The 288186-nt window shown below is 33.8% G+C and overlaps 1 protein-coding gene across 1 annotated transcript; it reads right to left on the bottom strand.

Annotated features, from left to right (window-relative positions):
* Window positions 1-44697: 44697 nt before the first annotated feature.
* Window positions 44698-253215, bottom strand: LOC129224014 (leukocyte tyrosine kinase receptor-like). The gene is made up of 30 exons (XM_054858410.1): window positions 251661-253215; window positions 226149-226424; window positions 194137-194359; window positions 187904-188040; window positions 184945-185076; window positions 179674-179829; window positions 173290-173420; window positions 171983-172140; window positions 162182-162273; window positions 154183-154218; window positions 153184-153228; window positions 146708-146867; window positions 142838-142985; window positions 139299-139433; window positions 136279-136444; window positions 135096-135272; window positions 106684-106938; window positions 105498-105596; window positions 99761-99980; window positions 97184-97271; window positions 95169-95233; window positions 91634-91763; window positions 84338-84435; window positions 62445-62537; window positions 61328-61429; window positions 59580-59714; window positions 54165-54255; window positions 51050-51154; window positions 49644-49946; window positions 44698-45078 (listed from the first exon to the last, which is right to left on the bottom strand). Exons 1-30 carry the CDS (start codon window positions 251707-251709, stop codon window positions 44698-44700), a joined length of 4386 nt encoding a protein of 1461 aa, XP_054714385.1. The 5' UTR covers window positions 251710-253215.
* Window positions 253216-288186: the final 34971 nt, after the last annotated feature.

Here is a 288186-nt window from a genome sequence, read left to right as displayed (position 1 = left end):
CATGAAATCTTGTTTTTTATACTTGGAAAATCCCAGTTACCTAGTTTTAGTACTTAACTCTTTGGATATTGATTTAGCAGCATTTATGTTAATTAATTTAGCGGTACAGTAGAGGCTCGAAAATCCGAGTCCCAAAAGTCCGAGGTTTCGCTTGATTCGAGGCGTTTGGTTTGACAAATTTAGGGTATACTTTTTACAGACAAAAAATACTTTAATCTGAAAATCGAAATATTTTGCGATGTAGAACTTTCCCAACAACATACAATAAGGTAATAACATGATATTGAAAAGTTTATGTCAATAAGAGTCGTCAAGAAATATTCATTGACTGTTAGAGATGGATTAAGAGATGCCTTGGAGAAAGTAAGAAGTTGGTTGATTCAAAAAATAACTTGAAATCAAAACATTGTTTTGCATCAAAGAACGAATAAACATCTCTTTTAGAATATCCGATTGCAATTAAAAAGGGAAGTGCAAAACTTGGCGCTAAGATTCGTACATACGAAATTTTCTCCTTCTATGACTAACGTTTTTGCATTATGTGCGGTTCCTACGTACGCTCACACATAGACACAAATGTAACGACAAAACTCATCAAACGTTATTCGAGGACGATCAAAGGGCATTTTTTGGTTTCCTGAAAATTGACACACAAGCACGTGCAGACATCAAGAAAGAAAAAAACAATCAATACTCGTTTAGGGTCAATTAAAACATAAATTTATCTTGAAATTTGAGTGATGCATTTTTCGAGGACACAATATTTCCTTTTCATAGCGGAAGAAGTAGAACAGCGCATGTCCTTATGTAGCCTACAGAATTTTTCGGATAATCCGAGTTTTCAGTAATCGGAGGTGGCGTGATCCCCAGTTGCCTCGGATTTTCGAGACTCTACTGTATTTATATTATATTTATTTTTAACAAACGATAAATTTAATTTTATCGCATAACTCTCTTTATGCACGCTGAAGGAGTTCTTCGTATTTTCAAAACAAGTGCATGCAATTTTTATTGGATTCGTTCCTTACAACCTTGTTGACATCAATTTTAATTGCGCAAAAATAAACAACTTCTCTTTTGTATTATTTAGTTGTATCATTAAATAGGCGCACTCATACTGCTACAATAAGTAGTAGGGAAGGCCGGGGCACTTTTACCCAGCGCCCTTTTTTCAAAACGAATTATAACTGGGGAACCAACAGCCATAATAAATTGATGCTGCTCCATAGCAAATATTCTCACAACTTTTTGAGCATCAGTCGAGCTTCGGTCTAGCACATAAAAAGAATAATCTGTTTTCAACAAAGTTGAGTAAACTTTGTGTTGAAGTTTGAAGCTTATTGTGAATATATAATATTTAGTTAAGAAAGAACAAATGTATAAAAATTAGTATAATTTTATTCTTTTCTGAGACTTGTATTCGTATGAACTGAACTATTATTAAAATTTTTTGCACGTTAAAAATAAATCCAAACTTGGCGATGGGGCAAGTTCACGCGATGAACGTCTGAGCACCATTACGCACGTTCTTTCTGTGTCTTACTTAAACGTACCAATGACACCTTTTTCGCTCCAAACTGTTTCAAACGCTTATAGCATTTTTCGGCTATTTAGTTTTGAAAATTACCATTTAATTTTTAATTTAAGTTACACATTCGAATCTTACAGCTTACAATCATATAGTGCTGTCTTCAAGCTCCTTCAGCTTTAACTAACTACACTATTCAATCTGTAATAAATTTGCTTTATTTTAGCGATGGTAAGACATTATGTTCAAAACACAAACAAAATCACGTTAAGCGTCAAAAAAAAAAAAAAAAAAAAAAAAAAAAAAAAAGTTTAAGCAACCGATTTGCACTCAAAAATAATTTTTTTAACGGTAGAAAAACACAAGCTGAATAACAACTGAATATACCGATTTTGACTCCCTTAACTGCTTCATAAAACCGAAATGCCTGAAATCTCCCAAGTTAAATCATAAAAATAGAAAATTCATTGAAAAAAATCCGCGTGAACTTTCAGTAACAATGCTTTTATTAAAATTTATAGCGTGAAAAAAACCATTGAGGAGAGAAAGATCTGTTGCCATTTTTTTCTTGAATATGAACAAATAAAATTCTGGCTTTTGTTTTGAGGCTTTTCCTGTAATCGGGGGATTTAAAATTTTTTCTTTTTGGTTATTTTTCCGCAATCTGCCGGGAAATTTTACTGATTTTTTTTGTTCAAGCCTGATTGTTGAACATGCGTCATTTGATAAAAATTTTACTTTTGAGGTGGACCGTGCAAAACCGGGCGACGTAGCTAATCTTGTAAGAAAGAGCGCTTGGGGATCATTTTGTCAACGTCTTGATGGACCAGTAGGTCAATTCTTAATTGTTTAGCGGTGAGATAGAAGTCCCTTTCAAGAAATCGGAAGCGGTTTAGTCCGTTCATTCCTCAGCGGCCAAGATCCACTGTAAGACAACTAAATTATCCTTATCCGACAGCGAACAAATGGCCCTTGTCAATCATTTGATAAAACGAGTCCATATACAAATAAACTTAATATTAAACAGACAAATACTGCACTAAATATTAGTAGGTCTCAATTACTACTTAAAACTTTAATAACAACATTTTTATGATTTAATAACAACAAAAATAATTTTTAACTTACAACAGTACGAGTATAATTACAATATGAGTATCAATTTGTAAAAATTGCTCGTGTTATCATATTCTTTGATTTTCAGAAGTCATTTCTTCTTGACTGGAATAGACTGCATGTGTTACTACTACGGCTGAGCGATATCAGAATATTTATACCGCGGTATATCGCTCTCAAAATATCGATATTTTCGATATATCGATATATTTAGGTCGTTAAGTTCAATATTTTATGGGGGGGGGGGGACTATAAATCCTATTATATAAGTGTCTGCAACAGAGAAAAGACACGGGCCATTTTGGTAAATAAATATCTTAGCAATTTATTCTAATAATATAGTTATAGCAAGGATTCTCATGTGTTTGTGTCAGAAGGAGGGGGGGGGGGATGATGAGGCAGATTATGCCACAGAAACGTTTGGAGAAATTAATTTAGAAGAATTTTAGTCTTTTTATTAGTGGGTCGCAATTCTTGAAGGAAAAGGAGACTTGGTAAAATTGAGGGGTGCCATCGCAGTCGAGGGGAATGGGCACCCCTAGTTACATCATCTGCATATTAACATATGCTACATAGAAACGCCATTAGACACCTTGAAAAGAAAATATTCCATCGGTTTATTCGAATAATAATAGCTAAAGTAGGCGTGCCCGTTGGAGGGGGGGGGGGGGGTTTGATGCTTAATATCAGGTCTAAGGTCGCGTTAATTAAGGTCGCGTTTTGGGCGAAGTGCGATAAATTTGAGGGGGGAGGGGGATTTACGCGAATAATAATAGCAATACATAAGAATAATAACAGCCCTTGCAGGGGGAGAGAGCTCATGACGCAGACAATGCCATTAAATTTTTTATAGAAGGATTTTAATTCATCAAAAAGATGGTGGAGTTTTTCTTTTGTTTTAGGGTGGGGGTGATAAAATTTAGGGGAGCCATCGCCCTTGGGGAGGGAAATTGGCACCCCAGCTACATCACATACATTATAAGATCTGCAATACAGAAAAGTCATCGAACATCTTGATAAGCAAATGTTCCAGCAATTTAGACGAATAATAATGCCTAGAGCAGGGTACCCATTCGGTGGGGGGGGGGGGGATCTTGAGGTTGACTATGCCATTGAAATTATTAGGGAACTTATTTTTGAAGTATTTTAGTCTCTTAAGTGGGTACTCTTGTTTTTTTTGGGGGGTCGGGTGGGGGGGGGGGGAGAGGCTTGGTAAAATTAAAAATGAGGGGGGCCATCGCACTTATTAGGGATTGACAGCCCTAGCATCATGATCTATATATTAAGATCTGCAATAGAGAAAAACCTACGAAAATCTTGAAATGTAAATATTCCAACAATTTATTCCAATGATAAAGCTGGGGTGCCCATTTGAAGGGGGGGGGGGCATGTGGCTGACAATATCACTGAAATTATCAGAGGAGTTATTTTTAAAGGATTTTAGACTCTCTTCGCTAGGGGAGCACGTTTTTTTTCGGGGGGGAGGGAGGGCAAGGCAGACTATGTAATTGAAAGAATCAAAGATGTTATTTCAAAAGGATTTATCCTCTTCTTTTGAAGATCCTGTTTTTTTTTTGGGGGGGGGGGGGTAGGTTTTGATAAAATTGAGTGAAGGGGGGGGGGGCAACGCACTTGGGGAGAATTGGCACTCCTAGCTACATGATCTGCAGTAGAGAAAAGTCATCATAAATCTTGATCCGTAAAATTTTCAGTAATTTATTCTAATAACTAGAGGATCCGACAGACGTTGTTCTGTTCAAACTTTATAAATTGAAAAGTTGAAAAATTTCAATAAACTATCAAGTGTTTGAACCGTTCTGTTGAAAAAAAGAAGTAAAAAAAAATGTTTTAAGCTGCGATGGTGTCGGAATTCGTATATTTATTACAACTTGATTTATGTAATGCCCACTGAGCAGTTGTTTTATTAACTATTTTATCTCTCGTACTTGATGGTTTGTTCTTTCAGCCATACTCAAAAGATAAAAAGCGTCCTCAGATATTAAGTACAAAAATCTAACTACCCATCTAGAACAAACGGGAAATCCCGCTGCAACATCCTTCATATGGAAAAGAATAAAACAGTCGAAGGGATATCGTTTAGAAAAATGATAAAGGTAAAAACAGTTCTCTGAATAAGCAAAAATCACTCATCCCTCCCCCCTCCCGTTGTAAAATAAACACATTCTTCAACTAAAGTGACTAAAAACTCTTTAAAAACGAAAAAGTTCTTAGCAATTTGAAATATTTTGCCAAAAAAAAAAAAAAAAATAAAAATAAACAATAAATTACATTAACAGTATCTTTAAAATGTAAACAAATGATTGCGCAACTCTATTGTTTATAACAAAAGTTGCCAAAAGCCACCACGATACTGTAATCCAGCCGACCAGTGAGAGAAGACAACTCCCACCGATTAGTAGTCCGATCTTTTGAACCAAAACTTTTTAAGCTTCATATATATTGCTAATTTGTTCTTTCCACCAAAGATGAAGATCTTCCTCTGCACTGATCTTTTTTGTACAGAACTACCCTGTTGTAATTCATCTGGACGAAAATAAAATTTGTTTCATTTTTAAATTTCATAATCTTTTCCTTTAATAATGTACTGATTAGTTAGATAATCTTTAAAGTATTCTTGACATTGGTGCCAAAACTCAGATGTATTTGAACCGAGAAACAAATGTTGATAAGTACAGCACTTTCTGATCATTTGGTTAGGAAAACCTAAAGCACCGATCCGATCACATGGTTCATTTATCATGACAGAATACACGTTTTGCGTGAACCTTCCAGTGCTTTACTTTAAAATATACCACGGGACCTAAAATCGTTGCTTTCAAGAAATGAAAGCTTCACTCTCTCTCTCTCCCTACGTTTTATCTATTCTCAATTGACATATCACAGTAGGAAATTTCATTACAAAAAGCAGAGCTGGCTTTCTTATTGTCCATTGGCAACGGGTTAAATATTTATTTCAGTTCTCGCTCAACAATAGATTTAAATAAATATGAATCATTTGGGAGATTTTGCCATCCAATGTTTAAACTAATTAATTAATTAACAAAAACGTTTCCGATTCGATCCATCGCGCTTCGAAACCATGCTTGCCACAACGTAATTACATACAAAAAATTTCATCAAAAGCGGTCCAGCCGTTTAAAAGCCTTATGGTGACAAACGTACGCACAGAAGATTTTTATATATTAAACTAGAGGACCCGACAGACGTTGTTCTGTTCAAACTGAAAAATAATAGTTTAAAAAACTAAAAAAACACGCTTTCGTAACAAAATGAACTAAAAAGTGAAAAATAATCTTTGGATGATAGTAGTTGACCAATCACTTAATTTTAATGTTATACAAAAAAGCGTGGGGTGCTCTGTCTATTTACATTTTTTCTTTGACAACAAATGGGAGAAATTCAAGACAATTGATAAGAAGCCCCCCACGCTTTTTTGTATAACATTAAAATTAAGTGATTGGTCAACTACTATCATCCAAAGATTATTTTTCACTTTTTAGTTCATTTTGCTACGAAAGCGTGTTTTTTTAGTTTTTTAAACTATTATTTTATTTTTCTGTTTTTTAGTCTTATGTTGGAGAATTATCAGGCAAAATTGCAACTACTGTGAATCATCGATGTATGCGGAAATCATATCTTATTACTTTGAAAATTTGAGATGCATTTGAATAAAAGTTTTGTTCAACAATGGTCTGATCAGCAATGAATTTCTAATTGAAGGCTCACCTAAATTTTGGCATGAAATTAGTTAAAAACAATTATATTTCATGTTCTAATCACCTTGGAACATTGGAACAAATTTTGTCTGATGCAGAAAAATTAAAGGTTTTTGTAGATATTTTTAAATAATTTTTGTGAGCATTTTTTAATGTATTTTTTTTAATTTTTCCTTTTTCACATTGTTGGATTTATGCCAAAATATTGATTGAAAATGGAGGAAACTAACAATTAAAAGAGGTAATTAATTAATTTGATCATAGAATATTGCATTGTCATTGGGTCTGAGGTCGCGTGTCAAATTTCAAAAGAATCCGATCGCAGGAAGTGGACGAAATTTGAGCTGCAAGATTCCGTTACAAGATACATACATACATACATACATACATACATACATACAGGTGAAGCTAATGAAAGTGTGTTAAAAAAAATTCAATAAATTATCAAGTGTTTGAACCGTTTTGTTGAAAAAAATAGGTAAAGAAAATGTTTTAAGCTGCTTTGGTGTCAGAATGCGTATATTTATAACAACTTGATTTATCTAATGCCCACTGAGCAGTTGTTTTGTTAACTATTTTTTCTCTTGTACTTGATAGTTTGTTCCTTCAGCCATACTCAAAGGATAAAAAGCGTCCTCAGATATTAAGTGTAAAAAACTAACTACCCCTCTAGAACATACGGAAAATCCCGCTGCAACATCCCTCATATGAAAAAGACTAAAACCATCGAAAGGTTTTCGTTTAGAAAAACTATAACGGTAAAAATAGTTCTCTGAATAAGCGAAAATCACTCATCCCTCCCTCCCCCCTTCTCCCGATGTGAAATAAACACATTTTTCAACTAAAATGACTAAACACTCGTTAAAATGAAAAAAAAAAAAAAAAAATCTTTGCAATTTGAAATATTTCGCCAAATAAATAAAAAATACAATAAATTACACTAACAGTAGCTTTAAAATGTAAACAAATGATCACGCAACTCTATTGTTTATAGCCAAAGTCGCCAAGCCGCCACGTTACTGTAATCCAGCCGATCAGTGAGCGAAGCCGACTCCGACCGATTAACGGTCCGATCTTTTGAATGAAAACTTTTTAAACTTCATATATTGCCTAGTTTGTTCTTTCCACCAAAGATAAACAACTCCTTGTCCTTTGGCAACAGGTTAAATATTTATTTCAGTTCTCGCTCAATAATAGGCTACAATAAATATTAATCATTTGGGAGATATAACCATCCAATCTTCATATTAATTAATTAATAACAAAAACGTTTCCGATTCGATCCATCGCGCTTCGAAACCATGCTTGCCACAACTTAATTACACACAAGAAATTTGATCAAAATTGGCCCAGCCGTTTAAATGCCTTATGGTGACAAACGTCCGCACAGAAGATTTTTATATATTACGATAGTAGCTGAAGTAGAAGTGCCTTTCCTTGGAGGGGGGGGGGCATGAGACAGACTTTACCACTAAAATAATTAATGAAGGTTTAAACGAATTTTAGTCTCTATAATAATGAGATGTCATGCTTATTTTCGGGGGGGGGGTTCGTTTTAATTGAGGAGGTCATCTTCGGGGGGGGGGGGGTGCACTTGGACATACATCTATGCATATCAAGATTTGCAATTGATAAAAGCCCTCGGTAAGTAGTATTTCTGTATTTTTTTCAATTACATGCGCTGCAACGACTCTCCCCCCGCTCATGTGGTGAGGGGATCACAAGCACAGACCAAAATGTTGAAATTTTACAAAGGGTACTTGAAAATTTTTGGGTCTTTGTGAAACAGACCTTATTATTGGAGAATAACATTTTTTTTGGGGGGGGGGGGGGAGGGAAGGAAAGTGCCATGTAAAAGTTCGAGGGGGGGGGGGTGACATCCATATTTAAATCATCTGCATGTTAAAATTTTCTTCCTTTATATAATTTTCAAAAACCATACAAGTTCATTCTCGGTTTTCTACGACAATCGATGTTTCTCAGAGAACCGGAAATCCGAATTAGGGATTGCAATACCGGTATATCGGTATACCGAATACCGGTATTTCGAGCAATTTTACAATTTCAAAATACCGGTATTTACTAAGGTAAAATACCGGTATTTTCGGTATTAGCTGAAAATAATAAACAATTTCAATTAAATAATTTTTAATTTAACTAATTAAATATCTACTTATATTTTAAATGCATTTCTTTTTCCATGCTACAGAACCAAAATCACTCTATTGATGTAAAACTTTGGTTTCAAAAGCCCGAACTAATAGAATATCACTAAGCAAAAGTCGCGGAAAAAATGCAAAATGATATTTTCATTACAAATGGTGAGATTAATCGCATTTTTGTGCGTTTTTGTGCACCATGTTTTTATTTATTTATTTATTTTTTCTATTTTCCTGATCACTCACTTTCCCTTTTGTGAAAGTTAATTTCGAGTGTAATTTCTAATGTATTTGTTCTATGAATAATTTATTTCAACCATCAATTGCAGTAATATTTTATGATATTTTCTTTAAATATTTGTCTCAACTGTACTGAATTTTGTTAAAAAAACCTTTTTCTTGTTCATAAATCAAGTGGTAATTTTCTGTCGCTGGTATTGGTTTGTTATCATGTCTCGTCGTGTCAAGTATAAACTTAGCAAGATAATATTTAGAAATTATAGTGCCTTAAAAATTTCCATAGATGATACGCATAATCATTTAACACATATTTTTGGACATTTACATAATTATACATTTTAAGAATTCTAAAAAGATCTTGAAAACGAATAAGAGGAACTAATTTCTAACTAAGATTAAATTTCGTCAAGTTCATCGCAAATTTCAAAACAAAGATTCAATAATAAAAATCAAACGCAAACCTCTCCTGCTCAATGGAAAATTATGTTAATATTGGAAAAGTATATATTCTCTCGGAAAAAAAATTACAACTAGTTATAAATCTAAAAACAAACAAACAAACAGAAAAAAATAATACAAAGAAACACACAAAAGGATTCTTTCAAAAATAACACGCAAAATGCCGAATTGTTTGAAGATGAAGGATCCGACCTACGTGAATTCATTAAGAGTATTTTCTACTGTTGTAAGATTGAGCACTAAATGAGTTCCAGGCTTAGAAACAATTCAAAAGAAGCATTATGTGTTTTACTCTTACCTATTTTTTTATTACGAAATTTGTTCCTTCATTTTATATTTGTTTGCAATACGTTTTCGTAAACAATACAATTTTTGTACAAAATTATGAAATGTGTCAACGAAACAATATGCTTTCAAGCATTTTTGAGAAATTTCAAATACTGGTATTAATACCGGTATTACGTTTCAAAAATACCGAATACCTGTATTAATATATGCTACCCCAATTCCTGTTTGATAAGTCGAAAAAAAAAACAAGTACGTAAATGCGTAGACCTTTCACAAAGAAACCTATGTCCGTGCAAGCTAGAATTTGCATTCTTATAATTATTTCAACTCCAATTTTGTTTATGCGTAGAACTTACACAAAAAACACTATGTTTGCGCATGCATAGAAACTGTCTGGTGACAACAGGGATATGGGAAGTTTCAGTTTCAATTTCGTTCCGCCAGAGCTGCCAGCGATCACGATTTAAAATTGGTTTACGTATGAATTCCGTTTCAAGTGGTGCCGTGTGTTATGAACGAAGTCAATATTTTCCCTCTTAATTCCGGACTTAATAGGTTGTATTCGTTCAGCTTATGCGGTCCGAAAGGGATGAGTTGCGCTCCCGCTAGTGAGATAAATATACGACAGAAGTAGTCTCATTAGATTTTTTCGTTTTTCATTTTTAAATACAAATATTTCTTTTCAGTATTTTTCGCAAACCTTTTATTCAGCGTAATATCGATGGTTTACGTTTAATTAGAATTATGAATTGTGTTGATACCTCAATTGGTTAATTTTTAATTGTTGCATTAAGATGATATTTTTTAACCAACACGCATTCACTTTTCAGGGCCCACGAAAGGCCATATCAGCCTTGTCAGAAACTAGAGGCACGATTTTTAGAAGGGTCCGCTTTTGAGAACTTAGTAGGGGGATGGGACCCGGTGACCTAACTGACAATGGGCCCACCTTGACTTTCAGCTGCACTGTTAATTTTTCATATTACCATAATTAAATATTAAAGTACTGATTGAAGAATGAACATAATTTCTTGAAATTTCAAACACTCACCCATTGCACAGAACTATCAAAGAGAATGTATTTTTGTATTAGTATTTCAATTTTTACGTAATTATGTCCCGTATTTCCGTTTCAAACGAGATATCGGAGGAATAGAAATCGAAGTATCGTTACCGTGGTAATATATATATATAAATATATATATATATATATATATATATATATATATATATCTCGATATATGACGATATATCGGTATATCGCCCAGTTCTAGTTACTACATAGTTAAAATATTATTAGGCAGGCCGCGCTAAAAGCAGAGTAAATATTTTACCATTTCACTTTGCCCCACATTCCCCTATCTTGTATTTTAAAAGCAAATTAAGAATTGAAATATCGTTTTGTAAAAAAAAAAAACATTTGGTTAGATGAAGTAAAAGGAAACATGGAGTAAATAGAAACTTATTCTAATACCACACTTGTAGTGATTTTGAAACTGAACTGTTAGTGAATGAACACAGGATAACATATAGAATACCTTAAGAAAGTGTTGCGAGTTTCCAAACGTTTATTTAGATGTTATCATTGTTTGAAGGTGACTGAGAAAAAAGTTGTTTTTAAAAGTTTAGTGATCTTTCATTTTGCTCTCTAGCAGGTCTACAAATGCGAAGTAACTGGTTCCAAATAGTTTTGTCTGCCCAATGAAAGGTTACTAAAATCATTTATTTATGAATTTTACTTTCCCAGATATTTTTGGTGAGCATTTTAGGTGTTGCCATGATCCCCATAAATACTGTACTGATTTTCAGCCTTCCCTTTTTTTTTTTGAAGGCTAACGTTTGATGTAAGTCAGTTGTGACATCGAGTGAGGGGAAGCACTGTGTTATCAGCTTCGCAATGTAAGTCATGTGGTGCATCAATTGGCACTGCAATCTTTTATTTTTTTCCGTACAATTTACAATAATTTTTTTCTGCCCTGTTAACACTCCATTTTACAGTAATATTTACCATAAAAGTTTCATAAATTTTTAACAGTTTATGCATTTTACATATCTTCAGCGCTTAGTTATTATTATTATTATTATTTTGTTGGTGATTTCTCCTATTAAATGACTTTAGGTCTCATTTGGAGGATTTAGCTGGTACCATGCGACCTACGGGTCACTTATTGAGCATTGTTAGTGCAGAACTTAATCTTCTAAACCTAAACTGACTGTCTCTAGTGCGATTATCTGCCTACATGAACCTCACAGAGAAATAATGGCGTCAAGAACAAATGTTACGTTTTTCTGGAAACGGAAACACTCTATGGTAAATGAATAAACATGCTTTCATTCGCTAACAAAAAAGTCCTGTACGTCATAAAGTCCAATTTTTTGTACCCAGTTAGTCATAGGGAGCTATGTTTTGGACACAGTGCACAAAATTTAATTTCTCGAATCCTTTGAAAGAAAGGGAAGGATCTAAATTTGAAACATTGAAAATCTCTTTCCCTTTACCCCTACTGACCATAGTCAATTTTTTATATACTCAGTTATTCACAGCGAGGGAACTCTTAGACACAATATACAAAATTTTATGTTTCAATTCCCTTAGAAGAAAGGGAAGGATCTAAAGTTGAAGCACTGAAACTCCGTTTCCCTTTACCCCAACTGATCCTAGTCATTGTTTTCTACACTGTTAGTTACAGGAAGTGAAGCCTTAGCCAAAGTGTACAAAATTTTGTGTCTCAATTCCTTTGAAAGAAAGAGAACAGTTTAAAGTTGAAGCAATGAAACTCTGTTTCCCTTTACCTCAATTGACCCTAGTCAAAGTTTGTATACCCAGTTTACAACAGGGAGTCTTGGACACGGTGCACACAAGTTTGTGTCGCAATTCATTTAAAACTAAGGGAAGAAAGTAAAGTTGAAACATTGAAATTCTGTACCTCTTTTCACTAACTGACCCTAGTCATTTTTTTACGCCCAGTTAGTCACAGGAAGACCACTCCAAACTTTTCGGAATTTTTACATCTCTATCACCAAACATATAAAATCAAAACAAACGAATAAAAAATTAATAACCGAACTGAAAATTTCACCTGCAAATTTCTCCTGGGGGGCCCCTCCATTCTGCGATGCCCCTTGCTCACGGCTCCTCCGTACGAAGCCACGCTTGTCGGTCTCGTGCGTGGGCGGCAAAGAGGGAGAGCGATCGTCCGGCAGCACCGTCCGGCAACCAACGGATTGGGACTCTGCGCCGGCCGGGGTAGGACCTCTCCCCGATCCCGTGACGTAAGCGGCTCGTTACCAGGCGACCAGCAGAGCGGAGGCGTTGGTGTTATTTTGTTTCGTTTAGGCGCACGCACCTGCCGCCCCAACACGCGGAAAAATTTCGGTGAAGTGATGGAAGATCATCCCTTTTCCTCCTTTGTAGGATTAATAGATATTTATATCGTTCCTATTCCGACAACGAAAACTCATGCTCACTAGAAATAAATATTGAGGTGTTTTTAAAGCGTGAATTTCAATATTTTGGTACTTTCAATCAGGGATTTTTCTTTTATAACAGAAGAAGTGAAGGAGCCCTGTTTTCTCAAGAACTCTTTATAATTCTTTAATTAGACTACGGGACAACGTCATAAAAGATGCTTAGAAACATGGTTTCTTTTGCCATTTTCTAAGACTATAAAAAGGGATATTTTTCTGAGTCGTTACAGCAGGCTGGATCTGCGTACCCGCAGACCTCACAGTGCGGTGGGGGCCCACGTCCTTAAGGAGCCCAACGGCCCACGAAATTCAAAAGTAAAACTGAAAAAGATAACACGAAGACTTAAAACGTTGAAAATATAACACGGCTGGCCTCTGTGAAGGGGACCAACTGATTATGTTGCAGGAGGGCCCAAAACTAATAGATCGGGGTCTGCGTTAGAGTGTACTGATGGAAAAAACACAGTTTCGCCCCCCCCCCCAATACTGACTTCATTTATTTACAGAATATTAGAAACACACGACGAAATGAGTGAAAATGAAAATCTAGGTGCGGATAAATCTATATCTGTACTAATAATATAAAGCAGTAGAGTTTGTTTCAACGCGCTAATCTCAGGAACTACTGGTTCGAATTGAAAAATTATTTTGTGTTGAATAGTCCATTCATTGAGGAAGGCTATAAACTAAATAACATCACACTATGACTTAGAGGAGTGGAACAGCAATAAAAAATGTTATGAAAACAGGAATATTTATATTATAATATAAAATGCTTGGAACATAGAAGATGAGTAGCCACGGTGACCCGATCTGAAAGTTCGGGCTTCGCGATCCAGTGAGCGTAGGTTCGAGTCCGCCATAAGGCAAATCTTGAGGATACTTTTCAGAGAAAATCCTAAATGATGCTAAAAATTATTAGTAAATAAATAAATAAATAAATAAATAAATATATATATATATATATATATATATATATATATATATATATATATATATATATATATATATATATATATATATACACACACACACAGGGTGTTCCGTTTTAACCTGCAAGACCTATATTTTCGCAACCGTTAATCCTAGATGTACACTTCCAATTGCAAAAATGTTCGAAATCAGATGCAGGGTTAAGACATTGAAAGTTTGCAGTAAAAACAAAAATGAGTCAAAAAAATACAAAATTTAACTTTTTATACGAGCCCCAGGTCCCCTAACTTATACTTATCGAAATAATCTTCATTAAAAAATAATTCCAAAACAAAAAGTTTGAAATTAGTACGACCAATATTCACAGAAATATGAAGTGCAGCGTTTTGTGACTTACACCACTTTTCACTACCGCCAATAACACCTTTTAGGGGAAAATATTATGGTTAACAAGTGTTTAAAACTACATGTACGCACAGAGTGTAATTTTTAAAATTATACGTGGTTTTTCAGGGTGATTTTGCGTATCACGGCATAACATTTGCATTTATTTTTGTATAGCAATGAAAAATAAAAATTTCTTGTTACTCTTACTTTGACGACCTGTCATTCTTCTGAAAGGGAGATATGTTCCAATCTCATCTTGCGTATGGTCCCTTAAAACTTTAAACTGGAATATCTCCTTGAGTTTTGGTCGCACAGATGTCAAGTTTTTTGTTATAGTAATAGTTTTCAATGGAAATTATTTCTCTAAATATTAGTTAGGGGATCTAGAGCCCATATAAACAGTTAAATTTCGTATTTTTGACTCACTTTCATTTCTGCTTCAAACTTTCAGTATTTTAACTCTCCCTCTGATTTTGAAAATTTTTGCAATTGGAAGTATACATCCAGGGGCGCCGACTTGCAAAAATTATTGGGGGAGGGGGGGGAGGACGTCATCGAAGATCTTGGGTAAATGTTATCCCACGGAGCCCCCCCCCCCTCCAAATTAAGATTTTTGTATCTTGAAAATTTACATATCTTCTGGTGTGAAAATGTTATCCGGTCAATTTAGACAATGGAAATAACAAAAATTCCGGGAAAGCTAAATTTTTGTAGAGACCTTGAGTTTAGCATTAAAAATAAAGTGCCAAAAGTCCCCGTCGATCCCATGTGTGCTAAAAAAGTTATTCGGGGTCAAAGGTCAAAATTTTAGGTTTTTTTTTTTCCTCAAAAACGGTAAGTTTTATAGAAAAGTACCTCAGACCAAACTTGTAGATCTCAAAATTCTCTATGAAAATGGTCCTTATGATTTTTATCTCCAAGACCAAACTATTTCCCAGATATTGTGTACTCTCAAAAGACAGCCAGTCACTTACAGAATTCCCTCTACTCGCATGGCCTTGAATAACATCTGGCTATTCTAATCCGTGTGGCTTCGTTCCCATACCCAGGAGTGTCCAACCCACTAAGGGCAAGGGCGCACCCCTCAATATCGCGGAGCCCCCCCCTCAAAAGCAAGAGCCCCCTCCAAAAGCTGAGAAAAATATCCCTCAAAACAATCTCCCTAAAAATTTCGATGGCGCAGTCTGGGCCATGACCCCTTCTAGGTGGGATGACGTACATGCTTCTTTTAGAGTTAAACGTGCAATTCGAGTGAATAAACGTATTTATTACAAGCGTCTACTGTTTGTGATGATCGATATTTAAGAAAAATGTCACAATTTTGCTTTATTTGCAGCAAACTTTTGACTGAAGGTGAAACTGTTGTGCTGGGCAGTCGTGGAATGCGAACTTTAATCGATGCAAGTGTCGGAAAAAGTTATAAGAATGCTTATTATTTAAGAAGTCAAAAGTCCATTACAATTCGCGTGGATTGCAGAAAATCATACACCCGGAAAAGTTCAACCTCTGCAGCAGCGTGAGGATTTAATTCCAAAGCCAAATTCTTCAAAAGTAAATCCTCCTCGTACTGTAGCGCGATTAAGTGAATTTGAATCTAGCTTTTGTTTTCAAAAACACTGCTTATTTTGTGGCTGTGAAGCGGATGAGGAGGCTGAGAAGAAGAAAGCGCAGAATTATCGCAGAAATATTCATAAAGCAGCGACTAAATCATACTCAACATTAAAACGTGCAAGGGCAGCTTTTGACACACCTCCGAACGATCTTTAGCTAATTTTAAAAGGCATTCTTTGAATGCAAGTGTAGAAAATTTAAGAATTTTTCTGCGATAATTCTGCGTTTTGTTCTTCTCAGCCTCTTCATCCGCTTCCCCGCCACAAAAAAAGCAATGTTTTTTACAACAAAAGCTGGATTCATATTCACTTAATACCGCTCTAGTACGAGGTGGACTTACTTTTGAAGTACTGGACATGTCCATTCTCCGACCGACGGAATAACAGAGCCGGGAACACCTTTACAAACAGTAAGTAGAGAATTTTGTCTCGCTTTTTTGGAAGAATGCCGAGAAAAACCAAAATGAAGAATAACAGAAACCCCAATCAATAACAAAAACTAATATGTATATAACTGCCCCAGAGCCTCCACAACAAAGGGGCTCCCACAATAAAATTTTTACAAAATATCCGAACTTTCACTAGTCGAAAATATCGGATATATACATATATATTCGGATATATATCAAAGTATCGGATATTTTCGAAAATATGATGATCATTTCGAACCCTGATTAGGGGCCTCCACTCCTTCGTTGCCCCGGGGCCTCCACAGTTCCAAATCCGGTCCTGATGCGGATACAGATATTTATTTTTCTTCGTATATCCGCGGATACGGATATCCGGAACATCACTACTTATAACTCAAATATTCCTTTATCACGGAGTTTTTCCTTGGGTCCCAAACTCTTGAGACTGTTGTAAAAACTTCCTACACATGGAGCGTTTTAGCCGGTCCCTTGAGACTTCAAGTTATTGACAGTTCACTATATACATGTTAAATTCAGATTAGGAAATTTACAGTTTTAGCGCCTGAATTTGCCACCTTGCGGTGATAAAGGAAATTAGCGAAACAAGCAAAACATTTCAAGTTTGCAAGGACAAGGCCGATGTTTCACTGGACAGATCATAAGCCAACGGAAGTTGGTTGGTTTTGGTTTCAACTCTTACAGCCGCCATGTGGCAGCTCTTCCTATAGTTTACTTGAATTGAAAATTCGACTGCAAATATTTACACTTTTATTTTTCGTTTAGTTTCAAATACTAAACCTTATGCACGTTATTGTTGGATTAGAAATCAGAAATATACCACGTGTTTGGTAAAAATATTTAACAAAGGTGGCAACCATTAAAACTAAAACTCATGAAGTTCAAAAGAGTCTTTAAGAAAAATGTCTCCTCCAGAAAAAAAGTGGTTTGAATATCCTAGGCCCATACCTTGCGACGACCACCATCGGCGTACAACACAACAACGTTATTTCGATGAAAACAAATGTAGACGATTATGGAAGAAAAAATATGGGGATACGGTACCACTTTACTGGCAAGACGGACCCATAGTAACAGGTAAAAATTTATGTAAAAATTTTACAAGTAAAGTTTGCAATTAGTGAGATATCTTTGATCATAGAGACGTTTTGCGCTATTTTGGAAATATCGAAAAACCAAAGGTATTTATCGGTTATAAATCTTGTGTGTTGTCGGCAGCTTTCTTCAGGCTTCATCAACACGATTGCTGACCATGGCTATATTAAGCAATATCTAGCGAGAAAAAAACATTTAAAAAAGAGCGCTATTTATTTGCTGCATTAATAACCGGGGGTAAACCAGAGTTTGGTGTCACTTGTACGTGTTGGCGAACTTGCCCCTATGGGGATATTTCTATAACTGGGATTTTGGCGAAGTCGTCCTATTTTTGGAGTGAATAATTTTAATTTGGTAATCCTGTTGCTTTACTGGTTACCCTATGCAAATAGATTTTCCAATACTCCTTTTTTAAAACATACAAAGGAAAAAAAATCTCTCTCAGGCATTAGTGCCAACATCTGACGTCAATATATCAAGTTGATATTGATGAAAATCTGAAATTCAGTCCATCATTTGATAGGTCTTGCAGTTTTATGCGCGAAATTTACCGAGGCGCACGCGTTCGCTCAATTGCTGTCCTTTGCGATATATTCGATTCTTTTTCTAAATTATTTTTTAAATTAACGAAAAAATTAAAACGAAATTGGTTCTTACGCATTAACGCCACCGCAGCAGAAGTTGCGCTAATTCGTCATTAAAGAACAATCATTTGGCGCATCTGTTGTTCGCACTAGCACGCAGTAAATTTTTGGATTCCTTGTTGCCCTGTTTTGGCAAAAAGGGAAAACCGCCAAAACAGCCAAATATTATAAAAACTGCCAAAAGCCTTGGTTTCCTAGGAGCGGACACGCCGATCGTCGGTGTCGTTCCTCGCCGAGGCGAAAACTTTATTCTTCTGCGCATGCGCGCTCGAGCTAAATCGACGTCGGAAATGACCAAGCCGGAATCCACTTGAGTTTGATTTCAGCGTCACGGCGAGGAGCGACGTCGAAGATCGGCGATTCGCTTCCAGGAAGCCAGTGCTAAAGCTGTAGCTGCGGTGGCGTTAATACGTAAGTACCGTGAAATTGTTCCGTGTGAAATGCGAAAAACTATTTTCTCTAATTAAAGTAAATTTAAACGGGTTAACTCAAAAATTTTACAAATTGATGTTGGCATAGATTGGCCTTCCTCGTTAGTTCCTCTGTTAAATGTACCAACTGAGCAAAAAACTTCTTAATACAGTCCAACCACGGATTGTTTGGAATTGGCAAATATCCAGTTAAGACCTGTCTATCTGAATGAGGGGGGAAAGTAAAAGTTTGATGGGCGTGTTCCGCTCATTTGAATGTGACTCTGCTTAATTTAGAGGATAACATACATCTGAAAAGCTGACATCCCTAAAAACTAATAGACGCGTCCTTTTCCGCTTGCAAACCGGATGTTTGTCTTTCCATACAATCCGTGGTCAGACAGTACTTTTGTTGCCCTCTAGGAGTCGGAAATGATCCACTAGCCGAAACTGCTGCTCAGGCGAGAATGACAGTGGTGTAAGTCAGTTTACATGCTATTCCTTGCATGCATTTGACTTCCTTTCAGTTCACCCTTCCAAAATGTAGAATGCCAGTGAGTAAGTCATTTCTTGCTACAACTTTTAAACAAATAACAAGAAACTTTTCATAAAAATTGATGCATAATAAAAAAATAAATACCAAAGCTTAAATAAAAATTCTTTTCTTGAAATCTAAATTTAGGCAGTCTTAATTTTTTTGCAAGTTGTGTTTACAAAACCTTCAACTACTCGAAATTGATAGGATGCCTTTTGTCATTCTCATTCTAAGTACACCATTTGTCGACCATTTATTAGACAGTAAATTAACTTAGTTCTTTACATACAATCATTGACTGGTGACGCCATTTGATGATGCTTCAGCCAGTTATCATAAAACTGTGTTAGGAACAACGATGGCCTACCTATTGGTGTTCCTTTTACAAATGACAATCAGTTTCGTGGCATTGAAAGGCAAAAATCTCAATAGACTTTATAGTCCTTCACGTTTAGGGTGGGGGGGGGGGGGGTATCATTATAAAGCCCATTTCTGCATTTAATATATTAAAAGTTATGTTATTAATATTATAGAACTCTGTCAAGCTAATGTAATTGGCTCAAGTGTGTCAGATGGCGCTACTCCAATGGCAGCATTTGCTCCAACAGCACATGTTCCAGATTATGAAGAATACCGCCCACAAAATGAAGAAAAGGATGGTATCAAAATAAAAGATGACGGATCAGATAATTTACCAGAATTTAACAGTTCAACTGGTGATAGCCCTCCAAAACCGAAGTTCCGAGTGCTCAGCTTTCCTCCAAAATGTAAGGAAACATTTAGTATTTTATGCTTAACTAGGGTTCGCCTAGCGGTCGAAATTCAACCATATATTCATTACTGAATATTTGAGAAAACTTATATGAATTTTCCTGTTTCTAACATTTCTATTCTTATACATTCGTTTTTTGTTCATCTAGGAATATATACTTTTTACATGTGCTCACAATACCAAACAGTTACAATTTCTTCCAATTATTAAAATTGTAAATAAACTCCAATATCTAATTGTTAGCAAATAAAATACTTGTAATTGATATTAATAGTGTAAGGCTTTTGAGAGAAAGGATTTTCAATTTTCCCTCTTGGTTCTTCATTTGCGACCAAGGCGGGTTTTTTTAAAGTTTTTAATTTTAGTTGCTTGTTCTTCTCGTTATCAATTTTTCAGATTTCCTTTCGTCTGTATGCGTAAGCAGAAACAACATCTAATTTGATATCGCTGAAAACATGTTTCAAAGTGTGTTTATGCGTATACATGGTGAAAATTTACTTGAACCGTGAAAACTTTTGAAGTGTATAGCAAAATTTAATTAAAACTGCGATTAAACTAAGAGGCATGTTTTTTTTTTTTTTTCAAATTTTATTTTAAGCACTTTTATTATACTTGGCCTGTTTGTCACGGAGTAATCGGAGGCTTGGTTTTGCTTATATTTCAGCAACTAGATCACTTAGAGACTTCTGGATTTCAGTAAATGATTAGCTTAATCTTAAGGTACAACTTAACGCTGAAAAATTAAATTCTGAAATAAAATTATTATTTTGTTTAGGATTTAAAATAGCAAATTTCATGTAATTTCTCCATTAAATGCTTAAATATAAAACCCATTGTTACAAATTTTGTTGCCTTGCAATAATAGTATTAAAAGCAATCATAATTAAAATTTTGAATCAAGGCTTCACTGAAGCAAGGATGAAATCAGCAAGCATAAATCCTAGGAAGTAACAAGGATTAAATTTTAGTGCAACTGCTTCAAGTTTTACACACGTATATAGTTTTTCCTCCTTTAAGTACCAAGCATTTATGTGAAAAAATAAGGTGAAGTTTCGTGATGGTAAAATTATTCTATTTCTGAAATACATTTACACAAAAAAGAATAAAATAACGGAATTTTTAAAAAATACTAAGCACTTTTCATAACGCACTCAAAAGAACAAAATAACCTTTCTGTGTCAGAAAGGACAATTTAAGCATTCCTGTAGTTTTCGAAAATTTCATGAAACTGACACCACAAACGAAGAAAAGTGCGGTTCTAGTCATTTCAAACAAAACTTTCCCAATAAGAAAAATATGCATGTTTGAACACTCAAAGTTATGATTTAAAGCTGGATAATGATAAGAAATTCTCTTCATGACATGAGGCGCACTTGTTTTCGTTTGTGGTGTCATTTTCTTGGAAGTTTCGAAAACTATAGGAATGCTCAAATTGTCCTTTCTGACCCAGAAAGGTTATTTTGTCCTTTTGAGTGCGTTATGAAAAATGCTTATTATTTTTTAAAAAATTCTGTTATTTTTCTTTAGCACAAGAGCATTTTTGTAGTTCATTTTGCGGTGAAAATACTGAAAGGTAGAGCTTCTTAATCGATAAACAAGATCTGCTATTTGAGCAATAACTGCTAGATTGTGACTCAACGGAAAATTGTGACACAGTTCAAGCTGAAGACAAGCGTTAAACACCAAAAAAGTTCAAATCAGGACGATAATTCAAAATTAAAATGAAATAATCTCATCACTCTTATTGAAAAACTAGAAAGACACCTGTCAAGATATGACTGCTGAAATTTACTTCTACATTTGAACGAAGCATTTGCCTGTTTGATGATATTTTGATAGTTGAAATTTTAACCCTAACTTCAGTGGATTAACCTTAAACTCCAGTAGGTAGCGTTCATTGTTGACCAGTTTTTGGTTTCTTCTTTCCCCTGAAATAATACAGTCTTACCAGTAAAATAGTTATGTTATCAGATCAAGTTCAGCCTTGTGTCACAATAAAGCCTTTCCCTGCATATTAAACTTTACCAAAGCATGTTATCAAACTATCATGTCGTGGGCCGAGTTTCATTGTTGATGACGTCAGGAGCGTTACTTGATAATTGGCTTTTATATATATATGAGGATTTTGAAAAAATACGGATTATGCAAGACGGATCACTACCCCGTCAGATTGATAAGTATTTGAAAGCCTGAATGCCTGGAACAGCAGTTTGAAGACTACAGACTCACTATAGGACACACAGAGGCTACAAGAATGATAATCACATGCACCGCGTAATCAACTGATCTGAAATCTTGTGCCTGATTTTTGTGAGGCATAATGAAGAGGAAGTATACGAAAATTACCTCAAAAGCATTACTTACGACCAAACGGCACGACCTTGAGGGTCACGGATTTTTACAAAATTCTAGCTATAGGTACATTTCTACTATATGAGCGCAGTAAAGCGATTTGACTGCATAGCCCCTAGATTCTCTACAACGAGGGTCCAAAGTTGCTAGTTTGGCCCGAGAAATGCAATGGCGTTTCCATTGGAATTTCTTAACTCGAGACTATGTTCGATCTCCCAACATCTTTTGTTAGTAAATTGAGTATAAGGAAGGACACGTATTTATTTATGAGCATGATCTAAGTTAATTGAAAAGTCGAAACAATCTTGTATTTTTGTTCTTTTGTGTGCCATGTGCAATAAATCAGAGTGTTTTCTGCTTATCAATGTGGGATATCTTTGATAGCAGACAATAAATATCCAGTTAAAGTAAATGCTTTTATTAGCAAACGATAAGTACTTGTTACTAGTAAACGATTAATATAAAATAAAAATAAGTTTCATTTGCAAACGATAAATATCCTGTTACTATGTTATTTTGGCATTCAAGTTATTGAAACTAAAAGTAGGTGCCAATTTGAATTTGAGAACCGCTTATTAAAAACTAGTAATCAAGTTATTGAAACTAAAAGTAGGCGCCAATTTGAATTTGAGAACCGCTTATTAAAAACTAGTAATCAACTTAATTAATTTAAAGATAAGCATACAAACGGCTCATTCTGCAGTACAATAGCAGAAAAAGAGATAAAAATGGTAATTTTAAAGGAAATTCCATTGCATTTCTGGGTCCAAATTATCAACTTTGGACACCCGTTGCAGCCGAACTAGGACCTATGCAGCCAAACCGCTATACCTGCGCTCATATCTAGTTGGAATTGACCTATATCTAGAATTTTGTCCAAAACCGTGAGCCTCAAGGTCGTGCCGTTTGGTAGTTAGTTCTAAACTACTATTCAGCAAGTAATCGGAAGCTTCGCAGTTTCAGACACTTCAACGAATTATGTTGAACTTTGCTATTCGTCTGTGCCACATCGTAGCCATTGACAGCAAGCATATAGACCGTATAAGAAACTAAATCCGAATATCTGTCGTTACTTAAATCAGTGCTTCCCAACCTGTAGACCGCAGACCACGAGTAATGCATGAGCAATTTTCATGCGGTCTGCGAACAGCTAGGGAAAATTAATCTATATCATTTTTATAGTCCTATTTAAATTTATCAAAGAAAATATTTGTGTTCATCTAATTTACTTGATAAAATTGTTGTGGAAATATTACTTTTATCGTAATGTGGTCCACTTAGAGTACGAAAGGGTACCAAGTTGTCCTCAGTAGTGAAAAGTTTGAGAACCACTGACTTAAAGCACTTAGGCAAAATTTTTGAATTCATTATAAAGCTTTTGAAAATTTTGTATTTTAATTCATATAAATCAATAATTGTCACTCTATATTTACCAAATGCTATATCTGTTCTTTTAGGTAATCATGTATGTGCTCGAATGGGATTTAATTGCTGGATGGGATGTTCCCAATAAAGACGGAAAACACAAGTAAATGTGCCACAATTTTAATGATCTGTTCTTAAATCACAATGCTTGGAAACATTGGGCAGTTAATAAAATTTTGAGGACTACTTTGTTTTTGTATTGAACTGGATAATACTGCAGTGTATGGTTATTCATTCATGCAGAACATGTTATTGATAAACTTGAAAACTTGATAAAATATGGATCAAAATAAAAAAGAGTTAAGTATTAATCTTAAATAGTTTTTAAAAAAATAAGATTTCTTAATCATTGCAGTACTTTATCAGCAATCTATAGCTGGGAAGTTTCCAAACAACCAGTGCACACTAGAAAATTGCATGATTAACTCTAAAAATGCACAAACGTTCAAATAAATCATTTTAAACTTACCCTGTCTTTAACATCTTGTACATTAGTACTTTAACATCTTGTAATGAATTCTGAGCTTAAGCCGTGAAGCAATTATGCAGGTCTTGAGCGAATATTTTTCTACACATAATGAGCTCACACAGTTACTTAACATTGCGCAGCAAAAAAGACTTTTAAGACACAAAACTCAAAACAGAAACACAACATATCTACACTCAAGCTTCTTGGAATGTTGGACAACAAATCGTTCTGATGCCAAAATTCAATTACGATTCCTTCACACAGCTTTTTGTAAACTTGGGGGTTGGGGGGAAGAAGATTCTATATATGCCTTAATTTGTAGTACGATGAGTAAATTTGCCTTCGGTCCTCATATGTTCTGGTTCAAAATCTTTGAACAAAGGCAAACCTTAAAACCGTTAAAGTGGTTTTAATTTTTGATTTTATACACATAGATCTATTTTGCAATGTAAAAGCGATGCCTCTGACGGAATCAACGCTTCTACCAGGCTAAACGCATTAAGAGCATAAGCTCTGACGTAAAATTTTGAAATTTGCGGTGTTTTCGAAAATAAAACATATTTGCATTTCAAAATTAAATTTTATATTATGCCAGTATTATCGTCTGATGTATCATTAACATGAAAAAAAAATATATATATAAACATATATTGCTCTTATTCGATAATTTTTCTAATACACTTGAACTTAGACGGCATATGTATAATAAACTATGTATATAAAACTAGCTGTACCGCACGGCTGTGCATGTGCTATTAAGTTAAAAATATCTCTTTGAGCAAATGTAAGTGTATTTTCCACTCCGTAATAAAAAGAAAGATCCTGTTTCGATAAATAAAATATGCACACATTATTTTATCTTAACTCCAAACATATTCTATGATGTAATAAAAAAATCCTGATAAAATGACGACAGCTGATTCTTCCAAAGAAAAAACAAAACACCGACTTTAAACACGTCTAGGAGAGCTTTAACTGAACAATGTCAAGTCGGCACTAAAATTATTATAATTTACTCAGTCTTTGAGAAATTATTTTTATTTATTTACTCGGTGCATCCTCATATATATATATATAATAGCGAATTCACTGATCCAGTAACATTCTTGACATCACCAACAATGAAGCTCGCACCACGGCATGATAATTTGATTATATTTTATGATAATGTTGACATTCAGGGAAAAGCTGTATTTTGACAAGGCTGAACTGGATCCGGTAACTTAACTGTTTTACTGGCAAGACTCATTTTAGGAGAATGAAGAAACGAAAAAGTGGTCAACAATGAACGCTATATCTATTGGAGTTTAGGGTTCATCCACTGGAGTTAGGGTTAAAATTTTAACCATCAAGATATCACCAAACAGGAAATTGTTTCGTTTAAATGTAGAAGCAATTTTCACCCGTCATATCTTGACGGGTGATTTTCTAGTTACTTAATAACATATGTTAGGCGATCGTTTGGCTCAATTTTTCGTTTTTCTTAGCGTTTCAGGAAAATGTCTTTTTCGCTTACATGGTACATTTTGGTGCTCTAATGTTTCCCAAAATTTTTCACCTGTGTTTACACGATTAAGCTAATGTACATGTCTTGATTAACATGTTTCATAAAGTGGTGCTCGTAAAAGACTACATATTTATTGCAAAATGTAAATGAGCTTGCATATACCATAAAAGCAGCAAAACTTTTGCGATGTGTCTTTGAGTTTCAAGCAGCACAAGCGGGAAAATAAGCTCGTTTAGCTTTTGACTAAATTTCTTTTAAGAACCTTTGAAAAAGATTTATTTCCAATTTTTAGGTCTTTTTAAAATAAATTAATTGCTTTTTAAAAAACATTGCCACTTTTTTTGTAATGAGCTTCGAATATTTTTCGTTTTAAAAGCTGTTTGCCTGTATAAAGTGAAGTCTTTTCATACTTTGAATAAATGGATCTTGTTATTTTACATTTGCTCCAATAGAAAATGCTGATATTGAAAAGAAAATTTTTAAGATAAAAGAATTTGCTTTTGGACAATAAAAGCCTTCATTAGATTTTAAAAATGTAGAAAACATTGAATTTTAATTCAATTCTGATTTTATTGAGGACTAGCTGTACCCGATGCGCGTTGCTACGCCAAAAAAAAAAAAAAAAAAAAAAACATCATTATACTGATTTTCATGACAATCGGTTGAACGAGGCAGAAGTTGCTACACTGCAGTGCCACCTGGTGGCGAGTGACTTCAATAAGCATATTATGCACCTTCTCCGTGGAAAAATACATATATATAGCAATTTTCATAATAATCGGTCCAGGTATCAAGTGAAGCCGTGACTATACTCAAATTTTGTACTCAAGCAGTTTGCAAGATCAATCAATCGCTAAAAATATCAAATAGAAAAGTTTTAAATCCCCCCGTTGCATGAAAAGCCATAAAACAATAAAGAAAGAATTTATTTGTTCAAACTCAAGAAAAATGGCAACAGCTAACTTCTTATCAATGAGATCTTTCACGCGAATTAATTTCTGCAGCCGATAATTTTATTCGTATTTATCCAATAGATTGTGACTTAAATTGGAATAAAAAAGGAACTATCGATCGGAATTTTTTCGAACTGGTCTATAAACATTCAAAGTACCAAAAATAACAAACTGAAAGTTTCAGCAAAATCTGCCGGGTAGTTTTTGAGTTCATGGATGACATACAGACAAACATTCATTTTTATATATATAGATTCTTGCTAAATATGAAGTTTTTTTAAATTCATCTTTCCCAAGTATTTATTTTCCTTTCATTTGATTCAAAAATTACTTTATTATCTCAATTATTAATCTTTAAAAACTAAATTGAAGGATACATTATATTAAATACATGGGTACATGTTTAAAATTAAATTTACCAACGCAAGTTTGGATTTCTAATTAATTTTTGAATATGTTGCCATAAAACATGTTTTCGAAAGTTTACAGAAATTTCTTTTTAATTTTTGGTCATTTTATAGCATTTTTAAAGAATTTTTAGATTATTATCCCAGCCCCTTAATAATCTATTCGGCAAAAGTTAGGTGACTGAGAGAGAGTTGCAGAAATTTCGGAAGAAAAGTCAGATGCTCCATATAAGCTTGTTGAAGATTTAAGTTCTCTTAAAATGCTGTATGTAATTGTGTGTGTATGTGTTTCTAATAAAAATCTAAAGACAATTTTAAAAAATTTGGGTACCTTTGATAAACTTGGCACAAATGCCCTTTCATGTTTAGGAGTTCACATAATGTGTTTCCTTATGCAAATCCACAGTTTGTGTCAGATCTTTGCCGAATTTGGCACAGAGATCCTAAAGGTTTTCTCGTCCCTAGGTTGGAAGCACCCCTCCTCTATCCCTCCCCCCACGCTGGAAAGTCCGTGAAACGGAATGTTTACGCCTATTCATAACTGACTTAATTTTTGACGTTTAAAAAATTCAAGGGGGTCTAAATCAAAACTTTGAGTCTTGAAATAGCTTTCTTCTACAGTTGACTGGAAATTTTACTCAACCTTTTTTTCCTTTTATTTAAGCCCGATTGTTAAACATGCGCCACTTGATACAACTTTTAGTTTTGACGCCGACAGAGCTAAGCCGGCAACGCAACTAGTCTTTAATAATAATAAAACTGAAAGTCTCTCTGTCTGTCAGGACTTCTGGACTTCTGTGACGCGCATAGCGCCTAGACCGTTCGGCCGATTTTCATGAAATTTGGCACAAAGTTAGTTTGTAGCATAGGGGTGTGCACCTTGAAGCGATTTTTCGATAATTCGATGTGGTTCTTTTTCTATTCCAATTTTAAGGAAATTTTACCGAGAAAATTATCACAACGTGGACCATTAAGTTACGAAATTATCATATCGTGGAACCGTAACATGAGCACAAGCCAATTGGCGAGAAAATTCATCATGATCATTCATTATTTGTAAATATACAGGCGAACCAAAAGATCTTTTAATTTTCTATTACGGGCAAAGCCGTGCAGGTACCACTAGTTAAAAATAAAGTTTGAAATTTAACATTCTTGCCATCATACAACTCGTAGAACAAATGTATCAGTCGGTGCCCTGGAGTGACGAAGTTGCCGTGGGAGTTCTATCACCATTTAAACAAAAATATTACACATATTAAAACAAAAATATTACTTACTCCCTTCGTTCCAAATTACTTCCTTACTTTTGTACTGCTTATTGATACTGATGACTTTATGTCAGCATGTTTCATAGATGTGTTTAAACATTTTTCAGAAATTCAGGATAATGGTGATGTGCTGTCAATTAATAACATTCTCTTGCCAAGCGTTCCCTCCTTAAACCTGTACCAAATTAGCTCCAAAAATCCAGAGTTCCTACATTATTAGGCCACGTCTCATTTTATTAGGACTACCATCAATATATGGGTGATTCTCCAAAAACCTGACATTTTCCAATCAAATTTAAAAAAAAAAATAAAATGCTGAAAAAAATATGAAAAAAAAATTATATTTACTCTTTGTTAGGAACTTATTAAGAGAAAAATAGAGGGAACTATGACTTTAACACTTTAACTGTGTTACACCTTCAAAAGAGGGGGTCAAATTTTCATAGAGCAAGGGACTGACAAGCAGCAAGATCAATTAAAAAGAAAACTACCACTATGTATCCGTGAGAATTTTATTAATGATGCATGACAGAATCAAATCATAATTCAGAAATTAGAATATATACGAAGCAGAAAAAATTGAAATTAAACGATTCGGCAGTTTGAGAAATAACTCAGCTACAAATGTAAAATAATTAGCGCTAGCCAAACAAGACAAAGAAGCATCATCTTCCTCTTTGGATAACACTGTAAACAAAGGTTTTGTTACATGAAATATTTCTAGTGTTCTTATTGCCGTAATGAAATTTAATACACAGTGAGTGATAATGGTACAAAAAAATGATTACATTTTCAAACCAAACAAACAATAAAAAGAGATAGAAATTAGTATTTTGTGTGGGTCCCAAGCGCTGCAATAAGTTCTGCTACACGACTCGGCATGGAGTGAAACAAAGTTTGAATATCTGCCTGCGGAAGCGTATTCCATATTGTTTGTATGCGCAACCAAAGTTCGTCTGTCGAAGCAACTCTATCACGAGCGAGACGGTGACATATCCGGAGAATATGCAGGCCAAGGAAGAAGCTGTACCTGCAGCGAATCAAGGTAGGATTTGACAGTCCTGGCGACATGTGGACGGACATTATCCTGCTGGAATACAGCCCCTGGCAAATCCTTGCAAGAAAGGAATAGCTTGGGGCTGTAAAACTTCGTTTATGTATCGGATGCTGTTCAAATTGCCCACAATTCGTAGCAATTGTGATCGGCCATGACATGTTATGGCACTCCAGGCCATAACTCCGGGTGTTCGTCCACTGTGGCGTTCGATAATGCACTCCAGAATGTGCCGTTCACCGGCATAGCGCCTGACACGAATTCGGTCATCATGGTGCCACATTTTGAAGCGGGATTCGTCAGAAAAGACGACCTGCTGGCCAATCAGCAGGCCAGCTCCTATGCACATTGGCCCATTGTAGCCATAGACAGCGATGGTTTTGCGTGAGAGGAATCCTGTATAAAAGAATCCCTGCGTGCAGCCCACGCTGCAGCAGACGTCTCCGAATTGATGAAGCACACAATGAAACAACTGTAGCTGTTGACCACTGTGCTGCCAATTGCTTAGAAGAAGCAGTGCGGTCCGTCAGCGCCATACGCACCAGGTGTCTGTCATCGCGAGCTGACGTCACATTTCGGGGTCCATTCCTGGATTTCCAAGCTGTCCGACCCATTGAGAAGGAATAGATGGAGAGAGTGCAACCCTACTATCCCGATACGGCAACAGTACCATGTGACCTGGGGAGCAATTTCGAGTTGACCATAACCGTTGAAGAAGTTTTCAGTAGCTGAAGCCATGCATGATAACAACCTTTAACTGTAGAAGGGAAAAATTAGATTTATAGTAATAGTGCAGTATTCTAGCACTCTAAACTGTGAGGAAAAAGCCACACCAGGAGGTCCAGCAACTTTTCCCTAGCATTTAAGAATATTTTTTACTTCTAAATAAAGAAAAAATAACATTTATATGCATTCAACGAGTACATATTCCACAGTTGACTATAATTTTTAAATTTTTGTACTTATTTTACCTATAAAAGTTATAAAACATTGTATATCTTGAGTGCGAATTACATTTTAGTTCCATAAAAACACTTTTTACTTAATTAGTAATTATTTTAACGGCTCTCAAGTAATTTGTGTACGTTTACTTTGTTGGCGAGTAGCTTCTCGCCAAGCTCCTGTGAACAGCAGATGCGTTTAGAACAAGTTTTTGATTTGAAAATAAATATTTGTTACTTTTATGCTTTAATTTAAATACTAGTGTGCCTGCGTATGAAATAATTTCAAAACATTGATTACAAGACACAAGAATCCATAAATTTTCAGTCAATGAGAGAACTCTTTAAACATATATTTGTACATGACCGTCATTACAAGGAATAAACATCAAAATACATGAAAAATGCAGTTACATCATATTTTAAAATCCGGGGGAGGGGAGTTTGAATGACAGACCTGTATTTGTATCCGTTATTTATTTAAAATTGGCAAAAGGTTCGCAGCTTTGCCTTTGCTAGTAACAATAATCAGTAACGATACCTTTTAGAACTGCTGATCTTTCAACATTGCTCAAAACTCTGTTAATCTTCTAACAATTCTAGAGAAAGTTTCAATACTATTTTTCGAAAAGCACACATACGCGCTCAATTTAACTACACCGATGTACAAAAAAATCATCACAATAATTCAGGCTGAAAACTTTCGCTTACTCACAGCACACTAGGTCGATCTAATATTCTCTGAAAAAATAACAACTCTTAATTGTTTCCAAAATATAATAAAAATAAATTTACGCAGACGATAAATTAAAAAATAGGGCGGTTGAATTATTCTACTTTGTTTTCTTCTTACTTGGCTTGGCTTTAATCTTCTGTTTTAATAATATTGTTGTTTGAAAGCAGACGATATTTTTTTAGAATACATATTCATTTGAATTGAACAGAGATGGGCAGACTCTGCAGCTCTGATTTGTTGCCCCGACTTCATAATTAGTGCCGTCGTCTGAAAAATATTTAGTGCCAAAAGAGCGATTGCGTGCCAAAACGCGACAACTTCCCAGCCAAACTAGTCACCTGACCAGGGAGAAATGTTTTTGAAGCTTATCTGACTGAGACATTTGCTGTCGCTCCCTCCATTAGTATTCCTTCTCAATGGTCCGACCCTCGTCCGTCCACTGCTTCCAAACACGCATGATTGTGCTGCTGCTACGCTGCACAGGAGCGGCTACTGCACGATAAGACAATCAAGCTTTACGAAGGCCGACGATTCTGCCCCGTTCAAACTCCGAAATTTGCTCAAATTTCGCTTTTTTTTCGTCGAAGAGGCATAGTAAAAATTCAGTTAACGTTTACTATAGCATGTAACCACTAATAATCATACACGCTTCGCTACAGCCGTCTATTTATATTCGGTTCGATCCGCCGTTCAGAGGGCGCTGCTCAGCATACGCATGCGTTACCGGTCTGCAATTCTAATCATTTGCATATTATGTCCTACTTTACATTTCCTGCAATTTTCAGCTCACTCGCGTAAGTCCTTCGTGGTGTTGCAATTTTCACAAACAGGAGTGTAGTTCCATCAAGAATTGATACATATCGAATTCAACATCGTGGAAATGACGGCTTACAACTACGAAATACGAAATTTGCATTAATTTCTAACGTTTAGTAATGCTTCTTGAATTCTCAAGAAGCATTACTAAACGTGGGCCAGAATATCCACAAGACTTTAAAAATTAATTTAAAACGAATAAAACAAAAATGTCATGCATACAAACAAAAATTACTAGGCTTATTAGCATTTTCTACGCTACGGCATGCGTTTGTTTTACCTTTTTCATCCGCCACTAGACAGTGGTTGCAGTGCCCCTATAGTTTGTTGGAGTTGCGAATTAGATCGAAGATAGTTTGTGTGATTACTAGTGGAAGAGTCTTTAACAAAATGGGGAATCACTTAAGAGTGTGAGAACCCTGGATTATTTAAACTCATTTGGTTGTGATTTAAGGAAAAAATTATCATGATGTTTAAACATTTTTCACAGATTACAGGATGATGTGTGTGCTGCCAGTTTATAACATTCTCTGGCCAAGCACTCAAAACTTAAATCAGTACCAAATTAGCTCCCAAAGTCCAGAGTTCCTACATTATTAAACCACGTCTCATTTTATTAGGACGCGACCATCAATGTACCAGAAAGATGAGTTTGCTTTCTAATGAGTTCATGATTTATTAGCTCGAAAATATTTAGTGTCATTTCTGGTGGAGGAGTATTTAACGAATTGGGGCGGTGGCTTAAGAGTGTGCGAACCCTGGACTTTTGAAACTAATTTGGTACTGATTTAAGGAGAGAGGTAGTAAATGCTTGGCAAGTTTATATTGTTGATTGATAGCACATCATCCTGTAATCTCTAAAAATGTTTAAAGAAAGTCATAAAATCGTCAGATTCAATATTTGGTCTAAAAATTTAATTTGGAACACAATTTTTGATCTAGAAGTAGCGACTAATTTAGAATGGAGGGTGTAATATTTATTAAAATGAATTAAGATACTAGAAATGTATTACATGTTTACTAAGTAAATAAACCGATTTCTTAATGCCACGTAACTTTTATAGCACTTCTTTATTTTCGGAAATTTCTTCTAAGTTTAGAGAGAGCTTTTAAATGAGGTAAAAATTTCTTATTTATAAGAAATTGCAAACATTGACGCTGCCGACTTTACAAAGTTAATTATACCCTTAAAAGTATTTGTTCGAAATGAGAGTAGAATTTCAGATGCATATGAATAGAATTATAACAAGATAAGAGTGCACTAAAGTTTTTTTTCATCAACAAGTGTCCCGAGTTCTTAATTGCGAAAGAAGCTTTTATTGCTTGCATTAGAGCGGAAATTGAGTTATGTGTTAGATTTGAGCTGAAATTTGGGGAAAGGTATGATTTTTGAAGCAATATTCTGTCAAAAGCCATTATCTTCATCAAATACTTCCGCTGACGTAATTATATGAGTTTTTTTTTTAATCTAAAAGATGCATTTATTTTCTGTTCTCAAAGGGGGTAAAAAACCACAGTAGTGACCTTTTGGCTATTTGTGGTGTTAGCTTTAGGTGTGCTATAAATGTAGGATTATGCTCATGAAAAAACAAACTTTATGCTATATTAAAATATTTAGCTGATCCTTAAGAAAAGAGCCCTTTCAGATTGCACTGACAATAATATACAACAGGCGTGTCCAAAATTGTTAATTTTTTAAAATTTTTGGATTTTTTAAAAAATCTTAACATTTAACAACATTAATTGTTAAGTCTCACAAAATGCTACTTCGTATACACCATTTTAAAGATAATTTAATACTGAATTCAACACAATACAAGAAACTAAATGCAAATATCTGCAAGATAAAACATGTTTAGAGTGGTAATACTTGTAATTGATTAAATGAGGAACATCGCAGAACGAAGCATAACAACGATTTGTACAAATTCTTCAGAGTCTGCTGGCAGTTACGAGTATTTGATTGATTCCGAGAACAAGAAAGATGGTTTACGGAGTGCCCCAAAGGTGACCTCCCAAAAATTTCCTTATTTGGCAAATTTTGTTTGACAATTCGGCAAAATTATCCTCACACGGCAAAATTTCGAGTTCTATTCGGCAAACTTGTCAGTATTCGGCAAAATTATCATCATTCGTCGAAATTTGGAGTTCTATTCGGTAAAATTATTATCATTCGAGCAAATTTGGAGTCCCATTTAGCGAATTGAAAATTTCGGCCCTCCCAAAAATTTGTGTTCGCGGCGCCCTTGACACGATGGACTATTAAACTTGAATCCATAAATGTGTTTGTTCGAGTACTACTTATAACTTTTTCTTGTGGCTTTCTTTTTTTCTTTTTATATTTACGTAGTTCATAATTAAGTTATTTTTTGCTTAAGCCATTTGCACGAATGAGACATTTTTCAGCAATATTTATACTTTATTCCCGGAACTTAAAACTTTGGCTTTCAATTTCCTTATATTGGATTATATGGAAACATTACGTATTATAATATGAGGTCAGATGAAGGTATTAGGGTCCGACGGATCATTGATAAAATCATACGCTTTAGAAAAAAAATGGTTTAAATTTGACATTCATTCACTCGCTTGAACTTTTTAAACTTCAATCATACTTCGTACTCCTAATTATTACTTCTTTAATAGCTCCTTTTATTGGTGAAAATTTTACTTTTAAGCTGCTTTTTATACTCAGGCTCATTCAACTGTATGGGGTCAAAATTCAGAATGACAAAATGGTTTTAGTTTATTTTCGCAGTGATCAATTTTGTATCAACACAAGTATAAAATGTGTTGAACAACATAAGTGGCAGCTTCATTGCAATTACAGAATCCATGATTGTAGAGGGTTTTGCTGGCCTATTTGTTTAATGATTTTACTTTCCCAATGAAATGTTTTTTTACTGTCGAGGAAACTGATTAGGCGACAAGAACTTTAATACTTCCACGGTTTGTGCGAAGGTTTTTTGTACGAATAATTCCATTACAATTTTCTGGAGATCCATTAAGAAAACCCTAGTGGATCATACCCCGAGATAAACAAACAAATGAAAAGAGGGATTAAGACGAAAAATACCTGAAGACTATTCTGGAAGGACCTGCCAGAGAATCCTGTTAGAAATTAGCAACTGGAGACGAAATGCCATTATGTCTGTAAAATCTTGAACATTCCTAAAGAACGTCGGGACCCGTCAAGGCCCATAGCAGCAATGCTGATGATGATTCTATTAAGAGCTGCACGCAAAGCCACAACTAATGACTTGATGATATCTAGGGTGAGATACCAGTCAAAGCCACACATGTGCAGTTTCAAAGAAAATTGATTCAAACATTACAGTATGGTTCCTAAAACACTACATTGTTAGTTTCAGTTAAGGAAAATATGTTAAATTTAAATTCTGTTTTAAAAATCAAAGTCCTAATTCAAGTATGAACATGTCGATAGAATTGTGTCAGTCAAAAAACAACATGTCCGTTCCACCAATAGAAGACCCCATTTTGGTCAAGTGACTTGCAGTTGATCTGCAGTCAAATTTTTGCTTACTTTCTGTTGAGGTTATGGTGGACGTATAATGGGAATGCTTTTAGATTCTTAATTCGTTCAAAAATAATTATGTTCATTGCGATTATAATCAAAGAAAACCATGTCCAGTAAATCTAACCAAATGAGAACATGTCATAATTAAAAAATGTAATTACAGATTTGTTGGTCCTCATGAAAACTTTCTTTTAAGAATATTATTCAGACAAAATTCAATCTATATAAATATGCAAATACAGTTTCCATGAAAGGTTATTTAGAAACACGTTTTTTGCGGATTCCCAAACATCATATAGAATGGATATGTATGTACGGCTTTTATGTGCAGTTACGAGTTAGGTTTTAAGCGTGCTTTCAATCACTTGTTACTTTTCTCCCTTCCTAGTGTTACATGTATGAAGTTGATTAGTTTCTTCAACATTGCTTTTGTAACGAGACTTATCGGGCCTCTTTTTAGTGGATTTTACAAAACAAAGCACATTTGTAATGTAAACACTTGAAAATCAAACACGATCATCAACAAGTTGTAAACATTTATTGGAATGTTCCCAACGTACAACACATTTCCCACTTTGGCACAAAATATGAGGTTCAGTGAGAAAAAAAAATATTAATCACATTAACAAATATTCATTTACCTATAAAAATGCATCTGAACAATTAAAATCACAATAATAGTTAATAAAAGATAAACCACGTAGAGCCTAAGCAATAGGACGTAAAATTTAATAGCTGTTTTTTTTTCTTCATTTGTCTGCTTCTGAGACTCAATGCAGCAAAACCTTTTTTCGTTGAAATGCTCTTTAGTGGAAAATATGTCATAGATTATAATTGGTAGTTTCAGAATAAAGCATGCATAAATAAATAAATGCATATTCGTGTCGCAATTTAATCTGGCATTTGCGCTGTTACTTAGTTGTTGATAGTTTATTTGAGAGTTGTTCCTTAAGATTTATCCGATAAAACAAAAGTTCCCGAATCCATCACAGAAATAACATATCATCAAGTTTTAGGGGAAAATATCGGAAGAAACAATAATACAAAATGAAAGTCTTGAAAACGAACGATAGTTAAAGCAGATTAAGGAGTCCACAGTATAAATTGCGTGAGATTTCTAAATTTTATTTTTCTAATATTTTTTTCTAATATTTAGAAAATAAACAGCTTCCATGTCGTATAATTATGCGGCATGTAAAATATCCCTCAAAGTACTCGTTTGACTTGGAGTGCTCTTGGCGAAAATTCAGTTCTTAGAGCAGTTCCGCATCGAAGAGAGCACAGGTGTTTCCATCTAGTGGGAAAGCTGTGCGTCAAAATTCTCGTGGCAAAAAAATTCTCAAATAGTGACAAGAAATTTTTTTTCCTAATACTTCTAACTATACTTGAGTTGTTTCATATTAGTTTTTACTTATCATAGTCATAATTCAATAAATTTCGCCAACTTTTAAAGCAACTTAGCTAGTTTTTTTCCTGATTCTCACCATTCTCATTCACTTTGAATTGCTATAAACCATTCTATCATGCATTTCGTTGGTTAGATCAACTACAAATGTTTACAAAACGGTTTGAAAACGGTTGCTACGGTAAAAGTGACCAGCGTTTATTGTTTAAATACATAAGTTGCATTATACATATTCAGGTTTTGCTGCACAGGGTACTTGTAAATTATAAAGAACAATACAAATAAATTTGAATTTACATAAAAAAATAATAGGCTAAATACAAATATGAATATTTCTTGTAAAATACACAACAGTTTCTCTGTATTCAAACATTGGTTATCAATGAACATATTTACTAAAATTTACTTCTATGTGTAGATAGGGTATGTTTTGGTCAACTATTTTCACCAAAACCGAAACTTCGCCAAATAATCAATGATGAAGTCGCCGAGTTTGCTCTACTCTGTTTTGGATAACTTTCGTATAAAGATATTTGGCAAGATTTTATGATCTTAACTTTCATTTGTCCATAATTTTGGTTTTGACAAAAATAGTCAACGCAATAATACATAAAGTACCGACATAGTAATGCTGAAAAATTAAAGCTGAAGTACTGGAAATGAGGGCACGTTACACATTGTTGTTACAAACAGAAATGTAGTCGAACACATAGTTCCTTCTGAAAAGGAAAAATGGTGAAATACTGAAACAAAAGGTCTTGGCTGATCAGTATGAAAATTTAAATGAGTTGTAATATTTATTCATATTATTGCTTCAAAATAATAGACATTTAGAACAAATTAACAACAACTGCTCTAACTTTCCTTTTTAACAATAAATAAATGCCTAATCCGTATTGAAAAAAATATGGCCCGATAGTTTTTGACAAAATAAGGAATGATTAAAATCTTTTTTGATTTATATGAGTTAGACTGAATTGGTGTGTTAAAATATAAAAAAATAATTATCTAAATAACATTTTCAGTTGTTAATCCTTTCATGGTTAATAAAGACAATAGTTAGGAGTGTTTAGTTCGTTATATTGTGCATTTGTGTTACAGTCGAATTTGCTTATAACGAGCGCAATGGGACTGCAATATTTGCTTGTTACAACTGAGAGCTCGTAAAAAGCAAGTTCGAGAAAAAACTCGTAAAAATTCATCACAGTTGCTTTTCTTCTTCCTTTTAATCACTGTACAGTAGCATTGAAGTTGGTTAATTTGCTTTAAACTGTCTGAATGTCTCTTTCTTGCGTCATTGTTTTTGAGAAATACACTATACATACAAATATAATTTTTTAGTGCTTCTTTACTCAACAAATTTAAAAAAAAAAGAGCCACTACCACTTGTTTTCAGGATTTATGAATCATCACAGAATTTCTGTTGACTTCAGATTATTAAAGGGTTTTTTCGAGAAAGGATAAGCAGAGCTGAAAGTCAATATAAATTTTATAAATCAAAAAAGTATTGCTCGTTTTAAGCGGTATTTGCTCGTTAAAAGCGAGTTATGCTCCAATAGACTCAGCATTGTACCAACCAAATATTTCCAATTTCCCCGCTAAATCCGGGTTCTCGTTAAATCAGGGCTCGTTATAACAAGTTCGACTGTAGTTCGTAGTTAAGCTGCAAACTGTTTACGACTGCAAAACTAATCTCTACTAATATAAATGCGAAAGTGAGTTTGTTCGTTTGTTACCCTTTCACACGCATGAACTACTCAAACGATTATCATGAAATTTTGCATGCGTGTTGTCAGGATACAGAATAAAAAGTAGGGTACCTTCCATCCAAAAAGAAGTAGTTCCCGCGGGATAGTGATAAAAAACACATTTTTTAGAACCCCAATGGCTATTTCTACGCGAAAAAATTATAAAATCTTTTCGAATTTGGTATCGTTGGAAAGTATGAATATAACACCTCAGAAGGTTTTCACTACGAACCAAAGCAAGACAGCCCTAAATTGGCTAATTTAGGATTGTCTTTAACTTGTTTAATTTTTAAAATTATTTATATTTTTGATGAAATTTAAAATTATTGTTGAATGAATTGTTCTTTTAAGTTTTTACTGTAAAAGGCGTGTGAGAGAAAAGTTACTTTTTGAAGAATGATCCATATCTGTGAAACAAATCACTTAACTTAGCAACAGAACAAATAGTTTAAGTGCTGTTGTGTATTTAGTGAGTTTACATTAGAAAAATGACAAACTTTGAAGGGGAAAACATAAAGCATACTTGATCACCGGTTATGAAAAGACACTTATAAAAAAAAGTGACAGATGATATCCACACAAAATTCGTACAGATGATCATTCTATTAGAAAACAAAACAATTGTCATGCAGAATAACTTCCAAAATATCTTCCAAATATATATCTTTTCTTTTTTCTAATTTCCATGCTTTGCAGAAAGAAAGTTTATCCCTTCCATATACATTTCTTTAGCTCGAAGTTCAAGAAATTCTTGAAAAAGCACGTATAGCTGTGGATAATTGCCAAATCTTCATTGTTTAAGTTCATGGCATCAAATTCTCTACCAAACGTTAAACTTCATATTTACAATCACACTTGACAGTGTATTGTTCTTTTTATGCAAAAGGTCCGTTTATATCATTAGAACAACTCAAATTTTCTGGCTAGTACCCTAAAACGTTACTTCCTTTAACCCGCAAAATATTAGGCATGTATTGTATTTCTTAACCACCCCATACTGCTCAAGTAGATACTACTTGTACTGTGCGACCACAAATGAGACGGAATGGAGAGCATCAGATTTACAAGTGGGAAACGGACGCATCTATTAGTCTGCAAGGATGCCAGTTTGCCGAATTCGAAGTAGCCATACTTCGAACTAACTGAAACGTGCGCATCAAATTTATTCTTTTAACCTGCTAAACTCATTCCGGTAAATCCTCTTCGTTGGTTGGTTGCCAATTTTCCGGGTCAAACGTGGTCGGACGCGATGACTTTGCAATGGTTATCATTTGCGAAAGTGTTTCTTTGAAATAGAAGCTGGAATAACTACACAAGTGTGCAACTTATTTTATAGCGACTTACAGGATCTTTCAGCACTTGGATATTATAGAACTCGGTTTTCTTCTTCCATTACTGTGGAATCGAACGCAGGAAGTCTATTCGTATTCTTTGCAGAGGGATGTTCTTCATCGGCATAATCTGTAGCTAAACTAGGAGTGTCTTGATGTATCCATTTATTTTGGGAAAGAAAATGCTGTTTAACAAACTATAATCATTTAGGAAATGAAATTGTTCTTGCATTCACTAAATCGACAAGAATTCAGTTGTCTCTTGCTGAAAGACTCATAAATAAGTGACACATTTTAATACGCAAAATTAATTTATCAAAATGTTTTTCTCTTGACTGAACTAACTATTTTTGAGCAAAATATATCTTTTAATAGGAATAAATGTAAGACGCACCACCACAGTTGAGCAAATTAGTTCGTTAGTAATATTTTCATAAAACTTAGGATTAATTAAAGTACTTCAATTTATTGTGTAAAAGACTTAGATGATATTCAGTCGATCAAGAGCACAAAGTTTTATAGATAAGACGCGAAGGAATATCTTTGACTGCTATTTGTTTGGTGAATGGAATCTTTCTTGGTTTTATAAGGAAAAGAAATAAGAAAAGGCTTGGAAGTAAAATTATATCCATTTAACATCGAGTTCAACGATAGTACCTGTAGTAAAACTAGTTGAATTGCAGTGTTAATAAAAAGGATTTATAGACTAAACGAATGACGTATATTTCATTTCTATTGTGAGGTTTGCAGAAATTCACTTGGTGAACTGTTTAGGGGTCTCGTTTAAAATACCTGTTACGTTAAAGTACGATATTGTATTTTAATGCACGGAAAAAGTCTGTGTAGAAGCTTATCTGTCAAAGCGTAATTGGTTTGGCGGAATTTCATTACAGTTACTGCAGAAAACATTTAGCTTGAAATTCAAGAACTGAAGAATTATCTCTAACTCCTCCTAGTATACTGCAGGATTAGTTGATATGAGTTAATAGTGTACAACAAATATACATGTCACGAAATGCACTTTCTCTTCCAAGAAATTATTTTATTGAAATTCAACGATTGATGGACTTCTGTTTATTGGTAGGTTCATTTAAGAAAACTATACTTTGGTAGAGAATGTCACTCGTAGTCGGTTCTAACAAAATAATGAGTGTTTAAGTACTCAACAACACAAATGAAGAGTAGAATCTTTCTCAACTGTATGCTCCAGTTTCTAAAACGTGGTTACGAAACATTGACACTTTTATATGAAGCGTTAAGTAAAAATAATCTTTTGAAATTGATCAGACTTGTCAATGACTTTTCTTCTTATACTGCATATTCGGACAGGTCAATAGAAGCTTTTGAAAGCCAATGTTTTTTGATGATATTTTATAAAAAACCGACCGTATGACTGTTAATTTACTAAAGAAATGCTGATGTGGAAAAGATGGCTTCAGTTATTGAAGTAAGGATGGACTGTCCTGTTGAAATACCGATGGACTGTTCTATTGAGTTACCGATGGACTGTTATATTGAAGTACCGATGAACTGTTACATTAAAGTACCGATGGACTGTTACATTAAAGTACTGAAGGGCTGTTCTATTGAATTACCGATAGACAGTAATATTCAAGTATCGATGGACTGTTACATTGAGGTACCGATGGATTGTTACATTAAAGTACCGAAGGGCTGTTCTATTGAATTACCGATAGGCAGTTATATTCAAGTATCGATGGACTGTTCTATCGAAGCAATGATTAACTGTTCTATTGATTACCGATAGACTGTCCTATTGAAGTACCGAAGACATTTCTCATGCTGAAGACTCATCAAAGGCAAGTTAATTGTGTTCATCGAATAAAGATTTTTTTAACTGGTATATATAAACGCATTACTTTACTCAGATTAAATAACTCAGGAACAATCGAGTAAGAAAACAAACACAGCTTAAACGGAAAAGGTAACGCATTTTTTAAAAAAGTTTTAACCACTTGGTAAACTTAATCTGTCCTTTGGGTACAGTTGCTTTTCGAATGTCTCCTCTTAAAATACGGGTATGATTTTGTCCTGGCTCGTCCTAAGAATAATCTAGTTTATATCTTACAAGAAGAGTTCTGTTTTAGCAAATTCTGCTAGAGGAAGCACTTAGATAATTTTTTCTTTCAAAATACAATTGGATTTATCAAAAATTTCTACCACTCATTGGAATGTTTACAAAAACTTTTCATTGCTGCAAAATTTTATTTCACAACTGTGTTCGAATTCTGCAGAGTAATCGTTTATTTTATACTGAAATTTACATAAATTCTCACTATTTAGCAAGAGCGTCTTATGTTTCAAGGTTTCATTCAAAAACCTTTCATAAATACATGAATGCATTTCATTTAAGCTCTTTGCTCATCGAACCAGTTTTTGATCGCATTCATAACCAAAACTACAAAAGTATTTCTAGGTTTACATCATTTTTCAACATTGAAAACCTCACGCACATATTTTCTGTGATCAATGTTGAGTTAATTTTTGAATTATAGCACATTGTTTGCTTTATAAGATAAATTAAAACAAATGTAAGAATGATTTAAATAAACTCGTTTCTACAGCTTCAACTACTAATTTATCGTTTCAAAAGCTTCCAGACATTACTAGAAAACAGTATTCAAATCTGTCAGATTCTTACTGAAAAAATATTTTTTTTTTCTTCTCACAAGTTGCACAAATTTTAATTTCCATCATTATAAGAAAAGTGGCTAATGTAAGTGTTTAAAATGAAAGTAAGGAATTCAGATTTATCCTTAAAATTTCATTTTTACGAGTTTTAACCATTTTCAGAATGCAACTCTTTTGCTAGTAGACTAAACTTTGAAATTTTAAAGAGCTTTTATTAAAATTTCATGAATTGCATTAAACACAAATTTCTTGATAAAAATAATGCTTCTTGAAAATCCGTTTCGATTTCAAAAGTGATTTCAAGCGGAATAGAAACAGACAGATTATTGCTGATTATTGATAAATTGGAATGATAAAACTATTTTCTTCAATGTTTTAAATCTTTAAGTTTATTGTAACATTGTTCATAAAGCATATTTTCGCGTTAGATTTTTTCAACTGCTCATGAGAAGTTCTTTCGTAAAAAAATGGATAATTGATTCGTAATTCAATGTAATATGCAATAACTGGAGCAATTTTAGCATCTCAACACATTGCCTACCGTGTACACATAAGTGTGATTTTGTCAATGTTCACGAAACTCCAGGGTGCACACATTTTTACTTTTCGTTGAACTTTATGCAATGCCGGTGTGAAATATTTTTACTTTTCGTTGAACTTCACGCAATGCCCTTGAGTGCACATTTTTACTTTTCGTTTAACTTCATGCAATGTCCATGTGAACATAGTTTTACTTTTCATTGAACTTCACGCAATTCCCGTGTGTACACATTTTTACTTTTCGTTGAACTTCACGCAATGTCCATGTGAACACATATTTACTTTTCGTTGAACTTGACGCATTGCTCGTGGTACGGCACATTTGTGTATGCCGTTTTTGGTTACTTTGAACTTCACCCGGTACCAGAGGAACTTTCCCTACAAAATCAGCTATAGGTAATGTGTTAATTTCTTAATGTTAGAATTCTTCTAAAAATTACTTTTATTGATTCAAACTTTTATTGATTCATTCATTGAAACAACATTCTCATTTCTTACGTATACGTTTTATAAATGTATAAAACGAATTTTGTGCTTTGTTTTTCTCTTCATTTATGAATTTTCATTGAAGTAACATTCGTCTAGAAAACGCGACGCAATGTATTTTCGAAAACAATATCACAGGAGATTCGCAAACACATACAGTGAAAATGTAGCGCTGTGAATGAAGTAACCAAGAAAAAAAACAAATATTAAATCATTTTGAAATAACTTTTGTGTTTCTCATATATCTTATAATCTCAATAATTTTCAATATTCTTGCAACAACTATAGTTAATTTGAGAAGTTTGATCAATTGAGGCTTAAGGTAAATGAAGCATCATTGATATATTACATGTTTTCTTTTACAACAATATTACATTTTTTCTTTCAGGACAAGATGACATTTTACAACCAACAATGAATCAAACAAATCACAGCTAGTTACACTACAAAGCTCTTTGCGAGTAAACTTCATTGATAACAACCTGTAACAAGTATAGAATCTGATTTCTTGAAATTATTAAAAGTTTCTGTTAATTTATTGAATTTATTTTACTAAATTTTTCAGAATAACTCTCTTAGGATATAAAGGAATAAACTTTGCCTAAACGCAGGTAAATCTTTTCAAACTGAACATAACTGTGATTCACATAAGAGAGGTAAATCTTTTCGAACTAAATGTAACTGTGATTCACAGAGAAGTAAATCTTTTCTAACTGAATGCAACTCTGATTCACACCAGAGAGGTAAATCGTTTCTAACTGAATGTAACTGTAATTCACACCTGAGAGGTAAATCCTTTATGACTGAAAGTAACTGTGATTAATATCAGAGAGGTAAATCTTTTCTAACTGAATGTAACTGTGTTTCACATTAGACAGGAAAATCTTTTAAAGCTGAATGTAATTGTGATTCACACCAGTGAGGTAATTTTTTCGAACTGAAAGCAACTGAATTCGCATCAGAGAGATTACTTTTTTAAAACTGAAAGTAACCGTCATTTCCATCAAAAAAAAAAAAAAAAAATATATATATATATATATATATATATAATTGTTATAACAGTAACATAATGTATGTGGTTAGATTTGTTTAAAATGAATTGAAAAACTCCGATCAATATCATGTTTTTCAAGTACTCTGCCTGTTTCTGATGATTCTTTATGACTATCTTTGGAAATAATAATTGATATATATATATATGCACTCTGTCGATGAATGATTCTTTTAGACCAACATATACACGCTGCGCAAGCAAAATCAAGCGACTGGGTTCACGCCCGCGTAACCGTCGAAGCTAGCTGCATTTTGATTTGCTGTTAGCGATCCTGTGCTTCCATCTCCAGTGTTGCAGTTAACATCAACGTTAATGTACCGGTTTGGCAAAGTCTGGGGTTCTGAGCTCATCTGTCGCACCAAGGCGCCAGGGTCTAGAGACAGATTAGAACGGTTGATCCGGGAGGAAGGGGTTTGTTCGTTTTCATTGTCTCCGACGGAAGGTCCCACTGGCAAATCATCGAGGGACTTGATCGAGTCCAGACGGGATGCAGAGGATTTAGATGATGTTTCATCTGGCAGTTTGACCTTTAGATTTTCGATCTCTTCATTGAGCTTGCCTTCCTCTGGTTCGTCAGTCGGGACCTGTGGAAGATGAAAAAAAACCTAGATTTAGTAAGAACTTTTCAAAAGCATATCATTGTGCTTCATAATTTGTCATATTTTTATGTTTTAAAGGGGTCCGGGAGTCAAAAATTGTCAAATTTTTAAATTTTTTTAATCATTTAAAAGTTTCTCATTTCTTTCTGCTTAAAAGGACGTTTGAATCTTGTTTCTATCTTTGTTAGAACGAAAGATATAATTATTTTTATTGCGGGCATTCACAACTAATATTATACTTAACTTCAAAACTTAAAACGCGTTTTTCTCCATGACGCAATTTTTTTCGATTTTTTGTATTCAAACTCTTATAAGTCAAGAACAGATAAAGATAAAGTAATGAAATTTGGAGCATATCTTTTTCAAACAGTTTACTTTGATCTTTATTCAGAAAATTTGAAATAAAACGTTTTTTGCAAAAAAAAAAAAAAAAAAAAAATAATAATAATAATAATAAAAAAAAAATAAGTATTTTTGAATTATTTAAAATTTTTCTTCAAATAATTTCTATTTTTTATTGAATAAATATTTTTTAAATTAGCCGAATGAAAATTTTAGCTTACACCTTTGTGCATATTTTTTTGAAAAAAAAATGTAAATTGACCAAGAATGTTTCGAGTTTCAGCGATTTAAAGCAACCCCATTAAAAAAAAATAAATAAATAAATAAAACATTTTTTAAATATTTTTGTCATGATTTTACTTATTAAATAGATGGCGAATCAGTGCGAAAAAGTTCAAAACTCTAAACTGTTGAACAAAATTGTTTTCAAAATGTTTTCTCAGTTTTCGAGCCTTAGAATAAACGAACAACTGCTTCACGAAGCTTGACCACGGAATGATCATTTGTATCGTTTGTAACATGTAGAATCAGTCAGAAAGCGCCGAGTAGAAAGAGGTGCGTTCCAGCTGATCCTATTTGTTACAAAATAATAACAAACAACCTATTACAAATGATACAAATGATGATTCCGCTTCTATGACATCAGCCATCTTTCCGTGGTCAAGTTTTTACAATCGCAGTAAAACGAAACCAAAGATCTTTATCAGCGCTAGATCGAATGATCAATGAAATAAGAATGTAACAAAATATTGTAATCATGTTTTGTTGCAGGTTATAGCACACACAAATTTTAATGATTATATATTATCTTTCACGAACTGGCTTAAGAGTAATTGAACAACTGCCTAAATTAACTATGTTTTGACTTTTTTTTTATACAAGAAACAAATGTTGTACGGTTAGAGTTAAAGCTGCAAGCTTAAAAGTTATCTTTGATGCAAGTAAGGTTTAGGTAAACCTATTAAATGCTGTTCTTCAACTGTAACCATGTCTTCCAAAATGTTCATATCGTAATACCCTTTCCCCCGTGCAAGAAACTCTAAAACAGATAAAAACGGATAAACAAGGGGTGGTTTGGAATGAAGTAAACAGGTGACTTATTATCTTAACTTATACGTTACATTTAAAATAATAAAATATATATAAAAAAATCGATATCTATTTTTCCCCCTTTTTATGCCTAACAGTTCTCTTTTCCCTTTCGCATTTCAAAAAAGTTAACTTATAGTTTTTTTTAGAAATAAAGTGTTCATTACAACATATTACTGTATGAGCAAGTGTTGAAAATCCTTTTTTCGTATTTTAAGCGATCCTAATAATATCAGCATTATAGCAATTTTTTTTTTCACATGCATGCAAATCAGTGCATACATAGCACTTTCCGCAACCCCCGCACGAGGGTTTCCGCACGAGGTATGAGGGTGCCCGCTCTGGGAAACTAAACCATGTTAAAATTTAAAAAAAAAAAAAAAAAAAAGTTGCAATTTCGAGGAAGCCGCACACTTAAATAATGTGAGGGAGGGGGTGAACTCTAGTCTAAATACGCTACTGATGCATACGAACGTACGCGCATGTAGTCCGATGTTACACATCTAATCCTTAAATGGTATGTTACGACGTTGATGTTTCTATATTCAATATAGTTTCTCCCAATATTAAAAATTTACATTGAATTCACAGCTCAACGAGCAATAGCTTATAAAATCGCCTCAAATGTATTTATTTTACAAAAAAAAAAAAAAAAAGTTTTTGCTCAGTATTAGAGCAATTTATTATTAATTTACATCTGAACAATGAGTAAAACGCTTACAAAAATCGGCATACATTTCCGAGAAAATAAAAGATTTTTTTTGCTTAATATTGGTGAATAGGAGAATGCTGGGATGGGACGATTAGAGGCATGAGAAAACTGCATTTATGCCAAAATAAGATGAAAAATTATTACTTTCTTCTACATCTAATATATAGAAGAAAGTATTGGATTCGTGCAAATTTTCGAATTTCGAATTTTGACGGATTCGAACGTTTTGAGGTGTGCTGAGTCCATTTCGACCATTTTTGGAAAATGTCTGTCTGTCTGTGTGTGTGTGTATGTGTGTGTGTATGTATGTATGTGTGTGTGTATGTATGTGTGTCACGTCTGTGTGTGACCAGTTTTTTGTGGCCGCTCTACAACAAAAACTACCGCATGAAATCGAACGAAATTTAGTACACATATGTGCCCCTATGTGAACTTGTGCCCATTAGTTTTTGGCGCGAATTCCTCCAAGGGGGTGGAGCAATGGGACGTTTTTCGAGTTACGCGTGCTTGCTATTCCTCAGGAAGTTACTGGCGGAATCAAACAAAATTTGGTCCATATGTTGGTATTAACAGGAACAGGTGCTGATTCAATTTTGGTGTCAATAACTCAAACGGGGGTTGAGCTGTAGAACGTTTTTTGTCGTCAATTGTGACTGCTGTATCTCAAGAAATAATGAACGGAATGAAAGAAAAATTTATCGGCAAGTAGCCCTTAGTGGGTATAAGAACTGATTTTAGTTTTGTGTCAACAGCTAAAAGGGGGGGTAGCGCAATCACCCGTTCTTTTTTCCATTTTGAGTGCCCTATCTCAAGAAGTAATGCTACGTTCTGGTTGAAATTTGGAATATATGTGAATCCATATGTAAACAGGCTTTGGTTCTATTTTGACGCCGATCGCTCCAAGAGGTGTTGATTTTTTTTTTTTTTTTGCGAATAAAAATATTTTTATTAATGCAACAATAAGAAAGATAAATCGTAATAGATTGTCGTCTGCGTATTTCTCGTGATTTTAATTGTATGGAAATGATAGGAAATATTATCTCAATGATTTAAAATTTTTAACTGTTGCCATCTTATGTTTGTTAACAAATAAAATATTTGTAATTAATTCAAGCAAGGCTTTTAAAATAACTTTCAATTTTCGCTCTTTGCTTTGCTTTTGCAATAATTCAGACATTGGGATAGTCGTCAAGTTTTTGCATGTGTAATTTTGTTTTTGTTGGGAATATTGCTTCCTCGTCAAGCATGGGGAGGGATCAGAAAAAGGAAAAATATAGAAGAAAGTTTCGTGACTACTAGTTTTTACTTGTCAGGAAGATCAAGAAGATTTCAAACAAGAGCCTAAAGTTCCAATCCGTCCCGATTCTTTCCGCTAATAAGTAATTTACAACATTTATACAACTAGTCAAAAGTTTAGGAAATAATTGCCGAATAGCCTACGTATATTAAATTTAAAAGAAAAAATATTTTTGCTCACGTTTAGTAGTAATCTGTAAATATCTGCCCCCACTTGTTTTTTAAACAAAACACAGTTTTCATACTCAATTATTCTTGAGGAATATGATTCTACTGGGTTGCACATCAAAACATGGACGCAAGTACGGGGAACTCGTGGCACCACAAACATAGGTTTTGGGTGCCTTTTTTATGTTTTCGGTTCATATCTCAAAAGCATTTACTTGCGAGTAAAATCAGTAGTTGATAAATTAGAGGACGTAAAATGGCCTATAAAAAAAGTTTATATTTTTATATTGATATTTAATTTCAAGGTTCATGGAATATTAAATCAAAGTCCGAGTTCAAAAGAAAAATGATTTGAAAACCTGTCGCAAAGTCTCGAAAATAAAACATGGGGGAAAAATAGTCCGTTTCCCAAAAATTCACAATTTTTGAAATGAAATGTCTTTGCACCACTACAGCTACAATAAAAAAAAACCTTTTTAAAAGTCATTATACGCTCTTAGATCTCTCAATGAATAATTTTACTCGCAAATGAACGAAAGCTGAAAAATCGCTGCCAAATTCCAAGTTGGCGACTAGAGTTTTCCCTACTTCAGGCCATATTTGGATAAGTAGCCCGACAAAAACAGTTCTTAAAACACAATTACGTATAAAATTGCGTTTTGTTTGAAAAAACATATGGGGGAAGGCAGTGCACGATTAAGATGTCGGTGGGCCCTAGGCCAAATGCTTTTTCGGGGGACCCCATGAAGTCAAACTCTGCAGTTGGCTGAAACAGTCTACCTCTGGGTAAAATAATTTCAGTCACTTGGGACCCCCTAAGAAGCAGGGGCCCTAGGAAAAGGCATATTCAGTAATCAGGCCCTGGGGGTAGCCGTTCCCAGTGGGATCTAGTAAGATAATGAATAAGAAATTAACAGCAAGCAAAAGTTGATGAAATAATCACCTCAGCATATCCGCCCTGCCTGGTCATCGGCGCATGCGAGCCGCTCCTCCGGTTCGGCTTCGGCTCCGTCGGAGTCGGCGGAGCGGGCGGCTGCCCGCTCATGAAGTGCGTCTCCCAGACTTGCGGCCTCGAGGAGCCCGGAGTGCCTCCCCTCTCCTCCAGCTCCATGAGCTGGTCAGCGCTGCCCGGACTGGACAATCCCGGATCTGTTGTCGTAAGGCTGTAGGATGACCGGGATCCTGTCGGGATCAGGTAGTCCTCCGAGCCGGGAGACAGCAAGAGACCTGGATCCACTCGCTGAACCTGCAGCAAGGAAAGGAACCAGTGTAATTAGAAATTGTAACATATTTATTTTATTTATTCAGAAGCTAAACAACTTCACATGCATAGAGGACTGCGCACAAAGCGCCTTGCCTTCGGACACACACAGAGGAAAGATTTACAACACAACAGAACGACACGATTCGAACACGTGCAGGATGTGGTTGGACGCCATTTGCAAACTCTGTCCCTGCCTCGTTCAGAGGACGAACTCTGACAAATCGTTGAGAGGGAATAAAGAGCCATCTCTCAGGACACCATCTGCACTCTTACTGAATCTATACCTAGATGAGTTTCTTCATTCATGGATGTTTGAGGTGGTGCTACATCCTACTGAGTCTACGCCGTTCTCGTTCTGATATCTGAATAACGTTTCAAAATGGAGATAATTTACTTTTCCTTGCTATCTGTATTTTGCCAAATTTAATCCTTTCCGGGCCAGTCCTTTTTGGAGTTACATTTTCAATGTCGAGAAGTGTAAAAGAACCGGACGAACTAGGAAAGAACACTTTATCACTTTATCGGGAATTTTTTCATCAGTCTGCGACGAGGATTAAAAGTCAACAAGTAGTCTACAAAGATAAACCTACATTTGATGAATCCTAAAATCTAAATCGGTACCGAGAAATACTGAAAAATAAGACGCAAACACAAGTACATGCTACCTTGAAATATATCCCAGAAACTATCGTACAAATCTTCATTAGCTGAAATTTAAGGTTTTTTCCTTTAAATATTTAGATTTTTGTTCTTCTTCAACCAAGAAATAGGCTGCAGACTTTTTCAGGTCACTGTTTCGTATTTCGCACCGAGAACTTTCCATAACTTCTTTCTTATAAACTTTTTAATAGTGTAACAAATTTCATCTAGTGCTTCAGACATATAATATTTAAATTACCACACAGCAGCTAAAGAAAAATTTCCCCATTAAATGATTTCAATATTCATTTAATATAAAAATATATGTAAAAGCACCAATTAATTGATGAAAATTATCACCAATATGATGGTTGCAGCGAAATGTTTGCCACATTAATACAATTTTTTCGTGAAACATAAAACTTTATATTTTAAAAAGTATTCACCGTTAGCACTCCGTCATCTTCAACAGGCCGCATTATCGTTGCATCTCTTTCCATAGATGGCTCTCTGTAGAATATTGGCAATGGGGCGTTGATCACGTCAGGGTCCTGTAACAACACAAGCACGCGGTTTTCAGAAGCATAAATGAACACTGTTGAACTTGAGCTGATCGTTCATTGGAGGGAAACAAACCACAAACATTGATGAACAAATTAAAAGCACACTAAAAAAAACCTCTTTAAATAGCATAAACTAATTATTTAAGTTGCATGACACTTCAGAACTTTTAGAATATGTTCAAATAGTTTACGTTTAAGTCCCTAGTTACTGCACTTTAGACAGCGGTAGGAATCGGAAAATTCTGGTACGTTTGCAATCCCGAGTATTTAATCATTATGATACCAGCTGACCCAGCTAAGGTTGTTCTGCCAAATAAATATTTTCTAGTGAATATTTTGGTTGTTAATGAAAAAATAACGAATGTATTGCAAGTTTGTGGGATGGGATTTTTGACAGAAAGAGGAATGGAGCGCTGTGGATGATGATCACCGATTAAAAAAAAACACGAACCATTCATTTTCTCAATACAATAATACACGCACGCACAAACAGACAAAATTTTTGTATCGTTCAAAATTTGGCACGCACTGCTTTATGATACAAAACAAATGCAGAATAAAATGTCAAAATGACACAACGCTCCGGCAAAAACGTTGGAAAAGTTTTAATGATTTAAAACATTTTTGTTGCCATCCTCTGTTTGTCTACAAATAAAATGTAACTAATTTTAGCAAGGCTTCTACAATGATTTTCAAAAATAATTTTTACAATGATTTTCAACAATCGTTTTTACTATGATTTTCAACAATCGTTTTTACTATGATTTTCAACAATAGTTTTTTCAATGAAATTCAACAGTGGTTTTTACAATGATTTCCAAAAAAAAAAAAGTTCTGGAGAGGGACACCCTGATTACCTAGCGGTATAAAATATACTTTACAACTCTTTCTCATACCTAACAAACACACAGAAAAAATTTCATAAAAATCCGTCGAGCCGTTTCGGAGGAGTTCAAACACTAACACCGTCACAGAAGATTTTTATATATTAGATAGCTGTCGACAGAGGGCGAACGAAACTTTCTAAAATCTTAGGAGCCAAGAAAATATTTTAGGTAGAAGACAAACTATTTCTCAGAGTTTTCAGCAGGGCCGCCAAAAGCCAAGGCGGATCCCTTGTCAGTTTGGTTGCCGGGCCCCTCTCCCTTAAAAAACGGAAAATTTATACTACACTGGTTCCGAGTTGGGCCCCCTTCAACGGCCGGGCTCCTTGTTTCCGACGACGCTGATATGGCCTCTCGTCGGCCCTGGTTTTCAGAGCAATAAGCTTGCAAAAGATCTAAAATCTCAAAAAAAAAAAAAAAATAAATAAATAAATAAATAAATAAAAAGTCACCAAGTCACGTTTTTAGTCGCCTGAGTGACCTGGTGCCCGGGTTATAGATGTAGCATCTTCAAATGTATCAGCTAAATTCAGCAATTTCTGCTGGCTAAAGGATTTGAAAAAAAAAAAAAAAAGTTTCAGCTTAAAAAAATGCAATAATTTTTAAAAGAGACTTATGTTTCTGCGTTTTTTACATTTTAAATCCTAGTTCGCGGATCTTACGTAAAGAGGTTGGGACAATTTTGTAATATAAAGTAAGGCATAAAGTTACACTATGAGAAAAATCAATTGCAGCTAATGCTTGTGCTTGTGCTTTTCCAATCTTTAATGACTATGCCCATTTTACTTAGGAGTTTATTTAAATAAGATGAGTGTTTCGTTTCGGATGAAAAGTACGATTTCTAAAAAGTACAGTTATTGTTAAAATTGCACGTCGATTGTTAAAATTGCACATCCATTGTTAAAATTACAGTTGTTTTAAAAATTGTACATCCATTGTTAAAATTACAGTTATTGTTAAAATTGTACATCCATTGTTAAAATTACCGCTATTGTTAAATTTGTACATACATTGTTAAAATTACAGTTATTATTGAAATTGTGCATCCATTGTTAAAATTACAGCTATTGTTAAAATTGTACAGCCACTGTTAAAATTACAGCTATTGTTAAAATTGTACTTACACTTTTAAAATTAGTTATCTCAAATGTCTTTATAACTTCTTTGAAGGTTTTTAGAAAACATATGCCTTTTATAAATGTATGAGAGGAATATTAAATAATGTAGAGAAATTTACAAAGAACTTAAGACTTTTATTGAAATTCGATTTTGAGGAGGGGCATAGACCATTCTGATATTTTCTTTCCTCTTCAACTCCTTCAATTGTGCCGGAATCTGCAGAATATAAATGTTTTTAAAAAAATCAAAATAGTCAAATATCACTGAAACCAAATTCATTTCAAACTGCGTCCAAAGGTCAGAGTTGCTCCATCTGAGAAATCCCCTCTTCAGAATCATAAATTACTACGTGTTCAGAGGAGGAAAAAAATCAAAGCGCTTGTGTTTCATAATAAGTAAATATTGGGTTTGAAACAATACGATAATGACTTTTTATTTTGAAGTTCAAGAACCCTGCTAGGAAATAAAACCGAAATTGTAGCGATAAAAATCCAAAAACTACATTTTTTGAGCGTTCTTCGTTAACCTACCCGCTTTGGGCCACCCTCCCCTACATGAAAAATCGTCTTCTTAAATAAAAGTTTCGCGATTATGTTTTTTTTCCCTTCTTGTAATGATTCTAGTTGGATTTATTTTTACTTTCTTTGCGTTCTATTATTTCTTAATTTTACACTCGAAATTACAGTAAGATCGGTAGTCAACTCGATTTACGACTCACCCCCATATATCCCTATAGTTTGCTTTTATTTCATAGAAATTGAAATGGGAATGAAATATAAAATAGTAATACTCCGATATTAAAATAGTAATACTCCAATATTCGGAAAATTCCGAAATTTGGACATGCCAAAGTGCCGAAGATTCCGATTTTTGTATCTTACACTCTAAACTCTAAAACAGAGCCGGAAGAAACGATAGGTACAATTCCGCAAAATACCGAATAGCGTTTAATTGCATTCTTCTGTGCCAGATTGAAAAAAAAAAAAAAAACTTACCTGTAAGCAGTATCCTATTCTTTCAATAATTGTTGAAAAATTGGGCCGCTCATCTGGCGTCGGATGCCAACATTGCATCATTATGTGGTATCTAAAAAAATACTTATACTTAGTTAAAAAAAGTAATAAAACAGCTAATGCAATAAATAAGTTTTATGTTAAAAAAAGCTTTTAATTAATTCAAAGATTCAATGTGTACTTTATATGAATTACAAATGGATTTAGCAATTATTATTGCTTAAATATGGACTACTGTACGATAGTTTAGGAGTGTTTCTTCCGGTTTTATACAAACAAATAAGATAAAACTTAAATGTTAGTGGCGCAGTTTAAAGTAGAGAAATTGTATTTCAAAGTTACTGTCTGTTTTCTACGAGAAGGCACTTGACTCCTCCCTCGTCACGTGGTATCCGGTAATTCTATTTCGCTGTTTTCGGCAGAAGAAAAATTCGGATCATAGCATTTTGTTGTAAAAGCAACAGTTTTTAAAATGTAAGAATAACTAAAATGACAACAGACAAGTGAAGCAAGTGATGTAAAGGACACTAAGGATTTTTTGCACATTAGAATGCACTCCCAAGTTAAGGATTTGTCTCCTTTAGAGCGCGTGGATTGCTTACCGATCACCCCCGCGTAAAATAGAACTCTACGTCCTAGGAAGCGTGACGAAGTGCTTTCACGTGAAAAACGGACAATACCTAGGAAAAACTGTACTCGCCTTTTCTTCCCTTATTTGAACTTCCAATGGAATTTCTATTAACATTAGGGGTCATCCACAAATGATGTCATGCTTCGATGGATGAGAGGGGCTCTTGAATAGTGACAGTTTGTGCCAAGGGGGAGAGAGGGGGAACAAAAGGTGTGACATTACACATTTTCCCATAACAACATGCTTATAAAAAAGAACAGACCATGTGATTATTAAAAATGTGATTTTTAATAATAAAAAAAAGTGTTCAGACTTGAGGGCGCATAGGCGGGAGGGCGCATCGGCCGCGAGCCGATGGGCCGGCGCACAATGGTTCAAAACGACAAAAAAACTCAATAATTTTGAATATTCTCAAAAAATGCATTGGAAAATTGTTAAAATTGTTGCATGGTAATATTTATCTTCATGCTTGCTGATCGTATTCACAGCGAAACCCCGATTTTACGTCCCTCGAATCTACGTTTTCCCCACATTTTGCGTTTTTTATCATCAGGTCCCAGTTTTTCCATACACTAATAATATTAATTTAACCCGGATGGAAAGTTTGTTATTTATGAATTTCCCGCATTTTACGTTTTCCCTTGGCAGTAAAAAAAAAGAAAAAATGTTTTAAAATTAAGAAAAGTGTTTCCCTCTGTGCATTTTTAAACATAATCCACTCTGTTGAAAGTTAATCCATGAAAACAGAAACACTTCTGCTCCATCCGTAGCTGACCTTATGGACTTTTCGGCCGCCAATGAAGATGAATAGGAAGAAGAGGAAACACAACTCGTCTCTTCTTTCAATACTACATTTAAGAACTTAATAATAGTGAAAGACTATTTTCTTTATCATAAAGACCAGGAAAAAACTTTGCAAAGTGTTCCAATCCTGGAAGATGCTGCATTTACTTTGGATTCAATAACTCATTATTACTATTTTCAACCTAAACGTATATTCGTTACTTAATGTGTTAGAATAATCTAAACTGGTGTGTATAAATATGTTCTTTTCGTAAAATATCGCATTTTTACATTTTATAAGCGTCATCGTAGTAACCTTTATTACTATTTTTGTTTTCTTATCTGATTTTCCCCATATTTTATGTTTTTGGATTTAAATTGACGTTTTCCCATATTTTATGTTCGATTCAGGCCTCTGAGAAACGTGAAATCGTTGTTTCTCTGTAGTTCAAATTCATTTCTGTTTTTCGTAAAAAATATAAATTAAATCAGTCGTATGCCATACGCAAGGTTTGTTTATTACAATTGATACCTTCGAACAATATTTTCTGGCAATATTGACAAACTAAGAACAACTTTATACTAGAATAATTTCGAAAAGGAAATCCGAAATTTCAAACGTTTAATGATTTTCTAATTTCATTGTTTTATGAACAGAATGGTTATTTATTTTTTTATATAGAATTCCTTATGAGTTTTAAAAATTTCTTTCTCATATGTATCTTTTTTAAAGCCAAACGGGTCGGAAAATTGTTATTTTCAGGTTACTACTACATTGCATGTATATAGAATAATGCTCCGCATTAAGCCATAACAACGTAAATACGTTTTTAAAAAATTCTCTATATTTACTGATTAATGTTTCAAAAGCCCCAACTTTCGGAAACAGTAAACAAACGTTTTTAGGCTCTCCTGCAAAGTAGTGAAACTGTGACATACGTTAGTCTGGAGCATGACAAATTTGATGACCAATTTCTTTGATAAAAAAGCACTTTACCCCCGTCATACCGTTACGAGTTACTTTCTAACTTACTATATTGGTATTCGTAAATAGCGAAGATCAAACAAAAACGTCTGCCACGACTGCAATCGCAGGTGGTCGCAGCTAAAATGTTGTTGTTTGTTTGCAGGAAGGATTAAACTATTGGTATATGTATATTTTAGCCCACCGGAAGCCGCCGATAAAAGTATATTCCACAATACTTTTCATTATATTTTAAAGAAAATAATGTTTTTTTTAATTTCAGGTAGTTTTTAATTTTGATGAATTTTTAATTTTTAATTACGATGTAATATGCATCCTATAAGTGTGAAAAACCAATCAAAAATGACTATTATTAAATTTTAGTCCTCCTTATTGAACGAATGAATTAAAACTGAAGCATAAGGCGTTAAGTCCGAAAAAAGCAAAAACATAATTGTTCAACAAATCTCGGCTTATTTTTGTAAAAACGATTTTATTTTTTCAAAAAACTCTTATGGAGTAAGTTACTACAACTCAAGGGCTAAGTAATTACGGCATGAAATATTTTTTATCTTAAAACTTAAAAATAGCTATTTTTCCGCCCTTGTACCGCTGTGCGGCGTGCAGTTCGCCCCGGGGAAGAGATTTATATATGTTTAAAATAATGTCACATCATTTTCGGACATCCCCTTTTGTGTCTTTTACTGATGCTCTCTAATACAATGAATCTCCTTGAGACCGAAACCGGAAGATTTGAGCCGAATGATACTTCCCTTAGATTCTCGGCAGTGTTCATTTTCCACCCGAAATAGACACACACACAAGTCAGCAAAATAAATATCCGATGTTTCTTTTTCATTTCACGCGGTTGATGCAATAGTCTTGAAATACTTGAAATTGTTATGATGAAAGAAAAGTTTGGTGCTTTTTTTTTTTTTAAATTGCACCTCATAGTCAAAGATATTGCAAGGAATGTTTTTCAAAGCGTGAAAATTCTTCTTAAAGTTTTTTTAGACGAGTAAAATTCATTCTGGAGGAGCAAAATAAATGAAAACAGTGAAAACCATAATAGAGATCAGTTCCATAAAGGGGCGGTCCACAAATGATGTCTTACTTCTCCCAACAAATTGGAGCCCCGTCCCCATTTTTTAACAAAGTGTCACATTTCACTGTACCCCTCCCCTATCCTTCTCACAATATCCTCCTCTTTCAATAATTCGAATTGCTTTTTTTTTTTTGTTAACACTAGCTTTTTAAGAAAAAGCTTAAAAATACCATGAATTAATTTTTGAGAAGAGGCCTCAAACAAAGAAACCGTCCTTCAAAGGGCTAACACATAATTTTCCATTGTAAATGGTATCGAATTACCGATTTATGTAACAAACATAACTAGGGAATCAACATATGCTTTTTGGCAATCAAACAATAAGCAAACGTTGATCCACATCTTGTGATTTTACACTCAAAAAATGTTCTCAAAACCTACATGGTGAATTGCGTCCAGGAAGATATCAGCATTTTTTTTTTTCAAAAATAAATGCTTTTACATTTACATGTTTTTGGCCTATAACAGGCAGTTTTTCGCCAAAGTTCTTCAGCTTTACATACAATAAAAAGACAAACAAGAGAAATAGTATACTAAAGGAAAATAAAACCATTGATGAAGTAATGAATATCTACATTGAAATGAATGATTTATTGAAAGAAAGATCAGTTGAAAATTGTGAAACTTTAGGAAAATAGTCAAACGTTTCTTTAACCACCATGCAATATGTTAAAATCTAAAATTTCTCCATTTTTTACCAACAAACTAGTGCTATAAAACATTTAAGGCTGTTGATTCGTTGGAGGGGATGGGGGTGATTGTTTAAAAATATGACCTTTTTTACTTCACGTAAAAGTTTTTCGTATCAATATTAATGATAAATAATTTTTTTTTTACTTTTATGTACACGCCTCAGTAGTTATGATTTTTTAATGCACAACGAAATTTAATAAATACAGAGAACGACTCTCACATTTTTACAGAAACTTAATGTTTTTGATGACGTCTGAGATCTGAAATTGCAGTGGTAAAAACTAAATGAATTTCGTGAAAGGAAGAAAAATAGAATATAAAAGGACTTTTAATTCAAGGGGGGGGAGCGTTTTAAATACCTTTAACTCGTAAAGAACTTTAAACAGATAGCTGAAAGAAATTTTGACCACGTGCTCCATGAAAACATAGAGACAAATTTGAAGAAGGGGTATACGTGAACGTCGCTAAATATCGTCAATATGGGCTCCACAGCCACATGTGGTGACATATTGCCAAGTGTTACTCTGTTTAAGGCGTCACTTCCGAATGCATTCGTTTCATTACATCCGTTTTATGTTGAAATTTAGATATTATCGCCAGGTGCAGATTAAGGCATGGGCGCATGCGACACTAACTTAAGGCATCAATGGGAGGGGTGGGGGTGTCAACCAAATCTATAGCTGAAGTTTAAATAACTTAATATTTCATTATATAATACAAGAGAGATGGGCAACAAATAAAGTTTGTGCCCAGTGTTTTCCAAAATCACAGTCAGACCCTGTTTATCATGTTAAAAGAAGACACTCCAGGGTCCCCCGTATCTATCACTATTTGTGGTTTTTGGATGGGACTCAGAAGATAGTTCTGTTTTTTGATCCAGACCAGAAGCCAAACAATCCCTGGTCCAGCGCCTTCAGAGGAATTGATTCACTTGGAGGACTTTGTGACCACAACATATTTAACGTGCCCCAGTTACCATATCGAACACAGAGGACCTTCGACTAGCTGGGATTGAAACCGCAACCCTCCAATTACAAGTCTGACGCCTTACCGATCAGGTGACCACGGCCAAACGAGCATAATTAATAGATTATCCCAAGTAATGTTAAGCGCAATGTTTCATGATCTCTAAGGTGAAAGGAGACAAATCGTTACCAGCTGCCGGTCTGCGTTAGTTATAGATAAAAATGATAAAGAACTTGAAAAATAACAAGTACTCACATAGGCCCAGGACAGTTGGTAGGAGGTTCAAGTCTTCCGCCTGACATAACGAACTGCATAACCTCTTGATTAAACCTTCCAGGATAGGGCATGTATCCCAAACTTATTACTTCCCACAGCAATACACCAAAAGACCTAAAAAATAATTTTAAGAGGAGAAACAGGTTTTAATCATCCTATCTCAGCTTTAAAAAGAAATTGCCATGACGACACAGGAGAACACTTTTTAAAAAAACTTCTGGTGAATTTGATTTTTGAGATGTTTAAAAGTAAAATGGATTTTAGAATTGTTAGTTTTCTGCTACCACGCGAGGTTTTTTGTCTACAATTTATGTGAATACGAGAATGACTCAAGTGATCACTTTCTTCAGAAGAGGGCGCATCACAAGAAGATCTCAGAATCACTCACCGATTGGCTGAGATAAACCTTTTTAAATTGAAACAAAGTGTTTCTTTTCGAAAATATTATTGTTATTATTTGTGACAAATTTTACTTCATTTATTTCTGTACCTCAGAGCCAGAGTGAAGTAAGTCCAAAAATAGCGATTTTCTGTTTATTAGTGCATTATATGTAGAAGCCTGTTCTGCATCGAGCCATGGGAACGTAATTCTTAACAAAATTCCTTTGCAATCTTTTACCAGGTTTAATAGATCTCGCGTCCCATCTTTTGCATGGGCCAGAAAAAAGTTTTTCCTCCCTTCTGTAAAATTATCATAATGTGACTTACATCGTTCTGGCTTCTGGCTCTGAGATACAGATTTGTCAGAACAAAATAAAATATATATATATATATATATATATATATATATATATATATATATATATAAACACGAGCTGAGGTTGTGCATTATATGACTTCCTTTTACACCAACTTAATGTTATTTTCCCAATATTGGCAATTTTAATGTGTAACTCTCTAAATATCACCAACAGTGGCCGAATTGAAACCAGATATAAAAAAAATAATATTTAAAAAAATCGCCAAATTTGTCGCCAAGTTGGCGACAAAACTTGGTGACCAAACGACTCGCGATATATCGCCAAGCGTCCGTCAAATTATAACACCACTTCAGTTTGCTTCGAAATTAACAATGATTTCCCCCAAAAAAAGGGGCAAAACCCCCCTTTAGAAACACTCAATTGCAACGAAAAGGGGAGGTGCTCGACTAGACTCTACTAGGAGTCTACGTACAAAATTTCAACTTTCTAGGATATACTGTTCTTGAGTTATGCGACATACATACGTACATACGGACGTCACGAGAAACCTCGTAGCAATTAACTCGGGGATTGTCAAAATGGATATTTCGCGTATCTATACGTTCTTAGGCACTTATCCACGTGTGATCGGGTTGAAAAAAAAAAAAAAAAAACTCAACATTCATTCAGGGGTGAGCAAAATAGAAATTAAGGCCGATTTTTGGGTGAAATTTTTTTTGCGAATACAATACTTCCTTTTTTGTAAAAGGAAGTAAAAAGTATTTAGCTTTTTTGTATTTTTATATGTAACGTACGTAATAATTGCTTTGTTTAAAAATGTTAATTCAACTCTTCTTTTCCCTTAATTTATCGTCCCTTTCAAGTAACTCAAAACCTCATTTCTGCAAACACTGCGTTTTATTTTCACACGACTGTCTTATGCTTAACACAACAGTGTTGCTACGTACATGTTGAAACGTAGTTACACAGTTGAGTCTGTGTTGCTCTATTCTTGCTTGGTGTCATGAAAAAGTCCGATGCACTTACCATACATCCGTTTTGGAGGTGAATATTCCATCAAGGAAGGCTTCCGGGGGCATCCACTTAACAGGCAGCATGGCCTTTCCCCCTTTCCGGTAGTAGTCAGCTCTACGGAAGAAAAGCAAACTATCAATGAAGCTGTCTTCATTTATATATATTCTTACAATGAGGCAAAGTAAGAGAATGTGTGGAATATTTGGATATAGTGAATAGAAAAATAGGAACAAGACAAAATTTGATGGAATGTTAAGCATAAATGAAAAGGATTTAGTTCACCTTGATTTCACATTAATAAATTAAACTTCACACTTAATCCTTCCATTACCAAGTAAAAAAAAAAGAGTTAACTCAAACGTACCTTGTTACTAATACTACTACTAAAAGTACGTTTAGATAGAGAATTTTAGGTAAATTAGGGTGTGCATTAATCCTTGAATTCAATATTTCTTGAACATCTGGGCATGAAAGATAAAACCTACATTACAACTGCAAAACTGTAGTAAAAATATACATCGAATGTAGAAAATTCACAAAGAAAAAATTTACTTTCCGTATATATACTATGCTGATTTATGCAATATTATGTAAAATAAACGGATACTGTATGAAAACGACAACAAAGAAAAGAAAAGAAAGAAAGAAAAAAAGTCAGATAACCACCTTTTTCCCGCCTTATTTATTTTTTACTTTTGACGGGAAGAGTTTTTCCCAGTAATTCCGGATCAGCACACACATCATGTAGAGGTGTGTAAGTTCACAGTTACTTACCTTATTTTGAAAAAGATTGAGATTCAAAGCGAACCGAGAGAATGATGATTATTAAAACAAATCCATTACGTCGATTTAGGCAAACGCATATTGAGCATAACAAAACATGAAACTTTTATTAGCATGCACTTTCATAAATGCGGACACTTTTTTTGATAATTGATGGGATTTGAATAAGCAGTACGAGAAATGTTCTGCCATTTATGCAGAAAAATTCTTTATCTGGGTAGAAACCGTTAACGAAGAGTTTTAACGATTTTGCTACAGTTTCCCTAATATCAAAGGAATGTATTTGAACCTAACAATTCCTGTGAAATTTCTTAGGATGGAGGGTAAGAAGAAACTGTTTTCTCACCTATAGATGTCGCGTGCCATTCCAAAATCAGCAATTTTAACCACTCTGTTCGCCTCTTTAGTCGTCAAAAGACAGTTTCTCGCAGCGATATCTCTGAAAGGAATAAAGACAATATTATTTGACTGGGTTAATGCAAACCAATTCAATAAAACCACATGAACTTTGAATTTTTGCTAATGCAGACTAACAGCTTTGCAATCAAGAGAATATTTTTATTTGTAATCATCTAATCCTTGAAACACCTATATTTTAACAACTGGTGCCCCCCCCCTCCTTTCTTTTCAAGATGCTAAATTCTTATCTGGAATACAAAACGTGAAAATACGCTTGACTAAATGTTTGAGGTATATTTCCGATTTTCAAGGTGAGAAATATGCTTTCAAGGGCATTGAAAATATCTCTGATTTTCTGTAATAATTTCAAAATAATTGTAAATGAAGAATAACATTCATTCTATAAAAAAACCAACATTCTATAAATAATAAGTTATTCTATAAATAAAACTAACGTTCTAAAAATAATTAATATTCTATAAATAAAACTAACATTCTATAAATAATTAATTATATAAATTAAACATTCAGAAAGCATTTCAGAATAAATCAGTAACTTATTGACAAAGTCAGTAACTTTGAAAGGATATTGTTTACTTACCAAAATAAATAAGTTCGCTTAACCGATGTCGGTGAAAAGAAGTCCCGGTTAAAAGTTATTCGGATAATCGAGATTCCAATATATGATATCCTCCTATCTACAGTGGTGGTAAAAAAAACTGCATCACCCGCGCCGCAAAGGAGAGGAATATCATCCCGACTGCATTCAACACACAGCCAAGCATCCCGTATCCCAGATGATTTGAGGCTGTGTTTCTGATCAATTAGTTGTTGGGCTTCACTTTGTGCAAGGAACAATAAACGCTCAGGTGTATATTGGCATCCAGGATCACTTTACTTCAGTTCAAAACGTCATTTAAAAACGTCCGATGATTCTGCTCCGTGCCATAGGACAAAACTGGTGAGTAACAATTAAAAAACCTTTACTCTGCCATTAGACTTAAATTGACATTGGGTTAATAGTACAGTAAAAATAGGGGTCGGACGCAAACATCTAAAAAAAAAAAAACCTAAACCTGGTGTAAATTGTTTATTACCCTCCCAATAAGAACAGGTAAAAAGTCCCACCCCATTGTGCGTCGGGTTTCGGAATGGGGGGCATCGAAAAATTGCTGTTTTGAGCATTTTTCGGAATTTTTAGAGTACATTTCAAGAGGGAATATTATGTCATACTACATTTAAAAGCATGAAAATAAAGGCGTTTATCCCCAAGAGGGATGAAATAACCCACCTAGAGCCCCCCCTATCCCCGTAAAACGAAGCAGTACCCCCGTTCCCCCCTCCATACATTTCAAGTGGAAATATTATTTTATGTAAAGTTAAAGTTAATAATCAAGTGTGTCCACCCTCCAAGTGCCAAGTGGGGGAGGGGCCCCCCATGGTGCCCCTCCTCCCAAAGCTACAGCATCCCCCCGGAAAAAATATTACGCCAATCCCCCCCCCTCATTTCCATTTCAAAAAGAAGTATTATTTCATGTAAATTTAAAATGCATTAAATCAGGACTGTCCACCCCACAAGAACAGTAGCTCGCCTCCCAAAACGAAATAATATACTTATAGATTACCCCCCCTCCCCCTGATGGCACATTTGATTAAATGGTCAGAAAAAGTATGCTGAACTGTTTTTTTTCCCCTTTTATTATATTGCTTTTTTGCAGTACTTAAAAGCAAAATTTTTAGTTTGCGTTATAACATGCATGCCTCAAATACGTCATCAGATTCAGATAAAAGCTTCATCAGAATTGGACTTTTCAAATGATTTCTCCTAAGCTTGTAATAAAATGTTTTCGTTTTCAAGTTCTCTTTTGGAATCTAGATCCTCGGCAAAATCGTTATTGTTGCAGCTATGTCTAACACAGTTTGCGTAAATAGTTGAGCACTTCAGTCCACTTTCAGACTTATCAAACATTCATTTTTCCAATAGTCCCTCAGAGCAAGCACAAGATATGAGGCGAAGAAAGTCTTCTAGAGCGGAAGGCTTGGCTGCTGTAATAGGACGCAGATATTTCTGTGGAGCTTTCTACTTCTTTATACCTATCAAAAATGGCACTAGCTTTCCAATACTTACAAGTGACATATACACTGCATTGCTGGCATATTTCCTTGAGACTTGCAGATCATTACCAAAAAGAAAAAAGGAAAAAACATGATCGAGAAGGTATCTTCCATCTATAACGTATATGACACCAGCTGTTTATTTTGTGATGGTGGCGTGGATGGATCTTTTGCTTCAGGGGGGGGGGGATAATAACACTTAACCATACATGTTTTCTTTACTTCTGAAACCAGATTCATCGAATACTGATGGAGGATCAGCGCACAACTCGTACTAGAAGTTTTTAGCAATTTGTTGTTCCATCTTTTTTACTGTTCATACTATTCGGTGTAAAAGATGGTTTGGGCTTACACATCTCTACAGATAGTAACTACTCTCGTAACAGAAGCTAGAGACATAACTGCATACCTCTTTTACAAAGAAATGCAACTTAATTTTTTGCCTTCCATATCCTTTTATGTTATTACCACAACGTTAAAGGCCACATCACAACTCACCTTATTATGAGCGACACGACCAGTATCGGCGAGCAACACCACTACCAACTTGAGTCAATACCCGTAGAGAGGGAAGAGCAGTATTTAGCATTCTACTGTTGTATTGCTCATTGCTATTATCAAGACTTCTTCCATAGTTGAATCACTACAGGTTTTGGACCACCTAAATTTGTCATTGCATTGGACCGTTGGGTAGCTGATGTGACATATTTATCAATTTTTTAAAAATTGCATAATGTACTCGAAAGTTTCAGATAGTGTTGCAAGTATATGTTCGCATGTTTAGCATAATTCACATAACCGGCTGCGTAAGAGAGAGGCGGCTAGGTGTTTGCAAACGTGTAGACGCTAGGTGTCTGCACTCCCCCACCGACTTGGAGGGTGCAGAATTGCAGCATTGCCCGTCTCACTGTTGGCAATTTCGGTTTGTCCCCCCTTACTGTAACGGCGAAAGATTAAAGAAAAGTTGAAGTAAATTAATTAAGAAGAAGGAGGTAAACTGCAGTCAATTTGGACTATTTTTTATGCTGTACAGGGATTTTGTTTTAGATATCACCCCAGCGCTCTAAACAGTTTAATAACTCCAGTCACAACTAAATTGGTTCCTGAGCTCGCTTAGATCTTTTAGAATTATCCTTCTGACATTACTATATCATTGTGTGGCATTTTGTACTTCGAAAAAGTTTTAAATCAGTGAAATTTTTTCATGAACTTCACTGCAATCGTTGATTTTAGAATGCAAATTCATGGTCTCCCCCCCCCCCACGACAAAGCGATGGTGCACCCCTGAAGTGTGACAGAGTACCCATCCAGAGTAAAAGCCCTCAAAAAAGAAAGAAATATCCATTGAAAAAATGAAAAAACTGCCTTAAAAATTCCAATGACGCAATCTGCGCCATGCCCCCCCCCCAGCCCCTCCTTCGCCTATGCACCCCGGTTAATTAGCATTTTTTTTCTATGAGAGTTTATTATTTTACTCTTATAGAGTGTGATTTCTGAGACTTTTGAGTACTTTTTGAGTAATAGAAATTATTTTTATTTAAAAAGAGGATTTTTTCACCCCCCCCCCTTCCCCCAAAACCCGACGCGCAAAGTGCTGGGACTTTTTACACCTTCTTGCTGGAAGGGTAAGAAGTAATTTGCAACAGGTTTCACCTTTTTTTTTTTTTTGGATGTTTGGGTTTGGCCATTTTTTGACCTAATTTTACTGTACTATAAGTATTTTTTTTCTCTAAACTCACACGTAGGTTCAGAAATGGAAAAAATGAGCATGGGGTCAGCAGTTTGCATTGGTCCGGAAACAGCCCAGATCTACGTAAACAATTATCGAATTCCTGCTGTTAAATGTTTATTTCATATGTTTTTCAGAATTTCACATACATTCATCGTTAATCAGTGGACCAAAACTTCTCACATAATCCCATTGTTGTGAAAATGTGAGGGTGATGCAATTTTTTTTTACCAGCACTGTATATATAGATACGAATAAAAGAACTTGTGCATAACGAAGGTTGTAAGTAATTAAATGTGGTACAAAACCCTCTTGTCGCTATGGGATAACACAGTGAGGCAATAGCAAGAAGTACGCTCACGAATTTCGTGATCCAATTTATTCAAGTGTTTACATTGGAAGAAAACTTTTCAATCTTCCCAGAATCAAAACTCGACATCATCGTTTAATTACGGTCTGCCTTTATTTACAGAATTTGGATTAATCCAACTGAGTTTGATTAAAGGAAAGCTAATCTATTATTTTCGCCAAGTTTAAATGCCAAGTTTTCCAGCTCATAGCTAATTGAATTATCCTCAATGAAACTAATCAAATCAGTAAATTACTGAGAAACTTAACTCCAAGAATAGCTTTAGACCCAATTGTTATAAACCATGGCCCCACTGAATGCGCTGGGGCTTACCAGGCCTTGACAATTTTTGACTTTCCTGTGTTAAACCGGGGCAACTATTCCTTCACTTGAACATGGCCACACTAGATGGAAAAAACTTCAAAACTTCATATTTTCCCATTCTGACCGCAAGGAGGCGCCACAAGCCACGGTTGCATCAACCAATCAACGACAAGTTTCAAAGCTTGTTTATTTTAATTAATAAATGAAACAGAAAACAAACATCAATATTTCGCAAGATGCTCAGAAATATACCGAATCAACCAATTCGAATCGAATCAGTAATGTTATTCAGCTGATTATTTTTTGCGTAAATGGAGCATCTAAAGTTGGTTTAGCAATTTCTTTTAATTTAATTTTACATGCTCATTTATAGTTTGTGCCTCATTTGTTGGATTATTTTACGCTTAATGGAGAGACTTAATTATTCAGAGGATTATTTTTTATTTTAATGAACCTTTTTGATCTTGTTTCTAGGCTTACTTCGCTTATAAGCCTTTAAAAAGACAAAATAGTTTATGGTATCGCCAAATAAGTACTTTATATGTAACTTGAAATAGTCCCTGACAATAAATAAAATTGAAACTAATCGCCAGCTTAAAAAATGCACCGCTACGTACCTATAACGGAAAATTACCCCCTCCCCACCCTTTTTTTATTTTAAGAAATGCTAGATATTTAGAGCTGCTCCTAATGCTATACAATTAGAACAATATTACAAAAATTTGTAAACAGATCTTAGACTTCTGCAGATTCTTGACGGTCTACTGTGTGTGTGTATTTTATTTTTCCAACAGAAAATTCATATCCTAATTTTCGCAAACTTGGCGATCAAATTTCTTTCAAAGTTTCTAGTTCAAAGCTCCTTTCTCATTCACTTTTCAAGTGTAGAAAATAGTTTTTTATGACTAGAATTCAATGTTTACAGGATGTTACATCGCTAAATGTTTTAATTTTCTTAAAAATACAGTCGATTTGCGATAACTTGAAGTCCGATAACTCAAATATTACTATAGCTCGAAGTTTTTATCAAGTCCCGACTTTTTTGTCTTTAATTCCATTCTAATTATTCTAAATAACTCGAAGTTAACTTCTTTCAACTCGAAATTTTTTCCAAGATTACTCGAAATTTATTTCGAAAGAACGAAAAAAAAAAAAAAAAAGAAAGAAAGAAGTGATTATGGGAGAATAATTATTTCACCTTCACTTACAATCCGAATTTGAAACGAATGAAGATGTGCACATTTCCTGAAGTAGATTCAGCTCTATTCAAGCGGTTCCAGCATGCTTTTGATTTTTAACCGACTTCAAAAAGGAGGCGGTTATCAATTCATACCGTATGTATGTTTTTTTTTTTTTTGTTTGTCCACTCATAGCGTCTCACCTAGTGAACCGATTTTGATGATTCTTTTTTTAATGGATAGGGGATGGCTCAACTTAGGTCCCATTACTTTGTTTGACCATATTTGTTCTTTAGAAAAAAAGTTATGGGCAAAAAACAGTAAATTTTATGCAATTTCCCTATTAAATGATTTTGTAGCGAAGTTCGCACTTTCCATCCGTGGATAACGGTGGCTCAGTGGTAGAATTCTCGCCTCCCACACGAGCGACCCGAGTTCAAATCCCGACTAGGAAAAAGTGGATTTTACTAAAATTTCGTTTCTACTGTTTCCCGTATTTTCTCGAATTTTCTATTAATTTCTGTATCTTTCCAAGTCTGGAAAGTTCCAGCACTTTCTCAAGTTGTATATAAGGAGATGTAACGTTCATTCGTGGTTCTGAATAAAGATCTCGAGTTGAGACTAACGAGTATTCGCTTCATTTGGCTTTCACATTGTCTTCGCTATCTTCATCTACGCGACAATAGGAAACTCATTGTTATAAAAGTTTGGTGCCATATAACAGTAACATTGATAGTAATTGTAATGATAATTTTGAATGAAGGCTTCTCTGAAGCAAGCATGAAATTTCTTCAAGGGATATTTCAATAATGGGGAATATGGGGCTGTCGTCTCATTTTTGGCGTAAATAATTTTTTTTAGTAACCCTGCTGATTTATAGTAACCCTATGTGAATTATCAAAATCTTCCTTTCTTCAGTGCTATTGCTCCATAGTAGGGGTAAACCTAACCTGGAAGCGAGGTGATGCAGTGATTAGGGTCTGCTTAGCCTTCACAATGCTACCATTAGGTTTGACTCAACTACTCTGTAGTATTTTTATCATTATCATCTATGCCGATAACAGATGATCGGGGCTAAGTAAGAAAATACAGGATTGCATCATGAGCAACTTAGATGCTGTGGAATGTAAATTAGTTAGGAAAAACGTAATACTTAAATGGTTATAATTAAACTAACTACGCATGATTTCCCGAGAGGAACAAAGATAAGTTTTTAGTGCCAATCGCTTAAAGTTTAACGCGTGTCAATAGTTTTTTTTTTTAGTAAGGAGCATTTTTAAGAAAAAAATGTGAAGTTTCGTGATGGTAACTTCTTATTATTTCTGAAATACCTACATTTACACTAAAAAGAATGAAATAAAAAAATTTTGAAAAAAAAATAGAACCGACTTCAAAATTGCTCTAAAAAGTGAAAAATAATTTTATTCTTTAAACACCATCGATAATGCTTTTAAACATAATTTTTGAAGTTCCCGCAAAAACGATAGATAAAATCATTCACAGCCATAACTCAAATACAACTATAAATTTAACCAGGAACAGTTTCTTCACTATCACATACATTATGCATTGATGACGGCATATTTGAATAGCGATATAAATGTTTCGTTCGTAACTTTGGATGCTTTTCTGAAAAAAATATGAACGAAGCATGGTTACACTGGATTTTACGTTTTGTTTTTGCGCCAACTTCAAAAATTATGTTTAAAAGCATTATCGATGGTGTTTAAAGAATAAAATTATTTTTCCCTTTTTAGAGCAATTTTGAAGTCGGTTCTATTTTTTTCCAATTTTTTTTTTTTTTCTATCAATACGTTTGATTAAACTGTGCATATTGTGCTAAAAAACTTAAGTTCTGTAATTTTGTCTGTTATATGTACATATTAATTAAAGTATTCGATGGTTTTTAATATTAAAATATCAAAAACCAAAACTATCGTTAAGTCAAACTTTTGATAAGTCGAAGTTTTCCGTCGGTCTTTTTACATTCGAGCTATCGCAAATCGAATGTATGTTTAAAAATTTCTTAAAAATGGCAACTAAAAAAAATCATATCATTGTTTTGCTTTTGCAAAGACAAAATAAATTTTGTACGGAACTCTACGCTGCTAGGATTTTACGAAATATCAACAGTGTTGATATTTTGTAAAATAATCTGTTCCCCATTTTTTTTTTTTAAATCAGTTTCACAAATTCATGTGTAGATATATGAGGAGTTTCCCCATTGCATGTATTTGTTAAATGTTAAAATAAATTTTAAAAAATAATAATAATTTGAATTTTTGCTCCTTGAGTTCGAATTAAGTTATTCACGATCATGAATTGTGATAGGATCCTACTCGTTGGGTTTCTTGTTTCTACAAATGGAATGAAATGGAAATGTCCAAGAAATTTGCACCCGTCATAATATGACTGTTGATTTTCTAGAATAGTTAATACGAGGCCGTAAATAAGATAAATATTTTATGGCCGAATATGACCTTTATCATAAAAATTATTTACTGCGTGAACACTTTATAATAATTGAAAAATATATTGAAGTAATAGCACCTGGGATGCTATACGTGAGGTGGGAGCCTGGGGGTGGGGATAGAACCTGAGCTAAAGTGAACGCTCTCCGGTCTTTGCGCCTTCCGATGTGTGTGTGTGCACCCAAACCTGTTTTTGGGCGGACTATTTTTTGTGTAGTTTATAAAAATTATTTATAAAACGAGCGAAAATTATTTATCAAACGAGTGCGTGGTAGTATCATCAAGGGTCGACAGGGGCATCCGATGGGAAGTCACTATAACTTTCCAAAAATTTCTTAATTCGGGAAATTTTTCGGGAGTCGGCAAAATTATCATCGATTGGTTTATTTTGATTTCGTTTAAATATAATATTTTGGGTATTTTCTACGTGAGACTTTTTTTATGCAGTCCCTATCCACCGCATAAAAAAATATTTTTTAACTTAGTTGCGAAAACTTTTTAAAGCTACTGGTGAAGTTTCAAGCATTTTTTTACACGATTTTTTATGCGGTCCCTATTCACCGCATAAAAAGAGGATTGGGTGTATATATATACATTTTTTTAATGCTCAAAGCGTGTGAAGCAACAGGGTCGTTTCCGAAAGTTTAAGGTTTTTTTTTTTTTTTTTTTGAAAGAACATTTTTAAAATCATAGGATCTGACCATTTTTAAAAATAACTTGACTAAGTTTAATATTTAAAAAAAAATGCATTAATCGGTGCGCTTTCATTGTTTACGCTTCTGCCGATGACATCACAAATGATGAAATGCCATTCACTGATGCCACTCGCAGAGCACAATATTCAATTAGTTTCTTTACTCACAAGTGTTGGCACCTATATGATTGATAGTAAGCGTAGAGTGCAATATGTAATTCGCTTCTTGATCATCATAGCGTAGAAACGCGGTAGACAGATGCGCCAAAGTACATCATTTGTGACGTCATAAAGACCATGCCTTATTTTCAAAATCAGACATTTAAAAAAAATAATTAAAAACTAAACTTCGGGAAAATGAAAGTTTTTTCTAGCTCCATGTTATTATTTTTATTTTTTGATTATGCTATGAATTTCCTTTTGTAAGGAAAAAAATCTGCACTTTTTCAAAATAGCTCTTGTGCACTAAACGCTTGTGCATCTCTATGCGTATTGTGCACTAATGTACTACTAAAATCTACACTAAAGTTATTATAACATGAGATGTGCTAAAAATGGAAGGGGAAAAAGATAAATGACATTATTTTGGTGTCCGTAAAATATTGGTGCGAGAACCACGGACCCGTCGTAGAACCATGTATTAGTCACACTCTGATTTTAAATGTTTTTAAAATTATGTTAATGGTTCATTTTCTTTTATTGCCATCATATTTTTAACTTTTCTATTGTTCTTCATTTGAAAAAGAGAATTCCTAACCAGGCCTGTCAAGTGGGGATATCACGGGGGGGGGGGGGGGGCAATTATGACACCCCTAAATTTTACAAACATACTAAAATTAGGCATTTTGATCGTATTTTGTTGTTTTTTCCCGAACACAAAACCTTTGCCCCCCCCCCCCCCCGCGCGAATTTTTAAATGTCGGACCAGTTCCCAAGCGTACATTTATAATTAAATTTTGTTCGTTGTAAAATATAAACTACATTACGAGCGAAAAGAATGGCAATTGTTAACGTAAATTCCTATACCCCCCCTCCCTCTAATCCCCATCTGGGTCAAAAGGGGCAATGAATAACCCTCTCAAGTTTTGAGAAATAAATGTATTTACAGATTGCGGAGCGTGTTTTTTTTTTTTTTTTTCGATGTAATTTATTGAGCAGAAAAAATTCGCATGTAAATGAGCATGTAAAATTAGAAATGAGGGCTGCCTGCCATATATCATCAATCTTAGAACTGTTGTATATGTTACGGCCAAAGCCCGAAGTTCGGCCAGTTCGCGAAATGGCTGGCCAATTTGCGAATTGGCGAAGAGGTTTGGCCAAAGCCCGAAATACTTGCAATTAATATTGTATTTTCTACTTTGGCTGGCCATTTCGCGAAGTGGCCGGGAATCCTTGGCCAAAGCCCGAAATGACTATATTGGATTTAAGATTGACACATAACAACACATCTGTCGCTTCCAATGTGACGTCGTGGCGTGCAATTGGTAGAAACTAGAAAGGGGGTGCTCCAGGGCCGCCGAGAGCCAAATCGTGCCCCTTGTCAGTTTCGTCACCAAGCCCGTCTCCCCCAATAAAAGCAGTAAAATTTATACTGTACTTTGATTCCGAGTCGAGCCCCTAGTTTTCGACTAGGGTGACATATTGGCACCTCGTCGGGCTTGGAGGGTGCTACCACGTCCCTATGAACGTCCTGCCAATAGTTATTCAAAGCTTCGACGTCGTTTTTCTAGGCTTTAGTTCTTCAACTGAGCTATGAGTATGAATTTCTCGTATTTTCTCTTCTTTATTTTTAGTTGAAATTATTTGCGATAGTTCATAAGGGTTCATTCAAGTATTGTGTGAGTATTCTTTGGTCATTTTGTACCCCTCCCCCCATCTTGTGAGAAAAAGTAAGCATACGTTATACCCCTTTCCCCTTTTGCTTGCATAAGATTTTATGACATTTTGTACGTCACAAGATGCTCTTTCCCCACGTTTTTTGTTGTTGCACTGCAACTGCTTCGTTATTTAATGCCTACCTAAGAATTTCTGTGACCGCTCTCCTCTTGTCAGAGAAAAGGGAGACCCTTTGGTCTCCCCTTTCATGTTACATAATACTTGACCAGTCACAGCTGAGGTTAAACCTAAGGCCGTGTTTTTCAACCTATCAGTGTTTGTGACACAAGTTTTAAATATAATTTTCATTCCGAAACCAAAACTAATGACAAGCAAGGAATTTAATGCGTGATTCCCTCCCCAGAATTCTATTTAAAACCCCTCTATCACCCAAATTTCCACAAAACCACATCTCAGAGAAAATCTCTAAGTCAAAATCAGTCATGACTAAAAAATTAGCTGAAAAGTAGAAATACAAATCCAAATACAGCAACTTAATCGTCGGCAACGCAAGTTTTGGAAGTGACTTATTGCACGAATAATATAGACTTGTTTCTATTTAGAAATTTATTATGTAGTCATGTCTGATTTTTTCCCTTGAAATATATTTTGTCGGAAACAAATGGTTTGAGATTTGAGAAGCTACAAATGTTTTCTTTTTATTTTTCTGCTTTCAGCTGCGAAAATTTGCCAATTTAAAAACAATATAGCGAAGGGGGGGGGGGGGGGAATTTAACATGTTTTGCGCCGAGTCCGTGTGATTAGTCTGTACCCACAGGCTATTCACACCGTTGCTTTGGTGCGATAGCCATTTCGATAATCTTTAGAGTATTTTTATTAATTACGAACTATACCCGCATGACAATGCTCGTTCTGAGAGTTTGAAGGAAGTTACTTGAATAAATGAAAATTCTCCCCCTTCCATCTCTGATGCAAAATAATGATTTTCTTATACTAAAATGTGTACGTTCTTTAACCCCCCCCCCCAAAAAAAATGATAATAATAAATAAGAAATCTGCAATTTAAAATATTTTGATAAATGGAAAATACATTAAATTACATAAACAGTTGCTTTAAAATGTAAAATAATGGAAAAAATTCTGTAGTTTCTTCATCCAAACTCGTCAAGTAACCACCCTTACCGTAACCCAATCGATTTGAAAGCGAAGCGAACTCCGATCGATTAGTGATACAACCTTTCTTACGAAAGCGTTTAAACGATAATCCCGCTCTCTCGCCTTCCTCGCAGAAAAAAATGATAGTAATTAAAAACACATTGTATCTAGAACAAAAAGAAAATCTCGCTCGTCCATCCCCCGTAGAAAAAAAAGAGTTTGGCTGAAACAAGCTACGCAATTTATATAAATGATCATTCCGCATCCTCAAGAAGAAAAAGTTTTGAATTAAAACTCGCATTGCAAATACAGCGAGACGAAAAGAAAATCAATTAAAATGCATACAATCAATTTAACCTAAAATAAATGCAGTAAAACATGTGTCAAAACGTTTAAGGAAAAAAAAAATTGAAAAAAAAAATAGAACCGACTTCAAAATTGCTCTAAAAAGTGAAAAATAATTTTATTCTTTAAACACCATCGATAATGCTTTTAAACATAATTTTTGAAGTTGGCGCAAAAACAAAACGTAAAATCCAGTGTAACCATGCTTCGTTCATATTTTTTTCAGAAAAAAATTCAAAGTTACGAACGAAACATTTATATCGTTATTCAAATATGTTGTCATCAATGCATAATTTATGTGATAGTGAAGAAACTGGGCCTGTTAAATTTATAGTTGTAGTTGAGTTATGACTGTGAATGATTTTATCTATCGTTTTTGCGCCAACTTCAAAAATTATGTTTAAAAGCAATATCGATGGTGTTTAAAGAATAAAATTATTTTTCACTTTTTAGAGCAATTTTAAAGTCGGTTCTATTTTTTTTTTCAAAATTTTTTTATTTCATTCTTTTTAGTGTAAATGTAGATATTTCAGTAAAAGTTAGAAGTTACCTAGTAAGAAGTTCGGCTCTATATCACTGTATTGCTTTAGAAAAGCCTTTATTCAAAATTATCACTACAATTACTATTAATGTTATATGGCACCAAACTTTTATAACAATGAGTTTCATATTGTCGCGTAGATGAAGATAGCGAAGACAATGTGAAAGCCAAATGAAGCGAATACTCGTTAGTCTCAACTCGAGATCTTTATTCAGAACCACGAATGAACGTTACATCTCCTTATATACAACTTGAGAAAGTGCTGGAACTTTCCAGACTTGGAAAGATACAGAAATTAATAGAACATTCGAGAAAATACGGGAAACAGTAGAAACGAAATTTTAGTAAAATTCACTTTGTCCTAGTCGGGATTTGAACCCGGGTCGCTCGTGTGGGAGGCGAGAATTCTACCACTGAGCTACCGTTACCCACGGGTGAAAAGTGCGAACTTCGCTACAATATCATTTAATAGGGAAATCGCATAAAATGTACTGTTTTTTGCCCATAACTTTTTTTCTAAAGAACAAATATGGTCAAACAAAGTAATGGGACCTAAGTTGAGCCATCCCCTCTCCATTAAAAAAAGAATAATCAAAATCGGTCACTAGGTGAGACGCTATGAGTGGACAAACAAAAAAAAAACATACATACGGTATGAACTGATAACCGCCTCCTTTTTGAAGTCGGTTAAAAAAGAAAGAATTAAAATAAATACCGTGGCAATAAGAACAACCTTTTCCTAAATGTTAAAAAAAAAAGTAAATAAAATATGCTCAATTTTCTAGATTCCTTTCTCTTCCGAAATATTGATTCATAAAAATTCGAACTAAGGAAAAAACAATGTTAAAAATAAATTTAAAAAAATATAATGACATTCATGTATAAAATATTAGTAAGGACATGATGTGGGGGATTTTCGACAAAAAGCGGCATTAAAGAAATGTCTCTTTAAATAATATTAACAACAAAACTATTTTTTCTTAATATTTTTCTTAATGAGCCCTTAATAATGAGGATTTGCAAAATAATTAAAACATTTTTGAAGCGATATTTATTGGTACAATGTGATCTAGGATCTTTAAAATTAGGTCTATGGAGCAGAAAAAGACTGGCGATCGTCCTTAATTCAATTTGCCTTTGCATTCGTACACTTTACACAACGCATTTATTGAAGATAATTCGCTCATTTGAAGAGCGCAAATGTAATCTTCCTCACGCGCAAGTGTAATCTTGATTTTCCTCTTCGTACTTTGGCCGATCGTCCATAGCCACTTCGCGAATTGGCCGGCCAAAGCCCGAAATGCAGAAAATTTCGGGCTTTGGCCGGTAAGCCTTCAGCAATGTTGGTCAGTTCGCGAATTGGCTGGCCAATTCGCGAACTGGCCGATTTCGGGCTTTGGCCGTAACATATACAAAAAGGAAACCGCAGGGGATTTTCAATAAAAAATTTGAAAATTATTTGCAAAACTTTCAAAAAAAAAAAAAAAAAGTTTGAAAAAATATATTAAGAATTGCGCATTAATATTAAAAAAAATCATATGTTTTCTGTGTTTAGTTAAAATTTTTTATTACGCGTTATTTTTGATATGATATTAAAATAACAATAAGAAATGCTCTTCACCTTTGTAATACAATGTTCCTTCTTTTAAAATAAATTTTTCGTCAAATGACGTACGCCCGATAATAAGTCGAGAAATCACGTATTCACAGATGCCAAAGCGCCAACGCTCACAATCACGCCAAGTGGAAACAAAAACAGGGGTAGCCAGTGGCGCCCTCTTTGTTGCCATGAGTTTCAGCGATTGCCACGGCCGTTAAGTATTCAGTGGGGCCATGTATAAACATATGTTACCGCGATTAGCCTTGTTAGCTTGAATAAGTATGGTTCTTTCTAATGTTACTTAAATTTCAAATGTATTTCTATAAAATGAAGATTGCGAAAGTGTCAAAACAGAGAGAGAGAGAGCAAACTTTTAATTTTGAGAATTCCATCCTTTATGCGGATAGAATATAAATTATATAATTTTCAACTGAAAAATTTCATTGAATAGCCAGGGTGCTAAACGACAAAAATCAATAGAAAACTGCAAATTATGATAAGAAGATGCCACTTGGTAGGACTGTTGTTTATGATTATAAAATGAAATTAAGACGCAGAGGCACTTTCAAAAACCGTTTAAATCCAAGATGGCGGCGTTTTTCAAAATGGCTACCCATATTAGACTTTTTAAATATATGTCGTACAAAAGAGGTTTTTATATTGAATTATAGGTTTTTCAGGTCACAGATTTCATTTTGTACGTTGAAAATGTTCATTTTGGTGCTTTTTTTTTAAATATAATTTATTACTTACAAAAGAGATTACGTTATTTTCAAAGTACCAATATAAAAATAGTAAAAATATTACATGCAAATATGTACAAAAGTATTAGTACTACGTCGATAGTCAAACAGTGCTTCATTCTTCGCATTAATTTTTGCATAATAGTGTGCAGGACAGACCAACACTTCTTGGAGATGGTGCACATATGATATGTTTGTGAGCTGGTCCCCAAATGTGTCCAGCCTTGAAAGCGCTACGCAATACTTGTTGCTGGCAAACTTTCAAGTGGCCTGTTTTTTTTTTTTTTTTTTGTCATAAACCATTTTTTCCTTGCATCATTTACAGTGTCGCTATTACTAGTGGAAAAGTACAGTAGTACTACAATTTACCTTTCAAAAATGTCAAAAATTTCGTACGGTATAGAACTTTGACGTTGTGAAATAGATAAAAAACGCCACAGTTTCTTCTTTAAATATCACCCTTGCCTCCCAAGTGGATTTTATGGAGTTCCCAGTGAATCTAGGAATGCTGTCACAAAACCTATGAAGGCATGAAATCCTGGTAAAGCCTTTCTTTTCCTTTTCTTTTCCAACAGCTTCATATATGGCAAGCACTGTAATGGATTTGCTGTTTATTCCTGTTCCAAAAGCAATCAAAAGTTTATGTAGACTTAATGTTGACAAGGAAAAAAAGTAAGATATTGCTAAGACTAAGACATCTGTATCAACAATGCATATGACAATCTTCCTGTAACCGTTTTCTACCATGTTTTGAAGATGCAGTATCATTCTTGAGCCTGTTTCCTCTGGGCCAGGGCAAGTAACATTAATGAGGGAAGTTTTTGCAGTACTATTTCCTGTAATGTCGTCACCTATAGTCGTTAGAACCTGCACATTTTTTATGTACTTACAGCTAAACGTACCTAACAGAGCAAAGAACACTTCTTTGTTATTTGAATTTCTTAAAAATCCTGGCCAATTTTTAAGTAAAGTACCGTGTGAAAGCACTTGTCTTCTTATTCCTGCTCCCCACTTCTCTCTAGTTTGACCTTTAATCTTTGGTGTAACATATATGCCCCAAATAAAATCAATTCTCTGGCATTGGAAAGTCTCAATATCTTTACAAACGTAAAGTTTAAATATGTTTTCGTAGTAATCAACAAATGTTTTAGAGGTTTGTGGCTTTAAATTACGCACGTCCGTTTTCAATCCATCTAAAAAGATCTTTATGATGCAGAGATTGAACTACCATCAGAGCTACATCGATCATTTATTTCAGGAGTTTAAGATAAGAAAATCTAATAGATTATTCTCAGCAATCAGTATTGACCAAGCACACCAACAAAATAATGCAATAGTAAAAGGAGATGGCGGTGCAATAGGATTAACACAGGATCCATCAGCACTTGGGCGTTGGATGGTTCCTAGACCACAAATAAGCCGATTAATAATAGAAGAGTTTAAGTGTGATATTAAGCTAAAATATAAAGAAAATAGTCAACTTCATCTTGAGCAGTACCACTCATTTCAAATTGAATATTTTACTAAGGTTCGAGCTCTTTATAGCACTTTGAAAGAACTTGGAAATCCATTTTTGGAAAATGACCAGAACCTTATTGTAATCGATAGCAGGATTATTGTGCACAGTGCTGTCAATTCCTTTTTATGTACTTTCTTTGCTGCCGCTGAAAACCCCATAGCTTTTAGTGTTTTTTTTTGCCTCCCCCCCCTACTCCACTTATAAGCCTCAACCGTCACCACTGCTGTTACGTACGTCAGCTGTAAGTACCATAACAAATGTACAGGTTCTAACGACTTTCGATGAAGACATTAAAGGAAATAGTACTGCAAAAACTTCCCACATTGATGTTACTTGCCCTGGCCCAGAAGAAACAAGCTCAAGAATGATAGTGCATCTTCAAGACATGGTAGAAAACCGTTTCAGGAATATTGTCGTGTGCATTGTTGATGCAGATGTGTTAGTTTTTGCAATATCTTACTTTTTTCCTTGTCAACATTAAGTCTGGATAAACATTGGATTGCTTTCGTAACAGGAAACAACAGCAAATGCATTACAGTTCATGCTATATATGAAGCTATTGGGAAAAAAAAGGAAAAGAAAAGCTTTACCCGGATTTCATGCCTTCATAGGTTTTGTGACAGCATTCCTAGCTTTACTGGGAAGTTCAAAAAATCAACTTGGAAGGCATGGATGATATTCAAAGAAGCAACTGTGGCGTTTTTATTTATTTCGCAACCTGAAAGGTACGTAGTAGTACTGCTGTACTGTTCCACTAGTAATAGCGTAATTGTAAATGAAGCAAGGAAAGAGTTGAATATGACAAAAAATCGGCCACTTGAAAGTTTGCCACCAACAAAGTATTGCGTAGTGCTTTCCAGGCTGAACACATTTTAGGACAAGCTCACAAACATATTATACGTGCACCATCTCCAAGTGAATAGGGTTGGATGGCAGCTGAAATGGTCAGAGTTACTGGAAATTTCTGATTCGTGCACTGAGTCCATCAAGTGCACCTGCAAAATCTGCAAAAACAAGTGTAGCTGCAGAAGTGCTGGTCTGTCCTGCACACTACTATGCAAAAATTAATGCGAAGAATGAAGCAGTGTTTGACTAACGACATAGTACTAATATTTTGGTACATATTTGCATTTAATATTTTTCCTATTTTTATATTCGTATTTTGAAAAGCACGTAATCTCTTTTGTAAGTAATAAAATGATACTTATAAAAAAAAGAACCAAAATGAAGATTTAGCTTATTTTCAACATAAAAAATGAAATCTGTGACCTGAAAAATCTATAATTCGATACAAAAACCTCTTTTGTACGACATATATTAAAAAAAAACTCTAATATGGGTAGCCATTTTGAAAAACGCCGCCATCTTGGATTTAAACGGTTTTTGAAAATGTCTCTGGGTCTTAAATTCATTTTATAGTCATAAACAACATTCCTACCAAGTGGTATCTTTTTATCATAATTTGCAGTTTTCCATCGGTTAGCTCCCCAGCTAGAATAGTTGAGGCGTTAATCAAACCATTAATTTAATCACATAAAAAAAACGCTCTGCGTACTTATTTTCTCAAAGAAATAAACTTTCGTTTGAACTATCTTTAGTGCCCGGCTTCGTTTTAGTTTTCTTTATCTTTTTATTTAGCAGTATTGTGTAATTACTCACGCAAAAAAAAAAAGTGAAATAAATCGACCTTTTCATTTTTTTTTTGAAAATTCCGATGCGATAGCCAGCAAAATCGAAAATGTGCATTTAATGGCGACATAATATAATGATGTCACCCTTGCGTCTTTACGGTGACCATTGAGTAGAAGCAAGGATTGAGCTGATTTTCAAGTGAAACCGGTTTTGGCAGCGGTTTTCGACCTGACTGAGGCGGAAACATCCCGAATCGCTTTTTAACGTGATAGTACCAGCCAAGAAGTATCGAATTAGGGAATTTTTTGAAAATTCATGGATTGGGCTGGTTTTGATATTCTACATCTCTAATTTTTTTTCTAAACCTCGAGCTCTCAACTAGTTTTTAAAAATAACTCCCAAAAGCATTTTACTGAATTTGTCTTAAAAAGGGGTCCCATTTACCTCAACCAACCAAATATCATTTTTAATTGAAAAATTTCACTGAATGATTGAGGTGTTCATCAAAGCCAGCACAATTCCATTTAAAAAAAAAAAAAAGGACGCCCTGCCTAGTTATTTTTTTCAAAGAAATTAACTTTCGTTTGACTAACCTTTGATGCAAGGCTTGATTTTAATTTTCTTTTTTTTTCATTAGCAGTATTGTGTAATTACTCATGCAAAAAATTAACTTGCATTGAGATGAGCCTGAAATGAATCGCCCTTTCGAAAAATACATTTTCCTAATTAATTTAATGGGTTCTAAGTTCTGATTGTAATCCCCATTGAAGATGTGACTGACACAAATGGAACGCACATCTACGAGGGCTCCAATGAAATACAGTATTTTGTTCCAAAATTTGAGTTTTTGGTTTTTATACACCACTTTCTCACCTGACGATTAAAAAAAATACTGATGTCTTTTCCCCATAGTCTATATAATGTACAGGGAAACCTGCAAAGTTGATCATCTTTGTAAGTTGATCACCTGTCAAAGATGATTGCTGTTGCCAAGCACATAATTAGTCCTGGATCATACACTCAGGAACATTGAAAATAGCACCCCAAGAAAGAAGAGAGGTACAATCGCGAAATTTTGCATGTAAGAGTGGCATCTGATATGCAAATGATCCAAGTTTGGTGTCAATGCGCATGACCGTTTATCCTATAGTATCGGTGAAATCGGGGAAAAAGTGCTATAAAAAACCAGTGCATAATTTAAGATTTATAAATGTTACGATTACATCCGGATTGTCGGAGAACCTTAATGAGTGAAGGATGCCTGGTAGACGAGTTAGAAAGCGTTTCTTAGAGTTAGCGGGTTTGACAGAGGTTTGATCATCGGCATGACAACTGCAGGCTGGTCGATGAGTCGTATTGCTGCTCAGGTGGATCGTTTGGAGTGTTCCGCTGGAAACTGTTGTAGGCAGTGGACACGAGATAGTACCCACGTGCAAAAAACCGGGTCTGGAGTGACCAGGAAGTTGACGAGGAGAGATAATCGAAGGATCGTGCGACAAGCACTCCTGGATCGCGCAGTGACTCTTTCCACCATACAAGCAGGCGTAGGGGTAGCAGTTGTTCCTCGAACCATTTCTAAACATCTTGTGGCACTGAATCTGCAGTCCAAGCGCCTTTTTCGCGTACTCCCTTTTCCACCAAAGCATAGGCAACTCCGTCTAAAATGGTACAGAGCCAGAGTGATGTAGGATGTCACTGACTGCCAAAAGGTGGTGTTCAGTGATGAATACCGATTCATTTTGGGGTCAGATGATAACCGCGAACGGATGTGGAAGACCCTGGAGAAAGGTACCATTCAACTCATTTTATCGCACTACACACTGCCCGAACAGCGAGCATAATGGTTTGGAGGGCCATAGCCTATGATAGCCGATCCACTCTAGCTGTGGTGCGTAGAGCCTTAACGGGCCAGCGTTATTTTAATGACATTCTACAACCACATGTAGGACCTACAGTTCTTACGTTCTTTTGAGACTCTTCCATGGCCAGCTGCTCCCCCGACTTGTCCCGTATAGAGCATGGGATCAGCTGAAACGCCAGACGCCGCCGTGCATCTCTGTGCAAGATTTAGGAGTGGCTGTTCAAAATTTGGGAATCCATCTGCCTTAGACGTTTAATTAGCTCAATGCCGGTTCGTGTTACGCCATGTATTGCAGCAAAAGGGGGTCCAACGCGCTATTGAAGTAGTACTGTATTTATCTCATTTCTTAGCCTGTATTTGTTTAATTACCTGGATTTTCGGATCAAATATGTCTCTCTCACCTGCATTAATATGTATATTAAATTTAACTTCAATCCAATGCTTCCTTCTTGGGGCGCTACTTTCAATGTTCCTGAGTGTATATGGATGCCTCAGTTGCCAAGTCGATTAACTCTATTTTTAAAAAAAAATCTTAATTTCTGCTTGAATCTCTTAAATTCTGCTCTATCAATGCTTAGCATGAGAATTTATATTAAAGTTTTAGTTCAGTACATTTCTGACCATGTGATGGCAGAAAATGTAACACGAGGTCCTATTTACTCCCATCTATAACACCATCTTCTTCATAAATTTTCTCTACTTTTTGTTTTATGGAGTTAATCGATTTGGTAAGTGACGCATCTATATATCAACCGCCACAAGTTGACCACTTGTCCACGTTGACCACTAAAGTATTGCACCGCATGTGGTCAACTTACCATGGTATTTTCTGTATATGTTACGATGATAAGCCGAAGCCTGGTAAATGTCGACATTAGCGAGTGAATATCAACATTCGCATACCAAAGACATCAGCGAAAGATTGAAAATTTCCGGTAAATCACCGGTGAAAGTCGAAATTCTCCAATTTCAGTTCTTTACGGTAACTTTTTATAGAGGCAGTTGTGTTAATGGAAACAGAGTTCCAATGTTTGAATTTTATTTCCATCATTTTATTTTTTCTTTGGAAGATTTGAGAGATAAAATTTTGTATATTGTATCCAGAAATACACTTTCAGAGAATTACTGGGTATTGTAATTGTTTGAAAGCACGTGGAACTCTTATCTTCTTTCTGATGACCAGTTATTTCTCTCTTATTATTTAGTTTCAAAAATCCCCACAAATGCTTTTTTCCCATATTTATCCCATGTTTTCATTCACTACAACTCATCCTATCAATTTTCAATGAAGTATGGCAGTTAGGATGAGCTCTGCGCAGGTCTAAGCAGGTTGAGTTACTAATGGCCACCTGGTACTTTGGATGATTCTTTTTTTCTGCACTTTGAAGGACAAATAAGGGAAATACCAAACTGTTGTAAAGGGCTCAGACCTTCAAGGTAGATGGTATTGCCTCTTCCATACTATGTTCTAAACTACCGGGGGAAGGTAAAGGGCAGGAACTGCACATTTTTAACTTTTAATTCTTTTTAGATTTTTGCTACCCATTGTACTTTAGCTTTATTGTGCAAGCTCGCTTATTTGGGTTTCGCTGAAAACAAAACACGCAAATAACGTCGAATTTCAACATTTCTCTATTGTTTGTATGAAATCCAAAACGAGTTTCTTTAACTATATCAAAAACTCAGTTCTTCAGATACTGCCCTTTGCTTTCCCCCGGCAGTTTAGAGTGCTTCGACATTGTACTCACCTGTGGATAAAATGATTTGCTTCCAAATACTGACAACCTTTCGCCACGTCCAAAGAGAGCAGCAGTAGATCCGTCACCGTCAGGGTCGAAGGTTTGTTCTGCAAGAAAAAGAAAACTCATGAGTATGAATGGAATAAGAAACAAGTGGGAAAAAGCTTTTACACATGTTTTTAAGTTAATGACTTGAATCGAAGAAAGCTCCGAAAACATGGATTATTCTCAATGTTTGTAAAGATTCGAAAGTTCATAACCCATAATCCCATGCTTGCTTAGGTTCAGCCTTGAAACTTATTTGTTAAATTTATTAACAATCAGCTTTACAATTTGCTATTGTTTTGAAGTTCTAGAGCACAGATAAGCCACGTTGTGGATGGTTAAGAAATTAGTAGGACTCGACCGATGCATCGGCCTGGCCGATGCATCGGCGCCGATGGTTCAACAATTTAGCCATCGGCATCGGCATCGGCGGCCGATGCTAGTTTGCAGGAAACATCGGCCCATCGGCCTTAAAAGCATCGAAAAGCCGATGGAATTGGCCGATGTTTTTGACAAAAAAAGAAAAATTACTTTTTAATACAAAGTAAAGGGAGTTATTGTTTTCATATAAAATTGTTTAATTAAATTTCAGTATGAATTTCCATTTTAGTCACCCCTGAAAGAGTTTTTCATACTGCATTCAGGTACCAAACAAGTTAATTATTGCGTTGTTTCTTGCAGCTGAATGTACGTATGTATTTCTTAGATGTCATAACTCAAAAATGGTAAGCTGTAGAAGGATAAATTTCGCATGTGAGGTGTGCGTACGTTCCAGTTGTGCACTTCCCTCTTTGTTTTCGCTTGGGTGTTCTGAAAAGCCTGTTTACGCATTTTTTTAAAGTCATTAATCACTTATTTCAATGCAAAACTAAAATAGCGTCTCAGACTGACGATCATTTGGTGATATATTGCCGAATTGGAGACTATGGAAACAAATATGAAATGGTGAAACCGGTTTTTGTGTCATTTTATTAGATTCCCGTAGAACCGACGGTATTTTTTAATTTTTCGATATTTGTCATATGAATCACAGTAATGCAGTGTTTTCTGTATCGCTTCGGCGGAGTTACAAGTTTTGGGCCCGTCGAAATATATTTTGGGTCCCTATTTCACTATCACAGAAGTTGTAGAACATTTATCATAAGCATTTTTGTAACTCTTACTGTGCCTATATGGTTATGGGGCCTCTCGCGCAATTGCAACATTTGCTATATTTTAAATCCGCCACTGCACGTCAAAACAAACTCGGGTGCAAGTTTTGAAAGGGTTTTTCTACTCAATGCTTATGATTATTTTGAACTCTATTTTTTACGACTATTTTTTGAATTTCCGAGAACACTTGCGTGCCTCGCCTCCCACTCCCTCAATTTCTGAAATTAAACTCTAGTTGTACTTCTGAGATGTTTAAGACTAACATCATTCATAAAATTCGAGAATTTTTTTTTTCAAACTTTATCTATTGTTTAGAAAGAATTTAGAGCATTAATGTAAGAAATTGATTAACGACGTTTTGAATGGTGACATAATTCGGAAATCAAAGGGACTTTTGAATTTTTTCTTCGGAAGTGCTGAATTAGATTCAGAAACTCTTCCGAGGCGTTGGTGGTAGCGGTTCTGTACTAAAAGAATGAGGTCGAGGTTGGGGCCGAAGTGTGAGTTACTCCAAAATCAGAGGGTGACCCCCCTAGTACTCCCTCGTCGTTTCAAGCATTTCTTAAATATTTAGCGATAATTTATTTCGGTCAAAAAATGTCATTTTGCGTATTTCTCATACTTGTTTCACCTGTATTTCGTAATGCGCCATCTTTTTTGGATCTTTAATAGCGATCGATTTTTTTTCTGTTGTAAGTAAGTATTTTTATGTATTTATATAAAATCAATGAATAAGTTACTTTTGTTTTTTATGGAAAAGTTTCAAGGATTTTCTATTATGCAGTTTTTAAATTTCAGAAAATTATTGCTAAATTGAAAAAAATAATTTGAACTTGTTTGTAAAGCTTCATAAAAGATTAAACAATCAAATTCTTCAATATTATGTGTGCAAACATTAGATCAAGTAGTATATGTATTCAGTTATTAACTTGGTGTAAATATTGAGTTTGTTTATTGTAGCTGCGTTTTAAGAACCTCGCTCTTTTCATGGCTATGTCTTTTTTCAGCAAAATCTATGTCACCGTTATAGCATTTATGAAAAATGCAAACTTTTCTATTCATAAATTTTAAATAAATATAAAAATATTCCTGTTTTGATTTAATATTGTAATTTATCTGTTAGCTTTTTTGTTTAGTTTGATGACTAAAAAATGTCTACGTGCAATCTTTCCACTTCAATTGCGTAATTTGTTGACGGTTTCATAGTTTTATTATTATTATTTTTTTTGAATGATTAAACAACATAATTTAATGTTTTTTAACTATGTTTAATGTACCTAAATCCATACATCATTACAATGTTACTGAAATCTTAGTTATATGTTCAATTAAAAAAAAACAAATCAATTGGTTATTAAACAGTCTCTTTGTTTTTCTTCCTTTTTCATTTTTATTTTTGTCTGTTGTTCTTTCTCTTTCATCATACAGCAGTTAAAAAAGGAGAAGCTTAACCCTATACAGATGATACGTAGTACGATCCAAAAGTTTGGGGACAAGCTGTATAAAACCTTACCCAGAATAGTTTACATTACCGAAGCACATTCACCTTCAAAAGGTCAGCTTGAGGGGCTACGTAATTTTGCCAGTGTTCATATAACTTTTGGAAACACTTCTGGAAGCCATTTTTTGCTACCTTCTATGATGCAGCTTTATCTTCTCCTGACGGAAGAAAGCAGCGTCCATGGAAATGGTTTTTTGCTGGGAACAGGTAAAAGTCAAACGGAGCTAAGTTCGAGGAAACGTTATGTTATTTGTTTGTCATACCAGAGTATTGACCAATCGAACCGTGCATCCTCAACATGAAAGTCGCCTTCTTACCCACGATGAAGTCAAAGCAGCAACGCAAGAGGCCTTACAGGAGGTTGCGAAAAATGTCTTCCAGGAGTGCTTGTAAAAGCTATACGAACGTTGGCAGAAGTGCATAGTCCTTCAAGCTGACTATTTTGTAGATAGATGTGCTTCGATAATGTGAACTATTCAGGGTAAGGTTTTATGCAACTTGTCCTCGAACTTTTAGATCATACTGAATGAGTTTTCAACTTACTATTTTATAACGTTTTTGAGTGACGCAAGTTTACGCGCATGAAGGCTTAGGGGTGCGACATCGATATCGATGTTTTGGAAACATCGATGTTTTTGCTAAAACATCGATGTTTTACTTTCGATGTTTTCGGAACATCGATGTTTTACTTTCGATGTTTTCGGAACATCGATGTTTTGATTTCGATGTTGATGTTTTTGTATTATAATTAAAAATTATAGTAAAATTTGCTCCAATTTTCTTGCTAGGTAATTAAATTTACGTATGGAATTGCTTCAAAAATGTCATTTATTTGCGCACATTTAAAAATATCGATTTTTCTGTGTAAAGGATGATTTTTGGAAAGATCACTACAAGATGGTAAAAGATAACTGGAAGGTGAGGAAGAGGTCAAAGCTATTGGAAGAACTCGACAATGGTAGTCTGTTGTCAGTTCTTGCAGTCGATTCTAAGACTCCAATTCTTAAACTAAAGGAGAATCCTATATATTACTACGGTGAATATTATAACTGTACTAATTCAGAACTGTTAAAAGTTGTGTCGAAGTATTTGATAGTGATGGCGACTTATGTTTCATCGGAAGGAGTTTTTTCTCTGCCTGGTGAAATAGTCAGCGAAAAGAGAAATGCGCTTAAACACCAAATATTGGGGGTTACTTATCGTCTACCCAGGGGCGGATACAGACTAACATTTTAGGGGGCTCATGCTAAAGAGTGACCTTCACCCTTCCTCCACGAATAAACTTATGGTTTTTGGTAAGAAAAATTTCTGAAACTGCTTAGGTGTTTAAAAAATACCACATCGGTCAGGGATATGGCACCTAATAGGACAAAAATCTCACGAATAAATTTTATAAACAATTAAAAAAAGAAGTATTTCAAGTATTTGCTTGTAAAAATAATTCAAAAACTGAAACAAAAACGGAAATTATTTACATTTTATCCATAAAGTGCTTGAATACAATGCGAACGGATAATATTGTCGACGTTTTAGGGAGGGGGTCATGACTCCTATGACCCTCTCCTTGTATCCGCCACTGCCTAGGTGGGCACCACTGCGAGAACCTATGTATAATGAGGTTTTGCGCTAACACGACACTCAAAGTTTACATTTCTTGCACGATAATAAATCCTAAACACTGATTTAAACTAATAAACTATTTACAACACATTTAAAAATAAACTCAGCACGACTAAAAACTGAACTATCTAAAAATTATAACAGAAAGAAATTCTAATCTATAGAGACTTTACAGAAAAAAAAGCGTTTATGGACTCAAATGTTTTATCGATTGAAGCGATGCCTGAAGCTTTGGATATGGTTTTACAAAAACTATCGTTGATTAAATTTGTTGCTTATAAAAGCAAACGGGCGTCAGACACTTCTTTATTACTTCTCATTATACTGGCTCCTGAACTCAGCGCCGCAGACTAACTGTCTCGAGAAAAGCTATTTTTACTGTCTACATATTTTAAATACATATGCTATAAATAGAAAAGTGACAGTTAATACCCCCCTCCCCCCCAAAATAAAAAAAAATCGAGAACTATTTACTGTTTCTTATTATGGTTTTGGTCCGGCTTTTTTTTTTTTTTTTTTTTTCAAGCAGTCATTTTCACTACTCAAATGCAATGAACCTTGAAACAGATTACAAAGTATTGTCGCAGATTTTGATGGGAGGAGGGAGTCATGATTCCCCCCTCCTCCTTGTATACATTTCTTACGGTTTCGATCAAGTTTTTAATTTTTTTCGAGCAAACATTCAAATGATGTTGCGGGTTGGGGGGGGGGGGGGTGTTATGACCCCCTCACTCGTATCCTACCCTCAATAAGCCGTATCGTCTACCCTCAATAAGCCGTCCATCAATTACTCACAATTTGTGTTTAACTTTTTTGCACTAACAGTTCAAAACATATTTCTTGCTCTTAATAATAATTGTCAGAATTAATTTTGTACTTTTAATATAATTTGCACACCTCTTTCTCATCATACAACTGACTGTAAGTGCTATGATATATTTTTTCGCAGATTTAACTAGTTTGTATTAATTGTTGCATGTCTTATCATTTTTTGTCTTATTATAGTACCAAGATGTTGCGAAATTATTCCTATTAAATTGTATTTATGATTTGCAGTTCAGTAGTTTCAATATATTCGTGGGGTTCGTATTCTTTTGTATTGCTTAAATTAGACGCAATGCCCTGATCCATTAAGATACTATTATACATTTGTTAGAGATTATCATCTTTGTAAGTTTGTAGTGTAGTATACTAAAAAATGTATGTTAAATATTGACAAAACGATCGATGTTTTAAAACATCGATGTTCAGAAACATCGATGTTTTTTGGTCGATATATCAATACTATCGATGTTTTAATTTCCAACATCGATGTTCTGAAACATCGATGTTTTGCCATCGATGTCGCACCACTAGCATGAAGACATCACAAAAGAATTTGCGATAATTAACTGAGGAGGCGTTCAAAATGGATATTTCGGTCATCTATATGTTCTTAGGTACATATGCATGTACAGATGTGCCGAGAAAACTTGTGAAGTATAAATTGGATGATCGTAAAATAAAAATTTAGGTCGATTTTTTTTTTGTGATTTACAATTCCTTATTCGTTATCAATTTATTTCTGTTTGATTATTTTTTTTTGCCATCGGCCAACGGCATCGGCCATCGGCCATCGGCAATCGGCCATTTGGAGGAAAACAATCGGCCATCGGCCATCGGCCGTCTTTGAACAATCGGCCAACAATCGGCATCGGCCCATCGGCCAAAAAGTGCCATCGGTCGAGCCCTAGAAATTAGCCGAATAGGTATAACAATTCAATTTTGCAAGGACTAGGCAGATGCCTCATTGGACAGGTCACATCCTGCACAAGTGGGCCGGTTTTGGTTCAGCCGCAATTTGACAGGGATTGTAGCGCCTTCTATGCATAATTTGACTAGCGAATTATTCATTTTGTTCTTGGGGTCGGTTAAAAAATTTGTCTCGCCGATAAGACAGAGAAAAAGTAACAAATGCATTATTATATAGAATAAAAAAATCACAAGACTTGAAGAAGGATGTGTGAACATACCTTCAGGTTTCCCCTTCTCAGTGGGATCTCCATTTTTACATATCTAGGTGTCTGTAATACATTCAAATAGAACAGCTGTTGTCACTATACTCACACATTTATGATCACACATAACATTTGCGATGATAGTGATCATAAAAAAGAATATGATAAATTTTAAGATCACTATGATCACATATTTACTGTACACTTAGACAAAATAGATATCCAATTACGCGCTAGGACAACACGGTTCAACTCAAACAGATCATACTTTTTAAATCTCATATTCTCAACTAAATGTAATCAGAATTTATTTTTCTTTGGGAGAGTTTTGGGTTAGATTAGTTGTTTGTTTTAATATTTGTCTTTGCGCTCCCCCCTTTTCCTATGCACATATACTGCCTTGATCTATCAAGGAAATCAAGCAGACCAAGTTAACTTTTGCTTATAAGCATTATTTGTTTCAAAACACATACTCTGCTGCGGCAAAGTACAACTTTTCATTGATAGTCGTAGTTCCTCCAAGTCATGGACCACTTTAAATAATCGAATCCTTTTTTTGCATAGATCAAATATAATATTCTGCAGTTAATTCCGATGATTTATCAGTAATTCTTAACGGAATTTGTCAAAAAAGAGCATATTTTATGGATGCTGGAATATAATTTATCTGAGAGGTAAGCTGAGGTATATATTCTGTTATGCGTAAAGAAAAGCCTCCCCCCCACCAAGAAAGAAAACCTTTTTGATCCCCCCTCCCCAAAAAAAAAAGCTCTCTTTTCCGACCAAAAAAAGTTACCTTTATGGAGATCAGTAAAAGTAATATTAATCGAATGTACTAAAAACCATTTTAAAAAATGAGGACATAACATCTTTAACTGATACAGGAAGTTCACTGACAGCTATCTCTAACAAAACATTTGAGAATATCAAAATATTCCGTCTTTACAGTCAAGTAAGTATTAGTTGAAGGCTGAAAAAGCCAAGGCTCACCGGTTTAGGTCTGCACTCCCTGAGGAAAGATTTAAGGTCCCCGCCAGGCAGCAGCTCTAGCACAATGAAGCGCGGCATTTTCTCGAAGCAGACACCGATGAAGCTGACGATGTTCGGATGTTTGAATTTACTGCAAGACAAGAAAAAAAAAAAACAAATTATCTTGATTAAAAAAATGTATATATGGGCGAGTGCTTCAGAAGTTTCAGTACCAGACACATATTCAACTGCTCGTTTACAAGACATTTCGATTCGTAGCAATATAGAGGAATTTCTTTGATTCGACAGTAGGATGCTTGAATTGTATACCAACGTCAGAACACTTGGCGCTCGAGCACTTATGAGTAGCTAAACAGACAAAAACGAAGGACAGATTGGGGCATGCAAAACAAAATAAACGAGAACGGAGGATTGTTAGGGGTCATTTGGTATAAAATGAACGAGAACGAAGACAGTAGGTGGATATACAGAGTAAAATGAACGAGCAAGAAGGATCGTTAGAGGTCATTTGGTATAAAATGGGCGAGCACGAAGGATCGTTAGTGAATATACAGAGTAAAATGAACGAGCGTAAAGGGTCGTTAGAGGTCATTTGGAATAATATGAACGATTACGAAGGATTGCCAGAGAACATGGATCAAATTTTTTCTGTAAAAATTCTATTGAGAATACGTATCAATAATAAATGATAGAAACTAAGAACAGTCTTAGAAAGAACGTTTTGTTCTGAAGGATAACTGACAAACTGTTAAAGCAACATATTTGTGGAAGTGGGTTGCCAAGTGAATAGGGTATTGGAGTCAAAATGGGAGAGTATTGTGTTTGAAGACTGCCTTAGCCGATCTTTAATGAAAGTCTGTGATTTGTCGATAGAAGTTATCATGGATGTAGGGTTTCTAGAAACGTTTTCTCTACTTCAGAACTATGCCTGAATTGTGGAGGTGGTGATAGATGGAGCTGCCGATAATATATCTAGAGAAAAGTCGGACTTTTCCCTGATGGATGCTTTACTTTCGCTGGAGAAGCTAAACTTCGTCTTTTTAATTCTTACTCACTACGTGATAGTAACTCGGATCATTCAAAATGCGGCGGTGGCATTCGTTACGGCAAAACTAGACACAGTTAGGGGGGTCAGGAGGGGGCAATAGATCTCCATGACTTTGAGAAATCAATGTATTTTCTATTACGTTGGCGTGGGTTTTGTGTTTCGAAATAAAATGCTCTGAGTATATAGCTTTCGACTGGAAAATTTTGAAATGATGGTCCAGGACACAAGTGTTAGTTAATGAATAACAAAAAATAAATAGTAGCTTTAGCTGCTTTTTTTGATAGTAGCTGTAGCTGATTTTTTTATAGTAGCATTAGGTGATAACATTGGTTTTATTATAGAATCACTTTAAAGGCTTCAAAGTAACTTTCGTCACATTTATAATCTTGCACTCATAAGGTAAAACCACCCGCAGTTGACACTTATAAATAAATTAACCAAATAAACAAAAGAGCCAAAAATCGGTTAAGAATAATCTGATAGGTAAATGTTGAAAATTTAAATATCATTTTATAATTTTGTTATCTTTGTACAACTTTATAATTTTTCTTTTCTTTATTTTTTCTTTTCTTTATTTTTTCTTTATTCTTTATTTTTCTTTATAAGTCTAAGATATTAGTGCTATGCCAACTACTAGTGCAGAAGTTAACTACAGTGAGTTTTACCTTAATTGTTTTTATTTTAACTGCTATGTTGACTACTACTCAGTTAAATTTAAAAATGCGTAAATTAGTTTCTTGAGTTTTTCATTAGAAATTTCCTATGCATTTTAATTTCTACATATTGCCCGGAATATCCTCAAAAATTGAAGAGCATAAAAAAAGTCCAATAGCAAAGTGAAAAATTTAGATTACAATATCATTTGCATCCAAAATATATGCAGGATTTTTTATTATTTTCTGTGATTATTTTATAGCTTCAATATTAAAATGAATAATTCAACCATCAAATATTATCATTCCAGTAATCTATTTTAGAGAGAATTTGTCCATTATATATATTACAAACATGAGTATTCCTCCTATAGAGTCAACTTATTTTCAAACAAAGAAGTGTTTTGAAAACAACGATCTCGTTACCGTAAACGAGGGCTACTTTGGCTCTAATGTCCTTCTTTGGCCCAAATTGAGAGAAAGATACAACGTTCGCTGCAAACCTTCAGAAAGCAATTTTTAACATATTTTCACCAGATTCGTTAGAGAGCAGCCTCAAAGACTCAGTAATGTACACCAAGCAGTTTGATAGCTCTCCACAAGGAGCAACACTACTGGTTTTGTATTCCTTGTGCTAACATGTGTTTTTGTAACCTCTCAGACTTTTACATGTAGAAGCAGTTCTAAATCAGCTAAAAGTTTGTTAAGTACCTATTTATGATTACTATTCAATACATTATATAGTAGCATAGTTGTACTTCTCATTTCTGTTAATGTTCTAATTAAAAAAAATCACAATTACAACATATCTCCTCGCATAAAAATTGAGGCCTACTTTGGCCCAGCTTAAAAAAAAAAAAAAAAAAAAAAAAAAAAAAAAAAAAACCCGTCGGAGAGATTTGGAAAAGAAAAAAAAAGCTAAAAGTAAAACTCTTAACAGGAAAAACACAAGAAAAAAGGAATTCTCAGCAACAGATTAAGAGAGCGATTACAGACTCAACTCCTCAAGGCTCAGTTATATGGCTTGTATTAGGGAAGATGAAGATGAACTTATAGTTTCAGGAGGTTTAGAAAACGTTGACCTAGTTGCATCTGCTTCTTACAAACTTCGTTAAATTTGTTGGAAAGTTTATGGAATTTTGTAATTGTAGAATGGAATGAGCTCAGGTTTCCAGGGACAGCTGTTTATGTGAGAGAAGAAGGAACTAATCTTGAGAGTAAAAATGAAACGGATCAAAAAGTTTTGGAAGTGACCGTAAATTTAAGATCCTTTGTTTCACGAATGGTATTATCTGAATGAAATGATTAAACCTCCAAAACTGATGAAAAGAGGTCTGTTCTCAGTCGGTAATTTCTGAAAAATAACTAGGTTTACACACACATTTTTAAAAAACTTCAATTTTCCTTAACACAAATATGTGGGACTCAAACTTCTTGCAAAATGCATTTTTCTTTCAAATAAAGTTTTCCCTATGAAGACATGTCTTTCTTTGGTTCTAGTTAGTTCTACAATGTTTTTTAATAATGAAAACTACTTTGGGCCAAAGTAACCCAAATGTAAGGGTAACATTGGCCCAAATAAAAACTATTAAAAATGTTAATAATAATTCGAATCAAAGTGGTCAGTATTCAAAAATTAAATTAAGACAACTCTAGATGCGTAAAAAAGGTTTCCACAACTTAGTAATATGAATAGTTACAAAATTATTGAGAAAGTATATTAGAAAACTTCCAAAATCTGAGCCAAAGTAGCCCGCGTTTACGGTATACAAAACATAATTTGATTTTTATCTTCATTTCAGAAAGTTTCAATAACTATGAAAAAACTACTTACCTCATAATGAGCGCTTCCATTAGGAAATCAAAGATAGATTGGCTGGATGAAAGTTCAGGCAAAGTCTGAAAGAAAAGTTAAAAAAAAAAAAAAAGTTGAATAAAATACCAAAGTGAACTCAAACTGATCTTTTCTTTTAGTAGATTTTTAAATTCAGTCAAATATCGACACGTTACAGTTTAACAAACATACGCTTTAGGATTTCAGACCATAACCATAAAAAGGTTCGACAGGATCCTTTTCTGTCAAGAAAAGCAATGTGCACAAAAGGATTGGCAACCCTATCCTTTTTAAATAAATAGGGGAATGTGGGGCAACGTAACGTGAAATAGCTAAATAGCTACGATGATTGAGCTTTTTCAAAATGAACCAACTGGAAATTTGTTTTTAAACTTAAAGTACATAGAGAAAGAACATTGCATTTTGTAATAAAATTTGTATTGAAATGGTACTTTTTTTTGACAGTAAATTATTGTTTAAAAAAAGTACAATTTTTTTTTCATGGGGCAAAGTGTAAAATGAAATATTTTTAATTGAATAGTTTCAACTCGATTATAAAAAATATTTTTGATCAAATGAATCAGTAAATAAAAAGTTGAATTAATAAATGAAAAGATACTGAAAAAAACCGAATAATTAAATAAATAAATTAATTAATGTAGAGAATAAATAAATGAGTGAGTAAAAGAGTGAATAAGTAAGAAAATAAGTGAACGAATGATAAAATATATAAGTGAATTACTAAATTAAGTTATGTTAACAAAGAAATTAATAAAGAATGCGTAAGAGATTTAATAAAAGATTGAATAATTGAACGAAAGTAACTACTTCACTTTGCGCCACACGTACTTGTCATATTGTACAAAATATTTAAAATACAAATAAGCTTAACATTAACTTAATAACTACCGCACCTATTGAACATTTGCGCCTATGAGATATTAATTCAGACCTAATGCCCATATTAGGAAGGTCTCAATTAATATATCAAATGTTAATTACAAGAACTTTGTCATTTAATAACAACAAAAATAATTTTTGACTTACAACAAAATATTACAATATGAGTATCGATTTTTAAAGGGTATTTTTTTCTTGACTGGAATAGACTTCATGTACTACTACATACTTAAAGTGTTACCAGATAGGTGGCGCTAAAAGCAGAGTAAATATTTCACCATTTCACTTTGGACTGCTATTCCACTTTACTCGAGGCATTCCCCTACATACCTCTTTACGAAGCCATTTCTGGCTCATTCGATTAGTTATCCTTCTCGAAAAATCGAAAGAGTAGGTAGCAGAGCATTGTTCTCATGCATTTTAAAACATTCTTGATGGTTTTGAGATGGCAAACATTTACCTTCTGGTTACTAACTGATTTGTGGTATCTTGAATAGGAAACATAAATATAGGTTAAATATTTCAAGGCGTCTTTGTTAGGCGCTAAAATACTAGAATTCTCTTACTGTCTGGGATACAGTTTTAATTTGTTAGTGTTTTGAGATTTCTGAAAAAAAAAAAAACCTTACACTTTTAAATTTAAAAATATTATATTCAATAAAATAATATACATGCTTTTACACTTAAAGTTAAAACGAACAGAAGTTTTTCAATGTAATTTAAAATGGGGGTTTCCAAAATCTTAACTAAAACGAAATTTTCGCTGTAACGGATTTTGTTGAAACAGGATTTGATGGTATTATATTTGAATGTTTTTTTCCAGTTTAAAATGGTAAACATTCCAAATGTGAAAAATCAAAATATAGTACCCCATATTATTTCTTTCTTACAATATTTCAATTCATAATTAATTTTTTTTTTTGAAATCTATCACTTTTATGATCTTTATTGTTGTCTTATGTTTCATTTCTATTTCTCCCCGGTTGTCCAGGTCATTCAAATTGACAAGAATTATTTTCCCGTATTGGGAAAAAATGTCCCAGCAATACCTCTCACGCTACCCCCACCTTTACTCAATTCAGTTGAAACATTTAGAGTTAACTTTTAGTACTGACCTTGACGGCAACTGGCATTTGTGTATCTTCGTTCGGGTTTGTTAAGAAACCTTGATAAACCTCACCAAATGCACCTTGTCCAAGTGCCCTGAAAAGAAGAAGAAAACAAAAACATAACACTATAGCGTATTGAAGCATTTTTTAAAATTTGTTTCTAACGTTCAAGTGCGAATAATATTTTTAGTAAATTTCTAATAGTTTAATCAAGTAAATTGAAAAAAATGTTTAAATTTATATTTAAAGAAAATATTTCAATATAAACTGCATTGCAGCAATGTATAATGTTTTACTCGATTTAAATAAAGTTACTTCAGTTAATTAACAAAATATTTTGTAATAATTTAATGGTTTTACTTATTAAGATCTTTTTGTAAGCAGAGAAGTTGTTTTTTAAGAGAGTGTGTCTTGAGAAAGTCGTCAGAATGACACCATTTCATTATCACTGGAGTTCAAATTTGGCAAGGAAGAGGAGGATAATACTGTTGTTGTTGTTACTTATGCCACTCGGGAACCCGAGACCGAGTAGCGATGCTACTCGATTTTAAGACAGAGGGTTTACGGCTTCCGTTTTAATCGAGCGCCTATTTCTAGGTGGAAGTCCGATTTGGCTCAGACAACACGATGGATGGCAGCACCATCTACGGGCAGTTTGATAATTTAGAACCAGACCAGAGGTCGAATAACTTTCCGGTCTAGCACCCTCAGAGGTATCGTTTCACTTGGAGGACATTGTGACTACGAGCATATTTAACTTCGCCCAGTCACCAGTAATGACGACGGTGGATCTTCGACCAGCGAGGATTGAACCCGAGACCCTCCGGTCACAAGTCCGATGCCTTACCGATCAGGCCACCACGGCCCAGGATAATAGTTGTACAACTAAAAAGAACTAGAATTCTAAAATTTTGAAGTAGTGTCCCGTTCGACGGGATAGAACTGCAACCGAATGGATCCAGACCGTCCTTACCGACAAATCCTCGTTCTATTTGACCAATGATGACAATAGTGTACGCTTATAGAAACTTCGTTGGGAATGCCGTATTAGTACCTTTGTTTTTCAACTGTCTACCGCAGCCAACCACAGCTGGGGTAATGTTATGTGATGACATCGTATAGAAAACATGGTCGCGCCTAATACTGATCCACAACAACATGAAAGGCGAATGGCATGCTTGTGGCATGCTTCGTACGCTTGTGGTGACACTCTTGGTGGGGCTCCTAGGAGCCATTTTTTATCAACACAATAATCGGCTACACACAACAAGGCTGTCAGTTGATTTCTTCCTCTTTATCATCTTATCTGACTGGTTCGGTTCCCCGGTTCGGTTTGTCACAGAGCATATGTGGGATCGCATGGAATGGTAACTTGGACAGTCTACGAGTTTCATCGATTTACTCGTAGGTACACTTGTACAATAATTGTGATACGAGATGACGTAGGACGTCGTACGTAACTTTTATGCCTCAAATATTGCCTGTATTGCCCTGTACATTTATGCTAAAGCTGGTGCGGTAGAGTACTAAAGCCTTTTATTATTTGAGATTTTCCCTGCATTAAATAATCATTTTGCTTCTATTTTGTTATCTTTTTCGTATATGGATGTTGTTCTCAAGTTGTAAAATTTCATTTGATTCTGACAACTCCCGTCTTGGTGCGTTGATTTTTTCTTATAATGTGTATTTTCTCAAAGGACAGTATTTAAGCAAAGAATATAGTCAGCGTGAGCTTCGTAGTATATAGGCAGTACAAAGTTACGGCCGGGGGGTAGTCTTGTGGATGGGATTAGCTCCAGGCTCGGAAAGTTCCAGGATTCGGAACCCATCGCCGCCCAAATACCTTCCAAGTACATCAGGATTACGTGTTTGTACCTCTCCAAGTGGGTGCCTTACCTTCTGAAGAGCCGATCCGTTCTGCCTGCATTCCTACTTCGCCAAGCAAAAGGTCTCTTCCATGTGGCGTTAGCAACAACAATAGCAACAGCGTCAAGTCTTATGTTACGACCAGTGATCATAAGGATCTGATGAGTTAAGCTACGAACATGACGATGTTTGCTTTTTCTTGGAGGGTCGGGGGGTTGAGTAAAAAGGGGACGTGCTGTTGGCGCGGGTTTGAATTGAAATGCTGTTAAAAAACTACGACGAAAGCAACTCTATTCAAGTCAGTGCCAATTACTCTACCCTATTATCCAAAAACGATGTACCCTTCCCTATTACCCCACAAGGGAGTTGCTCTCGTGGCACCTTTTTGAGGTCTACAAAAGTAACCCAACTTTTCGTTTGCACTTTCATTCCCCCAGGTTTACGAAGATAACACATCTCAAGTCAGCGCCAGTTTCCGTTTCTTACTACCCCAAAACGATGTAAACATTGTCAAAGTCGTAGCTCAATTTATCAAAGCCACACTAAACGATTCCTTACTTGACAAGGGTGAGCTGCTCTCGTGGCACTTTCTTGAGGCATATGAATGTAAACCAACATAAGCAAGCGTTAATTACCCTTCTTTATTACCCCCAAACCATGTAAACATTGCCAAGGTCGTAGCGTAACTTATCAGAGCCACAACAAAGGATTACTTACTTGACAAGGGTAAGCTGCTCTCGTGGCACCTTCTTGAGGTCTTGCTCGGTGCAGGTATTCCCACCAAATTCGTAGTTGGGGTTGTTCTCGGAGACCATGGCGTTTGCTGCAGCTGCGCCTCTCAGACGGCGCAGCTGTTCGTCGGGGTCGGTCGTCAGAGGTTCGTCACTGACGTCACGCCCGCCTCTGCTTCGTCGATGCAACTTACGATATCGGTTTGCTAAAGTAAAGAAAATTTCCAACATCAGACCGTTAAATGCTCCCACTTTTCTGACATTTGTAACTCTAGTAGAACGAACTAATTTGTGGAGGAACTATTAATAAAAGAGTAAATAGACTTTTTGAAATAATAATATTAGTTCTAAATCTCTAACCAACTAAAGTAAAATTCTACAAATTATGCCAGTTTAAGTGATCCAGCGGAGAGCTCAAATGTTATACGACACCAGGAAAATTGTTTTCATGAAGAAAGAATTGTACTATGCAGCTATTTTTACTATAGGAAATTTAAAAAATATATATTTGGAAATAATAATATTAATATTGATATCTCTTACATATTTGGCGAAACTTCAAGGACATGGTAGAGGGCTAAAATTATTTTGATTAAAAAAATGCTTTTTTGTTTTTTGCAAAACATATGTATTTCATGTATTTCTGCCTTAGTGCTGGCTATAGGGCGGTAACTTAATGAATATACCTGCCTTGCCTTCAATATTCGAGTTGAACCGAACCATTGCTTTGGTCTCTCGTCTGGTCAATGCTAATTCTGTATTAGCTACCAGATTGTTTGGTACTCTTGGCTTCCTTAAGAGGTTTTCCACCTCCGGCTCAGTCACTCCTATGCCGGGCTGATGAGTGCTAATAAGCACGAAACTGCAGTCCTCGGCTGGAATTGACTGAGCTGGCGGTGTATTTCATGTATATGATATCAGTGTACAACTTTTCCCACCACAAGCAATTTCGATATTTATTTTAAGTAAAAACTGACAGACTCTAATATACACATAAGAACGGACAATGAAGCACAAGGTCACTAGTTCTGGGAACGGTTATTGAACGTGAAGTACCCATTGGTTGTGCCTCTGCTCTTAACAATTTGTAACCCTGTGACAAGCCAGGCTCATTTGCCGCCACGTTGCTTGGTTTTCGGTCTCCCATCAAAACTGACCTAAATAGTACCTGTGCAGAATTAGTCCACGGTACAACACTATGACTACCTTTGGATATATTACATTATAGTACTAGTTGTTCATCTCCTACGGAAACTTACGTGTGACAATTAAAATCTCTTATATACATACAATCTTTAACTCCTGCTTCACCATTTCGACGCGGAAATCTAGCCATTTATGTAAAAATCCTTCATTACAAACGTGTACTCATGTATTTTTACGTACTGACAGTGTTAAGCCACCTCTCACTCCGCCATATACTGGACCTTACCCTGTTATCTCTTGTGAAGATGAAACCTTTGTGATTAAAATTAGCGACAAAAATGTCACATTTTCAATTGACAGACTAAAGCCTGCATAGGGGAAGGTTGCCGTCAATGAACCACATAACAGTTTTCGATTTTTTTAGAAAGGAAATCGAACTCTAATTTCAAGTTAATTATAGGAACAATTTCTCAGTATATTTCTCTTTTAAAAATAAAATTCACATTCATGATAAATATGCACAATAAAGAATGAAAATTAAAATTAAATATTTTTTGCATGTGGTCCATTCATGGCTACCGGTTGCTATGGATGGACCATCGAGTTTCCATCGATGGATCACATTCTTAAATTAAAAAATCAATGCGTAACTTACAAATATTTATAACAGGTGATCAATAAGCACTACAAATAACAATAAGTGAGAGAAAAATATATGTTTTTTCTAAAGTGTTTTATTTTTGGATAAAATGAACATAAAAAAAAACCCAGAACTCACACAGCACACAGCCGTTGTCATCACATCTGGTTCAGCACTTGATATTTTCCCAACCTATGCAACACTGTTCTTAGCTAATATCTTTTCAACCTCTTTTGAACTGTTGAGAATTTTGTTAAATCGATTTTTAAAATTTTCGTTCGAAGCAGGATTGAACTTGCTCTCTAAAATGTCAGAGAACATTTTTGACCATTTTATTACTGAAACCAAGAGCTTAAGTCTCAAACTACCAGAGAATATAGTACTAACAGACTTTTTGTCTTAATTAAATCTGTGGGACATGTTATTATTCTCAGCCTCTTGAAAAGTCAATTCCCCCAATTTTTCGGAAGTAATTTCAAAAACTTCTATTCTAGTTTCAAAATTAGATTCACTAATCATATTTCTATTTCGAAGGGCTCATCTCCTAAATTTTTAATAAGTGACTAGAGTAACTACAAACCGGTTTTATTTTCCATGCACTCTTTTAAGTCAATGTTCACGTTTAATTGATCAGTGATATTCAAGGCATGTTATAACTACACTGGTGTGCAAAAATTAAGGACGAGACGGTTTTTTCAATATAACTTTGCACAAAAGCTTTCCAAATCAACACATTTAATACCATAAGATCTCCAATACGTAAGGACATGTGTAATGTAAGCAACACTTACTAAAAGAGAAATCAGAGGGATAAAAAGAAGCTTTATTGAAAAAGTAGCATGGAGCGCAATGTGACTAAAGGCCGAAACATCCCTGTGATGGGTGTCCAGCAAGAAACATCTGGTCTTTAGTAGGGGATATGATCTCCCTCGACTGCTAGGCAGGTTTTGCACCGTCTGCCCATGCTGAGAATGAGGGTGTCAATGAGTTGTTGAGGCATTGCTGCCCATTCGTCTTGCAGCGCCAATCGAAGCTCCCGAATCGTTACTGGTGGTAAGGTACGAGCTGCCAAGCGTCTGCCTAGAAAATCCCATACATGCTCGATGGGATTGAGATCCGGGGATCGTGCCGGCCGATCCATACGTTCAATATCCTCACTGTCTAAGAGCTGTTCGGCAGCTACTGTGCGATGACATGGTGCATTATCGTCCATGAAAAGGAACTGTGGACCCATAGCGCCTCTAAAAAGACGCACATATGGAAGAAGAATCTCGTTACAATAACGGGTCCCGTTGACTGAACCTGCGTCGAAGATGTGAAGGTCTGTACGACTACCAAGCATGATGCTTCCCCAAACGAGAACACCGCGACCTCCATAACTGTCCCTTTCAATGATGTTCGAGGGATGGTTGCGGCTTCCCCGCTCTCTCCAGATGAGTATGCGATGAGAATCGCTACTCAGACTGTATATGCTATCATCTGTAAAGAGTACTCGTCCCCATTCATTGTCTCTCCAATTCCGGTGTTCCCGGCACCACAGAGAACGCCTTCTCCGATGGGCAGGCGTTAGAGGTACACACCGTATAGGGCGTCGTGCAAACAGACCACCACCGTGCAGTCTTCTGGCCACGGTAAAACGCGATATCGGTCGTACAGTCGCCTGTGTCGTGTGTCTAGCGATTTCTCCCGCTGTCTACCTTCTGTTTCTTCTGGCCTGTAAGACAATATACCGGTCATCTGTGGGTGTGGTTCCTCGTGGACGACCACTACTGAACCCCCGGATAGCTGTTCCTGTAGTTTGAAATTGTCTCCAAAGTCGTGAAATGATGCTGTGAGCAATTCCGAACTCTGCAGTCACACTTGTTACACTGCGGCCTTCCTCCAATTTCCCAATTATTCGACCTCGGGTAAAAGCAAACAGATGTCGTCTAACAGATTGATTATTCGCCATTTTTCGCTGAGGCAGCAACTCGGTGTGATTTTAACTGCTATACGGCGTGCAATCTCTTTGCCAGAAATACTGATCTTATACCGACAACACGCTTTATACTACTCAGACACTCCCCCATTACGTCTGCCTGCATATCTGCGCATGTGCTACCGTACATAACCTTACTTAATCTCCTGATTGGTCTTTCTGTCCGCTCTGCCTCTTCGTTCAGTTGATATGCTAATTTTTCGACTTCGTCCTTAATTTTTGCACACCAGTGTAAATAAAAATCTCGATAATTAGTAAGACAATGGTAGAAATCTTTTCTGACCGATTAACAATAAGATTAAATAATTTTAGCAACTTGACGACTCTGCAGTACATTATTTTCAGACAAAGGAAGGTACTAAAACTGATTACGCGTCTGCACAAACTCTGGTACTGGAAATATCTTCGCGGTCTAGTCATGGAACCGGTTCATTGACGGCAACCTTCCCCTATACGTTAAAAGAACCAGACTCAATAGACACGTCTGTACCATTATCTTTTATGCAACAAGATATTCCAGAAAAAGAGCCTATCACGCGTGCAATTCGTAGTGGCCGTCATGTAAATTTCCCCAAAAGACTTGCAATTGTCATGTAAATAATAATTTTTTTATGCAACTGTATTATTATATCAGTATTTTTTTTTTCATTCATATGTCATGTTACAATTATACTGTATATAAATGTATCGTTCACATGGTTCACTGGGGGGGGGGGATACTATGTGGCGAGCCATGCTCATCTGCCGCTTACGTAACTTCCGGGATGCGTGGATCTTATAAACGTGGTGGCGAATGAGTCAGGTGACCGTGGTTTTCCTATTTCTCACCGGAGAGTTAGGGAACGCAATATATGATGCAATTGAGGGAAGCTATGTATTTCATACTTATGGCACAAATATAGTGCAAGGAATTATTGCCCTTCTATACTTCTAACGATCAACATCTTGTAAATAAAAGTCTTACTTTTGATAATTATGGAGTCAGATTTCTTATTAAGAACATCCATTCAGTTCATAACAACCCCAATTCTATAATGAGAAAGAAAAAAAAAAAAACTACAGTAGAACCTCTCAATAAGAGACACTAAGGGGACCAGACATTTTGTCCCTTAAATAGAGGTGTCCCTTATTCGGAGGTGGATGGATTGATGCATGCCGTGTTATTTAGTAGTATAATATCACAATAAGCATTACCTATTAACACTTAAGATTAAATACTGAAAATTTATTTGTCATTATGTTAAATAAAATTCATAATCATTCAAATGTCTAAGTTTTATCAATTAAAACTTAATCAAAAATTTTGTAATGGCAAAGTTTTGTAGCATACATAAATAATTTTGAAGTAACTCATTACATATATTTGCTTTATGTTATGTAAACTACAATGTAATACTATGTGAATTAAAATTAATGTTCAAATTTTAAGTTTTATATCCAAAGCTAATTAGTTGCTGAGTATTATACGTTGGCGTTGAACCTACTGAAATAGGTTGTTGAGCGGGCAAAACATGCATGTTAATTTCAGCATTTTTTTTTTTTTTACAATACATTACTTATTTCCTTCACATACCTATGTTTAAGTCAAACTTAACTCAAATTATATTTTTTGAGGAAAAGTGAAACTTGAATTCCAGTAAATTCACTATTTCTTATGCTCTTATACATTATTTTTTGGTTTTGTGACTGTCCCTTAAACAGAGTGTCCCTTAATTAGAGGTAAATACATGGAAGTCGCTATTCAAAGGGACTGGGACCAGAAAAAATGTTCCTTAAATAGAGGTGTCCCTTAATGGAGGTTCTACTATTTAGTTTTATTTAAATGCCAATTAAAAATTTGACTTTGATGCAGTTTGAAAAACCAATCATAAGTACTATAAAACAAATCCATCAGTATATTCATCATAATGATTCATATCAAATGTGCTCTAAACAAATAGTGCATAATTTTATACTTACTAACGACGAATATACAGATGGTCAGTAGAGACAAAAATACGACGACACTCATGATGATAACCACTAGCACTTTTGGTGACACACTCATCCCAGGGTGACCTGAAAAAAGAAAATTTTACTGTTTCATGCATTTTATACAATAAAGAGTGTTCCAAAAAAAAAAAAAAAATAACGATTCATCTCGGAAAAACAATAATGGATTAATTTCCTTCTTAGGTGACTGAAGAAGTACTGTACTTAGAGATAATAATCACCATCGCTTCCTTGAAACTGTATGTTAAAACCTAATGAAGAGATGCGTCAGTGAAAAAACGGATAACAGCCACCAAGAAGGGTCAATATCAGGCAACTCGAGACCGAATCTAGACGAATTTTGAGATGCTGATGAATCCAGGATGTTTTTCATCCTTTACACTATTTCTTCACAAGTAGTAGCATGGTGTTGGCCCTTATTGCTGGCTGTTTTCCATATTTTCTGTGGTACAGTTGAAGCACCTCTTCCGGAGCGCCCTCGAACTCAAGTTTTTGGGAAGGCCAACATTCTCAATTTATCAAATGAAATTTCAGTTGATAAAATACGTTATCATACTCGTATAGTGAAGATAAATATTGGGCATCACACACACACACACACTAATTTAAAAAAAAAAACTTAAAAAGATGGCAAAATCTTAATGTCGCAATATTTTCCCAAAATTTGCGAAAAAGGTCTTTTTTTGAGAGGTCGCAGTGACCTTACGTGACCTCCCATCGCGACATCTCTGACTTCTTCATATGTTTCTCTACACAGTTTCTAGGCGGTTTCTATTGCGGTTCTTTCTTCTAAAGACAGCATTTCCTTAATCACTTGTGGAAAAAATCAATATGTCAGTGTTTTTTTGGAAATGTATTGCTACTTTTGGAACACCCTGTTCCTCAGCACACGAAAAACAATTAATTAGACACAAATCTACATAAATACCGGTGTTGTTGTTGACAAAACACAAAGGAAGATGGGTGCCATTGACTTGAAAGATAATACTTTTATTTGCATTTAAGGCAACACAAGAAAAACTTACAACACAAGGAGAAAGAAGAGACACACTAGCCATCGGTAGAAATCGAGCCCACAGGACTCGGTCTTACAAAGCGACTGAGTTTTCTGAAAATTCTCACTAGAGACTATTACCATCAACATTCTACTCACCGCTACAGGAATATCCATCAATATCAAGTGTGGAAGGTGGAGGACAGATGCAATAATGTTTTCCCCCTTCGAGATCAAGATGGACGCAAAGATGCTCGCAGCCGCATCCCGGCTGAGCAGGTATGATCACCACAGAACCATCTCCCGGGTTCGATCCGGGCTGAACGATGGCCCGGATAGCAATTGGAGTCAGGAAGGACGTGCCACCTTGACCGTTGTGGAGCGTGTCATTCCAATCGTCCCATGCATCCCCTCCTGCCAAAGAACAAAAAAATATCGCGCTTTACCACACCTTCAGAGTTTTTATTGGAAGTAAGGATGTGTCGTTCGCAAACGAATGGGTCTAAAATAATGACTCTTTGAAAAAAAAAAAAGTAGCATCTAGGCCTAGATCAATAAATTTTGCCCCCCCCCCTTGCAGTAAAATCTGTTGAGCCTCTCCCTCCCCAGAGGCCAGCAATGTATATTTGCAACGTTAATACGTCTCAGTGCTAGGTTTTTTTTTTTCAATTTCTTTGGCCGTTGGGCCCCGTAAGGGCGTGCCCTCCCCCGCACTGTGGGGTCTGCGCGTACGCAGATCCGGCCTTGGTAGTAACTCCAAAAACATGAATAGCCCGTCGATTTGGAACACTGTACTGATGTACTAATAGTATTATTGCTGCACCTCGTTCATTATTTTAACATTGAACGGTTTAGATCACTACACTGAAACTACATTTCTTTCAGCTCGTTCGATCATTTCTCGTCATTTTTACCTTTATTAGTATTTCAGTCATATTACACACGAGAATTAAGCATATTGCTGAACGTCTCTCTTTTCAAATTTATGACACAGCGTTCGACTCACTTGTTCTCCATAAACATCTCTTTATTCTTGGGTTTTGTATTATAACCTATTTAATATTTATTTAATTGTTCTCACTGTTAATCAATTTCTCGATTCACAATTTTTTCTGCCTTCTGAAATTGTTTTTATTAAAACTAAAATTGTACATTTAAAGCCAAGGCGTACTATGTCCATTTCAGTTTACGAGCCTGGCGCTCTGGGTTGCAAGGCGGGTGTTCCGGTAAGGTGGTCAACCAGAGGCGCAATCCCCACGGTTTAGTTCCAAAGCACGCTTGGTACTCATTTTATCTACATACTAAATATCCATTGGCCATTATTAAACCAATTCTCGAAAGGACTACTTTGATTTAAGAATGACGTTTACATTTCACACAACTTGATTATCAATAGTTAGTCCAATTCTCCTATCCTCCCATATCTTTTTACATTAATTACGTCTTTTTTTGTATAGAAGTATTTTTCTTGAAAACTAATTTGACAGTTCTTTCCCCGACGATTCATTTGCTTTGAAACGAAATACGAGGATCGATTCAAAAGTAAGGTTCCCATCAATTTTACAAATATACAGCACTGTCTATTCTCATTGAAATTCACATCGTTGGAAAGAAAAAACGTTTCTCTATTTTTATACACAATCGTCATTTTTTTCTGTGAATTATTGTTGACGGTACCTTAATTTCCGTATCGACTGTCACAGAATTCCACCGCCAGAGTGGAGCATGACAGTCTACAAACCACTCCGTTCTTGATTGGAGTCTGGAGCTCGAGTCTAGTGATTACCACTTGTTTCCTAAGTTTAAGGAACACTTTGATAGCCAACGTTTCCGGAGCAACCACGAAGTCAAAACAGGGGTGAAACGTTTCCTCAATGGGTTGGCAGTGGACATCTGGGACACTCGATACAGAAGTTTGGGCACCGCCGACAATTAAGCACAGAAAAAGATGGCGATTATGTAAAATAGAGAAGCGTTTTTTCTTTTCAACGATGTAAATTTCAGTCAGAATAGACTATGCTGTATACTTTTAAAATTAATGGGTATATTACTTTTGGACCAACCCTCGTATTATAAAAAAAATTATTTTAGGCACCATCTTTGAAGAAAATCAGGTTTTGTACCAATCTTAATCAGTTACTCATTCAAAAATAATAAATCGAGTCAGAGGCGTATATATGTTTTTATTTTGGAACCGGCCCATATAACCAAGATTAGCTCCCCCCGTTTTGCGATTGAAATTTTTTAGAGGGGGGGGGGACAACAGTGCCTTGATCTTATTTTTTTTTCGAGGTGGGACAAAGACTTTCACTGTCACCCTATGGAGCAATCAAAAAAATAGTTTTAAGAGGTCAATAGTTTTAAGCAATAATCTGCATCTGTTAAACATTTTTTATTTAAAGATTTCTTTCTGAAAGAACTGAGATTTTGTCCCCAACATTATTTGCGTTTCTTCTTGTTAAAACAACTTCGCTTTCACAAGAAACGTTCTTTTCTTGAGTAAGGGGCACGGATCCCCTGATCCCTTCCGAACACCATTGCCTGGTGCCTTCTAACGCAGGGTTCAAAAAGTTTGACGATTCGCGGCACCTTTGAAGGATTAGAATTTTGTCACGGCTTCCTAGTCTAATTATATATATATATTATTGTTACTATGGACACTTCGCGGCACTCCTCACCTCTTCTTGTGCGGTACCCAGTTTGGAAATCTCTGATCTAACGTATTGTAATTATTATTATCCCTATCATATTTATTTATTAATTATTATTATTATTATTATTTTGTAGCTAAAAGGTTGGAAATTATTTCTGAGCAACTATAACCAAAAATAACTACCTTTATTTAATCTTTTTCCAGATTTTGGACAGAGCCCTGGCCCCCTCAGCCCCTTTCTTATATACGCTCTTGAATCGAGTAGTAAGAAATATTCTTCTGGTAAAACTATCCATAACACGACATCATTCATGCTATAAATAGCGTTATTTGAACAAAATATCTCTCCCCCTAGCTGATGCGTCCACCTTTGCTAGGGTTTCAAATACAACATGTTCTTCTAAAGAGAGAATGAACTAAAAGCCTTAAATCAATCTGTATCTATCTATCTATCTATGTTTACTTGTGTGTGTGTGTTTTCCTTATACGTCTAGAAATCCAGTTAATGTCTTTTTTTTTTGATCAATTTGGCAATTTTGGACAGATACAATTTGACGCTCAGGAATTCATATAGAGCAGTTTTCGTTCAACGCAATTTTTCCAGCTCAACCGGAAGGGCTTTATATTTCAATTTTCTATAAAAAAATTGAATAAATTTTTTGGTTCAAACAAAAACCAAAAAGCTTTGAAAGAAATTCTTTAAAGAAAATCCCGATAGTACCTTTTTCTCTCTCACTTCATTTCATTTGTCAACAGTGAAAAGGAAAACTTTAGAGTTTAACTCCTTCAAAGTCGCAATCACTTCGTAAAAAAAAAGTTTGAGAAAAGAAGCTATAAATCAATTTATCGCTTCTGAAAATCACCGAAGAAAACTACTATCATTAATCCCTTACGGCCGTAAAATCGTTTTTCAAGCTTGGAGCAAAATTTTCACGGAGTCGGAAAACGTTTTGCGAAGTTATTTTCGGTCCATATTCTTTGGCGTGGGTGTTCGAACTAAGGAAGACGATCGATGACTTTCAACGCCCACTGAGATTGGAAACTGCGTTCGAAACAGGATTGCACACATTAGTTCCTTCTCATATTCAGATTCTAAAAATGCTGCGAAGAAATTTGTTCCTAAGTTAATCTCTTTTATAAGTTTTAGTAGGTAGCGCCATCTGAAGGAATAATGTTTTAAACCTGTCCAGGAATCTATTCTCGGCCTTTTTAGAATAACAAAAATGTCATTTTTTTTTCCAGTCAAGGAAAGCTATTAGTAACACCGTTTTGGCCTAGGTGAGTGGGCTAATGGCAGAGGCGTTTCTAACTTAAATTTTTGGAAGGGCAGAAATTCACAATTTTCCAAATAGAACTCCCAATTCTCTCACATGATCATGATTTCGCCGAGTCGTCAGTCAAAATTTGCCGAATTTTATAACTACTTTATACACTACTTTATTGACAGTAGTCAGTCTAATTCTCCTATCATCTCAGATATCTTTCTTAAACAATTACTTCTTTTCCGTATAGATCTATATTTTTCTTGGAAAATAATTCGACTTTTTTTCCCCCGATGATTCATTTGCTTTGAAACTAAATATTTAAGAAAAATAATTCTATTTTAAGCGTATTGTATTTTATCTATTTTTTCCGAATTGTCAGACAAATTTACCGAATTATGATAATTTTGCAGAATCGTCAGGAAGATTTGCCAGATAAGGAAATTTTTGGGACGTCTCAGTGACCTCTCATCGGGGGCGGTCGCCCTGTGCGCAATCATCAGTTTGGAATAGTGATGGGCATAATCGAGAACTTTTGATAGTCGAGATTTCGGTAATCGAGTGATTGACAATCGAGATCTTTCGAATCAAGAACTCGAGCGATTGACTTCTCGAGATCTTTCAAATCGAGCTCTCGAGATGTTTTAATCGAGATCGCGAGTGATTGACTTCTTGATTATTTTGAATCGAGGTCTCGTGATGTTGCAAATCAAGATCTCGAGGTGCTGTAAATCGAGAACTCAAGATGTGATAATCGAAAACTCATGGCGTGATAATCGAAAAGTTAACTGCTCGAGAACTCGAAAAGTGATAATCGAGTTCTCGAATGATCTTGAATAATCGAGTGATTCGAATATGAGAGCTCAATTATGCCCATCACTAGTTTGGAATAACACAAAAGTACGATGTTTAACCTCCATCTCTCCCGCTTTAAAAATACATACTTTGAAATGAAACACATCGTAATAAAATATTAGAGTGGCAAAATGGTTTTAAACTTAGGAATACAAAACTGTCTTTCGCATAAAATAGGACAGAATATTCGGTGAGTGGCATTTGAACAAAACAAGGAGCAATCATTTTGAGAGAGAAAAGAATCAAGTTTGCTAACAGTCAGTGTCAATGAGACAAGTACTTGCTCCCGTGGAAACAATTTGGAAATCACAATCGCATTACCGTTGCATCAAGGGGCGCCCCGATGGAGGTTACGGGAGGTCACTATGACCTCCCAAAAAATTTTATGCGGCAAATTTTGTCCGGCGATTCGTCGAAATTTGGAGTTTCATTTGGCAAAATTATCATCCTTCTGCAAATTGAGAGTTTCCGCCCTCCCAAAAAATTTAAACTCGGGGCGTCCCTGGTTGCATCGATAATCTTCATAAAAAATTGAATTGTTGGAATGCACTCTTTAGTTAACTATACTAGTGGTCGATAGTCTATGATCCGCGGGTCACCTTGTGAACCACTATAAAAACTTTAGTAACCCAAAAAAAATCTTAATTACGATATTTGGTAGGTTTTTTTGCCAAATGAATCTCTTGTCCATGGTTTTTCGACTGACGGGATACCTATTGCCCTAAGTGTACAGCGCATAAAGTCTACAAATGAGATCGTTTCCAAAATTTTAAAAGTATTTTTTTCTGAAAGAGCATGCTTAAAAACATAGGATCTGACCATTTTTTAAATAATTTATTTAAGTTTAATATTTTTAAAAAATTACTTAAATCGGTGCGCTTTTATTGTTTACACTTCTGTCGTGTGACATCACAAATGATAAAATGCCATTCAATGTTGCCATTTTCACAGAACAAAATATTTAATTCGCATCTTTACTCACGTGTATTGGCAACGATATGGTTGATAGCAAGCATAGAGCGCAATTTTAATTCGCTGCTTGATTATCATAATGTGGAAACGAAGTAGAAAGATGCGCCAAATTGCATCATTTGTGACGTCTAAAGACCACGCCTTGTTTGAGAAATCGGACATTCTAAAAAATTAATTAAAAAAAAAAACTGTTGGGAAAAATGAAAGTACTTTCTGGGTCCATGTATTTTTTTTTTTGCTCATTCTATAAATTTCAATGACTAAAAGTAGTACTTTTGACTGAAGGAATCCACCCCATTGCCTTATAGTAAAGAAGGCGTCAAATGCGAGATCAAATAGACTTCTCTTAATGTGATACATACTACAATGGTATCCATCAACTCTGACATACGAAAAGTGATTTTTATCAGCCGCAAGAACTGGAGCATGAGAAACTTGTGAAATATAAAGACATTAATTCTAGTGCTGTTAACTCATTGGTTACTACCTGCGTTGCCCTGGCATTGCACGGCCTACCTCGAAAATAAAAGTTGCGTCAAGTGACCCATGTTCAACAATCTGGATTAAATAAAAGAAGAAAAAAAAAATCGCGTAAAATTTCCTGTCAACGTGTAGAAAAGAGCGATTTTATGACTTACTAGTGGTACCCGCACGGCTTTCCCCGTAATAGAAAAATTAAAAGGTCTGTTGGTTCGCCTGTATATTTACAAATAATGTATGGGGAATTTTCTCGCCAATTGGCTTGTGCGAATGTTACGGTTTCAAGTTATGATAATTTCGTAATTCATTTAAATCAGCCGAACGGTCCAGCGCACTATGCGCGTCACAGAGATCCAGACATCCAGACATCCTCCGGACATCCAGACAGAGAGACTTTCAGCTTTATTATTAGTAAAGATAATTTAAATCACGAACTCTGATTTTTTTTAATTCCAAAATTTCAGTCATTGTTATTAATAATCGCAAATATTTCGTTTCACGAACTTCCTAGTAAAAACTCCATATGAGGCAGCGAGAAGCAAAGGGATGTAAGTGGACTATTTATAGTTTCGAATAAGTCGCGTTTAAAGTTCAAATCCTAGGTAGTAGGATTGGGCGATATCAGAATTTTAATACCGCGATATATCGCTCTCCAAATATCGATATTTTCGATACATCGATAGATTCTTGGGGGAGGGGTGTGCAAAGGTTATAGTTCAGAGCATATTAGTATATCGAAAAACAACAAAAAACATTTCCAAATATAACAAATACAATTATTTCTCAAATTCAAAACTTTCCTGGAGAGGGGGGAGGGGGAGGGCGTTCAAATGGTATAGCTCAATGCATGACGAAAAAGTTTTAAATATTCAATTCAATATTCAGTTTAAATCTTTCAAATTGAGCAGTCTCAATAATTTGAATGTACTTTGAACTTCATTTCGTATTGACATCTTAAATAGTTTATTTTTAGACATTTAATAGTTCTTGTTTTAAGACTTTTTATTTCTTAGTTGAGTAACATTAAGTAAAGTGCTAATAATAAATCTTTAAAGAATGCAGCTATAAATTTTAGAAACTATCACACCATACATCCATTAAGCACACAGAACTATGAAATATACCTTTAATTTATATGTCACTACTGCATTACCCGACGTTACACGGTCTACCTCGAAAATAAAAGTTTCGTCTAGTGACACATGTTTAACAATCAGGTTTAAAAAAGAAGGGAAAAAAATAGCAAAAACCTTTCCCGTCAATGTGTAGAAAGCAAAATTTTATGACTCAAAATTTAAATTCAGACATCATTGGATTTTTTGGTAATCATTCTGGATTTTCTGGCGAAACCCCCCGAGGTGGTCCCCTACACCCCATTTTGGTGAAAAAAAACTTATGTGAATTCCTGAGCATCAAAGGACCGCTGCGCCCTGTTCGGAAAAAAATACGACGAAAACTGGGTTTGCATAAGGAAAACAACTTGTGGGGTGCATTCGCACCCTCCCCCCCTTTCCTCATAGGTAAGCGAAAACCCCTATGACAATTCCTGACCATCAAAGAACCACTGTGCCAAATTTGGCAAAGATCCGACGAAAACTGTGGATCTGTATAAAGAAATCCCCTGTGGGAGGGAGGGTGGCCCCCATTGCGAACGAAAACTACCCTAAGCGAATTCTTGAGCATCAAAGGACCTGTCTGCAAAATTTTTGCAAAAACCCGACGTAGACTGGATTTGCATAAGGAAAACCTCCGTGGGGTGTTTTCGCACCCTACCCTTTCCCTCATAGGTAGGCGAAAAACTCCCTATGAAAATTCCTAAGCATCAAAGAACCACTGTGCCAAATTTGGCAAAAATCTGACGAAACTGTGGATTCGTAAAAGGAAACCCCGGTTTTAGGGGGAGGGGGGTTCCGATTGCGAACGAAAACTGCCCAATGTGAATTTTTGAGCATCAAAGGACTTCTCTGCCTTATTTGGCAAAAATCTGACGTAAACTGTGAATTTGCATTGATAAAATCATTGTTTGGTTAATTAAAATATATAAAACATTTAAAACTCTTGTTTTTTTTTATCGATGCACACATATTTTAATATTGATTTTAAAAATGCAATTAATTTTTCTTCAGCCAAACGAGCGTCTATTTTGTACTCTATCTGAGTATCTGAATGAAACAAGTTAATTCTCTTACGGCAACCCTGTTGGCTTTAAACACGGTGCGGGTCTGCTTTCCAGATCCACCAAACGCTCGTAGCACCAAAATTGGAGATATACAATTTTTTTGTTTTGCAAAGCCCGAAAATACTCGAAAATTTTGCTCGTAATCAGATCAACGAAAAAGGCATGAATATCTGTACAACTTCTAGGAAATCTGAAGGAATTGGCAGTCATGATCCACTCATTAAGCACAAAAAGTTAAGACTGAATCTGTATTTTTAAGTCGTTATTTCAATTAGTTCTTAATTAAGTCCGGTTCTTCAATACATCAGACGGATTGAAATCTGAATATCGTTATCGCGGTAATAAATATATATCGATATACAGTGAAACCTGTGTAGGTTGACCACTTCCGGTGCAGTACTTTGGTGGTCAACTTACAAAGGGGGTAATGATTCTTTTTGTCATTTCTTGCACCATGTATTCACTTTTTGGCTAATTGACACTTACTCTTTCCGTTCAACTAACTTTCATTGTTTAACATTACTTTGAAACTATAATTTAAAATGTTACTCAAATATTTTTAGAGGTTATTTTCTCAGAATGCTGTATAATGTGTCATGTAAATTTTAAATTTCAGTAAATTGATCAAAAAAAAAAAAAAAATCATTGTTTATAAAAAGTTATTTCATATTAATAGTTCCTAAAAATTCATAGCTAATCAAAAATAACAAATTTTTCGCTTATTTTTTTTTTCTCATATACATTTAATACATTTATAACCATGATAATCTACTTTTCAACAAAATAACTCCTTATTGAAGTTTGGCGCACTTATTAGACACTAGTTTTGGAAATTCCATATGTGTCAGCTAATTTTCTCTGGATTTCTCCCTTTTCAATTAATTCTAATATTTCATACTTTTTATCAATCTCAAGTTCAACTAACTTTCTTTTTGAAGCCATTTTATGTAAAACTATAACACGAAGAGCAACAAGCTGGACTCTCCTAGTTCCAAAAGGCAGTTGAAAATTAAAATGTCCTATTTCTTAATCTCTTGCACCAGAAATATTGCAATGCAAGTAACTTTTAACTCTAGCACAATTCCAGTGTTGCCACAAAATATTGCAACTGGGAAAAAATACTTTGTACTTTTCTACTGAGACATGTTTTCACTGAACTGAGAGTACAAAAGGTAATCTCAAATAGAGCAACAAAAGAAAAACAAGTTTGGAGAATACAAGGACACTTAGTAGTTTACCAATGTGGTTAAACTTACAAAGGAGGTTTAGTTATGCTGCCGTTTTATTTAGTTGGTAAAATGCTACTCTGGCATCAAAATATTCATGGAAAGCTATAAAAAAAAAATTAAAAAAAAAATAATTTGCTAAATTAAGTTTTAAAAAATAAACCAAGTGGTCAACTTACAAAGGTTTTTTTTACAACACTCCTAACCAAATTTGGGGTACATTAGTGCTCAAGATAGACAGGTGGTCAAGATAGAAAGGTGGTCAAGTTACAGAGGTTTTCCTTCATTATACAAGATAGGACTAATTCCGTTCCTGACAAAAGCGGTCAACATAGACAGGTGGTCAACTTACAAAGGTGGTCAACTTTACAGGTTTTACTGTATTACGCTATATTGGTATATCACCCAGCCCTACTAGGTAGGCATTCATTAAAAAGAAATCGAAATCTCCTGCTAGGGCTACTAGTACTATCTCTTACCACAAAGCAGAGGAGAGGTTCATCTACACTGTTAAAAAATCGGGTAACTTTTATGGTAAATACTACTGTAAAATGGAGTGTTTACAATGCAAAAAAAAAATCTACAGTAAATTGTACCAAAAAAAATGATTGCAGCGCCAATTGAAACACCTTGTGAATTACAATGTGAATCACATATCACCGTACTTCCCCTCACTCGATGTGTCCAAACCGGTAGGATGGTCAGCAAAGCCGCCTGACATTATGAAGGTCCCGAGTTCGAACCTGCTGCTCGCATTTTGCGTTTTTAAATTCTCGCTTATTCTACTTTAAAATTTTACAGTAAAATAGGATTTTACGGTAAAAGTTACTGGCAACATGGATGCCAGTTAATTGGTTATCTCCTAATTTTTAATTTTGTTACTTAGATCCCTTTTCTTCTCACTGCCTCATATCCTCATATGTGTTTTTATATTAATTCTAGATTTTTATCTGAATTACTTTCTTCCAGTCTCCTATTATGCACCGCTATGTTGCATACACACACACACACACACACACACACACACACACACATATATATATATATATATATATATATATATATATATATATATATATATGCAATATCGTATTAAGGATAACTTTATTGGTAATATTTTTATATGAGCAGGATCTGGCATGTCCTCTTTCTTAAAGTAGTTCTTCATTTTTTTATTATAAGTAAGACATTGTTTATGTATCATAGTCTACAAAACCACCTATTTTTTTCTTATTCATTGTGTTTTTTAAGTATTTAGTCGAAAAAGAAATTGGAGAAAAAAAAGTACAAAAAACATATATGAAAACAAAATCAAATTACAAAATAATCATTCCTTAATACAAAAGCCTTTGTTTAAAAGTTTGGACAACAAAGAGTAAAATTAACTATTTGAAAATACTTTAAATACGAAAACTAATTAAGAAATTGTTAATGTGTAATTTATATGCAAAAAGTTCAAAGGGAAACCATATTACTTTAAAAATTCTCAGTTTCTGAACAAAAGTAAAAACTCATTGCTAAATTATCCAAATACAACTTAAGAATTTAAAGAGGAAAAATAATTAAAAGAGAGAAATGTTTCAAATCTTCTTTACTCTTTCTGTCATAAACTAACAAAACCCTGTTTTTTTAATGCAAAGTTATCAATGCTTTGTCAGCATATTCAACGAGGATTTAAAAGTCATTAAAATCCTTTAGGGTATCTTGACAGAAATAATTATCTCTAACTACTTACAAAACGTCTGATTTATTTCCGTCGATAGTGTTTGCATAAGCTGAACCCAGTTGAACGATTTTATGAAAGCAATATGTTTGAAAGAATTTCCCTAACTATTAAGGGAGAGGGAGGGAGGGAGGGAATGTCTGCCTTTAAATTTATCTGCAAATAGAGCTGAAATAGATTAGGTATTTTGAAATAGATTTTTTTTTCATAAACCATTCACTGACGGAGAAGAAATTAGTATTTTTTCTAATATTCAACGAAGTTAAGAATTAATCGATTGCAGGTACTCATAGCACTGTTTATCTTGCTCATAATGAAATATAAATCTATCCAGTTATAAATGTGAAAAAAAAGTGGGTTATAACTTTATTTTTTGATATAAATATGAACGAAAGGGATTTTCCCCTTCCCCTGACTTTGTGTTTATTATGTGCAGCATTAATTGTGGTTTATTAAATTTATGAACTGGGGTAGGTGCACTAATTGTGTCCCGTTTAAAGAAAAACAAGTTTTGAGGATCATAGTTTTACATGTCGATTAGGGTGGTTCGGAAAAATTGATTTTTTTTTTCGGAATCGCGTTACTTCTCAAAAGTTGAAGTTTGGTATCCTCAATTTGAGAAAAATAATAATAAAATAAAATCTAAGTAGACATCTTCAGTCCACGCATGAGGCTGAAAGTTTGAAAAAATATGCTAGAAATTGAATTTTTCAAAAAAAAAAAAAAGTTTTTTTTTAAAAATATTTTTGTAACGCAACAGCCTAAATTGTTAGTATATAGCGTAGTTTGAACCTAAAAAAATATTTTATAGCTTTTACATTAGATCTTTCGTTTGCGCATATACTTCTCTAATTGGGCTAAAATCTCCTACCCAATCTAAGGCGTATGCGCAAAAGATCTTATGTAAATTTATAAAATATTTTTAGGTTAAAACTACGCTATATACTGACAATTTATGGCTGCTGCATTATGAAAAAACACAAAAAACTAATTTTAATATTTTCTGAAAATTTCAATTTTTAACATTTTTTCAATCTTTTAGCCTCATGCGCGAACTAATAATGTTAGTTAATAATGTTAAAATTTTTGTATTATTTTTCCCCGATTGAGGATACCAAACTACAACTTTTGAGGGGTAACGCGATTCCGAATTAAAAAAATCGATTTTTTTGGAACCATCCTAATGCCGATGCATTGTAGCAATAAAACGAGCGTCAGATTGCTAATCCTTGTCAACAAATATAACCTCACATGTAATTTAATGAACAAAGTTGAAATAAATTAATCGGAAACGATGCAATTTTCTCCAACTGTGGTCGCCTCTTAGATAGTTGTGGCCTTCTTATGTACCAATGGTGTTCCAAAACAAAGTTTTTGCCTTAAAATAAAAAATTTGGGATTAAATATTAAGCGTTCAATAATACGGAAAATATAATAAAGAACAATACTGTTTTGAATGATTATGAATCCGGAAAAATAATGGAATAAAAAACAGTAAATAATAATGCCCACAATTAAAAAAGATGCAAGTGACCAAACAATGACTAATTTCATTATTATTTTTTCTTTACATTTTAAAAATTCAGGCACTTCACATGCACCACGTGAATTTTTAACTGTAGGTGGTGGAGTGATTTGTATGACGTCATCTCTAGAGGATTCAGCATGCGTACGGCATTTGAGTATAAGGCGATAATAATAATTTGAATTCATCTTTTGATGAAATATTCTTTTCTGTTTCAAAAACATTTTTTCTTTCTTTTCGGAATTCAAGCTATAACAAACTCATGCAGAAAAAATTGTGAAATTTTTCCTGACATTTATTTGTTAAAAGTAAACTTCAAAGCTTGAAGCTGTAAAATATATATTTTAGAAATTATCGTTGTTGGTATGCAGTAAAATTTTACAACTGAAATGTACGTATTAAAATTTTTAATACTTTAAAATTGAGTTTATTTTACTTAGAATGCTTTCTTTTCTCTTTAATTTAGGGGCTTCGAGCTTCGACAAGACGAAAAAAGCTTCGGACTGGTATTTTTTGTGAACTTTCTAATAGTAACAAATTTAAAACAACAAGGCTATTCCTTTGCTAAGAAAGAATGTTTTTGGCGCCTTTTTTTTTTGTTTTTGTTTGTTTAAAATAGAGCTAAAAAAAAAAAAAACAAATCCAAATTCTGTAAAAAAAATAGTAATAAGTAAAAAAAAACCTAGAAGTGCATCAGGGTTTGATCCAAAGTGTCCGTAACTGAGCTTAAGTACTTCAGGACCTTTTAAGCGGTTTGGAGGTGAATGCACAATTACATACACAATCCCCCTCCCTTCTTTTTCACATACATAATCTGATCCAAAACTATGCTATAACAAAGTTTCCAAAGACTGAAAGAAGATAAAATTTAGTTTAAGGTAGATACTGCTGCGTTTTACCACAACTAGAAAATTGTGTATTATTCAGTTTCCAGAAAATTTATTTTGTACCATTTCTTTTTTCTGTATCATTTTTAAAAATAATTTCATGGTTCTATATGCATGAATTTACAATTAGTTTTCATATTGTGGTACAGAAAAAAAATTAAAGTACGTCCTTTCAGTGAAAAATATCATGATATTGCCTTTGTACGTATGTAAAGTACGTAGTAATTAATGTTCGAGTGAAAGCAATATCTTTTGTTATTTTCTCGTAGCTATTTTTAATTTTTATTTTTCAACTCAGTTCTTATTCATTATTAACTGAAAATTTTATTCACTTGTTAAAAATTCTAAAAATTGTTTTGCTTTATGCGGGAAACAAATGAACATTTTGAAAATTTAGAATTCTACTTCTTATTCTTACATTACAAAGGGAAAAATTAAGCTTTAAGCTTTTAATTGCAAAACTCAGCTTTAAGACTTTAATTACAACCATAAAGTGCGAAGTTGTTTGGGTTCTGAGAAAAAGGTAGCGGAAATTATGGATATCTTTACTAATAATAAAGCTGAAAGTCTGTGTTTCTGGATTTCTATATGTCTGTTACGCGCACAGCGCCTTGACCCGTTCGGCCGATTTTCATAAAATTTGGCACAAAATTAGTTCGTAGCATCGGGGTGAGCATCTCGAAGCGATTTTCCCAAAGTTCGATTTTGTTCTTTTTCCATTTCAATTTTAAGAATATTTTACTGAGAAAGTTATCATAACGTGGACGAGTAAATTATCATAACATGTACGAGTAAATTACCATAACATGGACGAGCTAATTACCTTAACGTAGGAGAGCAAATGAACATAGCAAATTAGCGAGAAATTCATCATCCATTATTTGTAAATATACAGGCGACCAAAATGAACTTTTAATTTTCTACTACGGGCAAAGCTGTGCGGGTACCACAAGTAAGTAATAAAAATTTATGATAAAATATGATGAATCAGACAGTCGCTGAATATGGCAAGCGGATGGTTTTTTTTTCACAAGAAGTGAAAAAACACTTAAAATATAATACACGTTTTTGAAAGAAAAGGCTTTAGAAATAATACAAAGAATCTTCTTAAAAAAATATTTTCAAAATGTGACACAAACTGAATGTAAGTATTTTCACACAATTTCCATACCAAGATTTTTGAATGAAAAGATTTTCTTTATAATGCAAAACTGTTTCAAAATTCTCGCCACAAAAGATAGAAAAACATACATTATCCGTCCCACGCGTTTCTGCGGAAAAGGTTTCCCTGAACCAATCTTAAAGAAACCCGAAGAAATAGCAGAATCGAAGAACGCCAACGCAAACGGAAGCTGCTTAATATGCAAGAGCAACTTTTAGAATCTTTTCCTTCGGGTCTCGAAAAGGGTGAAACCCTGTTTCTGCACAGGAATGTTCTTATTAGAACCCCAAGTTCTCCATCAATCGATCAATAAAGTTTTATAAACCGTATACCTCATTTCACTTTGAAATTTTCAGAACTTTAAATCAGCTATACCAATGCATTTTCACGTTTTCTTCAAAAATTCGTTCAAAGTAACTGAAACAATTTGAAGCTTGAAATGTTTGTAATGATAAATTTAGACTGCAATTCAGTTTAATCAATTGGAAATGACATTATTATTTTTTTTTGAAAGAAAAAAAATATATAAAGGCGTCACTCGTATAACACTGTACTTGTACAACACGGTTTCGATATTACACGGTATCAAATTTGCGACTATTACAACACGGTTTCGATATTACACCGGTACGAAACTTGAATTCAATACTTCATGGTTTTGATAAAACACGAATTTCACACGGAATTTCATTTGTGTTCAATACATTCTGTTAAGGTTTGATAACTCTACTAAGATTTTACTTCGTTTTTATGAAACTTGGTTGAAAACAAGGTACACATCCCTTGATTTACATTATTTCTAATTCTCGTATAATACGGTTTCGATATAACACGAAACACGGTTTCGATACAACACGAACAAATTAATCTTATTATACGAGGGACGCCTGTATATACAGGGAGTTCCGTTTTAACCTGCAAGATATTTATTTTCGCAACCGTTGGTGCAAGATGCATATTTTAAATTGCAAAAATGTTCAAAATCTGATGCGGAGTTCAGAAATTGAAAGTTTGAAGCAAAAATAAAAATGAGTCACAAAATAAAATAACTTTTTATACGGGCCCTAGGTCCCCTAACTCCTATTTAGGGAAATATTCTCCATTAAAAATAATTCCAACACAAAAAGTTTGAAATTAGTACGACCATTATTCACCAAGATATGAAACGCAGCGTTTTGTGACTTACACCTTTTTTCACTCGCCGTCAATAACACCTTTTGGGGGAAAATATAGCAAGTGTTAACAAATGTTTATAATTATATGTGTACATAGAGTGGTTTTTCAAATTGTTCGAGGTTTTTCAGTGTGTTTTTTCGTATCACGGCATAACATTTGCGTTTATTGTTGAATAGCATTTAAAAATATAATTAGTTTGTGTTTTTTACTTTGACAACCTGTCGTTCTTCTGAAAGGACGATAAGTTCCACTTTCATCTTCTGTATGGTCAATTAAAACTTAACACTGGAATACTCTTTGAATTTTGGTCGCACAAATGACAAGTTTTTTGTATCAGTAATAGCTTTTAATGGAGGTTATTTCTTTAACTATAAGTTAGGAGACCTAAAGGCCCGTATAAAAAGTTAAAAAATTTTATGTTTGACTCTTTTTTATTTTTGCTTTAAACTTTCAATATCTTAACCCTGTATCTGATTTGGAACATTTTTGCAATTGGAAGTATGCCTATAAGACTAACGATTGCGGAAATGGAGGTCTCGCAGATTAAACGGAACACCATGTATATATGAACGTTCAATTATAGGGGAATGTGGTAATGAATGGGACATTTTTTTATGTTGTTGATTTCTCTCTTTTTTTTCTACTGATCAGATTCTATTCGAATAATCGGGAGAATGTTAAATAAGTAAACTAAGAAATAACTACGTGTAATAGCACAAATTGCAGATTAATGTGGACAAGTTTTTGGGGGTTACAAGGAACCACTTTTCAGTAAAAAATAAGTGAGCTTATGGGAGAAAAGACAGTCGACAAAAGTTTTTAATGCATACAGTAAACTCTCGATTATCCGCAGAATTTGGTGGCACAAGTGCCGAGGATAAACTGAAAAAAGGCTAAAATGAGGGACAATGAAGGTAAAAATTGTCCTTCCTCAAAAAACTAGCTGTATTGATGCACAATACTTTCTTGAAACAGTGAAAATACATACAGTACAGAAAAAATGTTTTAATTTTTGCACAATGGAACTTAATATCTGTAAAGAACAAATGTATGTACGATAAAGAAAGCACAAAATAAACAAATAAATAAATAAATATTGTCAAAGCAGTTAAGGACTATTGATTTAAATAACGACTCAAACTCTCACAAAAAACTACCAAGGTCTGTTTATAACTAAGATAACTAAAATTGTAAGCGACAAAAGCTTGTCAATTCATTACCATCATCAATTCAATTGAACCCCTTCTTTTTGTTTCGAACAAAGTTGTGTTTTTTAAAATGATAGTGCTAAAAATTAAATTAAAAGTGCATCTTTAAGTAAATTAAGGGTTATGAAAGAATATATAACACTAATAAAAACTGAAAAATAATGAATACAATTTATACCTGACCTAGAAAGAAAACTTACTTTTTACGTATATTTATAGAAATTAGTATATTTATAGAAATTAGTAGCGGTTGCTTCAACCCCATCTCCCATTCATTACCACTGTCCCCTATATAGCTCCATGCAAGACACATTTTTGAATTTCTAAAACCTTCACATATTCTGAAAGGAGCGTGGAGATAAATTAGTTGCAAATTCTAAAGAAGATAATTCGTAATATGAGTCAACCAACTCATTTTCAATAATTTTAAACTATAATCTTTACTAATAATAAAGCTTAAAGTCTGGATCTCTGGATGTCTGTGACGCGCGTAAAGCCTAGACCGTTTGGTCAATTTTTATGAAGTTTGGCACAAAATTAGTTTGTAGCATAAGGGTGTGCACCTCAAAGCGTTTTTTTTCTTCAAAAATTCGATTTTGTTCCATTTCTACAGAAATTATAAGAACATTTTATCGAGCAAATTATCATAAAATGGACGAGCAAATTACCATAACATTGGGAGAGCAATTAACATAGCATACGAGAAATTCATCATCCATTATTTGTAAATATACAGGCGAACCAAATGACCTTTTAATTTTCTACTATGGACATCGCCGTGCGGGTACCGCTAGTGTTAAATGATGTTTATTTGAAATGTGCACAAGAACTTTTTTTTCTGTCTTCTTATGGCAGATCAGAAATTTTCTTCTTTGTTTTATGACTCATCACAAGCCTTTTAATTGTTCTCTTTTACTTGCAATTTTATGGACGATGGGATTCAAAAAGAATGGCGGGGTTCGAATGTGTATATTTCAAAGAACAAAAATTTCTCAAAAACGATTTTGTTTTTACATACTTCATTTACTCTCAAGATGTTCTATGTGGTGCCTGAATGATATCACAGCTGTATTTAAACTCCTGCAATACACGTAGAAGAATATGCGCGGTCATTGAAACAACTGCTGCAGTGACTCAATTTATGAGTTAGTCAAGATTTGCAAGTCAGGGGCATAAACAGTATACTTCCCATATCCCACAGGAAAAACTTACATGGTGTTAGGTCTGGTGACCAAACGGTTTCCAGTCATAAAGTGCTAACTCTCCTCTCCCTTGATCACTATTTTGGCTAACTGAATAATTAAAACCAAGCAGGACACATACGATACCATGCAGAGACACCGAGCGCTCTAGTCAATTGCAACCCTAAAACTCTTTCCTTCATACTAACACCACCACACACATGTAGGTTCAATATTCCCTAATCGGTAGCCTTTTGAAACCCCATTATTATTTTTTAATCATTCGGTACTTCAAGCGGTGCTTAATTTATACAGGAATTCGTGGCAGCTCAGTTCCTGTATGTATTTTTAACTTCTTGGAAACTTATAGTCTTTAGCTAGAAACTACGTATCAACTTCAAAAAAAAAAAGAAAAAAAAAAAAAAAAAGAAAAAAAAAACAGTACAAGAGAAAAATTCTATTTCATCAAAAGTAAAATAGGTAAAAAAAATCAGGACTAAATAATTACACTGAAATACGAACCCTAAGTAGCAGTAAGAATTGTTTTTAACCAGTATCTAACAAGTAGGGCAAGGTCACCACTAACAGACAAGGGTAACATACAGTCATAAATTTGGAATTAAATAATAAGCCTTATAGACGGGTAAAACTGATGTTGCTCTGGCCCATGAATACGGTGCAAGTAACTAGTATTATCAGAGTGAACTTTATGAGCCAGTTGGTATTTACAAGGCAGTTGTGGAAGATTATATACAACTACCACAAGGTCAGCTGGTGTTTCATGTTCATTTGAATCAGGGTTCGAAATTTTCGAAAATATCCGATATTTTGATATATATATATCGGATATTTTGATATCTATCCGATATTTTTAATTAGCACAAACTACAATCTTCAAAATAGTAAATGAATCCACAAATCACTCTTTATTTTCTTATATTATAATTACAATATGTAGGCTTAAAATTAAGGTTTCTTTCATTATCTATATCTAATATTTCGTTTTACATTTCTATCAGTTTTAATGGTGTTAATTTAGCATTAGTTGTTCCACTGATTTTTCTTCTGTCAGCTACTTTTAGTTACATGATTCATCAGAAATAAATAGTATGCATTAGTCGGTACACAGTCATAAGACATATACTTTTTTTCTGAGCAATTGTTTAACATTCAGTTAGGCACTTTTAATATGATTTCAAATTGTTACATTACTAGTATTTTTATGAATATAAAAATGCAAGTTAGTAAAAAAGGAATATTGTATTACTTTGTTATATTATTTATGTATTAAAATATCATTAAAATACAGCACATAACCTTTTTGGTTATTTTTGATGATAAATGAACACTATTACTATGATTAATAAACATTTTATATTGAAAATACTGTAGTTCGAAAAATAAATATCGAAAATATCAAAATATCATATTTCCAAAATAAATATCGGACATATATAGTGATATATATCATGATATATATCGACTGATATCTATCGGCGAACCCTGATTTGAATATATTAAGACTTTAGTTCTAAAAATCAAGAACTTTTGCACATTTTAAAGAGAAAAATGGAATTTTCTATAGTACTCATTCTTTCCTCATCCTGTCTGTATCATCAGATCGCTGTCTGATCTCCATCTGATTTTCCGGTGTCTGTTACAGGGTCGGACCTGTTTTCGAAATTGAGCACATAAAAATAGAATTATCTAATTCAGAAGATCCACAAGCAGCCAAAAGTTAGACGATATGTAGTTGCATGAAAAAAAAAATAGTTTAAAAAGTCTAAATACATTTTAAAGAAAATTGAGGTAGCCTGTGAACGATATCTTAAGCATGACTCTGACTGTTGCCATTACCCTATTCCTATAATTGAATTTGAAATGAAAGTAAGGACGTTTTCTTTTTAAATATCAACATAGCATAAAATGAAGTTTTCAAAAAGCGTCTGTTTGTTCGAACGCGCAAAGTTTGAGAACTTTGCCGATTTCGCTGAAATTTTCAGTTTATTCATTTAGCACAGGAAAGATTTGAAGACCAGTTTGAAAAAAGTTCGATAAATGGTTCTTTTCTTATTTTAATTTATCACCAAGTTTTCACATAAATCCCTGAATACGGGGGTGAAAATTACCTGCACATATTAATGTTACATATCGCTGGAAAAAGCAAATTTTTCTTCATTCGTTGCAATTTGTTTCAATTCTATAACTTAATAACAGTATGAGTTATTCGCGTTTTTGACGCGAATGTTTTAAGGTTTCTTTGGATTCTAGGCACTACATTCTTCATTAAAACCGTCAATAAAGAGTCAACAAATTTTAATACAGTTATTTTTGACACCATTGGAAAGAGTGACTTTTTTTTTACTCCAGGTCTAACTCGACTTACAATCGAAAATCCAATCTTCTACCTCATTAAAAAAAAAGGTACAAGATTTTTACCTATATTATACCAAGAGTTTGAAAATCACTTCTCCATTACAGTTTATAACGTTTTATTTTGCTTTGCCATGGTTAGGTCTTTTAGCTTTTTCGTTTGGTTTTTATTTATCATTCTAACTTCTTAAAAAAACTTTATTTTATAGCGATCCACAGCAATGCTATGTTGATTATAACGGAGTAAACAATGCCTTTCAATTCAGGGAAATTTCATGCATACGGAATGATATTAAAACGAGCTGATGTGTGCATCACATGACTTCCTTTTACTCCAATTTGATGTCATTTTCTCATTATTGGCAGTTTTAATATGATTCAATAGTTTACTCTCTAAATATCACCAACAGTGGCCAAATTGAAACCAGATTAAAAAAAAATTTTTTTTTGAAAAATCGCCTAATTTGTCGCCAAGTTGGCGACAAGACTTGGCGACCAAAAGACTGGCGATATATCGCAAAGTAACCGCCAAATTATAACACCACTTGAGTTTACATCGAAATTAACAATGATTTCCCTCCCAAAAGGGTCAAAAGACCGCTTTAGAAACACCCGAATGCAACAAAAAGAAGAGGTACACAACTAGACCTCACTAGGAGTCTATGTACCAAATTTCAACTTTCTAGGACATTCCGTTCTTGAGTTATGCGACATACATACACACATACGCGAAAATTTTTTCGCGAATGTGTGTATGTATGTCGCATAACTCAAGAACGGAAATGTCATAACTCAAGAACGGATTGTATTCACGAAAATTTTTTCGCGAACACAATACTTCCTTTTTTTGCAAAAGGAAGTAAAAATAATAAAAAAACAAACAAACAAACAAAAGTTTAAGTGATTAGAGTGAAATTATTTTCATGAAAGCTGACACTTTTTCAAAACAGAAAAAAAAATTTTTTTTATCATTTTTACTTCTTTTTATAAAAAAGGAAGTTTTGTTTTCGCGAAAAAATTTTTACTCAAAAATCGGCCTTAATTTCCATTTTTCTCACCCCCGAATGAATGTTGAATTTTTTTCCTACCCGACCACACATAGATATATGCCTAAGAACGTAGAGACAACCGAAATATCCATTTTGACGACTCTCGAGTTAATTACAATGAATTTTCTCGTGACGTACGTATGTACGTATGTATGTGCGTATGTGTGTATGTATCTCCCATAACTCAAAAACGGTATCTCCTAGAAAATTGAAATTTGCTACATAGACTCCTAGTGGGATCTAGTTGTGCACCTTCCCTTTTGGTTGCATTCGGATGTTCCTAAGGGAGTCTTTTGCTCCTTTTTGAGGAGAAATCTCGATGGGGAGTTAATTTCGATGTAAACTCAAGTTGTGTTATACTTTGTCGGACACTTGGCAATATATCGCCAGTCTTTTGGTCGCCAAGTTTTGTCGCCAACTTGGCGACAAATTTGGCGGATTTTTTTTTAATTTGGTTTCAATTTGGCCACTGTTGGTGATAGTTAGAGAGTAAACAATTGAATCACATTAAAACTACCAATAATGGGGAAATGACATTAAATTGAAGTAAAAGAAAGTCATGTGATACACACATCAGCTTGTTTTCCCTCGATGTTTTACTATTTTTTATTTCGTGTCAAAATGATGTTATAAAGCAATCAATTTTTTAGTGTGGAAAAGGTAATATAGGGTAGACAGACCACTGGATGAACACTACACAGCGAATGAACAAACTCGTAATATTTGTTAAAAAAAATAAGCTCCCAAAATATTTATTCTAACATATTTTATATTAACATATTTTTTTCCTGAAAAAAATATAGAATGTTTATGATTGTGCATCACTCTTCTTATCTGCCAAAATTATAAGGCTGGTTTCGTGCATGCAACTATTTTGAAAAATAATCATTGTATTTATAAACTTACTTTGTTAATTCTACGAAAAATAAATTAAGTATACATATTTTGTCTATAGATTTAAACTGTTTGAGTCATTGCAAAATGCAGATTTTCAGGCAGAAAGGTGTTCAGTCACTGAGTACGAAAATTGCGAAAAACCAACGAATGAAGTTTCTTTGAAGTATTTTTGTTTTCGTACTCTTTTGTAATGCAGACAATTGAATGTGTTTATTTATTTATACAGGGTGAGTTCGATCGAATCTACCATACGAAAGGGGGTGATAGAAGAGCCCAAGTGGAGCATAGGACCATCCATTATCGTGTCCAATCCTTAACCGTAACCGAGTTATGGTAGATGTAAGGAAAATGAGTAAAAAAACAAAATTCTGATTAAACGACCGATTTCTGAAATTCCTGTAGCACCAACACAAAATAAGTACATATTTGGAAAGAGCAGACTAAATCCTACAAAATGACACCTTTTTCCATCAAGATTATCGCATTTTACAATGTGCTACAAGCTTTGAAACATTGGACGCCCTCAGAATTAAAATGGTGCCTAAGTTTTCAATCGACATTTTGAAAAACAACCGTATGAGCTACAATCGGGCAAATCTAATAAAAACTTGCCCATTTTAATAGCTTTCAGATGATACAACAACAAGTGGTATTGCGCTTTAAGTTCAGCAGAAATTCAGGCTTTTGTTGAAACAGTGTAAAAATCTGCATTCGTTGAAAAGAAAAAACCAGCGAATCGTCACACTTTTCTGTTTTAAACTTTCTGTGCAGCGTAAGCATGTTGCTTTCTTTGTTTAAGATAATGATATTTCTATATCAAAGTAATAATAATTAACATTTTATTAAGAGAAAAAAAACACAAGAGATAACAATAAGTAGAAGTAAAAGACGCATTACTTTCCCGTAGTTTTCAGAAAGGAAAAATCAAGAATAAAAAAGTTACATAACATTAATGAGTACATTTAATCAATCATAAAAAATTACAATAGATGCTGAAATTGGTTGCCGCCATGCCTGATACATGCCCTTGCCTTTTTGCGAATGGAAACAACCGTTGCTCTAAGTGAAATTTCATTTCTTAGTTTTACTACTGCTCCATCAAACCAGTTGAACAATTCTTGCAAACTGGCTACTTCTTAAAACAAGAAGTATGCAAAACATATGTAGCAGTTTGCAGAAATTCCGCAACTGGCTTGATGCAGCAGTAGTAAAACTAAGAAATGAAATTTCACTTGGAGCAACGGTTGTTTCCGTTCGCAAAAAGGAAAGGGCATGTATCAGGTGTGGCGGCGACCAATTTCAGCATCTGTTGTAAATTTTTATGATTGCTTAAATGTACTCATTAATGTTATGTAACTTTTTTATTATTGATTTTTCCTTTCTGAAAACTACGGGAAAGTAATGCGTCTTTTACTTTTACTTATTGTTATCTCTCGTGTTTTTTCTCTTAATAAAATGTTAAAACTATTATTTTGGTACAAAGAAAGCAACACGCTTACGTTAAACAGAAAATTTAAAACAGAAAAGTGCGACTCTTCGCTGGTTTTCCTTTTTCAACGAATGCAGATTTTTACACTGCTTCAAACAAACGCCTGAATTTCTGCTGAACTTGAAGCCCAGAATGATTTGTTGTTGCATCATCTGAAAGCTAGTGAAACGGGTCAGTTCTTGGTAGATTTGCCCGATTGTAGCTCATAAGATTTTGTTTGAATATGTCGATTGAAAACTTTCGCACCATTTCAATTCTGAGTGCGTCCAATGTTTCAAGTCATGTAGCTCGCTGTAAAATGCGACTATCTTGATGGGAAAAGTGTCATTTTGTAGGATTTTGTCTGTTCTTTCCAAATATGTACTTATTTTGTGTGTCTTTCTTACAGGAATTTCAGAAATTGGTCGTTTTCTCAGAATTTTGTTTTTTTTTTTACTCATTTTTCTTATATCTACCATAACTTGGTTACGGTTAAAGATTGGACGCGATAATGGATGGTTCTGTGCTACGCTTGGGCTCTTCTATCACCCCCTTTCGTATGGCAGATTTGATCGAACTCACCCTGTATATTTCATTTCATTTCTTTTTCTTTTTTTCTTTGCAAACAATACACTTTTTAGCTTATTACTGATTGTTTTTTTTTCATTTTTTAAAATTATTTTATATCATGTTATATTACATTACTTTAAATATTTATTTATTTATCTAAATATATATATCTATCTAGCTATCCATCTATTCCTATCTGTCTATCTAACTCTACCTCTATAAACCTATACCCATCTATGTATTTATCTATCTATCTGTCTCGATCCATCAATCTATATAGATCTGTCTATTTACTTATCTATCTACCAGTAAATCTATCTAAATACCTAATTGTACGTTATATCTATCTATCTACCTATCAACCTGTCTATCTCTATATCTCTCTATTTATCTATCTTTCTACCTATTTATCTATACTCCTATCTACCTATCTACCTGTATATTTATCTATCTATCTTACTATATCTTTATTTCTCTATTTATCTATCAACCTGTAAACCTATCTACATCTCTACTTGTATATCTATCTATCAACCTACCTACCTGTTTATGTGTCTGTCTATCTTTCTCTAACTACTTTTCTATCTATTTACTTATCTCTCTATCTACCTATATATTTATCTAGAGAGATAGAGATATACAGATAAGTAGATAAATAGAAAGATAGGGATGGATAGATAGATGGAGATAGGTAGGTACATAGATAGGTAGGTAGAGAGAAAGACAGATTAATAGATATAGGGATCAATTGGTAGGTAGATAGATATATGGATATACAGGGTAATAATAATTAAAGTTCCTGTTTCAAAACGCTGTAAAAATAAAGTTACTGGTCAGAATGACGTCAAACTTCAACGGAATATTATTGAAGAAGGGGGAAAATGAATGGCAGAGGAAAAATAAATAGTTGAAATTTTTAGCAATAGATGGCAGGTGTCAAAATATGTAAATCAAAACACCTGTCATGCGCACGACTCATTGAAGTTGCCATTTACCTGCAGCCTGGCCGTCCCGATCACCTGATCTCAACCCGTATGACTTCTGGCTATGGGGCTATCTGAAAGCTGTTATGTTCAATGCTCCGATTGCAAACTTTGCTGAGCTGAAGGCACGCATTGCGAAATACATTCTAAACGTGACCCCGGAAACACTTCGATCAGTTGTGCCTCACTTACATACATCAAAAATATGTATCAAAATCGGTGTCACTATAAGGGCGCCAGAAGATATTGGAACTTTTATTCGAAAAATTTCACAAAAACACAAATATTTAAAATCTAACTACAACTGTCGCCCACATAGCAGAGATCTGATACTAAATTAGGTTGATAACCAACATGTTTGTCTAACATTTGCACAAAAAAAATCGGTGTCACTCCTATTATTTTTGGAAATATAATCGTTCGAAGTTAATACGTTATGGCGCTTTTTTATATTTATTTATTTAATCTTTTCACCCCCAGATAGTTTTTTTGAACATATTTATTTTTAATTTAATACAAAAATGTGTATCTTTTAACATAAATAGCTTTGGGCAGTAAGAGCGTCTTTTTCTTGAATAGAAAATGCCCGTTTTGATATAGGTACAGGCAGATGTATTGTGCATAATATGTCTAGATTATCATACCAATACTCATCTTGTTTTTTCGGCCAAACAAATCTATTTATTCCAATTGTTCTTGACATACATTTGACCTCAACTTGCAAATGGATTTTATACGAAAGATGTATAGAGAGAAGCTCTTACAAACATCTTATATAAATGCTTCAAATTTTCAACTAATAAATACCCCTGCATTGCCAAAAGTTCAATTTAATGAAATTGGATGGTCCCTATCTTTACGAGCTCAGTTCAAGTTCACTTCAAAGCAGAAGGAGTATTTATAAGAACAATTTACGATTGGTGAAAATACTGGGAAAAAACAACATCCCTGTCAAGTTGCACACTAGATGAGAAATGCAGTTCGTAACGGGGGAAAAAACTGTTCGTTGCTTCAGAGTATTGTACTATGAAACAAATCCTATCCTTTTTTTTCGATGGAAGAAACAAAAAAACGAATGCATTCTCAATACATCAAATGAGAATATTGAAGAAAGCGAACATTTAGAATCTGAAACTGAATTTGAGGATAACGTAGACCGAAACGAAGAAAACATTAAGAATCAAGTCAAACCAATTTCAGAAAGACGGTCATCTCTTATCGAAAACTGCTAATTTTGTAGCACTAAAGCATGGGAAAACATGGTATCCCAGAAAAAGAGTAGAAGTTGACCAGTTGCAAGTTTATGTCAAATGCATGTCAAGAACAATTGGAATAAATAAATTTGTTTGGCAGGGAAAAACAAGACGAGTATTGGTATAATAGTCTAGACATGTTATGCACAATAGATCCACCTGGTACCTATATCAAAACGGGCATTTTCTATTCAAGAAAAAGACTCTCTTGCAGCCCAAAGCTGTTTATGTTATAAGGTACACTTCTTTGTATTAAATTAAAAATAAATATGTACAAAAAAAAATCTGGGTGTGAAAATATAAAATAAATAAATATAAAAAAAATGCCACAACGTACTAACTTAGAACGATTATATTTCCAAAAATAATAGGAGTGACACCGATTCTTTTTGCGCAAATGTCAGACAAACATGTTGGTTATCAACCTTATTTAGTATCAGGTCTCTGCTATGAGGGCGACAGTTGTAATTAGATTCTAAATATTTGTGTTTTTGTGAAATTTATTGAATAAAAGTTCCAATATCTGCTGGCGCCCTTATAGTGACACCGATTTTGATACATATTTTTGATGTATGTAAGTGTGGCTAGAAAATGATCTAAAAATGCTGGTGTCATCATGAAGGCGCTTTGAGAAAATTAGCCTTGAATATAGAAAAAAATTCATTTTCGGTCATTTTTAAACGGAGTTTGTGGGCGTGGCCCTCGTAGTGTCACCGATTTGACAGCTGTAACAGTATCTAACAAGACCATATAGTAATATGGAATTAAAAAAATCCATGTCATTATAAAGGCACTTCAAGCAACAAGCACATTAAAATCTGCAAATTTGAAAAACCGGCAAAAATGTGCCACGCCCCTTAAACAAAAAAAAAATGTTTTCTCAAAAATGGTGAGTCAGACAAAGCTCAAATTTCGGATTTACATTACATTTATGATAAGGAACAACATATGTGAAAATAAAAAAAAATTAAAATGTCAACAATCACAAATGCTTTAAACTGCCTGATTCTTACAGACAATGGCTCTTAAATCATCTCTGCACCTGTATAAAAATTTCACTCAAATTAGAGAGGACTGAGCTGAGACGATTTTAAAAATCAAGTCACTCGACGTAGAACGACTCCCACTGAATTTTTAGCCATTCTTATGATTGTATGACAATATGATTTAATTTCGATATTATAAAATTCAAAATAAACATATGCAATCACGTTGTTTACACTTTGTTTGTATAGTAATTTTTAATGGCTTTCAACCCCCCCCCCCTTGCTTCTCCAACTGAATTTGCAAAAAAAAAAAAGAAAGAAAGAATACAATAAAATAACTTACAATATTCAGATCTATTTTCTGTCAAAAAAAATCATTTCTTGCCGATTTTTTCGGAAAATAACTCGTATTTTAAAAGGTTTAAAAAAACTAAACTAAAAGAACTTGAAAATTTTCGGGATTTAATGTTCACGATCCTTAAAGTCATAAAAATTCCACTAACCTCTGTAGCCCCCTCCACCTCCACCAGAACCACAGGCTCCTCCGCCTCCTCCGAAACCTCCATCTGTTTTCCACACGTGCACTTGTTCGCACACCACGCCGCCGAGGCTTCCCTCCAGGAGAGATCGACCAGCAGTAGCTGCATCAGGGCTGCGGTCATCCCAGCCTCCTCCACCTCCTGAAGAGGAAGAAGTCACAACATTCATTTCAAACTCAAAAATTGGCGAAAAAGGAAAAGGAAAACAAACTGGTAGATTGTGGTCATCACGAAACTTTCTTTACGAATTCTAAGATCTAACTTATAACCGCTCCGAAACCGCTACTACAAAATTCTGCTATTCGTTAAAGCGGGAACATTTTAATAATTTGGACATTTGTGATCTTGATTGAAAATAATTAGGACAAGGAATAGTCTCCTAATTGAAGAAAATGAATTAATCGAAATTGTCGGGACAGGAATTTCAGTTTCTTCGGAACTCTAAAATTCCGGATAAAAGAGCACTTAAGTAAGTCTGTCAGGAGCCCGAAGACTCTTCAACGCTAGATTTGAACACATTTTCAAAAAGACAAGGGTGAATCCAGTATTTTTTCAAGTAAGTCGTAATTGATTTTCAACAGTTACCCTCTACCTTATCATGGTTTACTAGTATTGATCACAAACGTTTCGGATTTAAACTACGAATCATTTCCGGAGAAGAGTCTAAAACTTCCCTTCTCCTAAGTCACCATCAAAGATCGTCTAAAATTTCATTTCTTGCAATCCAACATCGAAAAATTACCGGAAGAGAATCCCTAAAGGGAAGAGTGATTGCCCTCACTCACCCTTGGAAATACCTTATACAATGTTAAAAGAGGTAAGAATAAACGACATTCTCCTGATCATGAAAGTCAGGGGGATGCCTCGATTAGAGGTCACGGGGGATCTCCGTAACCTCTCGAAGTTTTTTTTTATCCGGCAAATTTTGTTTTGCAAATTTTTGGCGTATTTTCTCATTAGATGTAAGTATGTATGCTCAATCGCATTTCATCATGCGGTAAATTTCAGAGTTTCAATCGATAAATTGAGTTTTCAATCTATTAAAGCTTCAGATTCCCAAAGTTTTGGGAGGTTGGTTCTCCCAAGTTTCTGAGCGCCCCGGCATAAAACAACTAAGTTAAGGTTACAATTACATCAGGAGACGTACCTGCTCCAGGTCCAGTGTAACCGTTGATGGGAAGAAGCGAGCTGTTTGGAGCCAATCCATGAGGAGGAACATTAGGGAAGGAGGGGTCTGGAGGGAGCTTAGCTGATAGTCCTCCTCCACCACCAGCCACTGCTACAGGCACACGTTGATAAGTAGTGGGGTCAACCTGGTGTGAAAATATTTTCAAGGAACACATCAATATGGCAATGATTTTGGAGAATTATGTAACAATTATTTCATTGGACGAATACATTAACAATTGAGTCAGCTTTAACCTTTTGTAATTAGGCATTAAGTTGTGAAAATACATAGAACTCTCATTTTTAAATAAACATTTTGCATTCAAGCATAAAGACGCAGGTGATAACTTGTTAGCATTACTCTTCCGGCGATCTGAAGTAAAGAGCTAAAAAAAGGTGCTACCCCTTTCCCTACAAACGGAACGAGGAGACAAATTGTTTGACTATGCAACCCAGCATGTTGTCTGAGCGTCACTCGGTGTATTTTCTGCGTGAGTGTTTTAATTAAATCTTGTATCAAAAGTAAACGGAAGCCTTCACAGAGTGATCCTAAAATAAGCGTACTCCATTGTTATTTTCAACATTATGTCTGTTATGGTTGAATGGTTGCTTTATTGAATTACTTTGAAGCCTTAAGAGTTATAAACATCAGTACAAATATTTTTCCGTGTCGTAACACAGCAGAATTCTGCGCCATGTAGTTACAGATCTTTTCTGGAGATACTCAGGCACGAGGCTGAAGCATAGATGTGGTATAACGACTCGTAGATACCCAACTCTGTAGCAACAGCCACTGCTCGCCATTGAACGCTCGAATTTTGAAGTAAACGGGCAAAAACAAAGATACGAAAAGGCAACGCTGCTTACATTTTATTGGGCTATGGTTACACCTTGTTTGCAATGCCTAAATTAAGCCGCTTCCTGCTACCCATGGCGCATTCACTTCGCGCAACGCAAAACCACTTTGGTTGAGTGTAATCAGAAATCCGCTGTACACTGTTAATCACTTAAAGATGGCTGCCTCCTCGAATACATTGAAACGCAAAGACAACTGGGCAGATCATGGAACATGTTTCTTGTTGCATATCTAGTTAATACTACATTTAGGTACGGAAGGCGTGTTCCACAGCTGCCAATTCCTATGCTGTGTAATGAAGAATGTTTCCAACTTCTTGTTTAATAAAATCCATGCAAAATGGGTTCATATGTACAATTACATAAATAAGATCTTTCTCGACAGGTCGATTGGAAAAGGTCGAGTATCTTCATCATCTCCCATTGTCCGGCCTCCAAGAATTCCTGATCTGACGACCTCAGACAATGCTCTCAGGGTATCATAACGCTAGAGCACTCTATAGTCTATATCACACAACATAGGAATAACGAGCAGCCGTGGAACACGACTTCACCTCTCGTGCCTCCAGAGTATTTTCTCTCCGGAAAAAACATCTGCCGGAACACGATGCAGAACTCCTCTGTGTTATGACACGGATGATATTCGTAACAATGTTTATGGCTCTTAAGACATCAAGGTTAATGTTTACAACATACATTCAACTGTAACTAGCATAATGTTCAAAACAAAAGTGGGTACGACCACTTCCTGAAAACTATGTGTGTGTTCATATACAGTGAAGTCTCGACTTAAGCGAGCATTAAAATGCATAGACGATTTTCTGATATCATTTCTACATGTGTGTAATAGCACTGTTATTAACACAAAAAATTCATTCAAAAAACTGTTATTATGAAAAAAAGTTGAACGTGGCATTTACAAACATAAAGTTATTTTGTTACAGTAATTTGAATGGCATAAGATGAAGAAATATTGAAATAAAGCCAACACACACAAATGATGTGCACAATTGAGAAATTTCTCTAAGCGTTTTTTTTTTTTTTTTTTGATTAAATTGAAATTCTAATTTTAAAGTTTCTTAACTCTATGAATTTGATTTTTTTTTTTTTGCTTTTAGTTTGATTAAAGTTTTTTTAGTTTCTCTTAACATTGCCGAAAGTCGTCTAAAATTGCGTATCTAGAGCATCAGTTCCCCCAAAATAACAGAGGTATATCACTGAGCCCATTCCTTCCCCTTACACTACCCGAGATGTCTACAATCACGTCTTTAATATTTAAACTTTGAAAAATGCCCCGGGGAAACTCTCCAAACTCTTTTTCCAAGCATAACAAAAGATAGTATAAAATTGCCTTTTGGAGGATCACCCCCATCGTCCCTCGCTTGTATCCGTCTTTGCATTACTTCCATGTATGCCCATTAAATGACTGATGTCTTTTAGTAATTCCAAAAAAAAAAAAAAAAAAAGAACAGTAAGCGCGCGAATTCATGTGCGCGTTTTAGAAGTAATATTCCTTAAATGCATAACTTTTTAGATACTTTCTTACGTACATAAAAGTATGGTAAACGAACATAATTGTACTTCCAAATGAAAAGAAATGTCATATTTCTGTTTGCATCTGGGTTCGAAAACTATATGAAGAACAAAAATACAGTATAACAGGCCCTAGAGAGAGCAAGAAAACAGTTTAAATAAGTACAACTCTAGCTTGTCAGAATCAACTTATACAGAGATTCATTTTACGGTTATCGACATTTTAACGTTGATTCAATGGGCAATAATGGGCTCTAAATATCACCAATTGCGGCAAACTGATACCGAATTCAAAAAACCACTTTTGTCAAAACATTTGTTGCCAACTTAGCGATATATTTCTAATTTATCTTGGCAGAAATTCTTTTGATACAAATATTACAGAATTTTACATTTTTTTGTGAAAAATAGAGCTGAATCTGCGATGAAATTTTGCACAGATATTAACATTAACCATTAAAACTTTTATATTTATAAGTAATTGAATGAAATTAAGGATGAATTTTCAAAACGACACATCATCCATGCCGTTTATTTTTTTGGTAGGGAAAATAATAACAGACAAATAATAATAATAACAATAATTAACGAATCTAAGCCTAGAATAATTACCTTAAACAAATAGGTCCCTCCACCCCCTCCCCCGCCAGATCCTTTATTTCGAACTTTGTTCATTTGGAACAGTTTGCTGATGCTACGTTTTTTGCGATTATCAGGCATAGATGAATCTTCGCACATTTGCCGCAACTGGAAAAGAATGATACAAAATTATTCTATTTAATAAAACAGAAGCTAAGAAAATAAAACGGGGAGAGACTTTTGATTATGGGTTTTTGATGAATTTCACTTCATGAGTTTTTAAATTTAGAAGGAGGAAAAAATACGAAACAGTTTGAGTTATCAGATTTAACAATAGAAACTTTGGCGTGACCACACATCTCACCAAAGTATCTGTAAATGAAAGCCTTAAGAGGAGATATCTAATTACATCGTCGTAAAAAGATCCATAATCTTGGAGCGCTCACTTATACTTGGAATGAAAGATTAGAAGCTCTTAAATTGGAGCAACGCCAATAGTTTTTATTGACAACACCAAGTTTATAAAAACAGCGGCACTAATCCCCTGCTATTTTTACGAGTGGATTCGTTTAAGCTTCCGATAATTGGAAGTCAACTTATCAGAACCAGAGTGTATTATCCTAATAACTTCTCTGATCTAAACAAAAACAGAAGCCAAATCATGTAATAAAAGGAGAGTTATTGCTAAAACATTTATGGCTATCAACAAAATTGGATTGATTTCCACAATATCACATAAAAACAATAGTTTCTGATCAAAAAAAAAAATAATTTGCATAAGGTTTGATGGAATTCAAGGTCAATCAGTTAATTATCGAATTATTGCCGACCCGTATATTGATGGAAATGGCAATATTTCTTTAAATTACTATTCTTCGCCATTTGCCCTGTCTAGTGGTCAGAGAAATCTGACTGCGACAAGAAGGTACGGGTTCGAATCCCGGCTCGGGCATGGGAGTACTTTCTCTCTCCTGTCCTTGTCCTTTCTTTGTGTGCATGTGTTGTTATGCTGTGAATGGTTGCCTACCCTATAAACGGGTCCCTATGGCATGTGTGTACTGTAGAAGTCGGTCTTCACATCAAATTATGAACGGTTGGAAAAGTGAAGCAGAGCACTCCAAATTGCCAGCCTAACTGGCACACGATAACAACAACATTACTATTCTCCAGAAGAGATTTCATACATATATAATCATTATTAAGTCCAAAATCCTATCCCATCTGCAAGCACTGTCCCTATTCACAACATACCCCGGACCATGTCTTTAATTGCCAGGCCATTATTCGCTCCCTCCTCCAACTTGGAGCACCACTACATGAAATCCTTTACAGTCATCGGGCTCCAGAATTAGCGGATCTTGTTTTTAGGACTTTTGGAGCCATTTAAACCTTTCGCACTCTGCTTTTCTTTGGACACGACAACAACAACAACATTAAGTCCAAAATAATATCTTAATAAATATCTTAAAGCAAAAGACTCGATGGTAGCGTTATGAGATGAGGGAAACGTGTGTATCTTTCCTTCCAACCTCTGATAAGCTTTTAAAATCGAGTATTTAGAGTCAAACAAAGTTTTTCTTTGCTAAAACCATTTTAGTCAGGCTCCCCCAATCAGAATTTTTTATTATTGCTATTTTTGCTCGACCAATTTTTTCTTTAGTTTGAAAAGTTTGCAAGGAAAAGAAAAGAAACAAATTCTACTGAGAAACTATAGTCCAACTTTTATCGTGATATATAACACATAGTGCTTCAATCAAGATATATCTGAAAGAGTTTTTCACATACGACAGGAGAAAAATTGATTTTTGGCACCAACACTTTAAGATTTTATGAACATGTTTTAACAGCTAAAATGTTTAATTTAGCTTCTACTTACAAAATTGAAACCTCTTTTTTTAATAACCGAATGTCTAAATAATTGTGTATATTTTGAATTTATACTTATATCTTTTTATTCTAAGGAACTCAAAAAATTAATAGTTAATATCAGAAACAATAATGATTGAACAATTGTATTGCACTTTAGAATTTTGATGCTTAAAATTTTGAATATATTTTTGCGTCCTGACTATTTTTAGAATTTTGAAAACATTTGAGATTAACTCCTCAATAAGTTTTCAATATTTTCTTGTGTTGTGACTCGATATTTTTATAAGTGACATTCACTTTTAAACTTGCAAAAAACTCATGATCAAATTTATACTAAATCACAAAGCAGAACTCAAAACATTGGATACAGAAGCGAAGAGAAATATTTTATTGAGAGTAAAATCTTTAATACTTACATAAAAACTTGTTTCCTGTTCAATTACAGCAGAAGGACAGAATGATCAATTAGTTGAAAGAAAAACAAAACAAAATAAAATTGATTAGTATTATGCGCATGAAAAAAATGAAAACATATCTGATTGCATTTACTCACGAATTACAAAAATCCATTTACAAGCAACAAATCTCATAAGAATTTAAATTATAACTCAAAATAACAATTATTTTTTTAACAACGTCATAATTTCATAAACACACAATAAGATCCAGCTTTCTTGCCTCTATTTGACTTCAGTTATTTTGGGGGAAGTAGTGAAAGGGCAGGATGAAATTCGTCGACTCTTTGACGCATTAGGAACAACTACATGAGGACTCAGGAAAGAAGCGGATAAAGTCGTGGATAATGAAATACCTAGTCTTATATATTAAAATTCGACTTCTCAAGTGAAAAGTCGAAACACCTATTTGTCTGCTAACTCATTTCCTACAAAACGGTGAAAAAGTGGGGCTCGAACCTGGTGCCGAAAATATTTAATTTTTTTGGGAAGCAGGATAATCTATTCTCGTTTTTGTACAACTTTACTTGTTGGAAATAGTATTAAAACTTATCCTCAGCGATTATTCCGTCATCTAAAATTTCAGATCTGCCCCTGGAAGATGGCACATAATCAATATTTCTCCACTTAGAACAGAACTTTGTTCTGTAGAAGCGGTGGGGGGGGGGGGGGGGGCGGTTGGCCTTGAAATGGTTCGAGCGAAATTGCATTAATTTAGACACTCCACGGGCTAATTAATATAATTTTCATTAAAAAATGTATCGAAACAGGCTAGTATGAAATAATATTCGACACACTAGCTCGGAAAATGAATCTTCAAATAGATGGAAAAAACATTTTCAGCTGGAAAACAATCACAGTTCTACAACCACAGAAAACAAACTACAATTCATTTGGTGTATCTTATGACAAATATCAATTTTCAAGGCACATGTGCACTAGTTAATTAAAATGTTTGAAGTGTTCCCAGCAGAAACTCCAGCAACTTTTTAAGTTGCCATTATCTCCTTAGACATCCCAAAATATACTTCGTGCTCTAGCGAGGGGTTCAATATCAACAAGCTATCAACTCTCACTGCACTGGATTATGGGAGTTCTTCTTCAGTAGTTCATAATATTCCCGCGTAATAACAGCTCAAACAGATCCAAGACTTTTGTATTCTGTATTTCACTTCTATTCTACAATACCTCTTCATCTTTTCTCTCTATGTCACATAAAAATACAAAAGCCAATAATTTCCTACTTACCTCCCCACAGGGGTCAATTCCTTTCTGTCCGACTAGCATGTAAATGTTTTCATCTTTTTTCCACTCGAAAGTGGCCCGCAAAGAAGCACCCCTGCTCGATCCTCGGTGTTGCATGCCTGATCCTCCACCAGCTCCACGCACAAATATTCTAAAAAGGTTTATAAAAACATATTCATCATTTTACAAATGAAAAAAATCATAAAGTTATTTAGGGAGGGAAAAAATAAAAGTTTAAAATCGTACCTTCCAATTGATAAATTTGCTATTAAAGTGTATTTTTCTTATGCATAAAAGATATACATATACTGAATAGGATGCGAAAATTCAGATTAAAAAAATAAAAACGTAATTTGTCTTGTGAGTTTTATGTATTTGTGTACATAAACAAACTAGGCTATTTCTGGTAAGTAAGAAACAAGTTATATTTTTACTCATAAAGAACATCAAACGATGAAAGTCGTGGTAAACTGCACAAACAGTCTCCGAATACGATGAATGCAAAGTAAAATACGTAAAAAAACGGAAATAATTGTAAGAATTTATGGTACTATAATTCTAAAAATCCTTAGTACATTAAAACGAAAAATATGATATTTTTTATAAGAGATTTAGTTTCTTAAATTTAAAGGTAGCCTTGGAAAAATATCGGATGATTGTCGACCCCTTAGTTTTGCAGAGTTTAACAAACAAAACTGACGAAAATAGGGGGGAGGGGTGAGGCTGGAAAGAAATGATAGGAAAGAACGAAAATACCATTTAATTATTAAATTGGTATTTTAATTCATTTTTAGTTTGCTTTTTTTCAAATGAGGTAACGTTGCAAAAATTTATATTAAACGAAATAGGAAGAGCTAAAAATCATCATTTATCGGGTAACTTAAACTAAATTGCACCCTTTTATCCTTATATATTATTTCTGTAGCTTGTTTTTGTTTCTACGCCAGATTTTCCTCAATTCTTGATCGATTTCTCTGATTTACAGCTTATTTTAAAGCTTATCGTGCTGGCTACGGACGAAAAATAGACCCACGGTCTAAAAATTGTTTCTTTCCACCAAAAGACCCGTTCTAAAGAACCAGAATGAGGTTTTCGGTTAAACTTATAACTTAAACTTGCACTATGACCGACACAGCTGAATAGCTTGATTGGCAGAGCATTCTCCTGGTAATCAGGAGAATGAGTGTTCGGGCCCACGTCCGGACAATCTGCATCAAAAAAGTAGAAAAATACCGCGTATTACATGAACGCTTAATTAAGTGAGTAACAAATATGAGGGAATAGAATAAATGAGAAGGAAACGCTTCTTGCTGTTATGAAAACTTGATGTAACTTTGTGCTAAATTACTTCAGAGTTGTAAGGTTTTTTTTTTTCCAAAAAAACTTTGGCTGTGGTAAAAAAATTAAAGCATAATGTAAGCGAAAATATAAATATCAGGTTTATGATTTCAGACTACAATAGAATTTTCTTTTTTGTTTAGAAAAAGTAATAAATCGTATATTAAAATATGTATTCTTCGAATGAGTTTTTGACTCTTTGTACAAATAGAAAAATTACTACCTCAATTTGAAGGATAAAATATATATTTTTTCTTCTTTTTCCAAAAAGAAAAAAAAAAGCATTTTTACTACATTCGAAAATCTACGCTTAAAAAAGAGCATAGTTCAATTTATTTTGTATTTTAACCATGCTGGTAAATGATGAACACTTGCTGCCATCTAAGTCATAACGGTTCAAGCAACCTGCGGTAACAAATTGTAAATATTTTCAAAAAAAAAAAAAAACATTTCTCTTTAATATCTTATCTTATATATTATTCCCCTCTCATTTTAAAACTTGTCAGGCTGGCTAACGACGAAAAATAGACTTACGGTCGAAAAATCAAGTTCTCGGAAACGCCTCTTGCTGTTTCAAAACCTTGATGCAGCTTGAAGTTCTTATGCAGATTTTTTTTTAAAGCAAAGTTCTAATACCATTTTCCAATTTTTTACGTCGCTTTTGGCAAATAATAACAATAATAAAAATAGCCTGTGCGTGTGTGTGTGTGTGTGTGTTTATATTTTAATAAAGCTTAAAAGCACTGAACTTAGTTGTTCGGTTAAATTGATAAGTTTTTTTCGATAGAGCGTTCGGCTATAAACTATCTGAACTTCGAGCAAGCTTGGGCTATCCGACATAATATCAAATTTACATTAATATTACGCATTATATGTACTCATAACATACACACGTAATAAAATAAATGCAGTGGGAATGATACTTGGTGTTTCGACTCCTTTATGCAGGCCACAGTTATCATTCGGATAAGTTGACTGTTAATCGAAGGGTGATCTTCCTTTTTTTTAAGCTTTAACTACATCCAGACCACTCAACATAATGTAAGCATAAAAAAAATATTACATTTACCTCAAGGAAATCCTTTTTCTGCAGAAAAATCTTTTCATTGTATGCTGAAATGTAGATGTTTCTAATAGCGGTGTTCGACCTTTTGTACAAATGAAAAAATACTACGCCTAATTAAAACTACGAGTTTCACCCAGTAAACCTTAATTTTTTTTTATTCGCGCGAATACCATTTAAAACATTAAAATTATTACCAACTTCATTAGTTAGAAATCATTTTCTACTCCTCTGATTTCTGCTGAAAAAAAATACATTTTGTCTACGTTCGAAAAATTACACTTAAAAAACGGACTCAGTTCAACTGGTTTTGGTTTTGAATTTTAACTGTTCGATTAAAAGAGAAACATGTGCGGACATTTAAGCCGTAACGGTTAGAGCAACCTTCTATGTGAAATAGTTCAATATTCAAAGATAAAAACACTTTTTTTCAAACTAATTTATTACTTCTCTAGAATGTTTCTTTCAATCGCTACGTGAGATCTTCGTCCTTTTTTATCAAATTCCATGCTTTACGAAGAATTTTAAATCGTATCATGTTGGTTAATGACAAAACATAGAAGCATGATCTTTTTTTTTTTATCGGCAAAAAGCTTTTTTGTGGTTTTTTACTACGCATTTCTTCAATGAATAGCTTTCGAAAAATTAAGGCGCAGTTGCTAGGTTTTTTGGGGTGTCGGGCTGTTAATCAGAATGGCGCCCCAGTTCTAATCCGTGCCAATAAATATCTCTTTAATGTTCCTTTTTTTCCAGTCAGATGCTCACACGGGCAGGACTGTATTTGCCACAACCTGTTTTTTCACATGCACAATTATTGCTTTTTCACGAGTCACTACTCAGCCACTCTTTAATGATATTTATGTTCATTGAAAATACGTACAACCAAAAGGTGAGCGATGATCAAATTATTATAATGTTGTATTTAACGAGGTTTTGTTGCTGATGTCTTTAAATTACATGCCTTCTCTTCTGCGCTTATTTTTTTCGGTTCTTCTTCATAATGTTCTTCCTTTGAAATTTTTAAAGAGCGAAATGCCTTATGAAACGATTCGAAGCACAGTGCGGAGTTCCGCACGGGTCGACTAGTCAGTGTTATTTAATTGCTTGCTCTTATTTTTGAGATAGAATTTGATCATCATAAAGATTTCCTCAAACTTGGTTTTCATTCAGACGTTTTAAATAAATATCAGCACACATTCCATGGTCAAAACTACCATTTTTGGCATTTAGTGTTTCCTTAAGTAGCCCCTTTCGTATTAACTTGCAGCATATGCAATAAAAAAGTGTCAGCTTGCAATTTTACATCACTTTCATTATACTTTTTAACTTTCTAGGACGTCTTTACAGGTATGGCGTCCTAAATTTTTTGAATTATGGGAATCTAAACAATCACTAGCAGATTGTCCTCATTTATCCCATTATCAATGTAGACTTGTTTTCGTTATCAGAAAATATATCACAAAGTTACTTACGTATATAATCCTGTATGTGGCACAGTCCAGCGCTGAACGCCTTCCCAACCAGGGTCTGATAGTACAACAACTCTAGAACTTGTATTTTTGTAAGACACCCGACAGAGAGCATCACTAGGACCTGATCTTCCTGTTGCACCACAAGGGTTGAACTCATATTCTGAAACAAAATAAAATAGAGGGTTTTTCTAATGTATTGTACTGCTAAGAAAGAAAAATGAAGAAGAAAAAAAAACATTTTAAGATTTATACATAATGCTTTTCTTTTAAATCCTTATCTTATCAAGTTTCCCCCTATCGGTACAATATTAGCTAAAGCATGTAGGTGGCGCTAGCATCGAAAACTCGAACTTGGAGAAAAAAAAAGTAACTCCCAGAGGAGATACGAGGGATTTTGAGAGTCAACCCCCAGATTCTTTTTTTTTTTAACACTAATTGCAAACCCTAACATGACAATAACGAATACCTTCGTGCTTGAAAATTAAATGAATCAATTAATCAATTTTTTGATGCACAAAAACTGACAAATTACAGTCTGATCCCGACTTACACGAGGGATGTGTTCCAAGATCCCTCGAGTAAGTCGAAATTTCGCGTTGTATAATAACGTATGTATAGATTTTTTTATAAGTCTACCCAACTATTTTAGACATTTGTAAACACCCCCCGAATTGTTTCAAACCATTTCTTAACTATATATTACCGTATCTTTTATAAAGAACTATATTTTAGAAAAAGAGTTGTTTTTCAACATAAATTATGGTTATGAAGCACAAAATCAATGATCAATGAGAGGAAGAGAGACATGAAATAAAACAGTACGGTACTTACATTATGCACATTACAGTATTATAATAGCACTGAAGTAGATTACAATAGATAGACACTTACAATAGATATAGTAAGCTTAATTATAATTTTAAAAATAAAGAAGATGATAGTTTATGCAATGCGATCAGACTGCATGCACGTTAAAAAACTCGTCAGAAGAGGAAGAAGAAGAAAGAGCGATGGTTCATCTTTGGCATTTTTAGTATCATCCCGTGTTTTTTCCGGTGGATCACTCACCTTTATCCGACAGGATGTTATCTCCGGTTGCCTTAGATTTCCTTCTCTAAAACCAATGATACTGCTTTTTGAACTGCTTCACAGTGAATGTCTTCAGGAGCAAGGCCTTCACAATCATGCACGATATTTGGTCAAAGTTTCTTTCAACTTGCATTGGTTGTTTGTGTTTTCATGACTTCTAATGATGTGCCTATGTTTTGCATTGCAGGTATACTGCTTCCAGTACGCTTCTACGTTGAAAATTTCCGCACTGTTCATTGCTCTCACAAGGTTTTGGAGACACTCCCTTGTATAAAGGACTTTAAATGCTTTAATAACTTGCCTTAATAACGCTTGGGAGCCATTCTATCTTATCAACGTTCATATGTAGAATGAAAAAAAAAGTAAAGAATTTAAAGCAAAGCGTTGTTTTGACTAATGCAGTGTGTGAACTTTCGTTTTTAGTGGTGCTAATAGGATGAAAGTCCATTCACGAAACCAATATTTAGTTTCAACGAAACTCATTCTAAGACTCCGCAACTCCTTTCCAAAAAAATCATATTGCAGGCCAGCAATAAAAAAAATCATTACTCATGATAAACCCGCTTTATATAGCCATTTCGCGTAAGTCGGATCGCGTTGTAGCTGATCCGACTGTACTGCAGACACGTGTTTCGGTGTTACAAGAAACACTTTTTTCAATGCAAAGAAGTGTGAGCTTTTGGATGAAAAGTCATAAGAGGAAAGCAATACAGTGGAATAGGACACACTACAAATATCAAACTAGTATGTTGCGGCCATCACAAAACTTTCTTCTATATTTTTCTTTTTTTTTTCTGATCCCTCCCCATGTTTGACGAGGAAGCAATATTCCCAACAAAAAACAAAATTACACATGCAAAAACTTGACGACCATGCAATCTCTGAATTATTGCAAACGCAAAGCAAAGAGCGAAAATTGAAAGTTATTCTAAAAGTCTTGCTTGAATTAATTAAAACTATTTTATTTGTTAACAAACATAAGAGGGCAACAGTTAAACATTTTAAATCATAGACTAATAATAAGAGTAGACCGAGCTTTCTCATTCTTGCTGATGAAGAAAATTGGTTCATAGATGTATCATGTGACTAGTGGAAGGGCTTGGCGAAGACTTTGGCAGCATGGTTGCTAGATGGCAGCATTATCTATAGTTTGGCACTCGACATGTATTTTAAGACAATGTGTTTTCATTAAAAAAAAACTTCCAGGTGCAGAGATTGAACTGTTTTTCTTTTAGTTATGCATTATTTTGACATTAGTAATAGTTTTTGATCAGTTTTCGGTAACTTTTATTTCATTTGGAGCTGTCAGCGTTGGCATGAACGAAATGGCGTAAACGTTTTGCGTTAACGCAAAAATGTACTAATCGGTATCTTAAATTGAAACTGTAGATAAAAATCTTACCGTTTGCTGATTCCTCTTGGTCGCTTGCATCTTTTATTGCTTAGAGAGTTATTGAAATTGACTAAAGAGAATGCACAATACTATCTAAACGAAAAACTCACTATATTAACAAAATATTTACAACTTAAAATAACAAATTTACAAATCGGACTCCATAAAAGATCATTCTTCCGTGTTCCATCAATTCTATTTATTTTATTTCGCGCTGGCGTTGATCGTCTGCTACGATTAACGCCCGCTGTTGCTAGGATATCCACTAGTCAGATGGTTTGGTTTATGAGCAGCAAAAGGGTTGCCATAGCTCGGTCTACTCTTATTATTAGTCTATGTTTTAAATCATTGAGATAATATTTCCGATCATTTTCATGCAATTAAAATCACGAGAAATACGCAGACGACAATCTATTACGATTTATCTTTCTTATTGTTGCATTAATAAAGCTGTTTCTATTCGCAAAAAAAAAAAAAAAAAAAAAAAAAAAAAAAAAAAAAAAAAAAAAAAAAAAAAAAAAAAAAAATCAACACCTCTTGGAGCGATTGCCGTCAAAATTGTACCAAAGCCTGTTTACATATGGATTCACATATGTTCCAAATTTCAACCAGAACGTAGCATTACTTCTTGAGATAGGGCACTCACAATGGAAAAAAAAAAGAACGGGTGATTGCGCTACCAAAATAAAATCAGCTCTTATACCCACTAAGGGCTACTTGCCAATAAATTTTTCTTTCATTCCGTTCATTATTTCTTGAGATACAGCAGTCACAATTGACGACAAAAAACGTTCTATAACTCAACCCCCGTTTGAGTTATTGACACCAAAATTGAATCAGCACCTGTTCCTGTTAATGGCAACATATGGACCAAATTTTGTTTGATTCCGCCAGTTACTTCCTGTGGAATAGCTAGCACGCGTAACTCAAAAAACGTCCCATTGCTCCACCCCCTTGGAGGAATTCGCGCCAAAAACCAATGGGCACAAGTTCACATAGGGGCACATATGTGTACCAAATTTCGTTCGATTTCATGAGGTAGTTTTTGCTGTAGAGCGGCCGCTAAAAACTGGTCACACACAGACGTGACACACACAGACGTGACACACACACACACACACACACACACACACACACACATACACACACACAGACCGACAGACATTTTCCAAAAATAGTCGAAATGGACTCAGCACACCTCAAAAAGTTCAAATCCGTCAAAATTCGAAATTCGAAAATTTGCACGAATCCAATACTTTCTTCTATATATTAGATATAGAAGGAAGTAAAAATGGAAATTAACAAAACAAAAAACACAAAATGACACCTGGAGCCGAAATTTTTTCGTTAATCACAAAACAAAATAAGAAAGCAGAAAATGAAAAAAATAAAAAGAAGAATTGTACAAAAAAGGGGAGGGGGGATGCCAGTTTACATAAAAATAATAGGAAAAAAAACAATTATAAAAATGGAGTCCACACAAAAGAAAAATACGAAATTGTAGTAAATTAACGACCTTGCTGCAATTCCGTATTTTTCTTCTGTGTGGACTCCATTTTTATAGTGGTTTTGTTTTTCTATTATTTTTATATAAACTAGCATCCATCCCCCCTCCCTTTTATGTACAATTTTTTTTATTAATATTTCATTTTTTGCTTTCTTACTTTTATTTGTGACCGACTAAAAAATTTCGGCTCCAGGTGTCATTTTGTCTCATTTGTTTTGTTAACTTCCATTTCTTGGTATTAATACTGTCTCCTGTTTCCTCTTATGACTTTTCATCCAAAAGCTTAAACTTCTTTGCACTGAAAAAACTTCTAACACCGAATAATCATTTTTGTGCATGAAAACGTTGGTTAATTGATTCATTTAACCCAACATGACAGTTTATATCCATGCAAGGACTTTAATGACCAACCACTCCCCCCCTCCCCAGGTAAATTTTGGCTACTCTAGTACCTGGCGTTAAGTTAAAAATCGTCTAAATCATCTCAGAACAATGAATGATGCTCGCGAAAAACTGTATTAACACTGTAAAAAAAGATTTTTTGGGAAAAGTATCAAAACTTAAAAAAGAATTATTTTAAAATTTGAAATATTTTTTTGAATCAATTTTCTCTATTAGCGCTAGACTTTATAAACAACATTCATTTTTAATAGAAGACATTTTTTTTCAGTTATTGTAATTTTTTCAACTATTTGAACGTTTAGTGTGTAAATTTGTAATCCATGGTTGCAAATATGACAATCATATTGAAAGATATAGAGCAGAGAAACGTTCAAAAAAAGAAATACTGTGTCCAAATATACTCAACTTCAGTGTGTGTTTATAAAAAATTTCACTGCATCTAACATTTTTTTTTCTTTAAAATATCAGGGAAATGCACTCTTCGAAATGCATCTTCAAATCTCACGAAACTCTCGTCATATTTGACGAAATGACGTTATCAGAAATGCAACAATTAAACTTTTCGTCAAATTGACGACGTTTCTTGATACTTGAGAATGCATTTCTGACTCAACGAGGTAAGAATTGTCGTAAATAACGAACTTTGTCTAACGATTGAGGAGTCTTCAAAAATCAGCGATGCATTTCTAAAACTGCGCAAAGGAATATACAGTAAACCCTTATTAATCCTGACCCTATTAAGCCGGACTTCGTTTAATCCGGACAGGAATTTAGATGTACATGCTGTACAAATAACAGGCGCATAAGCGCTGTAATGTATTTTTGTACGTAGTACTTTCTTTTTTTTCGCAGTGTATTTTTGTAATTTTCCTTTCTGCAGTTCAATATTTCATTCTCTAGAATTCAAAATGCAATTTTCACTGCGCATAGTAGTTTGTTAATGTAACTTGACTCAATATACAGTACATTTTGTTTAATCCTAGTTTTTACTAACCCGAGCGACATGGATCACTAATGAGTCCGAATTAATAAGGTTTAACCGTACTTCATTTCAGAAATTTCAAAAATAGCACATAAAAATTAATTCTGAAAATACTATACGTGAATCAAGGAAAGCCTTCAAAATCTGTATTCTTTGAAATGCCCCAAAGACCAAAATTCTAGACCTAGTTTTAAGCTCAACCTTGAAACTAGTTTGCTAACTTTATTGACAATTAACTTTTAAACTACTATTATCATTATTTTTTTTTTTGTTTTGTTTTTGGCTACGATTAAAAAACTAACCCTACCAACCCATTACAGAACAAGTAGAATATATTTAAAAAAAATGAAAATGAAGGAAAGTACTCAGTTATTAATGGTCAAAGAACATAGAGTATGTATTATCTATAGTTGGGGTGAACCTAACCTGGCTGTTTCGTAATGCTGCGATTAGTATTTGCGTGCCTTCACAATGCTGCCTAGTTAGGTGTGCACTAAGTTTTACCTAGGGGTTATTGCTGAACAATGAATTTCTCGAAGAAATCAGTGAAAAAGTACTGTTAAGAACGTAACAGTAGAACGAAATTCTACCTTACAACACACTAGTCATGCAGATTGATAAAAAAGAGTGGGGAATATAAGGCAAAAGTACCCATCAAGCAGGCTATTTAATTTTCCAGGGGCGAGGGGGAGGGAAAAAGGTTTGTGCTCAATATATTTTATAGGAAAAAACAACAAAATACGTACAAGTATGACTACTTTCACTATGTTTCTAAAACCCGGGGGGGGGGGGGGGGGAGGGTCAATTGAACCCCCCACCCCATCTGATTACTCAAATGATGTGCCTGGTACCCATACTAGTAAGACCAATAATGTTCCCTACAAATACCACAATGACCATCCCCAAGACAGAGAGCCTCCCCCCCCCCCAAGCACAAAAAATTACCCTTAAGACAGTCCTCTCCTTCCCCCAAGAAAAATAATGATGGTCTGTGCCGTGACTCTATCCCCCAAGTTGGAAACCCCTGATAAAGGAATCGAACAAACAATTTAATTTTCCGTAAAAATCAAATTGCTGTTCATAAAAGTCAAAAAAATACCTACTTTGAACATAAAACTGTTGAGGTTCTGGTACAGAGGCTTTTGTGGCTGCGAAAAGAGAAGTACAGATGAATATGCAGTAAAAAATATTTAAAACGTTATCATCAGGATAATTTAGAACAGCAGAACCGTAAGTTAGATAAAAACATTTTTATTACAAATATACTTACAATAACGACGTAGATTTTTTGAATTTAGAAAAATAATAATGACAATAAACTATACAAAAACTATACATAAAGAAAACGCTGTATGTTATGATTAATCAACGTGCGCTTAATCTGGATGTGTACTTTGCTTAAATGCAATTTTAAAGGAACTACATGGAAAATTTGAAGACTCCTACGATTTAGTTTAAAGAATTCTTCAGATATATAAGTAGAAGTTAGACGAGTGATTTAAGAATGAATTTATTTGCTACTCATTAAGTTTAAAAATTAGAATATTTTTATGTGTTTTTTTTTCTTTTTTGAATTCAAAAACCTACAAACATTATTGCAATGTGTGTGTAATTACACACATGGAGTGAGATATAAACATTCATAGAGAGAAAGAGTAGATAGATAATGCAATGTTTCGTTAACAGTTAAAGTTTTTCATATTCGATGTAAAGATCGCTGTTTAAGGTAAATGAAGTTTTTGATACAGATAAATTGTGAAACACATAAAAGATACGAAAAACATCTAAATCAGTATCTGACTGCACAGAGCATGTTTATGGTTTGCTTCATTCCTTTTGGACTGTCATTATTGAACTTTAGTAACAGGAACCCTTTCCTTCAGGAAAAAAAAATGCTGTCAATTTTCTTAAATATAAATATTTCAAGTATATCAAACTGATACTTCTTAGTTATGCTTTTACTTCTGCAACTAAAATTTATAAAAAAATTGCACTCTTGTTTCATTTGATTAGTTTGATAGTATTTTTATCATACTCAAAGGTTATTTTTATCAAAGCTTTTTTAAAGATAAAAAGTACAAGATGATGTCATTTTTACTCACGTAATTCAGGAACATTACTCTCATTCTCAGGCACACCTGTAAAAAAAGTATTTTTCAGTGTGACAGTTCTATTTAAATGTTTTTTTTTTTTCATTCACATGCATGAAATCATAGCGATCACTGTCTGAAAAAGTATCACTTGTAAAAACCTGTACGGAAAGAGAATTTAGCAGTGTTATATTGTACTACATTTATTATATTCTTACTTCCTTATAATACATTTGACTATTGACTTCGCGTAAGGACATCAAAAAAATTATTTTTTGCCATCTATAACTGTTTTTATGTAGTTTACATCCTCAGGGTGATCTAGCCAGTAGCATATGCATGACATAAAAAGTGTGCAGTTGCAACTCTACAGCACTTTATTGGACTAGCTGACCCGTGCGAAGCGTTCGTACTTGACAGCGGCAATTCAAAAAACCGTTTTTAAATGGCAATTTTTCGAAAAACAGTCACAATGTGAATTGTTTGTTTGTTTTTTACCGATAGTGGCAAAAACTAAATAAAATGATGACTTACTTTTGTAGTTTTAAGAAGTTTTAAGGAAGAACCAAAAAGAAAAAGAAAAGGACTCTTATGAAATATTATTCTCAATATTTCGATTTACGTTGCTAAATTAAGCGTTTTCTTTTCAGATTTTAATGCAACATTACGACTATTTCAGAATTCTGCAGTGAGTTTTGATAATACAGGGTGTTCCACAGGGTGTGTTTTAACAAATAAGACCTTTATTTTAGCAACCGTTAGTCCTAGATGTATACTTCCAATTTCAAAAATGTTCAAAATCAGACGCAGAGTTAAGATATTGGAAGTTTGAAGTGAAAATTAAAATAAGTCCAAAAATACAAAATTTAACTTTTTATAAGGGCCCCAGGTCCCCTAACTAATATTTAGAGAAATAATCTCCATTGAAAACTATTACTGACACAAAAAACTTGACATTTGTGCGACCAAAACTCAAGGAGATATTCCATTTCAAAGTTTTAAGGGACCATACAGAAGATGAGATTGGAACTTATCGCCTTTTCAGAAGAATGACAGATTATCAAAGTAAGAAAAACCAAGGTAATTATATTTTTCATTGCAATTCAAAAATAAATGCAAATGTTCTGCCGTGATACGCAAAACCACACTACAAAATCTCGAACAATTTAAAAAAACCACGCTCTATGCACACATACCATTTTAAACACTTGTTAACCGCTAGATTCCCCCCCCCCCAAAAGGTGTTATTGACGGCGAGTGAAAAGTGGTCTAAGTCACAAACCGCTGCGTTTCATATCTCGGTGAATATTGGTCGTACTAATTTCAAACTTTTTATGTTGGAATTATTTTTCAATGGAGATTATTTCCCTAAACATAAGTTAGAGGACCTCGTATAAAAAGTTAAATTTCGTATTTTTTGACTTCTTTTTATTTTCACTTCAAACTTTCAATATCTTAACTCTGCATCTGATTTTGAACATTTTTGCAATCGGAAGTATACATCTAGGACCAACGGTTGCGAAAATAAAGGTCTTGCAAGTTAAAACGGAACACCTTGTATATTCTCAGATATTTGGACCAATTCGAGGAAAAAATCCGTTCAAAAACGACAAATCCCACGGGGTGGGATCGGACCCAACGATGTTAGCGTTTTTAATACGATGCTTTAACCACTTGAACCACAGGGCCTCACTCGCGAGGCACTGTACATTAAGAAAATTCTGAATGAAAAACAGAATGAATCGATTTTTTCGAAAAACCAATTCAATGTGTGTTTTCTGTTTATTTTTCACTGAAAGCGGGGGAAAAATCATTTAAATAGTTCCTCTCATATGAAGTTTGGTGAATTATTGACTTAGTTATAGGGTTGTCACATGTCCTACTGTCTAAAACTTCTAAATCAGGCCCTAGACATACATCTTGTTTACCGTAAGATTTAGTGTTCATATTTCATTAGCGTGTTTGAAAATAATTCTATGTGTGTGTGTATTTTTTTTATTTTGAATCCAATAACTAATTTAATTTTAGTTTTGTACTTAATAATATTTCAGCAAAAACTTTAAACTATTTTGATGATTTTATCTCTCTTCATTTAAAGACTTATCTTGTTGTGAAAGAAATAGGCTAAAATATTCATTTTCAGTCGAAATCGGTTTACCCTAAACATCAAAGTAAACTAAAGTTTCAACTATGAATTACGCTAATTTTTAAATTCATTGGAACATATAAATTCCAATCAGATAATGTAGAGTCATTTTCCAATAAATTACCTTAGTAAATGGAGGAAAAACTCAAGACGCTTTAACTATTGCAATATTTCATCTTAAACATTCACTAAGCATATTGTCAAGGAGTCTTTTACACAATGCTACATGCGTTAATATTAGATTTAGAGTCACTTGAATAAATTAATAAAAGTTACAATTTCTTCATAAAACACTCTTTATTAAAACGAATACAAAGCTTATTTTGGATAATCATTTTATTCATTTTGTAATACAAAGAATATTTACGTATTTCTTAATACATTTTACACAAAATCGAATGAAATTTATCGAAATACATGATTTTGATAGAGAGATGCATTCAAATAAAACAATGCCGCAGTTACTGATATATATTTTCGAACATCTTGTTCAATTTACGATAACAAACTATAAAGGTAAAATCTAAGAGTTGGTTACATTTTGTAAATGAAAAAGAGGATTTGTGAAGCTTGCGAATTCAAGATCTGCAGAGTATTTCAGCGAATTTTTAACTGAGTTGTTTTTTAAATTTTCAATCACACTTTCAAAAATCGTTAATTCTACATGACACTGTCTTCAGAAAAAAAAATCCGGACAATAATTTGTAACGGAAAAAAAAGAACACCCCGCAAGAAAACAAATTAAAATTGAATCGATGAGTTCGAAAATCAGTCAACTCCCAACAAAACTAATTTCACAGGAGGGAACAAAAAACTAAAGTATTTAATATTCATCTGACATATAGCACTTTTTTCATTTTTGTATCGTTGAATATGCCTATTTACTTAAGATTCCATCCCTTGTATGGAATTAAAACACTACACTGTTATAACCAGAGGTGCCAGCTGAGTGCGATTTTCCGCCGTAGGGTGCAAAGACGGAGCCACAGGGTGCCACAGAGGCTAGGAAATATTGTTCCGATATCTTTTAGCACCTCAGTGGATGACAGAAGGTAATGAAGGTCCATCAGCTCACGCAGTAGCCAATAGCGACTCTTTTCCTCCGCTAAGGTGCCTCGCTCGCACATGCGCTGTGCACTCCGGCATAAGTTCAATTCAGCCACTTTAATGGCGGACGACAATGCTGAAACGTAGTTGTTGGTACATTAAATTTTCACATTGAAATGACAATTATACTGGATTAAAATTCCACATTTCTGGGACAAACCTTCAAAACCTTGCGTAAGTACAGGCATTTAATCATGGTATAACATTTAAGGCTTTCCAACAGGCTTTTAGTGTTTTCAGAGTTGTGTTTCAACAAAGTAAACTGAGTACTGCTTATTGTTTATAGTTAACCGTTTTAACATAGTGATGTATGGCTTTTTTTATCACGTGTACTAATATATGGTGTTTATTGCTTGTCACGTCTGCGGTCTTACGGATTTTCCCCTAAATTGTTTATTGTTAGCAATACGAAATAATTAATAAGTAACCGGGATGAAAATTCAATGACATAACTAACTGCTACAGCAGATACACTAAATGTCTTTATCCTTCTCAATAAAATATCTGCTTAGACGTAGCAAAGAAAAAAAAAAGCTTTGAAAAGAAATCTCTCTGTGTGTTTCCTGCCATGACTCATTACGTGAAAATATTTTGTTGGTGCACTGTTATAACCAGAGGTGCCAGCTGAGTGCGATTTTCCGCCGTAGGGTGCAAAGACGGAGCCACAGGGTGCCACAGAGGCTAGGAAATATTGTTCCGATATCTTTTAGCACCTCAGTGGATGAAAGAAGGTAATGAAGGTCCATCAGCTCACGCAGTAGCCAATAGCGACTCTTTTCCTCCGCTAAGGTGCCTCGCTCGCACATGCGCTGTGCACTCCGGCATAAGTTCAATTCAGCCACTTTAATGGCGGACGACAATGCTGAAACGTAGTTGTTGGTACATTAAATTTTCACATTGAAATGACAATTATACTGGATTAAAATTCCACATTTCTGGGACCAACCTTCAAAACCTTGCGTAAGTACAGGCATTTAATCATGGTATAACATTTAAGGCTTTCCAACAGGCTTTTAGTGTTTTCAGAGTTGTGTTTCAACAAAGTAAACTGAGTACTGCTTGTTGTTTATAGTTAACCGTTTTAACATAGTGATGTATGGCTTTTTTTTATCACGTGTACTAATATATGGTGTTTATTGCTTGTCACGTCTGCGGTCTTACGGATTTTCCCCTAAATTGTTTATTGTTAGCAATACGAAATAATTAATAAGTAACCGGGATGAAAATTCAATGACATAACTAACTGCTACAGCAGATACACTAAATGTCTTTATCCTTCTCAATAAAATATCTGCTTAGACGTAGCAAAGAAAAAAAAAAAGCTTTGAAAAGAAATCTCTCTGTGTGTTTCATGCCATGACTCATTACGTGAAAATATTTTGTTGGTGTTATTTCAAAAACCGAATGCAGTGTCTAGACGCGTTTATTTTTTTTTTCTCTCTCTCTAATTTCTGTCTCCAATGCTTTTCATTATGTAGGATGCTAAAAATTTGTTTTGATTTTTAATGTCAAAAAAGTTTCTATTTAACAAAGAAAAAAAAGTGCTTTTTTAGATTACTTATGTTCAAATATGATATTCAAATGTCGAACTATATAATATGTATCAATATGTTACTCTTGATTAAAATATTTTGAACACCTGCATTTTATGAAACGATTTGATTTTTCCGTGATTGTAATATAACTGATTTTTTTTGGCTGTGCTTGTAAATTATCCATAAATGCCTACACTCTTATTTTTTAGTATCATGCTATAGTAAATCTCAATATCATTTAAAACTGCTGAGCAATCCAAGGGTTTTTATGAGAGTTAGAACTCAGATAGAGGAATTGAAGTCATGAACACTTCTATATTATGTTGGTATGTCTGAAATGTGATCAAATGCCTTAAATGACAAGTTTTAATCCAAAATGAATTCAATGTGAAAAAAGTACCAAAACTTTGTCTATCATAAACCCAAACAATAAATAGAACACAATAATATTCAAAAACGCACACAATAGGGGGGAGGGGAAAGAGGATCTACTGTAGAAATCAGTGAGGGTGCCATTTTTCTCTCCGAAGGTTCCTTCTTTTCCCCCGCGCTGCCTGTCTTTTAAAAGGTGCCCATTTTTCGCCCTAGTAAGAGGTGCCATTCCGGCTCCGTATTGGGTGTCGCTGGTGAACAAGCGTTTCACCCCTGAAAGGTGCCAAACGCAACCTGTAGTTTTAACAGTGTACTTGCTTCATTAAAAAAATAAAAATTGGAGATGACTTGTTTTTTGGACAAAAACAATGAAATATTCTTTTTATTACTTTAACAAGGGAAAAAATTGATAAATCTTCACTGAAAACTTGAAATAATTTTTTTTACTGTGAAACCCCTGGTTTACGTTTCTCAAAGGACTATATTAACTGTCGTAAAATACAGGAAACAAGCAAAAATCAAATAGAAAAAAACTAAAGGTAGTAAATATGACTTTTTCAAAAGGTATAATATGATTATCTTACGAAAAGATCATTATAATAAATGCCACTTTTGATCATTTTAACACGTTGAGTTGTGAATCCGGGCGTTTAGGTTGAAAATAGTCCGTAATAGTGGATTGTTTTTTAGTCTATGAGTTCAAAGTAAATGCAGCATCTTTCTAGATTGAAATACTTTGCAAAGTTTTTTTTTTCTGGTCATTATGAGAAAGAGAATAGCTTTTCACTCTATTTGTAAGCTCGTCAATGTAATACTGAAAAGAGGGACGAGCTGTGCTTTCGGTTCTTCCTGTTCATCTTTATTGACGGACGAAAAATTCATAAGGTCAGCAACGAATGGAGCAGGAGCATTTCTGTTTTAATTGATTAACTTTCAACAACGTGGATTATCTTCAAAAAATCGCAATTGAAAGATATTGCTTATTGAAGAAAAAACTTCCCAGCGAAAATGTAAAATGAGGGAAGCTCATGAATACTTACAATCCAGGTTAAATTAACGTTATTAGAGTATGGAAAAATTGGGACCTGATGAAAAAAACGTGAAATGCGGAAAAAACGTAGATTCAGCGGACGTAAAATCGGAATTTCACTATATATATATATATATATATATATATATATATATATATATATATATATATATATATATATATATATATATATATATATTATATATATATACTTCAAATAAAATGAATATCAACATTTCTGCCACAGTAATAGCATTAACAGTTAACGAAAGAAATTTAAAAGCTAAATTAAACCTGTAAATACAGGATTCTTCTTCTATTTAATTACAATTAATGCACATAAGAATTTCTTTTTAAAAAGTCTGAAAATCACTTGGTATGTATTTTAGCACTTTACAATTTTCCTGTGGTTTGTGGCAACTTTTCAAGAACATGCTTTCTTTCCTGGCAATGGGGCAGTTTTTAGGGCCCTTTTTTTGATAAAACAAACATCATTAATTTGCTTAAACCACCAAAGAATTGAGATATTTCAACTTCGCCGGGTATCAACTGTAAACTAGTAATTGGGTTCCTGAAAATGCATTTTTTTTCTTTTCTTGTTCTTCTATATAAGCATTTTGATTATGCAGTTTTCTTATAATGTTCTGATCACCAGCTTTTGTAATCAATAATCCTATCTGTTGCTACTTCTTTTAACAGTAAACCTATGAGATGTGGTTGATGATTCTATCACTTTGGTAAATTGTTGATGAGCGTATGTACGGTACGGATCCAAGTTCAGTTAGAGAACAAGTAATCTCCAAAACTCTGACATGTTTTCGAACTTAATAGGTATTTCAATGCTTGTTATTTTCAATAACTAATGAGAAGAGATGACTTACTTTCAGGCAAAAAGGTGTGTCCACATCAATTGAACTTAAAAGTAAATAATCTCAATTTGGTAAAAAAAGTGGAGATGACTGGCTTTTGGACAAAACGATTTATGTATTGATGATTGAGGCTTTAGAAAGTACGTATTAGTAAAGCCGTAAATATGTTTTTTTTTTATAAATACGAGGACTGTTAGAAAAGAATCCGAAATTATTCATTTATTTCTTTGCATGAAAATCAGATGAATATGAATCAAAAGCGCTTACATGAGCTAATATTAAACCTGTATGCGCATGTATGAATTTTTCATGTCTGTTTATAGCGTCAGTCATTGGCAAACAGAGTTTGACTGAGTTAGTGTGTAAGGCTTTAGTCGGATTTTTTAATTTATACAAAAATAGCGAATGACTGGAGCAGCGCTACTGATTTTAATTTTGTCAGAAACTGAGCGAGAGCTGCAAAGTTTTTTAGAGCTCCAGACTGCTTTCGGTGACGAGTGTTGGCACATTTCTCGCGTTTGATTTTAACGAACAACCCGATTGAGTAAAAAACCCGACTTCTGTAGTTCAACAGGCTCATTACTCTCCTGATATGGCACCGTGCGACTCCTGGATGCTCCTTTAACTCAAGAAGCGGAAGAAACATGAGTGCTGCTCCAGTCGTTTCGCCATTGTACTTGAAATTTAAGAATTTGACAAGAACTACATTACATCAGTGAAACTCTGTTTTCCAATGACTCGACGCCATTGAAAGATAAAAAACATTTTTGTGCATACCTTTTACAACACAATAGCAACTTGAAAACTGCATTAAAAATTCCACTTTTTGAAAATTTTTGATTTTTTTTCCACAAATTTTTGGAGCATAAAAAAACTTTGCATCACTTAGTTCAGGGATTACGTTTTCATTAATTAAAAGCAATATAAAAAGCTAATACGAAAATTCACTCACCTATTCCAAAACATTCTGGGCTTAAAGTGACGTCATCAATAGCAATATCACTGTGACCAACACCACGAGCTGCTGAAAACATAATCTGATACCTGTCAAAAATCCGTTTTTAGAGCTGATAAAGTAGAACACACTTCGGAGTCATTCCATGCCAAGTGAGTGGTCCCCACCCGACCATCTCTGATTAGGATGAAATTTCATAGAAGAACAGCGATGTGTCTTTGAAACTAACATATATGCAAAACTTTAGTTTTCAAGGTCCAAATCCGACGGATCTAGAATTTCCCCAATAAAAAGTGCTTCATGATGACGGATTCGTTTTGTTAAACGAATTGCTACGTTTGGACTTATGTTTCCGAAAGTTTTATCACATAGGAAGCCTGAAATTTAAGAAACTAAACTTTAGGACTCGACCGATGCATCGGCCTGGCCGATGCATCGGCGCCGATGGTTCAACAATTTAGCCATCGGCATCGGCATCGGCGGCCGATGCTAGTTTGCAGGAAACATCGGCCCATCGGCCTTAAAAGCATCGAAAAGCCGATGGAATTGGCCGATGTTTTTGACAAAAAAAGAAAAATTACTTTTTAATACAAAGTAAAGGGAGTTATTGTTTTCATATAAAATTGTTTAATTAAATTTCAGTATGAATTTCCATTTTAGTCACCCCTGAAAGAGTTTTTCATACTGCATTCAGGTACCAAACAAGTTAATTATTGCGTTGTTTCTTGCAGCTGAATGTACGTATGTATTTCTTAGATGTCATAACTCAAAAATGGTAAGCTGTAGAAGGATAAATTTCGCATGTGAGGTGTGCGTACGTTCCAGTTGTGCACTTCCCTCTTTGTTTTCGCTTGGGTGTTCTGAAAAGCCTGTTTACGCATTTTTTTAAAGTCATTAATCACTTATTTCAATGCAAAACTAAAATAGCGTCTCAGACTGACGATCATTTGGTGATATATTGCCGAATTGGAGACTATGGAAACAAATATGAAATGGTGAAACCGGTTTTTGTGTCATTTTATTAGATTCCCGTAGAACCGACGGTATTTTTTAATTTTTCGATATTTGTCATATGAATCACAGTAATGCAGTGTTTTCTGTATCGCTTCGGCGGAGTTACAAGTTTTGGGCCCGTCGAAATATATTTTGGGTCCCTATTTCACTATCACAGAAGTTGTAGAACATTTATCATAAGCATTTTTGTAACTCTTACTGTGCCTATATGGTTATGGGGCCTCTCGCGCAATTGCAACATTTGCTATATTTTAAATCCGCCACTGCACGTCAAAACAAACTCGGGTGCAAGTTTTGAAAGGGTTTTTCTACTCAATGCTTATGATTATTTTGAACTCTATTTTTTACGACTATTTTTTGAATTTCCGAGAACACTTGCGTGCCTCGCCTCCCACTCCCTCAATTTCTGAAATTAAACTCTAGTTGTACTTCTGAGATGTTTAAGACTAACATCATTCATAAAATTCGAGAATTTTTTTTTTCAAACTTTATCTATTGTTTAGAAAGAATTTAGAGCATTAATGTAAGAAATTGATTAACGACGTTTTGAATGGTGACATAATTCGGAAATCAAAGGGACTTTTGAATTTTTTCTTCGGAAGTGCTGAATTAGATTCAGAAACTCTTCCGAGGCGTTGGTGGTAGCGGTTCTGTACTAAAAAGAATGAGGTCGAGGTTGGGGCCGAAGTGTGAGTTACTCCAAAATCAGAGGGTGACCCCCCTAGTACTCCCTCGTCGTTTCAAGCATTTCTTAAATATTTAGCGATAATTTATTTCGGTCAAAAAATGTCATTTTGCGTATTTCTCATACTTGTTTCACCTGTATTTCGTAATGCGCCATCTTTTTTGGATCTTTAATAGCGATCGATTTTTTTTCTGTTGTAAGTAAGTATTTTTATGTATTTATATAAAATCAATGAATAAGTTACTTTTGTTTTTTATGGAAAAGTTTCAAGGATTTTCTATTATGCAGTTTTTAAATTTCAGAAAATTATTGCTAAATTGAAAAAAATAATTTGAACTTGTTTGTAAAGCTTCATAAAAGATTAAACAATCAAATTCTTCAATATTATGTGTGCAAACATTAGATCAAGTAGTATATGTATTCAGTTATTAACTTGGTGTAAATATTGAGTTTGTTTATTGTAGCTGCGTTTTAAGAACCTCGCTCTTTTCATGGCTATGTCTTTTTTCAGCAAAATCTATGTCACCGTTATAGCATTTATGAAAAATGCAAACTTTTCTATTCATAAATTTTAAATAAATATAAAAATATTCCTGTTTTGATTTAATATTGTAATTTATCTGTTAGCTTTTTTGTTTAGTTTGATGACTAAAAAATGTCTACGTGCAATCTTTCCACTTCAATTGCGTAATTTGTTGACGGTTTCATAGTTTTATTATTATTATTTTTTTTGAATGATTAAACAACATAATTTAATGTTTTTTAACTATGTTTAATGTACCTAAATCCATACATCATTACAATGTTACTGAAATCTTAGTTATATGTTCAATTAAAAAAAAAACAAATCAATTGGTTATTAAACAGTCTCTTTGTTTTTCTTCCTTTTTCATTTTTATTTTTGTCTGTTGTTCTTTCTCTTTCATCATACAGCAGTTAAAAAAGGAGAAGCTTAACCCTATACAGATGATACGTAGTACGATCCAAAAGTTTGGGGACAAGCTGTATAAAACCTTACCCAGAATAGTTTACATTACCGAAGCACATTCACCTTCAAAAGGTCAGCTTGAGGGGCTACGTAATTTTGCCAGTGTTCATATAACTTTTGGAAACACTTCTGGAAGCCATTTTTTGCTACCTTCTATGATGCAGCTTTATCTTCTCCTGACGGAAGAAAGCAGCGTCCATGGAAATGGTTTTTTGCTGGGAACAGGTAAAAGTCAAACGGAGCTAAGTTCGAGGAAACGTTATGTTATTTGTTTGTCATACCAGAGTATTGACCAATCGAACCGTGCATCCTCAACATGAAAGTCGCCTTCTTACCCACGATGAAGTCAAAGCAGCAACGCAAGAGGCCTTACAGGAGGTTGCGAAAAATGTCTTCCAGGAGTGCTTGTAAAAGCTATACGAACGTTGGCAGAAGTGCATAGTCCTTCAAGCTGACTATTTTGTAGATAGATGTGCTTCGATAATGTGAACTATTCAGGGTAAGGTTTTATGCAACTTGTCCTCGAACTTTTAGATCATACTGAATGAGTTTTCAACTTACTATTTTATAACGTTTTTGAGTGACGCAAGTTTACGCGCATGAAGGCTTAGGGGTGCGACATCGATATCGATGTTTTGGAAACATCGATGTTTTTGCTAAAACATCGATGTTTTACTTTCGATGTTTTCGGAACATCGATGTTTTACTTTCGATGTTTTCGGAACATCGATGTTTTGATTTCGATGTTGATGTTTTTGTATTATAATTAAAAATTATAGTAAAATTTGCTCCAATTTTCTTGCTAGGTAATTAAATTTACGTATGGAATTGCTTCAAAAATGTCATTTATTTGCGCACATTTAAAAATATCGATTTTTCTGTGTAAAGGATGATTTTTGGAAAGATCACTACAAGATGGTAAAAGATAACTGGAAGGTGAGGAAGAGGTCAAAGCTATTGGAAGAACTCGACAATGGTAGTCTGTTGTCAGTTCTTGCAGTCGATTCTAAGACTCCAATTCTTAAACTAAAGGAGAATCCTATATATTACTACGGTGAATATTATAACTGTACTAATTCAGAACTGTTAAAAGTTGTGTCGAAGTATTTGATAGTGATGGCGACTTATGTTTCATCGGAAGGAGTTTTTTCTCTGCCTGGTGAAATAGTCAGCGAAAAGAGAAATGCGCTTAAACACCAAATATTGGGGGTTACTTATCGTCTACCCAGGGGCGGATACAGACTAACATTTTAGGGGGCTCATGCTAAAGAGTGACCTTCACCCTTCCTCCACGAATAAACTTATGGTTTTTGGTAAGAAAAATTTCTGAAACTGCTTAGGTGTTTAAAAAATACCACATCGGTCAGGGATATGGCACCTAATAGGACAAAAATCTCACGAATAAATTTTATAAACAATTAAAAAAAGAAGTATTTCAAGTATTTGCTTGTAAAAATAATTCAAAAACTGAAACAAAAACGGAAATTATTTACATTTTATCCATAAAGTGCTTGAATACAATGCGAACGGATAATATTGTCGACGTTTTAGGGAGGGGGTCATGACTCCTATGACCCTCTCCTTGTATCCGCCACTGCCTAGGTGGGCACCACTGCGAGAACCTATGTATAATGAGGTTTTGCGCTAACACGACACTCAAAGTTTACATTTCTTGCACGATAATAAATCCTAAACACTGATTTAAACTAATAAACTATTTACAACACATTTAAAAATAAACTCAGCACGACTAAAAACTGAACTATCTAAAAATTATAACAGAAAGAAATTCTAATCTATAGAGACTTTACAGAAAAAAAAGCGTTTATGGACTCAAATGTTTTATCGATTGAAGCGATGCCTGAAGCTTTGGATATGGTTTTACAAAAACTATCGTTGATTAAATTTGTTGCTTATAAAAGCAAACGGGCGTCAGACACTTCTTTATTACTTCTCATTATACTGGCTCCTGAACTCAGCGCCGCAGACTAACTGTCTCGAGAAAAGCTATTTTTACTGTCTACATATTTTAAATACATATGCTATAAATAGAAAAGTGACAGTTAATACCCCCCTCCCCCCCAAAATAAAAAAAAATCGAGAACTATTTACTGTTTCTTATTATGGTTTTGGTCCGGCTTTTTTTTTTTTTTTTTTTTTCAAGCAGTCATTTTCACTACTCAAATGCAATGAACCTTGAAACAGATTACAAAGTATTGTCGCAGATTTTGATGGGAGGAGGGAGTCATGATTCCCCCCTCCTCCTTGTATACATTTCTTACGGTTTCGATCAAGTTTTTAATTTTTTTCGAGCAAACATTCAAATGATGTTGCGGGTTGGGGGGGGGGGGTGTTATGACCCCCTCACTCGTATCCTACCCTCAATAAGCCGTATCGTCTACCCTCAATAAGCCGTCCATCAATTACTCACAATTTGTGTTTAACTTTTTTGCACTAACAGTTCAAAACATATTTCTTGCTCTTAATAATAATTGTCAGAATTAATTTTGTACTTTTAATATAATTTGCACACCTCTTTCTCATCATACAACTGACTGTAAGTGCTATGATATATTTTTTCGCAGATTTAACTAGTTTGTATTAATTGTTGCATGTCTTATCATTTTTTGTCTTATTATAGTACCAAGATGTTGCGAAATTATTCCTATTAAATTGTATTTATGATTTGCAGTTCAGTAGTTTCAATATATTCGTGGGGTTCGTATTCTTTTGTATTGCTTAAATTAGACGCAATGCCCTGATCCATTAAGATACTATTATACATTTGTTAGAGATTATCATCTTTGTAAGTTTGTAGTGTAGTATACTAAAAAATGTATGTTAAATATTGACAAAACGATCGATGTTTTAAAACATCGATGTTCAGAAACATCGATGTTTTTTGGTCGATATATCAATACTATCGATGTTTTAATTTCCAACATCGATGTTCTGAAACATCGATGTTTTGCCATCGATGTCGCACCACTAGCATGAAGACATCACAAAAGAATTTGCGATAATTAACTGAGGAGGCGTTCAAAATGGATATTTCGGTCATCTATATGTTCTTAGGTACATATGCATGTACAGATGTGCCGAGAAAACTTGTGAAGTATAAATTGGATGATCGTAAAATAAAAATTTAGGTCGATTTTTTTTTTGTGATTTACAATTCCTTATTCGTTATCAATTTATTTCTGTTTGATTATTTTTTTTTGCCATCGGCCAACGGCATCGGCCATCGGCCATCGGCAATCGGCCATTTGGAGGAAAACAATCGGCCATCGGCCATCGGCCGTCTTTGAACAATCGGCCAACAATCGGCATCGGCCCATCGGCCAAAAAGTGCCATCGGTCGAGCCCTACTAAAATTACGTTTTGCTGTTAATTCGTTCTAGTATCTTTATGAGTTTGACCTCATTACCGTTTGTGGAGCAGGCATGTACTGTGCACTCTTGAAAAAGCGCGGTAGGGAATTTTTTCCCGAGATTTTTGAATGTCAAAAAAATTCTGAACGAAAATAACTCAAAAGCTCGTACTTCGTAAGTCCATTGTCAAAACAATTGTTTCTAATGGGTAACGGAGAGTGAATATTGATTTTTAAAAGATATTATCATCCAAAATGGTTAACAAAATCGTTCACATGAAAAATAGCCTTTTTTTTTACTCCGCTATAGCTCAAGTTCGTCACGTTCAACCTTTTTTTCGTTAGTATCCCTAGAGAGAAGATTTGTTTGTCTATCAGAATATGTTTTTTATAGTGTTCTTTCAAAAAATGATGAAGGAATGAGCTTGAAAAACTGTTTGTCGCGTTCACTAGAAAAGCTCGTCCTACATTATGTAACGGATAGTAATTGCTATGGAAATGGGTTTAAAATGAGTTGTTATTAGTCAGAAATAGTTTTTTATTCTTCTTTTAAAAAGTTGGTACTCAAACTAAATATACTGGAAGCAGAAAAATACCTTGCTCTGTCTATTGTATCGGTTTGTTACCAGAACTAGATATTTTTCTATTTCTGTCAGAATTAATTTTCAAACTAGCTCTTTAGAATAAGAATAAAAAACTATTTCTGACTAATAACAGTTGTAAAATCCCTGTAAACTGGTTTCCATGGCAATCACCATTTGTTATACTACACTGTAAAACGAGCTTTTCTCGAGAACGACAGACAGTATTTCATGCTATTTTTTTTATCCTTATCTTAAAAAATAACTTCGAAAGAGAACCCTATTTTGATAGGAAAACATTTGTTCCTTCTAATAATGCCAACAAAAAGAAGATGCAAAGTGACAAACTTGACTTACAGTGTATTCAAAACAGGCTATTTTTCATGTAAAAGATTTTTATGTGTTATTTGGATAACAATACGTTATACAAAATCAATATTTAAGCTCTGCAACTGTAACTCATCAAAAACAAGTATTTCAGCAATACGGTTACAAAGTACGAGCATTTGCGTTATTTTTGTTCAAACTTTATGACATCTTAAAATTCCACACCACACACATTTTTTTTTTTTTTTTTTTGAGTTTAGATGGCTGCTGCACGAAAACTAATGAGCTCAAACTCGCAAAAAAAAAAAAAAAAAAAAAAAAAACCCTACAACGTATAAACACCTAAAAGTACTTTAAGCTCCTACAAATTCAGACTTCCAGTCTAATAACGTTTTCTACAACTTCATCCTCTTCACGAAGCTAATTCACCATTTTGAATTGTTTGAGAGATCCTAGATCTTTAGGATTTGAATATTCAACGCTGAAGATTTGCGTAGGTTTGTTTCAAAGGCATCTCTGCACTTCTATTAACTGTAATATAAAATCGTAGATGGTCAATAAGGGACGATTTGGAAATTCAAGTCAGTTGACGTGGAATGACTTTTAGATAACTATAGCCTACCTTTATGTAATAAAATCTGGTAAACTATCAATTGAAAAAACACGAAAAAAAGTTAAAGTAAAATAAAAACATGCAGAAAAAATAACGAAATTTAACTACAAAAAAATAATATGTCCCTATAATACTACGTAATAAACGTCCATAAAGGAAACAACATTGAAAATGAATAAATGAAGACGGAACCCCCCCTCCCCCCCAACACCAATTGAAAGATAGATTTTTATCAATAATAATGTTTAAATCTTGAAATTTTCCTTCAATATTTTTCGTATGAATAAAGGCACTTTTAAAATGATGCCACCCGCTTTGAGCGCTTATTACAAAACTCAACCCGAATTAGTTCCCAGCTGAGCCATCTATTTTTCATACCCTTGAGATCCCTAGCTTTACTTTTTTCAAATATACAAATGACGCTGAAAACGAAAAAAAAAAATGTTAGTTTACGCTAACCTCTTCAGTTGTATGCTGCCAAAACACAATCGGCTCAACTCCGTATCAGATCCATCAATTTACCATTTTTCATTTCATACGTGCTCAAGATATAGGACAGTCACGCTCAATACAAAAACGTTCGGTTGTTCCATTCGTCTGTTAACTGTTTGTACTAAAACTAATTAGCACCAATTCTTACCGAGACCACATTAGTACCGATTTCTTCGTGAATCAATCCATTAATTTTTGAAACGCAGAAGTCATCTTTCGTTGAAAAAGTTTCGATTGCGCCATTCACTTACTGCTCTTTTAATCATTGTTTTTAATATAAATTGCATTTAACTTATCGAACCGATAAAAAGAGAAAGACATAGATAATAAACACAGAACGTATTGCAAAACGTGCGTAGGGTTGAATAATCCGTTGAAGCTTTATTTTTAGATAAGCAAAACATATATACAATTAACCGTTGATATTGTTTATTGCAAATTGATTTTAAAATTTTAGTGCCCCTCAGGATTGTTGGTACTCGTCCTTTGACGAGTCCACTACAGAACCGGTTGAAAATAAGATAAGCATAGGTTGCTATAATCGAGCAATGGCAAAGCACGATTTTTTGAGAAGCGTCGTTGTTTGTTTAGAATAAGAAATAAATTTGAATTGAAAACTTACACCTAACTCTCCCAATAATATGCATGTTGCAGAAGTCTTTATTTTCTTAATGTGATTACTACCCTCCCCATTTCCATGTTATTGAATTCGAATGTTACTACGAATTCGATGTTATTGACTTCTCCACCGAGTGCCAACAGTACTGCCTGAGAAGCACTATACAGTAGATCCTCGTTTTTTGCGGGTTTGTTTTACGCGGTTTCGATTATACGTGGCTTAAGATTTGCACTTTTATTTTATTTTACTCGGATGAGTTTCAATTTTACGCGGACATGGCATTGCAAACAAATAACGCTTTCCCCTCTTTTAAAATCCCACCTCCTGAGGTTGCAGATAACAAATAATAAACTGCATTTTGACGTGCTAACAAACAAGCTTGGGACACTACAGACATTTTTTGCGGTTGGTTCCAGAGCTCTTTCCAGAAGTAAAGTTATAAAACTCACACTATTCAGAGTTCACAGGAAGAACTTTGAGATGTGACAAAGGAGAACAAAACCAATGAGGATATCGACATCGATGACGCACAACCAAAAGCTTTCACACTGAAAATTTGAGCCATTTCTGGATAACGGTAAATCTTTGATTTATTACTGAAGGAAGATCCCGTCCTAGAAATTAAGCGAGTGATCATGGAAGTGTTAATGCCCCACAAATAACTACAGAGAAAAAATATTTTGTTGTATGCCTAATGAATAACATAAACTTCTCTTTTTTTTTATAAGCACTAAGCTAATTCATGTTTTCTTTATGCATGTTGTGCGTATGTACTGGAGTACGTACACATTAAACTATAATTATATTTATCTATCACTAGAACGGATTTTTTTTTTCAACCTAATCCCTATATTGACAATATTTTTAAGTCTCAATTTACGCGATTTTGATTTACGCGGCATTTCCGTGGAATGTAACTCCCGCGTAAAACGAGGGTCTACTATATTCGCGACTTTTGCCATGGTAAGAACCTTTACAAGATATCATATTTATAAATATTAAATGTTTGCTTCTGTATGAAAGTTTTAAGCACTAAGAGCAAAAATAACACAGATGGATGTACATACAAGGTAAAATTAACTTTTCAGACGGTTCAACAAAGTACTCACTCGCTATTTTCCTGCTGCACCGACACGGTTGCTTTTCGCCACGCATCGCCTTTGTTACCGAAACTCCGCCATAGTTCATGAACTTGGTCTGGACCGGTAATTCCGTACACTCTCAGCTCACCCATGTTCTGCCCGTATTTGTGATAGTAGAACCTTACCTACAATTTTAGACAGATATATTAGTCAATGGCATTTATCAATATCATTTAAGTAAATAATTATTATACTGTTTGCGGTGTTTTATATTGTTTTCTTAGTTGTTGGGACAGTTTAGCAATGGTGTCGTTTCCGAAATTTTAAAAGTATTTTTTTCTGAAAGAGCATGTTTAAAAACATAGGATTTACCAAATGCGTCATAATTTTATGCTTTTAAGTCTAAACATAATTAATATAAAGTATGTATAAGTACATACGAATGTTTCAATCAAAAAAGTAACTCTTGAACCCATCGGTCTTTAAAAAATTTTGTGTAACCTTACTCCATAAAATCGGTGGCAGTTACCTGCTTCCACTGTTCTGGAGTAACTTAACTGATGCAACTGGTGTAAAGTTACACTTCTGTTGTGGAAGGTTGGGTAATGTAACTATAGCGTAACACACATTTCTCACACATTTCTGTGTAAGGTTACACCAGAATTTTCTATATGCTTACCAAGAAATTGCTTGAAAAGTTACACATTACCAAAAATTAAGCTTTCATCTGACTTTTTTGAACGATCTATCAAGTTCATGCTTTTGACAACGAATATACACCCATCATTTTAATATACAATTCATATTTTCTTAATATGCAAACAAGACATTTTTATTGCACTAAGAGAAGAAATGACCTGAGTGGTTTTCGAACCGAGAACGCGAATCTCACAGACTCGTAAAGCAAGAACTTTTACCTCTCGGCTACTGAGGTTGCGGTTTACGTCCCGTTAATAAGAATTTATCTACTCTGCTTCAATTCTGATCTTTACGCATGCGCTTTGAACTCTACTGAAACCACAGGAAAAGGTCCTTCCAACAATTTGAGTTTTTAAAACATAAATGCTACACACTTCAGTATTCGTGCAAAGTTACACCCATTAATCTTTGTTTACCTTACGCTTTTTTTTTACAGTGCTTCCTAAATGAAAACATATTAGATCTTTGGTTGAAATGTGATAAATTCGTGCCCAGAGATGAGGTAGCCTTTATCAGTAGTGCAGCGAGGGGGGAAGGTATTTGTCATCCGAAAACCCCCTCCAGAAGCTATTTTTGATTTAAAAAAAAAACACTCCAGAAGGTATTTCTAGTTGCGCTAGTGAGCCTTTTCTTACCTGACAGCTGTTATAATATGCTGAATGTATGTTTCTGTGATAGGAGGGAGGAGCTGGAAACCACGGACTGGTGAAAACAGTACTCCTTCCAAAGTTACGACCGGGTTCAAAGCTTGCCATCAAGTAGGTTCCTATTTGAAAGAACTTCGTGTTAGTTGAATCAAGATGGGAAAGTTTTTTTTTTTCATAAATTGTGATCAAAGAGCATTTCCAACATATTTGTATAACAATACACGGAGTTTTTAAATTACTTTTTACTGCTTTTTTCAACAAAGAAAAGAATATTTATTTCAACAGTTTTTCAATTCTTCTGTCTTTTATAACAGAAAGAGAAGAAGTGTGCCAAAAAGCTTAAAGAATTTCAAGAAAATCATCGTTTTAACCATATATTTTATTTTAATTTTTAGAATCAGGGAAGAAATTTCATTTGTTTGGTTCTTGAGCTCTGTTTTTATGCACTTTAAATATAAGTGTAGATGTCGATCTATATATCAATCAATAACAATGAGCATTTTTTCTTTTAGATGGAGATATAGAAATATAACTACACAGCACTGCGTTTATTCCTTATTTTGTTCTAGACTAAAGCACTTATAATAGAACTAATTATCTTTAGTCTAGAACCGCTAGCAAGCTTTGCGGTTCTAGATGGAACTCGCTTTAACTCATTCCAATTTCATTGACTTCGGCCGCAAAATATGAATAAACATTTATCAAAAAAAAAAAAGTATATCAAATACAACCTAACTACATTTTTAAATTTTTTGGGCTAAAATTGTATATTAAGCAACATTTTTTCAAACAATATCACACACAAAGTACAAAACCATGATTCAACTATTACCCTCAAAAAGCTTTTACATTTTTAAGTAGTTGATCATTGGACGTATTGTGAACACGTTAAATAATGCTGCATTTATTTGCGAACTGTGTTTTTATAGATTTTTGTTTTTTACCCGACTGCACGTGCGCGACCAAAGGAGGGTAATGTTTTTATGAGTCTATGTATGTATGTTTATTCCTATACGGCGTTGTAGAGCCTAAACGCCTTCTCCAATTTTGATGATTCTTACGTCAATCGATTTGCATTAATCTTGGAAATTTCACTAAACACATGACAATAATTAAAATTCACCATATCAACAACAGTCACTATATTGTAAGTTCGGGACACAGCGTGCGATAAATGCAGGTAGTGTTTTCACTGCCTGAATTTTTTCTTTACTAAATCTACTAATTCGATTTTCATCTCTAACATGTTGCGTTTGTTTTTGTCTTGATTCACGGGAATGAGTTTCGTGACGTGTACTTTCTTGTCGATTTTTTTTAAATTTTTGCGAGAAATATTTGACTGACGACGTTTCCGAGCTCGCGTCATCATGGCTGTTTATATAGCTGTGGTTGACTTAAGTTCGCGCATTTTTGCCAAAGGTCAAGCATATGTAGCTTTAAGCCTAGTTAGATCCCTAGAGGACTAATAATCAGTAGTTCAGACCACCGCCAGTTACTTAATAAACCTCACGATATAAATTTACTGTATTATAATTACAATAAATAAGTCAATTTAAAGGAACTAAAAAGTGTAAAATAAAATATAATTATTAAATCAAAACAGAAACCAGTCTGCGTAAAAACCAAAAGAACTAAAAAGGAAAGAATATAAGTTCAGTAGTTTACACTGGTACTACTGGTATTAGTATTACTGAATGACTACACCATTGAAAAAGTTTTATAATCGGTACACACTTAAGACAAATCATAAATTAAAAAGCAAAATAGAAGGATAAACAGTCGGGGCTCATTCAAATTTTACGGGGCTCCTTGATTGGTCAAATAGGAATGGGCCCCAACTCTTGAATCTTCTATTCTGCTTTTGAATTTATGATTTGTCCTAAATATGTGTCGATTATAAAACTATTTCAATGGTGTAGTTATTCAGTAGTACTTAATAACATTCTAAAGTAGAGCTTTTTTTTTTTTTTTTGGCGTCGAGTTTTTATGTTTTCATTTAATAATTATTAAAAAGTACTTTTCTTTAAAAAAAAAAATCCCAACCTTGAGTGATCTTAAAGACAAAGAAAAAGTAAAAGAAAAAATATTTTCCACTGTATATTGAAATTAATGAGAAATGAATAAATACATGTATATGTTACGGCCAAAGCCCGAAATCGGCCAGTTCGCGAATTGGCCAGCCAATTCGCGAACTGACCAACATTGCTGAAGGCTTACCGGCCAAAGCCCGAAATTTTCTGCATTTCGGGCTTTGGCCGGCCAATTCGCGAAGTGGCTATGGACGATCGGCCAAAGTACGAAGAGGAAAATCAAGATTACACTTGCGCGTGAGGAAGATTACATTTGCGCTCTTCAAATGAGCGAATTATCTTCAATAAATGCGTTGTGTAAAGTGTACGAATGCAAAGGCAAATTGAATTAAGGACGATCGCCAGTCTTTTTCTGCTCCATAGACCTAATTTTAAAGATCCTAGATCACATTGTACCAATAAATATCGCTTCAAAAATGTTTTAATTATTTTGCAAATCCTCATTATTAAGGGCTCATTAAGAAAAATATTAAGAAAAAATAGTTTTGTTGTTAATATTATTTAAAGAGACATTTCTTTAATGCCGCTTTTTGTCGAAAATCCCCCACATCATGTCCTTACTAATATTTTATACATGAATGTCATTATATTTTTTTAAATTTATTTTTAACATTGTTTTTTCCTTAGTTCGAATTTTTATGAATCAATATTTCGGAAGAGAAAGGAATCTAGAAAATTGAGCATATTTTATTTACTTTTTTTTTTAACATTTAGGAAAAGGTTGTTCTTATTGCCACGGTATTTATTTTAATTCTTTCTTTTTTAACCGACTTCAAAAAGGAGGCGGTTATCAGTTCATACCGTATGTATGTTTTTTTTTTGTTTGTCCACTCATAGCGTCTCACCTAGTGACCGATTTTGATTATTCTTTTTTTAATGGAGAGGGGATGGCTCAACTTAGGTCCCATTACTTTGTTTGACCATATTTGTTCTTTAGAAAAAAAGTTATGGGCAAAAAACAGTACATTTTATGCGATTTCCCTATTAAATGATATTGTAGCGAAGTTCGCACTTTTCACCCGTGGGTAACGGTAGCTCAGTGGTAGAATTCTCGCCTCCCACACGAGCGACCCGGGTTCAAATCCCGACTAGGACAAAGTGAATTTTACTAAAATTTCGTTTCTACTGTTTCCCGTATTTTCTCGAATGTTCTATTAATTTCTGTATCTTTCCAAGTCTGGAAAGTTCCAGCACTTTCTCAAGTTGTATATAAGGAGATGTAACGTTCATTCGTGGTTCTGAATAAAGATCTCGAGTTGAGACTAACGAGTATTCGCTTCATTTGGCTTTCACATTGTCTTCGCTATCTTCATCTACGCGACAATATGAAACTCATTGTTATAAAAGTTTGGTGCCATATAACATTAATAGTAATTGTAGTGATAATTTTGAATAAAGGCTTTTCTAAAGCAATACAGTGATATAGAGCCGAACTTCTTACTAGGTAACTTCTAACTTTTACTGAAATATCTACATTTACACTAAAAAGAATGAAATAAAAAAATTTTGAAAAAAAAAAATAGAACCGACTTTAAAATTGCTCTAAAAAGTGAAAAATAATTTTATTCTTTAAACACCATCGATATTGCTTTTAAACATAATTTTTGAAGTTGGCGCAAAAACGATAGATAAAATCATTCACAGTCATAACTCAACTACAACTATAAATTTAACAGGCCCAGTTTCTTCACTATCACATAAATTATGCATTGATGACAACATATTTGAATAACGATATAAATGTTTCGTTCGTAACTTTGAATTTTTTTCTGAAAAAAATATGAACGAAGCATGGTTACACTGGATTTTACGTTTTGTTTTTGCGCCAACTTCAAAAATTATGTTTAAAAGCATTATCGATGGTGTTTAAAGAATAAAATTATTTTTCACTTTTTAGAGCAATTTTGAAGTCGGTTCTATTTTTTTTTTCAATTTTTTTTTTCCTTAAACGTTTTGACACATGTTTTACTGCATTTATTTTAGGTTAAATTGATTGTATGCATTTTAATTGATTTTCTTTTCGTCTCGCTGTATTTGCAATGCGAGTTTTAATTCAAAACTTTTTCTTCTTGAGGATGCGGAATGATCATTTATATAAATTGCGTAGCTTGTTTCAGCCAAACTCTTTTTTTTCTACGGGGGATGGACGAGCGAGATTTTCTTTTTGTTCTAGATACAATGTGTTTTTAATTACTATCATTTTTTTCTGCGAGGAAGGCGAGAGAGCGGGATTATCGTTTAAACGCTTTCGTAAGAAAGGTTGTATCACTAATCGATCGGAGTTCGCTTCGCTTTCAAATCGATTGGGTTACGGTAAGGGTGGTTACTTGACGAGTTTGGATGAAGAAACTACAGAATTTTTTCCATTATTTTACATTTTAAAGCAACTGTTTATTTAATTTAATGTATTTTCCATTTATCAAAATATTTTAAATTGCAGATTTCTTATTTATTATTATCATTTTTTTTGGGGGGGGGGGGTTAAAGAACGTACACATTTTAGTATAAGAAAATCATTATTTTGCATCAGAGATGGAAGGGGGGAGAATTTTCATTTATTCAAGTAACTTCCTTCAAACTCTCAGAACGAGCATTGTCATGCGGGTATAGTTCGTAATTAATAAAAATACTCTAAAGATTATCGAAATGGCTATCGCACCAAAGCAACGGTGTGAATAGCCTGTGGGTACAGACTAATCACACGGACTCGGCGCAAAACATGTTAAATTCCCCCCCCCCCCCTTCGCTATATTGTTTTTAAATTGGCAAATTTTCGCAGCTGAAAGCAGAAAAATAAAAAGAAAACATTTGTAGCTTCTCAAATCTCAAACCATTTGTTTCCGACAAAATATATTTCAAGGGAAAAAATCAGACATGACTACATAATAAATTTCTAAATAGAAACAAGTCTATATTATTCGTGCAATAAGTCACTTCCAAAACTTGCGTTGCCGACGATTAAGTTGCTGTATTTGGATTTGTATTTCTACTTTTCAGCTAATTTTTTAGTCATGACTGATTTTGACTTAGAGATTTTCTCTGAGATGTGGTTTTGTGGAAATTTGGGTGATAGAGGGGTTTTAAATAGAATTCTGGGGAGGGAATCACGCATTAAATTCCTTGCTTGTCATTAGTTTTGGTTTCGGAATGAAAATTATATTTAAAACTTGTGTCACAAACACTGATAGGTTGAAAAACACGGCCTTAGGTTTAACCTCAGCTGTGACTGGTCAAGTATTATGTAACATGAAAGGGGAGACCAAAGGGTCTCCCTTTTCTCTGACAAGAGGAGAGCGGTCACAGAAATTCTTAGGTAGGCATTAAATAACGAAGCAGTTGCAGTGCAACAACAAAAAACGTGGGGAAAGAGCATCTTGTGACGTACAAAATGTCATAAAATCTTATGCAAGCAAAAGGGGAAAGGGGTATAACGTATGCTTACTTTTTCTCACAAGATGGGGGGAGGGGTACAAAATGACCAAAGAATACTCACACAATACTTGAATGAACCCTTATGAACTATCGCAAATAATTTCAACTAAAAATAAAGAAGAGAAAATACGAGAAATTCATACTCATAGCTCAGTTGAAGAACTAAAGCCTAGAAAAACGACGTCGAAGCTTTGAATAACTATTGGCAGGACGTTCATAGGGACGTGGTAGCACCCTCCAAGCCCGACGAGGTGCCAATATGTCACCCTAGTCGAAAACTAGGGGCTCGACTCGGAATCAAAGTACAGTATAAATTTTACTGCTTTTATTGGGGGAGACGGGCTTGGTGACGAAACTGACAAGGGGCACGATTTGGCTCTCGGCGGCCCTGGAGCACCCCCTTTCTAGTTTCTACCAATTGCACGCCACGACGTCACATTGGAAGCGACAGATGTGTTGTTATGTGTCAATCTTAAATCCAATATAGTCATTTCGGGCTTTGGCCAAGGATTCCCGGCCACTTCGCGAAATGGCCAGCCAAAGTAGAAAATACAATATTAATTGCAAGTATTTCGGGCTTTGGCCAAACCTCTTCGCCAATTCGCAAATTGGCCAGCCATTTCGCGAACTGGCCGAACTTCTTTGGCTTTGGCCGTAACATATACATCTTTGTGCAACAGAGTAACATTAGTGAAAGACTACGTAATAATGCACAAATGTTACTTCTTTAACTTGAAAAGCATGAACCTTTTCAGAAAATAAGTACGGACTTTTAGCTAACTATTTCCTCAACTTTTCACAAAAACCGATCATAGTAACGTGAGAGAGATGGCGAAAAATAAAACTTTACCTGATTCATTTTGATATGTGTGGTCGTGAGAAGGTCCAGTACGAAAATTGGGAGTCTCTCCTCGTCCGAGGATCCATTGGCTTCCTCCAGTTCTTGAATTATTCCAGCCGCAAATTCCATACTCAAATGTACAAGAAGCGCTTGGGAGCAATTTATCTGGAAAAGACACAAAAGCAACATATAGAGTGACTGAAAACAGAAGTAAAATTTTAGAAGCCAGGAAAACATTCCATGGCCATTTCACAAAAATGTCAACACTTTGTCCCGCACGCGACACTTTATATATTTCATTAGAAAATAATAATTTTTAAGGTTAATGACAAATTTTTTTGTTTCAGAAATCATACGTAAGTTTGAAATTTGTTAAGCAGAAAAAAATTGTTCATTAATATTTTAAGTATTATTTTTAATGAAATATATGAGGCGTCATGTGCGGGGCAAAATTACCGTTTTTCGTGGAATGGCCCTTTACGAGTAGGCATTAGACAAATTATTCCTCAGAGTTTACACGAAAATACAGTGCAACATGGCTCCTAAAAGATTTTTGCCGCACTTTGGTTTTTATTTCATAAAATTACAACTTCTACAAAAAATGAAAATGTTTCAAATTGTTGCTTTTAACATTTAAAATTAGATATTAGGTAGCAGATACTTTTCTCTTTCAGTTTGTTATTTTATTCGTAAAATCCTCTTTCTGTAATACAGTGTGCTGATTATTGCACTAATGTTTAATACATTTCGTTAAAATCAGTGCTGCGGAATCGAAGTCGTGAAGTCAGAGTTGAACAGATTTTGAAGTAAATTAGTGTCGGGGACGCTGAGTTGGAATTTGACTGTTTTTGGGGTAAATGATTCGAAGTCGGTAATTTTCCCTCCGAGTCCTTCACTGTGCTAGGGCTTCGGGTCATGTTTTTTTTGGTTTATTTATTTTTAATGGCGCAAGAGCCCTTGAGGGCTTTACTGCGTCAAACGATTTTTTAGAGTAAGTTATATATATAAATATAAAGTCAGGATATGTTAACAGTAAGCGTGATTTGAGGTGAAAGGTATAAAAATAAGAGCTCGGGTCGTGGAATCGGACTGGTTTGGGGGTAAAGGAGTCAGAGTGGGAGCAAAAGCCGATCATTTTCTCTCCTACTCCACAGACCTGTTTCAAATACGTTTTTTGTGACTTTTCTTTTTTTTAAGCTACTTCAAAGCCTTTGAAAAGATTTACTTTATCTGCAATGAAATGAGGGTTAAGTTTCTAAAATGTTGGTGGCAATGTTCCACAGATAAATGATACTGTGTAGAAAAAAATACAAATAAAACTGCTACGCATGATGGTTACTTCTAGTTTAAATATTTCTCGATTTTTAAAAAAAAACTTTTTGTAATAAGTGGAGAACTTATCTCAACGAGCTGATGTGTGCATCACATGACTTCCTTTTACTCCAATTTAATGTCATTTCCCCATTACTGGCAATTTTAATGTGATTCAATAGTCTACTCTCTAAATATCACCAACAGTGGCCAAAGTGAAACAATTTTTTTAAAAAATCACCAAATTTGTCGCCAAGTTGGCGACGAAAAAACTTGCGATATATCGCCAAGTGTCCGCCAAATTATAACACCTCTTGAGTTTACATCGAAATTAACAATGATTTCCCCACAAAAAGGGGTTAAAGACCCCTTTAGAAACACCCTAATGTAACCAAAAGGGGAGGTGCACAACTAGGCCCCACTAGAAGTCTACGTACCAAATTTCAACTTTTTAGGACTTACCGTTCTTGAGTTATGCGACATACATACGCACATACGCATATCCACACATACGCATATCCGCCATACGCACATCCGCACATACGGACATACAGACGTCACGAGAAAATTCGTTGTAATTACCTCGAGAATCGTCATTATGGATATTTCGCGTGTCTATATGTTCTTAGGCACTTATTCACGTGTGGTCGAGTCGAAAAAAAAAAAAAAAAACTCTAGAATTATTCGCAGGTGAGTAAAATGGAAATTAAAGTCGATTTTTGAGTAAAATTTTTTTCGCGAATACAATACTTCCTTTTTGTAAAGGGAAGTAAAAAAGAAAATCCGAAAGATGAATATAAACAACGTTTAAGCGACAACTAAGAGTTTAATAGCGTACTTATGAAAACTCTTATTTACTGTTGGATGCCTTAAGATGCTGTTTCAGAAGATCATTAGCATCAAATGTTTTCAATTGGTAATTGTGAAAACCTTTACTTTGAACAATTAAAAAATACAACATTTTATTTACGAGAATATACATTTATGTATACAGCTTATAAAATATTAATTTCGGCAAACCTGCGTTTTATTCGATACTAGTGGTACCCGCGCGGATTTGCCCGTAATAGAAATTAAAAGGTCTTTTCGTTCACCTATATATTTACAAATAATGTATGGTGAATTTTCTCGCCAATTGGCTTGTACGCATGTTACGGTTCCACGTCATGATAATTTCGTAATTTACTTGTCCATCTTATGATAATTTTGCTCGGGAAAATGTTCTTAAAATTGGAATAGAAAAAGAACCACATCGAATTTTCGAAAAATCGCTTCGCGGTGCACACCCCCATGCTAGAAACTAATTTTGTGCCAAATTTCATGAAAATCGGACGAACGTTCTAGTCGCTATGCGCGTCACAGAGATTCTGACATACAGAGACAGATCCGGACAGAGAGACTTTCAGCTTTATTATTAGTAAAGATTATAAAGAAAAATTCGGAGTGAAAGAAATATTTTTTGTCGAAAAAAGTGTTTTATTCTAATTACTGGAAGTCTCCTTACAAGCAACACTTTTCTTACATAATTTATTTATAAGAATTCAAAAAAAAAAAAAAAGACTAAACATTCTTCTGTAGGAGAAGTCACACACATGAAATCTTCACCATAAGAACGAAGTTTTGTTGTAAAACTACATTTGCAGAAGGGTAATGATTTTTAACATTAATTTAAAAGCGGGAAATATTGACAGCTAGTTCGTTTACTCGAATAATGAGTTGGAGATGGCAGTGTCGTTCTTTCTAATGAACCGTTCATCACAGGATGGTCCATTTCTTTAACCTGTACATTGAACAGGTTCATTTGAACGACATCGTTAATTTTAAAAAATGGAGGTGACCTCTTTGCGCGAGTTAACAACAATCCCAGTTTTATTTTTATTTTTCAAATATTAAACTCCAAAATATGGGAAACATATCTTAGGCATATCATAGAATGCATTTACGGGTAATCATAGAATGCATTTACGGGTAAAAAATGCATTCTATGATAAGATCAGCTCATATGATTATCACGTTTCTACTTGCGTAATTTAATTGTATTTTTTTCAGTTATCAGTTTTTTTCCAAACTAGCCTGCGTGCCCGGCGTTGCACGGGCTACTTAAAAAATGAAAGAGCTCTTCAATTGATGTTTTTGTATTATTCTGACATCAGTTTCTAAAGCGCTAAGGAGTAAATAATTACGCGTAATGCAAGGTTTGCAAAACACCAGTAGAGCATATTTTTGGCAAAAACCTCTTTAACGTTAATCATATTTATCAATAATACAAGTTATGAGTATTTTCAATTAGCACAAAAGATGAAAATATATGCATTCTCAACTATAATATGTGCTCACTTTAAACTGAATTAAATCTGATAGAATATATCTGAAATATTTATGTACAATTACAATCAGATTTTTACATAAAATGACACACACTTTTTTGTTGATTACGTGAAACTAAAGCACCAAGACTTATTAAATACCAATAAGCATTAATTTAATATCAAGCCATCAGATTCCAATTAAGCTTTAGTTAAAATCCTTAAAAACAATCTTTTTTGTTCAACTCTGTTTCACTTAAAGAAATCCAAACAATCTTAATTTAACGTGTTCTTTTAACGATACAAACTGTATTGCAAAAATCGAAACAGGAAGGAAAAAGAGATTTATTACAATTCGAAAACTCACCCATGTGACGGAAAAAAGTCCAACAAAATAAACATAATTAGTCACACATCCTAAAGGTACCAAAATATGAGGCCGGTGAATGATAAACTTACACTTCAATCAATTAACATTACTAAAGAAACATTTTTCATATGCTGAAAAGAGTTAAGAACGTTGAATGTGAAAAAAAAAAGAAAGGACAGACGATAAATGTCCGAATAGAGCAACCAATTTTAAACTAATTAAAAATGAAATTCTAGATGGAAACGTTGTTTTAAGATTTGGACAGCAGCCAAAAAAATCTCTTTTGACACAATTATTAGAATTTTATTTGCTCACCCATATGCAAAATGGCAACAGGAAAGAAATAAAAATTCCTAAATAGCGTTATGTTAATTAACGTTTTAATTAATATCTCCGCTAATTAAAGTCGTACAATTATGAGATTGGTCCTATTGTTTTCTTTGGAAAATTTCAAATTGATCAGTATCTCGTTTGACTCCCGATGCGCAGTGGTTCTCGAGAAGATCGATCTTCAGACAGACAGACAGACAGACAGACGGACGCGAACAGATTTTAATATTATAGTGGATGGACAGTTCAATTGTTTTAGCTTACATTTCTTGGCTACTCAAATCAGTGATTTTTTTTCTGAGTAGTTTTTTTTCCTTATGAAACTGAATGTTCTAATTGAATTTTTGTGCAGCCGTTTTTTTTTTTTTTTAACAATCACGATTGCTTGTTGTTCTCATTTGAGTGTTTTGAATTCCTATCATTTTATTTTCCCACCAGCACCCTCTGCCAGCGCCACCGTCGCGTCGACCGGCTTTACGATGTTGCTCCTCTTGCGAAAACCGTCTCCAGGTTGCGTCCATATCCTACACACACACACACACGCATACACACACATACACACATTCATGCCTGCGCACAGACACAAACACACACTCCTACACACATACACATACCCAAACTCATGCCTGCACACAGACACACACACGAACGCCTACACACACACGTACACGCACAGCACTGCATACACACACACGTACACGCACAGCACTGCATACACAACACGCACACACATGCATACATACACACACACACACGCACCCACACACATGCGCCTACACAAACACACACGTGCATTCATACACACACACGCTCATCATTACGAAAAACATAATTTGAATTCAAGATGTCAAAAATTCAAATTAATATTTTTTTCTTTTTTTTTTCAAAATAAGATAAAACTCTTTAAAAAAAAAAAAAAAAAAAATAACCGCTTTTATCTAAAACAAGAAAATGTTAACTCACCACAATCTTGCTTCTCATCTTCTCCGCCTCTGCAATCCGCCGTTATGTCACAAATATCCGATGGTTCCATGCACAGGGGAACATCTGGACACTGAAATTGACGTCCTGTACATTCCCCGCTTGGTCGACGCCCTATGTATTAAACGTATTTTTTACTATACAAATATTTCAAATCATTTTTTACAAATCGCGTAGTACAAGGTTGTAATGTCCATTTTAATAAAGATGGGCTACGCAGAGGAAAATTAAAGAACAGATTGGCCTAAGTAGAGTTGCAATAAAGAACGCAAAACTTGTAATTTTACTTTTATGCCAGCTCAATGCAGTAATTGCTGCAATTCAAATATTTCAATTTAGAATCATCATATAACGAAAATATATTATTAAGGGAACATTTCTCTTTAAATTCAACTGATTCTGAAAATCTTGAGTTCAAAAGGAGGTCAATCTGAATCTAAAAATCTTAAGTTCTAAAAATCCTAAGTATTAGTCATCGAAACTACGTACATCATTCTTTATAATAAACCTTCTTCAATCGGCAAACGATAAATTAGGAATTCATTTATTTCACACAAAGCTGTTTTTTGCAGTCTCAATTTAAAAACAATTTCAAATAATAAAATAAATCTCGCAGACGGTAAATTTCGAATGATTTGCTAAAATTCCTTGTTTTTTCGTCTTATATAGCCTATTTAGTTTTAAGCGGAAAGGTCCAAAAACGCTTAAATATAACAAGCTTTTTTTTCAGATGCTTTTTTTTTTAATATTAGAAAGCATGAAAGGACTAGAATTTCTCTTCCTCTTTTATGGGTCATTCTTCAAAAAGTGTAACTTTTTTGTCACACGCATTTTACAGAAAAAACTTTAAGGAACAATTCATTTAACAATACTTTTTAATTTCATCAAAAATATAGCTCATTAAACCTTCCAAAAAATTTTTTAATTATAATTTTTATTCTAGTATATTTTTGGTATACAACATGTGAACTCTCACCTCGTGGCATGTCACATACCCGGTGTGACTGTTTATGTTGCTTAATAACTCGTTTAATTAAAAGTATACATATATATAGTATATTTATTATTCCTTTCACAAGTGTCTCAAATACTAATTGTTTAAGTATATTTAATTTTTTAATATTGTATCTTAGTTCATTTTGTTTAGGCTAAGTAGTCATGTCACACCAAAAATGCTCACCTGCATTACCCAAACTTAAAATGCCATTCCTCATTAACACGTGACAGTAATGACATCAAATTTTATTTTCCATGATACAAGGGAACCCCCTTGTTTATTTTCAGCCATAGTTGAAGTTGTGAGATTTTTGTCGAAAAACAAGGAAATAGATTTTGCTGTAAAAACTTTGTGTGGTTATTCTGACTTCTTACCTCCGTGAACTCAAATTTCAGGGATGTAAATTAATGCAAGAAAAGAAGTGAACATGTTTTCATATGCTTGACATGTGCAGAATGTCGCAAAGAGGAAAAAACATATTTCCCTCAAAAATGTATCCACTAGGTTTATATTAATGGAAAATTCCTCACCTTCGTGAATCTCACCTACGTGACAGACCACATCAATGTCATTATTTGTGAAGGGAAAATAAATGATGGAGGTTAAATACATCTATCTTAGGCATTCTATCACAATTATAAATTGCCAGTATATTCCCAAATATACTAAATACTATTTTTAACACACATTTGAACTAAAACGATAACTACTAATTAAGTCGTACTTTAATTAAGAGAGCTTAGTATTAAATTCCCACTAATCATTAAAGTAACTTATTATTTGCATAATTAACAAAATTACTACTTTGATATTAAATTGGCCTCAATTTTTAAACATTAAAAAAAATTTCTTTTTTTTTCTTCTGTGAACAAGGTATTTTAATTTTTTTTGTTTATGAGAAAAATAATTGGAACTTAGCTGGCCAATTTTTATGGTTACTTCTAGTAGGTAGCACTTTCATGTAAGAATTAAAAAAAGAAAACAAAAGGTTTCGAAATTGAAAAATATTCGCGTTCAAAAGTTACGTTTTCTGGAGAATGACCCTTACCTACTTGTTTAAAAAATATGTTGCTATCACCAAAATGTCGCTAAATTCGTAAGCATGGCACACGTCCTATCTTACTGTACCTATATTCAGCACCATACACTAAGAATGGACTTGTTTCTGAAATGATTGGCAGGCACCAAATTTCCACAGTCGGACTTACGTATATCTGAACTGCAGAGTTACATATAGTAGTTATACCAGGCGTTTATAATTAGTATCAAAGCTAGTACAATTCATGAATTTTCAAAAGTTGTTTTATTTCCATATTTGATACTTTTTTGTGAATACTATCAGAGCTAGAAAACAATTTGAAACATATGCAACTCCATCAGGTCAAAATTGCTGTCAAAAACTGGTTTTCTTTGAAAAACTGCTCAACCCATGATTGCCTTTTGTCTCTCTTGCAAAGTTTAAACAATAGGATTGTCCTTGTTTTGATACTAAATGCGTCATGCAATTACATAGGGTTTTCAAGAGTAACAGGATCAGTATTTTGGCTTTCTTATTGACAGTTGTTCATCATTCCCCCCCCCCCAAAAAGCAATGGTGAACCCCTCAAACACCACAAAAACCTAACTTGAGCGAAAGTTCCTCACTCAAGAAGAGAAACATACCCATAAAACACCCCTCTAACTATTTCAATGGCGTAATCTGCCCCGCCCCCAAGTTGGGGGGGGGGACACATTACGCCACTAAAATTTCTAACTGCACCTTTCTTACTGCACTAAAATTTCTAATCGTTCCAACATCGGAACTAACATCACAAATACCCATAAATATTTAGATTGTATTCATAATAGGACTTCATTTCCTACATTACATGGTCTTAACCTTACGCTTACTTGTTATTTTAAAAATCAAAAAAAAAAAAAAAAAGAAGAAGAAACGTAACTTACTGCTGTAGCAATCAGTGATGGCTAGATCATCAAGAGCAAGATGAGATGGATCGGCGAAAGGTGGATGAAACGTTATTTCAAGAACCAGTCTGAGGGGTTGGCTTACTGTACCGATGGGATAAGATTGAGACTCCCACCTAAAGAAGTCAATAAAAAAGCATGGTATATTACATTCGCTTTTTTTTTCTTAACAAAAATATAAATAAAGTTTCGAAGAAAATATGCTTATATTTACAATAGAAATCACACTTCATCACACAAAAATTTATACGCAATCGATGAGCAGGGTATAAGTAAAGAAAACAAGTTGCTAAAACAATATTTTTTTTTTTGTAAGAATGTAGGCTTTCAAGGCCGGTGTCAATGAAGTTGTGAGATTCCGGGCTGTTGTGCCGTGGTCTGAGTGTAAGGTCTGAATGAAACAAGGACGAACGTTCATGAGCCAATCCTGGACCCTAAACGAAGGGAAAGCTAGCTCGTCCCACATAAATAGTAACACTTCGAAATCTGCATCAGTTGTAAGGAAGTCGCTTCCCTGGAAGCTTCGACCACGTAAGCACTGAAGATGATCGCCGCAGATGCGGTCGAAAAGTTCGGGGAAAAAACACTCAGACCATGGCTCAACATCCCGGAATCTCACAACTTCAATATGCTTTTTTATTTCTCAGACCATGATGTGAAATAGTTCAAGAGTGTGTTTAGCAATAAAACAATTAATAAAATTAGTAGTGAGCCGAAATAGGAAGAAGAAAAAAAATATCCATTTTCTGTCACCCAAAAAAGAAGTGTCCCCCCCCCCAGTTTCCCCGACATGAAATCCCCCCCCCCGTTTTTCAGTTTCAATCATACCTTTTGATATATTTAAGGGGGGAGGGGAGTTTCGGATGTCGGCGAAACTGGGGGTTAAACCAAAAGACGATTGAAAAAAACAAGTGTCAAATATTCTACACAATAAAAAAATAATTAAAAAAAAATACTTAAAAAAAGTTTAAAAACTGCTAGAAAATTTCTAGGAAACTGGGATTCTATAAAGGTTTACAGTTACCGTGTAGCTTCTACTTAAGTAACGTTGTCAATGTTGCTTACGAAGAAGCTGCGTCGTTATAAAAAAAAAAAAAATACAATAAATCCCATTAAAAAAAAAAAAAGATGAAGAGCTACTAAACTGTAAAGAAAAAAAAAACATGCAGCATTCCTAAAATCCTCTTGGGAACTGATATTCTATCGACATTTCTAGCTACATTTTTTTTTTTTTTTTTTACAGTGTAAAAGTTTTGTATGTGGACAAGTTTATCACAATGAAATCCAACACTGTAAAACAATGAGCAACTCCTACACTGTCAAAAAAAATTGCACCACTACTAATAAACCTCTAGGAAACTGGTATTCCATAAACTTTTTTAACTGCAGTTTTTCTTAAAGTGTATCAGTTAGATAGGTTGACAAGTTTATCACAATAAAATCCAACACTAAAACAATGAGTAACTACTGTTCTGTAAAAAAAAAAAAAAAAGTGAAGAAAAGTAAAACTGCAGTGCTACTAAAAAACCTCTAGGTAACTGGCATTCCATAGACTTTTCTAGCAAATATAAAGCTTCTTCTTAAATAACATTGGCAACGTTTATTAAGAAGAAGCTGTATTGTGACTAGAAAACTTAGTTAAAGTTCAACTTCCTAAAGAGTTTCTAGTAGTACTGATTTTTTTTTCAGTGTAAGAAATGTCAAAATGAGAATTTTACGATTTTTTCATAAACAGTTAAATGAACAAAATATTTGAAAAGAAACCAGGAACTATAAGTAAATGAGAGGAGAGTAAAGACATAAAATTTTTACTTCCATAATAAACTGAATTACATATTCAATTCTCAAAAAAAAAAAAAAAAAAAAAAAATGCTACTTTAGAGAATTAAAATGCTCTCAAAAAAAGGGATGGGGAGTCGGAGGTTAACTTGCCAACTCCAACAACGGGAATTTTAAGAGCCTACTATTCCGACACTGACACCACAGCCTTGGCATAATAGCGGACTATGAGGGAAAATGGCCGACTTCAACTCTTGACTCCGAATCTTAGAACTTGAAAGCCATTGACTACCGACTCTGTTTTTACTTGTCAAATAAAATAATGTATGAAAAGTAAATAATCATTCATTACTTCCTCGCTATACCGACTCAAACTGGAAAACTTACTGTTTTAGTGATAAAAATGTTAAAATTTTTTAAAAATGTTTAAAACCTTCTCTATTTTATTTAGAAGCACAAATCTTTATTCTTACCCTCACTGAAATAAAGAAAAATAAATATATAGGGTCTAAGAATTTTAAATTTTTTGTGAACAGGTATTGTTATTTTTGTTTTCCTCCTAAACTTTTACTTTAATGAAATTCAAAAAAAAAAAAAAAAAAAAGACGAGTTATGTTTTCCACCAATTTACTAAAGCCAACAATTTACTGATTATGACCATATTACCAATTGTGACATTCTATACTGATCACGACTTTGTTACTGCATCATTATATTTTTAATCATTCTTATCTCAAATCAAGATTGTTTTTGAAAAGCATGTCGTTTCTAAAATGTTAAATAACTTTTAATCATTTTGTAATTAATTATCCTTATTATTTATGTTTTTGAAGTAACACCATTTTCTCTTCAAAATTGTACTTAAAAAAAATTATATGTTTTTCTTCAAATTACAATCAACCTTAATTATGTACGGAAAATGTTGATTTTGATGGTGTTGCTGTATTTTGTGTTGTCAAAATTTCAGTCAAGTCAGCTGTTGTTCAGGGTTTCTTCGTTGGACGGCGACGGAAAGTCACTCCATATCTGCCACCAAAACCGAGAAGGTCTTGTTACCATTCGGGGGAGAAGTGGAGGAGTTGTCATTACTTCCTCGTTTGAGAATATTTGTTTGCGAATAAACTCAAATATCAGTTATACGTAACTACTAGAATCGAATTTTAGTGAGTTCGTCTTTCCCGCACTAGTGAGGGAATGAAGCTTTAGTGAGGATAAAACACTATTAAAAATATTTTTATTTTTCAGGACCAATTTTTTTTCATAAAGCTCTTACATATATCTCTCTATAAAAGGTTTCATCTGATTTCACAAACTTAATTTTTTCCGAACTTGAAAATGAGCTCAAAATGACTGTTTCAATGAAAATGATTAATATTTTTAAAGAGTGAATTTATGAACTAATTTTTCTAATGATTGATGCTTGTATGACGCAGTTGGTCTATAGTGAAAATAACAATATTTATTTCCGTAACAAACCGGTCCTGATGCATATTAAAAAGAATGTAATTTTACTTTTAATTCATTTTGCAATTTCTAAACTAGCCTCTAATGCAACTGATACCATAAATAAATCAGGGTATCTATTCCAGATCAATCAGTTTCTCTGCCTTTTCCAAGTTTCCCCTGAATTTTCATACCGACAACATAAAATTTCCAACTATCGAACTGTTAATGTGTGTTTTAAAATATCATTAAAAAGTTACAAATTATTATACTCATCGTTGATTGACACAAGCTTTCAATTTTTCAAAATTTATCATGAAATTCTTTTTATATATTTTTATTATTCTAGTATTTTTTTTTCATAAATTACGATTTTTCATATGCATAATATTTAAGGGGAACCGATACCCTAAAACCTTAATTTTTTAGCTTTTTATACATTAAAAATATTCAAATCAAGAATTTTCAAGCGACACTGAATTTATGTTTTTATGTAGAGATTAAAAGTAACTTAATTTAAATTTTAATGAGACAGGAATGTATTAAAATGTACGTTCAATTTTACTTTCAAACGCAATTTTCTCAAAAAGTCAATTTTAGAAACTCCTGTTCCTTTTTCTAGAAAATTACTATTCAAATTACTTTGAGATTTTTAACACATTTTATTAAAATGCTCATAATTGCATTGAAGGGAAATTTTTGCTTTAGAACTCACACTTTTAATAAACAGATGTTTTTATGGTCAAAACGGTCTTTTTTCATTTAAAAGGTAATTATTGGTTAAAATTATAAAATTTTGATATAAACAGAATTGCCTTAAACTTTCACTTTAGTAGAGTCTAACATTTTTTGAAAACAGTGTGAAAATTGTTTCTATCATGATCCGTTTTTGAGAAAAAGGTACATAAAGTTTCGTAATTTAACATTTCGCGTTCCCATGGTACTGACGCCGCTTAAATACAAAAGTCAACAAACAAATACAAGTAGGGGAACATGGGGAAAAGGGAAATAGCGGGACAAAGTGAAATGGTTAAATATTTACTCTGCTTTTAGCTCCACCTATCAGGTATTATTTTAATTATATAGTACCATATGCAGTATATTCCAGTCAGGGAAAAAATACCGCCGAAGACTAAAGCATCTGGTAATATAGGCAATTTTAAAAAATTGGTACTCATATTGTAATATTTTGTTGTAAGTGAAAAAAAATTTTTTTTTTGTTACTTTGTTACTATGAAAAGAAACAGTTCTTTTTATTAACATTTTAAGTATTAATTGAGATCCCCTAATATTCAATGCGGTATTAATTTAGTTAATATTAGGCTTATTTGTATTTTAAATAAACTGAGCAATTAATTAGTCAAGTACATGCGGGGCAAAGTGGATAGGGGCAAAGTGAAATAGTTTGTTTCATTTACTTACTCAATCAATAAAAATCACTTACGTTTTTATTTATTAATTAATTTATTTACATTTCTTCATTTAGTAATTCACTTATTTATTCATTCATTCATTTATTTTCTTGTTCATTCCCTTTTATACTCGTTCATTTATTTTTCTTCATATGTTAACTGATTTATTTATTTAATTATTCGGGTTTTTTTTTTTTTTCATTTTTTTCATTCAACCTTTTTATTTACTGTTACTTTTGATCAAAAATATGTTTTATGATCGAATAGGAAATATTTCATTAGAAAAACATTTTATTTTTCACTTTGTCCCATGAAAAAAAAAAGTGAAAACTTTCCATTTTTTTTTTTTTTTTTTTTTTTGAGACTCAAATTTATTACCGAAAATAAAAAAATAGCAAAGTTTCAACGCAATTTTTATTATGAAGTACAATGTTCTTTCTTTGTGTACTGTAATTCGCAAAACAAATTTCTGATTTGTTCATTTTGAAAATGCTTAGTCATCTTAACCATTTCACTTTGCCCCACATTCCCCTACCTAGGAAAGTGTATGAAAACCCCAATGCCTGAAACTGAGCTAGAAAAAAAGAAAAAATAGTAGGCATTCAAAAATCTTGACTTTTGAGAGAGATGGCCGAATCATAAATGACTTCAATTTTGAAATATGAAGAGCCAAAGTTATATCATTTATGCGATGCGAAAGAATCGCTTGGATTGCAACAGTATTTTATTCAAAAAAAAAAAAAAAAAGAAAAAAAAAAACATCCTGATTATCGACCCGGATTTTCCGGAGTCTGGATTTTTGCGATCCGGATTTGTTGGAATCTACTGTAATACAATCTACGAAGACAGTTCATAACTGCTATAACTGAAGAGAGATCATAGTTAAGAAAAAAATATAAATAAAATGCACGTGCAGCCTATAGCCATTGTCCAAAAACAGGAAAAAAAATGTGTGTCGTGCTGACAAACGAGAGAAGTGACACTTTCTTTTTTTTTAAATTTTGAATTATTTTTTCACCCGCGCGTTTTATCTCACGCCACGCTCTTGTTCTTTCTGCTCCTGACTTAGGCATATTCGCAACAAGATTGAGTCACTTTAATGAAAAAAAATATTATAAACAAGGAGAAAGCTAAAGAATACTCGAAATACGCTTTTTAATTATTGCCAAAAACACTGAAAAATATTAATAGTTATAAAGTTAATATAATTAATAAAAGTTGATAAACTAGTTTTAAGGCTGAACTTATGCATATTTTTCATTGTTTTTGGCAGCAATTAAAATACAACTATGTCACTTCCGTCACACAAAATGCTTATGGATCAGAATTTTAGAACTCTAGCATAAAAAGTTTCACTTCAAAAATCTATTTGCTCTCTCTTACCTGAAATGGAAATATTACAAAACTTCTCCAATTAAAAACAGTAAAGGCAGTGAAAGTTTCCCTGATTTTTTCAGGTTTTCCACATGTCTGAAAAATGTGCCTGAATTTTCCATGTTATTCAGGTTTTTCAAATGGGTCGACATCCAATCATTTTAAGATTAATATACATTTAAGCAAAACTGAACAATAAATTACTTGTGAGCACTATCACCAGAGAAGCGTGCGCTTTCCCACGTTGTTCTATCATTGTCCGTTTGTACCAAGAGCTGGAATCTGGCATTTTCCATCTGGTACATGTGCAGGGCAAGACGCAAGCTGCAATCGGGTAGACTGGGTGGCCGAAGTATCCCGCTTCGAACTTCAAGCTTAGAAACGCGAGCTGCCCCAGGAGCACCAGGACTGTGGTACAAGAGTAAACCTGAAAGTAATTAGGAAAAAAGGACATTCTCAAAAAGCAGTCGCTAATAACTGACAATCGTATATGATGGGTACAGGGAGAAACTCCCTCAAGCTGTCTTTTCAAGGAAAAGGAATAATGATGCCATCTTAGTGGTAGCTAAAATATTAAGTCAACTGAAATATTTGATTGAAAATAGGTTGTGTAGAGGAAAAATCCCATTAGTCATACATTCAAATGTGATTTTCTCAAATTAGCTTTTGTTGACTAATAAGGTGTTTCCTCTGTACTCTTCATATATTTCTTCTCCAGTTTAAAATGTGAAATAAACTCAAATTAAAAGTAGGACAGAGAAAAATAACTTGAAGGACATAAGTTACATAAAGTTCAATGGAATGCTCATTTTAATGCAAAAAGACGATTCAATTTACACAAGAGTTACTTGAGAAAATATTTTTCAAATCAAAAATACTATTTTAGTCGTTAAATTTCCTATAAAACATTTTGTAAACATGAAAATGACTACTTGTTTAAAATCTAACCTGACAGGGAAATGCAAAAGTTATTAAGATTTCCATACACTGTTAAAACCAGGAGTTCCACAGGGGTAAAGAATTTCACCCAAGGGTGAAAAAACGGTGCCTCTGGGTGAAACAGAGGCTAGGAAGTGTCGTTAAGGTGCTTTTGGTTCCTCAGTGGGTGAACGACGTCAACAAAAGTGATAAAAGACCATTCAATAGGAGAGCGACTCCTTGCGCATGCGCTCTGACTTATCGTCCAGCGACAACTCCAGTTTGAATGGCGAACGAAGGAAGTTGCAACGAAATTTACTTTCACATTGAATGAAGTACAAAACTGAAAATTTCGTGGATTAATCTTCGAAATCTCGCGTAAGTAAAGGCATTTGATCATATTGTAGCTCTCAGAACTTTCGAACATATTTAAAGTGTTTAAAGTATGTTGACAACTCTTATTGTTCCGTTTACCTTATTAAACATTTAATGTCTTGTTATTTATATCCTGCAAAACTGTTACCTAAAACTATCGATCAGTACTATCTTGAACAACAACATTAAAAATAAAAACGTTTAAATCAGCTGATAATTGAATTGCTAATTCCGGAATAAAAATGCATCGACGTAAACAGCCTATATACCAAGTCTATTTCTTCTCAATGAAATTATGTAGTGGAAACGAACAGAGCAGCAAAGGCGGAGGAAAAAAAAAAAAAAACTGCGTGAAAAGAAATCTCTCACTTAGCGTTTGACTCATGAGTTTCACATCGTGTTTTGGTTAACGTATCTTTCTCAGGCGTTATTGCATGAAGCTAATGTAGTTATCTGCTCGTTTTTATTTTTAATCTGACGGAAAACTTGACATTGGAAAGAAGGGCTTTTAAATTAGTATTAGTATTATCTAGCATAAGGATACTCAAATATCGAATCTTATAATAAGTATTGATAAGTTACGCTCGATTAAAATTTTAAACGTTTATGAAACGCTTTTATTTTCCTATGATTCTAATCTAATGTTACCTATTTCTGGTTGTTCCGGTAAATGATTGATAAATACCTTCCCTGTTCATTTTCGGTACGGATTATAGTAAAAATTGTCAACAACATATTAATTACTGAGCAATTCAAGTGTGAATATAAGAAAGTTAGTGCACGAACAGACAAATTAAAGTCATGAACACTTGTAAACTATGTTCGAAAGTTGAAATGTGATCAAATGCCTTCGTATATATAAATCAAAATAAATAAAACACAATTGTATTCAAAAACGCACACAACACGGGGGGGGGATCCCTATAGGAAGCAATAAAGGTGCCATTTTTCTCACCTAGGGTACCATCTTTTCACCTACGGTGCACGTTGGGTGAAGGGAGTCAGTTTTTCACCCTTGCTAAGGGTGCAATTTCGGCTCTCTATCGGGTGTCGCTGGTGAACAAGCGTTTCACCCCTGACAGGTGCCAAACGCAACCTGTAGTTTTAACAGTGTAGAGAGTTTTCACGACTCAATATAATTACAATACCAATACAAAGTGAAATGAAGACCAACAACTGGTTATGTGCCCAGCTAGACTGGTCTTAGGTCAATTTATAGCAATTCCCAATGAAGATCAAGAGCTCTCTTTAAGCTATTTACCCATTGCAAGTAACTGCTTTTGGTAAACTATTTTAAATACCTACAACCTGTTGAAGTAGTGGTTATTCCAGATTTTACCTATGAACATTTAATAGCCATTATTTTTATATCTATTTTCAAGATTCGCTCGGGATTTGCAAAGCATAAAACAATGAGCCTGATTTCACCATATGTGCTGTTATTTAGCCCATGAACTCGTATCCTATGAACTTTTAATAACCACTATTTTTATATCAATAAACTGCCAATATATTTCACCAAATAGAAACTTTTTTCTAATGCGGAGATATTTTCTTTCGACTTTCATTTCAAAAAACTCATGATTTCATAGATATTTCAAAGAGTATTTTAATGTTAGAAAAGCACTTTCAAAGACTTCAAAAATAGCTTCAAAGAGTTATTAAAGAATTATTGAATGGAGGCAATAAACTGTGTTCAATATAAAGAAATAATATTTCCGGGCTTATTGGCCCTGGCCGAAATGGGAAAGAAAATCCAGACGTTTAGTCAAGCTCTGCGGCTGATATCATCAGTGGATGACTTCGATGCGACTGATGAGCTGTTCCGGTCGCTCTGGTATTTAAGTAAACTGCTGGTGTGGGCGGGTTCCTGATTGGATGGTGTTCTCAAACTGCTGGTGGATGCTGGTTCCTGATTGGATGGCGTTGTCCTCTGATTGGTGCTCTGATGGTGGTAATGGCTTCAGATTCGAAATGGGAGTCCGGTAATGTTATTTCTTCATATTGATGGCAGCCGTGAAAGCAGTCAGCAGTTTTTTTTAACTGTGTTCAATGTTGCAATTTTTTTTTTTTTTTTGTAAAATAAGGAGCGGAGAACTTATTTCATACCTTTCAAGGAAAATGCATGAAATGACATGGCTCAAAATTACGTTAAATTACAGTAATTAAAGGATCGAGTTATATTAAGCCGACTAAATACAAACTACTTTTTAAATAAAACAATGAAAGACACGGTCAAATGATAAAAGATTAAACATTGAATCAGGCCCTTCATCGCGAATTTTTTACAAGAGAATGGGGAAAAACAAAAGGTATATATTCACTGCAAATCATATCGAAAAACATCAAAAACCACGCCCACTGCATTGTGTCTTAAATTTTTAGCATCAATCCCGAACACATCAAGCACATTTAATTTTTACTGACGCTCATTTAGACATTAAATTCGCCAAAGTAACAATTGTTAGTGAATTACTTTTGAAGAAGGTTAAACTAGACATCGTCGCCTCAGAGCAACATTAAGATATCTTGTTATTTCTGGAATTAAATATCTTGCTATTGCTCTGAGGCGACGATATCTGTTTAATTCGAAGGAGGAAAAAAGAATTCTTTTAGAAAAGAAAAAAAAACGAGCTGATGTGTGCATCACATGATTTCCTTTTACGCCAATTTAATGATAATAGTGCCTTGAAGTAAGCAAAGAAAAGTTTGTTGCAAACCGAAGCAAAAAAAACGTTTTACACAGATTAATTTTCCCAATATTGGACATTTTAATGTGATTTAATGGTTAACTCTCTAAATATCGCCAATAGTGGCCAAAATGAAACCAGATTTTAAAAAAAGAAAAAAAAAAAAAACCCGCCAAATTTTTCACCATGTTGCCGACAAAACTTGGCAACCAAGAGCTTGGCGTTGTATCGTTAAGTGTTTGCCAAATTATAACAATACTTGAGTTTGCATTGAAATTAACAATGATTCTACCCCCCCCCCAAAAAAAAAAGGTGTAAAAGACCCCTTTGGAAGATCCATATGCAACCAAAAGGGGAGGTGCACAACTAGACTCCACTAATAGACTACGTACCAAATTTCAACTTTCTTGGACATACCGTTTTTGAGTTATGCGAGATACATACGCACATACATGCGGAGGTCACGAGAAAACTCGTTGTAATTCACTCGGGGACAGTCAAAAGGTATATTTCGGGTGTTTGTACGTTCTTAGGCATATATCCACGTGTGGTCGGGTTGAAAAAATTACTCAATATTCATTCGGGGGCGAGCAAAATAGGAATTAAGCCTGATTTTTGGGAGAAAATTTTATTTTTGAATACAATACTTCCTTTACTTCGTAAAAGAAAGTAAAAACACGTTCGCTGAAAAAAACCGCTCAATTTCAACATTTAACTATGGTTAGTATTGAATTCAGAATGCGTTTCTTCAACTATCTTGAAAAACTGATTTATGCAGTTACTGCCGCTCACCAGCTAACCGTAGAGTACATGAAGCAATAATCAAAAATTAAATTACCTATGCAGTAAGAAATTAACGTTATTATTTGAAAAATGAAAGAAAATTTTTGAAAGTTTTATAATTAAAAAAAAAAATTTGTTTAAAAGCCGACAAAATAAAAAAGAAATGCATATTCGAAATGAATTCATTTAATATGCTTGGTATGAATAATTCTTTAGTTAGACAAGATTTCAAGAATAATTATTCACAATTATCTTATTTACCCTATCTAAGGACCAGAGGTGAGCGATAACACCTCCTTAAGGTCTTCTAAAGCATTGAATAATATCTGCTAGCAATCACAAAGTGAAACGAGCTGATGTGTGCATCATATGACTTCCTTTCATACCAATTTAATGTTATTTCTCCATTATTGCAAGTTTAATGTGATTCAAGAGTTAACTCTCTAAATATCACCAACAATGGCTACATTAAAACCAGATTTAAAAAAAAATTCCGCCAATTTTGTCGCCAAGTTGGCGAAAAAACGTGGCGACCAAAAGACCGGCGATATATCGCCGAGTGTCTGCTAAATTATAACACCATTTGAGTTTGCATCGAAATTAACAATGATTTCCCCCCAAAAAAGGGCAAACGATCCCTTTAGAAATACCCGAATGCAACCAAAAAACGAGGTGCACTACTAGATCTCACTAGGAGTCTACGTACGAAATTTCAACTTTCTAGGACATACCGTTCTTGAGTTATGTGACTTACATATGCACATACACATACGCACATACAGACGTCACGAGAAAACTAGTTGTAATTAACTCGGGAAATGTCAAAATAGATATTTCGTGCGTCTATACGTTCTTAGTTACATATGTACGTGTGCTCGAGTCGAAAAAAAAAAAACTCAACATTCATTTGGTCGTGAGCAAAATGGAAATTAAGGTCGATTTTTGAGTAAAAAGTTTTTCGCAAATACAATACTTCCTTTTTTGTAAAAGAAAGTAAAAAAGTGTCATGAAAAACCAAAAAGCAATCATTATTAATCAAAACATTTTGAAAAAAAATAGAACTGACTTCAAAATTGCTCTAAAAAGTGAAAAATAATTTTATTCTTTAAACACCTTCGATAATGCTTTTAAACATAATTTTTGAAGTTGGCGCAAAAACAAAACGTAAAATCCAGGGTAACCATGCTTCGTTCATATTTTTTTTCAGAAAAGCATCCAAAGTTACGAACGAAACATTTATATCGTTATTCAAATTTGCTGTCATCAATGCATAATGTATGTGATAGTGAAGAAACTGGGCCTGGTTAAATTTATAGTTGTATTTGAGTTATGGCTGTGAATGATTTTATCCATCATTTTTGCGCCAACTTCAAAAATTATGTTTAAAAGCATTATCGATGGTGTTTAAAGAATAAAATTATTTTTCACTTTTTAGAGCAATTTTGAAGTCGGTTCTATTTTTTTTTCAAATTTTTTTTATTTCATTCTTTTTAGTGTAAATGTAGGTATTTCAGAAATAGTAAGAAGTTACCATCACGAAACTTCACATTTTTTTCTTAAAAATGCTCCATACTAAAAAAAAAAAAAACTCTTGACACGCGTTAAACTTTAAGCGGTTAGCACTAAAAACTTATCTTTGTTAATCTCTGGAAATCATGCGTAGTTAACTTAATTATAACCATTTAAGTATTGCTGTTTTCCTAACTAATTTACGTTCCACAGCATCTAAGTTGCTCATGATGCAATCCAGTATTTTCTTACTTAGCCCCGATCATCTGTTATCGGCAGAGACGATAACGATAAAAATACTACAGAGTAGTTGAGGCAAACCTAATGGTAGCATTGTGAAGGCTAAGCAGATCCTAATCACTGCATCACCTCGCTTCCAGGTTAGGTTTACCCCTACTATGGAGCAATAGCACTGAAGAAAGGAAGATTTTGATAATTCACATAGGGTTACTATAAATCAGCAGGGTTACTAAAATAAAATTATTTACGCCAAAAATGAGGCGACAGCGCCAGATTCCTCATTATCGAAGTATCCCTCGAAGAAATTTAATGCTTGCTTCAGAGAAGCCTTCATTCAAAATTATCATTACAATTACTATTAATATTACTGTTATATGGCACCAAACTTTTATAACAATGAGTTTCATATTGTCGCGTAGATGAAGATAGCGAAGACAATGTGAAAGCCAAATGAAGCGAATACTCGTTAGTCTCAACTCGAGATCTTTATTCAGAACCACGAATGAACGTTACATCTCCTTATATACAACTTGAGAAAGTGCTGGAACTTTCCCGACTTGGAAAGATACAGAAATTAATAGAACATTCGAGAAAATACGGGAAACAGTAGAAACGAAAATTTAGTGAAATTCACTTTGTCCTAGTCGGGATTTGAACCCGGGTCGCTCGTGTGGGAGGCGAGAATTCTACCACTGAGCCACCGTTTTCCACGGATGAATAGTGCGAACTTCGCTACAATATCATTTTAATCATTTAATAGGGAAATTGCATGAAATTTGTTGTTTTTTGCCCATAACTTTTTTTCTAAAAAACAAATATGGTCAAACAAAGTAATGGGACCTAAGTTGAGCCATCCCCTATCCATTAAAAAAAGAATAATCAAAATCGGATCACTAGGTGAGACGCTATGAGTGGACAAACAAAAAAAAAAAACATACATACGGTATGAACTGATAACCGCCTCCTTTTTGAAGTCGGTTAATAAATACTCCAACACATATTTTTGATCTTATTCTTTCATCCCAAAATCCATTTTTGCGTTACCCTCTAGCACAGGGGTGCCCATCCTCCTCCCCAGAGCAAAGACGTATCCCTCAAATGCCATAAAGCCCCCCAAAGTCAGAGCCCCCCCCCCAAAAAAAAAGTAAAAAATACCTCTCAAAACCAAACCACCCTTAAAATTTTCAATGGCATAGTTTGCGCCATGACCCCCCCCCCCCTCCCCTAGGTGGGCACCTCTGCTCTAGCATATACATCGGGGGGGGGGGGGGGGGGCAGGGTTTGCTTTTTGTTTGTCCCGTACAATACGGAGGGTTTCCTAGAACTATTTCTACTGGAGGTGTAGAGGATTCATTAGTGATTCGGAACTACACTGCATTTCAGGGTCGTAACTAGTGCTGGCCATTTTACAGTGCTGGCCAAATTACTAGACTAAAGAGTTTTTTTTTTTTTTTTGTACACTATTTGTACTAAAATACTATTTATTTTACTGTTTAAGTACAGTACACACTGTACACTGATTATTACGTTATTTTAGCATAATTTAATGTTTGCAGGTGGCAGCACTGTCTGCTTTGCTTATGTTCTTTGTTTATCTACCTACCAGGAACATAACCTCAATCAGCTTAAACAGTTCACTAGTTCTTTTTATTAGTGTGTTCTGTTATATTTAAAGTTAGTTTTAGGTAATTAGTGAGTATGTGTATGTGAGTATATATAATAGTGAGTATAAAAAATTTTTTACCGCCTTTTTTTAAAAACTTTAGAAATGGTGTAAACCTTGTGAAAAGTATGCCAAAATGACTTAAAATGCTCATCAAGAACAAGGGAATGCATACTAAATATTAGATAATTATTTCACTGTTCGTTAATGTGTCTATAGTTATGTAATCAATAAAGAATTTGCTTTTAAAACAGTCTTAGTCTAATAATTTGGCCAGCACTGTATGCTGTACTAGATCAGCGATTCTCAATCACTGGTTCGGCGGACCCGCGATGCCAGTCCGCAGAAAAAAGAGACTGGTCTTTGATCTGGGTGCAACCCTTTTGCAATTTTTGAGATTTAACAACGTTTATTTTATTTTTAGTGTTTCAAAACGTTTTGTACCTAAAGGGAAGTTTCTGTTCACTTTCGAAATTTCGCAGAACTCCCGCTACTGCATGAAGGAGCTTTTTCCGAACCTGCAGCACCATATGATTCTGAATCCTCAGTGTGTCCCCTACATCTCCTCAGGGATAGTACGAACAGTTCCAAGATAACCTGTATTTTTTATGTCTGCTACTCTATACGACAGAATTTTGTACTGTCGTGGACAGATAAATGCAGTATGTGCAGAAATGAGGCTTCGAGATACTTAAAGAAACTCGTTTTGGATTCAATACTAACAACAGTGAAATGTCGGAATCAGATGTTTTTTTCGTCCTTTTGCTTCAGCGGAAACCTAATAAGCAAGTTCGTACAATACAGCTAATGTACAATAAATGGCAAAAGTGCAAAATAATGGAAACTGAAAATTTTCAGTTGCTGTCCTTTACCTGCCCACGACAGTGTAGGGGTTTGGCGCTGGCTACTTAGCACAAAGGCACAGGTTCGAAGCTGGATCCAGTTGGTGGATTTTCAAGCTGCTGAAAATCGATGTCCTATCGTATGATAATGCGGTATGTAAAAGATGTCTCGAGCACTCGTTTGACTTTGAGTATTATTGGTAAAGTTAAAAACCTATTGCAGCTTTGCATCAGCAAGAGCCCAGGTGCTCTCATCTAACAGGGACTATTTGTCAAAAATCTTGTGATGAATGCATCCACCGATAAATATGCCACACGAAACAATGCATGCTATATCACTGGATTGTACTAGGTAGGCAAAAGATAAAACCTCTAACGCAACCTCAGTAGAAATATTTTTCTTTTTAATGGACGTTTCCACAATAAAAGCTACGACAGTAACAATAAATGAGGGTTAGGTAATTTTATTTCTACAGTGCATTGTGTTTATAAGAATTAAATTTCATCACACAAGAACTAAGGTATTATGCAACAAATTTCGATCGACATTGCATGCGGTCTGTATTAATTTTAGGTATATAAAATTGATCCTTGAACTTAAATTTAAATATTGAAACTACTTCCGACAAACCCCAAAAGTCATTCCCAAACTAAAACTTGCATGCTAGAATCACTCGCGTGTATATTTATTAAATCTTAATTTGCTGCTCTTTCCGGAAATTTCCGACCACAAAATTCGAAGCTCTAACCAGGATGAAAAGAGCAAATAGGACGAAAAGGGGTGGGGTGGGGGGCGTAGGGTCAGGGACGATTCTTTGCTCAAGGTCGACCGGAGGAGGCCCGGGAATTTACTCCGGGATTCGGGAACGAAGGACGGGAAGGAGGGTGGAATCGATCGAAAAATCTCTTCCCGCGCACATTCCGGGGCTGGCTCAGTGGAATATTCCGAGAGGCGATGATAGACGATTCTCGTGAAGAAATGATTTTTGAAGTGACATTACTTTTCAGAACATCTGAATTCGCTATGTGTTCGCCATCTTTTCCCGAAATTTATATTTCAATGTAGGTAATGAAAAGTACTTTAGATTATTTTATTTATTTATTTTTTTTTTTTTAATCTGAAAGGGAAGAGTCATACCGAGTAACTTTGTGTCATGCCGATTTTGCGTAACATCAAATTTTTTAGTACAGCAGAACCGCAATTATCGAGCCCTCATTTATCCGGATCTCCGAATTATCCGGATCAAATTTTCAGCTTTTATCTATATATATATATATATATATATATATATATATGTGTGTGTGTGTTAAGATACATAACTTAAAATTATAATAGCAAGAACATACCTATGAGTACGCCAAACATTCAATTTTCATTTTGATTATATGAACAGCTCCTGCATAGATTGTACAATAAATTATGGTACTCTAACAAACACCACTGCAGCTGGACTCTAATGATAAAGTGTTAGATTGACTTTGCTCTATTCAAACGACACACATGTTTGAGCCAAAACGCAGCAGAACAATTCTTTGTTAAGATGTTATGTGAAAAATTGTTTTGATATTTTGTTTTCAAGTCTTTTATGTAAATTTGCTGAAAATGATGGTTTTCGTCTGAATAAAACGGCAAGTCTGCTTATTTAATGATTTGCTTGGCTTATTATCCATACTACCAGGACCAGAGCCGAATTTAGCTCCGCGCTGCCCCTAGGTAGATCTGAAATCTGCCGCCTCCCCCCCCCCTAAAAAAAAAAGGAAAAAGATGCAAAATTTCCGTGATTAAAAGAACGCAAAAATTAGTGTTTCCGAAGTTTAAACTGTCAAGCTTATGAAATGATGAAACTTTATATTCAGGGGTATTCCAATGAGAGGTCCCAGTGCGATTTCCCAAAAAAATCCTTGTTTGGAAAATTTGGAGTTGCAACACTGATATCCTTTTTTCTTTTTCAAAATTTTTAAAATTGGTTTTTAAATGATGCTTTACGTTCCTTCCGATTAGGTGTTATGAATTTATGTATGATATTCGTGTACGCTCGTATTTTATCATTCAGCAAATTAAAAATTGTTTTCAACTATGAATCAACGATTTAAATATTTTTCTCTGTTATTACGTTCACTCACTTTACGTTTCTTACCACTTCTCAAGATGGTATTTCACTTGTAAATTGTTTCTGGAATTCATTACAAAAAGTTCAAAGATTCTGCCTTTTGAAAACTGACATTTGGAAATATGCATCCTTTTTAAAAACGTTTCGAAGACTCCTTTTTGTTCATCGTTTTTTAACTAAGCATGTTTTCTAAATTTAAAATCATTCAGCCTTTTTTCGGAAATCACTCATTTTCATTTGCTGCCCAGACTTAATACTATTAACAATAAAGAAGAAAATAATAAACGTTAATCACTGAAGGAATCATAATTGAGTAAACTTTACTATAGCACTAAAAATATTAGTCAAATCTTGTTGGAGTTTCTGGTTAAACGCAATGACGCTTGCTTTTCTTCAATCTCGACACAGCTTTTTGTCTTCACACTTATTGTTTTCCACACATCTATTACCATGCTTGAAAAATATTTCACTTTCATAAGATGAGTGAAAGTAAACATTATTAAATTACAAGAAAAGGATGTTACTATGGAAAATAAAATAATGCTAGCAGTTCACTTCAAAAGTAAGGATTAAACAAAAAAAAAAAAAAAAAACCATGCTTAAAGCAAAATTTGCCACATTTGAAATTTTTGCCACCCTAGATAGCTGCCTACTCTGCCTATTGGGAAATTGGGCCTTGACCAGGACCATCCGGATTATCTTTGGTTCTAGGCAATCCGGACGAACCAGATTGTTCTGTATACAGTACAAAGTTGAAAATCCGGACCAATTGGGAACATAGGTGCAGTGGGCAGGGCTGCGGAGTTGGAATTGGAGTCGGGCTGATTTTAGGATACAGGACTCGGAGTTGGAGTCAAAGTCGGTCATTTTCCCTCGAAATCTACAACTCTGCCAGTGCTTGTGGGATCACAGTTGGGGTTGGACTGATTTTGAAGTAGAAGAGTCGGAGTCAAAGGCTTTAAAATTCCAAGAGTCGGAGCCCGTTGTTTTCCCTTCGACTTCGCAGCAATGGTAGAGGGCACCATGCTAGGCTGCGGAATCAGAAGGAAAGTGACTTTCTCCGAGACTCCTTTACCCCAAAATCAGTCCGACTCCGACTTCGCTGTCCTGGCAGAGCTACAGACTCGAAAGGAAAATGATTGACTCCGACTCCTGGAATTTTAATGCCTTCGATTCCGACTCCGCAGCTCTAGCGACATGTCATTCTTTCCGCTGTAGTTTGTCTGAAATCGATGATAACAAGTCACAAACAATTTCTGCCATGAAAAACAACTCAGTGCATTATTATCCTGACTGAGGCAATTGAACTGTAAAAGGTCTTCCAAAATTTGATCAATGGGGAGAGGGTATGAGTGCATTGCAGTGAAGATCAGTTGGTTGAAATTCTGCTCAGTAATTAATTTTAACATGTCTGCTTTGCAATTTACTTTAAGTTGTTGAATTAAAACAATAGTTTATTGCGTTTCAATTTCAAATTAAATTCTCCACATAAAAAGGGCGTGCTAAGGAAAAAGATTATTTCAAGTTAAGTGAATGCGGTTTTATCATAAATTAGTGTTTAATACCATGTTTTTCACTAAACAAGTTTCGGTAAGGTAAATATTTAAAAAAATGTTGGAAGTCTAAAATAATCTACGTTTGAAAAAACAAGCTTTTAAACCAGTTATTTCAAATAAACTTCCTGGCCTCTCTAGGTTTTTTTTTTTTTTTTTTTTTTTTTTTTGAGCTTTCCAATATCATATTTTTTAAAGCAAACTTTCCCAAATTGAATCTTAAACAAACTATTTCCAAGCAATCGAAAATTATGTGCACTAGCACCATAGAGTATTTATTAGCAACTTCCAGAATTTATTTTCATTTTATCTCTTAGCGAAGAAGTTGAATAGCAAACTTGAACTGAAGAACCATAAGTATAACATGTTAAACGCTACGCGCGCTTATGAGTAGTAATTCTCCATCAGGTGAATGGTATTAAAAGATAAACCGTTCTTCAACAGGCCCGTCATTTCAATTTTTCCCAGGGCAAAGCGCTAAATGCCCTTTTTATGGGAAAATAGCAAAAACCACTCCCACTTATGCGTAAAAACATTATTTTTTTAAAAAAAACTTTATTTTTCAATTTGACCACCTGCCCCCCCCCCCCCCCGCCCTAAACGACAAGCCTGTTCTTCGGTTTAAAAAATCGCAAAACGTATCGACGTTTTTGAAACGATTAATAAAATGAATTACCTTAATGATATGATCCTTTATTATTAACAATGTATTTTAAGTTTAAATTTAAGTTTTAAGTAAGAATTTTGTTATCTTAGTCACCGACGATACCCACGATTTCAACAAAAGCTCCTGTCAGTCATTAATGACTGAAGTGGTCTGAATGGAAAGCTCAGTGTCAGTCACCGAGGTAAGCGTATTACAAACTGTACCTAGCTTCTTACTTTTAGTTTAAATAAATAGTAAAATTAGTAAAAGTGTAAACCAATAAAATTAAACATTAAGTATTTTGGTAAACAAATATTGTTTGTCTTCAAATGTGCGACAAAAATTCAGCACTTGATATTTGTATTATGACTGAAGTTGAATGTATATATCAGAGAACAAAGAGGAAGAGATAAAAACACTTTGAAAAGAACACTTATAACGCATAAATAAGATTTTATCTCCATCCACTTGTGACTCTCAAACTGCGTTTCTTTTTTTTTAAGTTTTTTTTTTTTTTCACAACTCGAGGTGAAATTTCATACCACTTCAAAGCGATGAAGTGGCAGAGTGCCAGATCCTTCATTGAGTAATGTATTCTGGTTGCCAAAAAAAGTTTCTGTTCTTAACATCTTCACTATATTCTTAATAATTTTCTTTGAAAACTAACAGGAGTGAAGAAAATATTAAATTCTTAGCTTTCTAAAACAACCGCTATACAGGTAAAGTTATAATTCTATGCAATAATATAATTGTTGGCTCAAGACTTAAGTCACGTGTCTGTTGTGAAACAAAAAAAGAAAAGTGTCGTCATCTGTCTAACTTCTGCAAAATATCAGCAATCATATCATGCTTTAAGTAAAAACTAGAGGAATATTCGTAGATTTCATGATATTTACGAGCTAAAATATCCTGCATCTAATAGGTTAGTCGTATGTAGGGTCTATACAGGGGCGCCTCAAACTTAAATTTTTGGGAGGACGGAAATTCTCAATTTGCCAAATGGAACTCCAAATTTTGCCGAATGTGATACTTTTGCCAAATGAAACTTCGAACTTCAAATTTCGGCGATTACTGATAGTTTTGACGAATAGATCTCCAAATTTTGCCGCATCTTCAGAGAAATTTGTCGAATAAGGAAATGTTTGGAAAGTAACAGTGACCATCCGTGATCCCCTATGTGTTTATAGCGTAAATCTTAACAACAATGTAGTTTTCAAATTCCTCTTTCGTTACTTATCTAAAATAACTATCGCGGGAAAATGCTTGACTGAAAACCGTATTGAATATGATGACGCATCTACAAAATTTTCGCCCCTAAAGTAATTCTTCGGACAGAAGCTTACATAATTTTCAAACTATAGGTAGTATAAATTTCATAATGTTTTAAGTTTTTTGATACTATCTGAAACCCCCAGCATTTCTGCCAGTTATTTGAGTTTGAGACCATGTAATGATGATTTTTAAAATTCTTATAATTTCTTTGTATTCTTTACTTGTGCACTTTCGTTTCTAATCTTTAAATATTTATTCATGGAAAATGTTTGATATAAAAACTCGTTTTGAAAACGATGCTTCCGTTTATTTGGCTACTAGGCTAATGGGTTAAAATGCATTTTTGAAGTTATTTCTTTTGAAGCGATTGACCGTAATATTTCAATATATAATAGAACCACCAGTAAAAGTGGTATAAATATTTACAATCAAAAGAAATATGGCAAACACTCTTGTGCATAAAAGCTTCCTGACAGGAGTTCAACTCGATCTGCAAGCGCACTTTGCAACGTATTCTATTAATTTACTGCTGATTTTATTATTATTATTATTTTTTTTATGTAATAAATGAAATGCCCTGTACTATTTTCCTTGCTTAATTTTTGGAAGGGAATAGTTTTTCTTGGGCAAAGTTTCAATGGTGCCAAGTTCATATCATCTTTCATAAGAAAACTGATGAAATATGGAAGCTTTGTTCAATGACAAACGAATTATAACAGTATTTTAAAGGGCAATTCCAGGAAAAGTGGTCCTGACCCACCAAAAAAAATTTTTTTTTTCACGTAATATACACTCCTGTATGTGAAAATTGCAACACCACGAAGGACTTACGTGAGTGAGCTGAAATCGGAAATTATCGGTGGTTTATATGCTAGAATAAACGTTAACTGAATCTTTAATATGCCTCTTCGACGAAAGAAAGCGAAATTTGAGTAAATTTCGGAGTTTGAACGGGACAGAATTGTCGACCTTCGTGAAGCTGGGATTGTCTTATTGTGCAGCAGCCGCTCGTGTGCAGCGTAACAGCAGCACAATCATGCGTGTTTGGAAGCAGTGGACGGACGAGGGTCGGACAGCTCGGAAATCCTGGAGTGGACCCCGAAATGTGACGTTAGCTCGCGATGACAAACACCTGGTGCGTATGGCGCTGACGGACCGCACGGCTTCTTCTAGACAATTGGCAGCACAGTGATCAACAGCTACAGGTGTTTCATTGTGTGCTTCATCAATTCAGAGACGTCTGCTGCAGCGTGGGCTGCGCGCAAGGATTCCTTTATACAGGATTTCTCTCACGCAAAACCATCGCCGCCTGCGGCTACAATGGCCAATGGAGCTGGCGTGCTGATTGGCAGCAGGTCGTTTTTTCTGACGAATCCCACTTCAATTTGTGGCACCATGATGGCCGAATTCGTGTCAGGCGCTATGCCGGGAACGGCACATTCCGGAGTGCATTATCGAATGCCACAGTGGACGAACACCCGGAGTTATGGTCTGGGGTGACATAGCATACCATGGACGATCACAATTGCTACGATTATTGGGCAATTTGAACAGAACCCGATACATAAACGAAGTTTTACAGCCCCAAGCTATTCCTTTCCTGCAAGGATTGCCAGGGGCTGTATTCCAGCAGAACAATGCCCGTCCACATGTCGCCAGGACTGTGAAATTCTACCTTGATTCGCAGCAGGTACAGCTTCTTCCTTGGCCTGCATCTTCCCCGGATATGTCACCGATTCAACATGTGTGGAATTTCGTTGGGCGACGCCTCGCTCGTGATCCTCGTCCTGTTGCTTCGACAGACGAACTTTGGTTGCGCATACAAACAATATGGAATACTCTTCCGCAGGCAGATATTCAAACTTTGTTTCACTCCATGCCGAGTCGTGTAGCAGCTCTTATAGCGACGCGAGGTGGCCCACACAAAAAACTAATTTCTATCTCTTTTTATTGTTTGTTTGGTTTGAAAATTTAATCATTTATTTGTACCATTACCACTAAATTTCACCACCCTTTAAATTTCATTCAACTATGATGCTTCCTTCATGGTGTTGCAATTTTCACAAACAGGAGTGTAGAAACAAACACACACACACAAACCTTATTTTTTGACAGAAAAATATCTACTTTTCAATTCTATCATCAATTTTGAGTTTAAAATATTTTTATATCAGATTTTTGCCTTATTTAATAACATTTATACGAAGTAAAAAAAAAAAAAAACGCGTTGTTAGTGAAATAAATGTAAGAGCCTTTTTTTTAACTTAATCATTAATTTTTTGGGGGAAAACGATCAAATATCATGAACACAGAAGCTTTACTATGATTATGTCTTAGTCCAGGCTAGTGTCCATTGAAATATCATGATACCTCTTTTTTGTACATATATAAGATTTCGACTTGCGATTTCGAATCCGTTGGGTGCCAGACGCTAAACCTTGAGCGTTTTTGTAAAAATGGTAAAATTCAAGATGTTAGTCAAAAAAATTGTAAGGTTGGATTTTCAGGTATCAATCATTTTTTAAACTATAATCGGCATGAAAATATGATGTTTTACTAAAGATAAACATCAACAGCGATACATAGGGAGCCTAAAATTTTGATTTAGCTTGACAATAAACTCTAAGGGGGGAAAATAGGCTTAAAACGTATCAGATAAAACACTAGTCATGGACCGTCTGGTATTATTACAAAACACTGGAAAAATAAAAGAACAGCTGCTGCTTGGGCACTATTACTTGGAATATTTGGTTGATTGAAAAATTATTTTGAATCAATAAAGAAGGTGAGATGCAAAATGCTGTCACTTATCATGTCAAAAAGCATCACACTCGTGTTGTTTCAGACTCAAATGACAGACAAACACAATTTGTGAAACATTCTCCGCTTGTTTGATGCATTAAAAACCTCGATCATCCAGCGAACGATGTGGTTAACAGTTACTCTGGTATAATTACGAATAATATAATTTTAAATGTAGAAGATTCTTAAAATTATCATGTCCCAGCGGCATGCATATGATTAACTGACTACAAGGATTCCACCGGAAATTAATGGTTAAAACAATGCCTACATTCACCAAAAGAAGACTAAAATTGGCGACTCGTTTCGTAGGCTGGACACAGGATTTATAGATGCTAAAATAAACGAATTGTGGCATCATCAAGGGAAAGTCTCCTAACAGAAACTAGTTCGTCATCAACTGGCTCCTCATTCTACTACTTTATTTGATTTAATGATGATGGAAATGAGAGAGATCCAAGTAAATTTCTGCATTGAAGTCAAAACTGAAAGTAGATTACGGGTAGGCGGTAGGAGTCACCCAGAAGTCACAACACAACACCAACAGTGGTGAGTGATTATATTGATGCTGTAGAAAACCACATTAAGCCAACGCATACTAATTATTCCATGGGCACACTTTGCGTTTGGCAGATGCCATAACTTTAGCACCAATTCACACGAGAAAAAGGTTTCTGTCGTGATTTTCAACTTCACGCAGAATCATCACTTTGCTAAAAAGATATCAGATTGAAAGTAGCAGCAAATAAGATGCAAGATTGGTTGTGGGCAGACAGAGTTTAATGAATGTTCCTCCAGGCTTATATTGTTATTGGTACATATTTTTTTCAATTGAAATTAGGGTTGGACTGTAAGCAGACTCCTATTTCTCATGGAGAAGGGATGTGATTAATTCACTTCATGATTCGCGAATAATAAAAAGAAAAGTCACATTGAAGAGTAATTTCTGATGACACAGACGTTCTTTGCATCTTAGCTCATCGTCCTTATATAAGAACTTGCGCAATGCATCAGGGAACTGAGTTGACCACTCTCATTTATGCTCACAGGGTCGAAGTATCATTAGCAATATTGAGGTCATAAAGGAACAAGAAAAGAATTTCAAACCACTTAGCAGCACATGCTTTAATTGACTGTGATACAGTGTCATTTCTTTTTTCTATTGGAAAGTTAACTGTCCTTCGCCTTAAAAAAGCTAAGTTTGCATAAGGACATAACTCATCTAGATGTTCCAATGGCGACAATAGATTTTACATTAAGCATCAAAATTTATTCCCAGTTTATATGGCCACTAGCAGGACCTGCTACGTCTAGAAAATTTGTGGCCAATAACAAAAGGATGATGATCGATGTCCAAAACTTAACAGCTTACTATCTACTGAAGTTTGTTTTTATCCTCACAGATTTGTTGTACATTACCAAACAATTTTGTGGAAATCAGCTGGTTCACTTTTCCCACTAGCTCTCAACCCTTTTAATTACGGTTGGGAACAATTGAAAGTTTATTACAGAAAGCAAAAGTCATCCATAACAATTGTCAGCTCCCAGGAAAATGCTCAACTTAATTAAATCAGGTGCTCTACTGGATGTAGAAGTACTGTGCTCAGGCGGAAAATTCTCTATGCGATGTCCTGAATTTGATTCTGCTTATGAATTTGACTGTATTAATTCTTCAAAACCATCAAATGAAAATAGCGATAGCGATAATGGTTGCGACAATTAAGAAATTACTTTTCAGCGAAAATGAAAACACAATGTGCGCAAAGTCATCTGACTATCATTTTTCTTCTGTCAATTGATCTTCGTTTCAGCAAACAAATTGCTCTATTATTGTATATGCATGCTGGTTTTATTCGTATCCAATTTTATAAATATATCTTTCCAATAAGACTAGAACCTGATTTATCTGGACTAAAAGGGAATCCAAGTCTTTCGAATTAATGAAATAACGGATTAAGCAAAATAAGCTATAAATTGTGCTAAGGTTAACAAACAGGCTATTACACACAGAAAAATCTCAACAGCTCTCCAGCTTGCTGCTATTGACTCCATTCGACGTCGCCGGTGCTACTGTAGTTTCTCTCACTCTTACCATGCCACATGCATGAGAAAGGCCTGCATTATTCAGTGGGCGCGTACATACATCCTAAAGACTGTCCGGATTAAGTGACGTTCGGTGTAACGGGGTTCGGATGAATGAGGGCTTACTGCAAATTTTGTTCTGACTAAAAAATACTGTCATTTTAAAATTTCTAATAAATTTCATTGCACGTATGTCTACATTAGTTTGCTTCTCACGTTTTAAAGCGGCGTTGAATTTCACCGTTTTGACAAAAACGCTCAAGGTTTAGCGTCTGGTACTCAACGGATTCGGAATCAGCTGGTCAAAACAGTATAGCAACAGCCAAAAAATATTATATATGTTCCAAATAGAGGTTATATGGCCTACTAGCCGGTACTATCTCATTTTTTATTTTAATACAGACTTTTGATAGCTTTTTAACCCCCCAAAATAGGCAGATCACTTTTAATTGGTCACACACGTAACGCAAGAGGAACAAAAGTTTTCCTCCAAGGTCAAATTGGGGGACTAGGAGAAAAATATACCATATCACTAATTAACTTGATATAATACATGTAACCAGACTTTCATCTTCAAACATTCGGCAGAAAATTTTTAACGAGGCTTTTTGAAAGATGTCACACACATAACGCTCCTGAATGGTTTTCATTGCAAAACCATTTTTACGTACCATTTTTACGGAAAAAGGTACTTTACATAGTTCAACTTAGAATATTGTGTGTTGCCATTGAAACCAAGGCTCAATGAGTGTTAAAAATAACTAATAATAATAATTAAAAAAATAATTTCTAAATAAATAAGTAACTGTTACTAGTTAGTTTCTGTAATCTGTTTATTTGTGCTAAGCAACGTTGGATATTTCCTTTTATTCCTCGGCACAAAGGTATTTATTTATCAAATAAGTAAGTATTAAAAGTTTGTGATCGTTTATGAGCTTGACATTACTATTTTATTCGAAAAACAAATAAAAATTAATTTTACTTTATTCTTTGTTTTGTGAATATATCCTTTCAGTTTAAGTATTTACTAGCTGCGTTGCCCGGCGTTGCACGGTCTACCTCGAAAATAAGAGGTGTGTCAAGGGACGCATTTTCAACAATCAGGCTTAAATAAAAAAAATCGAGTAAAATCTCCAATCAACGTGTAGAAAAGAGCAATTTTATGCCTCAAAATTTAAATTCAGACGTCTTAGGCTTTTTTTTTTTAAATTCAAAAAATATTATCATTGTTAATACTAGGTCTAAATATCCCGTTTCACAGATTTTCTGGCAAAAAAAACCCCTAAGGGAGGTCGACCCCCCCCCCATAGGGGAGGGGCGAAAATAACATTATGTGAATTCTTGAGCATCAAAGGACCTCTGTGTCAAATTTGACAAAGATCCGATGTAAACTAAATTTGAATTAGGAAAACCCCCGTGGGGGGAGTCACAGCTCTCAGGTAAAAATCTCCATGTGAGTTCCTGAGCATCAAAGAACCTCAATTTGGCAAAGATCCGAAGTAAACTGTGGATTTTTATCAGGAAATCCCCCTCAACTGTGCTGCACGGGGTCACACACGTAACGCTCTAATGCCACGCACGTAACGCTAATAAAATATTTTTTATTGCTATTGTACGAGCTTTAGAAAAGATATTTATGGAATACTTACTTGGTATACTTAGACACATGTACAAAAAGTACTGTTCATTTACCTTTCAAAACTTTACAGGAAGTTACAAAATAATATGAGGTACAGCTTATTTTCAGATTTTCCGAGTCACACACGTAACGCTGCATTTAAAATTCTATAAAAAAAATTTAGAATAATTCTAGTAAAAGAACATTGCCACCTAAAAACTCTCACATATGTTTTGTAACTCCAATAGAAACTATTAAGCGATATTTTGAAAACATCATATTGGTTTTTATTGTTTTTTTTTTGTAAAGAACTGGTATCAAAAAGTCACACACGTAACGCTGGAATGGCCCTAAAATATTTTTAAAACTTCATTTTTGTGTACATTATTTGTATTTCTCACATTATATAAACTTTATTTGGCTGTTTTCGACTATTTTTATTTTCATCGTAGTGCTTTAAGAAAAAAAATGTACTAAACATAGGTATTAAATAATATGTACAACGTTTTAATGTATTTCAAAATTTGCAGCACCCCCAAATTTTCAATCCAGGAGCGGAAGCTGGCAGTGGTGTTGGAACGCGTTGGTACGACGCACAGTGGGGCGAAAACGCCAAAAAGTGCTTTAAAATGTTTTAAGGCCTCTCTCGTTTGTTTAAGAATGCATGTAATTAGCCAGCTTTTTCGATTTGTTTGGGCTCAGGGTACAAAGTTCGTAGGTTAATGCAGTTAATTCCCTTTCACTTTCTTCATACGAACCATTAATGACTAATTAATATAAATTTCAAAGAGTACATAAGAGTACATTTTCCTGTAAAGTGTTTTGAAAAAAACAAACAAAAAAACCTTGAATTCCCTAGATTTCGGTGCTGATCAGAACCAATTTTTAGTTTGAATATTCGATTGTTCATTTTTTTCGTCCTATTACTATCGTTGGACACGAGAGAAATTGAATATACCCGCCTACAATAAGAAAAAAGAAAGAAAGGCTGCTTAAAAGCAACTTATTTTAAATTCCCGCACTCGTAGTTCTTCACCATCTAAAGGCTTTCTTCAGGTTTGTAGTGGACGAAGGGTTCTAAAATTCCAGTTCTGAATGCCTAAGATAGGCCTGTGCAAATTTATTAATCCTCAATTGGTTGAACATGGGAAGAAAAAAACATTTTTATGCGCTTTTTTTTTTTTTTTTGGCGTTTTCGCCCCACTGTGCGCCGGTCCGAAATACTATTTCAAGAACCGTAAGTGTACCGTACTTTGTGACACTTCTTTGGGTTTTTTTTCTCGTTTAAACCTGATGGACTACTATCGTTTACTACTGTGCACCTACGTGCATTTACTACTATATACCTACATGCATTTACTACTATACTACTGTCTACACCCTTCAGTTAAGATAATAGCACCTAAAGTGGATAGTAGATAACATCTTCAAAAAAATAGTAAGACTTTTTCCGTAGCTATATAGTTGACCCTTCTAACAAAATAATGAGGTAATTTTTAGGGGGGGGGGAGATCTAGGCTAAAAGTCCTATTATCTTCATTTTTCGAAGACGTTAACCGCTTCTAGCGTAGTATCCATTATAGGTGCGCTTACCTTATTTAATAACAAACTAGCACAAATTAAGTAAAATATGGTGCAGTAAAATGGAACTCGTAATAAAATGGGTAAGTTTGTAGTAACTCTGTGTTAACACAATTAAAACGTTTTTTTTTATTATTAATATTTTTTTTTCAATAAAAACTTTTTTATAATATTTCTTGTTTTTGGCAAAAAAAAAATTTAATCTCAAAACGGTTCTCTCAAGAGTATGACAACAAAAATAAAACATTTTATCAGCATCCGATTTTGCTTTGTAAAACACACAGTTGACCAACTTCGAAAAATCTTTTATATTTTATTAAATGACAAGGCAAACTAAAGGTATTTCCTGATAACAGAAGATTGTTGTACATCAATTAAAAGTAGTCAGATAAGAAAATATTGATTTTTTTTCTTTTCATTTTGCTTTATTTTGGATGGGGTAAAATAGGTCACAGTTAGGCTTAGCTGTTTTTTTCTTAATATTTAAACTATCATTACATTTATAGAAAAAAAATTACACCTGCTGATAGTAAGAAATACAAAAAAAGTATTAAATAAAATCAAGTGTGGCGAATTGTTAAGTATTACCCAAAAAAGAGAAAATGGATATACATTATGTACATAGAATTTTCTTCCTTGTTTTTGCGGTTTTTGTTCATTAATAGTAATTATTCATTTGAAAATTACATCGCAAATAATAACGATTAAGAAACACCCTAAACGACTGTTTTTTTCTGAGACAAATACTAATAAAAATGATTAGCTTCATTCCCAATGCAGAATGGAAGTAGAGTAATGTAAGTTTTCTCGAAATTAGTTCATAAATAGTAATTATACATTGAAAAATTACATCGAAAATAATGACGATTAATAAGCATTCTAAACGATTGTTGATTTCTGAGACAAATATTAATCAAAAATTATTACCTTTGTTCCCAATGCAGAATGGAAGTTGAGTAAGGTAAATAAGGTAAATTTCCGTGAAAGTTACATTATGTACAAAGAATTTTCTTCCTTGTTTTTGCAGTTTTTGTTCATAAATAGTAATTATTCATTTGGAAATTACAACGCAAATAATAACGATTAAGAAACATCCTAAACGACTGTTTTTTTTTCTGAGACAAATATTAATAAAAAATGATTAGCTTCATTCCCAATGTTGAATGGAAGTAGAATAATGTAAGTTTTCTCGAAATTTGTTCTTTAATAGTAATTATTCATTGAAAAATTACATTGAAAATAATAACGATTAATAAACATTCTAAACGATTGTTGATTTCTGAGACAAATATTAATAAAAAATGATTAGCTTCATTACTATTGCAGAATGAAAGTAGAGTAATGTAAGTTTTGTCGAAATTAGTTCATAAATAGTAGTTATTCATTGAAAAATTACATCGAAAATAATGACGATTAATAAAAATTCTAAACGATTGTTGATTTCTGAGACAAATATTAATCAAAAATGATTAGCTTCATTCCCAATGCAGAATGGAAGTAGAGTAATGCAAGTTTTAAATTAGTTCATAAATAGAAGTTATTCATTGAAAAATTGCATCGAAAATAATGAACGATTAATAAACATCCTAAACGATTGTTGATTTCTGAGACAAATATTAGTCAAAAATGATTAGCTTCATTACCATTGCAAAATGGAATTAGAGTAATGCAAGTTTTAAATTAGTTCATAAATAGAAGTTATTCATTGAGAAATTACATCGAAAATAATGACGATTAATAAACATCCTAAACGATTGTTGATTTCTGAGACAAATATTAGTCAAAAATGATTAGCTTCATGGGAATGCAGAATGGAAGTTGAGTAATGTAAGTTTTCGTGAAATTTGTTCATAAGTGGTATTTATTCCTTGAAATATTACATCGCAAATAATAAAAATTAAGAAATATCCTTAACACTTGTTGGTGTCTGAGACAAATTTCAATAAAAAATAATTAGCTCTGTTCCCACCCACTGCAGAATGGAAGTAGATTATTTCAAAAAAGGTAAATTGTAGTGAATATTACATTATGGATTATGCACATGAAAATGTCTGCCGAATAGATATATCAACGTTGTTTCAGTTAATAAATAATTAATATTAATTCAGAAATCATATCATAATGTAATAATGACTAGAAAAACTCTTTTTTAACTTTTCCTAAAATCCATAAATAATATTCTTCTTGGCTTTTTACAATCGCAATATTAGTTTTCCGCTATCAAGCAAAACTGAAGAAGACGCACTTTGTTTCTTTTTTAAAGTCGAACTTGGCAGCAATCCAGAGAAAAACATCTGCAGAAAGACATTAGTTTTTAGATAACTTGGCTCATCTTTTGCATTCGTGCGTGGCTCTTTTGACGGCAGGCCCGTTGCCTAGGTAACTAAACTGCAGGCAAAATTTCAAAATGCAATTAGCTGATGCAGTCAAAATTAGTGTCTTTTGGTGTGAAGAAGCGTGGCAGATTGATGTTTTAATAACAAAGAAGAGAAAACTTTTTTCAAACATTTAAAGTTAGGTTCGAAGTTAGAATGGGTCGAGTCAGTTATCTCTTTCTGTTATTAATTGCCGAAGTAACGGTAAAGCGGGGAAATGCTAATTAAAATTTATGTTCAAACATTTGAAAAAAATAATTATTTAAATCAATTGAAAAATATCATTCTCAGAAAAAGCGACATCACAGATGGACGTCGAGGAAGATTTCTGAAAAATAATTTTATGGAGAATATTTTCTTGTCATTCGCAAAAAGAAAGCAGGAAATTGTGTCATTTGACATTGACAATAGCAATTAATGTTTTAAAAATTAATATAAATGGATTACAACCCTTAATAAAACTGAAAGAATACTTTGAAATTGCAGTTTAGAAAAAAAAATTAAAATTTATTGCTAAAAACTTGTTTACAAATGGTAATTAGACACTCCACAACGTTTTCCGAGTTTCCAGGTTCATAAATATTACGTATACATTTTTAAAATATTAAGTACTTCAGTAAATGAAATTTTTGATCGAGAATGTATTCAAAGTACTGGCTTCAAAACAAAAAGTATATTACAAATTTTAAGGTACTCGCAATTTCTAAAACAAATGCCTGTATCCGTAGTAAAAGGTCACGTCTGAAGACGAAAATATAGGTACATATAAATTCATTCAGAAGCAACACACACATTGAGGAAGTTCATGAATTTCTACTCTAGGATCCATATTGCTTGAAACTACTATTACCGGTATAATGAGGTCAGGTATAATATTATGTTTTTACTTCCTTTTACAAAAAAAGGAAGTATTGTATTCGCGAAAAAATTTTCACTCAAAAATCGGCCTTAATTTCCATTTTACTCACCCCCGAATGAATACTGAGTTTTTTTTTTTTTTTTCGACTCGACCACACGTGGATAAGTGCCTAAGAACGTATAGACACGCGAAATATCCGGAATGGCGATTCCCGAGTTAATTACAACGAATTTTCTCGTGACGTCTGTATGTACGTATGTATGTCGCATAACTCAAGAACGGTAAGTCCTAGAAAGTTAAAATTTGGTACATGGACTTCTATTGGGGTCTAGTTGTGCACCTCCACCTTTGGTTGCATTCGGGTATTTCTAAACAGGTCTTTTGCCCCCTTTTCGGTGGAAAATCATTTTTAATTTCGATGTAAACTCATGTGGTGTTATTATTTGGCGGGCACTTGGCGATATATCGCCAGTCTTTTGGTTACCAAGTTTTGTCGCCAACTTGGCAATTTTTTTTTTTAAATCTGGTTTCAATTTGGCCATTGTTGGTGATATTTAGAGTAAACTATTGAATCACATTAAAATTGCCAGCAATGGGGAAATGACATTAAATTGGAGTAAAAGGAAGTCATGTGATGCACACATCAGCTCATTTATTAAAAAATATACAGGATTAGCATAAGAGAATATCCCGGTTTTTAAAATGTTTACTAGCTGCGTCGCCCGGCTTTGCACGGTCTACCATGAAAATAAAAATCATGTCAGGTGACGCGAGTTCAACACTCAGGCTTGAACCAAAAAAAAAAGTCAGTGAAATTTTGCGGCAGATTGCGGAAAACCCCCAAAAAGTAAACATTTTAAATCTCCTGATTACAGGAAAAGCCTCAAAACAAAAACAAGAATTTTACCTCTTCATATTCGCGAAAAAAATGGCAACAGATCTTTCATCTCAATGTTTTTCTTCACCGCTATACATTTTAATAAAAGCGTTGTTGCGGAAAGTTGAGATGAAGCACTGAACAATAATTTGAATGGAGGAAAGCCTTCGAAAAATAGGGATTTCATGTCGAAATACAAGCTTCATAATTAATAGTTTTTAATTGATGTCTCCGCTAATTATTATCGGAGGATTATGTTAAATAGCCAAACATAAAGACGGGAAGATTAGGAATCCATCGATACCTGGTTCGATGGTCAGTTCACTGTCGTTCGGGAGCTTGGACATACATAGATACGCTCAGTTTTTAATTATATAAGAGATTTCATACACTATTACACTTAGCACTATAAATGATACATAAAAATAAAGATAAACAGTGAAAGCTTTTTTTTTCATACAGAAATGTTCGATGAGTGCGCCTTTCGTAACGCGACACACATCTGTAACATAGACTTAGGAGTGACTTACTGTCAATTTTTCGCAATGCTACACATATGCAATCTTTCAGTTCTTGCAATGTTGTAGGCAATGGTGATGCATAAACACCGTCGTTGGCGAAAACTCATTAAGAAAATCACATTGGGTTAGGTTTGGGGATCTGGCTGACTAACGCATAAAAGGTAAATCATCATCACATACACGGCCAATCCTAATAAAGTAGTTTATACGCGTGTAGGGACCGTTGTGACCAAAAAAACCTTCTGGCAGCGCTAGTGCGGAACGTGCACGTTTAAGTAATTACTTGCGTACAAAAATCTTGAATAGTTTGTCTTTATTTTCATGTATCATTTATAGTAGTAAGTGTAATAGTTAGTTAAATATAAATTTTTAAAACCAGGATATTCTTTTATGCTAACCCTGTATAAATAAACTAGCGGGCCCGATAGACGTTGTCCTACTGTAACGAACTTTGTCCTAAAAAACGCTGTAAATTAAAAAAAATATTAAACGTTTTCTGTAAACTGTAACTTGTTTGGACCGTTTTGTTGAAAAACTATGCAATAAGAAAATGATTTTAAAACTCATAGCGCCACAAAGCATATATTTATCACAACTTGACTCATCAAATGCGTGTGAAAGTGTATGTCGAGTATAAAGTTTAAATTGCCTTAAATAATAGCAAGAAAGAGAAAAACTTTGATCATTTTCATGACAGGTATTATTTTTTAATCTACAAAGCATAAAAATTATACATATTTAATCTGAATGTTAACGTTAATGGAGTTTGTTTTTTGTATTAATGTGAATTGATCAACAATAATTTTTTTGTTAATCCTTGAGGAGTATAAACAAACAAACATGAAGCTCTGCCAAACCTCGAAAACAACATATAATTGGTCATGTGAAAAGCATTGATTTTCCAGATAAAACTACAAATTGACATTGTTTGACCTTTCGACATAAATGTTAAGCATGTTAAAAATGCTGTAATCAGGGGAGCCCATTCCCTCCAGGAACAAGAGTGATTCTGTCCTCAAATACCAAGAAGACCCCCTAAGAGCGAGAATCCTTCTCCCATCCCCTGAAAAATAGTGAAAAATACCCCGCAGAACACCTAAACCGCTATCAAAGCTCAATGGCAATCTGCGCCGTGACTTTGAGTAAAGCTTTTCCCTCTTATAAAAATTTTTACCAACTTTTTATTTTCAAGAAATTATTTATTACTGACAAATTTAAGGTTATATTTTGAATGAGCAGTCTAATACACTGTAAAAAAAATTCGGAAACGTTTCTGAGTATATCGTGCAGCTGCGGTTCATGAAATTTTCAAAAACGTTTCTGAGTATTTCGGAATTCTCTTTCTGTAATGTCCGGAAACGTGTCTGAGTATTTCGGAATCCTCTTTCAGTAATGTACAGAAACATGTCTGAGTATTTCGGAATCCTCTTTCTATAATTTCCAGAAATGTTTCTGAGTATTTTGGAATCCTCTTTCTGTAATTTTCAGAAACGTTTCTGAGTATTTCGGAATCCTCTTTCCGTAATTTCCAGAAATGTTTCTGAGTATTCTGTGCAGCTGTGGTTTATGAAAGTTTCGAAAACGTTTCCGAGTATTTCGGAATTCTCCAAACAATTTTCAAAAACGTTTCTGAGAATTTCGGAATCCTTTTTCCGTGATTTTTTCTAAAAAATAATTCTTTACTATAGTATTGCATGCCATATCAGTTTCAATTCTTTCATATCTAAGAGCAATAAAACAAGCAATTTTAGAATCATTCGTGGATTTTTTTCCTTCTGAATTTCTAATGACAAATAGCATGGTTAACAGCATAACATATGCACAGTTATAAATTTTTGAAAATTTATGAAATAATATAGTAGTTTCATTCATAATCACAAAATCGTCGGGGGAGGGAAGGGGAGTACTTTCTCAAAAGTGGGATTGTTTGTTAAACAATATTAAACTTCAGTTTTTCTCTCAATATTTTCAAGACAAAATTATCAACATATTGTATTTTTAATGCAGAACTTAAAAACATATCTTGTATCAAACTTGATAGCTTTTATTTTCGGATAAAATTTGACAGAACTTACCTACACTTTGCGTTCCGAAATTCGTTCACGTCAAGTCATTTCTTTGACGAACAAAGTGTACCGAAAAGTACCAACAGAGAAATTGATGAATTTAAATATGACACCAAAGTCCCCCTGCTGGAACCATTCGGGTTTATTCTTCTGTTCTTGCCCTTTTCCAGTTTATCACAAATATAGATACTTAATCAAAATAGGTTACTGATTTTATTTTTAGAGAGTGCTCAAAATGCATTATATATTTTCTTTATTAAAACATTGAACTCTATTACATGATTATTCCATTTCATATATACGAGAGTCCCCCCCCCCACACCATAAGAGTGATGGTGCACCCATAAAATGATATAAAGCGCCCCCCCCCCTTAAAAAAGCAACCCCTTGAAAATGTCAATGGCACAGACAGCGTGGTGAACGCCCCTCGTCTTCTCCGCATATGTGCATTGAATATTAATAACATAGTATTTAAAAAATGATCACTTTTAAAACGATGACATGAAATAATATTACTTTTTATTTCGGCATGTAAATGCAGCTGTTCCATTTTTGCCTCTGACTCATTCCTCCTGACTGCCCTACATTAAACTAGTATATCCACGAAGGAAATGTTATTTTCGGAACAACTAATGTCAAGGAATTTTTTTATTGTTAACCACATTTAACAAAATGAATAAGCAGATGAATTAATTGCTTGTTTTAAAATATTCATTAATACTTACAAGTGAACATGAGCGGAAAAAAATCTAAGTACCACCATTACAACTGAATAAGTAATCCAAAGGGTTTCGTTTCATTATAAACACGGGTGTTGAAACTATTCACGCTTGAACACACAATATATACCTAATTATGGTTGCATTGGAAATTGTAAAGAAGCAAATGGTTATTAACTGACTTAATAGCTGCGTACGTCGTCTAAAAAATCAAGAGCAGTCCAAAATGCAAAGGCGTAAAACTAGTTTCGACACATTTTACTACTCTCTAGACATGAAATAACAAGCAATCCAATGCTAAACAGTTGCTGACTGCAGCAACCATAGATAAGAAAAAAAAATAAGTTCTCGTTATTTCCGACTCATTGGCGCCCGTGTTGGAAGGATGAAATAGGCTTCGAAGCGTTGCGTCATCACTTCCGCCTCTAGATTTCTTGAAATAACAAAAAGCTTTCTGAATATTGAGGAGTTCGCTATTGGATGAAGGATTCCTACTATTTCGGAAACGTTTCCGATATATCCAGAAACGTTTCCGAATTTTGTTACAGTGTACTTAATAAGATGCACGGAATCAAATGAGAACGGACTATTTAAATTTGTAGGTTATGTTGTTTGTTATTGAATGCCTTACATCGAAAAATAAATGAAAAATCACGTCAAATACTAGCTTCGATTCTGCATCTTACAAATTTCCACAATACAATTTAAATCGTTATTTCAATGAACAGAAATACAGGTGTATGAAAAGGCCTTGTGCCTCAGAGCAACAGTAAGATATCTTAGTGTTATATCTGGGATTAAATATCTTACTGTTGCTCTGAGGCGACGGTATTGTCGTATGAGTATGCGGTTTGCGCCATAATACTTCAAAAGTTCATGAATTTTCATGACATTGTAACAAAAAGAAAAAAAAAAGAAAACAGAAAATAGTGCTTTTAATAAGTAATCGCTGTATCGTCACAGTAAGAAAAACAAACTGATTGTGAGGTGTTGAGTTATTTAATTTAAGAGGAAGCAATGCCTTTCATTATCAGAGTTCAAAGTATACATTGTGTGCTGCTCAAACCACATCCAAACGGTACTCAAGTTCATCCACTTTCCACAAATGTTGCAAGTAATGAAATACTATATAGCTTTCTGTTTAATAAAATGATTACCACACGACGTTTCTGTTTCTTACTGTGACGATACAGCGATTGCCTATAGCGTCACACTCTATACACTTTTCACTTCTTTATTTTTAAGATTTAATAAAAACAAAATTCTTTAACCTGTGAAGTAATGTAGCGCAAACCGCATATTCATTCGACAATTTGTTCCTTTTCTATGATTTTTAAAAATGTGTCAATTACTTTTCAGACACCATGTATAATATTCTCAATAAAGGCGCAATGTCAGTACATAAGAGTTTTAATATAATTTTTGGTTACTACATTGTAACTACGAAAATGAGAGACTCTGCGAAGTAATATTGGGTTTTGTTAACAACAAACACTTTAATAGAAATGCAAATTTTTAAATAGCTCAAAATGCGGCTAGTATACATGGAACAAAAGCCATAAATTGAAAATTTCTAAATCGCACGGAACAATCATTAGAAAAAAATTAAAAACATTCCGATTTGCATTATTTTTTAACTTTAAAGTTGTTTTTATTGGAAAGAAACTGAGAATATTATCTGTAATTGCTCCTGATAGAGATTATTGAATCAGATATAACGACATTTTACAGTATAGCTCAAAACGATTGCAGAAATTTAGCTTTGGTATGACTGCCAGGGTTGGGTCATCAACTAAATACCAACAGAGTCATTGCTTATTGCAAAGACCATGGCAAGACTCAGAATAAAACATTACCAGTTAATAGAAATTCGGAAAGATAGCACCAGAGCGTATCAGAACTGTAAGAACTCAAGAACGAACTAAATCTAGAACACATCTTTTCCTGCCCCTCTATCCAGAGGAAGCTCCAACAGATTACCAAGAACCCACAAGTTGATCTCTATATGAGAACAACTGCATTGATATTGCCGACGCATTCTGGACAGTCTTTGGTCCAATTTGAACCACTCAAAGAGTACACAACAACAACTTCGATTTATGAATGTTCCTTACCTTTTGAATTGTTGCGGGCATCGGCTGAAGGTGCAGTTGGGCCAAGCAGGGAAGTATTTTCAGCTGATAATAAGGACCATCCTTCTGACCAACTCCAGCCACAATCCGGATCCGAAAACTCATCTTCGCAGTGTTCTGGAAGGGCGTCCATGCCGTGACATAGCCGAGAACAGAGACAGAGCCAGAGGGATAGAAGCGGGAACAGAAGTGACTGCGGCATCCTGATGGAAGATGGGGGTACTCGGCGAAGCGAAGAAATTTTTGGTTCAGCGGAGCCTATAAAAATAAGAAAAGGAAATTTTGAGACCTAAAAGCCATCAGAAACATCTCATTACATTGTGAGACTCTGTCAAATGTGAATTTTCTTTTTTAAGAAACATTAGAGATTTTGCTAATACTATAGTTGGGGAAAACCTAACCTCAGGTTAGGTTTTCCCCAACTAACAACTGGTCTCTACCAGGTTAGTAACCTAGTAGCATCGTAAGGCTGTGATTAAAATCTGCGTAGCCTTCACAATGCTACCAGGTTATAGATTTGCCCCAAACGCAGTGGTATTTTGCCAAATTTGGAGCGATTTGCCAGTATTCGACTATTTGTCAGACTATTACGAGACAAATAATTGAACAGCCAATTTTTGGAAGTAAATCCAAAGGATTTTTATTTTTGGAAAGGAGAAGGGAGGGGGGATAAAAATGCTTTACACTAACTATTTACTATATTGTTTAACTTGAGTGCTTTGTATAGAACCCTTTACATCAATCTTAATATGTATTGTATAAGAGAGTAGTAAGATTCTTGTATTTCAAAGAGCTTTGGATTTACTCCCTTCTTAAAACCGGTGAATCAGTTATTTTTAATTATGAACACAAGTGTATGTGTGACTGAGTTTTTTTTTTTTTTCAGAAATGCCCCAATCACATCTGTAGTTATCGAAAGAAGCTGCTCCGGGTTAAAAAAAAAATTTTTTTTCAGGCCATACATTAGATTTTATTGTACTAAAAACCATTCTAAATTATAAAGCAAAACTGAACTCCTGTGCTTTCATGAAATAGAGATTTTGAATACGTTTATAGAAGGAGTCATGGCACGTTAATCTACTTTTCTACTTTTCATTTTTTTCTTATGAAAAAAAAAAAAAAAACAAGGAAGAAATTTGATTTTCTAACGTGAGTTTCATTAAGTATTTCTCATCATTCCAGATTTATTTGAAAAGGTACAATTCAATAACTGCTTTTAGATAATTTTTAATAGAACTCCGTGGAGTGGACTGACGTGTCCCAGGTAAGGGTTACGTTGGTCCGCATTACGAAAACAACTTCTGTTGCAATTTAAATGGAAAATATTATCCAATATTTGTAACTAATCTTGTTTTGTGTTTGGAATGAAAAATAAAGTTTAACAATCAATATAACGTGTTAAATTATATCAAATATTAAATTGACGAGCTTTCATTTCAGCGCTACTTATGCCAGAACCATCTATTTTTTTTTTTTTTTTTTTTTTTTTTTTTTTTTTTGTAAGAATGAGCACAACTTTGGTATGATCAATTTCCCTGCTGCTAAATAATCGAATATTGCTTTTATAATTCTTGAAAAAAATTTCCTTTTTTGTGAGTTTTTTAAAGTGGACTAACGTCTCCCCGGATTCTTGACCCCAAAAAACGCTGCCATATTTTTTTCTCAACAAAAAAAAAAAAAAAAAAACCAAGAACCTACAATCAATTATTAATGAACTTACATTAGAAAAGAAATTCAACTAATTGCTCATTTCTTCAAAAAAAGAAAAAATAATAATTAAAAATTTTAAAAATTAGTTGCAGACTTATGAAAAAACTCAACATTGCCAAAATAACAACATAATCTGTTTAATATAACTGCACCACGTGATTTCATTATATTATTTGTAGAACTATAAGGACGATTTGTTAGTCATTAATTAATATAAAAATAGTAATGGTAATATGATAATTATCAAGGCCAGTTCAATGTGCCCCTTGATCAAACTAGCCATCCCTCCTACTAAATATATTTTTCCGTTCTTCTATAGGGCCTGGTGGGGGAAATAGGTCATAAATCAAATAAAGAGCTATATATTCGAAATAAATTAAAGAATGAGAATAATATATTCGAAATAAATGAAAGAATGAGAATAAAATTTTTATTTTATGTTTCAACAATTAGGAACTATATCCCGAATTAAAAATTTTGAAATTGGCAGTATTTTATTTCGTGCAAAAATATGATGTTTTGTGTGTACATGAAACATTTTAAAATCTGAACACCTCTTTTAACTTCTTTGTAAAATTTTGTTTGTTGAAATTTTTAGCATATGGATTGTGCAGGCAGCTTCCCGGATGTCTTAAGAACAAGTCTGCATAAACAGCTAAGTTGGATTTATTTTATGGAGAGTAAGTGCTCCAGTAGTCGGCCACAAAGACATAAAACTGCTTATAAATAGAATATATATAACTCAAAATCAGATATTATGCATTCCCACATTTCTTTACTTTTCCCCAATTATCATCCAATAACAGTGAAGTTGTAATTGCTTTTCATTAAGTAGTAATGACTCATTTTATTTTAAATGGTGTGCCCATCATCCTAGTTTGCGATTCTGCTTATTATTTCCTTTTGCAAAAAAGGAAGTATTGTATTCGCGAAAACATTTTCACTCAAAAGTCGGCCTTAATTTCCATTTTGCTCGCACCGAATGAATTTTTTTTTTCGACCCTACCACACGTGAATACCTAACCACGTGACCACCTAAGAACGTATAGACACCCTAAGTATTCATTTTGACGATCCCCGAGTTAATTACAACGAGCTTTCTCGTGACGTCCGTATGTATGTGCGTATGTACGTATGTGCGTATGCACGTATGTGCGTATGTATCCCACATAACTCAGAAACGGTATGTCCTAGATTGTTGAAATTTGGTACGTAGACTTCTAGTGGGGCCTAGTTGTGCACCTCTCTTTTTCGTTGCATTCAGGTGTTCCAAAAGGGGTCTTTTTACACCTTTTTGGGGTAAAATCATTGTGAATTTCATTGCAAAGTCAAGTGGTGTTATAACTTGGCAAACACTCGGCAATATATCGCCAAGCTTTTGGTCGCCAAGTTTTCTCGCCAACTTAGCGACAAATTTGGCTTTTTTTTAAAAATCTGGTTTCAATTTGGCCGTATTTAGAGAGTTAACCATCGAATCACATTAAAACTGCCAATATTGAGAAAATTTATCTGTATAAAATGTTTTCCTTGCTTCGGTTCGCAACAAACTTGGGGGAAAATATTCAAAGTGTTTCTTTGCTCACTCCGAGGCACTATTATCACTAAATTGGAGTAAAAGGAAGTCATGTGATGCACACATCAGCTTGTTTTTTGTTAAGAAGACACATCATCTTTACATGTTAAATACCCTTCTTTCTTCGTTCTACTGTAAATTTGCTTTTACTTATGTTTTAATGGATTGTATAACATAACGTTTCAATTAAAAAATAAACTCCTTCTTAGACTCAATTTATTTTAGAGGGGTGGCCGACCACTGGGTACTGAACTGGGAACTCATTATCAATAGTCGGCTATGGCAGATTGACCATTGGTTCTATACTTTTGGTTGATATACCCAGTAGTCGACTACGTACTTAATATGTATTTTCTAAAGTTCATCAAATAGTAATTAAAATAAACTATTGACGCACTGGCAAATTAGCTGTTTTGAGTAAAAATTCCTTTTCTAAAGTCATTTCATCAAAAGAAAATGTTTAATTGTTGTGTCCCCTCCCCCCTTTTTTTGACAAATAGATTCGCTTAATCATTTTACTGCTTCTAATGTTGATTTCACTGAAGATTTCTCGAAAACAGGTTGTAAATTCGGTCCTTTGTTGTGTTTAGAATATTAAATCTAATACTCAACTTGTCATTACTAAATGGTAAGTTTAACGTTTTTTTTTTTTTTTTTTTTTGTTTTTAATCAAATCATGATGCGTTGATGAAAGTGATAAAACAAATGATTTGACTTTAATAAGTATTTCATCGGCAATAAAAAAAAACATTCCCAATGTAAAGAATTATGAAGTAATACTTCAATAGTTACGTTAGTTCAAATTGTTTCAATGAGCGTTAAACCTATGATTATTCTTTCTATTGCTCATTTTTCTAAACTATTTGCGTCGCAAAAAGTTCAAGAAACCTATATTCTATTCAGACTAATTATTCCAAATGTTTGTAACACTTCTTATTACTGCTTCTACATAGATATTTAATTCAATGGGTTTTCTTCACAAGGAAATCAAAATCTACTTCTTGTTTAAAAGTATGCCGAATTTGTGAATTTGTTTTAAAATAACATGACTTCAAAGTTGCATTACGTTGATACCCATTCCATTTTAGTTTATTCATTGTTTACTAATGTTCTTGTTGAAAGCTGTAAGTTACCTTCATGACGTCCCCCATTTCTCATTTACCTACATACAAGCCCATCATTTGAGAAATTGGGGGGGGGGGGTGGCAATTGATCCTCTGTATTTTCAAAACATAATTTAAATGTGAATTTTTGCTTGTATTTTTATGCTTTTTTCCTATAAAATTAAATGAATTCATACCCTTCGCCCCTCCCCCCCCCCCCAGAAACCAGAAAATACAGACCTGCTAACATAATTCATCTCACCCCAGTTCGTTCACAAGTACTCTTTTTTACGATAAATTTTGTTTTAGATGTGCCTACGATCGTCAAACTTTTAAGCGCTTTTCGAGCAAATTTTTACTTGCTTTGTTTTGAGCTGAAATTGTTTGCAAAACTACAATTTTAATTTTATGTACCGTCTGTTGAAGTGCCGAGTGTCAATCATATTGACCATTAATTCATTCATTATCGACTAAAATTCCTTTCCCAAAAAATCCGAGCCTTTTCCATTCTTTAATTTCTATTTTTGCAGCACATGATACTACTTTAGTAAGTGATGTAGAAGATAAATAATAAAAATGCATTGCATGTGATGCGTCACAATTTGAAAAACAATACAAAGGTGGATGTTACGAAAACTTCAAGAATGCAGAATTTTTTCGTAATTATTGTCATAATTTTTTTAAGCACAATGCTGTGCTGTAAGTTTCACATTAAATTTTGTTTAAATTTATTCACTCATACCCCATAAGAGTAATGAAAACGAAACGGCCGACTATGGGGTCACGCATGGCCGAGAATAGGATCTCTGTGGCCGACTACTGGAGTATTTTCTCGTGTTAACTATAAGCTAGTTTTTAAAATAAAAAAATTTTATTTCTCAAACAATTAGTGAATCATTATCAGAAAGGTATAGCCTAAAGCCTTACAATGTTTTTGTTGTATTGATTGCTGAAATTTATAGGTTAACAAAAAACAGCAATCGCTGTCTTAAATGGCCGGCTACTGAAGCTCTTACCCTATTATTTTTAAAAAACTTTAATAAGATGGGGTAAAGTGGTCATAGAGGTTAAGCCTAACATCCTTTATCTAAAATCATTTAATCTCTAGTTATAAGGCATATATCAGTTAAAGAAGAGGTTTACTAACCATTTACTGCTTTTAAAGGAAACTGAATTAAATACAACTGAGTTGAAATTCGATATAGCATATCGATTGTATTAAAACAAGTTTGTAACCCTATAATGTTTGGAGAAAAAAAATCAAAGATTTTTTTTTTTTTTTTGCAACCACAGCTTTCAATTTATTCCAGTAGAGTAACTAATGCCACTCCCCTTCCGCCCCCCCCCCCCGTCAAACAAAAATAATCTGTAAAATATCGGTAAATCGGTAAAAAGTAGAAACTTAGAACTAGAAGTGTTTCGCGAACATTGAATAAAAAGATACGTCTTGACATATTTTTTTTCCATTTTGTTTTTAATTAAGTAATATTTTTTCGGAACTCTATTTGAATGTTATTTTTTCTTATTATGTAGTTTAGACATTATAAAAGACGCTATCTTTCATATATTCCCATAGAAATAAAACATTGCAAATCATCACACCTTTCTTGATGATATTGATGAAATCTAGGAGTGAAATATGATTTAAGTTCTTGGTGAATCAACTTTACATCACAGTTGACCATGAAAAATGTATTTAAATAAAGTTAATTTCTTCAAAAGAACTAGGTGTGTTGAGCATTAGAAAATTTACGATTATTTATGATGGTTTCAGGTCATTTTTTTTTTAACTATGACCACTTTACCCCAACCCAGGTCATTAACACACATGAAAAATCAAATGCCATTAAGCTATTTAAATCAATTTTTTTCTTCCGAAAATTCAGTGTAGGATATACTTTATTAATGTAATGTAAAATAGCGACAAAAAAAGTTAAAAGTTTTAAAAGGAATCCCTGCATTTATTATTTACCCAAGTTGAAAAACCTGTATTTTATGGCCACTTTACTCACACCAGGCCCTAGTTTTATTAATTTAGCAGTTATTTTATACTTAGATTCAAAAGAAGTGTATCAATCTTATCAGGGTCATTCCACGGAAACGGTGATTTTACATTTTATCACGTACATGACGCAACATATATTTCACTAAAAATAATACTTTAAAATATTAATGAACAAATTTTTTTCTGCTTAACAATTTACAACCTGTGTGTGATTTCTTTCGCAAAATATTTTGTCATTATCCTTTAAAATTATCACTTTATAATGAAATAGACAACCCGTTACGTGCGAGACGCGCCGTGGAATGGCCCATCAGTATTTTTAACATAATTATTCCTTTAGTAAACAACAGCTGTTTTAGGTTTGGGTATTTTTAATTTTTCAATTTTTTGCATTTTTGTCATCTATTGTACGTGAGCTTTATTGCACACTCTCGCTTATTTTGTTTCCGCCGAAAAAAAGGCGCGAAAAAGACGTTTAATTCCAACATTTCCTCATTGTTAGTATTGAAACCAAAACGCATTTCTTCAAATATCTCGAAAACTCATTTCTGCTGATACTGCCGTTTACCTGCACACGGCAGTATATCTACTCAATTTTTTATATCTTTTAAGTGTAAGAATGATTCTACAATCCTTCATCAATTTTTAAAAACAATTGCTATTAAATCACTTAATGCGACGGTATTTTGTAATATGAAGTACATGTATGTAGGAGGGAGATACCCTCTGAATATCGCCTCTAATTAACCCCTCTAAATAACTATTTTTCTCAGTAGTGTGTTTGCAACGCTTTTGGCGTACAGAACTAAAAAAGAAAGAAAAAACAAACCTCGGCAAAAAATACTTGAAAACAGAAACCAGTCCCCCCCTCCCAAAAAAAAAAGTGTTGGATTGGTTCATTTTTAAAAAAAATATGGTTCACTTTTAGCGGAAGTAGATTTCGACGGTTGTTTGCACATGGTCAATAAGCATACGCAATTTTAGTGCTTTGTGTGCAATAAGAATTTATCTCTAAGCATCTACCACATTTTTGGATCAATTTCTAAATAAAGAACTGTACGCAATCTTTCAAACCGAAATACGAAGATATTTTTTAACGACGTTCGTCCTGCGCCCTTCTCAGCCAAAGAAAACATATCTCGATTACCCGTAGCACGTGGCCTGTTTTGCACGTGGAGTTAGGCTTACCTAATTTTAATCTTTTTTTTTTTTTTTTCCTCTCTGCTTTTTTTCTAAATTAAATCTCTCATAATAACAACTTTAGAAAGCTGTTCTGCCTGCATTTTATTTGAAGTTTTATTAAGTAAATATTCGTATTCAAGTAGGGGAATGCGGGGCAAATTGAAATAGTTAAGATGATTTTTCTTTTTCAAAATAAACAAATTGGAAATTTGTTTTGAAAATTACAGTACTTAAAGAAAAACCAATGTATTTTACAATAAAACTTGCCATGAAACATTATTATTTTTATTTTTGGCAGAAAATTTGTGCCATCAAAAAGTGGATTTTTTTTCTCATTTGGAAAACTGAAAAATAAAGTATTTTTCGGAAAAATATTTTCTACTCGATTATAAAAAACATTTTAATAAAATGTATCAGTAAATAAAATGATCGTTGGATAATTGAAAAGATAAGGAACACTATAATAACAAATAAATTTATTAATCTATTAATATATGTGGAAAAATAAATGAGTGAATAAAGTAGCGAATAAATAAAAATATTTGTGAAAAAATAAGTGAATCGTTAAATGAAGGAATGTAAATGAGTTTATTAATAAATGATTATGTAAGGGAGTTAGTAAATGACTGGATGAGTAAACAAAATGAACTATTTCACTTTGCCCCGCATATACTTGTCTAATAGTATAAAATATTTAAAATACAAATCAGCTTAATAATAACTAAATAAATACTGCACCGTATATTAGAAGGTCTCAATTAATATTTCAAATGTTATATTTACAATTTACTTTATCATTTAATAATACCAAAAATAATTTTAGACTTGCAACAAAATATTACAACATGAGCATTTAATTTTGGAAATTGCTTGTATTATCATTTGTTTTGATCTTCAGAGGTATTTTTTCTGACTGGAATAGACCACGTGTTACTGCATGGTTAAAATATTACTTGATAGGTTGCGTTAAAAGCAAAGTTAATATTTCACCACTTCACTTTGCCCTACATTCCCGATTAACACATAGTTCTACATATCCTTGCATCTAAACACCATAATTTTATGGGTACCAAAATAAAACAATGATGGTTTTGGTATTGATTTAAAAGATAAATTCAACTTTGTGTGTAGCGCAGTATAGCATATAAAGGCTCTTGCATCAATAAACCTAAAAGAACCAACCAACTCTGTACATATTATGCAAATATTTGATTTTTGGAACTATGCCGTATTATTTACTCTATTTTATTTATTTTCTATTCAATTTTATAAACACTTCCGTTTGTATTTAGCTGCCCTTTTTTACATATTTTTCTCTAAATTGTTGCGTAGTGCTGACAATGAAATATAACATCTTTAATCTCAAATCTTTAATTTCAATTTATTTTATCAGAAAACACTGCCCACGGGATTCTTCATTATCCAAAAGATCCGCACTCTGTTTTTTTTCTTTTCTTTTTTTTCCCTTTTACTATATCTGCTTCACTATTTTTTCTGCAAGGTTGTAGTAATTCAATGAATCCACAATAAATATTTACTACTAGGATCAGTGGTCGGAAAAACTACATTTTTTTTGTAGCTAACTACAACTACTTCATTACAAATGCAGCAACTACAAATTATTTCTGAAAAATATATATATATATAGTCGCTACTTTGCTGCTTTTTTAAAAAATTAATAAATAAAACGGTTGGGCAATATTTACAATGCTTCTAAAATAATTTGAGTTCCTCTGTCTGTGCCTTACATATTTACATTCTCCTTTTAATTTCGTTCCTAATGCTTTACTCATTTCCATCCATGCTTATTTGTATGTGTCTACAAAGTTTAATTCTTCAATACAATACAAAAGTAACATTTTTTGAGACTGATAGTCGCTAATAAGAATGAAACTGTAGTCTCTGGATGCCGTAACGAAACTGTTAGGTGCGAGCTTTTAGTTCATCCTAAGCTCCGGTTATGGGCAGAAATTTATAGTTAACAACTTATCAACATCATGTGCTTTGTTGTTTATGTAATACCAATTTGAAAAGGGAAAATTTCGAACATTTTATCGTCATATAAGCCCTAATAATGTGAATTAGTTTGATGTTTTTGGCAAAAAACTGTTTTTTTTTTCCAACGGCAGACATAATTTTTCTTTTAACTGTCATTATTTAAAATGTTTACGTCACAAATTGTGCATTTTTACCGTCAGTTTTATTGATCATTGCAGACGTCAGTTTCATTGATATATATATTTTTTTTAATCACATGAGTTGTTTGATGAGTTGTTCTTTTTACATTTGTTCCTAGCTGAAACTCTCATTATTAATAGTTTTATACTTTACCATGCAAATTACTTGAGATTAGATTTGAATTAAAGCATGTTGTAAAGCAAAGTTGTCTTTACAAAAATATAATTAAAATTAATTGTTATAATTATATGTAATAATAAATATTAATTGTTCAGTACCTTAACATAAAACCTACTTTTATGTCCTTATAATACCTCATCTCGAATTCAATTCAAGTCATTTATCACAAACTGACTCAATTTAACGAGCTCCCATTTCCCCCTCAAAGTGTGACATCATTTGTGGACAGTCCCTGACAGAAAATTCGATAAGCTAATTTTCTGGCGTATTATTCATTATCGAACCAGCGAACTTCTCTGCCACCTCTAATAGAAACAACTAAAAGTTATATAATTTGATTTCATCAATAACTTCAGTTCAAAGAACGAATTAAACACAATATAAATCATGATTCTTGAATGTAATCATCAAAATTAATCTAGCAGTTTAACCCCAAAACTATCTAAAGGTATGAAAGTAATATTATAAAACGTGAATTTGAACTAATAATTCAGAATTTGGTAATATCGTATAGCTTTTAATTACAAAATTAACTGTCATGTACCAATAAAGTTGTTTTACCGGTTTTTTTCGGGGAAAATTGTAAAAAATAGAAAATTTGATTTTTTTTTACGAATGCAAATAGTGTTTCTTAATAGCTCTGTTTTTCTTGGATCCTATTAAAAGTTAAGTATTAAAAAATACATACAATCCACACATCTCCTTTTTCTGCTTGACTGAATTACACATAAAGTTAAGTTTAAATATTTAAAAAAAAAACACCTTTTTTTAATAACTGAGACCTTTCTTGGTCAAATACCAGAAGTAAGTCAAATCGTCGTTCAACCAATAATATTGGGTAAGGTGTGTCTTATCATAACAATTACATTTTCTATTTAGATTGTCTTTGTAACTTGAAATAATAATTGTAATTTTTGACTTTCAAACATGATGGATATTACATAAAACACACCGCCAGCTCAGTCATTCCATCCGAGGACTGCAGTTTCGTGCTTTTTGGCACTCATCGGCACAGAATAAGAAGTAACTGAGTTGGAGGCGGAAAACAAGCCTCCAGCTCAATTACTTCCTAGTCCAGGCTGATAAGTGCTAAAAATCACGAAACTGAAGTCCTCGGATTCAATCACTGAGATGGTGGTGTATTTTATGTTCTTCTGCCTTATCCCTGGCTTAGGGCGGTAACACTGCAAAATTATTGATATTGTTTGAAAGAAAAATAAGTATAATTGCCCTTCCTTAACCATACGTCAAAACAAAAAAAAAAGGTATTTTTGTTCCACCCTACTATTTGGTTTTGATTTTTTCCAATCCAGTCGAGGTCCAAATCATAGCTGAATTGGTTTTTCTTTTTCTTTCTAACAGAAACCCTAAACTAAAACAGCGTATTGGTTTCTAAAGCTGAACCAAAACTGGAGTTTTTGTTTATCCATACGGTCGTGCTAAGCACAGTAGTAAAAGTAGTCATACCTGCACTTTTGAACAAACTGAGTTATTACAACCAAGTTTTTCTCTATTTCGTATTTTGCTTAATAAATAAAATGTTTAGGGTCGTTTGATCAGGAAATATTTTTTAAAAATATTCTTTGAAAAAATATATATTTGAATGAAATACGAAAGAGCCAAACTTTAAAACACAATATCTCAGCTTGAGCTCCACTGTAGATTCCACTTTCATGCTTAGCATGGCAGTATACAGGGTGCGTCAAAAAAAAAAAAAAAACTCGGACAAAGATTGCATCATAGAATGAAAGTAAAGTAATTTCATTTTAATGAGTATCTTATTTATTTTCGTGTCTCACATTATTAGAAAATAATTTACAATATATTACCAAGTTTGTGTATTGTTTTTTGGTTTTCTTATGATTTTAATCGAAATACTTGCCATTTTAAATTGTTTAACCAAGTAGAGCGACGGGTTTGTTACGATTCGGCGCGACCGTTTCGGCGCGGCTGTTTCGGCGCGGCCGTTTCGGCGCCGCCCGTTTCGGCGCCAGTGTTTTGCATTCTGAACTTTATGAATTTCAGAAATTTTAGTTCAAAGAAGGAAAAAGATTTCTGGAAGAAGAATGTGAATTTAGCGCTCTAGAAGCTAGTTAAAATTTATTTTAAAATTTACAGCGGGGGAAAAGAGGGGGCATATGTGATCCACGTATGTTTTACTGCGATAACATAAAAGAAAATATCTTGAAAAATTAGCAAATAATGCCAGTACCAGTCCTACCGCTTTGTCGATTTTTTTTTTTTAAATCAATGCTGAACCGTTTTGTGTTTCTGTGGTGATTACTTCTTTGTTGTAGCAGCTATTGGAAATAATTTCATAAGTCTTCTTCACGTGAAAACACGTTTCAAACTAACCAAAAAGCTCGACTTAACTATTACAAACCCATGTACGGACATCAAGGTAAATTTAGGGCAATGTTTGATTTTTTTATTGACTAAAAAATCACTTATTTTTTAAAGTTAGTTCTAAACACTATTATTTTTCTGTAATCAATTTATAAATTTTTTGTAAATTACTTTTTTTTAAAAAAGTTTTATTATTATTTTTATTTTTTATTATTGCCTTTTTTTTTTGTTACGAAATAATCAGTCGACAGTTTAGTGCTATCGAACAGTTACAGGAACTAAAAAGACACAAAATATTTTATTTTTATTTAAAAAAAAAAAGTTTAAAATATTTTTTGTTCATTATATTAGTCTTTATGAAACTTAAAAGCAATAAATAATAATAATCTTTACATAATAAAGTTTTTTCTTGTCTATCCTGTATTTAAAGCACACTACGCAACTTAACTTTGTAGAGAGCAGGGTTACGTGTGAGTTTCTCAACACGTTAACTTTTTCCAATAAAAAATATAAAAAATTCATCTTATTATTAGTTGACATTTTTTAATTTTTTACAGAAAAGATATTTAAGTAAATGCACAAATTAATGATCAGCAACGAAAAAAAAATCTATTTAAATTGAATGAGTTTTATATTTACATTTCATAGAAAAATGTCAATGCTGTTTCCTAACTTATCTACTTCGAAAAATTATGAAGATGTTTTTAAAGTTACATGTTATCAACTAATAATAAAAAAGAAAACAAAATACACCTTTAAAAATATTACTTCATAAAACTTTTTACAAAACTTAAAAAAACAAAAGATATCTTGAATTTTGAAGCAATGTTTGGCAGATTTACATGCTGACAATTTCGATTTTTGAACAGGTCGTATTGAAATGGATCGCGCCGAAACGGTCGCGCCGAAACGGCCACGCCGAAATGGGTTTCGCGCCGAAACGGCCGCGCCGAATAGTCCCATTCCGTAGAGCGACAGTTCGTTTGCTTGTTGTGCCTCTACTAACAGTATTTGAAACGGCATGCCGTTTCAAGTGACTTGGAAATGATAGTCGATGTCCGGAAAGTGTATAAAAACGAACAGTGAACATTTCCGTTAATCGTCAGTTCATACAAAAGTTAGTTCAATGAAATCTTTGGGTTTCAACGAAAGAGGTTGTTTGTAAGATGGGGACTTTATGATCGATAAGTGCGACTAAGGACAAAAACAGCTCTAACAGAAGTTTTACGAGTTACAAAAAGTTCAGGCACTTGTATGACTCCAAAGCTGCCAGAAACGTTTGAGCCGGGCCGCAAGTCTACGCTGGAAGAGATACCTTTCACTGATTTACCATTCAACCAGCTCATAACCCCCAGAACAATAGGATATGGTCAGTAAACACTCCAAGCACCTTAGAAAATGTTAAACATCGCCAAAATCCGAAGTCAGGTTTTGTCTGTGATGGAATTAGCACAAGCGACAAAAAATCTCTGGTTTTTTGTGGATGAGGGCCATAAAATGAATCAAAAAATGTACCAGAAGGACATTTTAGAAGCTGTTGTACTTCTGTGGACCTAAGAGCATTTCAGCACAGCAATGTAGACTGGACATTTCAATTTGTCTCCACACCAGTTCATACGGCCAGAAAGACAAGTGTGGTGCAAGGCGCATTGTTTTTGACATGATATCATCTTTAGAGTGGATGCTCTACTCGATAAACCTCAGTTCCATTTATTACGCTGTATGGCCTGTTTTAGAGTCAAAGGTCTACCTTAAACTACACATAAGTTTGGACTCTCTAAGCCAATTGCTTTAGAGCGTATAGGGATTAAAGTACTTGCGGCCCTTAAAAAATTTCAATAAGCAGTTGCACCTCTGTATTACTTCAAAAGGTGGCCAGTTTGAAACCAATTAATTTATTGATTGCTGAAGGGCTTCTCATATTATTATTTTCTGTGTTTTCTTAATTTATTTATTTTTAATAAAGTTACATAAAAAATTGTTTGCCTGTTTCTTTTTCTTTTTCTTTTTTTTGCCGCACCCTGTACATTTGGTTGGCACAGTCAGCAGGAAGGTGGCGCACGTTGGTCCACTTTTTTGCTTTTCATTTTTTTTTTCATAAAAAAATTCAATACGCTGTTTAATTTTCTACAGTAAGTTTCACTAAACACTTCTCAACACCACAGATTTTTTTTGGAAATGTGAAGTGATTAACTTTTTTATATTAATTTTTTGGCGGAACCTTGTAAAGCGGACCGACGACGGGTGGGGTACGTTGGTCCGCCTGGTGAGGCACGTTGGTCCGCCTGGTGAGGCACGTTGGACCGCATAACTCAAACAACATTTGTTATAATTTTAGTGATAAATACTATCAAACGCTGTAACTACCTTGTTCTCTTTTGTGTATTGAGTGAAAAATATAAAGTTTAAAGAACAATATAACATATTAAATTGATTTTAATTGACAAATCATCTTTTATTAAAAACAGCAATTAGTTTTTACAATTACTTTTTTTTAAAATCAGTTATTGAATACTTAAGAGACAATTAATGTAAATTAAAATCAACTAAAGATATGTTAAATGATATCTGTAAACATGAAAGTGCTACTTCCAGAGCTTTGAAAGTAGCACTTTTATTGGACTGGGTTTTGCGAGGATAAGTCATATGTAGCTTTTATGCAAGTTACATCAATATTTGCTAGGGGGAAAAGCTCTATTTTTTCTTCATTACCTTGCATGAAAAAACTCCAAAAAGAAAAGATTCCTATTATACTAATTCCATATATTTCAAAGAAGAAGTATATAATAAAATTGACAGCTTTTAGTTAGCACATCTTTGTTCTAAAATCAAATATAAAAAGCGAAATTAGATAATCTTAAGTAAAAGTATACTTTTTTATTCCTTTAATCAATTATTTGTTTTATGTAGAATGCTTGTTTAGAAAAAAAAAATGTTTAATACAGGAACTTTATTATAGCATGTATTGCATCTTTTACTCTTAGCAAACAATTGCCTGCAAAAATTTAGAAGTGTATTTGAAAATGTAAATAGTAAAAAAGGGCAGATGTGAAATAAATCTGAAAGGAGCTCAATTTTTTCCCCCGCAATCTTGATGAAACCGATTTAAAAAAAAAAGTTAGTTTTTTGAAAATTACTCAGGACTACTGAAATAACGCTTTCTGGAATAAAATTTGTTCAATATAACTGTACCATGCGATTTTATTACAGGATTTGTAGCAACATAGGTGCTATTTGTCGGTCATAAAATAAATTTAAAAATATTAATAGTATTAAAATAATTGAGGCAGGTCCAACGTGCCCCACGGTCCAACGTACCCCACCTCCCCTATGCTTGTTTGTTTTATGAAGAAGGAAAAACATTCTTCACTAAGGATAATGGTTTATTTATTTATTTATTTATTTATTTATTTGAAAAAAGTGTTAAATGTTCTTTGATCTATATGCAAATTATATTATCATACAACAACCTGTATTGTCAAAGTCAGACAGTATTTTAACATACAAGGAGTGAGGGAGGAATATGCATCAGTATTTTTAAGTATGAGAAATTTCTTATAACTTTTTTCTGAAAATTTCAAATTAAAACTTCCTGAAAAGTTGAAAAAAAATTTTTTTTTCAATTTTTCCGGAGTGGAAATAAACTCCTTCGGAAAAAAACCGTTTTCTTTTCTTTTTTTTCCGAAATTTTCCGTTTTTTTTCCGACTGTTTTCATTTCTAATTTTAACACGTGACAATCTGGGAGCCATCTAAATGATCAAATGCAGTACATTAATGTTCTTATATTTAATGCATGCATTTTGTTTACCAACCAAAATTCTACAAATGGGTATACATTATAGTGAATAAAGAATAAATACCTTTGTGCTGAAAAATTAAAATGTCAGTAATCCAACGTTATTAAGCACAAAACTTGCAAATGATTGCAGACACGTGTTTCGGTGTTACAAGGAACACCTTTTTCAATGCAAAGAAGTATGAGCTTTTGGATGAAAAGTTATCCGAGAAAAGCGACACGGTGGAACAGGAGGTAGTATAAATATCAAAAAATAGAAATTAAACAAAACAAAAAAGATAAAATGACACATGGAGACAAAATTTATTATATAATTCCATCAGGAAAAAACCGTTAAGTAATAAATTTTAAAAGAAAACCCATAAACAATGCAAAAAGTCCAAAAATGAAACCACTCTGAATAAATTAGCAATAAATTTACCAGCGGGAAAAACTATGTATGGAAGCAATGTATCAAATGGAGAAATGCAGAAAAAACAGAGTGAAGGATAAACATATTGGAATTAGTTAATCACAAAACGAAATAAGAAAGCAAAAAATGAAAAAATAAAAGTAAGAAATGTACGACGTTTACATAAAAATAATAGAAAATCTAAACCAATTTTAACAAAGGAGTCCACACAGAGGAAAAATAGGGAATTGCAGTAAGATCGTTAACTAAATTAGAACGGTTCCTCAGGATGTGAAAAGATTCCCAAAAATCAAGATCCAACGAATTGGGGCATTTTTGGATAATTTGATAAGAGTTAAAATCAAAAGAGTGATTCGATTCCCAACAGTGTTGAGCAATACTGGATTTATTCAGCTGTTGTTTTCTCACATAGCTTTGATGTTCTTTTAACCGAAATTTCAAAGAACGGCGGGTCTGTCCGATGTATCCGAGTCCGCAATTGCAAACAATTTTATAGATCCCACAGCAATTAAGAGGGTGAATAGAATCTTTAAGAGAAGAGAAAGAAAGTTTATTAATAGGAGAAAATACCACTTGGAATTGGAATCGCTTCAGAATCTTAGCAACCTGAAAACTGATACCAGGGAAGAAAGGCAGAACAACTAAATTCTTAGTGTTAAAAGTTCTATTAAGAACAACATTTTGAGATTTTTTGCAAAGTTTTTTATAAATGGAATCAACTAAGGTGGGCGGATAGTCTCTATCAACAGCCACAGCTCTTATATAGTTAAGTTCCGCATTAAGAAGCTCAGGTGAAGAACAAATATTCATTGCACGATAAACATATGTGTTGAAAGCTGAATATTTTTGATTAGGAGGGTGAGACGATAATCTATGTGGGGGTAAGGAAACAGCAAAAGGTTTACGATAAACCGTAGTTTCAAAACCGGACTCAGTTCGAGAAACGAGAACATCCAGAAATGGAAGGCAATTATTCTGTTCTTTTTCACAAGAGAATTGAATATGAGGATCAATGGAATTTAAAATGGATAAAGCATCATCAATGCTTAGTTGACCATGGTTCATAAGAACAAAACAGTCATCAACATAGCGAACATAGAATTGAAACTGTAGTTTCTGAAACAACTTGACCTCAAAGTAATGCATGTAAATATCACTAAGGATGGGGCTAAGTGGGTTTCCCATTGCCAAACCATCCAACATAGTATAAAATTTACCATTAAAAACAAAGGAACTTTGCCTTAGACAAGTATGAGTAAGGAAAAACTAAATCCTCAATTTCCTTAGAGGTAAAATGAAATTCAGACAGTCTACTCTGAAGGCATAACAATGAACCCTCGACCGGAACGTTCGTAAATAATGAGTTCACATCAAAAGAAACCATAAAAGAATTATTTGGAACGCAATTCTGAATTTTTTTGACAAACTCGATAGAGTTTTTTACAGTGAATACATTATTACTCGTAAGAGGAGAAAACACAGAGACTAAATATTTTGCAAGTTTATAAGAAGCCGTACCAATATTGGAAACAATCGGTCTGAAAGGAATGCCAGCTTTATGTACCTTGGGTAAAGCATAAAATCTAGCGCAATTAGCAATAGAAGGAATTCCTTCTATTGCTAATTGCGCTAGATTTTATGCTTTACCCAAGGTACATAAAGCTGGCATTCCTTTCAGACCGATTGTTTCCAATATTGGTACGGCTTCTTATAAACTTGCAAAATATTTAGTCTCTGTGTTTTCTCCTCTTACGAGTAATAATGTATTCACTGTAAAAAACTCTATCAAGTTTGTCAAAAAAATTCAGAATTGCGTTCCAAATAATTCTTTTATGGTTTCTTTTGATGTGAACTCATTATTTACGAACGTTCCGGTCGAGGGTTCATTGTTATGCCTTCAGAGTAGACTGTCTGAATTTCATTTTACCTCTAAGGAAATTGAGGATTTAGTTTTTCCTTACTCATACTTGTCTAAGGCAAAGTTCCTTTGTTTTTAATGGTAAATTTTATACTATGTTGGATGGTTTGGCAATGGGAAACCCACTTAGCCCCATCCTTAGTGATATTTACATGCATTACTTTGAGGTCAAGTTGTTTCAGAAACTACAGTTTCAATTCTATGTTCGCTATGTTGATGACTGTTTTGTTCTTATGAACCATGGTCAACTAAGCATTGATGATGCTTTATCCATTTTAAATTCCATTGATCCTCATATTCAATTCTCTTGTGAAAAAGAACAGAATAATTGCCTTCCATTTCTGGATGTTCTCGTTTCTCGAACTGAGTCCGGTTTTGAAACTACGGTTTATCGTAAACCTTTTGCTGTTTCCTTACCCCCACATAGATTATCGTCTCACCCTCCTAATCAAAAATATTCAGCTTTCAACACATATGTTTATCGTGCAATGAATATTTGTTCTTCACCTGAGCTTCTTAATGCGGAACTTAACTATATAAGAGCTGTGGCTGTTGATAGAGACTATCCGCCCACCTTAGTTGATTCCATTTATAAAAAACTTTGCAAAAAATCTCAAAATGTTGTTCTTAATAGAACTTTTAACACTAAGAATTTAGTTGTTCTGCCTTTCTTCCCTGGTATCAGTTTTCAGGTTGCTAAGATTCTGAAGCGATTCCAATTCCAAGTGGTATTTTCTCCTATTAATAAACTTTCTTTCTCTTCTCTTAAAGATTCTATTCACCCTCTTAATTGCTGTGGGATCTATAAAATTGTTTGCAATTGCGGACTCGGATACATCGGACAGACCCGCCGTTCTTTGAAATTTCGGTTAAAAGAACATCAAAGCTATGTGAGAAAACAACAGCTGAATAAATCCAGTATTGCTTAACACTGTTGGGAATCGAATCACTCTTTTGATTTTAACTCTTATCAAATTATCCAAAAATGCCCCAATTCGTTGGATCTTGATTTTTGGGAATCTTTTCACATCCTGAGGAACCTTTCTAATTTAGTTAACGATCTTACTGCAATTCCCTATTTTTCCTCTGTGTGGACTCCTTTGTTAAAATTGGTTTAGATTTTCTATTATTTTTATGTAAACGTCGTACATTTCTTACTTTTATTTTTTCATTTTTTGCTTTCTTATTTCGTTTTGTGATTAACTAATTCCAATATGTTTATCCTTCACTCTGTTTTTTCTGCATTTCTCCATTTGATACATTGCTTCCATACATAGTTTTTCCCGCTGGTAAATTTATTGCTAATTTATTCAGAGTGGTTTCATTTTTGGACTTTTTGCATTGTTTATGGGTTTTCTTTTAAAATTTATTACTTAACGGTTTTTTCCTGATGGAATTATATAATAAATTTTGTCTCCATGTGTCATTTTATCTTTTTTGTTTTGTTTAATTTCTATTTTTTGATATTTATACTACCTCCTGTTCCACCGTGTTGCTTTTCTCGGATAACTTTTCATCCAAAAGCTCATACTTCTTTGCATTGAAAAAGGTGTTCCTTGTAACACCGAAACACGTGTCTGCAATCATTTGCAAGTTTTGTGCTTAATAACGTTGGATTACTGACATTTTAATACATTATAGTGGTTGGGTTAAAATTGGTAAAACTTTGGTTTTCTCCGATATGTTGTTTTTGAGATGCGTGCCACTTTTGATGAACAAAATTATATTACACGTAACCTATTCGGTAATACAGAATAGGAGAAGCAAATTTTCAGGCTTGTCGTTATTGAGCCAAAAAAATTTTCTTCAATCTCTAAACAGAAACAACTAAAAAGTATCTAAACACTATAATTTTATGGGCATCAAAATAAAACAATGTTGATTTTGTCAAATCAATTTCAACGAAATCTTCAATTCATAAGGAACGAATTTAAAATAACCCAAATTATAACTCTTGAAAGTAATCATCAAAACTAATTTAACAGTTTTACACGGAGAATATGTCTAAAGTTATGAAAGCAATATTATGCAGAGTGAATTTCAAAGATTTTAAACGCTGATTCAGAATTTGGTATTTTTTAGAAAACTAAATTAACTGTCGCATCTAAACTTTAAATTTTCACATGAATACATTACAATCTGGAAGCCATCTAAATGCACAAATGAAGTACCTTAATGTTCTTGTATTAAATGTATGTATAATATTATGCGAACAAAAATTTTAGAAATGAGTATATATTTCAATAATTGAGCATAAATCGATCAAAATTAGTATAACCCAAAGCCTTAATTTTTTCCAATACCGTGTTTTTGAGCTCTATGCCATTCTTGTTCTCATAAACGACATTATATAAAACTAAACTACTTCGTAATAAATGATCGGATAAACTAATTTTCGGGCATATCATTTTATTGAATCAACGAAGTTTATTTTCATCTCTAACAGAAACAGCTAAAAAGTGTCAAATTTACTTTATATAATTAATTCATAAAGAAATAATATAAAATATTGTAAATTATGATTAATAAAAGTTACTACTAAAAACAAATCTATCGCTTTTACTCCCAAAAATATATCTAAACTTATGAATCTAATATTATAAAAAGTAAATCTGAATGGTTTGAAGTTCCAATTCAGTATTTGGTAACATCATATTACAAAATTAACTCCTGGTGTGTAAACTTTAAGTTTGCAAAAAGCACATGACAACCTGGAAGCCATCAAAATATGCAACTGATAGTTTTCCTTAATGTTCTTGTACTAAATGTAAGTTTTTTTTTTCAGTGAAAACTCTACAAATGAGTAGGGTAACGGCACCAGTAACAGACAAGGGTCCAGGAACAGACAGTCGTAAGTTTGGATTTAAATAATAAGAGTTTTAGGCGGATAAAACTGATGTTGCTGCGACCCATGAATACGGTGCAACCATCTAGTGCTATCAGAGTAAATTTTATGAGCCAGTTGGTATTTACAAGACAGTGGTGGAAGGTTATGAACAGCCACCACAAGGTCTGCCGGTATTTCATGTTCATTTAAATTTAATAAGTCTTTAGACCTAAAAAAAAAAGATCTTTTGCATTTCGAAGAGAATATGGGAATTCTGTCCATTACTCATTCTTTCCTCATTCTATCTGTCAATAGGCATCATCTGAATTGTCGATGTCTGTTACTGGGAAGTTGGACTTTTTTTCGAAATTGAGCAAATAAAAATAGAATTTACTAATTCAGAAGATCCAAAAGCAGCCAAACCTTAGATGAGATGTAGTTGCATGAGAGGAAAATAGTTTAAAAAGTCTAAATACATTAAAAGGCTCAGAAAATTGAGTGAACCTGAGAGCGATCTTTTAAGCATGTCTGTGACTGGTTCCGTTACCCTATACATTGTATTATTAAGCATAAAATCACTAAAATTAATATAACTTAAAATCTTGATTTTCTATTTCGTTGTTTTGAGATGTGCGTCAATATTTTTCCTGGTGAACGAAATTATATAACACATAAGCTATTCCGTAACAGAAAATCGGAAAAGCTTATTTGGTGGTCTATATTGAACCAATGAAATTTTCTTCTATCTGCAACAGAAACAGCTGAAAAGTGTTTAATTTGCTATCAGCAAAAACTTCAATTCAAAAAGAACTAATTCAAAATAGCGAAGTTATCAAAAACTATTCTGTCAGTTTTACCCCGAAAATATACATCTAAACCATTGAAACTAATATTACAAACTATGAATTTGAATGATTTGGCCATTATTGCAATGGTGAACGACATTATCTGACAAATACACTATTCCGTAATAAAAAATCGTTGAAGCTAATTTTCTGGTCTATGATAACTGAACCAAAGAAGTTTTCTTCCATCTGTTACAGATACAAGTAAAAAACGTCGAACTTAGTCTTCAATAACTTCAATTTATAAAAAAACGAAATTAAAATAGTATACCTTATCATTCTTGAAAAGTTATTACCAAAAGGTTAAAACCAAAAACTATCAGTTTTACCCCTAAAAATATATCTAAACGTTTCAAACTAGTATTGTAAAGTGTGAGTTTGAATGATTTGAAATACTAATTCAGATATTGGTGACGTTATGTTTTCTTAATTAACAAAAATCACTCATTGTATGCAAACTTTAAGCTTGCATATAGGTACATGACAATCTGGAAGCCATCTTAAAGTTGACCACCCTTGTAAGTTGACCACCTGTCTAAGTTGACCGCTTTTTTCCGGCACGGAATTAGCCCTTATCATATAAATCATCCTCTGTAAGTTGACCACCTGTTTAAGTTGACCACTAAAGTAATGCACCGCAGGTGGTCAACTTACACAGGTTTCACTGCAGTTGATAGTTTTCTTTAATGTTCTTGTATTAAATGCATGTTTAAAAAAAAAACGAAGATTCTATAAATGAATATATATTGTAGTATTTGAGCATTCACTGACTAAAATTGGTATAACTTAAAACTTGCTTTTTTCCCAGTAAGGTATTTTGAGATGTGTGCCATTATTACCCTGGTGAACGACAGTATATACCATATAAGCAGTTCTGTAATAGAAAATCGGAGAAGCTAATTTTCTGGTCTGTAATAATTGAACTAAGGATTTTTTTCTCCCATTTGTTACAGAAACAACTAAAAAGGGGTCGAACGTACTGTCAGCACTAAGTTCAATTCATAACGAACTAATTTATAACAGTATAAAGTATGATTCCTAAAAAGATATTACCAAAAACCAATCTACCATTTTTATTACAAAAAATATATGTTAACTTATGAAACTAGTATTAAAAGTGTGAATTTGAATGATTTGAAATGACAGTTTAGCATTTAGTAATGTCATGTATTTATTTCATTTCAAAATTAACTCTACGAGTGCCAACTTTCAGTTTGCATAAAAGCACATGACGTCCTAGAGGCCATCAAAATATGCAACGGAAGGTTTTACTTAATGTCCCTGTATTAATTTTTTTTCAACGAAAATTCTACAAATGAGGGAAAATTTGCACTATTTGAGCATAAGCTGTCTAAAATTAGTATAACTTAAAACCTTGATTTTTTCCAGTATGGTATTTTGTAATGTGTACCTCTACTGTCCTGGTGAACGACATTATATAATACATAAGCTGTTCTACAATAGAAAATCGGAGAAGCTAATTTTCTAGTCTCTAATAATTGAACCAACAAAGTTTTCTTCCATTTTTTACAAAAACAACTAAAAAGGGTCAAACTTACTATCAGCAATCAATTCATAAAGAACTAATTTAAAATATTATAAATTATGATTCCTAAAAAGTTATTACCAGAATATAATCTTCCATTTTTATTTAAAAAATCTACCTAAATTTATGAAACTTGTATTACAAAGTGAATTTGAATGATTTGAAATGACAATTCAGAATTTTTAATATTGTCATGCATTTTTTTTTTTTTTCATTTCAAAATAAACTCCACGTGTGCCAACTTTCAGTTTGCATATAGGAATATGACATTCGAGATGCCATCAAAATATGTCACTGAAAGTTTTCCTTAATATCCTTGTATTAAATCTATGTTTTTTTTTCAAAGAAAATTCTACAAATAAGTACATATTGTTGTATTTGAGTATAAACTGTCTAAAATTAGTATAACTTAAAACCTTGATTGTTTCCAGGATGGTATTTTGAGATGTGTGCCCTGCTTAACGACATTATATAACACACAAGTTGTTCTCTAATAGAAAAACGGAGAAGCTAATTTTCAAGCGTGTAATTATTCAGTAAACGAAGTGTTCTTCAATATCCAACAAAAAAACCTAAAAAGTGTCGAATTTACTTTCAACTATAACTTCAATTCATCAAGAACTAATTTAAAATACTATAAATTATAATTCAAAAAAAGTTATTACTAAAAACTAATCTCTCAATTTTACCCCCAAAAATGTGTCTAAAGTTAGGAAACTAATACAATAGACTGTATTTAAATGAATTTAAATACTGATTCAGATTTTGGCAGTGTCATGTATTTTTTAATTTCAAAATTAACTCTATAGTATCAATTTTATCTATCAATTTTACCCCCAATAATATGTCTAAAGTTAGGAAACTAATACAATAGACTGAATTTGAATGAATTTTAATATTGTTTCAGATTTTGTCAATGTCATATATTTTTTTAATTGCAAAATTAACTCCTCAGGTACAAGCCTTAAGTTTGCATATAAGCACATGACAATCTGGAAGCCATTAAAATATGCTACTGAAGCTTTTCTTAATGTCCTTGTAATAAATATGTTTTTTTTAAAACAAAAATTACACAAATTAGATATATTGTAGTCTTTGAGCATAAACTGACTAAAATTAGCATAACTTAAAGCCTTGATGTTTTCCAGTATGGTATTTTCAGATGTGAGCCACTACTGCCCCGTTGAACGACATTATATAACACATAAGCTGTTCCGTAATAGAAAATCGGATAAGCTAATTTTCAAGCGTGTCATTAGTCAGTAAACGAAGTTTTCTTCAATATCTAACAGAAACACCTAAAAGTGTTTAATTTACTACCAGCAATAACTTCAATTCACAAAGAACTAACTTAAAATAGCACAAATCATTGTTCCTAAAAGGTTTTTACTAGAAACTAATCTGCCTGTTTTTACTCACAAAAACATATCCAAAGTTATGATACTAATATTATAAAGAGTGAACTTTAATGATTTAAAATACTGATTCAGATTTTGGTAATGTCACGTATTTTTTAATTATAAAATGAGCTCCTCAGGTACAAGCTTTAAGTTTTCATATAAACACATGACAATCTGGAAGTCATCAAAATGTACAATTGAAGGGTTTAACTTCATGTTCTTGTATTAAATACATGCACTAGTTTTTACCAACGGAAATTCTTATGTTTTAAACGTTTCTAACAAAAGTTGCAAAGCATCAACACTGAGAACGTGCTTCTGCGAAGTTATAACAAAAACACATAACATTAAGCCTAACTTTCTATCGATCAATCAACTGCTCGGACCGTTCTCGCATTGATTTCCAAGGATCGAAGGGCAAATCGATAATTCAAAATCACACACATGAAATGCATCGGACGAATACACATACCTGCAGGAATGCACTGTTGGATCTTGGGCCTCTGAAACAATCTCGGCATCGGCCATCATCACTTCATCGTCCCGCATCACCTCATCCTGCATGATGTCAGCGGTTGTCATGGTTACTGCAGAGCTGGAGCAAGGATCGCGATGCCGCTGCGTCGTTCCCCCCAATGATGATGTGTAGTTGGTGAAATTAGTAGATGACAGAAGAGTTTGTGGTTTCTTGCTCTACAGTTGAAATTTAAAGACGGATCCAAGACGTTTTTGTTACTCCTTGATTTGATGATTTTTTTTTTTTTTTTAACCTCTATGAATCCTGCTGTTGTCAGCAACACTAGTCCTCTTTGCTTCAACCGCTGATGAGTATTAAAACCTAAAACGTGGCACTAATTTGCTCCTTCTTAAAAGCAGCTCTTTTTTTTTCTCATGTCAGTTGCAACAGCTACAGCAATTAGTTCAATTTCTCAATGAAAGTAAAGTTAAGCTGTGGTTTCTTTCTTTGTCCATAAATCAGCGCAAATATCTTTGAAAAAAATTTTCAATGACCCATGAAATTCTGAATTCACACACAAGGTCTTAATCCCAAGCAACTAATTCTTTCCTTTATTCATCAGCTCAAAGTTCAATTCGAATTTTTAGTGACCGCAAGCTGTGATATTTTTATCCAAAAATTTCTTCATTTTTTTAAGCATAGAATTAACAGTTATTAGTTCCGTTGACTTGACAAAGTTTGAAATTTTTATATTTTATTATTATTCTTTTTTTGTGACTTGATAGTCAAACGACATGAATACTGTCACGAAACAACTTTTTGACAGTATTCGAAAAGGGATTCAAATAAAGGTTCAAAAAACAACATTGACAACTAAAATCATATGCAGTGGCAAGTAATGTCTTTCCAGTACCTCAAACCACTACACATTTTTCTTATTATCATCACTAAAGCTTAAAGCGTTTTTCTAATAATTTTACTGAAGTAACTAGTGTTATTTATCAGAAGTAGATCCCACAAAGGCCGATTTTTCAAATTCACAAAACAAGGAAAAGTTTCTTTAAGAATCGATTGTATACATGACTTGAAGAACTTCCTCGTAGAGATTGCACAATTTTTTTTTTTTTTTTTTGTAGTCACTTAATTTATATTTAAGTTATCCGTTTTTCAGCATCAAAGCATGAATAATACAATTTCAATTTGTTATTTATGAGAAAGTCTCAATATTGGCATAACATAACTTTTAACACAAAAATAAAAGAACATCCTCAGCGAAGAAAATCCATAATAGATTTGTTATTCGCCAAGAAAAAAAAATGAAGCATTACTTTCCTTGTTTTGAATTATTTATCGTTATATTTATAATTTGTAATCAGACATACTTACAAGACGTTACAAAAAATGCTAACCAATAAAATACAACTAAAGTTATATTTCTAAAAGATTCCACGAATCGAGTTCTTTCCAGAGTTAAAAACTGCAGATCGAACGCAAACGTCTGCCGAAGTTCTAAAGCACATTCCTATGCATACTTTTTCTGGAGGGATCAGAAGATGCGTGTGTAAATGCATGTCGGGAACTTTATTCCCAGAAATCAGCACTGTTTCTCCCAGGTGGCGCGGACATCGCCTCCGCATGAAAGTAAAGGAGGGTGGGATAGAGGAGTCCATTCGGAAGAGAGGTGACAATGTGGCTTTTTGCATCGCTCACCAGCTGAAGTACCGTTTAAAAAGTACAAAGCTTAACTGTGTTTCATATAACTCAGATTACTTATTAATAACACCAAAAAAGAAAAGTCTGAAAAATATTTCCCCTTTTTACCACTTCGAGTCGAAATTTCCTGATAATTATTGGTTTCGTATTGGCATAACCAGCTCAGACTTAAAGCCAGCTTTGGATGATAAATTTCAAACTTTTTTGTTTTTGCTGGTTCTAAACATTTTAGAAAGTAAAGGAAATTGTTAAAAAAAATATCGATTATTTTTAAAAAAGAAAGTTAGTGTCTGATGGAGGATCGATACTAAAATAATAGTGTTCTAAATCGGAAGAAAAGGATCTGAGTATGAAACTGATAACCTTACGTGAAAGAACAACTAAAATATTATTTCCGGTTGCCAAAATTTCCTAATATTGATCTGTTTTGTATTGACTTAACCCTCCTCTGGTTTGAGGTCAGCTTTGCATGACAAATTTTCAGCTATTTTGTTATAACAGTATTAAAAAAAAAATCATCCTAGAGACCCCTTTCTTTACAGCTATTGTTTTTAATTATTCGTTTATTCAATATTTATCAGGCTCATGCATTTCAACAACCAATATACACCAGTTATTTATTTATTTTAATGTACAAACAAGACATTTTTGTTGCATTAAGAGGGGAAATAACCTGAGTGGTGTCTGAATCCACAACCCGAATCTCACAGAGAAGTCGCAAAGCAAGAGCTTTTACCACTGGGCCACAAAGGCCGGTTTTCGTTTCGTTAATAAGGGTTTAGCTGCTCTGCGCGGATCCTTTTCTTTACGCATGCGCTATGAATTCTACTGAAACCATACCTTACACACACACACGCACACACACACACACACACACACACACACACACATATATATATATATATATATATATATATATATATATATATATATATATTAGAGTGCAGGCTGTCGGTCAGTTACCAAGCTATTCTAATTTAATTTATTGTAATTTTTTATTGTAGTAATATTTTTGAAATCAAATGCCATATACCGAAAGGTTATTTATTGTTTATCGATACCAATTTAAATTTATGAAAAATTCCTTTTTCTTATTTAATCCGTATTACTTTTCCCGCGGGTATGCACGCATGTCAGTCCGTTAACATGATTTTAACTTTTTTTTTAATCATCTAAAATGTATTTTAGAAATTCAACTATACCATTAAATTTAGCTCGAGGAAATCAATTAACTAGGAGAAAAAGTCTTTTTTTCCAATGGATATTTTGTGTTGTATGTTTGCAATGTCATTCAGTTGCCAATACGTTAGTCAGTTACCATCTTGTTGTAAATACTGCAAACTTTTCTTTTAACAATATTAAATTTAATAATCGTATTTTAATTGCTTATGTTTTGAGTAAACTTTTTTATTAGTTTTGCTTCTTAATTTCGGACATTTGCATTAATATATTTAGAAAAATTTCAGAAATGTCAATCAAATACCTTCATGTCAGTCAGTTACCAAGCTGTTCTAATTACTGTAATTCTTTATTGTAGAAATATTTTCGAACTTAAATGCCATTGGTCGAAAGGTTATTCATTGTTCTTTGATCTATTACTTTTCACACTGGTCATGTCAGTCAATAACATATGCTTTTAACTATTTTTCAAAAATTATCCAATATGTAATTTGGAGATTTAATTATGCCATGAAACTCAGCTTAAAAAGTACAGTATGCCAAGAGAAAATATCTTTTTAAAAATTTACATTTTGTAGTTTATGTTTTGCTCTGTGAATGTCTGTCAGTTACCCGTGTAATTGCCCGAATATTACTCAAATAAGAGTAAGAATAAATCAAAAAATCGTGATTAGCAGTTCTGTAACACAAGTCATAAATGTAATTGGATTGAATCTGCTCCAGAATTTTAACTTTATTGTTGTAGTAGGGATCCCAAATAAGACTAGAGTACTCGAGATTGAAGAGTACTCTAGTCTATCTAGTGCAAAAATAAAGCGTTTTAAGCGCTAGCTCTTTCGAAAAATCCCTGGTCTTACATTTAAGAAGACCAATAACCTTATGCCTTTGAAACGATGTTGTTAATATATTGCGTAAAATCAACCTCAGTACTAAAAGTGATATACAAATCCGTAACAAAATCAAAACGCGACTAACCTAACTGAACACTATTTGTTAACTTGATAAGGATGAATGAATAGCTCAGATATACCACTGTAACTCAAAACACTGCATTTATTAGCATTTAAATAAAGCTTAATCTCTATGCACCACTGGTGCAGATTATCCAAATCAATCTGTAAAAGAGAAACGGCAGAGATAGTACAAATACTTCGAAAGAGTTTTAAATAATCGGAGAACAAGACGTAGTCACAATAGTAAAAAGTATTACAAATATCGTTAATGAATAAAATAAAAATCAAGCATCCTAAATTAGAGCCTTGCGACATGCCAGAAGTATTAGTAAAATCACCCGAAACAGACTCTTGAAATAAACATAGAACATACGATAACTTAAACATGAACTTTTTTTTTAATTTAAAAATCAGGTTTTTGGGCATTAAAAAGTGCATTATATTTAAATATGTTTCCAATAAAGAAATTAAAAAAATAATAATAATAAATTAGAATTTAATTTATTAGCATAATTTTGAACGGTGATTAAAAAAAATACAGGGTGTTTCTGAACTCTTGGACAAATCTTTAAGGGGTGATAGTACATATCAGGACAAAAAATATAATAGCAAAAATAAGGGTCCCACACGTCTTCCGATGGAGATAGAAGCCATTAAAGTTTGGGGTCTAAAATTTCACATGATCATGAAAAATAGAAAAATTGGTCGATTCATTTGCGGTTTTCGCTAAAATTATTCTTTTTAATCAGTATTTTCTTCAAAATAAATTTTGAAGATGTCGTTTAAAAAATGCCGACGCGCTTTAGACTTCGGAATAACGAACAATTATTTTTACCGCTATTTTCAAATCTCATTAGATTTTTTCTAATGCTTGGGCTTAAACTTAAATTTTCAGCTCAAAATCAGAATCATTGGGCCTGATTAAGGCGCGCAAACTGAACTGTGTTCAGAAGTTGAAATACACTCTGTCACAAAAAAAAAAAATACATTAAACTAAAAGGAAACGAGTGATCTTCACGTAACTTAAAATGGATGTGGCCTATTACAAGATAAGGAAATGATTTCAAATTCAGAAAAAAAAATTATTAAGAAGGTATGACACAATAAACATTACAAAACCGTAAGTTGTATAGCCTCCTCTAGCAGCTTTACTAGACAAAACATGACTTAATATGAAGTAAAATAGGTTACCTATGACCACTGGGACTAAATCGGGATCCATCGTTGAAGATAACATGCCTCCTGTCTGTCACAACCCAGTTAATCAAGTGCAGCGAAAATCCAATCGACGAAAACCCAATCCATCGCAATGAACGCCGGTTCGAGATACCAGCGTCTTTCAGTCTGCTCAGGATTGTTTTTCTTGATACCATCGGATTCTTGGAAGGTGTTAAAATGACACTGAGCTAATGTTAGCGACCTTGTTAATACGGTAGTGGCCGCTCTTATGATGTGCGATCTTCGTGCTCATTTCTGTTTCTAGAATGCCTTAACCAAAAGCAATAAGAAGTGATTCATTCATTTTTACCTACACTAAGCTACTACCACATCACTTCGACTGAGGTGGCGGCAGATACGCACGTACAACCAACTTGCTTCTCTGAGATCTACTGTACGTCCCTTTAAGAAGTCCAACAATTGTTCGTATACCTCTAAAATGTCGTCCGAGTCACAATAGCGTCCTTACAACTCAACAGTCTCGTTTGAAGTGCCCTTTGACACAAGTTTTCACACTTTCAATCGTACCTATCTGCGCATCTTGTATGCGCATAGCGCGCTTACCCTTTCGTCACTGGCGTCGAAATTTAAATAATCTCTTGCCAAACTACATTCCTGCCAAGAGTTTGTTCGTTGCAGCTCAATTTATTCTTGATGCATACATGTTTTTGTGACTACGTGTATTTCAACCTTTGAAGACCAGTTTTCGCTGCTTAATCACTCCCAACGATTTGGATTTTTAGCTCAATATTTAAGTTTAAGTCCAAACATTAGAAAACATTTAATGAGATTCAAAAATACCGGTAAAAAATAGTTATTTGTTGCTCTAAAGTTTAAAGTGCCCTCTATCGGCATTTTTAAAGCCACATCTTCAAAATTTATCTTCAAGAAAATACTGATAAAAAGAATAATTTTAGCGAAAACCGTAAACGAATCGACCAAATGGGCGCCCATGTTGTTGTTTCTTCGGACCTCAGATAAATTCTCCCTCCGCCAACAGCCTCCATACCTCCAGATGATCCCTCGCAGTTTATGGGGCACACATGCTCTGCTTTCCACGATTAGTAGTTTTGTCTTTGGTATTCCACTTCTGGCATCCTTGGCATACTTTGCTCAAGGCATCCACGTCGAGAACTTACCAGTATCAGTGGAGATGGCAGTTACCACACTATTCAGAGAAGAGAATCCTCTTTCCTGCCATATTCCGTCAATAGGAAGCACCGCAGTCTGAAGAAACGTCTTCTTCCGAATACGAAATGCAGCTGTGACCATAGTTTCTTCCGCAAATTTGTTACAACTGGGAGCAGGGACTTTGTGTTATTGTTATATGCTGCTGGACTTGGTGGTTGAGGTAAGTTCATCACACTCATGAAATGGCTGACTTCCCATTATCCACACCCAGCTTGAAGCAGAACCTGAACTAGCAGCAGAATTCTGTACATCAGACTTTTCCAAAACTGGAATATTTGAGGATTGTTTAGCATTTTTATGCTGATTTGCAACAAAAACTCGCTTTTTTATGCGTTTGCTTCGTGCTTTAGAGCCCATTTTTAGTGCTATTCACTCTTTCAAGCGAAACAAACTACTAAATTGAAATCAAATAGAAAAACGAAGAATTACAAAAGCGTGCAGATTTAAGAATGTAAACAAACTAAGTGCGACATACAGATAAAAGGGTGGGGTATATGACATTAGTTCCCAGTTAAACTCTGTTGTCACTACTGGTTTATGATTTTAAATGATGTTTTTAAAATAAACATTAATGAAAATTTAAAAGTTAAGCGGTTTTTTTTCTTCAAATATTTGCGAAAATACTAGTTAGGCCTTACAAGACGAGAAACCAAAACAATTTCTTTTTAATAGAGACATTTCGAAAACATGTTGAAACTTTTGTTACTACTGAAAAGTTTTTCTCGATCTTTATGTCCTCTGTTAGCTAAGGATTTCGAGCATATTTCAGGACCAAAAAAAAGAAGCCAATTTTGGTCGATTTTTGCGATTTGAAACCTTTACGTATGCCTTAAAGAATACCAAAGTCAACTGCACCAAACACTTTTGTAAAAACAGTGTAAACAACATCAATTTGGCCACTGTTTTCAAATCAAGAAATTATTTATTAGTTAAACAAAATAAGTTGGTACTCACATTATAACGATTAGGGAAAAAACAATACTGAGCAGATGAGATTTAATTTTTTACTTGATGAAAAAGATATTTATGTATAACAATTTCTAAACTTTTCGAAAATGGACTCAAAGTTGCAATTAGGCGGTAATGTCTGCATTAATTTTTATTTCCAATATTAAAGACAGGAATATTTTTACATGCTTCCAAGCATCATGGAATGTGTTCGTTTTTAAAGAAAGGTTTAACAAAATAAGGAGAGGATAGATTAGCCCATCAGCGCAATCTTTAACGATAAAAGAAGGCACATTATCAACCCCATTGGTTGAAGAGGACTTTAAAGCGTTAATTGCAAAAATCAACTCATCATTGGTAATACTTTCAGCTTTAATTAGGTCCCAAACATTGTTTTCATAAAGACTAAAATATCTGTCTAGTACTACTAGCTTGATAAACAGAGCTAAAATAGTTGGAGAATGTCCCAGCAATATCTCTATCACCATCGTAGCACACATTGTTGTAAAATATTTTGTTAGGCGGGGAGTAGTTTTTTTATTAAAATAAGACCACAACTTTTTAGGATCAGAAATAAAATTATTTTCAGTTATACGCAAATATTTACTGTGTTCATCATTTATCCTTTTTGTAATATTTGAACTCCGAGTCCTAAATTTGCTAAGCACATTGAGATCGTCACTTCTTAAACCAATTTGCGAACTCTATTCGTATGCTTTATCAACCTTTTAGTTTCAGTTAAGTACCAAAAAGGAAGTTTTCTGTTTTTGATTTTAATGGCAACAGTTTGATTAAAAATATGAATAAAATATCATAAAATCCAGATACTGCCAAATTAACATCTTTAAAAGTATTTTAAAAATTCCAGTCAATTTCAAAAAGCATGCAAAACATTTTTGAAAAATTAGCTTTCTTAAAAGCATGGTTAACACTTATCGCACAACGCTTTAAATAACGAGCGAGCATAAAATGAACTGGCTATTGCAAGAGCAGGATGACGCAAATCTTCCAAAACAAAAACAAAATATCACAATACTAAATCTTAATATATAAAAATCAATGTCCTGAGATAACATATATATATATATATATATATATATATATATATATATATATATATATCAACGCACAGCCGAAACCGCTGAAGCTTCAGACTTGAAATTTGGCAGGCATGTCCGCATGATTGCAAAAGTAACCACTAAGAAAGGATTTTTCGAAATCTCAATTAGTTCAGGAGAAATTAATTAAAACCCCTTAATTTCTGCGAAATTAAAAACCTGTCATTGAAATTCAAATCCCTTATTTTCGAAAGCTTTCCTCCATTCAAATCATTATTCAGTACTTCATCTCAACTTTTGGTCGATAGCGAACTATAAATTTGATATTGTTTTTGTCTCTCACGTGATTCTTCGAGGCTTTTCTCAAGTCAAATCATAATGTTTCTGTCTTTTGCTTTTATTTTTTCAAAACTAGAAACGAAGTTTTTAAGAACATCATCACAGGCGGACTATCCTTTTGAATTTAGAAGAGTGCAGTTTCCTGTTAAAGTTTGCTTTGCAATAACCATTAATAAGTCACAAGGTCAGACATAAAAAGTAGCAGGGATCGATTTAAGAGAAGACTTTTTTTCACACGACCAATGTTATGTAGCTTGCTCCAAAGCCAGTTCATCAAGCAGTTTAATAATTTTAGCACCAGAAAAAAAAAACTAAAAATGTTGTATACAAAGAAGTTCTAGCTTAAACATAGGTATAACAATAAAATGTGGATGACCTGTGTTTGCAAAGATAATCAATATTTTAAAAGGATCGTTAATAACAGTTAAAGATCGGTTAAGGACAAGGGCATATATATATATAAGGAGTCCAGGGTCCCCGGGATCCTCCCCAAATTAGAAAAAGTTATAGGTAATAAGTAATTATTATAGGGGATTTTCGAAACTAGGTGCACCAAGCACTGTTAACCCCTGCTAATTCCATTATCCGAGCAATGCCGGGTTGTTGAGTTTTTACTTATATGCAGAGATTACTCAGTGGGAATGGCCAAATATATTTTATTATAAAAGACACAATCACATTACAAACACATAAGACCAAACATTTTTACTTGAACTAATTTTGTACGTTCTGAAGATATAATATTTTAACTGTGTTGCCAACCTAAGACAACTAAACATTAATAATTATTTCTTAACACACCCTCTTAATTATTAATGCTTTAGGCATGCTTAAAATAAAAACTTTAAGAAAAATAAGTTAAACAATATCGAATTCAAACATAATTTTACTCTTCAGAAGAAAAATAAATAAAACTAGCCAGTCACTTTTTAGAAGAAAGGTCATACAACCAATTTAGATTTAAATTTCTGAAATTTGTTAAACCCCAATGCTTTAGTAAAAATATCTGCAATTTGTAGTTCAGTTGGACAATAATTTACTTTAATTAAACCCTCTTCTACTTTTACTTTCTTCTATATCTTAATATATAAAAATCAATGTCCTGAGATAATATATATACATATATATATATACATATATATATATATATATATATCAACGCACAGCCGAAACCGCTGAAGCTTCAGACTTGAAATTTGGCAGGCATGTCCGCATGATTACGAAAGTAACCACTAAAAAAGGATTTTTCGAAATCTCAATTAGTTCGGGAGAAATTAATTAAAACCTCTTAATTTCTGAGAAATTAAAACCTGTCATTGAATTCAAATCCCTTATTTTCGAAGGCTTTCCTCCATTCAAATCATTATTCAGTACTTCATCTCAACTTTTGGTCGATAGCGAACTATAAATTTGATATTGTTTTTGTTTCTCACGTGGTTCTTCGAGGCTTTTCTCAAGTCAAATCATAATGTTTCTGTCTATTGCTTTCATTTCTTCAAAACTAGAAACGAAGTTTTTAAGAACATCATCACAGGCGAACTATCCTTTTGAATTTAGAAGAGTACAGTTTCTTGTTAAAGTTTGCTTTGCAATAACCATTAATAAATCACAAGGACAGACATTAAAAGTAGCAGGGACCAATTTAAGAGAAGACTTTTTTTCACATGGCCAATGTTATGTAGCTTTCTCCAAAGTCAGTTCATCAAGCAGCTTAATAATTTTAGCACCAGAAAAAAACTAGTATGTTGTGGCCATCACTAAACTTTCTTCTATATTTTTCTTTTTTTTTTTTCTGATCCCTCCCCATGCTTGACGAGGAAGCAATATTCCCAACAAAAACAAAATGACACATGCAAAAACTTGACGACTATCCCAATGTCTGAATTATTGCAAAAGCAAAGCAAAGAGCGAAAATTGAAAGTTATTTTAAAAGCCTTGCTTGAATGAATTACAAATATTTTATTTGTTAACAAACATAAGATGGCAACAGTTCAAAATTTTAAATCATTGAGATAATATTTCCTATCATTTCCATACAATTAAAATCACGAGAAATACGCAGACGACAATCTATTGAGATTTATCTTTCTTATTGTTGCATTAATAAAAATATTTTTATTCGCAAAAAAAAAAAAAAAAAAAAAAAAAATCAACACCTCTTGGAGCGATCGGCGTCAAAATAGAACCAAAGCCTGTTTACATATGGATTCACATATATTCCAAATTTCAACCAGAACGTAGCATTACTTCTTGAGATAGGGCACTCAAAATGGAAAAAAAGAACGGGTGATTGCGCTACCCCCCTTTTAGCTGTTGACACAAAAATAAAATCAGTTCTTATACCCACTAAGGGCTACTTGCCGATAAATTTTTCTTTCATTCCGTTCATTATTTCTTGAGATACAGCAGTCACAATTGACGACAAAAAACGTTCTACAGCTCAACCCCCGTTTGAGTTATTGACACCAAAATTGAATCAGCACTTGTTCCTGTTAATACCAACATATGGACCAAATTTTGTTTGATTCCGCCAGTAACTTCGTGAGGAATAGCAAGCACGCGTAACTCGAAAAACGTCCCATTGCTCCACCCCCCTTGGAGGAATTCGCGCCAAAAACTAATGGGCACAAGTTCACATAGGGGCACATATGTGTACTGAATTTCGTTCGATTTCATGCGGTAGTTTTTGTTGTAGAGCGGCCACAAAAAACTGGTCACACACAGACGTGACACACATACATACACACACACACACACACACACACATACATACACACACACACACACACACACACATACATACACACACACACACAGACAGACAGACATTTTCCAAAAATGGTCGAAATGGACTCAGCACACCTCAAAACGTTCGAATCCGTCAAAATTCGAAATTCGAAAATTTGCACGAATCCAATACTTTCTTCTATATATTAGATATAGAAGAAAGTAAAAACTAAAAATGTTGTATACAAAGAAGTTCTTGCTTAAACATAGGTATATCAATAAAATGTGGATGGCCTGTGTTTGCAAAGATAATCAATATTTTAAAAGGATCGTTAATAACAGTTAAAGATCGGTTAAGGACAAGGGCATATATATATATAAGGAGTCCAGGGTCCCCGGGATCCTCCCCAAATTAGAAAAAGTTATAGGTAATAAGTAATTATTATAGGGGATTTTCGAAACTAGGTGCACCAAGCACTGTTAACCCCTGCTAATTCCATTATCCGAGCAATGCCGGGTTGTTGAGTTTTTACTTATATGCAGAGATTACTCAGTGGGAATGGCCAAATATATTTTATTATAAAAGACACAATCACATTGTAAACACATAAGACCAAACATTTTTACTTGAACTAATTTTGTACGTTCTGAAGATATAATATTTTAACTGTGTTGCCAACCTAAGACAACTAAACATTAATAATTATTTCTTAACACACCCTCTTAATTATTAATGCTTTAGGCATGCTTAAAATAAAAACTTTAAGAAAAATAAGTTAAACAATATCGAATTCAAACATAATTTTACTCTTCAGAAGAAAAATAAATAAAACTAGCCAGTCACTTTTTAGAAGTAAGGTCATACAACCAATTTAGATTTAAATTTCTGAAATTTGTTAAACCCCAATGCTTTAGTAAAAATATCTGCAATTTGTAGTTCAGTTGGACAATAATTTACTTTAATTAAACCCTCTTCTACTTTTACTTTCTCCTATATCTTAATATATAAAAATCAATGTCCTGAGATAATATATATACATATATATATATACATATATATATATATATATATATATATATATATATATATCAACGCACAGCCGAAACCGCTGAAGCTTCAGACTTGAAATTTGGCAGGCATGTCCGCATGATTACGAAAGTAACCACTAAGAAAGGATTTTTCGAAATCTCAATTAGTTCGGGAGAAATTAATTAAAACCTCTTAATTTCTGAGAAATTAAAACCTGTCATTGAATTCAAATCCCTTATTTTCGAAGGCTTTCCTCCATTCAAATCATTATTCAGTACTTCATCTCAACTTTTGGTCGATAGCGAACTATAAATTTGATATTGTTTTTGTTTCTCACGTGGTTCTTCGAGGCTTTTCTCAAGTCAAATCATAATGTTTCTGTCTATTGCTTTCATTTCTTCAAAACTAGAAACGAAGTTTTTAAGAACATCATCACAGGCGAACTATCCTTTTGAATTTAGAAGAGTACAGTTTCCTGTTAAAGTTTGCTTTGCAATAACCATTAATAAATCACAAGGACAGACATTAAAAGTAGCAGGGACCAATTTAAGAGAAGACTTTTTTTCACATGGCCAATGTTATGTAGCTTTCTCCAAAGTCAGTTCATCAAGCAGCTTAATAATTTTAGCACCAGAAAAAAACTAGTATGTTGTGGCCATCACTAAACTTTCTTCTATATTTTTCTTTTTTTTTTTTTTCTGATCCCTCCCCATGCTTGACGAGGAAGCAATATTCCCAACAAAAACAAAATGACACATGCAAAAACTTGACGACTATCCCAATGTCTGAATTATTGCAAAAGCAAAGCAAAGAGCGAAAATTGAAAGTTATTTTAAAAGCCTTGCTTGAATGAATTACAAATATTTTATTTGTTAACAAACATAAGATGGCAACTGTTCAAAATTTTAAATCATTGAGATAATATTTCCTATCATTTCCATACAATTAAAATCACGAGAAATACGCAGACGACAATCTATCGAGATTTATCTTTCTTATTGTTGCATTAATAAAAATATTTTTATTCGCAAAAAAAAAAAAAAAAAAAAAAAAAAAATCAACACCTCTTGGAGCGATCGGCGTCAAAATAGAACCAAAGCCTGTTTACATATGGATTCACATATATTCCAAATTTCAACCAGAACGTAGCATTACTTCTTGAGATAGGGCACTCAAAATGGAAAAAAAGAACGGGTGATTGCGCTACCCCCCTTTTAGCTGTTGACACAAAAATAAAATCAGTTCTTATACCCACTAAGGGCTACTTGCCGATAAATTTTTCTTTCATTCCGTTCATTATTTCTTGAGATACAGCAGTCACAATTGACGACAAAAAACGTTCTACAGCTCAACCCCCGTTTGAGTTATTGACACCAAAATTGAATCAGCACTTGTTCCTGTTAATACCAACATATGGACCAAATTTTGTTTGATTCCGCCAGTAACTTCGTGAGGAATAGCAAGCACGCGTAACTCGAAAAACGTCCCATTGCTCCACCCCCCTTGGAGGAATTCGCGCCAAAAACTAATGGGCACAAGTTCACTTAGGGGCACATATGTGTACTAAATTTCGTTCGATTTCATGCGGTAGTTTTTGTTGTAGAGCGGCCACAAAAAACTGGTCACACACAGACGTGACACACATACATACACACACACACACACACACACATACATACACACACACACACAGACAGACAGACATTTTCCAAAAATGGTCGAAATGGACTCAGCACACCTCAAAACGTTCGAATCCGTCAAAATTCGAAATTCGAAAATTTGCACGAATCCAATACTTTCTTCTATATATTAGATATAGAAGAAAGTAAAAACTAAAAATGTTGTATACAAAGAAGTTCTTGCTTAAACATAGGTATATCAATAAAATGTGGATGGCCTGTGTTTGCAAAGATAATCAATACTTTAAAAGGATCGTTAATAACAGTTAAAGATCGGTTAAGGACAAAGGCATATATGTAAGGAGTTCAGGGGCCACGGGATCCTCCCCAAATTAGAAAAAGTTATAGGTAATAAGTAATTATTATAGGGGATTTTCGAAACTAGGTGCACCAAGCACTGTTAACCCCTGCTAATTCCATTACCCGAGCAATGCCGGGTACGGGAATGCTAGTCTAATATATAGAAGAAAGTATTGGATTCGTGCAAATTTTCGAATTTCGAATTTTGACGGATTCGAACGTTTTGAGGTGTGCTGAGTCCATTTCGACCATTTTTGGAAAATGTCTGTCTGTCTGTGTGTGTGTGTGTGTGTATGTATGTGTGTGTGTGTGTATGTATGTGTGTCACGTCTGTGTGTGACCAGTTTTTTGTGGCCGCTCTACAACAAAAACTACCGCATGAAATCGAACGAAATTTAGTACACATATGTGCCCCTATGTGAACTTGTGCCCATTAGTTTTTGGCGCGAATTCCTCCAAGGGGGGTGGAGCAATGGGACGTTTTTCGAGTTACGCGTGCTTGCTATTCCTCAGGAAGTAACTGGCGGAATCAAACAAAATTTGGTCCATATGTTGGTATTAACAGGAACAGGTGCTGATTCAATTTTGGTGTCAATAACTCAAACGGGGGTTGAGCTATAGAACGTTTTTTGTCGTCAATTGTGACTGCTGTATCTCAAGAAATAATGAACGGAATGAAAGAAACATTTATCGGCAAGTAGCCCTTAGTGGGTATAAGAACTGATTTTATTTTTGTGTCAACAGCTAAAAAGGGGGTAGCGCAATCACCCGTTCTTTTTTTCCATTTTGAGTGCCCTATCTCAAGAAGTAATGCTACGTTCTGGTTGAAATTTGGAATATATGTGAATCCATATGTAAACAGGCTTTGGCTCAATTTTGACGCCGATCGCTCCAAGAGGTGTTGATTTTTTTTTTTTTTTTTTTTTTTTTTTGGGAATAAAAATAGCATTATTAATGCAGCAATAAGAAAGATAAATCGTAATAGATTGTCGTCTGAGTATTTCTCGTGATTTTAATTGTATGGAAATGATCGGAAATATTATCTCAATGATTTAAAATTATTAACTGTTGCCATCTTATGTTTGTTAATAAATAAAATATTTGTAATTAATTCAAGTAAGGCTTTTAAAGTAACTTTCAATTTTCGCTCTTTGTTTTGTTTTTACAATAATTCAGACATTGGGATGGTCGTCAAGTTTTTGCATGTGTAATTTTGTTTTTGTTAGGAATATTGCTTCCTCGTCAAGCATGGGGAGGGATCAGAAAAAGGAAAAATATAGAAGAAAGTTTCGTGATGGCCACAACATACTAGTTTCTTTTATGTAATGAAATCTAACATCTATATGTTTGCTACGTCTGTTAAATATCCCATTTTTAATTAAAGTAATAGCACTTTGATTATCAACGTTTAAAGTTACAGATATACTTTCACTAGTTATTTCTTCAATTAGAGTTTTGAGGTACATAAGTTCTCGACAACACTCTGCTGCTTCTATGCATTCTGCCTCAGTGCTGGAGGTAGCAACAATTGACTGTCTTCTTGAGCACCAACTAATAGGTCCACCACAATAATAAATCACATATCCCGTAGTACTTCTACGTGTTTCACGATCTCCTGCATAATCTGCGTCACAATAACCAATAAGTTCTTTGTCAGTACTTTCTTTGGAGTAAGATATTCCTAAGCTTGAACTTCCTCTTAAATATCTGAGAGTTCTTTTTAAATTTATGACATCTTCTTTTGATGGATTTTCAAGATGTCGACTGTTAGAATTCACTGCAAAAGATAAATCAGGTCTTGTTCTGCATGACAAATATAAAAGACTACCTATTGCTTCTCGAAAAGGAAAAACAACTTCTCCTGATTTTTCTGTTTCATCAACCGATGTTTTCAGTAATGGTGTATTAACTGGCTTTGAATCTTGCATGTTATATTTTTGAAGTACTTGATCAGCACAAGCTTCTTGAAGAATTTTCAATTTATCAGAACTTGATTCCAGTTGAATCCCTAAAAATGAATCTGGTTTATCACAAGATGTTATGTCAAAATCCTTTTTCAAAATATTCAAGAATTCATCAAGTTTACATTTATCAGGTCCAATAAGAATACCGTCATCAACATAAAAAGCCAATATTATGTCATTTCCGATGAAAATACACTGTTCAGATTTAATTTGACGAAAGTTTTTGCTTCTCAAAAAATCAGTTAATCTTTCATTTCATTTCAAAGGAGCTTGTTTTAATCCATACAATGATTTTTTCATGTTTGCATATTTTAGACTCATCTTCGTAACCTTTTGGCATTCTCATAAATATCTCTTCATCCAGTTCTCCATATAAAAAAAGCAGTTTTAATGTCAAACTTCATTATGTGATAATCTCTTTTCACTGTCAATCCAAACAAAATTCTTAAGGATGAAATGCTCACAACTGGGCTAAAAGTTTGTTCGTAATGTATTCCATAACTTTGTTCACAACCTCTCACAACTAATCTTGCTCTGTATGTATTATCGTTTTTGATTTTAAATACCCATTTATTACTTAGAATCTTTTTGTTTCTTGCAACACTTCTGACAACAACTTCCCAAACTTCATTCTTTTCCAATGATTTCTTTTCATCTTCTATTGCTTTCTTCCACTTTTCTTTATCTGGTCCTTTTACTGCTTCTTCGTACGTGAGCAAAACATAATCGCTTAAATATTTAGGTAATTTTCTATTTCTTTTACCACGTCCAAAGTTTTTAGCATTTTCTTCGGATTCATCATTTGTATCAGATAATTCTGATTCTACGCAGTTATCTTCATTTATATCTTCATTTTCTTTATTTTCCACTTCACTTTCTTCCTTTTTAATCTTTTTAATTTCACTTTCTTCGTTTTTATCTTCATTTTCTTTGCTTTTATCTTTAGGGTGATTCCATAGTGACTAACGTAACATTCGCAGCTGATTTTCAAACTCTTTTTACTTACACCGGGAGTAAAAATAAATGTGTTTTGGTTTAATATGCAGATTTAAAATGTACAAGGTGACTATTTTTCATTTCTACCAAGAAGTTGAAGCAAAATAAGCGCTGGCAGGTGTTTTTTCACCAAAAAAGGCATCGTGACTAACGTAACATTTTTGCAACCCTGAGAAACAATGCTTATGTTTCGAGGCTAATTTTTCTGAAACTTACGCATGCATTTAAAATTGGCCGATATATTTGTAAGAAGTAAACAATTTATTTTTAAAAATGTACTACAGATTTGTTAGAGAGGAATCTTTTTTGGCCTTTAATGGTATTTTTACGAAAAACTGTGTGTGACTAACGTAACGTGACTAACGTAACCATCGAATAACAAGCAATGAATGCATATAAAAAACTTTTTGTAATTAATTTCTTGCTCTTATAGTACTTTTATTTTTTAGGAACCTATTTTGTGTTGCATTATGGTTCTTTCTTTACTTTTTTTCTTTATTAGTGTAAGAAATTGAATGGAAGGTATCAGTTCAATTAACTCAATTTGAATGTGCGAAAAAATAAACAAATAAAGAAAACTGCTTTTAAAAACCGAATAACATCATTCTTGGGCTAATTAAATCCTATATATCTGTCATTTAAAAAATAAATTTTATGCAAATTGATAGTTTCATCGAATTCTAGTATTCTGCCGATATACTAGTTATCGTCACAAGAAACTCCGTAGTACTTTTCAATGGCATATTATTTTTTAAAGTTTTCTGATTCATCGAACGACTAGTGTTGTGCATACTTTTGAATTAAAATGTAATATTGAAGAAAAAAAAATATTCGAACGTTTTTTCAAAATGCATTTTAATTCCAGACATCACCGCAAATGTTTGAATTTCTAAATGATCATTCTTGCATTTTCTGAAATGTATGGCAGCAGCGCTTATTGTCACTTTATCATATAACATCTTCAAATGTTTTCCAACTAGCAGCCATTACTTCATTTTAATAATGTATTTTCTAAAAAATAGAGACGTTCTCCTTTGTTAGGACAGTATTTCTATTATCTTAATTTTTAAGTTTGGATTCTTGTGTTGAATGTACATTCAGCAGAGTACTCATTTTGTTTTACTCACTTTTTTTCCTTTTTTAATAATTCTTTAAATTGGAAGTATCTTTATAAAGACCTTTAAAAAAGTATTTTTCTAAGTAAACAAAAGGTCTATACAATGTAATTTTACTGGTATTTTTCAACCTTTATATTTTTAATCAATATAGAATGCCTACATGTTCAAAATTGTTCATGAAAATGTACATTAAATTAAATAAGTTTTAAATATTAGCAGTCATTTTTAAAATGTTACGTTAGTCACATGCAAACTGTTACGTTAGTCACAGCTCAAATGTTACGTTAGTCACACTAATTATTTTATATCTATTGATACTGAAATAAATATTTTGCACTTTTTAAGTAGATATGACACAGATGTAAGAAAATAAAAAGTGCTGTTTGGTTCAATCATCTGGTTTAGATTTTAAGCAGAAAATAGTACATTTTCGTGACTAACGTAACGTAAATATTTTCAGTGAAATAACCAAACTAATTAAAATACTTATCTTATAATGTATGCAAAAAGAACAGTCAATTTTATTGGGCCAACATCTAATCATTTAGAATAAACATTGTTCTTTCAAAAATTTTCAAAATTTTTTATATTACACAAGAAAACGTAGACGCATGTTTTTTGCACATGCTAAGCCTTTTCTACAACCTCGCACGTTTAGAGCCAGCAGAAAAACACCGAATGAAATTTTCGCAAACTGTTACTGGATTTATATACTAGAAAGTATGTTGAATGATATGATAGGTCACAATTAAGGCTTTGTGGAAAAAAAAATTCTGAGGTTGAGGTTGACATTTCTATGGAATGACCCTTTATCTTCTTCGATTTTATCTTTATCTTCTTCACAATCGGTTGGAATAAATAAGAGGTTCCTTTCTTTATTTCTTGGGTTCATGAATTTTACGTCTCTCGAAATTCGTATTCTTCTTTTTTCTTCATCCCACAAACGATAACCGTTGTTAGTGTATCCCACAAAAATAAATTTATTGCTTCTGGAATCTAACTTTTTTAGGTATCCGAGTTTTTTGGCATAAGCTACGCTTCCAAGTATTTGCAATCGGGACAAATTAGGTTCGTTTTGATACCACATTTCAGCTGGTGTAACATCAGTAGCTTCAGTAGGACTACGATTTATAATATAAGCTGCTGTTCTCAATGCTTCACCCCACATTTCTTTTTTCAGACCTGAGTCAAAAAGCAATGCACGAGTTTTGTCAAGCAAAGTTCGATTGAGGCGTTCAGCTTTAGCATTTAATTGAGGAGAATGGGGAACGGTGTAATCAAGCTCAATACCCTTTGACTTGCACCATATTTTCATTTCATTTGATCTGTATTCTCCACCATTGTCGCAACGAATTTTTGCTACTCGAAGTGACCATTTTGCTTCAGCTTCTTCAACATACTCCTTCAAAATATTAAGAGTTTCAGATTTGTTTTTCATCAAAAATACCATAGCAAAATGTGTGAAATCATCTATGCACGTTAGAAAATATCTATTTTCATCCCATGTTTCTACTTCAATAGGGCCATTTATGTCAGTATGTATTATTTGCAATGGTCTAGTTGCTCTTCGTCTTTCAGTTTTAAATGGAAATCTTACTTGCTTAGCTTTCAGACATACTTCACAATTTTTTGATACATCTTTTAATTCTTTTTCTGTTAGCTTGATTCCTGTTGAATTTTTCAATAAACACTTCATGTTTTTAACACACATATGTCCAAGATTGCGATGCCATACATCTGCATTATTCTTATCTTATGTCAATAGTGCTTCATTTTCTTGATTCAACCCTACTTTGTAAAGTCCTATTTCATTTTTGTAACCTTTCAACACAATTTTTTCCATCTTTTGAAATTTCTACTCTATCTTCTACAAATTTTACTTCACCATCATTTTTAGTAATTGCATTTACTGACAGCAAATTTTTGCTCAGTTCAGGAATATAGAGTACTTTCTTTAAAATGCAGTAATCAGTTTTAAAGGTTCCGATGCTTTTCGCTTCCATAACTTCTGAGTTTTTGGCAAGACCTATTTCAGTTGAAATATTTATAACATCTTCTAGCATTGTTTCATCATTTACCATATGGCTAGAGGATCCCGAATCAATTATCCACTTCTGATAAGATTTTTCATTTGGAGCAAGAAATGAGACATGTTTCTTTGAATTATTTCCAAAATAGCAGTCTTTTTCTACGTGATTAGCTTTTTTACAAATGCCGCAACGAGGTTGATTTTTCTGGTTTGTATTATCTTTAGTAAAATGCGAAGGACTATTATTTCTGTAATATTTATTTTCTTTGACGTATTTTTCTTGAGTTCTACTTTTAGGGCAGTATCTAGCAAGGTGATCTTTAGAATTACATCGAAAGCATTTCTTTTCTTGTACTTTAAATGCCACATTTTGTTCTTTAATTTCAGAATTTTTCTTACCATTTTCTTCATTTAACAACCGAGCTGTCAAGTTAGCTAATGTTTTATCATCTTTGGCGGTAGATTCCCACGCACTTCGAAAATGTTTATATTTTTCTGGTAAGCTTGAAAGAATTTTAGATATTATCATCTCGTCATCAATTTTCTTATCCAGCGCTTTTAGACGGTATGCTATATTTTCTAATTTACTTATGTGCATAGCAATATCATGTTCAGAATCAAAACTGTAATTAAAAAATTCTTGCAGTAAGCTACATTTTTGTTGTTCAGAATCGCGTTCATAAATTCCGCAAAGTTTTTTGTACATGTCACAACTATTTTCGCAATTTAAAATATGCATCATAACTTTCTTATCTATAGTTGTCACAATTATTTTCTGTGCTTGTGCATCTTTTTTCTTCCATAAAGTAAGTGCATTATCATTTAAACCATCTTTTCTTTCAGATCCGTTTACAATATTAAATAATGAATGCGATTTAAAAATTATGTTTACCTGGAATTTCCACACTGCAAAGTTACTTTGGTCTTTCAGTTTTTCGACAGAACTCAAATCTTCAGCCATATTAGCCATTTTTTTTCCGTACTGCAATTTTTACCTTCAAATTTATTTCTTCTTATTTCACTTTTTTTACTTTTACATTTTAATCGGCCACTCTGCGGTACTCTGGGTCCATGACCTGTAGATTTTTTACTTATGTGCAGAGATTACTCAGTGGGAATGGCCAAATATATTTTATTATAAAAGACACAATCACATTACAAACACATAAGACCAAACATTTTTACTTGAACTAATTTTGTACATTCTGAAGATATAATATTTTAACTGTGTTGCCAACCTAAGACAACTAAACATTAATAATTATTTCTTAACACGGGTACGGGAATGCTAGTATTAGATAAAATTTAGTCTAAGTAGTTGTTATTATAATTGAGACCATTATTGAACAGCTTAAGGTCATACAGATTCATAAAACTAAATACATTTCTTACAGGAGAATCCATGTAATGAATATTGTTAACACCACCGATATTGTGCAGGTTAAAATCACCACAGATATTATCGTAAAAATTAAAGCGATCAAAACAGCCAAAAGTTGGAAATATTTTTCATTATTAAATCCATCTGGACAATAAATGACGAACAAAAGCAATTTACGGCAAACTCTTAAATTTACGGATATCCATAAAGACTCAAGGTCTAAGTCCGACATGTTAATATGGGCAGCAGAAAAACAGTTCTTGATAGCAGTAATTACGCCACCAACACGCTTACAGTCATTAGCAACAAAATCGCGATCTTTTCGAAAAACAGCATATTTGTTTTAAATAAGTCAGCAGAGTCAGGGGTGCCCACCCCCTTAATGTTGGTCACACCCCCTAAATGTTGCAATCCCCCCCCCAAAAAAAAGCACGAGCCCCCTCAAAAAAAATGAAAAATTCCCCTTAAGACACCCCCTTTCCTAGGTGGGCACCCCTCAGAAGAGACAAAATCTTCACAAAGCCGAGTATCAGTAAGACAAATTATATCATTAGTTGTCAAATAAGTCAGCAGATCAATATCTTCACAAAGTCAAGTCTCGGTTTGACAAATAATATCAAAATTTTCGAAAGAAATAGAGCTAAACCATTGAGGAGAGAGAAAAATTTAAGAGATTTTAATTCCTGCTCTAAGAGCTAAACATATCAAAAAATTTAGTTCTCAAGCCGTGGACGTTTTGGTAATATATATTGAGTCATTTATCATCAGTTTTGGAATTAGGGCACTTATTATTCTCGTAACTAGTATTGGTATCCTGTACGACACGCTCCATCCGCAAACAACCAAAAAAATTCAGTGACAAGGCATCCCTTTGCCCATACTGTTGGATTCATTAAGCGATCTAAGTCATTTTCGCACACTTCAGTATAAAAAGAGGAGTAGAGGTGTCATACCTGGTGGTCAAGTTCTTGCATTGAACGAAATCCAATTTCAAATAAGTTAAAAGTCAAGCACTTGAATCCGGACTTAACCTGGTCAAAATTACAGCCTTCTTTTTAGTTAACTTTGGAATAATTTTTAAGCCCGTGCACTTAGCATTGATAATAACCTTGGACTTCGATTTCTTGTTACCCAAGGGGACATCAGCTTGTTTGCACAATTCAGATGGGGCCACAGCACTGGCAAAAGAAGGTTTCTTCACTTCGGAAAACTCACTCAAGCTTTCCTTACAAGCTTCACGATAGGTATGAGATTTAACACGTGCTCGAAATCATAGCAATCAAAAACGTCAGATCACTTACTGCACTCTTGGCTTCGTCCCGAAGCTGTTGGCTCATGTTACACTCGGAATGTATGGCACTTTCAATCTTCGAGTAACATTTCTGAAGTGAACCATAAAAAGCTTCATCATTGAAATCGGCCATCTTGAATCAACAATCTTTTGTTTAGGTTAAAATATGCAAGTAAAAAGTTTAAAATCTTGAACTGGATAAAAAGAAATGTTCCACACCAAGCACACTCTGTTGCCAAAAACAGTTCTCTTATTCTTAACAAATTCGAAAAGTTCCGTAATATTTCTTCAAAACGGTTGAATAAATGCTGCAGTTATGTCTGTCGTACAAGGATTTTTAATATTTTCTTCTTTCTTTCTTTTTCCTTTACTATTTTACTTACTTTCATCACTGCTATTGAGATTATTATTTATTTATACATTCATTTATCCCTTTATTTTGAATGATCTGTTTTCAGATGTAATCATAGTTTATTAAATGTATTTTAACATATGTCGGGGTATCATTTCCCGCCAGGTGAAACGCCCCAGTAACTGTACTTCATGATTTCAACAACAGAGTGCGATCCAGTGTGAACTTTTTCAAGAGTACTTATGTGTAAAGAAGTTTCACACATACACTACAGCGACTTTTGCAGCGAGTTTTTAGAGGTAATTACAGCTTTATAACAAAATGAAAGGTAAGAGTGTCACTTTTTAACGCATTTTAAAAACCTTTTTCATTTTCATTTTGCTACAGTTGAACTGATTTTGATTTTTTATTTCGTTGCTCCGATTATGTTACTTTAAAAAATATACATTAATAAAAGCATAGGTATAATTAGACTCTGCAAAAAAAAAAAAAAAATCTGATGTCACAGAAACTGACTCTTTTGGTCATTGATGATCAATTTTAATTTGCAAAAAAAAATATTCATTTCATGACAATTCATACATGATGATGTCATGTAATAAAAAATGACTGATCAAACACCTTTGAAACTCAGAATTTATCTTCTGTTCCCAGTTCAACCAATCTAAATGTGTTTTTAAACCAAGTTTGCTGGATTGCAGCTTCAAATAATTGAATTAGGGCTAAAACGCTTTCATCGGGAAAATTATCAATATATCGGATTTTTTTTTTTTTTCGTTTTTTGGAGGCATAGAGACATTTTTTTAGAACAACTGAGAAAACTTCACTAGCGCACCATTTCCTAACTAATCGGCTTTGGAAAAGCGTCCTGTCAAAACAGATGTTGAAAAAAAATTATGTCAATGTTTCGTTAAAAAATTAGTCGATATCGCTCAATCAATATGCACGTTTGTTGTAGCGAACAAACAAAATGTTCCCCTTCGATGGTAGTATATAAAGTTTATGCTGTATGATAAGCAAATATCTTTTCTTACTGTAAATATTAAATATTTATCCGAAATATTCAAGCAATAAACTTTACTTTGGAGAAAAAAAAATGTACTTCCACTTAGTTTTTTTTTTTTTTTTTTTTAAATCCCCCCTTAAACTTTTGGTCCCGCTTAGAAAGCTCACCTTTCGCTTTCCCTTAATGCAAAGGTTCTCAAATTGGGTGCCGCAGAAAGAGGTGAGGGAAGCAGCAAAGTGTCTATATGGTATCAATATGTGTGTATATAATATGGCTAGGAACCGTGAGAAAATTCCAAATTCTGCAAAGGGTGTCGCGAATCGGAAAAGTTTGGGAACCCCTGCCCCAGGGCTTGATTACTACACAGGGCTACTAGACCTGGGCTTGGATCCCAATTATCTTAAAGGGTGCCGAATTACTTAAGAATCACCCATTACAACTATATGAAAATACATGCATTTTTAAAATAATAGTAAAAAACATGATTTGTTAATTGGAAAAAATCATCCTTAAAGGACAATTTTTTTTTTCATTCTGCCATTAATGAATTAACTATGTCACAATTATGAGGGAACCCGAAGGGGATTCAGAAATGCACATGAAAAATAGTTTATACATAGTTCTGTGATAGACAAAGAGGCTCACATTCCGACGGTCCTCAAACCTGTAAATCAACCACTACATTCCGCTATAGAATATTCGCGGGGCCTAATATTTATTGTGGGTATAAGGCTTCATTTTTGGTTGGTCGAGCCCTGCCCTATTTTAACCTTTATCAACTCTATGACTTTGCGAACGAAATAGTATCTACACTAAAATTTGTAAAGAAATTGTTTCTGAATATACAACGAAACCTAGGTTGTTACTTTCTATACTACGTGATATTCTGTAGTCTGATCAGTCGAATACCACGCACAAAGAGGAAGGAATGAGCTAATGCTTTCACTCAAGGGAAAATTTTAGCAAATTTATAAAAGATCAACACAATGAAAGGATCCTTTTACTAACTGAGTCTCATTGTCATAATCATTCTGTATGATAATGTTTCTACATAGTTACCACGGATCATTATTACGGCACTTGGTGGAAAGTGTATGGTGTAGGACTTAGTATTTGATTAGCATAAAACGGTTAAAAATGATATTGCAAGTGCTCATTTGAAGCAGTTTAGTACATCATTTTTTCTGCTTTAAAAAATTATCATTTGCTTTAAGAGATCCCAAAAATAACAAAAACATTCGTATGGGAGCTTTTTTGTGAAATTTTTTTTGAGATGAATTAAAGTAGAAAAATACCCTAATTTTTGAAAAAAGTCGATTTTGAGATTTTGATAAATTTACAGAACCCCATGCTTTTTTTTCTAAATCCGCATTTTTTAAAATAAATCGATGAATTATTTAAAAAACTATAAGAAATATACTAAACTCAAATGCACTGCGTGAAATTTATTTTTTCTTTCTTGATTTTCTCATAATTTCGTTTTCAAAGTTTTTATTTACTCCAACAGCTCTAGAGAAAAATATTAACTCTACACGTTTGAAACTTTGCAAAAATGGTAATTGTACATATAATTGTGATATAAACCTCTAAAAAGTAATGTGCAGTTTTGAAATAATGATCAATTACAGTTAGAGGGCAAAAAGCACGTTTTGGGGGAAAATTTCCAAACCTTTACCCATAAAACCTGTTTTTGGTTAATTATTTCTAAATTGGAGGTTTCATGTCACGCTATGGTATCTAATGAAGATATAGACACAAAAAGTTATAAAAGTTATCAAAAAATGAATGCACTGGAAACTGGAAGTGTTGGGAATAAGGCAGTTTTTTTAAGTAAAAAACTTTTTTTACTAAAAAAAACCTTTAGAATTTTTTTCCAACAAATAAATGCTCAAAATGTGTTAGTCATATATGTGTTAGTCCTCATTTAGGTCATATTTAATAATCGTTTGAAATTCTAGAAAAGGAGCAATGCATATTGAAGAAAAAAAATATTTAGGGTTTCCCTGCCTTAACTTGTCACACCCCTTTATTCCCCTTATCATTACACATTTGTATTACCTTCTAAAAGTACTTCTAGATTCGCTCATGTGTTCTCATCGATCATTTTCATAAAAACGTGCGTAAACGTAGCGTTCGTAACATACAATAAACGTTCGTAAAAATGGGTTTTCATACCACACAAACCTTTTATCACAGATAATTTCTAGATTTGTGAACATGTACATTTTTACAGATGTGAACAAATTGACGTTAAATTTTAAAAAATAGATAAATAGCTGCATAAACATTATATCTGATCTGGGGTTTTTAGCAATCAGGTTCTCCATTGCTCACAGGTTTTAAATTGCTATACTAAATTCTTCTTAATTCAAAACTTTAGTCGAATCTCAAAGAAAAAAAAAAAAAAAAACTAGCATTAACGTAATAAGCATTAACGCATAAAACAAATGGAATTCTAACCATAAATGATTTTTGCTGGTATTAGGGCCAACTGCTCCCTTCAAATTCAAAATCAGAAAATCTATATATAAATCTGAACTGAGATTCTTTTAGTTTTAAATTATGGTTTGTACTCTCATTGGTGTCAAATTCATAACAATGCATAAACGTTGCAAGTTCACAAAAATGGGTTGTCATACCACAAAACCTTTTATCACTGATAATAATGTCTAGATTTGTAAATATAGTACATTTCTACAGATGTCAACAAATTGGCGTTAAATTTAAAAAATAGATAAATAGCTGTATAAACATCATAAACATTTGCATAAACATAACAATATTTATATAATCACAACACAATCTGCATTAACAAAATCAATTTTAATAAACACAGTAAAATCTGTATAAATACAATAAAATCTGCATAGACTTGATAAAGTCTGCATAAGCGTAATAAAATCCGCTAAGGATAATATAATCTGCTAAAAATAATAAAATCTGTAAAATGATAACAAAAGACCACACTGGTAACACTGCAGAGAGCGGGAGGGGGTCAGCAGGCCCCCAGTTGTCAAACGTCAGGGGGGTGACATCCAAAGTGGAATTTCAAGTTTTGAAAAATATAAATACTTCAATTCAGAAACTGTCACCCAATACTTTGAAGCGTCCCCGTCCCGCCAAGGAAACCAAACGTCGTGAGCCAACAGAAGCAAATACACCGCCAAAAACGAAAGAAAATAAGAGCGACCAAGAACAAGTTTACACGACAGAACAAGTTGGGTTTTTTTTTGGGTTTTTCACCCCTCTGTATCTCAGCCCCATGAAGACCCCCGGAGTTGATTTTTGGTACACTCAATCTCTAGTGGCCCCTGACGCCGTAATCCAAAATACAATTCCATCAGGGGGAGGAGGTATCTTATACTTATAAAATCTGAGTATCTATCTATCTATCTATGTCCAAGCTTCTTCTCCCGAACGACAGTGAACTGACCATCGAACCAGGTATCGATGGATTCGTAATCCTCCCGTCTTCATGTTTAGCTATTTAACATAATCCTCCGATAATAATTAGCGGAGATATCAATTAAAAACTATTAATTATGACTCTTAGATTTCAAAATCAAATCCCTATTTTTCGAAGGCTTTCCTCCATTTAAATTATTATTCAGTGCTTCATCTCAACTTTCCGCAACAATGCTTTTATTAAAATGTATGTGAGCGTGAAGACAATCATTGAGATGAAAGATCAGTTGCCATTTTTTTTGCTCAGGTAAAATTCTTGTTTTTGTTTTGAGGCTTTTCCTGTAATCAGGGTGTTTAAGTTGTTTACTTTTCGATTATTTTGCCGTAATCTGCAGGAAAATTTTGCTGTTTTTTTTTTTTTTTTTGTTCAAGCCTGATTGTTAAATACGCGTCACATGACATAACTTTCATTTTCGAGGAGGACCGTGCACGTCGTAAAGTAAATGAGTGATTTACAAGTTATTTGAGTTCTTTGAGGGTTTGTACCTGGAAAACGGATTGATGTAATTCTTGTACGACCATGTGGATAGAATCCATCCAAATATTTATCTGAGTGGTATGTTGCATTAATAAACACCCGGGCAACGCCGGGTAGTAGACTATTTTATGTAAAAAGCGGATTGTTATTGTGCATAAATATTTCCGATATAGTCTATCAGATGTAATTCAGTTTAACGTGAGTAAAGATTATAGTTGATAATGCATATATTTTCCCCTTTTGTGCTGACTGAAAATGTACTCATAACTTGTATCATTGATAACGATTATTAACGTTGATGAGGTGTTTTGGCAAAAATATGTTTTACTGGTGTTTTGCAAACCTTGCTTTACGCGCATTTATTTATTCCTTAACGCGTTAGAAACTAGTGTCAGTGTACTACAAAAGCATCAACTGGACTGCTCTTACATTTTTTAGGTAGCCCGTGCAACGCCGGGCACGCAGCTAGTTAAGTTATAAAATCGGTCTTCAAAAAAAGTTTTCGCTTTCTTTGACAGGGCTACAGCCCAGACGAAAAAAGGAATCAAGCTAAAATTTCGCACACACATTCCTTGTGCCCAACTGATGAGCCTTTTGTGTCATTTGACCCCCCCTCCCTTGTTTTTACTCCACAAATCGTACCTTCCCGGGGTTCTGCAGCAGCCCCCGGGGTCTATGGCAATGATTTTTTGTACACATATTCTTTGGGGGGCATTGAAGACATATACAAAAATTCGAACCCCAGGGACATCATGGGCCGGAGTAATTAAAGTTTGAAAATCACTAATTTTCCCTAAATTCATTTGTACTTACTCTCAGCTTATAGGGTTTGTTAATCTCTGACTGCAATTGCAGGGTTAAACCATGAAAATATTTTGCGTGACATATTATATGTAACTCTACGCATATGTATATGATACATCTAACTTTATAATTGAGAGCGAAGAATAGCACTTATTTATTGGTTTGCTTATTTTCTAAATTAATGCTTTTTTCACAAACATAACACATTATGAATTGAAATATATGATACTAGGAGCACCCGCACGGTTCTACTCGTGCTATAAAACTAAATAAAAAAAAAAACTCTTAGAGCAAGTGTAAATTTCTCTTTCCACTCCGAAATAAAAAGAAAGATCCTGTTTCGTTAGTTAAAATGTGCACATATAATTTTGTCTGAGCTCCAAACATAGTCCATAAAGTAATTTTAAGAAAAATCCTGATATAAAGATTACACCTGTCCGTCAAAATTCTCTCGAAAGAATTTTTTTTTCATTAATTTATTGGAATGATTTTGTAAACTATATCACTCATTACGCCTCAATCATTATGTGTTGGGGGCCTTCGTGGCTTTGTGGTAGAAACTTCGCTTCCAATGCCGGTAAATGTGGGTCCGATAACCTCGGATGCTCTAAGTAGTGTATTTCCTTTCTTTACGCTGAAAATCTTTCTCGTGTTGTCTATGTGTGAATAAATAAAAAAGTCCAAAATCTCGAGGCAATGGCCCTCAATCCTTCTATGGTTATTAATCATGGACACGTAAACAACAGTAGTGTCATATAAGTTAAAGGCAACAATTTTTAACTTAATTAAAAATATCATCTTTTTTATAGCAATGAATGGACTTTAAAAGCCACTCCACCGCAGTTATTCCGTCAAAACCATAGACTAATAATAAGAATAGACCGAGCTATGGCAACCCTTTTGCTGCTCATAAACCAAACCATGTGACTGGTGGATATCCTAGCAACAGCGGGCGTTAATCTTAGCAGACGATCAACGCCAGCGCGAAATAAAATAAATAGAATTGATGGAACACGGAAGAATGATCTTTTATGGAGTCCTATTTGTAAATTTGTTATTCTAAGTTGTAAATATTTTGTTAATATAGTGAGTTTTTCGTTTAGATAGTATTGTGCATTTTCTGTAGTCAATTTCAATAACTCTCTAAGCAATAAAAGATGCAAGCGACAAGAAGAATCAGCAAACGGTAAGATTTTTACCTACAGTTTCAATTTAAGATACCGATTAGTACATTTTTGCGTTAACGCAAAACGTTTACGCCATTTCGTTCACGCCAACGCTGACAGCTCCAAATGAAATAAAAGTTACCGAAAACTAATCAAAAACTATTACTAATGTCAAAGTAATGCATAACTAAAAGAAAAACAGTTCAATCTCTGCACCTGGAAGTTTTTTTTAATGAAAACACATTGTCTTAAAATACATGTCGAGTGCCAAACTATAGATAATGCTGAAATCTAGCAACCATGCTGCCAAAGTCTTCACCAAGTCCTTCCACTAAGGAATAGAATTTCTTTTCTCTATCTCGTTTTTCATATTTTAACAATGAAGTGCAGAGAAAAAAAAAATCAGCTGAAATGAAAATAGTTTCACTGTAATCGCTTAAACCTTCTTTCCGTTACACAACAAATTGCTCTGAACTAAAAGGCATTATTTTCTCTATTGTAATTAAAATAGCAGGGCTGTGGACATTACCGTATGCTACGGATCGCTGTAAAATAAAATCCCAACAAAACATAAATGTGAAAAGGAGCCAAGTTCGATCAAAATGAGGCCCTGGGTAGACGGTGTCACCGATAAAATAATTCAGATCTAAACGGATACCAAGTTCCATAGCTGTTCCTCAGAAGTTGGATTGTCCCATGTTTTCCAGTTCATTCAGAAAACAATTTTTGTATTTTCTTTGATTCCGGATTTTAAACTTGTGGCAAGTTTTGGTAGTCAAAAAACAATTTCCAAAACATATGCCCACTCCAGTTATTCGGAACTCCAGCGCTCGAATACGCTACCTTGCGGTGATTTACAAAACTGCCGATGGAACTAAAACATTGCCACGTTGCGTTCCACGTGTGTCTGTTGACGTAAACACAGGCAGTTTGTTCTGAGTATTTATTAACGCAATCGATGTGTCTTAGTTTCCTTTCAGCTACAGAAATTAATTCGTCTCTTAGTAGTATTCTCGAGCTTCTCAAAATAATGTTAGTTTTCTTTATTTCTTTCAAAAAAGTATTAAATGGTGGAAGCGTAAACAAGAAAACTCTGGATTAACAAAATTGAATAACGTTATACCAGGTAAAATTTTTTATTGTTTTGTATGAATTTGTAAGAATATGAGTTTTTTTTTAATCTTAAATTAATTTAACTAATCAAATTTTACAGCAGCATTTAGTTGGAATGGACAGTATGCAAAATATTTTCTTGAATTTATTATCGTAGAACAAAATGAAAAATGTTTAACCGAGAAAGAATTTACTTTATTCCTTTCATTCTCAGCTGAAAGGTTTCGCCAAATTTGTTTAGGGTTATAGTTTTGGTATTGTGCGAGCAAAGTAGCCTTGGCGAGATTTCGCGTTTTTAGTTAAACCATTTTTAATTTTTATCATGAGTGGAATAAAATGATAGTAAGATTACAGAATTCGATAAGTAAAAAGAAATAATGGTCAATCAACTGAAAAGAAAACTACCACCATGTATAAACTGTGAGTACACATTTTATTTATTTTGTTCTGAGTGAATTTGAATAAATATCAGTTTTTCAATTCGATGAAAAAAAAAACGAACTTAACAACATTGATTGGACACTTTTCCTTAACCTAATTCCACATAAATGATTTAAATAACCTTTGTTACTACAGTATCCTACTGAAATAGACAGTATGCAAATAAATTTTCTTGAAAATATTTATCGCAGAACAGATTGAAAAATCCAGAAAGAACGTGTTGAATTTGAACAATAAAAAATAAAAGTTCGCCAAAAATCTGTTTATAGGGTGATGGTTTTAAAATTGTGTGAAAGAATAATGTATCTTGACAAGATTTCGCATATCAGGTAAATCATTTCCATGACGAATGAATTAAATGCATGATTTCTTTGGATATCCAATCATATAGTCATAGAAATAAATTATCTAGTGTTAAACGTTACTCTTGACAGTCTGCCACGTATGTGCACTATGTGACAAAAATGTCAAAAAATGCCGGAAATGTCACGAAACTGAACTTAATACGTACTAATGTATAGAAAAAACGGTACAAAATGAAAATGCCGTTCGAAGCGAACCAAAAATTTATGAATTCCGAATTCAGCATCATGAAAATGGCTGCTTCAGAACAACTTACTGTATGTTCTGCATTAATTGTTTACTTTCGTAATACTTTTTGGTTTCTAATTTCTTTCTATATGGGTCAGAATAACCAAAAGACTGAAAAATCTTTTCAAATGAATAAAGCGAAAAATTCATACATACGAACAAAAATCACAACACTTTTAGCATTTTCTTCGTTACCACATGCGTTTGTTTTAGTTTTTAAGTCGGCCACTAGACAGTGACTGCAGTGCCCCCTATAGTTCGTTGGAGTTGCGAATACAGTAACTTGGCAAGTTTAAATCCGGGATCAAAGAAAGTAAAAAATTGTTTTCAAAATGAATTGAAGAACACGGGACAATCCAATTTCCATGAGGAACTGCTATGGAACTTGTTATCGGTTGAGATCTGAATCTTGTCGGTGACACCGTCTACCCAGAACCTCATTTCGATCGAACTTGGCTACTTTTCACATTGATATTTTCTTTGGATATCATTAAGTTTTGAAAGCTAAATCATAGTAATGTTCTTCTTTACAGTTAAATGTTAAAGCGCGTACAAATACAACTTCCATCCCCTCCTGCTTTTTCGATGCACTGGTTTCTTTTCATTAGTAATTTCGAAAATATTTCGATAACTGGGGGTTTGGCGCTATCGTCAGTTGTGGAAGGCCATGGCCGAAATACATTAGCTCTCTGTCTCTGGCATCCACAAATTTGGAGATAATTGGGAAATTGCTAAGTCTCCTAGTTTTCAAACTCTTCCCACAATTTCTACATTGTCCGGGGGAATTATCATAACGTAGATCGTAACATATGCAGAATTGGTGAAAACATTCCCCCACTGCTTAATAATTCCGTTGCGCCAAGTTTGTGGACCTTTAAGAAATTAAAATGAAGCGAAGCTAAAAGACGTAACCATGGAAATGCAAAACAAAACATCAGCAATTTTAATGGAGATTAGATTTATTCGAAGTTTATTTTTAACGGCTTGTAACTTTTTTTCCTTTGAAGATAGAAGGTTATTTTTTCGACCATAGGTCGAGATATTTCTGGAGTAAGAAATGTCGCATTTTCCAACGGTGTCAAAAAGAAAACTGTGGGAGAATTCCTTCACTTTTTATTGATAAATTTAATGAAGAAAGTATTGCCAAAATTTCAGCTAAGCCCAAAAAAGTTCGAGCTAAAAACGCAAATTACTCCCGACGTAATGAAGTTAGAGCATTGAAACAAATTGTTTAGAACGCGAAAAATTCTACCCTTTTCAACGACATAAAATATTAATATGTGCAAGAAATTTTTCACTCCTTTAATAGCCAATAATAGGCAATTTACGTGAAATTTGGGCTTAAATTGGAATAAAAAAGAACTATTTATCGGATTTTTTTCGAACTATAGCCTATGTTACTCAGTAAGAAAGCACCTTTCATATAGTGAAAGTATTCTTCAAATAGGTGCAGGGGTTCCGGAGATTACCTCGAACATATAAGCACACAAAAATCCGCCCTCTCTCTTTATAATATTAGTAGAGATATGTGTGTGGATATCTGTGTTTTGCAGTAATTTGTTAACAGACAAAATTTTTGCAATTAATTAAGCGAGCTAAGTGAACGCGCATACGCAGTCGCTGTGGCAAATTTGTGATATCCGCGATTTGACGTAGAGTACAGTTGCATACATCTTCTGACTCATTCAAATTTAAAATATTTAAAGACTTGTTTTTTTTTCTTTTTTTTTTGCTTGGTCATAACATACGTTATTTTGTCTTTTTAGTGAACTTTTAACAAAACTAGGTATTAAACAAGACAAAGAGTTCCATCAAAGAAAGTTTACCCAACAATTAAAATTATCCCATAAAACGTAAAATAATCCGCGATTTAAGAAAAGAAGTCATTAAATAAAAGCTAGACTGCCGTGCTAAGCACAGATGTGGTATCAGCACATTTTATCAAAATTGAGTTATTGTCACCAGGTGGTCGTTAGTAATTTAATTTACCTAAATGTCAAGTTTTTTGGCGATTTGTGAACGCGAAATATTAAAAAAAGCTGTAAAAAAAAAGTCGTAACTGCATAGTTTGCGGAGTTTGCTAAGGCAATTTGAACGTAAGTGACAAATACTAAGCCTTTAAAGTGGTATCTGCGCAGTTACCACTTTTTTCCTTAGTATTTTTTGTAGATACGACTTTTATACCTTAGTAAAGCAGCATATTTAAAAATGTAGCAGTTTATTGTAACAAAGAATATTAAAATTAGTTTTACTGTTGAATAGTTGATACAGGTTGATAATAAAAACTAATACAACTTTGCATAATTGTTAAAGTAAATATTCAGCTTGTTCTATTTAAATGTTTATTTAAAATGCAAATTCTAAAAATGAAATGCATGTAAAATATTCATATTTAATTCTTTCATGCAAAAAAAAAAACGCATTTCATTCTACGGTCAGTAATATTTTTATTTAAGGATCGTCTGCTGTCAAAATTATCTTCATGCTCGGTAAAAATGAATCTAGAAAATAAAACATTATAAAACATTCTTTGAATATAAGAAACAGAAAATTGTTATGGATTACAGTTTTAACTGTCCGGAATTTAAAAAAAATGGTATCTTTCAGAAGGTAGATTCTGTTAGATTTGTATTCACAAAATAAAGCGAAATAGCTAAGTCTAAAGAAAGCAGATGTTTTTAGTATTATTTAATGATACTTTGAGCACGTTTTACTAAGCTATTTTTGTCGCATCTGTGCAGATACCCCTAAAAATGCCTAGTAATTGTCACTTACGGTGAAAATAGCATAGTATATGAAAAGGTTTTGAAAAGAAAATTTGTCGTAACTGCATTTATTATTTTTAAATTAACATTTTTACAAAAATACTCTCTTACAGTTTTTAGATAAGTTATTTACGAAACAACTACCGCAAGTTGAGCATTTAATTAAGTCATAAATCAAAGAAATGAGTTGTAAAATTTTAATCGTCAATTTCTCATTTTGAGCACTACTGCAGATACCACATCTGTGCTTAGCACGGCAGTAGATTGGTATAAACCGCAAGTTGTAAAACATTAAATAAATAAAAAAAACTTCATGAAAATGTTGAATAATTCACCAAATAAAACTAGTATGTTGTGGCCATCACGAAACTTTCTTCTATATTTTTCTTTTTTTTCTGATCCCTCCCCATGCTTGACGAGGAAGCAATATTCCCAATGAACACAAAATTACACATGCAAAAACTTGACGACCATCCCAATATCTGAATTATTGCAAAAGCAAAGCAAAGAGCGAAAATTGAAAGTTATTTTAAGAGCCTTGCTTGAATTAATTACAAATATTTTATTTGTTAAAAAACATAAGATGGCAACAGTTAAAAATTTTAAATCATTGAGATAATATTTCCGATCATTTCCATACAATTACTAGTATGTTGTGGCCATCACGAAACTTTCTTCTATATTCTTCTTTTTTTTTTTCAGATCCCTCCCCATGCTTGACGAGGAAGCAATATTCCCAACAGAAACAAAATTACACATGCAAAAACTTGACTACCATCCCAATGTCTGAATTATTTTAAAAGCAAAGCAAAGAGCGAAAATTGAAAGTTATTTTAAAAGCCTTGCTTGAATTAATTACAAATATTTTATTTGTTAACAAACATAAGATGGCAACAGTTAAAAATTTTAAATCATTGAGATAATATTTCCGATCATTTCCATACAATTAAAATCACGAGAAATACGCAGACGACAATCTATTACGATTTATCTTTCTTATTGTTGCATTAATAAAGCTATTTTTATTCAAAAAAAAAAAAAAATCAACACCTCTTGGAGCGATTGGCGTCAAAATTGAACCAATGCCTGTTTACGTATGGATTCACATATATTCCAAATTTCAACCAGAACGCAGCATTACTTCTTGAGATAGGGCACTCACAATGGAAAAAAGAACGGGCGATTGCGCTACCCCCTTTTTAGCTGTTGACACCAAAATAAAATCAGCTCTTATACCCACTAAGGA

The sequence above is a fragment of the Uloborus diversus genome, chromosome 6 (assembly GCF_026930045.1).
Source record: "Uloborus diversus isolate 005 chromosome 6, Udiv.v.3.1, whole genome shotgun sequence".
NCBI lineage: Eukaryota > Metazoa > Arthropoda > Arachnida > Araneae > Uloboridae > Uloborus > Uloborus diversus.
Note: the sequence above shows the minus strand (reverse complement) of the source record. Positions and strands in the feature narration are given on the sequence as shown.

Bases quoted from the DNA above. Each gene is read 5' to 3' on its own strand.
- LOC129224014 (XM_054858410.1), bottom strand. From the start codon at position 251,709: ATGCCGAGATTGTTTCAGAGGCCCAAGATCCAACAGTGCATTCCTGCA. The intron at 59,715-61,327 runs GTAAGTGCATCG...ATTATTTTTTAG, and splicing joins ACCTCCAAAACGGATGTATG to GTCTTTTGGTGTATTGCTGT. The intron at 45,079-49,643 runs GTGATTATTTCA...CATCTTCCACAG, and splicing joins GGCAGGGCGGATATGCTGAG to GTCCCGACTGACGAACCAGA.